The 288,358-nt window shown below is 44.7% G+C and overlaps 1 protein-coding gene across 1 annotated transcript; it reads right to left on the bottom strand.

Moving 5' to 3' along the window:
• Positions 1-99,679: 99,679 nt before the first annotated feature.
• Positions 99,680-286,453, bottom strand: LOC147726801 (V-type proton ATPase subunit S1-like protein). Its single transcript, XM_086962992.1, has 7 exons — positions 286,329-286,453; positions 230,680-230,720; positions 230,535-230,596; positions 210,337-210,578; positions 155,530-155,580; positions 126,920-127,163; positions 99,680-100,443 (listed from the first exon to the last, which is right to left on the bottom strand). The coding sequence occupies exons 1-7, from the start codon at positions 286,421-286,423 to the stop codon at positions 100,117-100,119; spliced, it is 1,062 nt and encodes a 353-aa protein (XP_086819118.1). The 5' UTR covers positions 286,424-286,453; the 3' UTR covers positions 99,680-100,116.
• Positions 286,454-288,358: the final 1,905 nt, after the last annotated feature.

The following is a 288,358-nucleotide window of genomic DNA, read 5'->3' as shown; positions in this document are numbered from 1 at the left end:
GACACATATACTGGCGCGGAACAGGCTGAGATGATCAGGGATATTATTATGCCTAGTTTGTCTGAGGAAGATCGGAAATTTATGGATTCCGATATTACTGATGACGAAATAGCGGGAGCCATCAAGAGCATTAACTCGGGGAAGGCGACGGGTCCCAATTGCATTCCGATTGAGCTCTATAAATTGAATGCTTACAAAATTGCGCCCCATATTAAAGCCATGTTTATTGAGAGTAAAGAGTCTGGTAGCCTCCCCTATGATCAGCGGATTGCTAATATCATCGTTATCCACAAGCCAGGTAAGAACCTCCCCCTCTTCCTATAGACCTATTTCTTTGCTCAACGCGGAACCCAATATTTTGGCCAAAATACTGGCGATCAGGTTGGTCAAGGTGATCTCCACTTTGATACACCCAGACCAGTCGGGCTTTATGCCGCGCCGCAACACTGCGTTGAATCTTCGGCGTTTACACAGAGTGCTGTGTAGGGCCCGTGATCTGTTGCAACCTGCTGTGTTGGTGTCCCTAGACGCCACCATGGCCTTTGATCGGGTCGAATGGTCGTACCTATTCGCGGTGTTGGAGAAGCTGGGTTTCGGGCCTGAGTTTATAGGATGGGTGCGCCTGCTATACTCTGCCCCCTTGGCTCGCGTCATTGTGAAAAATTGTCAATCTGGTGATTTTGTATTGGAGAGAGGGATGCGGCAGGGATGTCCTCTGTTGCCCTCCTTTTTGCGTTGGCGCTGGAGCCGTTGGAGGCTTGGGTTAGATGGGATAGATCTGTACTTGGGCTACGATGGTCCCCGGATTGGGAAGATAAGATTTCGCTTTATGCCGACGATGTGCTTCTCTATCTCACTTCGCCTAGGTCCTCGTTGCTTGTCTTTCTTGACAATTTTAGAGTTTTTGTTGAATACTCGGGCTTTACTATTAATTGGGCGAAGTCTGTATTGTTAGTTTTGTCGGGAGACCCGCCGGTGATTCCACAGACCTGCCCTCTCCAAATTGCTACTACGGGCTTTGTGTATTTGGGAATTTATATTGCCTTGGACGCCAGGTCAAGATACGTAGAGAACTTGTTGCCTCCGCTTGTTAGACTACGTACTGATGTTGAGCGTTGGAAGGCGTTGCCTCTGTCTCTCCTGGGCAGAGCGGTATTGTTTAAAATGTTGGCGATTCCTCGATTTCTATATGCTCTCCAAAATGCTATGGACCCCGTGCCCGCTAAATACTTCAAGGAGATAGAGGCGCTTCAGAGGCGGCTTCTATGGGATGGTATACCCCGCATTGCTTATACTAAACTCACCCTGGCCTGGTATGACGGAGGTATCGGGCTTCCCGATTTGAAGAAATATTATTGGGCCTCCCAGTTGGCGGCTATCAACCAGATAGTGTATGGCTTGCCTGGTGACCCTGGGTACGCCATGGATCGTAGTCAGTCGCCCTGGGGAGATTTCCTTCGGGCCTTGTATAATCGGCCGGGACGATTTTCGCTTGCGGGTCCCACTTCGCATGCGGTCAAGATTTGGCATGCGGCTAACAGGAGCCTGGGATGGGAAGGGAGATTGACTCTTGCGACCCCTCTCTTTAGCTCCGCCAAATTGAGCAATCTGTTGACCACCAAAGGATTTGACAAGTGGGAGTTGATTGGTATTGGTCAGATTAAGGATGTCTGGGGGAAAGGGGAAGTACTGTCCTTCGAGGCGCTCCAGCAGCGACATCACCTCCATAGTAATGAGCGGTTTCAATACCTGCAGGTCAGGCATGCCCTCTTCTCCCATGTGTTACCGGGAGACGCCCTCCCCGAGGCCTCCCCCCTTGAAGATCGAGTATTGGACGGGCGTATATACCAGGTAAAACTATTTCATTGATTTATCGAAAGTTGATCAATCACATGGAAGACCCTTTGGGGTCTCTCAGGGTGGCGTGGGTTGCTGATGGCTTGGAGATGGACGATGAGGACTGGGTTGAGGCTGTGTCCTCCCCTAGAGTGGTGGCGATACAGATGAGGTTGCGTCTGGTGCAATTAAAGATTCTACATAGATCGTATGTTACGGGTCCAGGTCTGGTGAGGATGGGATGGAGTACGAATGGCGAATGCAAGAGAGGCTGTGGAGAGATTGCGACGTTTATGCACATATTGTGGCACTGCGATAGGGTTCAGCGTTACTGGCGCGCCACTCATGATACGCTGAAGGAGGTCCTGGGCTGTGAGGTGCGACTGGAAGCGCGCAGATGTCTTTTGAATATCTGGGAACCCACGGATCGTAACCAATACTTAAAGCAATGGGTTACTCTGGCCTGTATGATTGCGAAGCGCAATATAGCACAGCTCTGGGGAGCCACTCAATCGCCACAGCACACCAAATGGGTCCAGGATCTGGGCTGGTGTATGTTCAGAGAGCGTGCTGTGTATGTGGCGAGGGGCTGCCTGAAAAGTGGATAAAGGTTTGGGGGCCGTGGAATGATTACCGGGCGACATTTGCGCTCCCCCAGCCGGGCGGTCTGATTTGGACACTCAGGACTCCCCTTGATTCTATATTATTCTGTGTAACATATTCTGTTTGCGAGACTTCCTCTACTCCGAGCACTGCAGAAATAATGTTGATGCACCCTCAATGCATTTGTTATTTTTGTTTCATTGTTTACTATATTTTAATAAAAAGAAATATAAAAAAAAAAAGATTCAGCTGCCAATGGGTCCTTATTTATATTTAAAATGAAAACAATAGTTGCCTCAGCCCAAGATATCGGGGGATCCTCTCCTTCTATCAGGATCTTATCAAACTGTTCTTTAAACACCAGTGTTGAACAGGCTTCAAGAGATGGATGCATTTCTATTGGGAGGCCATCTGGCCCAGCCGCCTTCCCTCTTGTCATACTTCTCAACTGTGCCCTAATCTCTTCTTCCCTTATTTCAGAGGCCAAGAACTCTTATTGCTGTTCATTCAAAGAGGGGAGCTCCACTTTGCCCAAAAATTATTTGATCTTTTCCAACCCAGGAACAGTTTCCTCTTTATACAACCTGGCCACATAACCACGGACTTCTGCCCCTATTTTAGTGTTAGTGTCCAATATCTGACAAGTAGAACTCTCTCTTAGGCTACTTATGTAATTACGCGCCTTATCAGTTTTAGCTTTCCAGGGCAAAAGCCAGCCACTCTTCACCCCATATGCAAAATTTGGGAGTTTGCTTACCTTCCACCTTTCTATTTGAATCTTATCTAGGACGCCCTGATATTCTAATTGGAGGTTCTCCAACTCCTTCGTGAGAGATGGCACTTTATTAAGAGACTCTAAAGAAGCCTTCTGCAATTCTAATTCTTTAATTTGAATCTTTTCCAAAAATTTGTTCTCTTGCTGCCTAGACCTACGCTTCTTCCCAGCCATAATTGATGTACCCAGGGATCTGAGAAATGCCTTAAAAGCATCCCAAATGAACTGAATTTTTGCTGACCCATTATTGTCTTTGAAAAAAGTCATGACCTTTTTGTGCATCTTAACTTGGACAGCCTCATCTAATAAGATTGTCCAGTCAAGAGTCCATCTCATTATGCCACTTTTTTCCTGCAATCTCAGGGAAAGGCTAACCGCAGAGTGATCTGAAAAGGCAGTCAGAAGATGTTTAACCCTTTCCACTCCCTCAAGTAAACATTTATCTATTAGAAAATAATCGATGCGGGAGTGATGGCCATATTTCTTAACGAAGGAAGTGTATCCCCTCTTTTCACCCATTTTGATTCTCCATACATCGACTAAATTTGGCTCTGGACTCAGTGTTCTTAATGTGGCCATTGAATGTGAAGTAGTGATATGTTTTTCTTTAGACGTTCTATCTAAGTCGGGTCGTAAAACTAGATTAAAATCTCCTCTCGGGGACACGTGTGTAGGGGATCAAGTGGTCGGGGAACATGGCGGCTGGCTGATGCCAGTCGGAGAGCTCCTACGCGAGGCGAGAAGTCCGATGTTAATGGTTAGAGGAGATTCGTCACAGTGCTGCTGCTGGGAGCTGCGATGTGGCTAGCCCACTGAGTGCTATTATCAACAAAGAGGGGAACCGTAACAGGGCAATTTTTAACGGGGCCTAGTGTACAAGCCCAGAACAGCTAAAACACAAAGGAGGGTACAAAGTTCCCCGGGAAGGGTAAAAGTGTTGTGATACTAGCATGGAAGCAATGGGAGAAAAAGGGGGAATTCCCTTTTTGAAACTAAAACCCTCACACACCTAGCAAGCTAGGTGTCATGCTTCATCGTATGGGTTCTGCTCCTCGTCAGACTGGCGCTGCAATGCTTGACGGGCACCCGCAAAGGGGCTCTTTACCGGAGATTTTTTGTTCCTGCCATATGTTGCATGCGGTTAAGAGGGTAAAAGTTATCGTAAGTGATTGTGTAGTCGTGGTGTGAATGTGAGGTTAAAAAAGATTAGTCAATCCACTGGGAATTTTTAATGGTGTGGCTAGCTATCTTAGTTAAAAAGTGGGAGGGGAGATATGCACTGGTGCAAAGATACAGTGGAATATCTATGACTCTCTGATTAGATCAACATGTTTCTTGCATAGTGAGCAATTCGTCAGGACCTTAAGTGAAATAGTACTACACACAGTTAGAAACAATATACAACCTTATTTGTTGTGGTCAGTATATGTGCAGGCCAAATGGTCCTGCCCTAAGTGTTGCGACCTGTAAAATGACAAAACGGAAAGAGCAAACTGAGATTGATACTTTGGTCCTGTCAAAGTCTAACAAACACTGTACTGCACGCTAGACAAACACAATGTTGGAACGCTTCCCTGGGATAGCACTCCACAATTTATCAATGTGAAAATTAACAAAAACAGTGGTTTAAAACTCTAAGGTTTTTGAGGAGATGAAGACAATATCGCTCTACAATCAATTGGCGTGGAACACCAATATGCTTTGCTTACCCTAAGAGAGTCCCTAGGGTACCCCAGCAGTCCGCTTCCATGGTACAGTCCCCTTGTTTAGTAGGTACCTAAGGAAACAGAAGCAAGATGCAAGGACAAAGAACACAAAAAGAATGGTCATGCCATTATGCTAGGGGCACCAAGTCAGACCACCAAGTACACTCGGGACAGTGCTGGTACTCCCGTGTGGTAACCTGGCGCGAGGTCATGCTAGTCTGTAACAAAGAGCCAAAGGAATACATCTCTCGGTGGCAGGGCGGTCCCCGCCACATGGGCACCCGGGCTAGGGCTGAGCCCGTCAAGCTGGTCCTCGGATAGTAGTAGCCCTGGGGAGAACCCAACAGTTGGCGGGAGTCACAGGGTGGTACCACTCAGTAAGGGGCCGCACCTCCACACCTGAGACCTGGTGACACCTAGTCCTGGAATGTACAGCGCAATGCTATAGACACACGCTACCTGGTATCACAGCCAAGGTCACAACCAAAAGCAGGGACGTACCACATTGAGCCCGGCGTTCGCGCCAGCACAGAACTCTGTATCTCTCACCTATGTTGTGTGCGGTCACCGCCGTCGCAACCTACCCCCACAGCGTCGGGTCAGGACTGGAAGCGGCTAGGTGGATCGTCAAGTTCGGGTAGTGTATTTAAACCAGCTCGCTACCTCCCCGCCTTGTCATGGGGGCTGGCCGACACCGAGGGAGCGCATGCGCAGTGGAGGTCACAGAGAGTCTGATCTATACCGAGCACCGCCTAGGATCCAACTGTGTAGTTTGGCGGCCATCTTCGGCATGGCTTCTGTTGCGGGTGGACCTGCTTAAAGTGAATGAGACCCTCACCTTTAGCCCTCGAGTATCGGACATGTACCAACACCGTGGGTGATTGTTAGTAAGTCAGATGCGGGGGCCCACGTACCAGCTGAGCAATTTATGGGGCTCATTACATAATGTCATGTGTGAATGCTCATAGGAATAATTAGTAGGATTTCCTCTTAAGTACCAGAGTGGAATACTGAAACATAGTTAGGCGGATATATAACCGCGAGAGTGTTGGTACTGTTAGTGTGGTCCCCAATCGGCTCAGTGATAGTAGCTGGGATGCTTCAGGATGATAAGTCGTCTGTAGCAGTGGTTCTATAGCAATGTGTTTGTTATTATAGAGAGACACACTACAGGTCACCTATGGCAGTGTAATTCAATGCTGCAACCAAAAACTAAACAAAGGGGTGCCCTTACGCACTAGCGGGCTAGGGTTGCCCATGGGACTGAATCATTAAGACCCGCTGTGTCCAACCTTAGACGATGAACCCATCTCTGTTCTATTCTGAACATCGCTTGGGGAGTAATGTTCCGGTGGGTTTCCAGAATCGTCCAACGGACACTCTCCGCTGTGTGTCCATGCTGGGTGTAGTGGTCATACAGTCTAGTGTGTGTTTTTAAGCATCTAATATTGCTCTTATGTTCTGTGATCTTGAGTTTCACGTGCCTCATTGACATCCCAATATAGTGTTTTCCACAGGGGTATGTAAGCAAATAAAAACACCTTGATGTGTTGCAGTTTGTGTATTTTTTCAGGTGCCAAACGAATATCTCAGTCAGTTGGATGTCCTTACAGTGACTAGTCTGTGGACAATCAGAACAACCCCCGCAAGGATAGTGGCCCACTATGGGTCGTAGCCCCCACAGTGTACTTTGGGAGATGCTAGTCTGCTTTCACGGCCTTGTGTGGATGAGTGCGTCTTTCAAATTGGATGTCCGTTTGAAAGCGAACCTTGGGCGTGGAATATTCAACCCGCAAGTATTGATGATCGCCCAATGTTTGTTTATAGTCTTTTTTATAAAAGCAGAATTTTTTGTAAAGCAGGTTACACAAGTAATCAGTTCCTCTGTCTCTTTAGGCTGCACTTCTACCAGTGCGTCCCTCGGTTTGTTCATAGCTCATTTGTAAGAGTTACGAATCTGCCTCGTGGGGTATCCCCTATCTTGTAGCTTATGTTGTAAGAGTTCCTCCTTTTTAGTTCCAAAAAGGGAATTCCCCCTTTTTCTCCCATTGCTTCCACGCTAGTATCACAACACTTTTACCCTTCCCGGGGAACTTTGTACCCTCCTTTGTGTTTTAGCCCACTGAGTGCAACGTAAGGCTTCACAAGGCTACAGGATTAAAGTGACTTTTCTAACAAGTGTTTATAAGGCGCTAAATGGTGGCTCTCTTACCTTCTTTCCTGTGATTGTGGGGGTGGCATTTCCAGGCTACAGTCTGCGACCTCCGTTACGGTATGGTCTTGTATGGGCTTTATTCCTGCGCTCTCCGCTCCTGCCGCCGAAAGACATGGCTCCGCCCCCTTGGGAGTTGGAGTTCGGCAGCAGAGTGCTGGAGGAAAATCTGTGCAATTGAGTCTCTGTATGTTATGTTATGTTATGTTGTTATGTTACTGGGGGGTTTGTAAAGCGCTCAGCTGCTCCAAAGAGCGTGCCGGCGCTATAGATCATTACACAAATACCAGCAACTAACAAGACAGCCAAAGCGGCACTAAGAATCAACAGGAACAACTTACAGGGCAAAAAGATGAGTATTAAGTCCCTTTCTAAAGGTAGACAGATTGGAGCACGTTCGCAACGTCAAGGGCAGAGTGTTCCAAAGACGGGGGGCCAGGTAACTAAAAGAGCGACCTCCACAACGAACACGTCTCACTGCCGGCACGATTGCATTGGCCTGGGCAGCCGACCTCAAGGGTCTAGATGGGAGATAGAAGTTGACCCTTCTCTGCAAATAGCCAGCACCGAAATTGTGTAGCGCCTTAAAAGCTGTGGTTAAGGTCTTAAAGGAGATGCGCTTACGAATCGGCAGCCAATGCATAGTAACAAGGAGGTTGCTGGCCCTGGCTCTTCTGGTAAGACCAAAGATTGCCCTGGCTGCCGAATTTTGGACTACCTGCAGGCGGGTCAGCAGATATTCAGGAAGACCCAGATAAAGGATGTTGGCATAGTCTAGGCGTGAGCCTATCAAGGCCTGCACCGTAATCTTCTTGTGCTCCAAAGATAGGTACGGCAGAAACTTTCTCAACATCCTTAGGATGGCGAAGCACTTCCCCGTAAGGCCAGCTACCTGGGCCTTGAAGGAGAGGGTGTTATCCACCAGCATGCCCAGATTCTTAGCTGTAACAGAATCGCTGGCAGGGGGGAACATGGCCGAAGGCCACCAGTGCTTCCATCTCGGGTCGGTAGGACAACCAAAAAACAACATCTCGGATTTGTCTGAGTTGCATTTGAGGCCGCTTTTCCCGAACCAATCAAACACAAACTACAGACACTTCCGGATGGCCGCTCCGTCGAAGTCACAGCCCCTGTCGCAAGTGAACAGGAGCTGTGTATCATCCGCATAGGAGACGATCTGGGCCCCTAGCTCCTCTACTCGCGCCGCTAAAGGTGTCATGAAGATGTCAAAAAGAGAGGGGCTGAGTATGGAGCCCTGCGGGACCCCCACCTCAAGCTGCGGATTAGGGGCGGAGAAAGGGGGAGCCCAGATTGTTTGTCTGCAGTCGGCCAAGAAAGATTGAACCCATTCGAACACCGTTCCCCTCAGGCCAATCTCCCAGAGTCTTGTCAGGAGAAGGTCGTGGGGAACAGTGTCGAAGGCCGCCGACAGATCAAGCATGATGAGCAAGGCCTATCCACCCCTGTTTCCTTCACAGCCTCGGTCACCTCGAGTAGAGCGGTTTCTGTATTCAGGTTAGATCTAAACCCGGACTGTGACTGATGTAACAAGGAATTGACCTCTAGAAAGTTGGCTAGGGTGGTGTGTACATGCTTTTCTGCTATTTTGGCCAAAGCGGGCAGCAACGAGATTGGCCTGTAGTTGGAATGCAATTTGGCATCTGCATTCGGCTTTTTAATAAGGGGAAGGACTAGGGCCTGCTTCCAAGATGTGGGGGCTTTGCCCGTGCTCAGGGATGAGTTGATAATAGGGTTGATGATAGAATTAAGAGCAGGAGCCAAGGTCGCAAGACACTTGGCGGGGCAAGGGTCAAGTGGAGAGCCAGATTTCAAGTTGGACAAGAGGTCCAGTGAGGCATGAAGCTCTAAAACAGGAAAGCAGTCCAGGGTAGGACCCGAGGTATCCGTGTCCGATGCAGATGAGTGTAACCAGGGATTAAGAGAGTCGTCGGCCACAGAGCCGGAATCCGAGATGTTATGAGCTCCTTGCAAGGCCGACTGGATGGTACGAATTTTATTAGTGAAAAATTCTGCAAGCTCCGTAATCCATGGTTCCGAGAAGACAGACGTGGGAGTACAGCAGGGGGGAGAGATAAACTCTTTAACAATCTTAAAGATCTCTTTGCAGGATTTATCTGCTTCCTCGATCCTTTTAGCTAAAAAGGATTTTTTCTCTGCTGTGATCTCCCGATGATATTCCTTCACTGCTTCTCTATAAGACTGCTTAGCAGATGTATCATACTGCCTCCGCCAAATTCTCTCCAGCCTCTTGCAGTGCCTTCTCTTACCAGCCAAGGCAGCAGAAAACCACGGGGCTGACGCTCTTGCCAGTTCTGATCTAACCTGGGGGGGTGGTGCCAAGGCTTCCAAACGTGCAATGAGCCAGTTCTGAAAACATACTACATCGTCCTCCAACCTACCTGTGAGAACATGGCTGGGGTGACTTTGTGGAAGGCTCTAGGCATACGTGCTTTTTGCCGCTGCACATTGCGAGCGGATGCTAAATGATGTACTATCATGAAGTCCGCTAGGAAATGGTCCGACCAGAGGACTGGGGCGAGGGAGGAGAGGGACACCGGAACGGTCGAGAAGATTTGATCTAAAATGTGCCCTTTCTCGTGTGTAGGTGCCTGCAAGTACAAATGAAATCCCACTGAAGATGTCATATCCAGGAATTTTTGCACTTCAGGGTCCTCAACCTTATCCATGTGGATGTTAAAATCCCCTAGGATTAGGCAGTGTTTTGCCCTAAGACTGAGTGTGGAAATAATCGAGAACAAATCCTCTGTAAATGAGCCCAGAGGGCCAGGAGGTCTATAAAGCAAGAGCCCAAAGCAGGATTGATGGGGGGAGAGGGCCAAGGAAAAGGCTAGGGTCTCACAGCCTGGTAGGTCATCCACAGGCAGGATAGTACATGGAATGTGCCTCTTAATAATGAGCGCCACTCCGCCTCCCCTGCCCGTACTTCTGTCTCGACGGAAAATAGCATGCGTAGGAGGGATGGCGATGGCCAGATCAGGTTCCGATCCCTCACCAAGCCATGTCTCCGTGAGAAAGAGACAGTCCGTTTCATCGTGTGTTAGAAGATTATGGATGTCAAGAGCGTGTTGGGGCAGGGACCTGGTGTTTAATAATGCACATTTGCTGCCTAAAGGGGGGAGATTGCACGGAGGGGTTCCGGTGAAACCAGGATTCCACCCCCACATGAAACATTTAGTAATATCCCCTGCGGAATAGGGGATGACTCGCTGACATGGTGCAGTATGTGTGTTATAGGACAAAAGTTCCTCTTTAGTGTACATCCTACTAAGTGCTAAATGAGACCCACCTGGCTCGCGCCCCGAGCGCCTCCAGGACGCTGACGGGCGCAGACGGGCTGACTCAGGCGAGACTCCAGCGCAGGGACGGCGCTCCCGCAAACGCGACCGCTAGCGCGGGAGACAACCGTTTCCTTTTATGTGGGACACTAGAGCGCTTACACCGCTCTGGCCCACACTCAAGATGGCCATCGTGGGAGGAAATCCCTGACCCCGGTCTGAAGCCCTAACGGCAGCTAGAGCCGTGAAAAAGTGGCGAAAATGCGTGCAAGTGGCCTAAAAGTATGCTGTATGCAATACAGAGTGGAAATAAACAGTTTTTAAAAGTGCGATAAAAACAAGCAGAATTACTCGCACAGCTCGTGAATAAAGGTAGCGTGATCAGCGCTTCACAGGTAGCGTTTCTAGCTGATATCTGAGATATGTGGGTAAGTGCGGATTTTCTTCTATTATTTCGCATAAAATCTGTGTGATAAACAAAGCGCTTAAGACCAGATCTAGAAACAGTGAATATATTGCATTTGAACCATTTAACTTAAATGAACACGATTCTCGAGGGCTAATAACTTCAGTGTTCTGGGGCTTGTTAAAGCTGCAGGACGGGGTCCGCTGCGATATTGAAGACAGGAAGGGGTGGATGGAGAGCGGGTCTCATCCCCGTGCCCCAATACTTGATATACAGCACCCTATAAGTTCGGGTGAAGGGGGGACCAGGGTACCCATACTATGTCACATGTTGACGGAGGAGCCCAGCTCCCGGAGTGAGATTATTAACAATAAAGGGGGGAGGTCACCGCCAGTAAGGAGCAGATATTAACTCCGTTCAGCTCCGGATAAGAAACAGAAAATGACAAGCAAGGATAAAGATAAAGCTGATGAACTACATTCGGTGGTGACTCCAAAGACACATCTTAAAAACTCAAAAAAGGCTCCAATTAAAAAGTGTAGATCAAGGGAGCTGTGTTCATTACTCAAACCACTTCCCTCTCTCAGGTCATATTTTAATATATTGGAAAAGGTCGCAGGCACAAAATCGGTGGCCAGAGAGAATAAGAGTGTGCCGAATGTGCCGGAGAGTATGGCATCCCCTGTATTTCCGGGCATTCCAGTGAGACTTGAGAATCGTTTCACTCCGCTCGCAGAGGTGCAGGAAAATCTACCAGAGTCACCTCAGAATGGGTCAACTATGGAAAAAGACATAAATAGTGAAACTGTAAATGGGGGTTTGTCTCCTGAACTTTCGTATCCTCTTCAAGAAGAATCTACTTTAGGGGCCTCAGGGGTCAGTTGGTGGATCTTCTAAACAGCCTGAGGCAAGAGATCCTAGCCAAATTCGAGACTTCTGAACATAATCAAAAGGAAATCCAGTACAGAGGGGAGATCCTCGAGCAGAAGCTCGATGGATTAGCCAAACTTACAGAGAGTTTGGAAGAAGAGGTGAAGGTTTTGAGTGAGACCACTGCTTCAAATCTCAGAGAGATTGAAAAGCTTAAACAAGAGAACAAGGCATTACATGAAGATATGGAAAGGCTAGAACTGCAGGCTCGGCGAAAAAATATCCGCCTTCTCGGTATAAATGAAAACGCAGAAGGGGCGGATATCAAAGGTTTCGTTTGTAAGCTGTTGGGGGAGCTCTTCCAAGATAGGACAGATATAGATTGGGGGAAAGAGATCCAGAGAGTGCATAGAGACCCATATAGGTTACAGTTTGGGAGGAAAGCCCCAAAGAAGATATTGGTGTATTTTCTCACTTATTCTGTCAAAGAGCTTGTTTTAGCCCGGGCATTAAAAGCACCATCATTGATGTTTGGGGGTTCCACTTACCTTATACGATCGGATATGGGTAAAAGGACAGCAGAGCGCCAATGGCTTCTAGGCTCAAAAATGAATGATCTTCAGTCCAGGGGGGCACAAGTTCATATGAAATTCCCTGCCATGTTGAAGATCATGTGGCAAAACAAGATGTATAATATCCGAGAGCCAGAGGAAGTCGATGCATTATTAAAACAGATGGGAGGATCAGAATAGACTGTAGCCCTATTGCAGTTTCGGTTGAGGATGTAATTTGTAAATAAGTTGTAAATAGTATGGAGTGGAGGATCCATTTATGTTGATGTTATATCTGACATGAGGTTAGAATGTGCTATTTTAGGATAAGTGGATGGTACAGCTGCACTGCTAATATCATTAAACATAGGTGCTGATGTTATAGCTTTCAATTTAGTTTTAGCACCTAGACTTGCCTCGTCAGCGTAGGGATATCTCAAAGGCGTTTCCACCTCAAGAGATAACTAGGGGGGTTTCCCCGGGTGAGTGGGGGGTCACTGGGTGTTAGGAGCATTTGGGGGAAAAAAAGGAAAAAAATCAGTGTCCTTCATCTGCCATATACGATTGGTTTATTTTGTATCAAAGTTTTTGTTTTTTTTCCTGGTCTTTTCTACGGGTGTGGAGTTAATCATTATTACATGTGACAGATTGGGATGGAGGGGTTCTTCGTTATTAATAAATGATTACAAATTTGGTATATCTTACCTCATGGAATGTGAATGGGGTGAGATCTATGAGGAAATTGGCACATATTATATAGTATCTTAAGAAATCCTAGGCGAACGTTATTCTTCTACAGGAGACTCATTTAGAAAATAACGAATGTGTGACTATGTTTAAAAAATGGTCCTGGGTTCCGGATGTAGTTAGTTCTAACCAGAGGGGTAGCACAAGAGGTGTAGCGGTAATAACAAGAGCAAATAGAGGAATCAAATTGGAAAGTCATTTTACAGATTTCTCGGGGAGATGGATACTAGCAAATATCATAATTCTGAACAGGGTGTTTGCTTGCGAAAGTTATTATGAATGAATGAATGAAAATATTTGTAAAACGCACTGCTGCCGAGGCATTCTGGTGCTAGGAAAAACTGAACAGAACACAGCGCAATCACAAGTTATTATTGAGTGAAAAGCCAGGTTTTAATTTCCCTGCGGAACGTCCTTTTGTTCAATTCCTTTCTCAGAAGGATAGGAGTTGAATTCCATAATTTAGAGGCAAGAAAGGAGAAGCGTTTTCCTCCCCATCTTACTTTCTTTATCTTGGAAAGTTTGACCAACCCAAGCGTGGCTGATCTTAACTCACGTTCAGGTGTGTACCGGGGAAACAGGGACTGCACATCCTCTGCCACACAACCAAATAGAGCTTTCTGAACCAGACAGAGTGATTGAAACTCAATGCGCCTTCGTACCGGGAGCCAGTGAAGTTGTTTCAAGGCAGATGAAGTGGGATGGTATTTTGGTAAGTTAAGAAAGACTCTGGCGGACACAATTTGGATTGATTGCAGTATGGTCAGCTGTCTTACCCCAGCTCCTAGGTATAAAGCATTGCCATAGTCAATTCTCGACAGAATTGTGGCAATTATCACCGTTTACCTCAGAATATGAGGAATAAAAGGAAGGATCTTTTTCAGCTGTCTGAGCATAAAAAAACAAGTTGATGACAGCTGATTGATCTGTGCATCTCAGTTCAGCTCATTATCAGACATAAAGCCAAGATTTCTGACTATAGTTACTGGCACAGACAGGCTCCTGCTGAGGATGGCCACCAATGCTGGCCCCAAATGGCAGACTTTTGTCCGAACTCTACAACTTCCGTTTTTTCTGTATTTAATTAAAAAAAGTTATCACTCATCCAATTCCTTAAGGCCGAAATACAATTGGAGAATTTGACCGTCATTCCATCCTCTGCCTGGGTTACTGACACTATCAGCTGAGTGTCATCAGCGTATGACACCAGCGAAAACCCAAAACTCTTTATTAGTTTTGCCAATGGGGCAACATAAATATTAAAAAGAGTGGGGGGTAGTGCCGATCCCTGAGGGACACCTCCCGGTAATACGAATTCCTCTGACTGAAGTCAGTCCCAGTGGATGATTTGTTTTCGGGATGCCAGAAATGAGGACAATAAGGCTAGAACTAAATCCGAAATACCAATGTCTTGAAACCTTTGAATTAACACCAGAAGGTTCACAGTATCAAAGTCTGCTGTTAAATCTAGCAGAACCAGAATAGCCCTACCCCCCGAATCCATGACCGTACGTATATCCTCAGCTGCCATAAGCAAGGCGGTTTCTGTAGAGTGGTTCGAGCGGAAACCATGCTGGGTATTATCCAGAATCTTATGAAGGGTGTTATCTCCATATTCATGGCCTTCTCTAATACTTTGGCAGGAAATGGTAAACAGGAAATGAGACAATAGTTTTTTTCGTCCAATGGGTCAAGCTTGGGCTTCTTTAAGAGGGGACGGATACAGGCTTTTTTCCACTGTGAAGGATATACTCCAGAGGAAAGAATGGTATTTAGCACAGGGGTCACAACAAAACTAATTTCCTCTGGGGCCAGATGTATTATGGACGATGGACACGGGTCCAAAGGGGAGCTAGATTTAATTTGGGACAACATACAAACTACATTTTCTTCTGTCAAAACGGAGAAGTAAGATAGACCATGTCCTCCAACCTTAAGTGTAGATTGCACTGAGTCCTTTCCCTTGGAGTCTTCAGACTCACTTGAAAATTCATTATATACCTTTTGAACCTTATTCTGAAAGAAAAAGGCCAATTTATTTACAAAATCTTGGTCAGGTGTAAAAGTTACATCATGAGGATATTTCAGTAGAGAAGTAACCGTTTGAAATAGCTCCTTAGGGACATTCGCCGCCTCTTGGATTTTGAGAGTGAAAAAAGTGGTTTTGGCCTGAATAATAGCTGTCTTATATTCATCAAGTGCAGCACAATAGACCCAAATCAGTATAATCTCGAATCGTTAATCAAATTGGAGGCCGCCCTTCTATTGACTGATAGCCCGGCGATTATTAATCTGGTTTTAAGACCCGACTTAGATAGAATGTCCAAATCAAATCACATCACTGATGACATAATCCAGTGAATGTGTGTTTTTCTGAAAATTAAATATGTTTTATATATGTACATCTCAAGGTCGATGGAAGAATAAATGGGTATATAAGAGTCTAAATGGAAGATTTTTTTGTAAAATTGATTGTATAACTGACTGATTAAGTATATCTTAGTGAATACATGGGTTAGTGAGTAATGTTTAAATATGTAAATATCTGTATTAGTCGCTCAATTTGTGTATAAGTGGCTGCATGGGTTGGTGAGTAGCTACATGAGTGTCTATATGGGTTATTAGCTGGTTTTTTGAGTATCAGTATGAGTGTCTGTATGGTTCGGTGGGGGATATTACTTAGTGAATAGATGCATGAATAAAAGACTCACTGTTTGTATGTGTTGAAGACAGCATGTATGCAGGACTGTATGGGTAGATGAGGGTGTTTGTTAGTGAGTGAATGACTGTCTCAATAGTGTCTTTATGAGTAACTACATATGTTTTAAACTAGTATATGTGAGTATTGGTGTATGTGAGAGTGAGAGATTGGAAGAGTTCCTGTATAAATAAGTATGTGTTTCTATAAGTGATTGTTTAAGAGAGTAAGTATGTGTATGTTTCTGTAGAAGTAAGTGTGGTGGTGTGTGTGTATAACTGTATATGCAAGTAAATGGGTGTTTGATACTTTGCATGTGTGACTATGTGTGTGAGTAACTCTATGGATGAATGTCTGTGTGTAACAGGATGTATAGGTGTATGAGTACATATGATTTATAAGTACATGTATGAGTGACTGTATAGGACTATTGGTGAATGAGTGGATGTGTGTGTAGATTTGGAATTACTGAATAGGTTGTTGTAACTAGTATGCGTATGTCCATTGTTTTGAAAATGTTAATTTCCATTCTTGAATGTGTGTTTCAAAGATTATATCAGGGTGAGAATAGGTCTGCCACTCTATCACAAGGATGATGTCATCCGTGATGTCATCAGTGATGTCCTTTGAGATGTCATCAGTGATGTCATGAGTGATGTCACTGACCATGTCATGAGTGATGTAATATATGACGTCATCAGCAGTGCATTGCGGGCACGCAAGTTATAGTTAGCTGAACTAACTTTTATGGGGAATTGCTATGGTTTTGTACGAGTGAAATGTCCAACTAACTATAACGTCCCTGAAACCTATGATTTTTTCAGTGAATTTCTAAAGTATTTTAAATGCTAAATTCTAACTATAAAGTGCCTGAAACCTATGGGTTTTTTCAGTGAATTTCTAAGGTTTTTGAAATGCTAATTTTAACTATAACGTGCCTAAAACCTATGTTTTTTTCAGTGAATTTTAAAGGTTTTTTTAATTGCTAATTTCTAACTATCAATGAAACAACAAAAGAGTGTGCCTTGTAATCATGCAAAACAAGTAGAGCACAGGAAAATACCAAATAGGTTCTTTATAAAGCTCTCACTCACCAGCCTAGCTGGTGATATGCTTCATCATCGGGCCCCACCAGGAGAGCCCAAGTGCCACCCTGGTGTGCTTCAACGCTAGAATAACTGCGGAGCTGGTAGTTTTTGTGCAATGGACAGTGATAAATGAATATTAAAAATGTCACGATTGTGTCAAACAAAACATTTTATTAAAAGCCAATCGGACATGGTTAAAAATACAGTGTGGGACAATAAAGCTGAATAAATTGTTCAGCGAGGTCCACTAGGAGGTGGTCAACATGTTTCTGCCTATGTGTTCAGAATTAAACAGGCATTCGTCAGAACCGTGTGCTGTAACCTCGGCGGTATGTACACGCTAAGGCCCACCTGACCAAAGATTATATAATGTGAAAAAAATTTAAATAGTAATACAAAAATGTGTATGCGATCTGGTGACCCCCGTATTTAGAGAGGCACCGAGTTTATTCTGGTTGGTGGTAACAGACATAGACAAACATGAAAAGAAAACAAAAACAAAACTCGTTAGAAGTGGATGACTCAGGTTGTCCATGTAACATATTCATACAATAGTGCTCTACACGGTGCACTTAAGTATTAACACTAGATCCTATGTGCCACTATGAAACAGAAGTGCACTTGAATCTGTATTATTAGTGGGTGAGTTCGATGAAAAAAACATGTTTAGTTGCATGCACGTAGTACTGGATGCCCAAGGCACAAACCTGTGGGAAAAAAATGGTATGCGTAAAGCAGTACAAGCTAAGGTGCAAAAATGGGCATGGATGTCAAAATGAAGACGCAGTCACTAACTACATCATAGGTCTCGGGAGGGAGGTGGTTGCAACAATGGCACACCCTGCACAGTAAGTAAGTAAAGAGAAAATCAAATCACGACCCAGGCATTGAAGGCACAAATTACTTATCTCATTCTGCGGATGATGAGGACTGCCGTAAATGCAGCACACCCGCTAGGTGCCTACAGATACCCTTGTTACCGGACCCCGATGGTGATCGGTGGGGCAGGCCGGCCAGTGTTAAGAAGCAGATGGATGCGGCTACGGAAGGCGACGTGCAGCGTCATAGTGGGAGTGCCCACAGGGATGCCGACGACCATCGACCGGCAGCCAATCCTGGCTGAGGAGACTGCAAAGCTCCCGGTCGGGCCAAACATGGGTAACGTTCCAAAGTAGGAGCGGTTACTAAGGCGACGCTCAACGCCAAGGTGTGCGAGGTCGTTCGGGGAAAATAAGGGGGTGAAAAAAGGGAAGAGAATTTTATAGAGCAGCATTGGGAGCAGAACGCATAACAATGGTGCGAGTGCCAGAGCAAGAGGAATTTTAAATGTGCTCAAGTAAAAGTATTCATAATAGAGGGCATAAGACAAGGATATGCATAATAACAGAAAAGAGAGGAAATACATTAAAAATATGTATTGGAGGTGCAGGTGAAATCAACGAATGCACCAAAAGGAAGAGAGAAGGCTGACTCGGGGACCACACTGTTAAAATGTTGTATGAATGGCAAGGATTGTCGGGATTAGAAGGATCCTAATTGTCAGAGTTACCGGGAGAAAGGACAAAAAAAAAATCCTGAAAAATGTAATAAAAGAGCATTTGGGAAAAGTAAGTAAATGCTGGTGTGCAAAAGGGAGCGCAGTGTTGTATGCTCATCCCTCATGGTATACGATGGTGGGAAAAATAAATGGTAGTCAGGGGTACTACATGAGGCCACCATTTTTTGCCCAACCTCGGAGCCCCGAGGTATTGAGAAGAGATGCTTAAATTATGCACAATGGTAATCAGAAAGGGACAATGGGAGGATTAACGATTTAGAACTGAGGCCCATGGAATGTTATCGTTAAGTCCCCGGTTGTGGGTGTCCATCCGGTACACATACCTCTGTTCTTTCTCAAAGAGGATGTTGTGGGTATTACGTTGTGATTGTACCTGCTCGATAATTGTCCATCTGAGGTCATCGGCAGTATGTCTCTTCTGTATGAAATATTCACTTAGTTTAGTGATGATGCGGCCGCAGCGGACGATACTCCGATGTTCACCAATACGTAGTTTCACCTTGCGTGTGGTCATGCCCACATAGCGTAACTCACACGGACAAGTGATCACATACACGACATTCGTACAGTTACAGTTAGTGTGTGCTCGTTGCGTTCACGTTTTGCCTTGCTCGAGGTGTAATACTTTTGTATGTTTGATGAGGTGACACATGCTACAGGTGGTGCAAGGGAAATGCCCGGTGATTTTAGGAAGACCCCATGCCTCGGTGATTGTCGGGTCTTTTGCGGTGTTGTCTGTAGGGCATGTGTGGACAAGAGAATCTTTCAGACTACGCCCTCTTTTGAAGGAAAAAAGAGGCTTCTCCCAGTTGCGATTATTGCTAGTCAGTATGCTCCAATGTTTATTCACAGCTTTTTTCACAAAATTGGAAGCACTACTGTAGGTGGTAACACATGTTATGTTATGTTATTTGAATTTTTGAGCGCACAGCTGCCCCAGCTAAGGGGCGTCCCGGCGCTATAACTGGAAAAGGTAACATAACTGATGACACAGAAAAAGTAGGGAGTGATTAATAAGACAGAGGAAAGAGATGGGTTTTAACAGCTTTCCTAAAAGCAAGAAGGTCATCCAAAAAGCGAATGTAGGCAGGAAGTGCGTTCCATAGTTTAGAGGCCAAGATCGTAAACGATCGGCCACCCAATCTACATTTTTGAAATCGGGGGACAAGTGCCAGATTTTGGCCAGCAGAACGAAGACTGTGCGAAGGGGTGTACAAAGACAAAAGGTGCTGAAGGATGATAGGGGTGTCAGATTTAAGAATTTTGAACGTAAAGCAGAGGGCCTTGAACTCTATGTGCCTGATTACTGGCAGCCAGTGCAGATTGAAGATTGTGCTACGGGCTGAGCAGAAGCGTGGCAGGCCCACGAGGGCTCTAGCTGCCGCGTTCTGCACCCGTTGAAGTCGCAAGACTTCCGCCTGGTTGGCGCCCAAGAGCAGTGAGCTTGCGTAATCGAGCCTTGATAGTACACTGGCTTGGATCACTATCTGGCGGGTGGGGGCATCAAAAAATTTGAGGATAGGCCTCAAGCCACGCAAAATGCCGAAGCACATGGATGCCACCTTCTTAGTGTGGAACAAGAAAGTTAGTTTGGAATCCAACCAGACGCCAAGATTTTTGAGTTCGGAGACAGGTTTTGGGGGAGGTCTCAGCTCCTTAGGCCACCAGCTAGCACCCCACCGATCAGGATGTTTCCCCAGCACCATCACCTCAGTTTTGAGGGCGTTGAGTTGTAAACAATTGGACGTAAGCCAACTAGCAACGGCCCTCAAACCATCCGTAAAGTTCGACGCTAGTTGGTCAGAGTCCCCGTTGAGAGCCACCGCCAACTGGGTATCATCGGCGTATGATACCATAGTGAGACCCCAGCTCTTCGCAACCTCCGCCAAAGGTTGAAGAGAGTGGGGCTCAACGCCGAGCCCTGCGGGACTCCTTGAGCGATGGCATGGGACTTGGATCTGAACGGTGGCACTACAACCTGAAAGGATCGTTCCGAAAGGAACGATTGAAACCAATCCAACGCCCTGCCTGAAATACCAGCCTCACCAAGCCTTTGAATAAGAATGGTGTGAGATACAGTGTCAAAGGCGGCACTGAGGTCCAGGAGGACCAGTGCCGCCGTTTGACCTGCATCTAGTACAGAGCGGAGATGTTCGACCATGAATAGAAGTGCCGTCTCTGTACTATGTCCAGATCTAAAACAATTCTGTGTAGGATCTAGTAGATGTGTAGATTCCAGATGGTTTATTAAGATGTTATTAACATGGGCCTCTGTAATCTTTGCCACCCAGGGAAGGAGGGAGATGGGTCGATAACTCTCCGGCTTCAACTGATCCAATCCAGGCTTCTTTATGATGGGCATGACGCAGGCAGCCTTCCAACTAGGTGGAACTGAACCGATGGTAAGGGATTGTTCCACCAGATGGCGGATAGGAGGAAGGCAAACGGACGCCGAGTCCATAAACTGGGCAGGTCTCAAAGGGTCATCCGGTGAGCCAGACTTGACCTTGGCCGCTAGGAGATTAAACTCCTGCTCCGATGGTATAGAGAAAGAGGCCAAGCACTGAGAAGTACGCAATGTCAAGGTCGTACTGTCAGGGTCAGCTTTGGGAAAAGAGCGGTACATGGCATTTACTTTTTCCACAAAGAAGCTGGCTAACGACTCACAGTGGGCAAGGGAACAGATCTCCGTAATAGGAAGTCTGTTCACTGTGAGCTCCTTCAAGACTTTGAAAACCAGTTTGGATGGGTTAGAGCTCGCCTGGAACTCCTGTGCATAGTAGTCAGCTTGGGCCCGGCAGACAGCTCTGTGGTATGACTTTACCTTGGCCAGGTAGCATACTTTCAGGTCTTTATCATAATTCTTCCTCCATGCTCTTTCAGCTTGTCGGAAGGTAGCTTTAATACACCTGAGTGCCTCCGTGTACCAGGGATTAGGCTGAGAATGTCGATTCCTACTCCAGCCGGCTGGGATTAATACGTCAAGGACTTTAACAATCCAGGCGCAAAAGATGGTATACCCGGTTGCAACGTCATCCGAATGAGCCAGAGGTGTAGTGATCAGGAGACGATGGAAGTCCTCCAATTTGAGCTTTTTCCAGAGCCGCCTGAAAGATGTTTTATCAGGCTTCCCAGTAGATTGTGTCACCATTGTGACAGAAAGCTCAATGAGGTAATGATCACTCCATCCCATGGGTCTAGGGGGTGAGACCTCGGCCAGTTGAAGGTTTGTAAAAACCAGATCGAGGATATGACCTCCCTCATGGGTCGGATGACGGACCAGTTGGAGTAGCTGTACTGCTTCAAGGTCGTCCAGCAGACCTCTAACCACTGGTAACTCCATGGCATCAAAGGGTATGTTAAGATCGCCGATGATGGTAAAGTTAGAGGAGAGCAGAGAGAGAGAGCTTACCAGCTCAGGAAGGGCTTTCCTGAAAGCACTATCACTCCCTGGAGGGCGGTAAATCAAAAGACCTGACAATGTTTGATGCTGACTAATGCTGATGGAAAAATGGGCACACTCTGCGCCAGCCAAGTACATAGGCTTCCAGGTGCAAGTGAAGCAAGTTTTAAAAGCCACGGCTATGCCACCGCCTCCCCCCTTACGATTTAGTGAATGGATTGCGTAGCCAATGTCAGGGGTATTGCTTGTGTTTCTTTAGGATTGTTTTCAATAAGTGCCTCTATGGGCTGGTTTCTGCCCTTTTGTAGCCTTTGTTGAGAATCCTGTTTGGGTATCCCCTGTGTCTCAATTTGGTAGTGAGATCTGTGGACTGTTTACATAAGTCCTCCAAATCACTGCAGTTCCGTCTCATGAAGCATGTCACCAGCTAGGCTGGTGAGTGAGGGCTTTATAGAGAACCTATTTGGTCTTTTTCTGTGCTCTACTTGTTTCGCATGAATACAAGGCACACTCTTTTGTTGTTTCATTGATACTTAGCTTGGGGGACTGAGAGTGTTTCTACCTTCCCTCTCTCTCTTGTTGATTTCAAGTATATTAGGCAGCGCACAGCTGTGAGAGTTCCTATTTTTATAGTTCCTTTTTCTACAATTAATTACCCTCTCTGGTGCTTTACTATGGAGAATCTGGGCCTCACTTATCCTGATTCAGAGGTGGATGCCATCTTAGCACGCCCCTCTCTTTTCGCTGACCCTGCAATCTTGCAGGCAATAACCCACACTAGTGAATGGGACAAGTTATCAGAACAGAAGAGAAATAGAATCCGGATGATTTTACATGGGACAATCCTAACCGAATATCTGCGCACCAAAACCACGCCAAAGGGATTACTAGTGACAAATGCCCCACAGATCTTCCTGGAGGATGCCACCTTCAGGAAAGAATGGGCTATGATCGCGTGGCATTGTACACAAGACTGGCTCGTGTTAATTATCAAGACAGCAGTGAGACTTTCAGAAACACTAATGATTGAGATCCAGCAAACTGAGAATCATTTCAAAACCCCTCTGACTGGTTATAAAAAAAGACTGGATGAAATCAATAAGGATATTACAGAATATAAAGATGGGCTCATGCAGGTAAAAGTGACAAAATTCCAGAAAGATCTTAAAAAATGTTGTTTTATCAAGGCTTACCCTTATGCTGATCCTGCATACTCCCCCACACCTAGGAACAATCCCAACTCAGATGCCTCTGACGATAACTCCTCCATGTCAAGTGCTTCCAGTAATGGCAGTTACAAACAGAGACAAAGGGGGGCGCCAGAGGTTCACTAAGACCTAATTTCCAACCACTAACTTGGCACCCATTCCAGATGCCTGGTGGAGGGATGCATCCTATGCATTTTCAGAACCCACAGGTCCCAATGATGGGATGGAACCCGGGTTTCATGCCAGCCCCTCTTTCCCAAAACAACACCTACCGACTGCCTTTTTTAGAGAGAGGCCAGAGAGGAAGAGGCAGAAGGAGAGGGCACAATTAGGTCGCAGCAAGTGACAACAATCGAGCACGAGTGCCCAGGGAGTCTAATTGTGCACCTCTCAAGTGTGACTCTATCCCCAACAGAGACCCAAGTCCTCGATAAAGGCCTGGGTTTCGTACCCACTGCCCGTCTGGATAAGTTCCGACTCCACTGGGAACTTGCTAATTTTTTCAAAAAGCTGAAATTGAAAGCTTTCTTTGAAGGCAAAGAAGAAGCAGCCACTGCCATGAACGAAGGAGACACCAGCATGAGACCAAAATCAACATTTACACCTCCCCCTCACACAATACCAGCAGAAATTACTGCTTTTGAGCAGACAGTGTTCCTGGAAATCGAAACTCTTGGCGAACCCAAACAATGTAAGAATCTAAGCGCTTTGGAATTCAAGACCCTTGACTCCCTCAAAAACAATTCTGCAATCACAATCAAACCCGCTGACGACGGTGGGGTGTAGTGATACAAAATACAGCAGATTATGACAAAGAGTGCCAGCGCCTTCTGGGTGACAGAAAGAACTATCAGCTACTTGCTACGGACCCGTCCTGAGAGAGGCAGAGGACAATGGTCACATTACCAAACATGAGGCATATTTTTTGACAGCAGGGGAAAGTGTAGTACCCTATTTTTACACACTGCCAAAAATACATAAAAACAAAATGCCCCCCCAGGACGTCCCATTGTCTCCGGCACTGGCTCTCTCCTGGAACCCCAGTCTCGCTTTTGCGATTACTTTTTGAAACCTCTAATCCAGTAGACTACCACTTACCTTAAGTATATTAAGGATCTCCTTAACTTGCTTGATGCCTTACCCATCAACACTGATTCCACCACACTAGCTACTCTGGACATCAAGAGCCTCTACACCAGTATACTCCAGGATGACACTATCAGAGTCCTGGATGAGGCTCTCGATGCCACCGACTGGGACTACCTTCATTGTGGAATGTGGAACCCTGGCACTCAAGCAAAACGTTTTTGAATACAAAGGGGACATCTATTTACAAACGACTGGTACATCAATGGGCAGCACCTTTGCCCCCAGTGTAGCGGGCCTCTACGTTCATGATTTAGAAGGTAGACACATCCAAAGTGCTGCTAACCCTTTCTCCTCCTCCATTAGGTTTTGGAAGAGGTACATAGATGATGTCCACCTAGTCTGGCAGGGCACAGAGAACGATCTAATGATGTTCCTACAATGGCTTAATATCCTAGATACAAATCTCAAATTTACACATACCTGCACTACTCATTCAGTAGAATTCTTGGACGTCGTTATATCTAAGTCCAACGGGTGCCTGACAACCAAAACCTACTATAAGCCCACTGCCAGGAACAACCTCCTGGATTGTTCCAGTTTTCACCCAAGGCCCTTACGGGAAAACTGCCCTATGGCCAATACCTTCGAGTGAGACGGAACTGCAGTGATTTGGAGGACTTTTGTAAACAGTCCACAGATCTCACCACCAAATTGAGACACAGGGGATACCCAAACATGACTCTCAACAAAGGCTACAAAAGGGCGAGAAACCAGCCCAGAGAGACACTTCTTGAAGACAATCCTAACAAAACGCAAGCAATACCCCTGACATGTGTTACCACCTACAGTAGTGCTTCCAATTTTGTGAAAAAAGCTGTGAATAAACATTGGAGCATACTCACCAGCAATAATCGCAACTGGGAGAAGCCTCTTTTTTCCTTCAAAAGATGGCGTAGTCTGAAAGAGTCTCTTGTCCATGCACGGCCTAGAGACAACACCGCAAAAGACCCGACAATCACCGAGGCATGGGGTCTTCCTAAAATCACCGGGCATTTCCCTTGCACCACCTGTAGCATGTGTCACCTCATCAAACATACAAAAGTATTACACCTCGAGCAAGGCAAAACGTGAACGCAACGAGCACACACTAACTGTAACTGTACGAATGTCGTGTATGTGATCACTTGTCCGTGTGAGTTACGCTATGTGGGCATGACCACACGCAAGGTGAAACTACGTATTGGTGAACATCGGAATATCGTCCGCTGCGGCCGCATCATCACTAAACTAAGTGAATATTTCATACAGAAGAGACATACTGCCGATGACCTCAGATGGACAATTATCGAGCAGGTACAATCACAACGTAATACCCACAACATCCTCTTTGAGAAAGAACAGAGGTATGTGTACCGGATGGACACCCACAACCGGGGACTTAACGATAACATTCCATGGGCCTCAGTTCTAAATCGTTAATCCTCCCATTGTCCCTTTCTGATTACCATTGTGCATAATTTAAGCATCTCTTCTCAATACCTCGGGGCTCCCAGGTTGGGCAAAAAATGGTGGCCTCATGTAGTACCCCTGACTACCATTTATTTTTCCCACCATCGTATACCATGAGGGATGAGCATACAACACTGCGCTCCCTTTTGCACACCAGCATTTACTTACTTTTCCCAAATGCTCTTTTATTACATTTTTCAGGATTTTTTTTTGTCCTTTCTCCCGGTAACTCTGACAATTAGGATCCTTCTAATCCCGACAATCCTTGCCATTCATACAACATTTTAACAGTGTGGTCCCCGAGTCAGCCTTCTCTCTTCCTTTTGGTGCATTAGTTGATTCACCTGCACCTCCAATACATATATTTAATGTATTTCCTCTCTTTTCTGTTATTATGCATATCCTTGTCTTATGCCCTTTATTATGCATACTTTTACTTGAGCACATTTAAAATTCCTCTTGCTCTGGCACTCGCACCATTGTTAAGCGTTTTGCTCCCAATGTTGCTCTTTAAAGTTCTCTTCCCTTTTTTCACACCCTTTTTTTCCCCGAACGACCTACAGCACCTTGGCGTCGAGCGTTGCATAGTAACCACTACCGCTCCTAGTTTGGAACATTACCCATGTTTGGCTCGACCGGGAGCTTTGCAGTCTTCTCAGCCAGGATTGGCTGCCGGTCGATGACGTCGTTGGCGTCCCTGTGGGCACGCCCATTATGACGCTGCACGTCGCCTTCCGTAGCCGCATCCATCTACTTCTTAACACTAGCCGGCCTGCCCCACTGATCACCATCGGGGTCCGGTAACGAGGGTTCCTGTAGGCACCTAGCTGGTGTTCTGCATTTATGGCGTGAGTCCTCATCATCCGCAGAATGAGATAAGTAATATGCGCCTTCAATGCCTGGGTCGTGATTTGATTTTCTCTTTACTTCCTTACTTTGCAGGGTGTACCATTGCTGCAACCACCCCCCTCCCGAGACCTATGATGTAGTTAGTGACTACGTCCAAAGAGAGATTTCTCTTTATTTTGACATCCATGCCAATTTTGGCACCTTAGCTTGTACTGCTCTTCGTATACAAGTTTTTTCAGACAGGTTTGTGCCTCGTGCATCCAGTACTACGGGCATGCAACTAAATATATTTTTGTTTCATCGAACTCACCCACTAATAATACAGATTCAAGTGCACTTCTGTTTCATAGTGGCGCATAGGATCCAGGTCTAATACTTAAGTGCACCACGTAGAGCACTATCGTATGAATATGTTACATGGACAACCTGAGTCATCCACTTCTAACGAGTTTTGTTTTTGTTTTCTTTCATGTTTGTCTATGTCTGTTACCACCAACCAGAATAAACTTGGTTCCTCTCTAAATACTGGGGTCACCAGATCGCATAGACATTTTTGTATTACTATTTTAATTTTTTCACATTATATAACCTTTGTTCAGGGTGGGCCTTCGCGCGTACATATCGCCTAGGTTACATCACACGGTCCTGACGAATGCCTGTTTAATTCTGAACACATAGGCAGAAACATGTTGACCACCTCCTAGTGGACCTCGCTGAACAATTTATTCAGCTTTATTGTCCCACACTGTATTTTTAACCATGTACGATTGGCTTTTAATCAAATGTATTCTTTGACACAATCGCAACATTTTTAATATTCACTTATCACTGTCCACTTCACAAAAACTACCAGCTCTGCAGTAATTCTGGCATTGAAGAACACCAGGGTGGCACTCGGCCTCTCCTGGTGGGACCCGATGATGAAGCATGTCACCAGCTAGGCTGGTGAGTGAGGGCTTTATAAAGAACCTATTTGGTCTTTTCCTGTGCTCTACTTGTTTCACATGAATACAAGGCACACTCTTTTGTTGTTTCATTGATACTTACCTTGGTGGACTGAGAGTGTTCCTACTTTCCCTCTCTCTCCTGTTGATTTCAAGTAGTTTCTAACTATGCCTACAGAGGTAGGACATGTGATGAAAGAAGAAACAACGCACAGTAAGAAAAAAAAAAGAAATGCAGAAAGAAGCAACAGAAGTCCACAAAGGAGAAGAAAAGTGCAGGAAGAAGAAAAGAGGTACAGAAAGAGCCAACAGAGGAGTAGAAAGTCCTCCTGTGCCCACAACTTTTTCAGACGGGTACTGGTGGTAACTGAATCTGTCTAACCAGGCCTAGAGCCAGTGCTATGCTAAAAGACACTTAGAATACAGTGAAAACACCTACATACACTAGGGAACACTATGCGTTGGGGTATACGTGTGATTACCATGACCTCCTCTGTATACGTGTGATTACCAGGACCTCCTCCGGGGCCAGACCAGTACGTTGGGGACAATTGGGGGGGTCCCCAATCCCCCCACGGACCCGCCAGCTCCCAGCGTCCTGCGGGAGACGGCATAGCTTTTTTACAAGGGGAGCTGTTAACATGCAGCTTCCCATGTGGAAAAGCAATCTGCTTTGCTTGGTTTCCCTGCTCTCGCTTCAATGAAGCAAAGCAGTTTGCAATGACAGGGTGGGAGCCACAAGGCTCCAGCCCTGTCATTGCAAACAGCAGTGTACCAGGGGTGGGCACCCCAGGACACAGCAGGGGCCGGCCCTGGGTGGTGGCGGTCCCCAGGGACATCACTGGCTCCATGAGGGGGGCCGCACGGCCCCCCTCACAACTAATACACAGCCCCTAAAAAAAAAATACACAGCCCCGGTGGGTGGTGGTCCAGGGGGTTAGGGGTCTGTAACAGACCCCCAAATTACAATATTAGTGCCCCAGAGAGGCGGCGGTCCCCGGGGCATATGTGGGGGGCTCAAGCCCCCCACACAGGAGTCTATTTGTTTTTAAAAGCCCCAGCGGAGGCGATCCCCAGGGCTTGGCGGGGCCTTAGAGGCCCCCACAGGTTAAAAAGGAAGCCCCGGGGGTGGCGGTCCCCGGGGCTAGGAGGGGGCCTTAGAGGCCCCACCACAGATTAAAAGAAATCATTGAAGTAGTGTGGCTCACTGGTTAGAGGCGGCAGACCCGAGAGCAGAGGACGGCCCGGGACCAGGGTTCGATTCCCGGCGCGGCAGGTTTCTGGACCAGGGTCAGCGGACTCGATAATTCTCTCGCCTCGGTGCCCACTCTGATCAGCGATCACACTCGGCAACTCTGGGCATTAGCTTGCCTCATCTTCACTAACGGCCCCACCAGACCGCCGGGGATGCCTGGTCTCACCCTGGAGATACCCATTAAGGGACCATCTCTCAGGGAAGCCAGGAAGGGTTTCGCAGCGGTCGAAGCGCCTTGGGACCCTACGGGTAAGTAGCGCGCTATATAAATGCCTATACATTACATTACATTACATTACATTACATTACACCCATCATTCTCATCAGGACCAAAGACACACTAAATTCAATCAACGCCTTTTAACACCTTGTAGCTGCTAACATATTCATCTCTGTGACTCTCTTAATTGATGCGCCACGGGTAAAAGGCGTTGATTAAATTTAGCCGCGGGATTGAAGTCTGCCCGCAATATGCACTGCGCCCGATGGCGTTAAAGATGAAGGCGGGATATGAAATCATTTTACAATGCAAGATACGCACAGACAGCAGTTGTTTACACCACGGCGTTTCACTGAATGAATGTTTCAAAGCTTAGATCTCTGGGGAAATTTGACTTTTGGCGAGAGCAAAAGTGTGTCTTTGGTCCTGATGAGAACCCCAGAAATATGTGGGTTCAAAGCACGTAGACCCTCGTTTTTGCACCAAACAATTGTTTGTTTAATTAGGATGATCGTGTTGTGCACTTGTACATAATTTTTGTATAAAATTGTGAATATTTAAAGAGGAGAAAGGTTGCACAACCAATTAGGATATCAACTATTACTTTGTTTGGTTTCACCATCTGGGTCCACCAGCTTTTGATTAAATTTAGGAACCCAAGGGGCGGACATATTTTTGTGTTTAGTTTGTTAGGTGTGGGTGAACGATAACTGTGGTGTGAATGAGTGAGTTTGACTGAGAGTGAATTGAATTGGTGATTGCGTTGGAAAATTATTATTTTCTCCTCCTTCTTTTGTTTGGCATTTTTGTCATGGTTATTTTGAGAAGAAATATATGTTGTTGTACATGAAGTACTATTGTGTCTTTTTATAAATGATAAATTAAAAAGAATAGGTGATTTTGAAATAAAAGCTATTGATTAGCATATGGATGCATTGATTCATTGATCTTGCGCCAGGGAATTAAGATCTAGAAATATTTATCAGTATTGGCAGTTGGTTTGTTTTCATAGTGGATTAGTACATGGTAGTGGCTGGCTGTGCACAGAGGCTGACAGTGTGATTGCGGGACTGCATGGGTACTACCTGGAGAATTGAAGGAGCAATTGAGAAGTGTGTAAGTGGGTACAGGACTGTATGGGCAGGGCATATGGGATTGTAACAGTGATCAGTTAGAGTCTGAATCATTGCATGAGTACAAAGCTACTGACTGAAAGATTAGAATACTGCAAGAAGAGTGCCTGAGTGACTTTATAAGTGCTTTGGTATTGGCGGAGTTTTTGGATTAGTACATGGAAGTGGCTGGGTGACTGGAGTACTGCACGGGGAGTGACAGGGTGATTGCTGGACTGCATGGGTACTACCAGGGGAATTGAAGGAGCGAATGGAAAGGGGCGACCACTCGGTCCCCCCGAACGTATGGTTGGGGGTCCGGATCCTCCCGGGAAACCATTTTGGGCGGGGGGCGTGTCACGGCTGGTATGCCCGAAGCGGCCTAGCCGGGGCGCGCCTTTTTCCCGCCCAAGAAGGGTTGTCCTAGACACCTACACCGATGGCCACGCCCAGTAGGCGTACCAGCGGAAGGTTCACGCCCTCCCGAAGAGGAATAAAGAGAGCGGGAATCCGAAGAAGCATCCTCTTGTTCCTGTGCTTGGAAGCTGCACCCACTCGTTGCACGTGAGCCCTCGACGGAACAAGGAGCAATTTTGAGAACTTGTAATTCTTGTGTTTCTCTTTCAGCGACTTCGAGGCTAAGATCCAGGACCGTGTTGATCAACTGGGATCGAACATTCGGAAAGCGATGTCTGGCAAGAAGGCAGGAAAGAAGTCCGGGAAGGACCAGATGCTTCGCATGCTGGTGAGCAGAATGGCGAAGATCGAACGAAACGTCGGTATGGTCCCGGCGCTTGGCCGAGATATGGCAAACATGAAGAAGCAGATGGCTGCAATGAACGATACGGGTAAACCAAAGAAGGTAATAGGCCCACAATTGCCGGGAGTTGTCCCCACGGGTAGGGGTAAACGGGTCAGGAATAGGGCGGCAGGGGGGAAGGTCCTGGTCCCCGAAGTACCCCCGGCAAACCCGGCCATTCCAGTCGAGGCCCCGGTGCCAATCCCGGACGCGGGTCAGCCGATTCCGGTTGTTGTTACGCCCGCCAACGAGGAGGACATGCCTCCGGAATTAGCCGCCCAGTTGGCCGCATGGCTCGGCAGAAAAACAGGGGGTGCTACGGCACCTGAAGACACGGCCGAAGAGGCCAAGTTACTAATGGAGCAGTTGCGGCAGTCGCGAGCTGCCGCAAAGGCGAATCTCCCTCTTGTCCCCCCACTGGTGACCTTGGAAGGACCGGCAGCTGGCGTTGAGAAAACAGCGGGAACGACAACGGAGCCGGGTAAGCAGGCATTGCCAATGGCGAGGGAGGGCTCTTTGCCCTCAAGACGGGAGAGGGTGGTCTAACATATACCGTTGGCCACGAAAGAATTGATATGGGCTGATAAGTATGTAAATATATTTTCTCTGCTGACTGACCATCGCGAGATGGAGTATGCTAAAACGCAGAAAGATTTGTGGCACCCGAGTGTATGGCGAGCAAAAATGGCGGGATTCAGGGTTGATGAGACAATCACAAATTGGGCCAAGGCCTTTGCGATGTTTACTGCAATTATTGGGGAACGTAAGCCCGAGGTTTTGCCCGAATTGTCTTCCTATCAGGCACAAATAATGGATTTTTATGAAACGTATGAGGGCAATGAGTGGATGGGTTACGATATGAAGTTCCGTAAGGCCAAGGAGTACGATTCATCTCTGACGTGGGATTGTCTCGACTCGATTTCTTGGCAGAAGCAGCTCCTGCCGGGCGCGACGAAGTCGTCCTCGCTAGGCGGGAATGGGTCGGGCCTTCCCGCCAACAGCCCGCGGTGTCCTTTCGAGCGGGCCCCGGTGGCGACCACCAAGCAAGGACTGGTGGGAACGGGGGTAAGAGAGGGGTCTGTTGGAATTTTAACAGGGGCAATTGCACCAGGCCACAAGGGACATGTAAGTTCAGACATGCGTGTGCAGGTTGCGGGAATTCCTCGCACCCCGAGAGTTCGTGCAGATCCAAGAATAGTGGGTCGGGTGGTAGAGGAGGGTCCAAACAAGACTGAGGGGGACCACTGTGTACCGCTACCTACCCCTGTTGATATCATGGCAATGATCCCCTGGCTAAACGAATACCCTGATCATGTCTCCGCCGGGGTGTTGAGGAATGGATTCTTATATGGTTTCCACATCCCGGCGGGGGATTTTCGTGGGGAGCCACTTTGTAGAAACCAACTGTTGGCTCAGCATAATCCAGCGGTGGTGGAGAGGAAGATTGCAAAAGAGGTTGCCCTTGGCCGGGTTGCTGGCCCATATAGGCACCCGCCAGTAACTGATTTCATCTGTTCCCCGTTAGGAGTGGTTCCCAAGAAAGACCCGGGGGAATTTAGGCTGATCCACAACTTGTCGGCTCCGAGGGGTCTCTCGGTGAACGATGCCATTGACCCGGGAGTTTATTCGGTGCGGTACGCATCCTTCGATGATGCCGTCACCATGTTGAATCGCCTGGGGCCCGGAGCGCTGATGGAGAAGTCAGATATCGAGTCGGCGTTCCGGTTGCTCCCGGTACACCCACGGGATCAGCGTCTGTTAGGCTTTGTGTTCCAGGGACGTTACTACATGGATAGATGTATGCCAATGGGTTGCTCCATCTCTTGTGCTTATTTTGAGAAATTTAGCTGTTTTTTGGAATGGGCATTCACCGAAGCCACTGGCCATAGCCATGTTATGCATTACTTAGATGATTTTCTGTTCTTGGGGGCAGCCGGCGACACAAAATGTGCGCAGGCGCTACAGGAGTTTTGCATCCTCATGAAGGAATTCGGAGTGCCATTGGCACCAGGTAAGACGGTGGGACCATCTACTTCACTGGAGTTTCTGGGAATTGAACTCGATTCTGTGGAGGGATGTTTCCGTTTGCCAGTAGGGAAAGTAGCGAAATTCAGGGCTTCCCTGGAACTGTGCCTTAGTAAGGAGAAAGTTACCCTCCATCAGTTACAACAAGCAGTGGGTTAGCTTAACTTTGCCCTAAGAGTGATACCAATGGCTCGCCCCTTTTCCCGCTCTATTGCACAAGCTATGGTCGGTCTCAAGGAAGGACACCACCGCACGAGACTGTCTGCAGAGGTTCGCCAGGACATGCGCATATGGTTGGCATTTCTGGCGGACTTCAACGGTCGAGTGGTATGGAACAAGTCACCAGCGTCTTCGGACGAGCTAGGTTTGTGGACCGACTCGGCGGGGAGCGTGGGATTTGGTGCAATCTTTGGTAATCGATGGTCAGCGCAAACATGGCCGACGTGGTGGCACACCAGCGGTCTCACCAATAACATTGGGTTCCTCGAGCTATTCCCCATTTTTGTGGCTCTGATGGCATGGCCGGACGAGATCAGAGATCGCTCTGTGGTATTTTGGTCCGACAATATGACTGTTGTTGAATGTATAAATAATCAGGCAGCACGCTGCAAGTGGATATTGAGATTGTTGAAGGAAATTGTACTACTTTGCATGAGACTGAATGTGCAATTCAGGGCGAAACATGTGCCGGGTGTACTGAATCAGGCTGCTGATGCACTGTCTCGTTCACATATGCAGGCTTTCAGGGGTTATCTACCTTCTGCGGACCTAGCGGCGGCACCATTTCCCGAAGCACTCTGGCTACTCAGTGCCCCGGATTACAAGACCTCGTGGCAGCAAGCTTAGCCCCCAGGACGAGGAAGGCATACGAAGGAGCGTTTCGTTCCTATTGTGCATTTTTGGGTCCGGCAGGGGAGGAGAAATGGGGTCAGGAGGATTGCTTCCTAAAGTTTCTGGTGGCATTACACAGGGAAGGCCGATCAGTAGCAACGGCCAATAGGCACCGGGCTGCCATTTCATTCATGGCGCAGGGCATGGCATCAAGTACCCGACATCGTCCTTTTTGGTAAAGAAAACCCTTCGTGGCTGGCAACGCCTGGAAGGTCGTAGAGTAGACGAGAGGCGCCCGATTGGGTTAGAAAGGTTGTCCCTGCTTATGTCGATACTACCCACGACATGTTCCTCCCATTTCGAAGCAGTACTGTTCCGGGCCGCTTTCGCATTAGCGTTCCATGGGGCTATGCGGGTAAGCGAACTGGTCGCAAAGAATAAGAAAGATGTGGAGGGAGGTCTGTGTCGGGATCACATCCTGATTAGGGGTGATTCAATGGTGGTCACAATAGCCAAGTCCAAGACTGACCAGAGAGCGATGGGAGACAGTATTGTTGTCCAGCGCATGCGAGGGTCCCCCATGTGCCCGGTAAAGTGCGTTGAGAAATATTTGGCGCAAAGGGCGGATACATGGGGGGGGAGCCCGCTGAGACACATTGATGCCACCCCACTGACGACGTTTCAGTCTCAGAGGGTGCTAACAATGGCAATCGCAGCGGCGGGCTTGGACCCGTGCGATTTTGGGACCCACTCCTTTAGGATAGGGGCTGCTACTGAGGCTACAGCCAGGGGTCAGAGTGTTGAAGAGGTGAAACAGTTGGGACGATGGTCCTCGAATTGTTTTAAAAGGTATGTGCGATTGCACATGTTGTGAAGTCAAGTTACATGCACTCACGCTTCTTGTCTTCTGTTTAATTTACAGTTTCGCGAGCATGTTATGTGGGGCGGAATTTGCAGTCGACCCGGCACCAGGGGACCAGCGGTCAGAGATCACCAGCTGAGGAGAGAGTGGTGTGGGTCGTGGGCCACTCTTACGTGAGGCGGGCCGGGGACGTATTCAAAGCAGGTGACGCGACTCGCGCAGCTGGGGAATACGGGTACAGAGTGACCTTCCATGCAAGGGGCGGGCTCTGTATTGACCAGTTTGAATCTTTTGTCGAGGAACTCTTAGGGCGGCAGAGGTCACCGCCATCTGTAATCATAGTACACCTGGGGGGCAATGACATGGTGACACTCGGTAGGCGAGTACTACTCGAGCGAGTTTTGTCTACCGTTAGCTGGCTGGCGAGAAGGATCCCGGGGTGCACGATAGCATGGTCCCACATGATTCCCAGGAAGGTGTGGCGGGGGGGCCTCTCGGTGTCAGCACTGAACCATTCAGTGAAAAAGGTCAACAACAAAATTGGTAGGTTGTTTCGCTCGGCGCAGTTGCACAGTATTCCACATGGGTGTATTCGGGGGGATCACATGTATCTCGATGATGGGGTTCACTTGTCCCGGGAGGGGAATGTCTTACTCATAGGAGACTTCATAGCATGGCTAAGGGGTTTAAGAAAACATGACCTTTAGGAGGAGTTTGTGGGGGGGCCGGATAGCCGGTCAACTATCCGGCCAGTGGCGGTAAGGTCATGATCGGTGAGCAGTAATTTCAAGGTCCCTAGAGGGGGGCGCCACCCACTATGGATGGGAGCGCCCGGGGGGAGGCGGCCATTGGCCCCTCCCACGGGGAGGCGGCACCCACTAAGTATGGGTCGCCTAGGGGAAGACGGCCATAGGCCCCTTCCAGGGGAGGAGGCGGCTATATGCCCCTCCTACGAATTTCCCGGGGCCCGGATATCCGCGACGGCGGATGTGATAGACAGTGTGGGGTGGGAGGGGGAGTCCACGCTGCCTTCTTACAGACACCTCACACGGGTCCTCGGATGACCTTTAATATGGCGTCGAGTTAAAATGGGGGGCCCGCAACAAGACAAGGGAAATTGGAGTTGGCACAGAGGGTACAGTCCTCTGCGCGGCCGCCACTCACACCGTGAGGGCGAGAGTTTTGGTAGTAGGGATCTGACACCGGTTGCGATCTTGCCGTTGGCCCGTAATGCTAGGATGTACAATTTTAATTTAGAAAGTATGCATTTGCAGGATGTTAGACTCGGCTAGGAAAACCTTTGTACTAGAGATTTCTTAAGGTTAGCCAATGAACATGTCTTCATCGAAATGTAATAAATTAAAATTGTACATGATATGAAACTTTTATTTTAATGTTTTAATTTTGTTTCATATTTTAATAAATACGGCCGGGAGGGTAACACCTTCCCGCCTTCCAAAAGTTCAGAACTGCGTCCGTCTTCCCATCCTTGGGGATTGTGTTGGGAGGGGGTGACAGGCATCCCGGCCATATGGAAAGGGGCGACCACTCGGTCCCCCCGAACGTATGGTTGGGGGTCCGGATCCTCCCGGGAAACCATTTTGGGCGGGGGGCGTGTCACGGCTGGTATGCCCGAAGCGGCGTAGCTGGGGCGCGCCTTTTTCCCGCCCAAGAGGGGTTGTCCTAGACACCTACACCGATGGCCACGCCCAGTAGGCGTACCAGCGGAGGGTTCACGCCCTCCCGAAGAGGAATAAAGAGAGCGGGAATCCGAAGAAGCATCCTCTTGTTCTTGTGCTTGGAAGCTGCACCCACTCGTTGCACGTGAGCCCTCGACGGAACAAGGAGCAATTTTGACCCACCCACCAGCCCCTTATGGCAATGTTAGTTCTGCAATAAAGTAATTTTCTTTGATAACATCTTCTTCCCTTTGTTCAGCGGTATACGAAGGTCTAGTTTAATGATATGATTAATGTCTGAAGGTACTGTTTTCTTGTAGTATAGACAAATATTGCAAATAAACAGGATGATTTTTTCTCCCTTAGTAGGTAATCAAATGTCGTATTTATTTTTCGGTCGGGCGGTAAGGTCATGATCGGTGAGCAGTAATTTCAAGGTCCCTAGAGGGGGGCGCCACCCACTATGGATGGGAGCGCCCGGGGGGAGGCGGCCATTGGCCCCTCCCACGGGGAGGCGGCACCCACTAAGTATGGGTCGCCTAGGGGAAGACGGCCATAGGCCCCTTCCAGGGGAGGAGGCGGCTATATGCCCCTCCTACGAATTTCCCGGGGCCCGGATATCCGCGACGGTGGATGTGATAGACAGTGTGGGGTGGGAGGGGGAGTCCACGCTGCCTTCTTACAGACACCTCACACGGGTCCTCGGACGACCTTTAAGATGGCGTCGAGTTAAAATGGGGGGCCCCCAACAAGACAAGGGAAATTGGAGTTGGCACAGAGGGTACAGTCCTCTGCGCGGCCGCCACTCACACCGTGAGGGCGAGAGTTTTGGTAGTAGGGATCTGACACCGGTTGCGACCTTGCCGTTGGCCCGTAATGCTAGGATGTACAATTTTAATTTAGAAAGTATGCATTTGCAGGATGTTAGACTCGGCTAGGAAAACCTTTGTACTAGAGATTTGTTAAGGTTAGCCAATGAACATGTCTTCATCGAAATGTAATAAATGAAAATTGTACATGATATGAAACTTTTATTTTAATGTTTTAATTTTGTTTCATATTTTAATAAATACGGCCGGGAGGGTAACTCCCTCCCGCCTTCCAAAAGTTCAGAACTGCGTCCGTCTTCCCATCCTTGGGGATTGTGTTGGGAGGGGGTGACAGGCATCCCGGCCATATGAGAAGTGTGTAGGTGGTTAGAGGACTGCATGGGTAGTACACAAGGATTGTAGCAGTGCATGTGTAAGTGGCTGGGCCATTGCATGAGACATGGGTAGTGACTGGATGATTAGAGTGCTGCAAGGACAGTGCATGGTGATTTTATAACTGCTTGGGTTTTGGCAGAGTGATTGGATAGGTACATAGTGCTGGCTGGGTGATTGGAGAAGTGCATGGGTAGTGACAGAGGGATTTCTGAAGCGCATGGGTACTACCTGGGTAATTGGAGGAGTGAATCAGTAGTGTAGGTGGTTAGAGGTCTACATAGGAAGTGCTTCGGGGATTGTAGCAGTGCATGTGTTAGAGCCTGGGCCATTCCAATAGTGCATGGGTAAGACTGGATGAATAGAGTACTGTAAGGAGAGTGCATGGTGAATTTATAAGTGCTTGGGTTTTGGCGGAGTGATTGGAGCCTGATGTGACAAGTGTGCAAACACACCCGTGGCATGTTTTAAGTTGGGGATTAAGGCCCCTTGAGTCCTGAGGTTCCCTGAGGGCAGCTAGCCCACCAGCTACCTCCATTAAGCAACACAGAGCTGCGTTGCAGAGTGGTGTAAAAAGGGGGCATGACCTTGGACCACCTCTCTGCAACGCTGCTCCCTGGCGCTTACTGGAGATACTTATTGGGCTAGTTGGCCCCCAAGAACCCTCAGAATTCAAGGGGACCTAATCCCTTAACTTAAAACGTGCAAAGGGGTGTGTTTGCACACGTCACATCAGACCCCACCCCCTCCCTTCACCACTGTGCAAACGCCCCCTGTGGCGTGTTTTAAGTTGGGGGATTAAGTCCCCTTGATTCCTGAGGGTCCCTGGGGTCCAACTTGCCCACCTGGTACCTCCAGAAAGCGCCACAGAGCTGTGTTTGAGAGAGGTGTAAAAAGGGGCAGGGCCTCGGGCCACCTCTCTGCAAAACAGCTCTGTGGGGCATACTTGAGGTACCTTGTGGGCTAGTTGGCCCCCAAGAACCCTAAGTATTTAAGGGGAATTAATTTCCCAACTTACAACGCGCCACGGGGCACGTTGACAGAGTGGTGCAGGGAGGGGGCGGGGCCTCCAGGGCGATGCAGTTTTTTTTTCAGAAGGGGGGCTGTGTGGCCCACCTTCTTTTCTCATTTATGAGGCCCTGGGGACCCCATTCCCGGGGCATGGCCATAAATGTATTTATTTTGTTTAAAAAAAATGTTAGGAGGGGGCTGCGTGGCCCCTCTCCTGAGGCTTCTATTAGCCCAGGGGACCCCATCCCCTGGGGCTGTGCCTCTTTTTGTATTTTTTTCTAATTGAGGGAGGGGGCCGCATAGCCCCCTTCCCAGGCCACTATGGCCCTGGGGACCCCACTCCTGAGGCCTCGCTTTTCCATTGAGGACCGTGGGGAGACCCTAATTAACCCACGGTCCCTCGGGCTCCCCTCCTCCTGCGGAAGCATTGCTTTTACACACGGGAGCTGCTGACATGCAGCTCCCCTTGTGGAAAAGCAATCTAGTCTTCTCGCTTACAAAATCCAAACCAGTGATTGCTGTGACAGGGCAAGAGCCACACAGCTCCCGCCCGTCATGGCAAACAGCAATATTCAACAATATTCTCAAAAACAATATTATATGCCAAAAAGCTATATTCTTACCTTAGATATTCTGTTTCATGATTTTTGATAGTCATAATATTGTTGACCCAAAATTAATGTCCCACAACATTTTAAATGAGATAAGTTGCTCATTCACCAAACTGTGCATACAAACAAGTTTACCAGCTGACCGTTTGTAAATCATATAACCCAATACACAGCTGTCCAAATCAATTTACGTTTTTCTGCTTTGTTTGCAGCTTTTCGCATACATCCTTATACTGACATAAGCCACAAGTAAATGTCATCCTTTTGAACATGAGATATGCCCATCCGAACTGGTGAAATAAATCTCTCCCTGCTACCTCCCACGAGCATCAGCCTGGGGCTACCACTCCACAAATGTACCACTTATGGGTCAGACTCTGAGACAGCTACACATCTATCTTTCAGAGTTGATGCACAAATCGGGGCGGCCACGTGATCCCATGGCCAAGTACACCTCTGTCTACACCACTGTAACTTCCAGGCTGTCTCATACTTTTCCCTGGCCCCTACAGACACATGGAGCTATTATGCTTGCCGAAAAAGAGATTTTATAACTTGTCTGCTTCCAGTTGAGAGAAACAGTCTTGGGGGCGGGCCATCGCGGGGGCTGTTACGAGAGGGACATAAATATGCATGACAGTTTGGTCGGCTGTATCAGGAAGGCCAAACCAACATGTGCACTGCGGGCCGACCGACTTGTCTCCGCAGGGGATCCTCATAAGAGGGCGGCCCCCTTAGTGCCACAAGATGGCACGCTAAACAGCCCAGGGTCTTAGGTCACCCCTTCAGTGAAGGCACGTCACTTCCAGCCTGGTGGGGTGGAAGTATTTAAGGCTCCCCCTCCCTACTGGCGGCCTCTTTTGTCTCTTCTCCTTCGATGTTCCGATGTGCATAGGAGTGCTGCTGATCTTGGTGAGTTCGTGAGCCATATTCCCCTCGTGCCCGCTCCCCCCCCTTCTGGGGTTCGCAGCTGGGCCGGGCGGCCTGCGTAGCAGCAAGCCGCTGAGGCTAGGGCATGCCTGTGGGCGTTCATGCAGGGGTTTTAGGGGTATTTCGGGCAGTCCCGCTCCTGGGGACCCGCTGGGCACGGACTCGTCTTTTGTACTTCGTGCAGCAGGGGTGGGCGGTCACTTTCACCGGTGCCGAGTAAATTCAATGGATGGGCCTGGGGGGACAGCTTCGCGGGCGGGATGCGCTGCTTGTGCTCCGGTGCAGGCCAGCATCTTGGCCGCTGTCTAGTCGGGTAATTTTATGGAACGTTTGCCGTCAGATCACATTGGTCGCTCCCTCGTCCCTTGCTGGCATTCCCTCCCTATTGCGGCGTGCACGGCGGTGTTCTGCCTCCCTCGGTGTCGGGGGGGTGGGGGTGTAGTGCCTTGTGCCGGGCGGCAGCGTGTGGGTTGGCCACCCTCCTTTCCTCTCCCCCCCATGCTTCTCCGGCCTCGGTGCCTGGCCGGGTGGACACTTTGTCGCGCCTTTCGGGGTTGTGCCGTGCGCGTGGGCGGGCTCGGCTAGGGTTTGTAGTTGGGGGAATTCGGCCTTGTCCCGGCCCCCGTTTCTCTCCTCCATCATGGGTAACTATGTGGCACTATCATGCCACCTTGAGTCGCTGGCGAAGTATGTTGGCGCAGTTTGTAGAGCGCTCCGAGCGTTTATTGAAGTAAACGTTATCCCTTGTAGCAGGGTTTCCGTTCTCCCACAGAACTGTGCACAGAGATCTAGAACCTGTGTGAGTTAGGGTGACCCAAAACTCACCTTTGTTTCAGAAATCCCCTTACCAAGCTAGCTACAGTGTCTCATCGGTAGTAATAACTTCCCAATGACTTAGACAATCCAGAACATGAACTTAGGGTACCTCAGGTATCGTGGAACACATGAACACTCTTTCGTTATATAATCATTACAAACCGAAACTGGGAGGCAAAGAACACACGTGCAAGTTTGAAATGTTTATTTTTCAAAGCAAGGTTCTCAAACTCAGTATCTTGTATAATACCAACATACATATTATAAAAATCAGAGTTAGCAGCATAGTCACTAATCCATAATAAGCAAAAGGTGATAGCATGTTATGATGCAAAAATCTATAGAATTCTGTATCACCTATATTTCGCGCACCCTATTCAGTATATTATATTATATCTAAGAAGGTCTTGTTTGGGTTCTAGCAGGGCGGGCCCATACCTCTAATTCTCAGTAGGAGTGGATCACATCAACAGCTACCAGCTCTCTGCATGCGAAGCATCAAGTGTGTTGATTCATTCCCTGTAACTCTATCTTAAACCCGCGTAGAGCCCAATGTTGGCAGCAACATTATTTGTGTTATGTCTAACGTGGTGCGAGGATCAGGCCTTCAGCAACCTTGTGTTAGGTTATTCTTAGAGGGTGTAGTTCTCGGTGTGCAGACAGTTGTACCAAGTGTACCAAGCACGGCTGATACCAGAGCAATAACATATTATTCTCAAATAAATCACATCTTTCGTCTAGGTTGAAAGCTACAATAACAATTAGGTGTCGTGTGCAAACTGAAGCTGAAAGAAAATATGGCGTTTAAACATTTAATAAGCTCATGCTAACTTAACACAATATATAGAAACGTAGTAACCATATGACACCCCCCCAATGATCCGAGGACGGTTAAAAAAAGATACAATATAAGCCAATACCCTATGAGAGGCAAAACATGAAAGCAGAGTTCAATGATATCGAGCCAAGCTAAATGTATGTAAATGTATATAAGAGTTTAATAACAAAAATATGTATGAATGCCTATAGTGGCCACACAAAAATATAAAAAGTCGAACTTAAGGCCTACTCCCAGTTCACAGGCCTAGAACATATGAAAGTCGAATGTTCGTATTAAAAAAGGCACCATTCAGAATTACTAAAAAGTCACGTGCCATAATAATGAAAGTCTTCAAAGTCACTCATGGGTTGAATGAATATGCAAAATAGGTAGCTTCAGCTTCCAACATGAAATCACTGTCATCCTCCGAAAACAGTTCAGCCATCCAATTAAGCAATGGGAAAGAACATACGTGCTCCTCCAACACCGATTCCTCTGGCAACATCAGAGGACAACTCAGTGGGTTCTCGAGAACGCTATGTGCCAGAAAGTCATGCGCCGCTGCGAATATGTCCCACTGACCCATTAGTCCATGCATCGCTGCCACAGCCATAACCCTTTCGCCAGAACAAACCAACTCGTGAGCAACTACGGGGCTCATCAGATGATCAAAGTTGACGTCAGGAGAAGTCGGTAAGCAGAGACACAAATCAATGGCCCAGTCGAAATCACAGCTCAGGCAATGAAACACGGGCTGGACACATGTGAAATAGGAAAATCTGAACGATAATCCAAAAGCCGTGCTTAAAGTCGCAAGCGGCAAGGAGCCATAGTAATCAAGTATCCGGTTGCGAAACTGCATCAGTAGGGGCTGAGCGTTTCCTTGCGCAGGATGGGCATCCATGTTTTAGAAAGCAAAATATCACCAGAACGCCTGCAGCCAAAGCCAGCAAAACAGGAAATTCGCCAAACAGGCTTGCGAATATAGAATGAAAGAACGCAGGGATAATACCAAATACTTTTCCAAATGTAGTCACGAGACCACTGCTAACCAACTTAAAAAAATGTGCCAGGCCTGTTGTGGAGGAGGCATTGAAGATTTGATGAACCAGCTCGGAGAAATGAAACGGCAAATCAGTATTTAAAAGTGCCTGCACCTCTGTGCGTGTGTTAGCTATGTGAAGGACATAAGTTTCGCGGGCAGAGCTCAGGGCCACTTGCTTCTGAGACAATAGGGCTCTTATACGGCTTAAACCATTGAACTCGGCTTTCAAGGTTGGTATTCGTGGCCAAATTGAAACATCTGAATTCCCATGCGTGGGTGGATATAACACATTCTTGCAACAAACCACCCTCTCTGAAACGGTTACCACATAAGCGATACCGACCTGTAACCCACAACACAGTTCGTTATTCAAAAGTAAATAACTACCGTTGGACAATAAAGTGAACGTGGGAACTATTGCAGGAACCGGTGTCCCCTTCAAAACACAGGCCAAATTAGGCTTGTCCTGATTACAAGAACCATGCAACTGGATGTGTCTGCATATTAGTGAGCGGTCAGGCGACTGTGTACATTCTTCACCATTCAGATTCACTTCATTCCCCTCCTTTAGGCATCTGTAAGTGTATGGTAAAGACCATGTCTCATGGAGGAAAGCACTGCCTAATGGTTCATATCGCCCTATAGCCATATATTTCATACAATTTGTAAATTTATACAGAGCAAAAGGTAAGGTAAAAACACCATGGATAAGCCATGTAGCAGCAGTCACCTCAGCCACAGAAAAGGGCAAGGATTCTAATTTTTCAATGTGTAACATAGAAAATGATGCATTTCTCATTGAAAGCATGCGCTGTTTTTCAGTCAAATTAAATGGGGCAAATAGTGATGAGACGTTCATATAATTCCAAGGCACTCGACCAGACTTCAGAGTCTGTAGTGTCCAAGCAAACTGCATCACAGAACGCAATTGATTTTGACCATGATATAACACGGACACTTCATCATGTACAATGTCAACAACAGAAGACACAATATTGTTCAACGTGTAAATTCGGGAAGAAAGCGTGTTAATACTGTTATCGACAACTGCAAGCACTTTTTCTAAATTTGTTTGATCAATAGCTCTCAGGCGCTTAGCAGCCTCAATTTGGGAAACTTTCCAAATTTCATTGTAAATTGCATAAAGCCACCGTTTAGATCTACCTTTAGCTGGGCCTTTTATAAAATAGTTCAAATCCACATTATCATTTAATTGAGACAGATGTAGTTTAACTGCAGCTAATGTGGAATGTTGCAACCAATTCTGACACAGCTTCCCCACAGAATAAGTTGTGACAGTATAATCTTCTTCAAAACGGGGATCGGGTCTGACTTCTGTGAACCCTTCAGCCAAACCCAGAAAACGACGTTAGCAAGAATCAGCACTCCTATGCCACATCAGCCAACCCTTGGAATCCAAACTGGAAGGATGAATTGTGCAATAGAGCTTGCAACTCATGAATGGACAATTCAGTAAAGTTACCCCAACCTGAATATTCCTCTAAATCTGGGATGGTCGGTGTATTTAATTTTTTAGAAGTAGCCAATCCAAAGCATGTTGTTTGGAAAATGGATGAATTTAAAAACAACATGTGATTCGGGATGAGACATGCACGGTGCAAAGCCTCAGTGCCTTGTACCTGCCAATCCTTGGTACCCCAAACCGATTTAAGGTCAATTGTTCCTTTCCAAAACTCGTAGCCATCTACAGCCAACCTGTCTAGAAAGGACTTCGAATACAGTAATTTTGTATCGGTAAGTCTAACTTTGGACATGGACTTTTGTGTCATTTTAAAATAAAATGACTCAGGATTCGATTGATTAAAGTCTGTGAAATAAGTGTATTTTTTCAGAAATGTATTGGAGCTGCCACCTGATGGAGCAGGGCAATGTTCCCATTGTGTATAATTTACAGCAACAATCCTTGAATTTGTCTTATGCAAAAAATGATTACCATAATGTTGAAAACAAAACAAATCACCATAATTAATAGAATCTAAATACAGATCCTCAGCATCGAAGGCAGCATAATACTGCAAATCAGAGAATAATGCTTCTACGGCCGGAATATCCCAATCATCAGAACGTATATTTTGTTTAATCACATCTCCCATGTTTACTCTAAGCACATTTGGAACATTAATCACTTCAGTGGGCCCATGTATTTGAAACCTAACCGCATCCCACACAATCCCATCAAGGACAGGCCAAGCAGTAATGTTAACTGTATTTAAGTTTCGTTTCAGTCTGTGAGCTGAATGTGAAGAGGAAAGAGGGGCCAATGTTCCATTAAGGTACCAAATTCCTGTTCTTTCTTTAACGTAGTGACCATCGATCAGGCGGAAAAAATAAAACACAAAACCAATTGACATAAAAAGATAAAATGAAAATAGGATCAACCAAATGTATGTCCAAGGGGGAATTAAAAAATGTTTTTTAAACAACGTGGCATATCTTGCAATAGTTGAGGGTTTCTTTGAAGGATCCGAAACAGAGTCAAAGGAGAATCTGGACTGGTCGGCCAAACGAGTCTGTAAATCCGGCATTGATAAATCAGCAGGATAGGTGTAGGTCAGCTCATCAATGTTAGTAACAGGAACAGTATTTAATAAAGGACTGGATATGGCAGGCATCTCGAGGGACACCTCCTGTTCTGCACCAGATGTAATAGCCAGCACAGAGTGCCTCACCATGGAAGGACAGGATACAGCCGGTGTCATGCTATGAAGAATCGGCCACCCTGTGTGCCTTGACATTGTCAATAGAAATAAATCTGTTTTCCTTACGACCTGGAAGTGGTGGTAAAATGACTGTTCTTGTGCCCTTCACTCCAAGAACTCGAACCGGTAATCGATATGAGGGACCGAACTCTTTCTTGTTATCGATCTTCTCTCGAACCAGTTCTCCAACTTGGGGTAGCCAGCCAACTACCGGGATCTGCAGCGCATCATCCGATGTGGAGGGCAAATGTTCCTTTGCAAGACTGTCTCTGGTCTTTTGTAGATTCTGTAAAACATTGCAATGATCATCTACGTCAAAGGCCGTGGCCTGGGCCTTGCAGTCTAGCCCATCGAGGTCAGGGACATACATCTTGATACCAAAGAGCATTTCGTACGGGGTCCGCCCACCCAGAGACCTTCTAGGGAGATTATTAAGCGCACGCTGCACGCCTATGAGGTGGGCTAACCAGTTTCTACCAGTGCCTATAACTCAAGCTGTCAAAGATTGCTTTAAGTCGCGGTTCATTCGTTCAAGTACACTATTGCCCTCGGGCCTGTAGGGACTCGAAAATTTGACTTGGACCCCCAACGAAACCATTGCATCCTTATACGCCTTAGAGGCGAAAGCCGGACCCTGATCCGAATGGAAGGAACCACAGGCAAAAATTCCCACAAAGACTCGCAAATCCTTAATGACAGTACGTGAATCAGCGCTCCGATGTGGCCACACCCACACAAAGCGTGTGCATGAATCAACTGCTACTAAGATGTACTTGTATGCAGTATCAGAAGAAAATGGACCGCAGTGATCTAAATAAACGCATCCAAGCGGTTTATTCGAGATGTACAACTGTGTCTGAGGTGGACGCGCAGCAGTTGAAGGCTTAATCTGCTGGCAAATGTCACATTGAAGGACATAATCGCGCATCTGTTTGTACAGTCCCCGCCACCAGAACCTTTGTTGTAGCTGAGTTACAGTGGCTGAGACGCCCGCATGCGCAGACGCCACACCTTCATGAGCCGCTGTAATCAAAGTAGCCCTGCGATCCGAGTTGGGAACTAGACGTTCGCCAACATCAGGGATTTTCACATAAGGAACCTTATCGGGACTTAAGTGGTATGTGTATTTAGAAGGGAACCCCGCAGGATATTTACTTCCCTTCTCTGTTGCAGCAACTGCTGCCAAGATGTCATCATCTATTTTGCTTTTGGACCTCGTGACTGCTGCAACTAAGTATTTTGATACCGCTGACTTCGCTGCTTCATCAGCAAGCGAATTGCCAACAGCGTGGACCCCCACGCGCTGATGACCGAGAGTATGAATCACAAACACGAGTGGCAACTTCTCTTTAAGTTCCGCCACTCGGACCCAGATCATTTTATGTTTTATTGTGCTACCTTTGGAATCACGAAATTCATTCTGAATCCAAAAGAACAAGTTTTCATTGTAAGACTGGACACAGTAGTAAGAGTCACTTACGATCAAAGTCGTCACACTAGGATCAGCGTACTCCAATGCAAGCATCAGAGCACGAAGCTCTGCTAATTGTGCGGTGCAGTCCCCAAGCGTCTGCGTGTGCACGACACTGGACTTGAACTCATCGTTCACCATGGCACCGACCACAATGGCGCAAGCGGAAACGTAGGCATGTTTAGAGCCATGCGCAACCTGCGCCGAACCATCAGTGTAAATGATGCAATGGAAATCCTCCAACGGCTGCATTGCTAAAGGAGCAGGATGAACAAATTCATACTGTAAATACTCCTGCGACCGTAAAGTGGCGTCAAAAATAAAGGTGACATCTTGTGACGTCAAGGATGCAGCCCATTGAATCCACCGAGGGTGCAAAGCTTTGGAATTAGGTACACTGGCCTTCGTAACCGCCTCCAATGCAGGACACGGGGAAACAGCCAGCATGCGTTTTCCTTGTGACAGGGCACGTTCCTTAAGAATTGCCATCTGTACAGCCGTTAAAACTTTCTCCACAGTGGAAAAACGCAATTCAGCCGAAGTGTACAAGTGTGACTTGTAAGCAATAGGTACTGTGTCTCCTTCATTAAAGGTCAGGTACGTGAAACCCACAGCCCCAGGGATAATTCTTATCACCAGGTTGGTCTGGTTATCACGAGTTTGTAAGTATTCAGAAGCGAGCAAATCAGCCTGCAAAGACTGCAGAATGGCTGAATGCTCAGGCAGCCAGCATGATTTGGAGAAAGATGGTTGTATCAAAGCATACAAAGGCTTGATACGCTGGGCATATTCCGGAATGTAAGTTCTCCCGAAATTCAAAAATCCCAGCAAAGACTGTAATTTTTTCAGTGTTGTCGGAGAGCGCAATTGTGCGCATTTCTCCAGGAAGTGAGGGGCTAACCCTTTTCCCTCGTTGTTAAGCTCGTAACCGAGAAACAACACTGTGTACTCTGCAATGTGCGACTTTGCAAAGTTAAACTTGTAACCAATGTCAGCAAAGTTACAAATTATGCTATTTACTCGACACAGAAGCTCCCAAAGATCGTCGTCTGTGAGATAAATGTCATCCACATACGAACAAGCAACCGGGTCGATGCCCTCCAGAAGAGAGACAATGCGGGTGGAGAATACTCCTGGACTGTTCTTATAGCCCATTGGGAGACGCCGAAACATTTTTTGCACACCGCCGCATGTAAAACTGGTCCATTGGGAACTTAGACCGTCTAATCTATGTGCATAAAAACCATTGGAAATGTCGAGCGTGGTTTTGAACCGTTTACGCTCAAGACTATTCACTAAAGCAGAGCCATGAGTATTCTGTACTGCGCAGTTACGGCAATGCGAGTTTAAATGCCTATAATCCAAAACCAAACGATATGAGCCGTCCGGCTTGTTTACAGTAAAAAGGGGGTTATTCATCGGTGACACACACGTTTCAATTACACCTTGATATTCCAATTGTTCAAGGATAGCCGCGACTGAAGCTTTTGCTTCACGCCGTATGGGATATTGAGGTTGAGGCTGCGGTTGAGACCGTAAAGGAATCTCGTGGCTTGGTGACAATTTATCCCAGCCACACTGATTGCGGTACACAGCCGGCGCAAGCGCCAGAGCCCGCTCTTCTGCAAAATGCAGCGCTTCTACTCTCGGTACAGTGTGCGCGAAACTGGGCAGGATTACCTCCTCCCCTCGCGGAGCTGCGAGAACAAAATGTGGGGGCCAGTCAGCCTCCGAAAGCAAAATGTCATACGTAGACGAGAGATTTTCCCAAAATACTCCATTTACAGTTCGCTGCATGTCACCTTCAATTAACAGGATAATTTCAAAAAGACGTTCAGGGGGAGCAACATGCGTATCAGCAGTTTCAATCACAACATAAGTGTCAGTCGCTGTCACCTTCAACAGTGGACGGAGGGCCTCTCTCACTATGGTAATCTCCGCCGCGCTGTCCAGCAAGGTCAGAGCCCACGTCAGATTCCGAAGCCGCGTCCTCACTATCTGGGGCATAACGATGCGCTGTCAGGGCGGCGACTTTCTTTGTGGCAAACTGTGGTCTCTTGGGCGTAGAGCCTTCCTGCTGATCTCCACCGTTACGCGGGCGGGGCTGACCACGTCCTTGCTGGCCACCCCGGCCCCTGCCGCCCCCTCCACTACCGGTTGACGGAGCCGATGAGTCCTGAAAGGAACGAGGAGAGCGTTGGTCAGAAGCCTGAAACCTCTCAGGCGATTTAATCATCGCGCGGTCGCGCAAATCATAAACACGATCCGACTGCGCAGGCAACGGAGACGCAGGAGCAGAAACCTGTGTTTGTTGTTGTTGTTGCTTACCCTGATTCTGCTTTTTAGGCCAATTTTGTTTCTTGGACTTTTGTTGACCAATAGTTTCCGATGTCTGACCCAGGGGCTGCTTTTTCTCTTTATCAGGAAAAGCCTTAAGCCCCTTCGCATTGCGGCCAACCGTTTTATAAGCAGCCACAATGATCCTTGCCAACTGACGGGGTCTTTCGGCCTCTGGAATTAACGCCAAAGCGTTAGCAACCTGAAAGTTCACTGCATCTCCCTTGACATTTGCAAGGATTAGATCGCAAACTACATCAAAGGAGCCACACAGGCGCATACCCAATTCGACCGCCGACTCCGGTCCGTGTTCATCCTGAACACGTTTAAGGACCGCACCCAGATTGGTCACAGACGGGGTGCCGTAGCACCTCGAATAGACCGCTGCAAAAGTCTTACCCCAGGTCTCACAGTCAACAAGCTCAGGTGCCAAATCTTTTGGTAAACTAAGTGTAAGAATCCGGTGCTCATCACCGGGATTCGTATTAGGAAACACAGCTTCCAGCTGGCCGAATTTCTCTGCAAGCCAGAACGGAAAATCATCCTTGTCCTGCGGCTTTTTGCCCATCACGGAATTCACCATGACAGGATTGATTTTCAAACCAGCCTGTTCTGCACGAAGCTGCGCACCCCTAGGGGCTACGTCTTGAACATTACGGCTAGTGTAATGAACAAGCGCACTAATCACTGCCACTGCGACTTCATGAAGTTGCCGCAGATCAGCCACGTTGCAAGTGGCGCGATTAGGGTGAGGAGTGAATCCAGCCAAAGCGGGCCAAGGAGTGCCCGGAATGGACAAAGGACCCAACCTCAGAGCGGTTAAAGCGTGTGGTAGGGCGCCACCAAACCAAACTCCATGCTGCCAAGCGTCAATAGGAACCTCCAGCGCTCTGTACGGAGCATACGCAGCCGGTACAGCCGTAGCAGTGTAGGTGTGGAAAACACCAGAATTGGCGTTCACCGCCGGAAATGTCACCCACGGATAAAATAGTTCGTACGGGTAAGCATGTTCCGCACTCACCACTAGAACAACAGCCAAGCCTTCCATAGGGACATTATAAGCCCGCAAGTGGTCACGCACCGCAATGCGACTATGCTGCGGGATGTCCACGGCTTGTGCCATGTCAGCACAGGAAATTGAATAAACAAAGATTACTTTGTAGCACAACTGGGTAGTAATTCAATGAAACCGTTTTTAGATAGATTCAAGCTTGAAAAAAGACCTATTTCAAAAATAGGTAGGTTTTTCCGACACTGCCGTTTTCCGGAAACGGGAATGAAGGTGTTAAGGTTTGAATGATATACTACTCGAGTGTCATGATATAAGGCCAACAACGTTGGGCGCCATGTAGCAGGGTTTCCGTTCTCCCACAGAACTGTGCACAGAGATCTAGAACCTGGGTGAGTTAGGGTAACCCAAAACTCACTTTTGTTTTAGAAATCCCCTTACCAAGCTAGCTACAGTGTCTCATCGGTAGTAATAACTTCCCAATGACTTAGACAATCCAGAACATGAACTTAGGGTACCTCAGGTATCGTGGAACACATGAACACTCTTTCGTTATATAATCATTACAAACCGAAACTGGGAGGCAAAGAACACACGTGCAAGTTTGAAATGTTTATTTTTCAAAGCAAGGTTCTCAAACGCAGTATCTTGTATAGCTGAGCTGAAAGAAAATATGGCGTTTAAACATTTAATAAGCTCATGCTAACTTAACACAATATATAGAAACGTAGTAACCATATGACACCCTAAGAACTAATTCCTCACCGGGCCTTACGAGCGCTGGGGCCTTGGTCCGCTGCGTACTTCAGGCGGGAGACCGGCGTACCGGACTGGACGGCTTCTGCCTAGCAGGAAGCTCTTGCGTGGACTGGGGGAAATGGCGCCCACGCCCAGAGGCCATCTTCCCCCCACCCCCGGGTACTGGAGAGCCATTTTCATTGCACGATTATCCATGCCCGCCGGGCATTACAATGGTTTTCCTTTTTTAATGGCGCCATGTCCCGAAACAGATGCGCTGCTTACATGCTGCGGCGTCCCTCCCTGGAGATAGCTCTGCATGCCGGTTTTCTGACTTTTTGGTTTTCTGTGCGCACGCTGTGGGGGGAAAATGGCGCACACGCCCAGTGGCCATCTTCCCCCCCCTGGGCCTTCTTGAGCCTTCTGGGCATGGTCTCCTGCGTCTCTCTCCGGGTTGGGCGCTCTGGGCATTTCCGTCTACCTGGAGGCTCCTGCTGATGGGTACACAACACGGGGAAGTTCCTTCCCCCTGGCCTCGTGCTCAGTTGGTAGGGTAAAGACCACCGCTAAGGTTCTCCTCGTGGCCCGCTGGGCCTACCAGCAGCGGCCTGTACGGAGGGGCTGTAGGTTGGGCCTGTTTTCATTTACACATTTATGCCTTTACTAATTTGTGTTTACCTTATAGATCGGTGTTGGAGATTCATAAGCTCGAATTTAACCTTTTGAAGCGTCTGGAGAGCATATTCTATGCATTTCTTTTTATCTAGAACTTGTTTAATTAGCTTGGTGTCATATTCCATATGGGACTACAGTAAAAATGCATAACATTACATACAAAAATGGGAAAGAACCTCCCATTGAATTTTTCACTGGCGGAACAATGTGCGATGCTCAATGTAGGTTGTATTGGAAATATGCTGGGCTAACACGTGTGTACTTACAGGAGGTGTTCCTTGCATTGTTACGACGGAGGACGGGACAAAGCAAAGCGGGGCAGGGGGCCTACGAAACCCAAACTAAAGGAGCAAATCCCGGAGGCACAGGGCCCAGCAGAAGGGGAGAAAACGTTGTTAAAATTTTCCTTTTATATTACAGGTGTAAGATACAACACCGCTGGTGGAAACGAACGGCCAACATTGCCAGTTGGTCGGACAATAGAGTATTGGAAAGCAGGTATAAGGCAGGGTACGGTGACACGGGGGGAGCAAGGGAGTGTGCTGGCGCACTCAGGGTCATTGAACCGGCAGAGTTTAGGCAAGGAGGAGCTTTCACAAGCCAAGTTTTCCAACTAATGTTAACTATTTCTTCCTAGCCCTCATTCATCCTCGCTCACAGAGGACCACCCTCATCATGCGCATTTCTCTCTTTACGTCACATACACCACCATTCCATATATTGCAGTGCCTTGTGTCAGCAGAAGGAGCATTGACAGCCAGGGCTCCCTACCCCTTTTCCCGGAGACTACTCAGGAGGAGGACTCGTTACCGGGTACCTCCAAAGATGCACAGTGGGCAGACTTTATCGAGATGGCCAAGCTTAAAGGCCTAGCATGGGCACACAACGTTCTGCATGCCCCCGAGCCAGAAGACTCTGGATTTGTGGGCGAGCCGCCCCTGTCAGAACTTCAGCCCAGCGCTGATGCGGCCCTATCCAGACCAAAGCGCGTTCGCAAGCCCACTGTCAGGGATTTCCCTCAAGACCCTTTGCCGCCACCCAGAAGCAGAACTGTGATGACCCCCGGGAGGTCATATCTCAGGTGGCTTCCCCCTGACACCGGTACCTGTTAACACGAAGGATAGCCTCGCTGCCCAAGGTAATTACGAAACTAGGGACGACCTGGCCAAAATGATGGACACTTTGAACTCTTTCATGGGACGTTTTCAAGCAGGGTCAGTAGTTGCAAGCCCGACACAGGGGGGCCCCAGTGCCATTGATAAAGTGAGTGCTGCACCTACAGCGTCAATTGTTTGGTCCACAGGTCAGCCAACAAGTCTGGGTGGGGCCGCGCCGGCGGTGAGCATTCCAGTTGTCAACAGTGATGGGGTGCTGAGTGCGGTGCCTCCTCCGGTCGCTCCTCCTCTGGTGTCCAGCCCGGTCCCACCTGTAGCAAGCAGTAGTGCAGGGGTCCCTCCTGCAGTAATCCCGGCGCAGATTCCCCCTCCCTCCATGGTTCCAACAGTCACCACCGCCCCGCTTTTGTCCGGGCATTGCTCTTTGGCCTGGCAAGTGCCGCAGGCCGACAAAGAGGGAATCTGGAGGCGGGAGTTCATAGATATCTTCACGCTGCTCATGTTGGGGCAGGAAGACATGGATGCCCGAAAGATAGGGGCCAAGGAGGACGAGAAAAAGGTCAAGTACCAATCCTGGCCGGAAAAGAACATTGCCAACTGGCTAGAAGCCTTCTCTATCCTAGCCTCCGTCACGATGGAGAAATTCCCAGAGCAGGGCCCAGGGTTGGTTTAGTACTCCCGGATCATTCACATTGAGGCCATGAAATGGGGAGGTAATGGGTGGATCAACTACGACAGAGAATTTAGGAGAAAGATGTTGCAGTGCCCAGAGATGAACTGGGATCAGAAAGGGGTGCAGCTCTGGATGGAGCACATGGGTGCCCGTGCTCACCAGACCGCTGACTCTCAAGTTAATCTCCCCGGGGGGCAGCCCTCTCATGGGGGGTCCTTTCAGTCTTGGGCTAGGAGCAAGCATGACTTTTGCGGAGCCCGCAGAGGGGGTAGACACAGAGGGGGCTTCAAGAGATCCCCCCCAGAGTCATGTTGCCTGTTTAACAATGGGTCATGCTCCTGGGGTAAGACGTGCAAATTCCTGCAGGTGTGTCACACTAGTGGGGGAACTCACCCTGCGGCCTCTTTCCAATCCAAACAAAGCTTGCAACCAGCAGGGAGAGGGGGCAGCACAGTTGATTCAGTCAGCACGCCCCTAGCTCAGGTTCCCCCTCCCCCGCCACCTCTTCCTGCCCCTGCTCAGCACCTGGTCGGTGGCGGCTGCCCTAACTTTCCTGCTATTTTGTCCCCAGTGGTTCCTTCTCCTTCTCCAGGGCATGCTGCATTAGGTTGTTCACCTGTTATCCTGGACAACATTACCCCTTTGCTTAGGCGTTATCCCCTGGGGATGGACAGCCGTCTGTTGTTGTTTGGGTTTCATGAAGGTTTCAGGATCTCCTACGTAGGTGCCCTTGGCGGCAGAGAAGCAGCCAACCTTAGATCTGCGAAACACCAACCAGAAGTAGTTTGGGCAAAAGTGGAGAAGGAGAGATCATTGGGCCGGGTGGGGGGCCTTTCCTGCATCCCCCGCTGGAGAACTTTGTTGTCTCGCCCCTGGGGGTGGTACCCAAGAAAGAACCAGGTGCCGTCAGACTAATTCATCACCTCTCATACCCAGAGGGGCTTCTGTCAACCATTTTTTGGAGGAGGGCTCATGCTATGTGTCGTATTGTACGCTGGACGTTGCATTGGACCTAGTCAGGCGGGCGAGCAGAGGGTTCTGGTTAGCCAAGGCAGACATTGAATCTGCTTTTCGCCTACTACCAGTCCACCCGAGTAGCTATCACCTACTGGGGTTCAAGCTAGACGGAAAGTACTATTATGACAAATGCATGCCCATGGGTTACACTGTGTCCTGTGCGTATTTCGAAGCGTTCAGTTGTTTTTTGCAATGGGCCCTCCAAGACACCTACGGGGTGGAAGGGCTGACTCATTACCTTGATGACTTCTTGTTCATCGGGAGCGACGGGACACAGCATTGTTCTCAGGCCCTGGCAGACTTTGTACAACTAACTGGGTATTTGGGGGTCTCTCTTGCCCCTGGAAAGACAGTAGGGCCAGCGCAGGTCTTAACTTTCCTGGGAATAGAGATTGATACCATTGCGGGGGAGTCCAGATTACCGGCAGACAAAGTGAGCTACCTTGCGAGTCAAATCCAATCTTTAGCTGGACTGGACAGGGCCTCCTTGGAGTGCATCCAAGACATATTAGGTAAACTCAACTTCGCAGCTAGAATCATCCCAGCTGGTAGAGTGTTTGCCAGGAGACTCGCTAGGGCCACCGCCAAAGTCACCAAGAAACACCACATGGTGAAGCTGAGTAAAGGCATGCAACATGACCTGGCAATGTGGGCAGAGTTCCTGGTCAATTTCAATGGGGCAGTGATCTGGAGGGCACCCTGGGCTGGCTGCCCCGACCTTGCGCTCTTCATTGATGCCTCTGGTAGGCAGGGGTTTGGTGCCATCTTGGACAGGGACTGGTGTGCAGAGAAATGGCCCAACGCTTGGCATAAGAAAAAAGTTACATCTAAGATTACAGTGCTAGAGTTAATGTTAATGTTAATGTTAATGTTAATGTTATTTGGCATTTGTTAAGCGCTCGTACGCCCGGAGGCTTCATGGCGCTGTAGTAAGGAACAGGCGTGGCCATCGGTATGTGGAGAAAAGGCAGCTTAGTGATGCGCCTGAGAGAAGAGCCAGGTCTTCAGAGAATGTCTGAAGCTGAGGATGTTATCACTAAGTTTCAGATGAAGAGGGAAAGAGTTCCAGAGGGCAGCGGCAAGATGGTCGAAGCAGCTGCCTCCGAGACGCTATTTCTTGTACGGAGGGATAGTCAGAAGGGCTTTATGAGCAGACCGGAGGTTGCGGGGGGGGCTGTATTTTTTAAATAGGTCTCTAATGAAAATGGGACCAACGTCGTGTAGAGATTTGAAAAGGATACACCCAGCTTTGAAGGCCACGCGTTGCTCAACCGGGAGCCAATGCAGCTGTTTCAAGCCAGATCTGACTGATTGCCTTCTAGGAATGTTCAAGAGGAGTCTGGCTGCCTGGTTTTGAACCAGCTGGAGGCGTTTAAGCTCTCCAGTTTGGAGCCCAAGGTATAGACTGTTGGAAAAGTCCAATCTGGACAAAACCAGGGAAATGACGATCTGAGTGAGGGCAGCTTGGGAGAAGAAGCGGGCGATTTTTTTCATTTTCTTCAGCTGAAAAAAACTGGAGGAAACAACAGCTCCAACTTGTTTTTTCAGAGAGAGGTCCTCACTAATGAAAATGCCAAGGCTCTTGACCGAGGATGATTTGGATGGGGGGGCGCCCATGCAGGAGGGCCAGAAACTGGGGTTCCAGCTGAGGGTGCTCTGTCCCGGCAAGACCAGTTCGGTCTTGCCTGGGTTAAGTTTCAGGTGATTGCAGCTCATCCAACACAAAATGTGGGACATGGTGTTTTGGAAATCTACCGCAGAGTCCTTGGTGTTCAAAGGAAAGATGAGCTGCAAATCATCGGCGTAATTGAAAATGGTGGCCTTAGCGTGCCTGAGGGAATACAAAAGAGGGCGTAGATACAGACTAAAAAGCAGGGGAGACAACGAAGAGCCTTGAGGTACTCCACAGATGGTAGATATGGTGGGAGCCGTGAAGGAGCCTAGTCTGACCGATTGAAGATGGTATAGTCGACCGTGTCGAAAGCGGCAGAGAGGTCTAAAAGCACCAGAGCTTGATGGATCCCTTCATCCGCATTCCGCCTCAGGGTATTCTGCACCGAGAGGATGACCGCCTCCGTAGAATGGCAAGGGCGGAAACCGGCCTGATTAGGTGCAAGATATTCCGAGTTTTCAAGGAATGTGGAGATGCTGTCGCATACATGAGACTCCAGAAGTTTGGCGCAGTATGGCAGCAAAGATATAGGCCTGTAATTGAGTGGGTCTAATGGATTGGCTCCTGCCTTTTTTATGAGGGGAATAAGGAGGGCTTTTTTAAAGTTGTTTGGGACTTTACCCTGAGCAAGTGAACCATTCAGCATGGGAAGTAGACCCCCAGGGATGCTAGTACCCACTTCTTTCAGGATGTAAGGGGGGCAGATGTCATCAGGGGAGCCGGATTTGATCTTAGAGAGAAGTTTAGATAAGTTAGCGTTTTCAATGGGGGGGTAGGAGTCCAGGGTAACAGGGTTATAAAAGGTGTCTGCAAATAAAAGGGGAGGCTGAGTGGTGGGAATGTTTTGTTTAATGGTGCAGATTTTGTCAAAGAAAAAGGAGTTTAAAGAAGTTAAAGAAGAGTTATTCCCCATTGCTGTGGCTTTCCACTTATGGCCTACAGTGCTGTCAGCCAAAAGGGTCCTGTTATGGTCAGACAACTTGGCAGTAGTGCAAGCCATAAACTCCCATTCTGGCAGTTGCCCACTGGTTTTGTGCCTCCTACGTGAGCTGGTGTGAGTGTGTCTTTTCAACAAGGTAGAATGCAGGGCGCGTCACATTCAAGGTACCCAGAACATTGCGGCTGACGCTCTCTCTCATTTTCAGTGGCGCCGGTTCCGAGAGCGAGAGAGGAAGTGACCCCCTTCCCGGCACATCTCTGGTACCTGTTGAAGTGGAAAAGTGAATGAGGGGACTGGGGGAGCTGTCATCAGCACCAAAGACCAGCAAAAGATACAGGGCATGCATTAAAAAAATGTGGGCCACAGTGGGGGATTGGGAGGACTGTGGGGCATTCTTAGAAGTGAGAGTGCAGTCATTCATCCTGTGGGCTAAGGACAGCAAGAAGAGCCATTTCTGGATATCTGGCCACCTAGCAGCCATCAGTCACCACGCCAAGCTCAGGGGGCAAGCTGACCCTACCAAGGCCTTCGTTATTAGGGCAGCGTTAAAAGGTTGGGCTAGGAGTGAACCTAAGGCTCCAGACAGTAGATCACCCATAGATTTCCAAACTCTTCAAGGGATGATCGATTGGCTGCCCCAGGCCACTAGCCCAGATTTTGAGGCGGCGCTGTTTGCGACTACTTTTAGCATGGCCTTCTTTGGTGCGTTCAGGATTTGCGAGTTGGTTGCTAGATCTAAGAACAACACGTCAGGGGTGGCACTGAAGTTGCAGGATGTGTCACTCTCTGGCGAGGCACTCAAACTCAAGCTGCAACAATCTAAGACTGATCAGCGGGGGGAGGAAAAGTGTTTTGGTAGCACAGCCTAGGAGTTAGCAAATATTGCCCAGTTAGTTTAGTGGTCGCTGACCTGGCAGCACGCCCGTCCGTGGAAGGCTATCTCCTCATCCATGCAGACAACACCCCCCTCACCAAATATCAGGTAGAACACGTTATGCACGCATGTCTGGCGCTGTCTGGGGGGGATCAACCCGGGCAAGCGCTTTTGCACTCATTCCTTTCGCATAGGCACAGCCACCACAGCATTTTCAGAAGGCTTGCCAGCAGAGGGCATCAAGCAGGTGGGGCGGTGGCAATCGAACTGTTTCAAAGGTACATTAGACCATGAGCGCAATATTAAATGGTCAGATCCGACAACAGACACCGCTGGGGGCATTTCATAGGGGTGTTAGGGGCATGTAATTCTAATCCTAGATGGCCTGTGGCCACAAAGTTATGGAGCTGCCAGTACACAGCCCTCGGTCTGGCAGCAGAGTGTTGTGTTATGTATTCATTTGCAGTGTGGTTTGATTTGTGTTTAAGACAAAAAAAAGTTTGATACATCACATCTCTTTATTTACCAGGAACAAAAGTCTGGGTGATGGGCGCCACTCGGGTGTCTCCAAATTGGCACAGTGGGCTGAAAGCAAAAAGTGGAAACATGGGTTTTGCAACACTGAAATCGTTTGGCTGGGATTCCTGGACATGCGTTGGAATGGATTGTTGGGCACTTTGCAGCGAGAACTGGATATGATCCTCCCTCCTCCAGACGTGCTAGTCATACACCTTGGGGGAATGACCTAAAGTACTGGGCAAAAGGTTTTTGCTGAGGGACATGAAGGCGAACATGTGCAAGATAAGCAGCATGTTAGGGACATGTAAACTGTGGTGGTCAGAGATCACGCCACGTCTGGTGTGGCATGGGGCACGCTCGGGGAAAGCTTTGGAGGTGGCGCACAGGAGAGTTAACTGCATAAATCCATGGACCAGATGGGTTTTGGCTTTATTAGACATGGGGAACCACTCGCCAAATCCACTGGATGCTTTGAGGAAGAAGGAGTTCACCTTTCCAGTGTGGGCATGGACTTGTTCCTCTTAGACCTTGAAGAAGCACTAGTAGTAGCAGGCTGCAAGTAAGAAGGTGGGCTCAGGTGGGGGGCACCCAGGGCTGTGGCGGAGTTACAGGACGATTCAGAGGCGGAAAGGTACTCAGGAGTACCCTATCCAGGAGCACAAAGGGTGCTGAGGCCTAATATCCCTTGGAGATCTGTGCGGTGGACCCTGGGGTGCGACGGCGCCCCGTTATCCTACGGGCTGTTGGAAATCTGTACATCCGAGGGTCGCTTGAACGGTCCGCCCCTCGTAGGGGTGTGTGAGCAAGAGGGGTCGACCAATGGGAGGGGCTATCCTCTCACCCCAACCGCTAAGCACCATCTGGCCAAGGCTGCGATGCTACTTGGCCGATCAGGTGGTAAGCTGCCGGGGTGGCTTGCCTTTGGATCGTCTGTAAGATAACCCACCATGTTGGCATAGTTTATGCTAATAAACCTGCAGCTACGTTTACCCATCAACAATTTGTCTGTCTATTTATTTATGGGATATGCATATTGCTTTTGGGGGGCTGGTGTGCGGGCCGATATGTGCACTATGAGCTGTCTCCAACACAAGCTGCATTGCTGGGTTGGAGACAGCAAGCACAGGCTCCCAGTCTCTCTGGGAGCACAAATACAAGGGGCTCAGGTCAATCCTGATGCTGCTTTCATGCATCAGGACTCAAAGCAGAAGAGTGGTGGCAGAATGTAGGTTCTTTTTATTCCTTTTTTTGTGTTTCTTTGCCGTCCGTTGTTCCCCTCTTCCCCCATGTCCTGCCACTCTGGCCGCACACCAGCCGCTACTGAAGCTTCCTTGTATAGCTTCACAAGAACAGTGGAAGAGCTGCCATCAAAATCCAGACTTTTATGATATGCTGCTCGGTGCACAGAGGAGGCAACCAATGATTGCAGATGAAATAAATGCTGAAGTACTTTTTAGCCCCTTACTCCAAGTACAATAATACAATAGGCTGCAGAACCAGCCTTGGAAAAATACTGCGTCTGGGTCCTTATTACCCTGCGCAAATCCTGCACCTTTATTTTGGGTTTTCCACTGTACATTTTTAATTACGCGAGGAAATTATATTTATAGCTGGTTTCACCACAAGGCACTACCATTAGTGCATTGTCTTGTCTGTGCAAAATCCTCCCAGTATATCTCCAGGTAGAGGCTGGGGAATGTGCATGCTCAAAGGTCCCGGTTGCAAGTGCAACAGGTACACGGAGTATGTCAATTAGGGTCTGACAATCTCATTGTGGTGAAAAGGGGAGAACGGTCACTTTATCTCTGTTCTGCGGGGATGAAGGGCATAGTTCTAAAGCCCGCAAAACAGTTAAGGCAAAAATATGAGGGAATACCACACAAAATATGTTCATTTCCAACACTCCTGTTTCATAATTTTCATGATAATTGTTTCACAGGCTGAGATTGTGCTTTGGCAATTAGGACCAAGCTCACCGCCTGGCTCTGCTCAGACCCAGCTCTCCCTATGAATAGACGAGCTTGCTCACCCCTGGGCATAGAGTGCTGCTCGAGCGCCACCTCCACCTCCTCCCTCCTCTCATTAAATGACTATTGAGTAATTTTATTCATCCACAATCACCCATTGTTACCTGTTACCTCCCCCAAACGTTAACACTATCAGTGCTACAAATGAGGGGGAAAAAAGCATGAAGTAACTATCTCAGAGTGCCTGTCTGCTTTAGAAGTGGCAGTGTTCTCCCATTAAAAGCTACATCGCAGCCAGATTTGACCGTACTTTCTCTTTCAAATTAAAGTGAGGGTACTCGACCATTTAAAGCAATGCCATTAGCCGTTCACCCTTCAAGATTAATCAAAGTTCTAGATTTTAGCAGTAAGCTTATGTCATGGGTACCGAGAGACTGTTTTTAGCGGTCAAAGGTCGAAGGCGAAATCCTGAAATTATAATATTTCATTACTGATAACATATTAAACCCTCTGAAGTGCTGCTGTGGCAATGGTCACAAGAAAAAGAAACTATTTACCTTTCCTTGCTTATTGCACGTTACATCAATCATGGCCAGTAGATGGTGCTCATGCTCTGAAACAGCCGTGGCGTTTTCTTATTATATTGAGCTACGAATTGTGCTGAAAGAACATGAGTAGCTAGCGTTGCCAATCACCTCAGCGAGGGGCGGGTGAGGGCAAGGGAGTGGCTAGAAAATTAAACTACCCCCTCTCCTCCTCCCCCCCCCTACTTTCAACCAAACCTCTATTGATACTGAGGAAGCAAAGAACGTAATTCCGGTCCTTCCTAAAATAAATAGTTCCTTTCACCCTTCCATCCACTCATCTGACCATCCATCTTGACACCCTTCCTCGGCTTCCATCCACCCATCCCGCTTTCACCTTTCCACCCTTCCATCCAGCGTTTCATTATTCTAACCAGACCTTTAAATTCTATAATTCCCTCTGTTCATACAGTCACCAATCCTTGTACCCATCCATTCACCTTTTCAGCTTTTTTCAATCCATCCAACTATCTACTGACCAATCACTTCACACATAGATCTATCATCCTTTGACGCCCAATCATCCTTTCACTCTACTGTCCACTTTTCTATCCATCCCTCCAGCAATCCTTTCTCCCTTTGTTCAATCCTTTCACCCCATGTCCATCATTTCAACCATCCATAGTTACATTCGCTTCATTTATTTTCAACCACCATTCCTTTCCCTTTGCCTTTCATCTTTCCTTCCATAATTTCTTCCTCCTTTATACATTTTATTACTTTTATCCTTTCTTCCTCTATGCTTCCCCACCTTGTTTCTAACTACCACAATTCATTCTTTTCACACATTTTTCCTACTTGCCTTTCTCTCTCTAACACTGTTTTCTGCTCTCTCTGCACGACTTTCTTTGTTTGCATTATTTCTTTCTATATCTCTCTCTCCTTTACTGAACTAGGCTCACATAGTAGCGTGGATCCACACCTCAGCCCTGCCCTGCCGTGCGTTTTATGAGGATTTGTATGCAGTCCTGCAGAGACTCACATAAAACGAATCAACTTTTAGTGGCTACTTAAGCTGCAAAGACGGGGGTTCATGACGCCACTGGGTGAGACAACACCCCTACCCCATCAACACTTTAAGAGAAGTGCATATTTTACAGTCCATATTTATGTGCAATACATTTTACGCAATTCTGATGGAGAACTATTGCTGTATTTGTATATGTAAAGCGCAATGAGCAGGCAGGCAATCAGTGCTTAATTTGAGTGGGTGGTTTCCGGTGCTCAGCACTGACACTTAATTGTCAACACCAGTACTTGTGACAGTCTGCTCATGGTGGTGATGTCTAATTTAGAAATAAGCGCCACAACAGCTGTTTATAAATTCAATGTAAATTGAAAATGATTAATACATTCCCCCAAGCCATTCCTATAGCTTTGTGGTTCTTAAATAGTCTGAGTTGTCACAGACTATTGTAGGAGTGTTATGGTTACTAGTTGTTTTGATGCTGGTGCTGGCACTGCTGGCAGGAGCAATGGGTGGTGCAAGCTGCAGTGGGCCCTATGTTTTTTTACTAATTAAACACTGCAGCAGGGTCCCAGTTGTGTGGGGAGGTGTACAGTACAAAATCAAGAGCAGTATTGTCTCAGTATAGTGATTACAAAAATCAAACAAGTTTTTACTGTGCATCACTATGTAAACAACCACAGCCTAGCCAGATTCCACAAGTAACAATTATAAAAGCCACATAGCCAGACCTTTTCCCACAATGACTCAAAGCACCACATCTACTTCCGTTTCCATAATGCCATTGTACTGTAGATATATCTATAGACAGGCCAGTAGATCAGTTTCAACAGTGTCTTGTTTTATAAGCACAATAATAAACCAACTTAGACGGCCGTTTCGAGAAGAGTGTTTATCACGGAAATGTCTGGCACCTCTAAGGCTTTTTAACAAAACCCTCACACACCAACCTGGTTGGTGTCATGCTTCATCATCAGGTCCCAGCTGAGTAGCCGAATGCTACTCAGCTGTGCTACGAGACCTGTTTACAGTGGAGCAGGTTTGAGGTGTAAGTGGCTGTGATGAAGTGAAAAGTGAATGTTAAAAATACCTCCGGATACTACCTGTTGAATTTATTCATGGTGGTCCAGGGTATATTTAAACAATACAGAAGAGGGAGACAAACAATCTAAAAGTAAAATCTGACTTTATGCCACCGCCTTCCGCGATACCAGTAGAAGTTGCCGCATTTGAACAAGCTGTCTTCAGAGACATCGAATCATTGACAGAAACTAAGACATTTAAGAACACCACCAAGCAAGAGTGGGACAGAGGATATATCAGCAAAAAAGAAGCCACTTTTCTGACAACCTCTAAGGCAAAACGCCTTATTTCTATACGATCCCTAAGGTACACAAAACCAAAATTCCACCGCCTGGACGCCCCATAGTGTCATGCATAGGCTCGATCTTAGAGCCTCTTTCCAAATTTCGTGATGGCTTTTTTCAACCTCTGGTACAGGCAACCTCTACTTATCTGAAAGACACAAAAGATCTTCTTGGACAAATTAAGGACCTCACATTGAACCCTAACACCAGTCTCCTTGTAATCCTCGATATAGAAAGTCTCTATACGAGCCTAACCCAGAACAACAATCTGGAGGTTCTGAGAAGCTCAATGAACAACACCACTTGGTCCCATAACACCCCAAAGTCCTTCATCATGAAATGTGCCGAGTTGGCCCTCAAAGAAAACTTTGAATTTGAGGGCCAGTTTTATTTACAAACATTTGGCACTTCAATGGGAAGCAATTTTGCCCCTAGTGTGGCTGGGCTGTATGTCTTTAACTTTGAACAAGAATTCTTACTAAACTCCAACAATTCTCTGACAGCCAACATTCAATTTTACAAAAGGTACATAGACGATGTCTCAGAGGAGTCATTGAAACTTTTCTCACCTGGATCAACAGTTGTGATCCTAACCTACGATTCACTCACACCATCAGTCGTAGCACCATGATTTTCCTGGATCTGAAATAACACATGTCCATGGTAAACTTGAAACTAAGACTCATTTTAAACCAACAGCAAGAAACTCCTTGTTACATTTCAACAGTTTTCATCCCCGTTCCTTAAGGGAAAACCTCCCATTTGGACAATACCTGCACCTTCGCAGAAATTGTAGCGATCTGAAAAACTATAAAGAACAGGCCCACGAATTGACCAAAAAACTATGCAACTGGGGTTACCCAGAAAAAATCACCAAAAAGGCAAAGAAACGTGCACAAAATCAGAATCGCAACGGACTATTGGAACCCAAAACAATTACAGACACCACAGTACCTCTCACTTGCATGACAACCTATAACCCAGTGTCAAACCAAGTGGCAAAGATTGTACAAAAACACTGGGCAATATTAAATACAGGCAAGTTGGAATGGGGAAAGCCATTATTTTCATATTAAAGAGGGAGGAACCTGAAGGACTGCCATGTCCATACAAGACCCCAACTAACAAATCAACCAGAGAACACAATCCACAATGTGTGGGGGTTGCCTGAGTAACTGGACACTACTCGTGTGGAGATTGTAGTGTGTGTCATTTAACATACCAAGACACTGAACCTCAAACCAAGTAAAACCTGGGAAATCCGCAGACACACAAACTGCAATTCATCAAACGTCATATACCTCATAACCTGTCCATGTAACTTACGTTATGTAGGAATGACGAGTCGCAAAGTAAAAACTAGGATCTGCAAGCACAGAAGTAACATTTTTTGCAAACGCAATACATCTCGCATGACTAGACATTTTTTGGAACAACAACACCACCAATATCCATCAGCAACTTCTGGATAAAGTACAAAGATGGGTGTACCGCATGTCCACCCACATCCATGACCTACATGATAATATTCCTTAGAATATTCTTAACCGCTAACACTGTCAACCACACCTAACTGCGTTTACCTCCATTTCACTAAAATGTTGCCCTACCTTGCATCTCTTGACAATAATAGATCACCACCAAATAACATATTGCTATATATATATATACATATTTTGTTTTAAATCCAGAGTGCCCCCTCGTCTATCTTATGGAAGAGAGACAGCCTGTGGAAATACTATCGCAGAGCAATACAGTGGGAGGGAGGCACCTTCCGAAGTATCCGGTGTCTCATGTCTCGGTGTGGACTAGGAAGCATCTGGATCGCCCTACATCACCAGGCATTACAATTCCGCTATCAAACATAGTCCATGACCTACATGGATAGACACCACTACTTGAGAGATGTCACGGACCTGCAATTGTCGGCGGTGTAAAGGCTGGAAGTTTGGAGACAATAACGGATACAAAACTTCGCCCAGGAACATACTGCGCATCCTTACCTGATCTCATTTGCAGCCAGCCTCAACCATGGGGAATGAAGGGAATCAGTCTGAAGGACTGCGTTTCGCAGCACGTTGGTGAAAGCAAACTGCACTCTGGGAGTTGTAGTTTCACATGGTGGATTATTGAGGCGGCTCCTCCCAAATGACAAGCAGGTGTGCAAGCAGATCTACTTTAGATGCCAGAACACTTAAAACTTTGGGCCGCAGTGCCAGTGGCAATTTACAAGGAAGCGCATCTGATGAAAGCTTATTGCTGAAACGCGTCATGCCAAACCTTGACCAATAAAGAATTTTGTTTTGAATCCAGCGTGCCCCCTCGTCTATCTTCTGGAAGAGAGACAGCCTGTGGAAATATATACATATATATATATATATATATATATATATATATATGTATATATATATATATATATATATATATGTGCTTTATGTATGCGAATATGTTACAGGTTCCTTTCCCTTTCTATCTAGTACCATTCACAATGGCCATTTCTGAAATGTGTATTCCTTATAAATTAAGTCAGTTTATAGGCATTTTTTCAATATGGTAGCGCTAAAAGATATTGGCACTCCATATAGCCAGTAATCGCATTTGCTTTTAATTGCCTGTTGATACACTTCCAATACCAACAATTACCTAAATAATCACTGTAGAACTGCAGCGTTCTAGTCATTACGCCGCACGACGTCCGTGACGTCCCACGTCACGCACACAATGACGCGTACCTCACGTCCGTTCATTTAGGAACCAGTTACTCTGGCCCCCCACCAGCCAGCCTGCTCTAGAGGAATCCTAATAGATGATCGTCGGGAGAGACCAACACTTAAAGTAAGACTAGTCCACTATGGACGTTACCGATGCCATTATACATGTTTGGCTTTTAAATTACTCTTATGGCCTCCTGTTGGACTTGGCCCTTAAGGCAGGTTCACCCCTAATCGTTTTGCTTTTATTCTGTGTGGATGATTTTCTGGTCTGTGCGCACTTTTTCTCTGTGTCCCAGAGTAAAGTGCGTGCATGTAGTTAGGCTGGCCTGCTCTCCCATAGGGATGCATGGGGAATGTCTGTGTCCTTAGTAGTTCCTGATGCGTGGGGAGTGCATGCTCGAATTTGGTATGTGCCAGTTCGTGAGAATGAATGCTTCGCAATGGTGTATGTGGTATGTGTGTGTCAGGTGTAGAAATGCCATTTCTAGGACTTGGCATATTAATGTAAAATATGCCTGCAGTGTGATTGGCTGGAGCTGGCTGGTGAGCCTGGCTCCAGGAAGGCTGGATGGGTCTGCCTGGTGGTGAGTGTGAGATTAGCATGTTGATGGCTTGGGAGGAGTGCACCTGGTCCCTGATGGGCCTGGACTTTCCCCACACAATGCTGGCTCCACCCCCTGTAGTGCGACTGATGTCCCTAGCCCTGCCAGTGAATAGAGAGGGTGGTGAAGGTAAACAGAGTACTTCAAAACCAGCTGCGACTGGTTTTCCCCCACCCTGCACCCTGAGACAAAGGGATTTTACTGTATAAGAAGGGGCTGTGTCCCCATACAATTTGTTCTTTGGTTTTCTTCCAGGATCCTTGCCAGAGGGGGCTGTTGCTGCTGCTGGGGCCAAGAGGACCGCCACTTGGCTGTCTCCCTGCCTGGAGACCCAGTGTGCTGGCTCTGGCCCTGCCTTGCCCCTCTGCCTGCCTCCAGACCCTGCTGGAGCTTTGCTGTGCCTGGAGGCACTCTGATTTTGATTTATAGCGCTAGGCGCGCTTTTATTTCCTTGTAGCGCTGAGCGCGCTTCTCCTTTGCTCCCAGAGCGCTTGGGAGCGCTTTATTGACATTGCCGGTGCCCACCCGGCATTGGAGCCGATTTGCCGATTTTTGGCGAGCGAGTGCCCACCTCGCTGTCTATTTTAATTAGAGGCCGGTGCCCACCCGGCATTGCCCCGTTGATATTTGATTATTTAAAGCCGGTGCCCACCCGGCATTGCCCAGGAGATCACCACCGCAGCCCAGGAGCAATGGAAATCGTTGCCAGGCCGCTGCCTACCGCGACCCGGAAGTCCCGCCTCCTGACCCCCAGGGCCGCGCTGCCATTGGCGGCCCCGGCGGAGGTCAGGCGGCGTGCAGCGGAGACGGGTCCAGGCGGGAGCGCGAGAGGAGCAGCTGGCGTGTCCTGCCCGAGGCTCCCGATCGAAGGGAGAGCCCCGGGACGAGGGAAGAGGAGCCCCGCCCGCCGTGAAGACACCCGGTGAGTGCCGAGGAGGGAGAGTGGCCGCGGGACACATTGCCGGTGTCCGCCCCTCCCCCGTAGCGCGATCTCGCGCACGCTGCTGTGTGGAGCCTCGATAGGCTCCTGGGGGCATTACCTGTTTCTGAGTCCCCCGTGAGGGACTCCAACGATCTTGGGGGCATTACCTGTACCTGAGTCCCCCGTGAGGGACTCCAACAAAGCCCTACCTGCAGTCACGAGCCCCGAGGCTCGAGGAGGGGCACATTTGTTTTTGAGCCGCGAGAAGGCTCCCGCCCCAGCCCACATAGTTTTACGAGCCTGCGAGGCTCGAGTGCCAGCATATTGATCATTGAGCCCTGAGAGAGGCTCTGGGGGCATTTTCATTATTTTGAGAGCGCTGAAGCTCTAATTTGCCCATTTGCTTGGCGAGCCCCTGAGAGGCTCCTTGTTCACCTTTGTTCTTGAGCCCACCTGGCTCCAACGTTTGCCCAGTTCTTATTCACAACTGTCCAGCACTTAGTGGACAGTTGCTACGTTTAGGCTTTGTGTTCTGTGCTGCCTGCACAGACCCCCTGACATTGAGACTCAGGGCATTCCGCCCCTTTCGAGGCCAGTTGGCCTGAGGGACATTTCGAGTGTTGTGCTATGTGCACCCCGCGCATTGTGATTTCTTTGTATGTGATTCTTGCGCAAAATGTTCTAATCTGCACCTCTGTGTTTAATACCTCATGTGCAATTGTTGATGTCCCATTTTATGTTTAGGTTTCCTTCCCTTTGCTAAGAGTGAACTGCTTAGGTGTTGGTATTCCTTCCTTAGGTCCTGATGATAAGGTCCTAGTTCCCTGCGTGATTTCCTACAGTGTTTTAGGGTTGCGTAGGAGGTATTTACTCTTAACCAGTGATTACTGGATGTGTGCTGCATTTACAATTTTGGTGCTAATCATTCAATGTTTATGTCCTAAGTGTATACCTACAAGTATTATTTTCTAACAAGTGCCTACCCCTGACAGAGGTCCATGTGGCCCTCTCCTGTACATAATTCCCTTGTAAATTCTGCCCGTGCCTCTGGCACATTGTAAAGTTTGTGTGTGTTATCTAATGTGTTTTTATTATAATACAAAGGCTATTTTTTATATAACCTTGTGTGGAGTTTCCTTTGTGGTGGGCCTTGGGTGTTGTTGCTGGGGTGCGTGCGCAAATACTTAACTCATACCGCCTCCAAGTTTAGCCTTGACTGCTCGCGCCACATTACCTAGAGGGTAAGCAGGGGTTACCTTGGTGTGTGACTCCCTTGCCCTGACCTTAGAAGTGGTGATCCCTGACTGACCTTGGCGTGAGCCTTGGCCAGCCAGGGCCCCGTTTCTAACACCTCCGATAAGCCAGCTCACTTTTTTCTTTTCTCTCCATACCGCGTCACCAGAGCTGGTAATATAGCGGCTCCCCTCCATCCGCCCGGGAACAGATACTTGAGTCTAAATACTGATTAAACTAACTATGCCTAACAATTGCCCAGCTTATTAAGCACCAGTGAATGTAATATTTAATTGACCGCAAGGCGTACATTTTGATTTAACGGCGCAACTTAGCCTGACATTTCTTTGAACTGTCATTGCCACAGGTTCACATTGAACACTCAAGTTAACAAGGCATCAATGCTTTTATTTATTTTCACGGCAAAAAAACGGCATGACCACCATTTTGTTAATGACAAATAAATACATGACATGTATATATATGGTGACCACATATATGTCTGGCATTAAGTGCTAAACCCGACGTGCGTATGTGTAAATGGTGACTGAATAGATGTCTGACATTGCTTACTAACTCAAGATACCTGTCTTCAGGAACACACAAAATTATTATATCTATGTCTTGTCTGCTGTCCTTTCCTTTACAGGTATCAGCTTATAAAAGGACCCATAATACGGTCAGTCCTTCAAAAACCTTTTTTTGCATATACAGTGATCCTTAGCGTGAACACTAAAATGCTTCACATGTGGTGATTTTTTACCACTCACTTTAACTTTAGATCACTTTATTGAGAAGTCCTGTCGAAAGCCCTGCATATTTTATTGAGGGCTGAAACATGTTGACCATCATTGGATAAAAATATACAGTTACACATAGTATTGTTTATCCACTCTCTCATTTTTAAATATACCCAGGAACACCAGGAATAAATTCAACAGGTAGTATCCGGAGGTATTTTTAACATTCACTTTTCACTTCATCACACCCACTTACACCTCAAACCTGCTCCACTGTAAACAGGCGTAGTAGCACAGCTGAGTAGCATTCGGCTACTCAGCTGTGACCCGATGATGAAGCATGACACCAACCAGGTTGGTGTGTGAGGGTTTTATTAAAAAAAAATAGAGGTGCCAGACATTTCCGCGATAAACACTCTTCTGTAAATGGCGGTCTAAGTTTGTTTATTATTAATTCTCAGGACAAGAACAGCTGTCCACATGTCCTAGCTGTGTCTTTTGTTTTTGAAATGTAAGCACTGTGAGAAGTTGGCCCGATATGTGATATCCACTATTCTAGTGGGCACCCTGTATCAGTCCAAACAACCCTTATGGTGATGGTTGTAAATTCAACCTTATAGACCAGCTATCATAGAGGTAGCATGGACAAAGCAGTCTTAGGCTAAAACTTCAGAGGGCATGTTAAGCCAGCTTTTTTACCATATGTAACCCCTTGCATACCAAATGGAAGGACACCACACAGGATATATATAAAATATATATGTATTTATTTCTAAATAACCCCTCTGAGCTCTTTATGAGATCAGAGGCACAAGCACATAACAAAATACTTAATTATCATACAATAAGTTGCACAATATACAGGTGCACCCTAGGGGCACGTCAAACCATATACTAAAATAGTGGTATAAGAACCACATCATGAACAAAGGATAGGCCTAGGGCCTAGGGAATCGCTGGGGCTACACTGTACTGCCAAAGGATAGGAAGTAGGAGGCCCACAGGAGGCGTGTGCAGTGTTATACACACAGGCAAGTTACCATAGAGTTTGAATAGGAACGAAAGAATTGGAAACTAGTTCTTTTAGGTCACTTCCAGATGGACTAGGAGAAAGCTACTTGAAAGTTAGACACTAGGATAGTTAATACCCACAGGAGCGCCAGAGTACTCGCGATACCTCATCCACTGGAAGCAGGTGCATAGGTGTCAAAGTGTGTCGGGTTTCGTCGCTGAATCCTATGGAGCCTTGAAGAAAGATGCTGCAGGCGACCAGGAGAGAAGTGTCCGGTTGGATCCAAGGGCGGATTGAGGATTAAGAGTATCTGAAAGCAGAGGGGACAGAGTCAGGGTCACTAGCCAGTGACCAGGAAGGAACCAGGCAGTGTCGCGAAGCAATCAGGTGATGTTGTGAAGCTTGTCTCTGCAGCCACGTGGACCAGGAGGCGTCGACGACAATCAGGAGTCAGGCACGGACTGTCCCATAAAGGCTCTCACTGTCGGCGGTATCGGCTTCCGGATTGGAGTCAACAAGCCTTGGCTAAGGCAACCCATGCAGGAATCGAAGATGGATTCTTAATCAGACCAGCAAGGTCTGATGGGCTGCTCCTTTTCAGGGGAGCGAGGGCCAGTCTGGAGCAACTAGACCAGTGGTGTAGATTCAAGATTTCGTCATCACAGAGGCCACTAGCCAACGGGCAAGTGACCGGACAGACGTGTCGAGCAGGAAAAGGTCCCCAAGCAGAACTCGTGGAATGTGGAGGGATGATCTTTTGTGCAGATGATGCTCGGTGCTGGGGCTTCTCAATCCCCAATGCACAACTTCGAGGGTGCCTCAGATGTTGCACGGAAAGCAATTTGTGGCTTTCCAAGATGGCCGGTCCCATGTCTCAAGTCACCTCCACGGGTCTCAGCTTTGCTGTGGCTGTGGATCGGGCTGAAGGAAGTCTGGAAGTCCGGGTCTTTTCAGGCTCTGTGTTCGGGCTCCGGCGGGAGTGACGACAAAGCAAACCGTTGATCACTTGATGGTGCCTGCTTGTGCAGGGTGGTCACTCCTTGACCACAAGGGAGATTCTTCAGTTTTCTATCTTCAAGTAGAACGTCGAAGGTCCAGAGTTTCATTTCAAGTTTCAGTCAGGATTATTCTAAAGTCTTGGGACTCAGCTCCTACCTAAACACCAAATCTAGGGGCTGGATTACCTGCTAGGTCCCTCCTATGGGTGGGACCAGGGAAGGGGTGGTTACACCCCTTTCCCTTTGTCCAGTTTCGTGCCTGAGCTGGGGCTGGAGTGCCCCAGCACTAGTTTGAACTGGACTATGCATGGGACACCTTGTGTGCCCCAGGCAGTGTCTCGTTTCATTCAGCCCTCCCTGCCCCAATACACTAGAGCCTGTCTGGGGTGGTGCTAGCACCTCCCAAGACAGGAAACCAATTGTCCAAGCCTCCCTCACTGGAAAGACTCCCAGCAGCAGGAGGTCAGACTTGTGTCTGTGGCAGCAGCATCCATTTGGTGATGCTGAGGCTCTTGTTAACTTTAACCGGGATTAGTAGAAACAACATGTCTTCTCCCTCTAGAAGGGTGGAATGCTACCCCTGTCACCAGAACTGGCGAGGGGGTAGTATTCCAAAGCATATAACACCTTACACGACATGTTTTGATAAAGCCAAACCAGAGTTAGAATTTAACCGCGAGGTTCACAATGCACTTAACAGTATATGGTATGGCTATATCCTAGAACAGCTATAAGGACATGGATCCGCAAGCTGCAGACAGGCTCAGCTCATGCTAGAGCCTCATCTCACATAAAACCAAGCACTCTGCCTCCAGGATTGTTAAGGCCTGCCATAGGAGTGACTTATAGGTGTATATGTGTCTAGATATAAGGTTAGATATAGGAATACTATATCTAAGCAAGGGGTGATTACACGACCTTGCCCCAGCTGAGTGATCAGCCAGTTGTGTCAGTTTGTACGGTCAGCGAGGGATGGCAAAAGATATGCTGCAGCCCCTGGTAGGCCTTGGATGCACCTATCCCCTGGGTACCTATAGTACACTGTACAGGGGCTCATAAGGTGACCCAATATCCAATTGGAGATGTACCTAAGGTACATGGAGTCCATTTTACAGAGAGAGCAGATAGCCTGGGGCCCTGATTAGCAGGATCCCAGGTCAACTAAGTCGAAAACCAGCTAAACACTAGGCAAAAAATCTGGGGAAACCATAGTCAGGTATCCACCTTCCTACAAGCACAATAGCCAGGACCATTTCCATAGTGTTCTGATACGTCAATCACCTTACATAGGCCAATTTTCAGAACCCCACACTATGGAAAGCACTACAGCTATACCAGTGTTTCTGTAATATATAAAGGAGACTAGTCAGGTCAGTTGTCACAATGACCCTGTATGTAAAGCATGCTAGCTAGGCCAGCATTTATAGTGAGATAGTATCTCAAGTGCCATTCCAAGCTGGTATGTTTAATGTCCCTGTATGTAATACACAATAGTCAGGACGACATAGAGTATCCACAGTGTCCCAGTGTATAAAGCAGTATCCACAGGACAGCACGTGTAATGCCCCTGTGTGTTAAGCAACAAAGCCAGGCCAGTACCTTCAATGGCCCTGCATGTAATGGACCATCCTCAGGCTAGTAGACAAAAAGACCCAGTATCTCAAGTACTATCCCCAAGATATCTGCAATATCCAAAATGGTCTACTATGTGGGTAATATCCTTAAGCCTCTCTTCTCCACCGTTGACCAGAGGCACTGTCCAAGCCTGAAGCGACACTCCTTCCGCTGGTGACGCAGAGATATCTTCATTTATTTGTGCTTAAAAAGATGTTAACTTGCAACATGCTTAACCATTAAATATGTGTTCACACGTTATTTAGATTTAGTGAAACAAGTGATTTATATGTTACATATTTAGCTATATAGTTAGCTATATAGAGATATGTTTCCAATGTTGCTACATTGTTGGGATATATACATCTTAACATTGACATGAGTGGGCCTAGGTGCCCAACTGCATTTTAAAGTAAACAAAGTAATCTTGTTTCAAGCACTAGAGTCACCATGCTATCATTATAACTTGTTGTGTGATGGCCATGTTTATTGCACTTAATTGGCTGGATAATGATTCTCAACACCTGCATGGGATTGGAGGCAGAGGAGGTGGATAATCTTTTGCAAGATATAGTGAAGGCTGTGACGTGAAGAACCTGGCATTGTATTATCCATGAGGAGACTGACGTCAAGTACACCAGAAAGGCTAATTTTTGATTGGTTCTTATTACGGTGAAAACTGCGGGAGATATATTTTCTCTCAAATTTGAATGACTTAATTGTAAGCTTTGGCTTTAGTTAGAGGCTTGCCCCTGTCCAATTTGATAGGCGGATGTCCCCTTTCTCTCTCGTGAGCCAAGGATCTTTAATTTTCGGCTCATAGACTAACTTTACACAGCAAGTGCATTTCTCCTTTTTTTGCTAGCAACAACCTACTTTTGATGCTATATTTGCTGGCACCAGCTGTTGCAAAAATGTCACATTTATCCACAACCTTAGTTTAGCATTAGGAAGTTTCCCTTTATGGGAAGAAAATGTTATCTCACTTCGCACATATGTTGTTTTTAATAATGTGTACTTGCATTTGCTGAATTGAATTGCCTGGATCATATTCATACATGGTGTATTCAGGTGGCTGCTGATTTATGCTGAACTGATTCGATTTCTGATTGTAACTTTACACATTTTTTAATAAACCTTCATGGTTTGCAAAATTACCCCTCTCTGTCGTTCCTAAAGGGAGAATTATGGGCCAGATGTATCAAGCAGTTTTACCCATTCTGTGTCTATGGGAAAATGTGTTCATACATCTGGCCCTATGCTTCACTGTCATTGACATATTGCTGATTTTATGATTTTAGTTTTACTTTGAGATAAAGGTCCATCCTCGTGGACATAGTAGAGTTTTGAGTTTGTGCCATGTTTGCACAGTGTAAACGCCATCCTTAGCTTTCCCGCTATCACCGCTCAGGCCCGGTTCTAGAGGGTGGGCCGGGTGGGCCGGGCCCACCCAAACTTTGGCCTGGCCCACCCAAACATAACCCTTGGCCCTGGCAGTGACGTCAGCAAGGCCAGCAGAATATGGCCACTGCAAGTTAAAACGTTCTTCGAACGTTATCTTTCTTTAGGAGTTGCGTGATTGGGCCTGGGCTCGCACCCCCAATCACGCATCTCCTATTAGGCAGGTGGGCTGTGTCCCCGCCGACTCGTGCAGGTACATTAGGGGCACTGCGAAGGGGACAAAGCCTTTCGTTGGAACTGGATTTGTGGATAATTAATTCTTTTCTGCTGGTAAAGAGGAGTTTGTTTTGCCGTTTCGTTTTCCTGACCTTCCTGACCCCTTGAGCTGTTTGTTTACCGATCCGGCTGTGACAGAGTTCATAAGGAGCAGGTAAGAGAATGTGTGACTATTGTGTTTTTTAAATCTGTGAGAAAGACCTACTTAGAACGCCGTGTTTATTTCATTTTCATTTACATCGTGTGTTTAAATCGTTGGTATCATTCATGAGTGTTTCTGCAAGGATGCACGACAACTAAATGTCCAAATAACCTTGGGGATTGTTGATCTTGCTGGAGAGCGTTCTTTTTTTTGGTTTGTAGTATTTAAATGCAATAGAACTGTAGTTAACGTGGATAGCTCAGTGGGTTACTGCCTTTGTCACAGTGATCCTTTGATACATAGGACAGTGTGATCAAAGACATGTATACAAACCAGAATGGTATAATTAGATTTTTTTTTGTATTGCTAGTTAGTTCGAATTTTCCCAATATTTCATTATTCTAATGTTGCAATACAGAGTTTGGGCAGATATAATTTCTAATCAGTACAGCCAACCACTGGGGTATGCTTTAAATCCTGTGTTTGTGGTTCTCCAGACCCAACCCTCTTAATACATATTGCCACCAGCAGCATGGATGAGATGTGATTCCTACACTTGGTAATCTTCATTAGCTTATGTGACATTCCCTATAGGCTGATTTGGATACTTTTATGAATCATTGTGTCTGCATAATGTGTGTGTGATGTACAGTACTGTGATACCCTACACTACAAGTAGCGCTATACAAGAAATAAATTGCATATGAGAGAGGGGCTATGGAGTGATGATGGGCTCTGTTGGAGGGTGGCAAGGAGGGAATCCGAGGGGGCATCATGAAGGGTGGAGATACGGAGAGATGGAAGGCACTGGTGGAGGTTGTTTGTGAGGGAGTCTGAAGAGGAGGTCATGGGGGAGGGGCTTTGGAGTGATGAGGGACACTGGTGGAGGGGTAGGAAGGGAGTCTGATGAGGAGATCATGAGGGGGTGTTGCTTGGAGTGATGATGGGCACTGGTGGAGGGTGGTAGGGAGGGACTCTGAGGAGGCGGTCATGAGGGGGGGTTGCTTTTGAGGGATGGGCACTGGTGGAGGGTGGTAGGGAGGGAGTCTGAGGAGGAGGGCATGAGGGGCACTGGTGGAGGGTGGTAGGGAGGGAGTCTGAGAAGGCGGTCATGAGGGGATTGCTTTGGAGTGATGGGCACTGGTGGAGGGTGGTAGGTAGGGAGTCTGAGGAGGAGGTAATGGAGAGGGGCTATGGAGCGCTGAGGGGCACTGGTGGAGGGTAGTAGGGAGGGAGTCTGAGGAGGAGGTCATGAGGGGAAGAGGCTACGGAGAGATGAAGGCCAGTGTTGGAGGATGGCAATGAGGGAATCCGAGGAGGGGGAGGTCATGGGGAGGAGCTCCAGAGAGATGAGGGGCACTGGTGGAGGGTGGTAGTGGGGGAGTCTGGGAGGAGGTCATGAGGGGCACTGGTGGAGGGTGGTAGTGGGGGAGTCTGAGGAGGCGGTCATGAGGGGGGTTGCTTTGGAGTGATGGGCACTGGTGGAGGGTGGTAGGGAGGGAGTCTTAGGAGGAGGTCATGAGGCAGAGGAGCTTTGGACTGATGAGGGGCACTGGTGAAGGGTGGTAGGGAGGGAGTCTGAGGAGGAGGTAATGGGGAGGGGCTATGGAGCGCTGAGGGGCACTGGTGGAGGGTGGTAGGGAGGGAGTCTGAGGAGGAGGTCATGAGGGGAAGAGGCTACGGAGAGATGAAGGCCAGTGTTGGAGGATGGCAATGAGGGAATCCGAGGAGGGGGAGGTCATGGGGAGGAGCTACGGAGTGATGAGGGGCACTGGTGGAGGGTGGTAGTGGGGGAGTCTGGGAGGAGGGTGGCAATGAGGAAATCCGATGAGGTCATGGGGGAGGTGCTTTGGAGCGATGAGGGACACTGGTGGAGGGTGGCAGTGAGGGACCCAGGAGGAGGTCAATGGGGGGAGGGGTTATGGAGCGATGAGGGGCACTGGTGGAGGGTATTTGTGTGGGAGTCTGAGGAGGTGGTCATGGGGAGGGCTTTGGAGTGATGAGGGACACTGGTGGGGGCAGGTAGGGAGGTTGTCTGATGAGGAGGTCATGACTGAAAGGGGCTAAGGAGAGATGAAGTGCACTGTTGGAGGGTGGTAGTAAAGTTGTCTATCGAGTAATAGGTCAGTGGTGGGATGGACACCAATAAATACTTTTGCACCGGCGCTATAATAGACCCTGTAATGTTTTTGCTTATTTAATTAGCAGTTGGGTCATTAGGGCCACTGTGTAACATAGTTTAAAGTGTGTGCTAATTATATTTACTTTAATATTCAGGGTTTTCAGTTTGAAGGTGATTTTACAAATCGTTTTAGTGGGATTATGGAGAATGAAACCAGGTGGTGCCTGATATGGGGCTGGGGGCCAAGGTTAGCTGTGAGTTAAGGTGCACGGTAGAGAGATTGTAGAAAATTGATGATCAGGCCTGGAAGGGAGTGTACTGCAGAGTCTGGGGTCAGATGGAGGTAATAATGAAGAGAGATTCTCTCTGAAGGCTGGCAACGAGGCAGGCTGAGTAGTGTTACTTGCCTGATACTCCCACCTCAGAAACCTCCTCTGCCCATCAAAAGGACATTACATGGGATCAAAACACTTTTTGAGAGTGTTAACGATTAGAAAGAGATTTGGAAAATAATGGAGGGCCCTGAATCTCCTGTTATCCCCTTCTATCACACGCAGGAGTACAGTTTTTTTTATTTGTAGGCTACCTCCAGAAGCGACACATTGAGGCCGCAGTGGCCCACCCAAATGCGCCCTTGGCCCACCCAAACAAAAATTCCTGGAGCCGGGCCTGTCACCGCTTCACCTACACAGCACGGTGGAGTGCAGCCAGGCCTGCACTTACAATGCCTGCCATGCACACTAGATCTGTCTCGCTCTGATCCTTTGCTTATCTCTCTCCCTCATTGTCTCCTTTGTGATGTATTCTATTTGTGTCTGTATTTCATATTTATTTAACCCCATCCATCCCCACTTTTAGTTTAAGCTTGTTTTTCCCTAGCTATCAATTGTACTTCCCCTCTTTTATTCACTTCTCTGTTCCCCCCTTTTTCTGCTTATTGCCTTGCTTCTACTTTCTCTTTTCTTCCCTGTCACTTTTCTTGCTCTTTTCTCCCATTGTACTACCCTTCGTTTCCGAGCACTGCTGAGGTTTAGCTCCGCTGCCAAGTGCAGTATTATTACAAAATCTTTGTGAAATTATTTCTCCATGTTCCCTCGATGTGTGTCCAACTTGCCCACTCTGAGCTTTTGCTGTGTTGGCTGTATGGTAGGCTGTCAAGACGAGTGTGTGTGTGAGTGAGAGTATTTGTGTGCCTACATTGGAACAAAGATTATGAGCTGTGGAATAATGTGTGCCAGGGGCACAATGCATCAAACATAATGCTCAGATTCTTTACTCGTGGAACCTGAAGTAGGCAAGTATCCATCGAGGTAGGATACAACTCATTAAGTCAGACTCCTCTTGGGCCTCAAACCCATGATCTTAGGGCCATATGTATCAAGCCTTTTTCGATTCGCAAAGGCCGGAATTCGGCGAATTCCGGCCTTTGCGAATCGAAAAAGGCTGTTTTGCATTTTTTGATATGTATTAAAAAATCGCATCATAAGGAATCGCATAAATTTGCGATTCCTTATTTTGACATAGCATTTAAGGAATGGCAATTTTGCGATTCCTTAAATGCTATGTATGAAGCATTTTTCTATAGCAAATTAAGCTTAAGAAATCGCAATTTACCACCAACTTTCAATTGGTGGTAATTTGCAATTTCTTGTAAAAATGCACAATTTGGCATTTTTTAATGTGGCATGTGACGCACATACATGCCTATAGGGCATGTATGTGCGCCATATGCACACACATGCTGATTTCAGGGGTGCAGCAGGGTGTCCTTGAGACACCCCTGCACCCTTGAAATCAATCTCATTTTGCGATTAGCAAATTGCGAATCGCAAAATGAAATGCATTTCACAATCATTCCTATGGGCCTCCTGGCCCATAGGAATGAATGGGAAATTATTCCTTATTTGCGAATTCGCAACTTGCGAATTCGCAAATAAGGAAGATTAAGGAATCGCAAAAAAAATGTGATTTTTTACATACATACCGTTTTGCGATTTCTAAATAGCGATTCCTTAAAAATCGCTATTTAGAAATCGCAAAACAGAACTATGATACATATGGCCCTTTGTCTCAAGGCACCTTGACCCCACCAGCTTTTGAATGCTAGAATAGATGGAGAAAACCTAAAAGCTGTCATTTAAAATGGGGCAAGCCTGAAGGAGCATACTTAGGGCCTAATTACGAGTCTGGCAGTCTGAGGACTGACATGTATACATGTATACAACTAGGATAAGAGGGATTCATAGACAAGTTAACAAAGGGTGCCAAAAGACCAAAGTTGTGTGAAGCAAATATCTCTGATCTTGGAATGCGAATGATCAGGCATTCTTTCAAAGAAACTGTTTCAGAACTTTTTTTTTTTAAGGACGTTTTCCCTTTTGTTGCTCTAGGCCCTTACCCCAGTTATGATAGTAAAACTTTGCGGAGAAGTGTGGCTCACTGGTTAGAGCGGCAGTCCCTGATGCACAGGTCTGGCCCAGGACCAGGGTTCAATTTCTGCCTCGGCTGGTCTTGGCGGGTCTTGGGCTCAAAATTCCTCGGACCTGATTTCTCGCCTCAGTGCCTACTCTAAGCATGGGTACCACGCTGCAACTCTGGGCAATAGCTTGCTTAGTCTCCACAACGGCCCCCTACAGCGCGAGGGATGCCTGGTTGCACCCTGGGGATGCCCAGGAGTGGACATTTCATGGGGAAAAACCGGGAAGGGTTCCCTAGCGGTATGAGCACAGCGCCAAGACACTCTGGAATATCAATGCGCTTTACAAGTACGTCTACATTTACATTTACATTACAAGTTGACGGGAGCACTGGTTTACCTTTGGAGGACTAACCACTCCCATGATGTGATCAACTGCAGCCTACAGGACATCCACACGAGGACAGCTGGTAAGCCCAACAAATGCTGTTCATTGTGTGAATAATCCTCCCCAGTTGTCAGTGAGAGGAAGATGTAAGACCAGTAAGTGGGCTTTGTCAGCATTACATCTGGAGCCCAGAGCTATACCATCTCATATGATAGACCGCCTACGTGATGTATAACATAATCAACATAAGATATAGTGTTGCTATAGCATAAGGTTACCAGGCAACAGTAAGGGAGCAGCGTAAAAAACCTTAACTACATCATCTATAATTACATCAGCTCCAACGACCTCTGACAGTTCAGTCGTCTATTCATGTCATCACGCTAGTGTTTTCTAAGTTATGCGTAATACCTATACATTTTGAAGAGAAAATGTCCTCTGGCAGCTTGTGTTACCTTCCTTTAGTTTTATCTCAACCTAGTCTTCCTACTCATGGAAAGTTCCATTTAAGCAAGAGGAGAGCAGAGGTTCCACTGCCAGTGGTGCTTTATAAATAAATCACCTTTGGTCAACTTTTGAGTCTCTGTATGGATAGATCATGGTGGGAGACTCTGCTTACTGGATACCTAATTCCGTTGGTCGAAACAAAATGTAAGACCGAAGCAGCAGATATTTGGGGAAAGGGTTTTGGGGATGTTAAATTGTACAGCAGAGATTCTCATGCCCGCCACCATGCACGAGCTTCACTGCATGTTTAGTTACGTACAGACTGGCTACCGACCCAGATCAAAGAACAGCAAAACCTCTACTTAAATTTTATAGTCAATTTAAAACAACTGAACAGATCTGTCTGATCTGCTTAAAGATGCTCGGGCTGCAGGAAAACTGTGAGCTGTGTCTGCAGATTCTGTGCCCTACCCTGTGAACTGTGATGGTCCTGAGTGTTCCTATACTATGAAATGGTGTCAGGGTGTTCACATCTTCTTAATGATTTTCTGAGAATTTAGATCAAGTGTGTCTCAGATCTAATAGCTGTGCATGTGGTCGAAGAGAGGTGTATTATTTGATGCCAGTGTAATGCATGGACTGTAGGAAAAGTGTGCGACAGCCAGGAAAAGTCATCTGCATTGTATGACCCATCACCTTCCTGTTGCTAAGGAAATTAATGGTGCTGAAGAGATAAGCTTCAAACACAAAAATGTGACAGGATGTCTTCACACATCCCCAGGTGTCATGCTTCATCATATGACACCCCTCGCTCTTCAAAAACCCTGTTTGATGAAAAGCAAGCCTACAGTTTATAGTAAAGGAGGCACTCCTACCTAACTCTTGAACCCATGATATGAATACGCTGAAAACCAATGTGATACATCAAACAACCTTTCATTTTAGTAAGATATCACTTGGTGTTCAAAACCAGTGTGGAAACTAGGGGCACCAATACCCCATCAGCACTCAAACCATCAACATGTTTCTGCCTTTTGACTCAAAGGAGTCTGTGGCATTCGTCAGGACGGAACACAGGATCATTTTGTGGCATACAGTCCCGCTATAAATCAGGGCTGACCTTTGTCATCACTCACAATACCTAGGTCCCTTGCTACCCTAAATGTGGGTTATCTGGGCCCCATGGAGGAATGACTCAGGAACCCCTGTAGTCACACATACCCCAAGGTGCGTTCCTCATGGATCAACTAGTGCTGCAGCATGACCCCTGGTGATGTGTGAAGACATCCTGTCACATTTTTGTATGTGCCCAAAGAAAGGCTTGGGCTGGACAATCACTTTTAAAAAGAACAGGTAAGCAATTTCTCAGGTGGCTTTTCTTGTGTTTAACATTTGTGATTGGAGGCCAGCTCACATTAGAGACCTGATTGCCTGTGGTACCCTGCCATTGAGAATTTCCAAGGTTTTTGTGGTTTGATAACCTTCAAACACTCTGGAGAAGGTAAGGCTATTGTTCCAATGGTTGTTTAGGACTGTCCTTTACTGAAGTAATTAGAAAGCCAGAAAGAAAAGGAGGGTGTCAAGAAGGTAGATCAACAGTGTGGAGGAGGTCAGTTTTGGAGAAACAGGTTTGACACTAAATCAGAGGTCACAATCAATAAAACGCAGCTAAAGTTCACCATTTTGTCTTTGAATTTCTTCTTATCAATTTCGGTGGGAACCAAAATGAGGCTTGCACTGCACACCAGGGACACTGAGAAGGCATTGTACACTATGAATTGTAACCCACCACCCCACAACAAAGGATCCTACCGAAACAAACACACCAAGCTAAACTTAATCCTTGAGATACTAACTCACTAGTTCGTACTGCATACAGTGCTGGACTGGGAACAGTGACCAGTGGTGGCACATTGCTGCTTGACCAGCCCTGGGAGCGGGTGGGGTTATGGGTAAAAAGCATTGCTCCAGATTTTGTTACTGGCGGCCGATATTGAAGCATTGCTGCAAAACCGGCTCCCAGTGACAAAAACGGCACTGACTGCATACCAGCAGACTAATGCATCACACAATATTGCAACCTATGGGCATTAATCCACCACACCCCTGCCACCTAAGGACAGGCTGATACAACAATTGTATTGTTTTCAAGCGACGGTCGTAAAGCACAAAGCAAATGAGATCCCAGAGAAACATGCAGTTTTCCAAATCTGAACATTGTCCCTTATGTATGTTGTAATGGTGATACAGCAGATAATAATAGCTTAATTATAAACAGAAGGTATGAAATAAAACCTTCCAGAGAAGACACCGATCTGCATGCCTGTAGGAAATGTGAAAACAACTGAGAGATGATTTTTTTTTAAAGTGACAGCAGCTCTCCTCACTAGTTTCTGATACTACTAACAAAAAACTACTCTAAGACTGTTTTAATGTTGCAATTTACAACACTCATCATCCCCTATATCACACACTATACTTTCCAATAACAGGAGTGATGACCTCACTACCAGCCCTAATAGTCAGGTAGGGTTGGATACTCGCCCCATAGGCCCTGTATCCTCCAATCTCAGGGCCAGGAACCTTGATGGTGCTGTCGGTACATTGACCAATAACAGACAATCACCCACACTATCACAACATGCTCCACCACCCTCTACTCCTCCTAATTCCACTCCATCTCTCCCTACTCCCACTCCAAGCTCTAATGCCCATCTTGAGTTTGACTCTATCTCCCTTTGTAACTGTGCCAATGGTCCTACCCAAACCTCTAGTAACCCTACAAAAGTGGATCCTATCCCACCAGAGTGGGCTACTCCGGTGAATAACTGCCTGAACAATCATGGCCTTGAGAAGAAGATTGATGACCTCAAGCATGATATCTAGGTAGTCAAAGAGTTGGTGCAAAGCATTCTGCAGCTCTCCTTGAAGATGGAGAAGCATTGGGTTTGACCCCCTGCGATGAGGAATGATATCCACAACCCACAGAAGATTAACGCTACCAAAGGCATGACCTCCGTTTGCTCCTATCTTAGCTCTAGCTGGAGTTCGAGGCATCTCCCTAATCACCACTCTCTGCCCCACAGACCCACACCTCAGTTATCTGATGAAGACATTCTCACCCTGCTTAGGTCCCAATCTGACTCTAAAATGGTCTCCCAACCTAACTCTACTCTCAACATACCCTCAATCATTGCTGACCCTGACAGGGAACCGAGCCTTAATCTCAGAAAGTTGAACATAGAGAACCTACGTCATATAAACACATTGACTCAAGACATGGTCACTTACAACCTGCACATCAACTCGATGCTTCTCAATTGTAGACCAGCTGTGAAACATGCAGCTGATATTTATGATCTCATCATTGCACGTAACTTGGACCTTCTGATCATCACTGAAACCTGGCTCAATGTTGCTTCCTCCCCAATTCTTGACATCTTAATACCTCCCAACTACTCTATACTCATAAATGATAGACTAGATAAAACAGGAGGGGGCATTGCCTGCATTCATCGCTCCAACCTCACAGTAAAACAATCCTCTAGTACTGTCTTATCCTCCTGTGAACAGCTAGTCTCTGAAATCTGGAACAAAGACAAGAAGGTTTGTGTGCTACACTCGATCTATCACCCTCCTGGTGACAATTTAGTCTTCATTGAGCAAATCATTGAGGTCCTAAGCTCGAGCTCGAATCAACCCTGCCATATATTCCTTGGAGACTTCAACCTTAATTGGAATAACACTAATGATCCAATTGTCTATTCCTTTAAGACTTTCCTCTCTGACCTCAATTTCTCGCAGCTCTGTAAAGACCCTACTCACAATAAAGGTGCCACTCTAGACCTCATCATTGCCAAAGACAACCTCATACAAATAGGAGAAATCCTACCCTGTGACTGGTCTGACCATTTTCAAATTCCCTTCCTCATCCTAGACAAGCGATTGGGTAGACAGGGTCAACCTCTTAAAGCGAAACAAATGGCTCGCAATATGAGAGACCTCAACATTAGTTTGATAACCTCAATCACTAAAAATAGACTACAGCCCCCTCCTAATTTAACCAACCTTGATGATCTTTCGAACAACGCACCAACAGAAAAACCATCTGGTTCATCGCCGGCCTCCAAGCATTCAAACAGGCCTGCCGTAGGCTCGAGAAGAAGTGGCACCACGAACAGACACCAGACAGCAACACAGCATACAGAAGCGCCATCCGCAGACACCACCAACTCATCCGTACCGCCAAAAGGACCTCCTTCAAAGAGCGAATTGACAACAACGCACACAACAGCAAAAAACTCTTCAAAATAGGGAAGGAACTCTCCCACCCCAGCTCCAATTCCAACGACGTCCCGCCTTCACAAGACCTCTGCAACTCTCTAGCCACCTTCTTCCACCGCAAGATTGCAGACATCCACGACAGCTTCAGCAACCATGCCCCTCCGACAGACACTGACACCTCAGACGCACCGCCCCCCAGCCCTATTAACATCGACCCCCTGCTCTCCTGGACCCACATCAACGTCGTGAACACCATCCACTCCAGCTCATCATCCGACCGCTGCCCGCACCACATCTTCAACAATGCAAGCTCCACCATCGCAATCTATCTCTGTAAGATCATCAACAGCTCCTTCGATACCGCCACCTTCCCGGAAAGCTGGAAGCACGCCGAGATCAACGCTCTACTCAAGAAACCCAAAGCTGACCCAAGGGACCTCAAGAACTTCCGCCCATCTCCCTCCTCCCGTTCCAGGTGAAAGTCATAGAGAAGATCGTCAACAGGCAACTGACCTCCTTCCTCTAAAAGAACAACATCCTGGACCCATCACAATCCGGCTTCCGCAGCAACCACAGCACCGAAACAGCCCCATCGCCGCAACTAATGTCATCAGGGCCATGATGGAAAATGGAGAAATCGCAGCCCTCATACTCCTGGATCTCTCCACCTCCTTCGACACCGTCTGCCACCACACCCTCCGCACACGCCTCCACAACGCAGGAATCCGTGATAAAGCACTGTACTGGATCACCTCCTTCCTCACCGGCAGAATCCAGAGTGTCCGCCTCCCCCATTCCGCTCTAAAGACACAAAGATCATCTGCGGCATACCCCATGGTTCGCCCTCAGCCCGACACTCTTCAACATCTAGATGGCACCGCTCACCAACATCGCCAGATCGCACAACCTCAACATCGTCTCCAAAGCCGACAACACCCAGCTGATCCCCTCCCTCTCCAAGGCCCCCACCTCTGCCAAATCCAACCTCCACGAAGGAATAAAGGCCATTGCTGAATGGATGGAGATCAGCTGCCTGAAACTGAATTCGGATAAGACGGAGGTCCTCATCATCGGATCCACCCACTCCACCTGGGACGACTCATGGTGTCCGGCCACACTGGGCGCTGCACCAACACCCACAAACCACGCACGCAACTTGAGAGTCATCCTTGACTCTGCATTGTCAATGACCCAGCAAGTGAAAGCTGTCTCCTCCTCATGCTTCAACACCCTCCGCATGCTTCGCAAGATCTAGAGATGGATCCTCACTGGTAATAGAAGGACAGTCACCCATGCCCTCATCACCAGCAGACTGGACTACGGCAATGCTCTCTATGCAGGAACATCAGCGAAACTCCAGAAACGACTACAATGCATACAGAACACTTCTGCATGCCTCATCCTCGACATCCCCCACCACAGCCATATCACAGCCCACCTGAAACACCTACACTGGCTCCCCATCAACAAGAGGATCACCTTCAAGCTCCTCACCCGCCCTCACAAAGCCCTCCACAACGCCGGACCAGCATACCTCAACCAATGTCTCACCTTCTACAGCACGAACCGCCAGCTTCGCTCTGCTGATCTCACCCTCGCAACCGTCCCCTGCATCCGTCGTGCAACTGCCGGCGGCAGATCATTCTCCCACCTCGCCGCTAAGACCTAGAAAACACCCTCCCCATCCGCCTACGACAGTCCCAGGAACTGCAAGCCTTCAGGAGACTCCTCAAGACCTGGCTGTTCAAGCAGTAGCAGCAACTCCCCCCAGTGCCTAGAGACCCTCACTGGTGGGTTGTGCGATCTACAAATGTAATGATTGATTGATTGATTAACACTATTTCTAACATTCTTGACTCGCTTGCTCTGTAACAGCGCAAAAGGATCCCAGTCAAACTCTCTAAACCTTGGTTTATGGTGCCCTAAATGATGATAGGCGTAATCTAAGACTCTCGGAGAGACTAGAGAAGCTCGCCTTCCACCAGATATCTCTCTCAACTGAGGAAAATCAGAAGTGTTTACAATAGACACATACGCTTGGCAAAAATCGATCATTTCAGACTTCAACTGGATGGAGCCAAAAACAGACCAAAAAAACTCTTCGAAATCATTAAGGAACAATCTAACCAATCCTTTGACCAGAGCTTGACTCTGTTATCACTGCTCCCTAGTGGTAATGATTTTACAGCTCACTTCGCTGAAAAGACAATGAAAATAGAACTGGAGCTATTACACGCTACCCCAACTTTGCTATCCAAGATACTGCCGGCAGGATTTGGGGAGGTGGCAGAATCCACGACAATACACTCGCCTTTGGACCTCACAAACAATGCCTCTTGGAGTAGTTTTCTCCTACTAGACGGCACTGATTTACTTCGGAATATGGCATCCATCAAACCCTCAAACTATTTTGGTGATCCTCTACCCGCCAAGCTCTATAAAGATTTAATCTTGGATGTTCTTCCTCTTTGGTCCAGGATCATTCATGAATCCCTCTTACAGGGAAAGATTCCGGACTGTCCAAAAGTTGGGCAAGTTACCCCCATTCCCAAGTAGCCCAATGCAGACCTATCAGATCCAAACAACTTCCGACCTATCACCAGTAGCCTGACTCTAACAAAATTGCTTGAAAAATGCATTCACTCGCAGCTCTGCAAACATATTGAGAAATAGCAAATCCTGGATTCCCATCAATCAGGATTCAGAGCAGGGCACAGCACCGAAACGTTGATGATGCCGTGAGAGCCCTCGACCAAAATGTCCCTTATCTCCTGATCCTTCTAGGCCTGTCCTTAGCCTTCGATACCATCAAACACAAAAACTTGATTGAGCTCCTACAACATAGGATGGGATTGTTGGGCCCGGTCCTAAACTGGTTTGCCTCCTTCCTTCACAACCGCACGCAAAGGGTCAAAGTTAATCTTGCCCTCGCTTCCAGTACCCCTGTCCTGATTGGAGTGCCACAAGGTTATACACTCTCGCCCACTCTCTACAACCAATTTATGGAACCTCTTGTGTTCATTTTGAACAGAGCCAACATCCAATACAACATGTATTTGGATTACACGCCCTTGTACCTGAAGATCTGGTCACAAGAGGACATAAAAATGTTAAAAACTGCACTTGCCCAAACTCAACAATGGCTAGCTCAGAACCATCTCCTACTAAATGGGATTTCTATAGATCACCCCTCCTAATCACTCAGCTCCTACCCTAGACTGGATTAAACACCTAAATGGAATTTCTATAGATCACCCCTCCTAATCACTCAGCTCCTACCCTAGACTGGATTAAACACCTAACTGATCTGAACTGCACTCCTCACGTTGTAGACTCTGCCAAATCTTTAAGCATCCCCTTGGATAAACACCTAAACATGCGGGCACACATCAGTGCTACTACTAGTGGAGCCAATCTCCAACTCAACACACTAAAGAAAATCAAAACATTACTCCCCCCGAAGATCTCAGACCAGCGGTTCAATCCCTGATTATTCCTAGATTGGAATATGGGCTGGTGACCCTTGCTGGACTTCCCAAAGCGAGCCTGGCCCCTCTCAGAGCTACATTGAATGCATCGGCCAGGCTTTTAACGGGTTCTAGGAAATTTGATCACATTTCACCAGACCTTCTGAAGCTAAACTGGCTACCTATTGAAGCAAGAATGTGACTCAAGATAGCCTGTCTGACTCATAAAGCCATACACTACAATACCCCATAATATCTAGTTAATAAACTTGAACTATCGGGCTCCAACAGGAACCTCCGAAGTACATCCACCCTTCTCCTGAAACCTCCAAGATTAAAAAAGAAAAGATCGTACAACCGTGCGTTCTCCGGTCTTGCTCCAAGAATTTAGAACTCATTGCCATCAGATATCAGATTAAATCCTTTCACTACTTCCTTCAAAAAATTGGTCACAAGATTACTAATGAGCAAACGTAAAGCGCGCTGATCATGTTAGTGTGTTCTGTTAATAACCAACATCTTGAAATGTTTCTCACTGATGTTCTATGACATATTTTTCCCTTCTTTTTGTTCTAGTCCTAGATAGCCCCTTTAACTGCATCAACTGTTGATTGTAAGATTTTTACTCGGAGCGCTAGATTGCACCAATGATACTAATGTATTACCATCTTTATGTTCTGTATAGTTACTGACGACAACGCTGTACAGCGCTCTGATACCCCCTTGGGTCTTGTTCGTGCGCTATAAAACTTTCAAATAAATAAATCCAATACATTTTTGGGACCAAAAATTGAGGAAAGTTATTTCTCATTAGTGACAGTGTTTACTAAAACCCAAGACACCCAGCTGGCCTGCTACTGGGTTACAGTCCCCTAAAATCTCCCTGAAATGGGAAACCTTTTTGAGACTGAGACAGCCATTTTAGTTTTTTGCCAACAAAAGCTTTTGCAACCATTGCCAAGGCACTGCATACAGAATATGCTAACGCACATTCGTAGCACTGGAAGTGAGAGTGGTTCTGAGGCTGCAAACGTTGCTGTTCTTTTGAGTTGTAGACATCCTTGCGAACAGTCCTATTAAATTTGGTATACTGGAAAATCCCTACTCAGCATTCAAATGATGATGCAGTGAAAGCCATTCTGCCATGTGAAAACTGCTACAAGCTTCAGGGGTTGTCTAATTTGGGTGGGATTGGTGACAGTGCTTCGTCTAGAGCTCCAGTGTCCCCAGCATCTTATTCAAGAGCAGGGAGTAGCCGGTGTTGTGGCGCTTGGCCAAAATCACTACAAAAGCTGCACAGAGAGGGCAGGTGTTAGGATTGTGGCTAAATGATCCTATCACCTACCTTGGGCTTTTTCACTGCTGCTCAGTGAAACGCATTGAAATCAAGAACCATCGACCTCGTAAAATGTTGATGTGCAGGCTTCTGGGTGGGCTTTACTGTGTATGCTCTGAACTGGGCTACGCCTGCCATCTCACGGTACTTTTAGAAATTACCTCTCTTAAGTCAATCTGTTAGGAATCAGGTGGCTCCGCCATTGTTATAGTGGATTCTATTCACAGTACCAAGGTATATTTTCTGGTTCTATGGCCTCCTAAGAAGGCCACGCTGTTCAGCGGGAATCTTCAGCTTGCTTGTGAACACCAACCTCAGCTGCTATTTGTGCACATAGCTTGAGGACTGCGGTGAGTGGGTGCTTTGTAATTGTGGTATGTGAAGATCTCCAGTCTCTTCTCGGGGCTGTCTTGTACAAAACCATGCAGCTGGCACCAATCACGGAGATGCTTCCAGAGTGGTGTGCAAGGCTTAATTTCAGGACAAAAAGAACTCACCAGCATCAAGGAGAGGGTTTGTGAGTTGGAGAATGCTACAACGCACCACATGCTTCCTCCCCTCTAAAATGAAGTATGCACCTGTCACTTGCTGGTCGGATATCTGGCTTTAGGGGTTGAGTACATGTGGCATTCTAACAAAGTATTTAATCTATATGTATTCCTAGTGTACGTAAGCCTTATGTGATCGTATTGGTCATTATTGTGTACCATTCCGGAATGTTTTCTGTATTGTTTGAAAAGCTCCCTGAACGTCACACTCCCTGGGCCCTTTGTTCAGGCAGCATCTAGGCATGAGATTTCTTCAATAAAACTTTACATAAAGCCCACACTTTGGATTGTTCCCTACTTCAGGCTACAGTACATTTGAGTTTTTGTAACGTACTGTGTGCAAGGCAGCAGAGCTTTTGTCCATGCACTATGCAGTAACTGCAAGGAAAGGACCTGTATTATTGGCTTGCTGGCTGCAGAGTGCTCCCATATGCCTTGTTCTCTCTTCTTGCTGCCAAGTATAGAAAAGGTGTCTGTGTCTCTCTTCCTACTGCTAATGTTGGTTTTGTGAGTTTACACTGAGTTGGTGTGTGCAGTCCTTAGGGTGTGCTCCTGCCACTTTGTGAATAGTAGATATCACAGAGCTGTGTTTGGCGTCCGCTGCTATAGGGATCATGAGCATTAGGTGCTTTTGTTCTAGTAGTTTTGTTCTTGACCCTCTAGTGCATCTCCCTAACATGTTATTGTAACATCTCACATTCGCATTCCTGGTAGCAATGACGTTGTACCTTTGTCCTCAAATTGTATAAGATGAAGATTCCAAGTCTCTGGTGTGCATGCATGGCGCTAGGTTTCTCTTCACTCCATGTTGCTGGCATAAGTGTATCTAGAATCCCCGCCACTTTGCAGGCCTAGTGGAGCGCTGAGCGCAGGAGACTGATGGAAAGAGGCGGAGGCATGAGGAATGTCAAACATGGTGTCCTTCCTTTGGAAGCAAACATTTGGAAAGGCACCAAGTTGTAGATTTAACGGGTCCAGGAGATATAAGTGAAGGTTTGACCCATAGAACTAATTTACATGGGGCCTCATTTATGAGGGCGTGCGTCACTTTTACGCCGCCGGTGCGTCACTTTTTGTGACGCATCGGCGGCGTAAAACATGCCTCCTGTTGCGCACTATTTACAAAGTGACGCATCTAAGCAGATGCGTCACTTTGTAAACCCCTGCGCTACATTATACCTGCGTCAGGTATAATGTATGCAGAGGGGGCGTTCCCCCGCAAAAAGCCTCGTAATAGTGATGCTGTGAAATCTATGAGATTTCACTGCGTCACTTTTAGGATGCTGTTGCGTCAAAGTCTTGCGCCTGCCTCACAGCAGGCGTAAGACTGACGCAAGCCCTTTCACATGGGGCTTTCCCCATGTAAAAGGACGCATTGCTGGAGTTGCGTCACTTTTGTGACACACTCCAGCAATGCGTCACTTTTGCGCTTACAGATACGTCAGAAATATTGACATATCTGTAATTCCTTGCGCAATGATGCATCGTATTGTAAATAGGACGCATCATTGGGGTCGCAAGGAGGTCGCAATGAAAAGTGACGCATCGCTGTTTTCTCGCAGCGATGCGTCACTTTTCATAAATGAGGCCCATGGTCTTTACCATGGCAAGAAAACTTCAGAAATAATGGATAGTAACCAGCAAATAAAATGCAGAAACACTGATGGGAGGTACAGCATCTCATCTATAGGAACATTTTGGGGCAGATTTATGCTAACTGGCGCAGCCCCAGGGATGCGCCAGTTATTTTGCGCCGCTGCTCTGCCACCCATGGTGCACCGCATTTACAATGCGGCGCAATATGGGGCAAAAAATGGCACAGATGCGTGACGCATCTGTGCCGTAAAGGTGGCGCATTGCTGGAGTTGCGTCGCAGGTGCGACGCAGGTCCAGCAAGGCTCGGGGGTGCCCCATCTTTACAATGCTGCGTCAAGACCTACGCCTGCTTCAAGCAGGCGCAGGGTTTTGACGCAGCATTGGCCTGAAAGTGACGGAGTGAAATCTTATAGATTTCACTCAGCCACTTTTGCGAGGCGCACCTGCCCCGGAACGCCCACCCTGCGCCGGAACGCCCACAAGTGGCGCAGGGCTTTACAACGTGACGCATCTGCCTAGATGCGTCACGTTGTAAATGGGTCGTAGGGATGCGCCACGTTTACGCCGCAGTAGCGTGACGCAAACGTGGCGCATTCCCAACATAAATCTGCCCCTTTAAATATTGACAAGAAGGTGTTCAACATTTTTCAGAGAGCAGTCTATGAATTGTGTGAATATAGTTATTGTGCAGTGTTGTTTTCCATAACAGCGCACAGTAACAGGATCCGCACAGGAATTGCCTTTATCACGCGACTTTGTTAGTGGAATCAGAGTTTATGCCGCAATCCATGAAATATGAGGTCATCACCTCATCCAAAAAATGTGAACCACTCCTCCAAATACCTGACCCACGGCCACTCTCCTCTGCAACACAATGGAGATAGTCACTGTCCACCAAGGCTAGCCCCAAGTGTTAGTCCCACAAACTTGTTTGTTTGCGAACAACCTAGGTCAAGCACCATAACGTCCTTTAGTAAGTGTTTAAAACCTGACGGGAGGCTACAGACAATAGTCTGGAGTGGTTATGGTCCTTTTTTAGGTCTCGCCTTTAGAAATCGATTTAGTTTTGCAGTCAAAAACTTGCACGCGTTGCATTGCTTTGAATGGCAACGCATGCACGTTTGGCAATTCCCGTGCTTAGGCAAGCTTTCAACCCATCTGTTTGTAATCAACAGATGGTTGCTGCTCGCTCCCGCAAAGGAAACTGGCACAGGCCACCTCCTCTCTTCCCTCCCCCGCTGCCTCCTCTTCTCAAACTTGTTTTACTTTCTTACGCGCTTTCTTTATGCGCTTGTAATATTATTATTACCATGAGGGTTACATAGACTCAGTGAGTAATGTACGCGAGTCCTTTCCCCAGCTGCCCCCCACACACAATCCTCCCCTTCCCCACTTCTACCTCGCCGCTCTCCATTGCCTTCTCCCGGTGACCTCCTATCAAAAGGAAAGCGAGGGAGCATGGAAGAAAAATGAAGCAAAATAAAAGATGACGATTCTCAGATAGGCTTGGCCGCTTCGGGGATCTAAGGACGCCATCTTGTTCCTCCGCGCAGTGGCTTCCAGGACGTACTGCGATTAATTGTAATTCCACAAGATTGTTGAGTTTTGTAAAGTGGTGAAAGCTCAGTTTAAATGAAATCCAATAGAATGGCATGAAGAAAACACGTAAAATGTTTCATTTATGTTTTGCATACTTCGTTATTATACATAACAAGTCAGTAGGCACCAATGAGGTGAGCACACGGGAGAGCCCCGTTTAGGTCAACTTACCTCTGTGTTAGTAACACGTCAAGTCAAGAGATTTATATAGCGCGCTACATACCCATAGGGTCTCAAGGCGCTTGAGGAAGGGTGGGGAATTACTTGTCGAATATCCAAGTTTTAAGTTGCTTTCTGAATGCTAGGTGGTTCTGAGTAAGGCGAAGGTGAGTGGGAAGTGAGTTCCAGGTTTTAGCTGCCAGGTAGGAGAAGGATCTACCTCCCATGGTGGTTTTGTTGATGCGAGGTACAGTGGCAAGGGCTTGGTTGGAGGATCGTAGCTGACGGGTGGGGGTGTAGAAGGACAGTCGTGTGTTGAGGCATTCGGGTCCAAGTTCGTAAAGTGCTTTGTGTGCGTGGGTTAGGAGGCGGAAAGTAATCCTCTTATTTACGGGGAGCCAGTGGAGGTTTTTCAGGTGACCAGAGATGTGATCTTTACGCGGGATGTCTAGTATGAGCCTGGCTGAAGCGTTCTGGATGCGTTGGAGTTTTTTCTGGAGTTTTGCGGTGGTACCGGCGTATAGGGTGTTTCCGTAGTCCAGGCGGCTCGTGACCAGTGCGTGGGTGACCGTTTTTCTGGTTTCGGAGGGGATCCAGCGAAATGTTTTTTTGAGCATGCGAAGGATGTTGTAGCAAGATGATGAAACGGCGTTGACTTGTCTGGTCATCGAGAGTGAGGAGTCCAGGATGACGCCCAGGTTCTGTGCGTGGTCCGTCGGGATGGGTGCTTTTCCAAGGGCCTCTGGCCACCAAGAGTCATCCCAGGCGGAGGGGGAGGTGCCTAAGATGAGGACTTCTGTTTTGTCTGAATTCAGTTTCAGACGGCTGTGCTTCATCCACTCGGCTACTTCTTTCATTCCTTCGTGTAAGTTGGTTTTGGCGGTGTTAGGGTCTTTGGTGAGTGAGAGGATCAGTTGAGTGTCGTCAGCGTAGGAGATGATGTTGAGATTGTGTTGGCGAGCGATGGCCGCAAGGGGGCTCATGTATACGTTGAAGAGGGTGGGGCTGAGTGACGATCCTTGTGGCACGCCGCAGATGACTTCAGAGGCCTCTGACTTGAATTGTGGGAGGCGGAGTCTCTGGGTTCTTCCGGTGAGGAACGAGGTGATCCATTCCAGTGCTTTTCCTTGGATTCCGACGTTTCTGAGGCGTTGTAGAAGGGTGCTATGGCAGACTGTGTCGAAGGCAGCGGAGAGGTCAAGGAGGATGAGGGCGACTGTGTCTCCATTGTCCAGTAGAGTTCGAATGTCGTCTGTTGCTGCGATAAGTGCGGTCTCGGTGCTGTGTTTGGCTCGGAAGCCGGACTGTGAGGAGTCGAGGGATTTGTTGGCTTCGAGGAAGGTGGCGAGCTGGTTGTTGACAGCTTTCTCGATGACTTTGGCCGGGAATGGAAGAAGCGAGATGGGGCGGTAGTTTTTGAGTTCGGTGGGGTCAGCTGTGGGTTTTTTCAGAAGGGCGTTGAGTTCTGCGTGTTTCCAGCTTTCCGGGAAGGTGGTGGAGTTGAGGGAGCAGTTGATGACATCTCGGAGGTGTGGTGCTATGATGGAGTCTGCTTTGTTGAAGATGTGGTGAGGGCATGGGTCAGTTGGGGATCCTGAGTGGATGGAGTTCATCAGGCGGACGGTGTCCTAAGTGGAGATTGGGTTCCAGTCGTTGAGGGTGTTCAGGGGGGGTGAAGGTCCTGCAGAAGGTTGGGTGGGTTGGTCTCCGGTTCGGTTGTCGAAGCTGTTGTGGATGTCTGCGATTTTGTTGTGGAAGAAGGAAGCTAGGGAGTCGCAGAGGACTTGGGAGGGGGTGATGTCGTTGGAGTTGGCTGATGGGTTGGTAAATTATACAACTATTAAACACGAATAGTTATTTCAGTTATTTCAGCCCTAGAATACTTGCCTAACTCTAAAGCTTGTAATAATGTATTACATGGATATGTGGTTGAGTATATTCTGATGAATTGAAATGTGAGACGAAGTAATTAAGAATAATATACTCAAATATTAATACATTTATTTAAAGAGCACAATAAGAGAAATAGTTAAGAAAGGACATTAGCTGTGCATAATGAGCCATCTCACAGTTTTGCAGGCTGCACGCTGTACTGTGTCTCTTCTCTATGACTAGCAGTAGCAGGGACTCCTTTTAGCACGCTCCAACTTTCATGGAATAGGAAGACGTTCATTCAAGTATGGGAACTGGTAAAAATGCACACCCATCCTTCCAAATCAAAGAAGCAAAGTATTATAGCCTTGCCTGTTATGTCATGCCGGAAATCACTATAGACTGTTCTTTGTGTCCATTCCAAAATCATTTACATTAAGAAATACTATGATGACTGTACGGACCATACAGCATTCCGTGAGTGTTCAGGATCCTTTGGCATGCTTGGTGCTGACGCGTTAAGACACATTTTCCCATCCATTTGTCCTTCTTATCTGAGAAAAAGGTGGAAGTTATCCTAAGAAGGGCGAGGGCCTGAGTTATAGATAGGCAATAATAAGGCTGCCACCATAAATACAGTTGTCTCTTCTGCCCATTCTTTGTATCCCCCACCTCATCTAGATGTCACGGTTGGCAGGTTTCTCCTTGGTGAAGTTGACAGCGCTCTGCCCCTGGGAAATCCCTCACCATTATCATCCGCCTATGGACATAGACATCCTAAGCCCCACTCTATTTAGGATGGGCCTTATGATGTCATGTCCATCAGCTTTTTCCTTATCCATATCCAGAATGTACACCATGGCCGCCCAGAACATGCAATATTGAAAAAAACACACAGGCATACATTCATGGACATTGCTTTGTTTGCTTTCCAAAGGGAAACTCCCCTGTTTTGGTCTGTCTTCAGAGAACAACAAGCTTTGGCATAGCCAATAGGTCTTGCTTTTGTTAGCCATGCAACAGTTGATGTTGTTGCACCAAGGATATTGTGCTGCATAACTAAATACTTACAAGGTCTCAAAAGCTAGACCTATTGGCTATGTCACTGCTTGTTTGCCTTTCTTAGCACTCTTATACGCCATCCACCATTTTGTGCTCTTGGTATGCCGGAGACTTTAGCTTGTGGCCTGGAAACTCTCTAGACTAGATTATCTCCTTCCTATCTCAACACAATCAACATTGGCAATATAAGTCTTTTCACACAGCGCATCCCAAGGCTCCAGCGTTTCTCCTTTGCACGTTCACATTCATGATCAGATGCACCCTAATGGCACGGAGCTGGTTTGCAATGAAAAGCTTGAATTCATTTACAGCTGCCTTCAAGGCACCCGTTTCTCCTCCGCTCACTCAGTTGCTTATATTTACATTGAAATAAATTTCTGCAGAGCAGTTCTTCTATAACTCCCATCACCTACGCAAATCCCATTCCTTAATGATCCAAATTCGGGGATAGACCATAAAAAAAAAGAATCATAGCATAACTTTCGGCTACAAAACCAACTTTAGAAGCTAAATCGTTTGGTATTCCCAATACCTGCAACATTCACTTCTCTCTCTCTTAAAAAAAATATATTACCCAAGCACCAACCATCACTGACATGAGGCATCATCCTGTCCCACCCAGAATTGGCAACAGCCTTTATACTAAGTCCCATGCAAGTGGTTATACCAACTTCCTTACTATCCCAGTGCCTAGAAATCCAAGATTCAAGGAAGGAACATTTCTGTGCTTGCCTTATAACAAGCCAGACATTGAAAACCACTGCATCTTTAGGACCATCCTTCTGATTCAAAGGCATTTCATCACTTAGACAGCAAGTCCCAACTTCTCACCACATCCATGCAATGTGTTCCTTCACTTCCTTCCTCCTCGTTTGACTGCTTAGTATCCTGGATCTTAGGGCCCGGTTGCAAAAAGTCATATTAATATATTTAATGGGTTTGCAATCACAAATGTGCATTTTTCTCTGTAGAAAACTTGCTATGTGATTCAGGAAAGCCTTTTTCTGATCCATTCGAAATTGTAATGGTATGGGGGTGTCTAAGGGGAAGCCCCTCCAAATTACGAGCAGGAATTGTATGTATCAATGATTGTGAAGAAGACGAAAAAGATGATAACTGATTTACAAAGGGAACCTTCTCCTTTGTGAATTATGTTGGCAGTCTGTAGGAGCGTAAGCAATGGTCTAGGGGACAACTGCCTACTCTCTTTAATATTTTTCCACGGGTGATTTTTTAAAAAACAGGTTCCTTTAAGGAACACGGGAAGGCTTTTAAATACAAACATGTTTCTCTTGGGAATAAAGGACTGGGTATGGTGGTCTGCTGCTCCTGTCAAGCCACCATCCATCCCTGTGAGTGGAGCCAACCACAGGAGTCACAAATAGCGATCTGCCTAATTAATATTAATTCGACAGGTCGTCCTGTGACCCTGTTCGACTGAAGATTTTGCGATGTGGCCTATTAGCAGTGCTTCATTTGAGCAGGTGCTTTCAGGTGCTCAACACCTGCACTTCTTTCACAGGGCCGTGGCTACAATTTCGGAACCTGAAGGTGGTGGTCTCAATATTATTGGTTCAATTCAAAATAAAAAAAATAACATACATTGCATTGTCACTGGCTGGTAAATGTTCATAGGCAGGCCAGCATATGCCTGTCCAGGCAGGCATGATTGTGTATCACCACGTTAGTGATGATGTCATCACGCTGATCACAAATCCAATAAGTCATCGACAAACTATGGCTTGCATTCTATTCTCCCAGTCTGCTGCACCCTGCCATTGCTTGAGCCTAAACCTCCCATTGGATAATTGTAGCTGGGGGCTGGCTCATGACAGAGTTGAGGCAAGGAAGCTGCAAGAGCGCATTTGGAACTTGGGAGTGAGGGCTCTCGAGGAAAAATAAATGAAAGTAATTGTGGACTTTCCACTTGTTGCATAGCCAAAGTATCATATCCGGCAGCCCTGCATTGCAGCTTTCCTCAATGTGCTCGATGCGGCTGTGGCCCAACACAACTTTTGTGCACCATGGCATCACCAGTAGAATCTGTGTGCTGCACCTCAGCATGGTAATTGCTGAGCGTGAGTGAGTCAGTAGGCACCACAGCCATACTTACCAGCCTTGGCAGCATTACTGCTGGGGACAATGCCTGTGCTGTAGCAGGCAGGATCACAGCAAGCTGAGCAGTGGATGCCGATGCCGTTGTCATCCCTGGACCTACTAATTACAGGCAGCACTAGCAGTGACATGACCTGCTGTGCTCAAGCAGTCGCCTGTTCCGCAATAAACCTAGTCATACCACACTGGTTAATATATGCAAAAAAGCGTTTTTCATTTGGTGTACATTTTGTTTTTGCACTCAGTGTAGGTAAGAAAGTAAAACACGTCATCTTCCGCTTCTTTAGGAATGACAACAGGAAAAAGCAGAGTTTAAAATAGCAGGCACATGTACAGGCTGACAACATGGATCACAGGCAGCAGCAGTGTTAGAGATGAGGGACAGCAAGAGTAAAGAGGAGAAGAAACAACAAGAGAGGAGAGAGATAAAACAGAGCAAAGTAGAAGAAAAGGAGGAGAGCAAATCAGATACAAAGAGAAAGCAGACATGATGTGAAGAAGAGAGCATTAAGAAGTGAGAAGATAGAATGAAAGCATGTGGAGGACAGGACAGAGGAAAAAAAGCAGACAACTGATAAAATGGAGACACAGCTAATCACTGCTAGAGAGTGATAGTAAAGAGCTAAGATTGAGGGGAGAGAAAGCAGAGCATGGATAAAAGTTAAGAGAAAAAAGGGCAGGGCTAAAATGAATAGAGGGCAAATCAGAAATACTGGGTGTGACAAAGGTGATAGAAAACAATCAGAGAGGTGAGAGGATAGACCCTTAGACCAAAGACTTAGTGTACAGACAACAGATCAAGGTTAGAAGATAAGGACTGAGGCAGTGAGAGTGTTGAAAGTGGGGCTCACCGGAGGAAGACGTGAGCGGTGGCCTCCTTGGCAACATTTTCAGCACCTGCACTTCTTTTTTCACAAATTAAGCACTGCCTATTAGTGCATTGGCCACATCACAAAAACAAAGACAGGTCTCAAAAGGTCAGTGTACAATTTGCGACCACTTTTGTTACCTGTCGGCCGGTAGTGTGCTTTGAAGCAAGCATCTACTGATAGCGTGCAGCCTACTGAATAACGCAGATACTTCGTCTCTGGCATGCACACTACTCACTTCTTCACTCAGACTACCATGAGCTTATGATAAAAGTAGTAAGCACTGCCGGTGGAGTTACGTGTCCTTAGCTGCATCCCCATTACTTTCAAATGTTTACACTGTCCTGTGGGTCTCACTTCCAGCACACACACAAAAACTATCTCAAGGGAGAAAATACCAGAAAACAAATCTTCCCAAAATTAGTTCCCACCCTTTCACCATTTTTAATGTTGTTTTTTTCACTGTAAAACTGTTCATAAAATAAATAGTGTACACACAACAATGCACCATAATTAAATAGCATTCAGACAGCTCACCAGTCTAAGTTCATGAGCTTTCAGGCCACTTCTGTGGCATGTGCTTCACAGAAATTAAAAGAAATGCAACGAAATGTAATTTAATACATTATTTACATTTTCATTCCAGAGCGGAGAAAATCGACAGTAAGCAGCAAGAGAATGTGTCTGACATGTAGACCTTCATTCAAAGTCTTTCCCTGAAGGCAGAAGTTCAGAACTTGCCCAAACATGCACCAGGTTCAGGCAGGATTCGCCCAATAAACTGAGGACTTACAACAAATGTAAGTGAGTTTGTCTGCACCCATTAATGACTCCCGGTAAAACAAGCTGAGTTGAGTACCTTTCTTGTCTCTGAAGATACCTGTTAGCATGATGCACACTACATATCCAGGAGCAACAGAAGTGGAATTTGGGCCATGTCACTTGAGCGGCTAATGAGAAATGGACGAGCACTGCTGCATGTAAAACCTGCAGTACTGCTGCGGCTGCAGCTCGTAGCACTCACTGGTGCTGCACCTCAGCGGCTCCTTCTCCTCTTCCAGGTCACTGTCCCTTCCAGCAGTGAAGTAGGGCAGGGAGCCCTTGCATTCGTAGTGTCTGTCGATGGCCTTGAGGTGCATCAGCATGTGGAGGGCATAGGCCAGGACCAAGAGCAGAACTAGGGACATCACCAGACCCATCAAAACGGCGGGCGAGAAATAGGTTTCGCAGTCCTTAGCGTACGCAAACTGTCCTTCTTCGACATTGAATCCTTGAATCTGTCAATGGAGAAAGAAATCACATTAATGGCATGGAGATTTTTCACTTCTGTGGTAATAAGGAAGTGTAGTGGATTTCTTTCACAAGCGTTTCTAATGGGAGGAGATGGGGTTAGGAAAAGATGCTGGATGATAGAGGAATGGCTTAGCACATATGCAATAAACATTAATCAGGGTTTGTAGCGGAGGTGTGGATTTCAAAGGCTCCACCCTTAGTCCAGGAGAATTCTGATAGGATTAGAATTCCGATCATTACCACATTGCAATTTTCCACAGATAACTTTGGGAAGGTCAAACCTTCCAAAGTTACTCAGTAAGTACGGGCTCAAGGCTCTCAGTCAGAAGAGGATGTGGGTTCTCAGATATAGAAACACTACAGCAGGCCCCACAATGGTACCACTCACTCAGGAATGTATTACAGCATAGCATGCGCTACATAAACACGCACTTCGTTGTGTATTACAGCACAATATGGAATACATTATTGCACGCCTTGGTGTACAATATAACACAACCAAAACTAAATGTAAACACATGCCTAGGAAGTCGTTATAGCAAACTTATGAAAGGTGTGACAATCCACCCTATATTATATTGCAATGCATTGTTAGAGCACACTCAAAAAATGGCTCCTCAGGCACCCTGAGGTGAAATACCGGCCATTTTTTATCACCCACCTTGAAGTGTTTTACTACTCACCAAGTGGCGTACTAACCAACTCCATGTACAGTAAATTCTAGCATCTCACCACAAACATAACAAAACGTACTTTCTTCACATGTTCCTGCCTTCCCTTCCCCTTAGAACTGACAGAGTAGAAGGAAGTTAAGTCCCAGAGCAGGGCTCAAACTGCCTTCCCATTGGTCGCTCACTGATAATGCAACTAAGGAATGAGCCTGGTGCTGTCTAGACAGTGTCAGGAGTCAGAGCTCAGTGTGGCTTCAACAGTTAGAAGGCAGCACTGACGTGGGAGCACAGGGAACGAATAGATGCATCCCGAATGTGGGAGATTGTGTTTCCGCCACCACAGAACACACGGGACACCGGCTGCCTTTTTTACACATCTTTATTTCAGCGTGTATCAGCCTGAACTCCCGGGCTGCCCCCAAGCTTCTCCCCTTTCCTTTCCTGCCATGCCTGACCCTGGGTGATAGACAGGACAGGCATGGCGATGCAACATCTTCCCCTTTTGTATTTCAAATGTTCAAAGGGTCTCTTTCAGAGTTTTTCAATGAGTCGAGTGGGCTTTCAAACAGTTCTCTGTGGTCCGCTGCTTTGTGGTCTGTTGGAGAGACGCCTCTGTCTACTGTACTTTGCTCCCGACACTTGTTGGGGTTCTTCATACTTGTTCGCCTCTTAACTTGACACGTCAGTGTCCCAATTGGATTCTCGATCCCGAGTGTATGCTGTAGGGTTGCACTTCTTGAAGTGTAACACGTTTCTGGGCCTTCTCTTAGTTTCGGCTCAGCTGTAATCATGGTCCCTTTCTTTCTGATTACCTGTAGCAGCTGAGCGCAGTAGCGGCTGTCCGCCTTGGTTTTCCTTTCCTGCTTCACCAGCACCCAGTCTCCTTCTCGGATGTCAGATGTTCTGGCATGCCTACTGTGGTCAGCATATTCTTTCATTTTTGCTTTCTTGGTCCGATCAGGTTCTACCAGTGTCTCATGGTCTGAAGTCGTGAACCTGGACTGTGTGACAGCGTTGGCGGCCAGTATCCGGGTGCGTGGAATTCGCCCCAGCATCAGGGTGGCAGGGCATTGGTTGGTTGTGCTGTGCGGCGTAGTCCTGTACGCCCATACTACTTTGTTTAATGCTGGCTGAATGTCTTGATGAGCTAGCTCGGCTTGTTACATTGTCTTTTTTATGGTGGCCATAAATCGCGCAGCCATCCTGTTGGCCCGAAGCCACATAAGGGTGATCTTTCGGTGCTTGAAATTTAGGTGTCTCGCGAATTCTGTGAAGTCCTGTTCATTAAATGGTGTTCCGTTATCTGTCTTTACCACTGTAGGGATTCCCCATGCAGCGAATGCTTCATCGATGACTGGTATGATGGTGGCCACTTTGGTGGATGAAATTTGGTTAGCAATGGGGAATCGAGAATACTCGTCCATGATGACAATGATGTACTTCCCTGATTTCAGCGGGCCAAAGAAATCAACAGCTACCTGTTGCCATATGCTATCTGGGAGGTCTGACATCTGTAGGGGGCATGTGGTTCTTCTCACCCCACCAATTGATAGTGTGGGCAGTCTTGTAATGTGGTCTCTACCATCTGGTTGAGGGAAGGAAACCAGACGCGTTCTCGCAGTGCCTTCTTCGTGGATACTACTCCTCTATGTCCTTAGTGCGCTAGGTTGACGGTGCCTTGTCTCAACTGGTGGGGGATTACGATCCTTCTGTCTCTTAGTAACTGTCCATTGGCACTGACGGTGAGGTCATCCTTGACATGTTTGAACGCCATGAGTTCTTCTGTGTTGATGGCGTCATTTGTATTTGGTTCTTCCAGGTTTCTCCATGAGTTGGTGCGGACATGGTGCATGACGTTTTGTAACGTGCCATCTATTGCAGAGGTTTCCATGATAGCCTCTAGTGGATCGGCAGGTGGGCATGCTTGGTCAATGACGAAATGAAAGTATTCTTCTGCTACAGATGGTCGCTCTCGCGTCACAGCTTGGGGAAGCTGTGATATGTAGTCTGCTGTGTTCTCCACCTTCCCGGGTTTGTGGATGATGGTATATGTGTAGTCTTGCAGACGGATTCCCCACCGTTCGATCCGCTGAGGCATCTTTGCCCCGGGGTTTCCCAAAATGGTTTTCAGAGCCAGGTGATCAGTGATGAGTGTGAAATGTTTGCCATAGACGAAGAGGTGAAAGTGCTCACACGCCCATACGACCGCCAGGCTCTCTTTTTCCGGTTAAGAATATGCTTTTTTGTTGTCGGTGAGACTGTGACTGGGGTATGCAACGAAGTGGCGTTGGCCTTCTTCATTATCGCATTGTGCCAGAATCGCGCCTAGCCCAACAGCACTGGCGTCTACCGTGTTTTCCGTCTTTCGTTTGGGATTAAAGTATGCCAAATTGATGACTGAGCTTACAGCAGTCTTGATTTTGTTGAACGCTTCTTCACGTTGAGCTGACCAGTGGAAACTCTGCCCTTGTTGTGTCAGTTTTCGTAGCGGGTAGCTGATGGTTGCATAGTCCTTGATGTATCAGGCGCAGTAACTGACTATGCCCAGGAACGAGTGGATGTTGCTGACATCTTGCAGTTGTGAGGTGTCAGACAGTGTTGCTACTTTCTTGGGGTCCGGTCTCATGCCCTCTTTTGAGAAAATGTGGCTGTAAAATTTGAGAGTCGATGTATGAAACTCACACTTGTCTTGGTTGAGTGTGAGATTGGCGTTGAGGATAGCGTGGCTCACCCGGTCCAGCGCCTTGTGGTGATCTTTCCGAGTCTCTCTGAACACCAGAATATCTTCACTATAATTGAATGCATTTGGGATGTGTTGGATTACTCTCCGGACAACCTCCTGAAAGATCTCGGCCGCTGACGAGATCCCGAAGTTGAGGTGCTTGTATCTGAAAAGCCCTTGGTGTTTAGTAAACGTGGTAATGTACCTCGATTTGTCATGCAGCTCAAGTTGGTGGTATCCATTGTTGAGATCTAGTTTTGAGAAAACTGTCGCTCCGTTCAGGCGGGTGATCATGTCGCTGATGTGGGTTCCTGAATGCCGCTCCCTTTCAATGGCTGTGTTTGGGGCTCGCATATCAACACACAGGCATACCTTGTTGTCTTTGCCTCTCTTGGGCACAACTATTACAGGTGACACCCATGGTGTGGGCCCAGTTGCGCATTCTATGATGTCTGCCCGTAGTAAGTCTTGGAGTTAGTCATCCACTGCTTGCTTTAAGTGGAACAGCACTTTCCTGTGATGCTTTGCCACTGGTGTCACTTGCTCATTGATATGCAGCTTGACCTTGAAATAGACTAGCTTTCCTAAACCACTAAACAGCTTCGGGAAATTGTTATGATGTCTGGTGAGTCCTCCATTCTGTAGAGAATCTCTACTAGCTTCAAACGTTCCGCTGTTGGTAAGCTGCAAAGACAATCGTCTTTTTTGGGGCCTTCAATCATGTGGATTTGTGCCTGGATTGTCCTGTCTTTGTATGTCAGCATTGTGGGAAACTGTCCCAGACACGGCAGTGGTTCTCTGGACATCCATGTGTAGACTCGTACTGTGGCTGGCTCCAGTTTCGGATTTGGGTTTATTCTCTGGTACTCGATGGTGCAAATGTAGTTAAGCGATGTCCCATTGTCTTGGACGAACTTGGCAGAGTGACTTCCCATCTGGATGTGTAATCGGGGGTACTTTTTCAGCCTGTCTGGATCTGCCACCATGTAGACATACTCCTCACTGTCTTGCGATATCGGGGTACGTGCAAACAACTCTCTGGACGTCGATCGCTGAGATCTGTATGAGTTGTGTCACTGGGTAATGGACCTCGACGAGCTTTTTGACCGGTCTCTTCTCCCTTGTACGGCCCTGACATGGTGACGTGACCCTGTGCTTCGCTTGGCCGGTCCAGTTTCCTTGTGACGGGTTTGGCAGACGGCTTCAAAATGATTATCTTTCCCAAATCGGTTGCATTGTTGGCCGATGGCTGGGCATGGGCCCGTGTGAGGGTAGTCTTGTCCACACCGATAACACTGTGGCAGTTGTCTTCCGAAATGACTGCTTTTGTTTCCACTGTGAGGTGACCTTGCATGACGCAATTTCATGGGTCTTCCACATTGCTGATCCGACCGACGTCTTGGTTCAATGTGAGATTGAACGAGGAGAGCTTGTTCTCTTTTTTCTGTTTTACTGGCTTCCATCTTTTTCGCATGCTCTTCTGCTTGGTCATTTATTCGGGTGAGTTCTTCTATGTTGTCGAGAGAATAGTGCTTTTTCAGTAGTCGCCGGCGTAGCGATTCTGATTGACACCCTTCAATAATGCGTAGGCGAAGTGCGTCTTCCGTGCTGAAATTGTCGAATTCGCACTAGCGAGCCAGACATTTGAGGCGGGAGATAAAATCGCCCATGGGCTCATCTCGCTCTTGTGAAGCAAGTTTAAACGTGTAGCGCTTATAGTCTAGGTTCCGTTTGTGAAGGAACTTCCAGTTCAGGTCCTCTCTCAGATCATCATAAGTTGCAGCATTAGCTGGGGGTAGTTCTTTGATGATTTATCCAACATCTTTGCTCACTAAATTTCGTAGTGCGATGAGTTGTTGGTCAGGGGCCCGGACTTGTGATCCCTTCATGAAATATTTGAAATCCTCGAGCCAGCTCTTCCATTTGGGGCCCATACTGTTTCCTGATGTCAGTATTAAAGGCTCTGGAGGATGCATGAACGATTCTTCCATGAGAATCAGCCCAGACTGTGGCGATTCGGGTCGTGATGTCATGGTAGTACTCACGTAGCTTCACTCTATGCTTCGGTGAGCTGCAGTGGCATCTATGGGCCTCAGTCGCGCTTTTGGCGGGCTCTGGGGAACTTTTTGTGATGTTGCCTGACTTCAAATTGGCCGCCGTGCTAGGGCCCAAGCTTGGTCAATGGGCTGTGCCTGATGTCAAGATGGCCACCGTAGTGACTTCTGTCTGCTATCTTCACTGGGCACTTCAAGCAGACTTATCCCAGGCTTCAAACCCTGTATCCAACTTCTCTAAGCTCTTAGGGAGCTGTATTAGCGCTCTGGTCACCACTCGCGCTCTCACCTTAATTGCGGGCTGTAGCAACGCTCTATACGCCACTTGCGATCTCACTGCCGTGAAAATGCTCCGCTCTTCACTTGCGGTAGCATGCGCATTTTTACGTGTGCAGGATGGAGGGTGGGGCTTCTTATCCCACCCTCGTCGCCAGTTTCGTGGTCCCGCCACCACAGAACACACATGACACTGGCTGCCTATTTTAACACATCTATATTTCAGCGTGTATCAGCCCGAACTCCTGAGCTGCCCCCAAGCTCCTCCCCTTCCCTTTTCCTGCCATACCTGACCCTGGGTCACAGACAGGACAGGCATGGTGATGCGATAGGAGAATTTACGCAGTTTCATTCTACCTCCTTGTGATTAGCTGCTATGTCTGTGAGGTGGTCCTTCTTACAAATCCTTTCGCTCCTCACTCTAATCTATATTTCATTCTATTGCTCTAATTTCTTTGACTTTTTCATCGCTTTGTTTATATAACTCCACTCTATCTTTCCTCAATCCCCTTTTCCTTCTCTTAGTCCTCTTTATGTCTTTAACCTATGTCTTACTACTCGTACGTTTCACTCTCTCTTCTGCCTTTGTATTCTCTCCACTGAGCTCTCCTCTTGGGTCCCCAACTTTTCTGTAGTGCCCAACTCCTCTGTGGTGGTACTTCTCTTTGCATTCTGTGTTGCTGAGCTGTTTGCTCTTCTCCCCGCTGGATTTGTACCTTTGTCTGTGCAGTATTCTTATTTATGTCAATGTTAGAATGCTTGTGGGTCATAGTAGAATGCAAGTGGAATACTGTTCTGGGGAGATAGCAGGAGAGAGTTCCAGTTGGACGATTGCTCTTTTGACTACTCCTCTTTGTGGTTGTTAAGCTGTCTTTATTCTCTGAAGAAATCTTCATTTTGGAATCCACAAACTCTCAGCTTCTTTACTACATTGAATTTCGCGACGATCAGGAGGAAGAAGATTTAAAGGATATATGACAGCATTCACTCGTATTCGACGTGTTGAAATACTTTTATATTTCAAGCCATATCAAGTCATATCAACCGCAACAATCGCTACCATTTTCTTCTGGTAGGATTTATCTGATTATTTTGTTGTGGAACTTGTCTTATGAGCCCTGAAGGTGTTACCGCTGTGAGCCCTGAAAGTGTTACCGCTGTTGTTCTACCATTCCTGAAGCAGTCGCTTTTGATTTTTTATACCCAATATTAACTGCTTGTGAGTTGGCGCTTGTTTGAATGTGGTGTTTTCTACATTGTACAATGCTACGCTAGCCACTGAGCTCGCGCTACTCACCAACGCCTTTCTTTTCATCGGTAAACACGGCTCCAATGCTTCAAAGTTCTACTCCGACGCTCCAACATTCTGCCTCGACGCTCAGCTTATCCTGCTAAGCATTCTGGGATTCTTCGAGATCCAAGTTCACGCAACGTAATTGACGTGACCTACGTGCCACCATTTTGGATTTAGCTTCAAACCAGTATTATCGCTTCAGGATCTCCGGTATATATTTTTACAGTCTGAGCGTTTCAGTTGTTTTATGCACATCAATACCAGTGCATAGAGTACATATGCGCTACAAATCTTCTCATGTGCATTTATAATTTACATTTTTGTTTTCTGGTTGTCGGTGCATCATAGTGATGCGCACATCTTTCCACCATCATCATCATCACTTGTAGGTACCATCTACAGTTTGTATTGTCTAGCCATTTCATTTTGTTATTTTAATTTTAATTGCAATATTCAATGGCTAATATTGCTGCACCTCCACATTTCTTGCAAGTAGCAGACGAACCTAATATCGAATGGGACCTTTGGTTTCCTATGTTTATGGCATATGTAGACGTTCTTGAAAAAGATGGTTGTTCTGCTAAAAGAAAACTAGCTCTTCTTAGACATTGATTAGGTGGTGCAGGCATAAAAGAATTCGACAATCTTCCCCCTATTGAAGATGCTGGTGATATTGATTTTTTTGAGAAAGCAACTAGACAGATGAAGATTCGTTTTGGAAAAAAAATCAACATAGTAATGGAAAGATTCAAATTCTATTCACGTGCCCAAAAAGTGGAAGAATCAAAAGAGGACTACGTCTCGACTTTGCGTTCCCTAGCTTGCTCTTGTGCTTTTGAAACTATTTCGTACGAACAAGTGCTCAGGGATCAAATAATGATGAAAACCAAGAGTAAAAAAATTCAAGAAAGACTTTGGTTGGGCACCGAATCTTCTCTTTGTGCTGTCATTAATATTGCAAAAGCAATTGAAAAATCTGAAAAATTTGTACCAAAGTAAGTTCCTTACATAGGTAAGACAGTTCTTCACTAGCACAGTGACATAGATCTTACCAATACAGAACATCAATGCAAGTAAAGAGAAAGTCTCCAGCGTTACTGGGGTAATCTCGGACCCAGGACTGTAGAATGCAGAAAGTACAGGAAAAAGACATTTGAGAACTTTTGCATACAGGATGTCCCAGTACACCTTGATACCAAGTTGAATCCTAAATCTACCTCATGTCACTGTATATATATTTTTATGTTTAACTCCTTATGGCTATATACTTACCCACCTCATATCGCTATGAATCGTTATATCATATAAGATCTATCTCTAACCTACCTCATGTAATGTAAAGTGCTCTGATACCTAAGGGTCATGTTCGCGCTATATAAAACTCTATAAATAAATCTCAAAAGTACAAAATATAGAACCTGAAGTTTCTTTTGATAAAGGTCAAACGGGTACTAATACTGATCAAAAAAGTTTTATTAAGAAAGATGTTGTTAAGAAAAGTTTTGAGAACAAATCTTATTTTAAAAAGAATACAATTGATTTTTATAGATGTGGCAGCACTAGAAAAGGATATGCAACCCTGTCTTAGTTATATTAGGTAAGATCTCCTAAAATGTACAACAGTAATATGGATTCTTTGGAACCTATAAATAAGGTAATTGAGGAAATAGTACCAAAAGCAGGGCAGGGCTAAGTAGACAAATGAACAGAGTGAATATAGACAGTTAATAACACTAAGTGAACAAAATATATCAGAATTTGAACATAAAATGTATTACCTCCCGAACGGGTTACAATCTAAAAAATAGTTAAAACCAATTCATACAAGCCACCAAACAGTGGACAATTCTATTACCAATGGATAAAAACAATCATGTAAAGTCAAGTGAACACAGTCGACGCAGCGTTTCGGTGCTTTAATTAATCTTCGCACCTTCTTCAGGACATTCACAACAATTGACTTGAATATCTAAAAAATCAAGAAAAGTAAAAATAATTAAGCTACTTGTCTACACATCTGGATGATTCTAGCTCCTGCTCTCCTACTTGTATCAATTCATTATCCAGATTGGACATGTACAATAACTAGAATATGCTTGCCTAATGTTAATAAATTTACTGGACCAGTGCGACCTGTTGCTCTCAAAGTTAAACAGATCAGATAACCACATAGCTCCTACTTTACATGGTTATAACCAACTCTAGTCCTTTAGGCTCAGCTGTTGTTTTGAATCTAAATTATCTATCTAGGTTTGAGATTTTTATACATGGGTATTTTGTTAGTACCTGTAGCGATTGTAGGATGAGTGTATCAATTCTTTTCATCCGGCAAACAATATTTTCTTAGCGGTTTTAAACTCGCCCAAGCTGTATGGTGACAAGGCATAGAGACTATTCAGTGGTTTATAGTTCTGTTCTTATAACAATTTCATCAGATATTATAATGTGGTGGATTACCTTCTCTATAGCTGCACGGATATTCGAAGTGCACGGAGGGGCCACCGAAGATGAATGGCGTAACAAACCCTAAATGGGTATGGACCAACAGATGTCTTAGCTAATTAAATTTAAAATTTCGACATGAGCAGTAAATCACACCTTGACTAAAGATAAGGGCAAAACCGAATATGTTTTATAGCTATCAGTTATATACAAGATCTACGATATTATTACCTCTGTCGATATGTTTTGACCTTAGAGCCATATATTGTCTCTTCGAATTTTAAGAAGAACCTTCCGACCCGACAATAATCAAGAGTCGTGAAATTACCGTTGTGAACCTGAATTAAAAACAGGTTAGTACAAACATGGGATGATAAGTGCATTAATATATGAGACTCCCAGAAATTTTAAACACATAGCTAAGACATCTGTTGGTCCATACCCATTTAGGATTTGTTACGCCATTCATCTTCGGTGGCCCCTCCGTGCACTTCGAATATCCGTGCAGCTATAGAGAAGGTAATCCACCACATTATAATATCTGATGAAATTGTTATAAGAACAGAACTATAAACCACTGAATAGTCTCTATGCCTTGTCACCATACAGCTTGGGCGAGTTTAAAACCACTAAGAAAATATTGTTTGCCGGATGAAAAGAATTGATACACTCATCCTACAATCGCTACAGGTACTAACAAAATACCCATGTATAAAAATCTCAAACCTAGATAGATAATTTAGATTCAAAACAACAGCTGAGCACTAAAGGACTAGAGTTGGTTATAACCATGTAAAGTAGGAGCTATGTGGTTATCTGATCTGTTTAACTTTGAGAGCAACAGGTCGCACTGGGCCAGTAAATTTATTAACATTAGGCAAGCATATTCTAGTTATTGTACATGTCCAATCTGGATAATGAATTGATACAAGTAGGAGAGCAGGAGCTAGAATCATCCAGATGTGTAGACAAGTAGCTTAATTATTTTTACTTTTCTTGATTTTTTAGATATTCAAGTCAATTGTTGTGAATGTCCTGAAGAAGGTGCGAAGATTAATTAAAGCACCGAAACGCTGCGTCGACTGTGTTCACTTGACTTTACATGATTGTTTTTATCCATTGGTAATAGAATTGTCCACTGTTTGGTGGCTTGTATGAATTGGTTTTAACTATTTTTTAGATTGTAACCCGTTCGGGAGGTAATAAATTTTATGTTCAAATTCTGATATATTTTGTTCACTTAGTGTTATTAACTGTCTATATTCACTCTGTTCATTTGTCTACTTAGCCCTGCCCTGCTTTTGGTACTATTTCCTCAATTACCTTATTTATAGGTTCCAAAGAATCCATATTACTGTTGTACATTTTAGGAGATCTTACCTAATATAACTAAGACAGGGTTGCATATCCTTTTCTAGTGTTTAGTTCCCCCACCTTGTCGTATGTAACAGGGGTCCCTCCAATTTTTGTGACTAATAGATGTGGCAGCACCAACCATGTTGGTAATTATAAAGGGTGTCCTTCATGGGATAAAGTATGTGTGAAATGTAAAAAAAAAGGGGCCTTTTAGTAATGAATGTCGTTTCACTCAGAAAGTTAATTATATTTCTCACGAGGAAGAATCTCTTCTAACTAAATTCTATACTTTCTGGTAATTAATCTGAACAAAAGACATTTCCTTCATGCACAGCAATGATTGATGAGAAACCAGTTCAGTTGATGGTAGATTTTTGTTCTTGGTACAGTATTATCGGGAAAAATTGTTTAATGAACTTTGGAGTACGAAAAAATTGTTTCTTCCTGACATCCAACCTGGTGGGTATTCAGGACGTAAAATTGATCTGGAAGGTTTTTTGGGGGGCAATTGTTGAATTTAAAGGTAGAAGAACAAGATGTAAAGTGTATGTCGCTATGAAAGGTGCATCAATTTTAGGTTGGCCACACCAACAAGAATTAGGTATAAAACTAGATCCTAATGCATCTCCTTCTGTAAGTGTAGTGTCTACTATTAATGAGATGTATGGCAATAAGATCAAAGATACATATACCAAAGTTTTTGACAACACATAAGGCAAATACACCAATTTTAAAGATAAAATCATTCTTAATGAAAAAGCCATTCCCGTTAGACACAAAGTCAGAAATGTACCTTTAGCTTACAGGATCAAACTCAAGGATTTGTTAAATGATTTGGTACAGAAACACATAATTGAGCCTATTGAATCCTCTCCGTGGATTTCTCTCATAGTTTTATCACTTCAGGGCACAGGAGATCTTCATTTCTGTGAGGATCTCCACAGTTTAAAGAAAGAAATATGGATTGACAAACATCCTCTTCCTAATATTCATGAATTAATTTCCACTTTGTCTGGTGCTGCTGTTTTTTCCACAATTGATCTGGCAAGCGCCTATCACTAAGTAGAGTTGCATGATGATTCTAAGAAATTAACTGCTTTTGTGACTCCTGAAGGCATGTTTCAGTTTTTACGCATGCCATTTGGCTTAGCCAGTGCAGCTTCCGTTTTTCAACGATTAATGAAAGAACTTTTAGAAGATTGTAAGGGAGCTATTGCTTTTCAAGACGATATGTAAATTTTTGGAAGTAATTGTGAGGAACATAACAAGAACTTAGATTCTGGTATGAAAAATATTCAAGGAAAGATTCTTACATTGAAGTTTTCAAAATGTAAATTTAGACAAAGGTTGAATATCTTGGCCACGAAATCTGTAGTGAAGGAATTAAACCCAAACTGAACCATGTACAAAGCATTACAAATGCTCCGACTCCAATTTCGAAAGAACTATTATTGTCATTTTTAGGTCTTACTGAATTTTATGGAAAATTTGTACAAAATTATTCTACCATTGGTCATCCACTACGTTTGCTATTAAAACAAAATGCTAAGTATGTATGGGGGAAAGATCAACAAGAGTCTTTTGACACTCTTAAGAAGAGAATTGTTGATGCACCATTTTTTAAACCTTATGTTGTGGGTAAAGAATGCATAGTTTGCGTTGATGCAAGCAATGTGGCACTTGGAGCTGTACTGATGCAGAAAGACAAAGGAGGTGAATATGTTGTATCATATGCTTCTAGAATGCTTCATGATTCAGAATTCAATTACTCAACTATTGAGAAAGAATTATTAGCATGTACTTGGGCCACTCAGCATTTTCATCAGTTTTTGTGGGGTACAAAATTTTCTTTAAGAACTGATCATTAGCCTTTGATTAATATGTTAGCAGCTGGAGGAGGTAGAATGTAACTGCTCGATTAGCAAGACTGGCTGCCAAACTGCAAGCGCTTTGCTGCGAGGTTGAATATGTCCCTGGTCGTTTTAATGGTCATGCTGACTGTGTGTCGCATTTGCCTATAGGTAATTTTTCTGATACTGTACTTGGTGAAGAGTGTGATGTAACTTACACTGTGGATGACATCAATAAGAATTTAGGAGAAGAACATTTATCCTTTGGGATTTCTGAAACAAAGTGGAAGGAGTCTATGGAACAAGATGATGTTTTGAGAGAAGTTCTAGTTTTCCTACGCAAATGTTGGCCTGAAGAAAGAAAATTAAGTGGTGAGTTAGCTTCATTTTTTAAAATAAAGGATGAGCTCATGTTTTTACAAGGTATGGTTGTTAGGGCCGACAAAATTGTTCCTCCAAAGCATCTTAGAGAGTTAATTTGTAAGTTAGCCCATGAAGGCCCCATGGGAATGTCTACTACCGAAAGGAGAATCAGAGAATTTTATTGGTGGCCCGGCATTGACAGTATGGTTGACAGATGGGTTAGGGATTGTTCTCCATGTACTCGGAGCGATACATCTGTGAAACCATTGTCCTTTGATCTTACTCCCATCGAATATGCTCAAGGTCCTTGGAGGAAGTTAGGCATTGGCATCATAGGTCCTTTTAAGTATCAATCAGGTAAGGACATGTATGCTTTCTTTAGTCCTGATTGATTCTTTTTCGAAGTGGCCAGAGTTAAAAAATGTTGAAAAAGTTTCTTCTGAGCAAGTTATTGAGTTTCTTGATCAAGTTTTTTGTCGGGAAGGGTTACCGGAAGAACTAATTTCTGATAATGGTCCACAATTTATTAGTAAGGAGTTTGAACTTTTCCTTAAAAGTTGTGGCATTTTACACAAAAGAGTTTCAAATTATTTTCCCCAGTCCAATGGTCAAGTGGAACGTTTCAACAGAGTGGTGAAAGAGTCTTGTCAGCTGGCCATTAAAAGTAGGTTGAAATGGAGGAAAGCTTTGCAAGCAACATTTTTGACTTATCAAATGTCTCCCAACTCTGTGACAGGTTTATCTCCTTTTGAAATGTTAAGGGGCAGGAAACCGGGCTCTAAACTCATGTCATCGTGGTTAAAGCTGAAGAATTCTTTTGATACTGATTTGGATTTAAGAGAAGTTAGAGAACGTGTAGAAAAGTATCAAGAGAAAATGATAAACTACAATTCAAAAGGAAGATCTAATGTTTCCAAATTGAAAGAGGGTGATTGGGTGCGAGTAAGATTTGGGGGAGAAGTTAACAAAATGTTGTCCAAATGGTCAGATCCGGTGAGAATTACCGACATTTTTTGTAAAGCTGCTAGAGTGGAAGGTGGTAAGATTTGGAATTTCAGACGCATTTCTGTATGTAAATCACATGATAAGGAACAACACCCATTCCTTCAGGAAATCAGTTAGTTAAATTCAATTCTGGGGGCACATTTTCTTCTGTTGATCCTCTGGAAAGAACAGATGGATTTCCTGGTTTTCATGAAGCTTTTGATAATTTACATTTCCAATCTAATAGTATCTTTGACAGTGTTGAAAGTGAAATTTTGTCTGAAATTGAATTGTACCACCAATAATGTTTTTGATGACATTGTTGAGGCTGTTTCAGATCATTCTTCTGTTGTTGAACATAATGTTGACACTACAAGAAGAAGTTCACGTGTTAAACATTTACCTGTTAAATTTAAAGATTTTGTTCGTTTTTAGGTTTTTTTTAGGTTATTTTTTAAAGGGGGAGGTGTGTAGTATTCTTATTTATGTCATTGTTAGAATGCTTGTGGGTCATAGTAGAATGTAAGTGGAATACTGTTCTGGAAGATAGCAGGAGAGAGTTCCAGTTGGATGGTTGCTCTTTTGACTACTCCTCTTTGTGGTTGTTAAGCAGTCTTTATTTTCTGAATAAATCTTAATTTCGGAATCCAAAAGTCTCAGCTTCTTTTCTACAGTCTGTACCCGTTATTGCACTGTTTCTTTCTTCTCTCTCTCTGCACCCTGATATAGCTGAACTCCATCCCCTTCCTCTGCAGAAACGCTTCTCAATGCACCCTAACATGTAGGGCTGCTCTACCCTGTCCTCTATATTGTCCCTTGCTATTGCTCCCTGGTACTGCAGATCTCTTCTCTCCCTCGTGTTTTGGCACCTGTTGGTGCTTTGTGCCCTGATGTTGCAGACCTCCGCTGCCCACCATAGTTGTACACTGTTTAAAAAGGTTCCTAACCAATGCTGCATTATCTCCACCCTGTATCTGATAATACTGCCTGGTTCTGAAAATGTATGTGGGAGCAATTTCAATGGGGTTTGAAATAGAATAGTTCTTTATAGAGTATTTGATTTCTATTTACTAGAGGTTTCCCACCCACTTTGTGTGCCGTGACTAGCCAAAAATCGATGAATGTCACTTCATTGGGACAAGGGGATGAATGGAGCACCGAAATTCACATGATGTCACCGTATGAGTCAAACATCTTATGTCTCTTCCACTTCCTTCAAGGGTAAAAATTAGCCCTCTCCTCTGCAGCAGAACCAAGCACAGTGGTGAAATCCTCCCCTATTGACCTTCATTTAGATGTCAGTACAATGGCTGCTGAATTGCAGGTTGGAATAATATGCATCTTCACGAAACGCAGCACACTACATTGCAAGGTAGAGTCCATTCAGGTTGGGCTAGACACACATGGTGTAAAACCTGAGCAGGCGGAAGCAAGGATGCTGCATCAGTGCTCACCCTGGAGTTAAAGACATTACATGATAAAAATTCAAGCCAAAATGATGGATGTGAAGGAGCATTCATGTCAAAAGAACATAGTCCTATTGAGACTCGATAAGAAGAAACCGAGTACAAATACACAGGACGTGCTACATATACTGTTTGAAGAGATCACTTTCTCCCAGATTTTGTGGTGATGAGAGCACACAGCACATTTTTGCGCAGGTAACTTATCACCACCAAGACAATACTGTGATCATCATGAGAAATTGGTTCTTAGACTACTGTGTGCCCTGACTTCATTAGGGAAGTACAGGGCACATGATAATCTTTTCTGTGAATCAAAAAGATATTATGTGATCATGGTTGTGAAGTATGCAATCCTGTTTTCAGCTACACTAAGGGGAGGCGTACTTTGTCAGCACCACACACAGCTCTAGTGACTTCATTGAGCATAAACTTGATCACAACTACATAAGGGCACACTGTACAGTGCAACAGGAAGTACCCATGAGATCTGGGGATTGCTGACTATGCACATTTATGTTTGCACTAATGCTGTCAGGAACCTATTCTAACAGGATGGTTGTATGTGCAAGAGGTTGCTGTAATTTACTGATGTGGGTGGTGATTGTATGTGAGACCAGCAGGGCCGACTGTGGTCCTTTTCCAGATCAATGAGGCGGTAGCCTGTTGGGCAGAATCAATAATGTGATACAAATAAACTCAATGTGAAGGGGTTCATTTGAGGGTTAACATCAGTGAGTGATTGCACTATACTAAAAAGTGATGTTTAGCAGGCGCCACATTGTCACCAAAATGGTAGCCAAGATGTTGAAATGACGGAAATGTACACTGACAGGTGTGGTGGCTTTAGTCTAGGTTAAGGTAGTCGGGGGACTGAAGATGAACCTACTGCCTCATATATGAAATCTCATCCAACAGGCAGGAACATGGCTACAGCAATGGGGACCTCGGTGTGTGCATTTGTCACGTCAGCAATACTATACAACCTGCATTGGAAATGGACCGAACGCTGATTCAGTGCAGCAGATTCAGTTCCTGATCTGAAATCTTCAGAGCCCTGATAGTTATGGAAGGGCCAAACAGTCTTGGCATATTTGGAACGGCTCACAGTGGGCACTGCAGAGCCCCCAGAGAGCCACCTGGTGGAAAGGGGACAAGCAGCACTTGGCAAAAAATGTGAATGCCATAGATTCTGTGCATCATGCAGTGCACTCTGCATAGAGAAGGTCATTATTATACAACATCAGCGGGCTGTAGAGAAGACCAAACTAACAGTACAATAAAGGGAAAGGATATTGCAGTGCATGGGGTGCCAGCAAATCAGTCTCTGCACCTTCTAAAGGTCTACAGCACCAACATTCATGAGCCAAACTTTTACAAAGGGATCACAGGAAAATTCAGGGAATTCCGGGACTCCCTGTTCCTCTCTGCAGGAGACATTATATCACTACTGCCCTAGGGGAAGAATGATCCATAGAAACAACCAGGAATGTAACAAAGGCTGCTGAAGTATTATTGCAATATCTGGACCTGTAACGACTGTGAGATGCCTGGCGCACACTACGGCCGGAATTAAGGGAATGCCCTTACCAATCAAACACGTGATGTATTTTCCAATATAAACAACATTCGAGTATCATTGTCCTAATGCATGAAGTACTGCAAGGGGAAATCCTGACTAGAACACTGTTCATCCAGTTGCCAGTTCTTCATTTAGGGTTTCAAAGCCACAATGTGGAGAGAAGTGATTTGCCGAAAGGAGTAGGTGAACACATCACATGGTGCTTGAAGCAAATGAACACTCAGTTCACAGTCAGGCTACAGACCGGGAGACCTTTAAGCAGAGCATAATTTGGAAAACAAAATATGCGCGTGGGCAAAATGTATTTACGAGGTCACTACGTACGTCTTCTACTGGCACTGCCCATTTCTGCTATTGGCACTACACATTGCCTACATGGACCCAACATTGGGTTGCAGCAAGCAAGGGAAGCAAACAATCCCACCTCCCTCAATAGGTGTTGGGAGTTTCACCATTGAGAAAACGCTGAACAAATGGGGTCAAATAGCGCATTTTTTAGAACGTTTTCCAATTAAGTTTGCTTAAAGAGTCACAGGAACTGAAAGGGCAGTCATGAAATATTCCAGTACTTACCTGGTAATGACAGAGGTCCTGACGATAAATGGATGACTTTAGATTCTAATTTTTTAATGTTTTAAAAAGACTTATCAATGGCTCATTTATTTTTTGCATTTTTACATAGCGCATACTTGGCCCAAGGGCATTGGAGCACTTTACATGAGTACCAGATTCCATTGTACAAGGTTAAATTTTTATGGTGTGGCTTGACAGCGTAGCTGTCGCCAGACCATTCATTTTGTGAGTATCACTAGAAAATTGCTTTGGCTCAGCCCACATTTTGGGAACCAGGAGTGCATGCTTCGATTAGTTGTGTGCCATCCATAAAAAAAGTTACTGCCCTCCTCACAGCTGTGATCATTTTAGTTTATTTATGCAGCTGCCTGGACTTGAAATTTCAGGGGCACGCACAATACACTGTAATGCTATTAAAGTGTCTTAGGTAACAAGATAATTGATGGTGTTTTTCTCCGGCAGAAGCACGGATGAGAACACAGCAGTAATGATCCTAAGTGGAGTTTTAGGGATGGTTTGGGAGTGCATTCATAAGCCAGACCTATTAGTATTGACAATGCTTGTTTTTAGGTCTCGCCTAGGCAGCACTTGCGCTGACTCTTTGAGACATGCTTTATTCAGGTATGGAATTGAAGCTCCGCCCACTTTTTACCCATCTTTTTACTTGGCTCCTATCATTGTCCTTTGTAAACTGTGGCTTTTCATTGGTCAATAGGCTTAGTAGTCCCTCTTTAGTACCACCTTGTCTTATCTTGTAACCTCCCAGGAGAACACACCCTGTTACATGTGTTGTTACTTGGTAGTCTTTAATTACAGCCACAAAGCACTAGTTTCTTAAATTGTTTTGTCTTGCTGCAACACAGGCAGGACAACCTCTCCCTCAACACTTCAAAAAAAATCATTTATCCATCGTTAAATGCTGGCTGAAAGCAGCCACATGCCTTTCTTTTTCATTTTATATATTTATTTATTTTTAATGGTGGCACCCATGATTTAGCTTTAAACTCTTAAGCTGAAGGGCAGGTCCCGCGATTCCTTTAAAAGTGAACAAATATAAAAAAGTGCACATTTCTTTTTCTATTTGTTTGCTTTTCAAGCATAAGTGGCACCTGTGCTTTACCTTAACATGTTCAAAGCTAAAGCGCGGGCGCCCCTATTTGTAAAAAAAGTAAATAAATAGAAAAAAGCGCTTGGCCACCATTTGTTTCTGATTGTTTACTTTTATAACAATGCCAGAACCCACGCTTTAACTTTCAACATCTTAAGCTAAAGAGCGTAAGGTTCCTTAGTCCACATAAACAAGATTAAATGCCCATCTTATTATGTTAGTGATCTCTCTAGAAAAGGGGGTGGTGATGAACAGAGTGTCTGAATTGAGCAGACCACTCTTACCCAGTCAAAAGATCAGGGCTTGATCCATCACCGTTATTTATCTCACTGCCCCATCCCAGCTCAGAACCTGGCTATATGCAAATCAGTCTGTCCCTGGCCCAGTGCATCATGGGAACAGGGCAGACTAAACTACCAAGCCAATTCTTCACCAGAAAGGAGACAAGCTACCGGGGACCAGTGTAAGAATTGGCTTTTGTAGTTTGGTTTGCCCTGTTCCCATCATGCACTGGAACAGGAACAGACTAATTTGCATACAGCCAGGTTCTGAAACTGGGATGGTGCAGTGAGCTAAAAAACGGTGTTGGATCTAGCCCTGATCTCTTGACTGGGTGAGAGCTTTCTGCTTAATTCAGAGACTCTGTCCCTCACCACCCCTTGTTGTAAATAGTGATCTCTCTGGCATAAGAACTGACTAGTGAGAGTTCAAGACGAAGAGCTTGTACCGGTACAGCTTGTGACATCTTAGTCAGTTTCCGGAGGACTTTCCCTTCTTTCAGATCAAGTTGTTTCCCTTGACTTATTGGGATATATTCTAGTGCATATGATAGTACTGATGGAATCTTAGAGCTATATACTTGAAGAAGAGAAGAGAAGTGCCTTTGACCTGTGGAGGAATATAATCGTTGGAGAGCCCAAGGTGGACATCGACTTTACGGCGAAAAAATTCTCTCTCGGTGTGTATATTCCTTTACAACTTCCAGTGGTTTTCCTCCTAAAGACCAGTTGTATTAACGTATTGTTTCCTTCCTGTAAACGGGACAATTTTTGTTTTAGTGACATTTGGTATTAAATAGTTTTCTTTTGTATATTTAGTGAGTGCCTGCAGATTCTGTTGCAGACCAAATGGAGATAGATCTAAGATAACTATGTCGTCTACGTACATCATAGTGTGGATTTTATAAGATGCGATTTTAGGTGGAAAATTGTTAACCAGGTTGACACTTTCCGGCATGTCACTAAGATATAAAGAAAACAGTATGGGAGCTAGCACCCTTGCCTCAGGCCATTAGGTGTAGGTATTGGTATGGTGAGACCCTTCTCCCTCCCCTTTGAACTTGACATCATGTCCTTGAGTACAATGATATTATTAAGTGAAGGAGGTTATCCGGAATTCCCATTCTTCGAAGTTTTTTCCAGATCATAGCTCTGTTCACTCTATCAAATGCGGTTGTGACGTCGACGAAGACTGGGTACACAACCTGAGACTAGTTGGTGACATATTTATCCATTATTGTTTGTAGCACTGCTTATTGTCATTAACTGAGTGTTTTGTTCTAAACTCGGCTTCATTTAATGGAATAGAACCAGTTGAAAATGCCCACTCTTTGAGATGTTCTAAAACAGCTGCTGCAAAGATCTTCCCAGTTGTGTCCAGGAGAGATATCGGCTGGTAATTGCAGGGGAGCAGCCTGGAGCCCTTCTTATAGATTGGAATTACAATGCTCCCCTTCCAGGACTTTGGGATTTCCCCAGTTTCAAATATATAGAAAAAAGGGTAGATAAAAAATTGCTCCACTCTTTGGGGTTGCTTTTGAGGACCTTAATTGGAATTTGGTCCAATCCCGTTGCTGCCGATGATCTTGCCTTTTTCATATTATCTTTAATTTGAGGAGGAGATGGAGCCCCATTATCTGTAATTTTTTCCCTTCCTCTCTTGGTTGACTTAAGAGTCCTGCTTTCTGTTTTTTCATTTGTTTTATATAAGTTGGTTATGTATAATTCACACTCTGATGGAGGGGGACTGGGATAGCTTGTAGTGATTTTTTGTTCCTGTTTCTTTGGCAAATATATTCTAATAGGAGCGTTTATTGTTTTGTTTTGCTGCTATCTGTAAGTCCACCCATATTTTGTCTTGTATTTTTTCCCGATTTTTTCCTTATCCCTCCTGCAACAGTTTTTTTATTTATTAATCTTGCATTTTCTTATTTCAGAAAATTGAAGAAATTGTGCCCTTATTAGCTTATTTAATTCAGTTGCCTTTATATCTAGGTTCCGTCTTTTGTTTCCTTCTGATCTTGGCATTCGTTTTTTTAGATTTTCCTGCAGGAATTGTACCAATTTATTGATGACTACTTCAAAATTTGTTATTGGATTTGTTGAGTGAATAGTCTGTAATGGCTGTGCCATCTAAATTACTTTCATAATTTTGTTATATGTTCTAGAATTCCATAGCAGCCGCCCTTGGAATTGGTTCACCAGTACTGTACTTTGTAAATACATGATGTGCCCTGGAGATGTTGGTTTTAGTCTTAAATCTGTTGTTAAGTGTAATATTGCATGATCATTTCCTAACTCAAACTTAGTGTTTAGTTGTAGGGCTGATGCGAACAGATCTAGACTACAAATCATATAATCGAGAATTGAGGTATTAAAATTGCGTTTTCTTGAGTCGGAAGCCGGAATGTCTCCTTCTGTGTTGCCATTTAATATTACTCTGTTCAGCATAGGAAGTGATGATAATTGAATTTTCCGTGGGAAATTGTGCGATAGGTATTGCCAGGGTTTCTTCTTTTTCGCCAATCACCCATTTTTTTAATAAGTTGTTAGAAATTTTCCTGTTGAAATCCCCTGTTAAGAAAACAGAAAGAAATAGAAAAAAACTTTTGACCTATTTCTTTACTTTTAAAGCAATCACGGCACCAGCGCTTTAGCTTAGGATGTTGAACGCTTAAGTGCAGGTGCTGCCATTGCTTTAAAAGTAAAGAAATAGAGAAATGTTTTTTGTATTTCTTTACTTTTAAAGCAATCACGGCACCCGCGCTTTAGCTTCAAACATCCCAAACTAAGGCCCTGGTGCTGTGATTGCTTAAGGTCTCATTTGCGAGAGTTTGAGCTATTGTCATTATAAGTGACTATGCCGTTTTTTAAAGTGTTTACAAAACCTGCAAGCGGTGTTTACGCACTGCTTTCAGATTTTGTAAACACACAAATAAAAGGCATTATCATTTACAATGCCAATAGTTCAGACTCTCACAAAGGCAAAACCTGTTGCATTGCAAATGCTTGTTTTATTAGGCATAATGAGATCATGGGCCAGATGTAGGTAAAATAGATTTACCGATTTTTAATTACCGAATTTTACCGATTCGGTAATTAAAAATCGGTAAATCTAAGGGGTGGATATGTAGGTATTCCAGATGTGCTGGAATACGGATTCGGAAGAATTCGGTATTTACCGATTCGGTAAATACCGAATCGGTAATGCCCATTCATTCCTATGGGCCCATAGGAATGAATGGGCATTACCGATTCGGTATTTACCGAATCGGTAAATACCGATTTACACAAGGGTGCAGGGGGTGTCACTTTGACACCCTCTGGCACCCCCAAAACAGGCTTGGGTGCCATGTGGCAGGCATACATGCCCTAAGGGCAGGTCTGCCTGTCACATGGCATAGGTGTGCATGCACACATGTGCATGCACACCGTAATCGGTATTTTAGCATCAAATTGGATTTGATGGTAAAATACCGATTCGGTAAGGCCTCTGGGACTCAGAAGAGTCCCACCTACATCTGGGTGCCTCAGAATCGGTAAAATTACTGAATTTTTATTTTACCGAATCTGTAAAATTACCGAATCGGTAATTTTACTGATTCGGTAAAATAATGCCCCCTACATACCTGTCACCCATTTACCGATCGGTAACGGCCAAAATCGGCCGTTACCGCTCGGTAAATGGCCTCAAATGGCCACCTACATCTGGCCCCTAGTGATTTGCCCAGAATCACAGGAATTGTATTTGTATTTGTATTTAATTTATTTATAAAGCGCTAACAATCATCCTAGGTAGGATATCACGGCGCTGAGGTTTTGTGCTGAGGGGTACGGTAACCGCATTGATTACTGATTATTGTGGTTTAGGGAAGAGTAGTGTCTTTAATTGTTTCCTAAATGATAAGAGACATTCTGTCAGTCTGAGATTGGGAGGTAGTTCATTCCACTTGGTTGCAGCTAGGTGAGAGAAAGCCCGCTCTCCCATCCTGACAGTCTTCACGTGGGTAGTGTTTGCTCTTCCTGAAGTTCTGGATCGAAGGTTCCTCGATGGTCTATGGAATTTGACTTTATTGTGTAGAATGGTAGGGTCTGTATTGTAAAGTACCTTGTGTGTGATACACAGTAATTTGAAGTTGGCTCTTTGTCGCATTGGGAGTCAATGTAGTTCTCGCATGAACACCAACGCCAGAACTCGAACCTGTTTACCCAGTTCCAAAGTTAGTAGCTCTCACCATTAGGATACATCACCTCCCATAAATGCTTCATACGCCAGTTTAAAAAAGCATATGTGTCAAAACTGGTATGGACACCCAATGGGTTTGTAGAATTTCTCATAATTCAATAAACTTTAACTACAGCTCTCAACAACATTGCACAGTGGATTTATAACCAAGCTGTCCAATCATATGCCACACAGTCCCCCAGGGATGCCCAACTCATAGCCAGTTGTAAAAAGCTGTTTAACAGACACCGATTGTCCAGTTCTCCAATTCACTAATTTGAAGGGTTTGTGACCAATAAGAAGCTTTTTCTGATGTACCAAACCCATTTAACAATTATGAAACATTTTTACAAATAACTTAATGGGTTTAGAAATGACTACTGATTTGAAATGACTACTGATCTGCAATTTGAAAGGGTTGTGTTTGGGGCATCTCTTCCAAATTGCAAGATCGATAAGCTATGTATCAATGGTATGTGATGAATTCTAGTTAAAAAACTTCAACCAGTTACCAACCTGTTACTAACCCCCAAGTTGGGGTGGTAACTGATTTGCAAAGGGGAAGGGTTCCACCCCTTGGACTTCAGGAAGAGCAGGCTGTAGTCATTAGAATCACTGTCTTTCTCACTGCAGTTTTCAAAATGAGTTTCTTTTTTTTACAGTAGCCTTGTTTCCTTAAATAACCTTGTTCTCCATTAAGCAAAAATACATCTCGAAATACTTTCACAGGGATGGTTTTCTACTGACTCTTGCAGGCCACCATCCTTGTGAAGGCAGCCAATCGGAGTTAGTCACAATTTGCAACTTGCCTAATGAATATTAATTAGGCTGGACATTCTGTAACTTCCCACCGCCCCCATTTCCATATTCAGGTTGGTTTACAAAATAAATCACTGGTCACAAAAAGTTGATGCACAATTTGCAACTACTTTTCAAGACAGGACACTGTACAGAGACATTCGGGCCAGTCCCCATACAAAGTAGAGATTACCAGGAGCATCCTGAATACCCGTGCACTACACTATAAAGTGCACTCAGTGCTCATGTTCCCCTTGAACAGCTGTGAACTAGCCTTTCATGATGGATGACATTGAGACAGAACAGTTTTTCTTTCAGTCAACAGTAATAAGTATACTGGGACTTCTAGGTTCATGGAAACATTGTTGAAAATAAAAAAACAGAGGCCTTCTGCCATGCTTTCCAATACAATGTACAGCTCACCAGAGGAGCCCATTGTTGACCATCAATCTACTGGCACCGAGAACCCAAGGCCACTCTGCCTTGCCCTAGTTCCATCCTACTATATTTAAGAACTTTGTCTCTGATTACATCGCCAGAAGTGAGATCACTTGGGGCTTGCATAATGCCATTGATTTGTGTCAAATGCATGCAAAGGACTGGTGAAAGTGTTTTAAATGTGGACAGTATATGCGGGTTCCCAAGTGTCAACCTTGTATATCTTTTCTAAAGGAAAAAATGCAGGTTTTAGTTTTCACTTGTACACAACCCCCCATTATCTGCCTTTTACATCTTATTCTACTTGCTGAATAGTCCACTCTTATGTTTTGTTCACCCTGTAAATATTACAGGTACTTTCACATAATAAATGACCAAATCATGTTCTCAGCATTTGATATTTCGCCATGAAGCGTGTTATGCTTCATAGTGAAATACTATGGTTTCACACCTCATTATCCCTTGTTTAAAATATTTAAGAGGCACAAGGAACCATGATATATTGTTTAGGTTCTTATCCTGTGATCTACGGACCATGAGGGTCAGTGATGCCTACTTAGCGGGTGCATGGTTGTTCATAAAATTAAATAATAGCAGCAGATTATTGAATTACATACACATAAAAAAGGAAAATGTAAAACTGAAAATTGTAAAACATTCACTAAATGTGAAGTTAATAAGTAGTAAGTAAGTTAGTATCATTAGCTTGATTCGTGACAGCAAGGCAAGTACAGCAAGCAGTAGTACTGGCGACTGGTGGCCTCAATTGAAGCACTAGTATGCACTGACAAAAAGAATGCATTAGGACCACAAAAGACTAATTGATATGCTAGAATGCCTTTTTGAGAAGTGAAAACCAATTTTTTAAAAGTTCCAACCTTCCAATTTCTGATAAAATTTAAATTTTTGTTTTTAAGAAAATTATTTCTTATTTGTATACACTAGCTTCAGTAGTTTTGTGTATTTTTTGACGTCCAAATTATAGAAATTGCTTTGCTGTGGTCATAAGGGAAGGTGCCTTGCTGAGGTCAGCTGACTACTATGTCTGAAAATTGAATTCCACTAAAGTCAAATTTGATTTTTAAGAGCAGCCTGTTTGCTTCCAGGAAATCCGACTCTCTTTAAAAAGTTAAAGTTTACTGTCTTTGTTTGTTCAAGAGTTCGCACCTGTACAACCCCCCCCCCCCTCAATTTTTTTTACGTTCACAGAGCCAAAGTCCTCAAGGGACCCCTTCTCTCTTGCGAATGGGTTGCCACACCAACATGGGAGATGGTAACTTTTCAATGGTTTACAACTGGTATGTCAGTCAAAACAATTGATACATATGGATAAGAATCGCTATTTGGTAAGGTCGCCTATACCACGCCTCTTTCAAATAGCAATTCCTTACCCATGTCTAAACCCATTTTAGGAGTCAGTAATACGTTACAGACTCGTAAAATGGGTTTATTACATTGCTATAAGTAGTTTTTAGTCATAAACTCTGAATTGGAGCTTTGTACATCTCCCCCTTAATCTCTACCGAACACATGCAAACATTTAGATAAAACGGATCTGCTGATACCTCAACTGAAAATATTGATGCCTTAGATTAAAACAAAAGTAAGAACAACAAAGGAAAGGTTGTTTGACCTCATTATGTGTCACGCCCTGCAGGATGCATACTTTGATGACCACTAACAGAGTATAAAATGACATTCGGTTTTACCTTCTGGTCTCTCGATAATCTGAGGACAGTGGGACTCAACAACACAATTAGGTATCACTAAACTGAAAAGAGTGATGTACAAAGTAGAACTTTGTGGGCGGAAACCTAGAATTCAATGTAACAGTGGCTAGGGCAGTACTGAGGAGTTTACAATGTTGTGTGCTAATATGGAAAACACAACAATATATCATAGTGTTGTCATTTAACACACTTTTGTAAAACTTTTTAAACATTATAACCTGTTAAGACTAAAGTTTGAAAAAAAAAACAGTACCTGAAAGTCTAAAAAAGTGATCTCCCAAAGCCTTGCAATATCAGTGTTAGACCGGGGTATGAGCAGTGCATCATATCTCGGAAGACTGCTTACACGCTGACAGTGATAGGAATAACTTTCAGGCGCAAATATTCTGGTTGCATTAAATGTGGCTTCTATCGATTTGTTGTAAACTATCTGCAGACTGTGCAAACTGAACCAGTTTTGGACAGAGAGTTGATGGTAACTATTTGATAAAATGAACCTGCAAATGAAAAAAAGCAAAATTAGAAGCCATGCAAAAATACAATTTAACAACACACACAAGGGAAGACGAGTAATTCTGGGAACTTTGCATACAACTACTGATAATACAGCTTGCTATTGTAGAGTTTGCCTTTTACTGCCTCAATACATTTGTTTAAAGAGAGAAATAAATGACTTTCTTGTAAAAGTGGAGCTAATTCTCAAAGACATTTATGAGTACCTGAACTAGTACTGTGGCAATACTTGTTCAGGTACAAATAAATCCCTTTGTTCATTGGCTCCATGTCTTTTAAGCTAACCATTAATTAATGTCTTGGTTTAGTGGATTCCTTGTTATAATGGAGGCAGAAAATGGAGAAACATACTCATGTCAATGAAAGCACCAGCAGAAAGGCAATTTTCAATGTTATGTGTTATAGGAGACATACAGGGCTAAGCGGTCTTAGGTAGCAGGATGAAAAATGAGTATAGATGGAGAGCGGATCCCAGGGGGAGGGAACTAGATAAGAGTTTCAGTAGAATAGGGAAACATAATTAGGCATAGAACATATGTATCTGAGAAAATGTGTAGATAAGGCAGCCCAGAGGCGCAGAATAGGTGGGAGGTTAGGTTTTGCCAGGCAGAAGATGTGTAGGGAGTATAGCATTATTAGTCTTCAAGCACGAGATGAGTCAAGGACAACATTAGCGTAAGGTGATGTGAAAGCATAACTGATAAGGTGCACCGGATGCGTATATCGTAGAAGTGTGACTAGCTGTTTTTGCAGAAAATATAACCTTTTGATAATATTGTTGTGCTTAGCAAATGCGCATGTACCATGCAAATTATGACGTATTTGCGATAAGACATGTATAAAAGAAACTGTCTGTTGCATTGCAAGTCAAAGCTCAGATTCCAGTTCCATGGAGCTTTGACCTTCCACATGCGCTCTTGTTTTTATATATTAATGTCTATACTATTTTGCTAACAGAAGTCGTGTAGTCTTTTCTTCCATTTGGCAACATACTTTTTAAATGATCACTCTTTTTGGCACACACGAAAACCATATTTCATACTTTTCTATATTTCAAACTGTGTGGTCAATTCACCAAGGCACTTATGAGTACATGAAGTAGTATAGCTAATTATGTGGAGGACGGAGCAATGGGGTTCACGGGCAAGCACGAGTTTGTGGGCTAATTGTTTAGTAGAGAATGCAAGGAAAGGGAAAAGATTGGGGGTATGGGTAAAAGAGACATATATGAAGAGAAAATAGTCTGCCATGGACTGGAATGCAAAGTCTTGATGTCAAAATTGGAAGCATACAACTCATCCATTCAAAACACAAATACAAGAATAGGGAAGAAAGCCAATGAATCAGGAGCAGGGAACTGATATAGACAAGAGCATTGCTACCGCCCAGAGGGAACAGCTGTTGTAGGCAAGGAAAAAGGAATGGAAGTCTGCTCCCCACCAACAGGAGCATGTTTAAATCTCCCACCGAGTGGCAGCAGACTTGCCTTCCTTGCCTGTACTCTGGAAGACAGCGAAGGCATGTTTGCTTTCATCAAGCTGGAGATTTAAAAAATGTCCTGCCAGGTGGGAGCACACACATGTTGCGGGCAGGGTAACTACTGTGTCCCGGGGGTGGGCTCCTTGGGACACAGTAACTGAGCCAGTGCCGGGGGAAGGGGTCATAGGGCCCTTAAAGGCTCAGGGAGGGGGCTGGGTGCACCCCCTCCGTTTTACTTACTGTTACAGCACTGGGGGTAAGGATCCATAGGGCCTTTTTGGGGCTTGAGGGGTGGGGTGGCACGTGCCTCAATCCCTTTTTGTTATACATTTGGCTCCAGGAGAAGGAGTCCTATGGCCTAATTAGGCTCTAGGTGGTGGGCTGTATGGCCCCCTCCCCTTCTAATATACATTTTGGCCCAGTGGAGCACCCAGACGCTTTTTGGGCTCTTAAAGGAGGGGCATGCTCTACCACAGCCCCGGGAACAGGGTTTCTACGGGCCTCTCAAAGACTTACTGAGAGGGGTCCATGTGCCCCCTCGCCAAAATAAACACCTACCTTTCCCAACTGGGCCCTGGCCCACTAAAGGGGAGTTTTAAAAAGATTTGCGAATCCTCCATAAATTTGCAGCAAACTTTTTTAAAGAAAGTCTTTGACTCTCAGGCACAGTCCCTCTGAAACCCTACCACCAGGCCTAGGGGGCAGAGGTATACCTACCCAGCATCTTTCTTTTCCGTTTAATTAGAACTCTATATCCCCCATGGCCCCCAAGTAAAACATTGGTCTGGGGTGCCCTTTAACATAAAAACAAATGCCAGCTCCTGCGCGCCCCGTGAAATGGGGGTAAAACTCAGGGACATGTTTGTTTTGTTTTTATTTTTCATAAACTAAATGCCGCTGAATAATTACTTACCTTTAGTTATTTAATTTGGAAACTAAATATATATTCCAGGCCGAGAGGGGTGGGATTGACTAGCAGAGTGCTGTTGGAACTCGTGGGAAGCTTCGGGCGCTGATGACGGCTAACATCCAAGCCAGAAATGCTGCATTCGCCACAACACGCAAAATAAAGAGCTTCCGCTGTTGCCCCGGGGTTCCTGCTTTTTCTTGTGTGGAAGAAGGTTCTTGCCATAATTTGCGCGTCGGTCAGTGACGCCTTACAGAGAACCCCGCCTCAACTTGGGCTCGGACTGCGCTGACACAAACTTTTGCAGTTTTTCTACGCCAATGTTAATTGGAAAGTTCAGAGCCCGCTGTGAAGTCTGGAGGAGTGAAAGCAGGTGTGCGGTCATGGTACCGTACGTAGGGCGGTGTGCACAGCCATGCAGCCCCTGTCATATGCATCGCCGGTTCTTTGCAGCGGAGGCGGAGAGAGGGGACCAGAGGAGGAACTTTGTTTGCGTTCTGCGAAGCTGGAGCAATTCTATTCACCCTGCAACCTACACCCCCGCAAATCCACCACGGGTGTTGATTTTCCCCCGAGCGATACCTCCGAGAATCTGGACATTGGGGATTCTGGGACCAGTAGTTTCCCAAGACTAAGGGAAACTTACACAGGTGTGCGAACATTAACCAGGGGGCGGAGCAGGCCTATATACTTCCAGGCCGAGAGGGGTGGGATTGACTAGCAGAGTGCTGCTGGAACTCGTGGGAAGCTTCGGGCGCTGATGACGGCTAACATCCAAGCCAGAAATGCTGCATTCGCCACAACACGCAAAATAAAGAGCTTCCACTGTTGCCCCGGGGTTCCTGCTTTTTCTTGTGTGGAAGAAGGTTCTTGCCATAATTTGCGCGTCGGTCAGTGACGCCTTACAGAGAACCCCCGCCTCAACATGGGCTCGGACTGCGCTGACACGAACTTTTGCAGTTTTTCTACGCCAATGTTAATTGGAAAGTTCAGAGCCCGCTGTGATGTCTGGAGGACTGAAAGCAGGTGTGCGGTCATGGTACCGTACGTAGGGCGGTGTGCACAATCATGCAGCCCCTGTCATATGCATCGCCGGTTCTTTGCAGCGGAGGCGGAGAGAGGGGACCAGAGGAGGAACTTTGTTTGCGTTCTGCGAAGCTGGAGCAATTCTATTCACCCTGCAACCTACACCCCCGCAAATCCACCACGGGTGTTGATTTTCCCCCGAGCGATACCTCCGAGAATCTGGACATTGGGGATTCTGGGACCAGTAGTTTCCCAAGACTAAGGGAAACTTACACAGGTGTGCGAACATTAACCAGGGGGCGGAGCGGGCCTATCTACTTCCAGGCCGAGAGGGGTGGGATTGACTAGCAGAGTGCTGCTGGAACTCGTGGGAAGCTTCGGGCGCTGATGACGGCTAACATCCAAGCCAGAAATGCTGCATTCGCCACAACACTCAAAATAAAGAGCTTCCACTGTTGCCCCGGGGTTCCTGCTTTTTCTTGTGTGGAAGAAGGTTCTTGCCATAATTTGCGCATCGGTCAGTGACGCCTTACAGAGAACCCCCGCCTCAACTTGGGCTCGGACTGCGCTGACACGAACTTTTGCAGTTTTTCTACGCCAATGTTAATTGGAAAGTTCAGAGCCCTCTGTGAAGTCTGGAGGAGTGAAAGCAGGTGTGCGGTCATGGTACCGTACGTAGGGCGGTGTGCACAGTCATGCAGCCCCTGTCATATGCATCGCCGGTTCTTTGCAGCGGAGGCGGAGAGAGGGGACCAGAGGAGGAACTTTGTTTGCGTTCTGCAAAGCTGGAGCAATTCTATTCACCCTGCAACCTACACCCCCGCAAATCCACCACGGGTGTTGATTATCCCCCGAGCGATACCTCCGAGAATCCGGACATTGGGGATTCTGGGGCCAGTAGCTTCCCAAGACTGAGGGAAACTTACACAGGTGTGCGAACATTAACCAGGGGGCGGAGCGGGCCTATATACTTACAGGCCGAGAGGGGTGGGATTGACTAGCAGAGTGCTGCTGGAACTCGTGGGAAGCTTCGGGCGCTGATGAGGGCTAACATCCAAGCCAGAAATGCTGCATTCGCCACAACACGCAAAATAAAGAGCTTCCACTGTTGCCCCGGGGTTCCTGCTTTTTCTTGTGTGGAAGAAGGTTCTTGCCATAATTTGCACGTCTGTCAGTGACGCCTTACAGAGAACCCCCGCCTCAACTTGGGCTCGGACTGCGCTGACACAAACTTTTGCAGTTTTTCTACGCCAATGTTAATTGGAAAGTTCAGAGCCCGCTGTGAAGTCTGGAGGAGTGAAAGCAGGTGTGCGGTCATGGTACCGTACGTAGGACGGTGTGCACAGTCATGCAGCCCCTGTCATATGCATCGCCGGTTCTTTGCAGCGGAGGCGGAGAGAGGGGACCAGAGGAGGAACTTTGTTTGCGTTCTGCGAAGCTGGAGCAATTCTATTCACCATGCAACCTACACCCCCGCAAATCCACCACGGGTGTTGATTTTCCCCCGAGCGATACCTCCGAGAATCCGGACATTGGGGATTCTGGGACCAGTAGTTTCCCAAGACTGAGGGAAACTTACACAGGTGTGCAAACATTAACCAGGGGGTGGAGCGGGCCTTTATGCTTCCAGGCGGAGAGGGGTGGGATTGACTAGCAGAGTGCTGCTGGAACTCGTGGGAAGCTTCGGGCGCTGATGACGGCTAACATCCAAGCCAGAAATGCTGCATTCGCCACAACACGCAAAATAAAGAGCTTCCACTGTTGCCCCGGGGTTCCTGCTTTTTCTTGTGTGGAAGAAGGTTCTTGCCATATATATATATATATATATGTACACCAAAGATCCTCGATTTGGAAGTGCACACAAGCCGGATTAGTGTGAGCAAACAGACATTGCATCCTTCGGAAATAATTACTTGCCTTACGCGTTTCAGATTGTTTGAACTCCTTGTTCACAGGCATTGCATTGTATCAGCGCAGATTTCACAGAAAAAACAACTTACTCCAGTCTCTTAGTTTTTTTTATATCATGCTCTTTAAATGTCAGCAGGTGTGTGCACTTCCAAATCGAGGATCTTTGGTGTACAAAAAAAAATATATATATATTATATATATATATATATATATATATATATATATATATATATATATATATATATATATATATATATCGCCGGTAGGTAGTTATAGTTAGGATTTTTTACAATGCAAAATCTCAAAATTCTATTGTGAATAACTTTGGCGTCGGTTGACGAATCTGCCTGAAAATTTCCTCAAATTTGCCTTGCGGAGCTCCGGTCCTTCCTTAAAAGTTTGGGGGGGATTCGTCAAGTGGGGGCCGAGATAAAAGGGGGTCCCAAAATGGGTTTTCTCCATGTTAATTTCCATAGGGCGGTCGAACTCACTTTTAGCCCGAACGGCTGAATGGATTTCCACCAAACTTGGCAAAATTGTAGGGACTGGTAGCCCGATGTGCCTTTGCTATGTCTGAAGATATGTGCTCCAGTGGATTTTCAGTAATTTAGGTTAAAAAAAATATATATATCTATGGCCGCGCCCCGGTACGCGCACCGGGGAGCGCAGCGGGCGCGACACGCGAGGTGCGCACGGAAAGCTGATTGGCTCTCGGGTGTCTGTAAACATTCGAAATAGTCCAGACCGGCCGCCATCTTGTGTCTTGGTAGGATAGAGACACAAGAGGTGGGAAAAAAAGGGGGAAATGACCATAAGGGGGCAGGGTAGACCCCCCTGATCCCCTAGGTTTGATGTGGGGGCTATAAAAGGGCCCGCGGTGCAAAATAATAATTTTTTTTTTGATGTGCGCGGGGTGAGCGCCCGGTACGCGCACCGGGGAGTGGACCGGGGAGCGGCCCATGGGGAAAGAAGAATGACAGAGTTTTTAAAAAATTTAGCCTTTTTTTATAAATTGGAGGTAGTTCTAAAAATAACTGTTTTTTTTCTTCTTTTTGTTGTTTCATATTTTTTTAGTGTTTTTGGAACATTATGTAATTTTTTTGGCTTTTAAGAACTATTTTATATTTTTTTTGTTATTTTTATGGAGAGAAACGAAAAAACAGGGAATTGAAAATGGCTCAACTGGAGCAAAAAAAAAATAATAAATTGGGGTTTTTTGGGGCATTTGTGGTTGTCCCCAGCAAGGACGATGAGCTTTATGCTCAGTTCACCATAGAAGATGGTCTTACCACAATGAATACATGTTATTCGGAAATCCGCAAACCGTGGCTGAATGCAACTCCCTTGCCTCTGGTCCCGATGGAGTGGGTTGCTTTCTTTTGGAGGTGGTGCTTGAAGATTGGGAGGGTTACTGGCCAGTTCCCTCATCTCTGCAGCAGAATAGTTGATCGGATGCCTGCGCTGCATGTAGCGAATCATCGTGTTGTTTCCAAAAGAGTATTTTTTATTAGGGTTCCCCCTTGAAAGTTCCATGCCACAGATTAGGCAAGTCACCTTGGCCGCATTGACTTTCTTCTTGCCCTCTGGGATCGAAAAAAACTCCCATACAATGTGTGGTCTTGGCTGGTATGGGGTATTGTGTTCTTGCAGCCACCTTCTCCTCCCCTCCTCCTCCTCCTCCTCCTCCTCCTCCTCCTCCTCCTCTTGTTGACCACCAATGTAATCTTGTGGTGGTCCTCTTGGTGATTGTGGTGGTGGTGGTGGTGCAGATGCTCCAGCTGCTGCTGCTACTGTTGCCATTTCAAAGTACAAAATATACCTCAAAGATTGCAAAACAGGTCTTCCTAAGTCAAAGGACAAAGTCAGAATAAGGAAAAAAGGTGGGGTCTTTCATCATTTGGAAAAAAAAAAGGCCTGAACCAATGAGAAGTGTTATTTTTAGGTCACAAGACCAGGGATTTCATCATTATGAAACCAAAACTGTTCTGCACCAATAAAAAGTGTTATTTTCAGGTCACATGACCGACGCGCTTAAGCGGCGCGCCCCCGGGCGCGCTCGGGGGCGCGCCGCGTAAGCTTGTCGGATGTTTGCGTTGTGCGATCGTATTCGCTCGAGTGCTTCCGGGTGCGCTTACGCCGTGCGTATCACGTGGACGCGGCTACGCGATACGTCACGATGATGTTTTCGTTCGCGGCAATAGCGCTAATGGGACGCTCTCCAGAGTGCGCCCTGGGGCGCTTCAAAAGACTACGCTTTCCGGGGCGCTCACCGGGGCACGTCCCGGGAGCGCTCCAGGGTAAAAAAAATAAAAAAATAACAAAAAACAATATACATTAAAAAAATTGTTTTAACCCCTTCCATGCTGGGCCGTTTCCGCCGCTGTGCGGTAAACAAAAGAACAGGGCGGAGCCGTGACGAACCCCAGCCGTCATCAGCACACGAGCGCCGCAGAGAGTGACGGCTGGGGTTCGTCACCAGCATGGAAGGGGTCAAATACAAATAAAATATAGGATTCATTCATTTTCAGAAATATTACATTTCATAGCTATAGACATTTGCTATTAACAACATTTTGAAATTCAAAGAAAAAACATAGGTTTGGGGCCTTATATATAGTTAGGAATTAGCATTTTAAAAAACCTATGACATTCACTGAAAAAACCATAGGTTTCACACCAGTTATAGTTAGGAATTAGCACTTAAAAAACCTATGAAATTCACTGAAAAAAGCATAGGTTTCACATCCGTTATAGTTAGGAATTAGCATTTAAAAAACCTATTAAATTCACTGAAAAAACAATAGGTTTCACACCAGTTATAGTTAGCTGGAAATTTTACTGACATAAAACCATTGAAATTCCCACGTTATAGTTAGATGGACTCACTATAACTTGCGCGCCTGTAATGCACTGCTGATGACGTCACATATTACATCACTCATGACATGGTCAGTGACATCACTCATGACATCACTGATGACACCATCCTTGTGACAGAGTGAGAGACCTCCTTTCAGTGTAATGTAACCCTTGAAACACATATTCAAAAATAGAAACTAACATTTTCATAAAAATGGAGATACCCATACCAGTTACAACAACCAATTCAGTAATTCCACCATCTAGATACACATCCACTCATTCACCAACAGTTTTATATAGTCACTCATACATATACTCACTCATCATATGTAGTGATACACCTGTACATCCTGTTACACACCGACAGTCATCCAAAAGTTACTCACACACATAATCACACATGCAAATAAATTATTGAACATCCATTTATTTGCATATACAGCTATACACACACTACCACCTTACTTCTAAGGAAACGTACACATACTTACTCTCTTAAACAATCACTTATAGAAACACATACTTATTTAAACAGGAACTCTTACAATCTCTCACTCTCACATATACTCACTTATATACATCAATACTCACATATACTGGATTAAAACATATGTAGTTACTGATAAAGACACTAGTGAGGCAGTCATTCACTCACTAACACACACATATACACACACATCCACCCATACAGTCCTGCACATATGCTGTCTTCAAAAGACATAGAAACAGTGAGTCAATCATTGATGCATCTATGTGTTAAGTAACACCCCCACCAAGCCATACAGACACTCATACTGGTACTAAAAAAAAATCTAATAACCCATATACACACACATGTAGCTACTCACCAACCCAAGCAGCCACTTATACACAAAGTGAAACACTGATACAAACATTTAAATATTTAAACAATACTCGCTAACAATAACCCAGTTAACCAATCAATTTTTTTTTTTAAAAAACATCCATTAAGACACTCATTTAAACATTTATTCTTTCATCGTCCTTTTTCATATACATATATAAAACATATTTATTTTTTAGAAAGACAAACATTCACTGGATGGTGTCATCAGTGATGTCATGAGTGATGTCACTGACCATGTCATGAGTGATGTAATATGTGACGTCATCAGCAGTGCATTGCAGGCGCGCAAGTTATAGTGAGTCCAACTAACTATAACGTGGGAATTTCAATGGTTTTATGTCAGTAAAATTTCCAGCTAACTATAACTGGTGTGAAACCTATGTTTTTTTCAGTGAATATATATATACCATAGGAAATTCCGAACATTCTATTGGGAATAACTTTGGCGCCGATTGAGGGATCTGCCTGTAATTTTCCTTAAATTTGCCTCGCTGCGCTCCGCTCTTTCCCTGAAAGTTTTGGGGGGATTCTTCAAGCGGGGGCCGAGAAAAAAGGGGGGTCCCAAAACGTGTTTTCCCCATGTTAATTTCCATAGGGACATTCTGACAAGGCTACAGCTCGAACGGCTGAATGGAATTACACCAGATTTGGCAAAATGGTAGGGACTGGTATGCAGCAGTGCCTTTTGTATGTTTGGTGAAAATCCCTCCAGTAGTTCTTGAGAAAATTGAATTTGAAATTTTTCAAATGGCATTTTCTATCGGACCTTTAGACACTGCTACAGCCCGAACGGCTGAACGGAATTACACCAAACTTGGCAAAATGGTAGGGACTGGTATGCAGTAGTACCTTTTGTATATTTGGTGAAAATCCCTCCAGTAGTTGTTGAGAAATTGAATTTGAGCAAATGATATATCTATATGCGCTCAACATTCTATTGGGAATAACTTTGGCGCCGATTGAGGAATCTGTGTGTAAATTTCCAGAATTTTGGCCAGCTCCGCTCCGCTCCTTCCCTGAACGTTTCGGGGGGATTCGTCAAGCGGGGGCCGAAAGGGGGGTCCCAAAACATGTTTTCCTCATGTTAATTTCCATAGGGACCTTTAGACACGGCTACAGCCCGAACGGCTGAATGGAATTATACCAAACTTGGCAAAATGGTAGGGCCTGGTATGCAGATGTGCCTTTGCTAAGTTTGATGAAAATCCCTCCAGTAGTTCTTGAGAAAATTGAATTTGAAAATTTTCAAATGGCATTTTCTATGGGACCTTCAGACACGGCTACAGCCCGAACGGCTGAACGGAATTACACCAAACTTGGCAAAATGGTAGGGACAGGTATGCAGTAGTGCCTTTTCTATATTTGGTGAAAATCCCTACAGTAGTTGTTGAGAAAATTGAATTTGAGCAAATTATATATCTATATGCGCTCACCGTACGTGCACCGTATGCGTACGGTATGCGTATCATATGCGTTCATGCACGTACCCTTACGTGCGCGAGTGAGTTTCTGATTGGCTGGCAGTCGACTGTCAACATTCCAAACTGTCCAAACCAGGAAGTGTTGGCCACCATCTTGTTTTTCAGGAGAACTGAGGCACAAGAGAGCCCAAAACAAGAGTGGAAAACACGAAAAGGGGGCAGGGTAGAGAACCCCCAACCCTCTAGCCCTTCTCAGGGGGTCCCAAAAGGACCCCCGAGGGCAAAAAAAAAAAAGTGTGATGTCATCAGTGATGTCATCAGTGATGTCATTTGAGATGTCATCAGTGATGTCATCATTGATGGCACTGACCATGTCATGAATGATGTAATATGTGACATCAACAGCAGTGGATTGCGGGTGCGCGAAATATAGTTAGTACAACTAACTATATCGGAGCAATTTCAATGGTTTTTAAAAGCTAATTCCTAACTATATAAGGCCTGAAACCTATGTTTTTTTAAGTGAATATATATATATATAAAGACCACGCCGTCCTCTGGCTACGCTATATAGACGACATCTTCTGTGTGTGGAGTGGTACTGATGCACAAGCAACTGAATTTGTGCAAAGTCTTAACAACAATCAGTTGAATCTCCAATTCACACATCAGATCAGTAAGGATACCATGGAATTTCTAGACCTCAAATTAGAGGTGAGCGGTAATGCCATTGTTAGCTCGCTGTTCAGGAAAGCTACGGCTGGCAACAGCTTGCTCCATGCAGGTAGTTGCCATCCTCACAATTTAATTAACAGCATACCCTTTGGAGAGCTACTACGAGCACGCAGAAACTGCAGTACAGTAAACAAGTTTGAACAGGAGAAAGCAATCATGAAAGAAAGATTCCTGTCACGGGGCTACAGCCCTAAGGTTGTGAAAGAAGCTATCACTAGAGTAGAAACACTTAATCGACAAGATCTGTTATTTCCTACACCTACTGAGTCTCAGACAAAATCTGAAGAAACAGTAAGATTCATCACCACCTATAGTACTCATGCGTGGGAAGTGAAAAGAAGCCTCGGGAAATTTTGGCAAGTTCTTAAAACTGACAATGATCTAAGGGACTGCATAGGAGAACATCCATCCTTAACATTCCGGAAACCCAGGTCACTGCGTGACCAATTGTGCAGCAATATGATCCCCAACCCCAAAAAAGTCAATGCTGTAAAAGGTTTCTTTACATGTAATCAATGTAAGGCCTGCAAATTTAGCAGTAGTGTAAAATCAATCAAATTTAGCAGCAGTGAAACTCCATGGATTATACAGAAACATTTGAACTGCAATACTGAATATGCCGTCTATACTTTGAAATGCCCATGTTCCAAATACTACATTGGGAGTACCATCCATAAGGGTAAAAGGCGGGTATTAGAACATTTGAGAGCGATTGGAAAAAATGACAAAACCTATCCAGTAGCTCGGCATTTCCAGGAGCACCACAAAAGCAATGCCAATCTCGTAAAATTTGCAGTTATTGATTGTGTCCCCCAAAACAAAAGAGGTGGGAATAGACTTCTGGAACTCAGAAATTTAGAGTCCAAATTTATCATAAGATTCAACACCACGGTGCCCCAGGGGTTGAACATGGACGAGGAACTGTCAGTTCATTTACATTGAATTCGTACAGAGTGTCATATTAATTTTGCTGCTCAAAAACCTTCGGTATGTTGTTTTAGAATTTTGTGTGTTTTCTTTATGATACGTTTCTTCTATTATGAAGATTTTAATAGGACTTTGCCTTTATCATTGTCTTAGGTGTTACAAGTACTTACCCAACAGGGACTGAGGAGAATTTCGCTGGCATTCTACAGTGCACCAGCCCACTGGGGCTTTGATCAATGACTGACCTAATTTTGAATGAACTTTACTTCAAGCATGGAGTTTCCAATGCACATGGATTTGGCCCACAAGGGCAGCAGTTCTTCATTCATTTACTTTGCACTTATAAATTGTGTTAGCCCACTTGGGCATTACTATCCCTAAGTAAGGTGTATTGTTAGCCTTGGGCTTATCGCCATATGTATTTAACATAATAACTGTTTTATTTTCAGTCGTTAGCATGCGGTATATCGCTTAGCTTAGTGGGCTGAGCCACCCCGTGTATTACTCTTTTGAGATCAGGGGTTCGTATCCTCTCTAAACAGAGTTGCTTTATTTACAATCAATGACAAAATTACACTATTACTTTATCAGTGCAATTTAATTAATTAATTTTTTGATTTAAAAACCATTGAACTTTGTGTAGCTTTAATGCTTTACCCAAAGCAGAGGGTTGTGCTGTTGTGGTGACTCACGTCATTAATTTAGGCGAGGGTCTCTATACTCTGAAATCATGCTTAAAAATGATTACAAATGTGTTTTTGGATTGCCGTAATGATTAATGCATATATTCCAGTCACTTTCAATGTTAGTACGAGCACCAATTTGAAAATTGTTTAAAAGCGAAGTATTTTGTTTATGTTCTTATCACGTGACATACAGGCACATGCATCAAGCGATTTGGGAATCGCAAACGGTGCGAATCGCAAAATTCGGCCGTTTGCGATTCCCAAATCACTATTTGGGATGCATCAACTCAAAAGTGAATAAATCGCTATTTTAGCGATTTTTTTCAAGTGCGATTACTTTTAAGGAATCGCAAATTTGCGATTCCTCAAAAGCAATGCATGAACCTAAAAAAAATTGCGATTTCGCAATTAGAGAGAAAAAATTACCATGAGGTTGGACCTCATGGTAATTTTGCGAAATGTTAGAAAAATGCTATTTCTTGCATTTTTTTAACTTTCATGTTGTGCACACACATGCCCTTAGGGCATGTGTGTACACATCATATGTGCATTGTTTGATTTCAGGGGTGCAACAGGGTGTCCTTTGGACACCCCTGCACCCTTGAAATCGCAATCTCAATTTGCGATTAGCTAATTGCGATTCGCAAATTGAGATTGTCTTCCCATTCATTCCTATGGGCCTCTAGGCCCATAGGAATGAATGGGAAGGGATTCCTTAATTGCGATTCGCAAAATGCAAATCGCAATTAAGGAATTCTAAGAAATCGCAATTTATTTAGCGATTTCTTGATGCATAGGCATTTGCAATTCCTTAATTGCGATTCCTTAAAAATCGCAATTAAGGAATCGCAAATGCCGAGTTTGATGCATGTACCTGAGAGCTTTTTACTTTATTATTCACACTGAGATACACAAAGTTTGCCCGTGATGAAGGAGTAGGCTTACTCCGAAACGCGTAGGACGTTGTATCTGCATTAAACTGCACCATTTACTGAGGCCACGGCTCCTGTGTTGTTCTTTCTGATATCGCTAGAAGGAAGACGCTGGTGGAGTGTGTTGAATATATATATATATATATATATATATATATATATATATATATATATATATATATATATATATATATATATATATATATATATATATAATATAACCTACTGGAGGTCGCCAGTAGGCACTTATAGTTAGAACCTAGTTTCCATAGGAAAAGCGTTTTTTGAATTGCCAATATCTTTGGCGCCGTTTGAGGAATCCTCGTGAAATTTTCAAAACTAATGGGGCGCTCTGGTCAGCTCCTGTCTTGACAGTTTAGGGGTGATTCATCAAGCGGGTGCCGAGAGAAAAGGGGGGTCCCAAAACAAATTTTCTCCATGTTCATTTTCATAGGAAACTTTAGCCATGGCTATAGGCCCAACTGCTGAACGGAATTACACCAAATTTGGCAAAAGGTAGCTACTTGTCCAGAAAGCACTCTTTTTGTTAAATGGTGTAAATCTGTTCAGTAGTTCCTGAGAAATTGATATATTTCGAAATATTAGTATCTGGTGACTGGGGTGGATCCGCAAACCCTCCTGAGCAGGAGCTTGACTCTGATTGGCTGCCAACACTTCCAACCAGGAAGTGTTGGCAGCCTTCTTGTAACTCTGTTGAACTGAGTCACAAGTAAAAAGGTGAAAAAAGAAGAAAAGGGAAAGGGTGGGAACACCATGAGCCCCTAGCCCTGTTCAAGGGGTCCCACAGGGACCGCAAGGGCCCAAAAAAGTATTTTTTTTAAAAAACATTTGTTGGTGTCTTGCACTTTGTTTAATTAAGCCCCTGAGTGGGCCAGGTCCCGGAGCCATTGTTGTAATGTAAAGCGGTGTCCCTGCCGGGCAACGGCAGATCCAGGGACTGCCACCTCCCCCAGACAAATTTAATGGGCGGCTCCTGCCCCCCCACGCTGTCACGAGCACCGCCACCTCCCTGAGGCTTTCATTAATTAAGGGTGAGGGGGCCTCACTGGTCCCCCCTAAGCCCCAGGGACCGCCCCCTCCCCGGGCCTTTAATTTATATAATACAGTGCAGGGGCTCCTGTCCCCCCACACTGCCCCAGGGACCACCACCTACCCGGGGCATTTAATTAAATGGGTGGGCCCCCATGAAGCCCTGGGGACCACTACCTCTCTGGAGCTTTAATTTATATAATAAAGTGTGAGGGCTCCCGCCCCTCACACTGCACCGGGGACCACCACCTCCCCATGGCATTTATTTATTAAATGGGCAGGGGCCTCTCTGGCCCCCAAGCCCCAGGGTCCCCCAACCGCCCTGGGGCTTTAAAGATGTTGGAGGGGGGCCGGCTCCAGCAATGTCCCAGGGTGCCCACCCCCGGGACATTGCAGTTTGATAGCAAACGTCTGCTTTGCTTCGTAGAAGCAAGAGCAGAAAAACTGCTCTTGCTTCCATGAAGCAAAGCAGAATTGCTTTTGGGCAAAGGGAGCTTCAAAGCAATGATGACTCCTGCAGGAGACGGGGAGTTGGCTGGGACCGCGGGGGCATTAGGGCTTCCCCGCGGTCCCCAACATTATGGCCATGCCCCAAGAGATGGGGTCCACTGGGCCAAAAATAGTCTGAAAGGGGGGCCACTCGGCCCCTCCCTTTTTTTCTCAAACATAAGGCCGGGCCCCGGGGTAAGGGGTTCCTGGGGTCAAAATTGGCCCAGGGAAAGGGGGCCATGTGGCCACCTCTCCAAATTTTAAAAACTAAAAAGGCAGGGCAGGCCAAGGGATGGGGTCCCTGGGGCCAAAAGTAATTTGAGATGTCATGAGTGATGTCACTGACCATGTCATGAGTGATGCATTATGTGACGTTATCAGCAGTGCATTGCAGGAGCGCGAGTTATAGTTAGCTCAGCTAACTATAACGGCTGAATTTCTCTGGTTTTGTTTGAGTGAAATGTCAGCCTAACTATAACATCCCTGAAACCTGTGGTTTGTTCAGTGAATATCTAAGGTTTTTTAAATGCTAACTCCTAACTATAACGTTTCTGAAAATTGTGTTTTTTCCAGTGAATTTCCAAGGTTTTTTAAATGTTAATTACAACTATAACCTCCTTGAAACCTGTGTTTTTTTCAGTGAATATATATATATATATATATATATATATATATATATATATATATATATATATATATATATATATATATATATATATATAGAAGTGACTCAAACAGATAGATTCACCAAAGAACAAAAATATATTTCCACTACAACGTTTCAGCTTCCGCCTTCCTCAGGTAGTTTTAAGATGGTAAGCTCAGTGGCTGCACAGATGACACAGCTGAATTTTCAAAAAGCATCATGAGTGAAGATTCCATTTGGAATGTGGAATCAATGCAGTCCTGAGAGTTCTTTAGATATGCAGTAATCAGGTTGTATTGTCAGTAATGTTCAGTCCATCTGGATGCAATGATTTTAAACGGTACATCCAGAAGTTTTCCCTGGAGTCCAGTAGTTCTTCCTTTGAGACATGTTCCGCGGGGAAAATCTTCAAATCTGATAGTGAATGATCCACAAGGTTAAAATGATTGGCTTCAGGCTGGTCAATTTTCTTATTAATTATTGCTGATTTGTGGTTCCTGAATCGTGTGCGGAGGTCATTCACTGTTAGGCCTACATATTGTTTTTTACAGCTTTGCCGTTGGCACTGAATCACATAAATAATGCATGTTGAGCGACATGTAAGATGCTGCCTAATTGCATAGGTTCTTCTAGTAACATAACTAGTAACTGATGAGGTTTGTAAAAGGTATTCACATGTGATGCACCTTTTAGAGTCACAGCAATGAACCCCTGCATTTGTTACAGCTTGCTTGAGTTCAGCTCTCACAATAAGAGATCGTAAATTTGGAGCTCTGCGGTAAGCAATGACTGGCGGTTTTGGAAAAACCTTTTGTAATTTTTCACAAGTGGACAGTAAGGGAAATGTTTTTTGCATTATATTTCTGTAGTTGGGAGCTGATGGATGATAGTCAACTACAAATGGAGTTCTGTCACTTTTGCTTCTGGTGTTGGTATTCCAAATAAGCGCTTCTCTGGGTAACTGCAAAGTCTTGTCAATTTGTTGCTGTATGATATGCAGAGGATAGCCTCGCCTTCCAAATAATGTAGCAAGCTCCTGTAGATGGTCTTTACAGGTTTCCTCATTGCTGCAGATGCGTCTTGTCCTGAGTGCTTGGCTGTAGATGATGCTCAGTTTAGTGTGATGTGGGTGACATGAAGTCCGGTTTAGATAAAAATGAGCATCTGTAGGCTTGTGGTATAGATCAGTTGTAATTTTGTGTTCATGAATGGTGACTAGCACATCCAGAAAAAGGAGATGATGCTTCTGTTTGGTATTGCTGCTGGTAAATTTGATGGTAAGATGGATATTGTTGATATTAGCTGTAAATTGTTCCAATGTTCTACTTCCTGCATTCCATATTATAAATATGTCATCAATGTATCGTTGCCATACCAGTGGTTTGATGCTAGAAGTCGCAAGTATACTGTTCTCTAGTTTGCCCATGAAGATATTTGCATAGGATGGAGCCATCCGAGTACCCATGGAAGTACCTTGTATCTGCAAATAGTGTTTACCATTGAATGTAAAATTGTTGGATTTAAGGATAACTCTAGCAAAGTTGGTAAGCACATTTGTTGATGGTTTTTTCACACATATATATATTCTCACCTTTCTCCAAGCCTCCACACAGCAAGGACTTCACAGCACCATGAAGAACGACTTGGCAGGTAATTTTTTCTTTTCTTGGTGTTTTATTAAACCACATAAGTGCAAAGCATGGACGGTCTACGCGTTTCGGCTGCCTGCCTTCAACTGGACCATAGAGTACGGCCGTCTAGATCATCAATTTAAAGTGACAAGTGCTTTTCAGATCCCTTGTTGATTACTGTTACTTGTGAAGATGCTAGACTGCTAACCCACATAGTTACGTGGTGGTGATATACATCCGCCATTTTCCACAATTTTACTATCTGTAAAGTACATTAGTAAATATTCTCTGGCAGAAAGTGCAATTCCAAGTTTTCAAAAAGGTTATGTGAACAAGACCTATTGAAGGTCGAAACGCTTCGTGGCGGAGGTGCGGGGCGTCTAAAAAAACACCTATGCACTGCAATCTGGGTCATTTTTCGTCCATATCCTATGAGTGGATGCTGTGTGGCTATGTCCTGTGACTGTGCTATATATATATAACAAAACCTCAGTCTTATCCGTGCTGCAGTCTTCCTCACATGCACGAACAGGAACAGACACGAACCCGGGTATGAGATGCCAAATTTACTTTATTGTTTGTGCTGTCCCCATAACGTTTCTGCTCTCCGAGCCTTGATCACATTATATATATATATATATATGAAATAAAATTGTAATTTATAAAGCGCTCTACTACCTTTGGGTGTCTAGGTGTTGAGATATTCTAGCAGAGGAAAGAAAGACAGGAAAAAAAGCTAACCTGAGCAAACAATAGGGGGAGAAGCGATTAGCAATGCGACCATAACTAGTTCTTAAACAGCCATGTCTTGAGGGCCTTTTGGAAGGTTAATAAATTTGTTGGTTTTCTAAAGTTCAGGGGCATAGGATTTCATAATTTGGCCGTTGCCACAACAAAGGCACAGCATTATTCGAAAGATGATGTTAGTCACATTTTTGTAATTGAAAAGATAAATATATATACTTAAAGTAATGTTTTATATGATGTGAAACATCAAAAGACAAAAATGAAATAAAATATGTAAGAACAAGTAACTATTCTGTGTGGAGAACAATGTTTATTATGCCCCATGTTTGAGCTTTGAGAAGCCACTATTTAAAGAAATGTAGGTTCTTGAGGGAAAGTTACTCTTGTAGTTTTGGTTTGTTTTTCCCCTGCTCCCTGACCTTTCAAGTTATTTTCCTAGGGGGTTGTCTTGCTAATCCAAACAACAAAGCTTTTGCCACCCCAGCTGGCTTTCTTAACTTTGGGAACAACCACATTAGCCAAAGAGGAAGATCTTAGTGGTCTTGAAGGAGTGTACCATTAGAAAACTGCCCTATGGATTCTGGACACTCAAGGTGCAAGGCCTTGAAAGCTATGCAAAGGGATTTCAACTCTACCGCTTCTTCACCTGGAGCCAATGGAGTGAAGGGAGAGTATAGGCGACCAATTGATATTTTGATATCCCTAGAAGTAGTCTTGCTGCCGCATCTTGAACCACTTGGAGCTTGTGCATGGGGTTTTATCTGCGCACTAAGGAGCAGTCTGCTGCAATAACCAATTTCATAAAAGATGAGTGCAGAGATCACAGCCTTGTGCAGGTCCATAGAGATAAATGAGAAACTTTTCGGAGTATTTTGAACATTAAAAAACAGGATGAAGTGATGGCATTAACTTGTCCTTCAAAGGAAAGTTTCTCATCAAAGTGAAGTCCTAAGTTTTTTACTTTAGCAACAGGGGTCCGGAGAGCTCCCAATTCCTGAGGCCACAACTTAGGTGACCAGAAGGAAGTATGATTGCCAAAGAGCAGAATCTCAGTTTGATCTGAGTTCAGCTCAGACAGTTATTTGACATCCGAATCCCAATCTGTTGCATGCAATCTTGGAAACAGGCTGCAGTCTTCTTGGGTGTCATCAGCATATGAGACTACCTTGAAATCGTAGCTTTTAATCAGTAACGCTAGAGGTGTTACATACAGGTTAAAGAGAGTCGGACTCAATGATGATCCTTGCGGTACCCCGCAGGGTAATTTAAAAGGAGAGGATCTAATGCTGGTTAGTTCTACAAATTGTTCTATCTGTCTGAAAGAAATGATTGAAGAAGCTTGAGGGCCTTGCCCCTAATGCCTAAAGAAAAAAGGCATTTGATTAGAAGGTCATGGTTAACTGTGACGAATGCTGCCGAGAGGTCTAACTGATTAGGGCAGCGCTGTCTCCACTGTCCAATCTTTTTCTAATATGTTCTATGGCTGTGATCAGAGCCAACTCAGTACTGTGCTGACTTCTGAAGCCAAACTGTGACGGATCCAGAAGATCATGTTTCTGTATAAACTGTAAAAGCTTGGTATTCATGGCTTTTTCCACTATCTTAGCAGGGAGAGGAAGACGAGATATAGGTCTGTAGTTACCAGGATTTCTTGCATCCGAATTTGGTTTCTTCAGAAGTGGAAGAATAGAATCAATCTTCCATTTTTTTGTGAAAGTATCTTAGAGAAAACATCTGATTGAAGATGGTTAGGAGATTGTCAGGGACAACATCTGAAATTAGGTGCAGGACTCTTTGTGGTCAAGGGTCGAGGGATGACCCAGGTTTTATTTGGCTAAAAAGGGTGGCAACCTTTTTATCTGTGAGGGGAGTAAATGATTAAAGAATACCATCCCTGAGCGGAAGGGGTTCTGGGTCTTCGGCAGCTAAGTTTGCTCCCCCCTAACGTTGTTGAGATTCCCGGCATCGCCCAGCAGATCATCCAGCGTGATATCAATCCTGCACTCATCATCAGAGGTTTGACTCATGGCAAAAATAGTAAAGATGATTTCTATTTTATCTTTAAAATAGGGAGCTAGTTTTTTGCAAAAAGATTTATCTGTATTCCAGTTTTTAGTTTCTGGTAGTTTACTCAATTTGGTCACTGTAGCAAGGAGCTCTTTCGGGATATTAATGGCAGTTTTGATGGTATTAATAAAGTAGTTAATCTTAGCTTTAGTCAACAATTTTTTATAAGTTAGAGTCGACGCTTTGTATATGATTTTGTCTTCTAATCTGTAGTTGGCACACCATTTCCTTTCTAATCTTCTACATAATTGCTTGTGGATTCTAAGTTCCTTGTCAAACCAAGGTTCAGATGGTGAGGATCTGTTATTGTTGTCACGTTTTAAAGTAGCAAGTTTCTTAATGCTTGCACTGATGCATTGATGATACGATTCTGTTGCTGTGTCAATGTCAGATATTGCTTTCAGCCTCATTAGAGAGTCAGCGAACTGGTCTGCGGAAAGACCAAAGATGATGGTTGGATACCGGCGGAGCTAGGATCTCTTCAGAGGGCTGGTTTATCAGATTAAATTAAAACATCACTGCCCTGTGGTCTGACCATGTAACCGGCAGGGACGAGGTGGCCTGAATAAAGGGGCTTTCTGAAAAATGTCTATCTAATGTGCGACCCCCTGAGTGTGTGGGATCATGAACTAGCTGCGAAAGTCCCAAAAGTGATAAATAGGAAAAGAGATCAATAGTGTCTGTATCCTTATTATTCTCCAAGTGCAAATTAAACTCACTCAAAATGGTGAAGTCAAAGCAGTTGGCTTTGATGAACCATAGAGTGTTGTTCCTTCCTAAAAAGAGATTTCTGCGGCCAGGCGGTCTTTAAATAAGAGCCCCATTAAAAGAGTACTGATTCAAAAGAGCTATTTTGAAGACAAGCTCTTCGTAATCAGTTGTGTTAGGCAAGGGGTCGTGCCTGACTATGAACTGATCTTTACAAAGAATTGCCAGCCCACCACCTCTTTTACCTATTTGATCAAGTCTGATCAGAGAGTATCCAGGGGAGGTTGCTGAAATAAGATCTGGATCTGAAGAGGAGTCTGCCCACATTTTCGAGATAAAGGCCAAATCTAAATTAAAACTTTCTAGAAAGTCTGCGATTTCTATGTCGTTTTTCACCAGAGAGCGAGCATCAATGAGCATACATTTAACTACCTTGGAAGGTGGGGTGCAGGGTATCAGTGATTTGTCTTGCCTAAGTGAGTCAATTTTATGACTGGTCAGCGTGAGCATACAAACTGGACAAACCTTGTGGGATGAATCCTCAGGTGGAGATAGTGTGGGACCAGAGCATGCCCTGCCTGCTGAATTTAGCCCAAGTAACTAATTTCTGGAGTATCTATAAGTGGGGGAGGGCTGAGAGGCAGACCGGCATGGGGGCTGGCACTGAGCGTGGTCCGGGCGCAGACGGGCTTGTCTTTGACACGCCTTTGGCGCGCCAATGGTGCACCCGCTGTGTAGACACGCTGTTGATCCTGTTTTCAGCCCGGCATCCAAGGGACGTGGTGAGGGGCATGGCGGAAGCGCTGCTACACATGTTCGGGAGGAAATTAACTATGAAGGTGAGGGCAAAGCAAACTAAAAATATGGTCCAGCAACCCCTGCTGACCTTCACAAGCTCCCTTGTGCAGTCAGCTACCGGTAACACAATGATTAATACGAAATTAACAGATGAGAAATAAAATCATGAAAGAAAGTTTAAAAACAGTTGGTAGACACCATTCTAAGATGGCGCTATGGGAGTCAGGCACCTCTCAAAACAGCACGCTCATGCAATACAAGAAAATAAAAAGTATTGGCAGCAGGAGCGACTCCTACCAGAGATCTGCACGGACATGCAGACTGTTTTGAGCCCCGGCGACCAATGGGCGTGGTAAAGGGCATGGAGGAAGTGCTGATACGCCCGTTCCGTAGGAAATTAACTACAAAGGTGAGGGCAAAGCAAACTCCCTGTGCAAAGTCAGCTACCAGTAACACAGATTAATAGGAAATTTACAGATGAGAAATAAAATCATGAAAGAAAGTTTAAAAACAGTTAGTAGACACCATTCAAAGATGGTGCTACAGGAGCCAGGCACCTCCCAAAACAGCACGCTTGTGCAATACAAGGAAATAAGAAGTATTGGCAGCAGGAGGGACTACTACCAGAGGTAGATAGAGGTATAGATATAGGTATAGATATATGTATAGATGTATATTGTTTAATGGGAACTGTTGGAAATGTAACAACTCCTCCAATCAGCTGTAGGCTTAGTATATATGTATCTAATAAAGAGAAACCCATTTATTGAATGTAATTGAAGTGAATACCTTCATGAGATTATATCAAGAAACTATTAACAGTATAAAAAAGGCTCTTTCTACTACTTAGATAAAGAACATTTGAGACAGTAGTGTTATAAAGAAATGGTCTGGCAATGCCTTGACAGTTTGAGCCAAATATATATGTCTAGGAATACAGGTGTAGAATATATGAATGATGTCAATAGTTAGAAGTAAATAGCTTGTTTATCTCCCTTGCCAGAAGGTATAGGGTGTACGAAGGTTTCCATTCTTGAAAATTTGTTCCCACAGCAGTACAAATTGTCTATGGAGGAGGAAAGGTGAGATATTTAAATGAAAGATTGTTGGCAAAATGCCTCTGTCAAATCTGATCTCGGTCTTGGAATGAATGGCCACAAAAGTATGTATCTGAATGTATGGTGGCAGCTTTACTAGCCTTTAATATGGGGATTGGCATTTCTTTGCAGTGCTGGTTTGTGCATGCAGGTTGTGTGTAAAGTCTGATACTCCACCTGTAACCTGGCTGAATCTATAAGCAAGAAAAGAATATGGACTGAGGCATGTGCAAGATGCTTTAATGCTTCCAGTTAAGATGAGCAAATAAGGAATTTGACATTATAGATCTAAATCAGATCTCGACGAACGGGTTACTCAGTCACAACAGTGACGGTTATCCCATCAGCCATTGTATCCTATAGGATTTATATTTCGTCAGACGAGATATCCGTCACCGTTGTGACATAGTAACTTGACTTGCTTGACTTGATTAAAAAGTTAAAATAGGCCCCAGCCACTTTAGACATTGCACTGGTACTCGTGAAAAGTAGTCTGCGGGATTTTTATCTTTCCCTGACCTATGCACAATAGTGTAATCATATTTTTGCAATTGTAACCCCCACCTCTAGATAAGAGGGGGGATCTTTGCTTTTGAATTGCAAAAACAGTAAGCAACGCCTGGTGATCGGTGACAAGGGTGAATTGCCTTCTGTATGGAAATACATGGAAGTGTTCACAAGCCCACACTACAGCTAGACTTTCTTTCCCAGGCTCCCACGTTTGGTCTGCAGCAGACTTCTGCTCGCATAAGCCTTAATGTGCCTTGGAGTGATGTCATGTCCACTGTGCTGGGCAAGGATCGCACCCAACCCCACTGGGCTGGCTTGTACTACAATCTCAGTATGAAGTTTTGGATCAAAGTAGGCCATTCCAGTAGAGTTCTCAATTGTATGTTTCTCAACGGGGCACTGACTGTGGCAAAATCACAAATATGCAATTGGTATTATCCCTGTGCACTTGTTTTTCTCTTAAATTCTTAATTCTTAATTTCAATTCGTTAAATCTGTTTGATTTGGCGCTTCATTTGTCGCACGGCGTCTGCCCGTGCCTTTAAATATCCAAACGTGATGTGGGGAGGGTCACCTACCCACCAAAATGTGCGCACAATATCTCATGAAACACTAGGTTTCTTCACAAAGTTCAAATGTATTTAATTCAATGTTCGTGCTCCAATCAAAGAGCTTCATTCAATTCCATGTTCAAATTAAATTTCATATGCTGGTATAATAAGCATCTTATGTTGCAATTAGTCAATATTCTTCACAGTTATTCATCAGTACCCAATGCATTTTGGGTCACCAAAGCAGGACCCTTCGTCAGGGGTAGCGCACTGGAACAATCCGTGTCTATACTCTTCTCGCCCAATGCCTGCATGTACGAGTAGAGTATAGACACGGATTGTTACAGTGCGCTACCCCTGACGAAGGGTCCTGCTTTGGTGACCCGAAATGCATTGGGTACTGATGAATAACTGTGAACAATATTGACTAATTGCGACATAAGATGCTTATTATGCCAGCATATGAAATTTAATTTGAACATGAATTGAATGAAGCTCTTTGATTGGAGCACGAACATTGAATTAAATAAATTTGAACTTTGTGAAGAAACCTAGTGTTTCATGAGATATTGTGCGCACATTTTGGTGGGTAGGTGACCCTCCCCACATCACGTTTGGAAAATCACAAATATACCTAGAACATTAACTGGACATGACATGCAAGGATCGCAGAAAGGTCACATCTTGTGGTGCAGTAGTGGGTGATTAGGCTCATACTTTAGCCAGATCTGGTGCCATCCCCTTTTCAGAGAAAATATACCCAAATAATTTTAATTTTGTTTTGTGAAACCCACACTTTTTTTGCATTCAAAGTGATACCAGCATCAGCCAGCAAGCAGCATACTTGGTTGTGTTCCTTTTGAGTGGCTTGGTTGTGTTCCTTTTGAGTGGCCCTAAATACCAGTATATCATCCGTATAATTAAAAGCATGTGTGACAGGCTGTATTAGGCAGACAATGACATCCTGAAAAAGTTCTGCAGCTGTTGGCACCCCAAAACGTAGTCTTTTATATCTGAACAAAGTAATATGGGTCGAAAAGGTGGTTTTCTATCTACAGTTTTTCTCTAGTTTAAGTTGATGATACCCCTTGTTCAGATCAAGTTGAGAGAAAACTTTGGCACCATTCAACTGTGGAATCATATCTTCAATGTACAGACCTGGGAATTGTTCTCTCTCAATTGCCCTGTTAGCTTGCCGCATGTAAACAAACAGATGTGCAATGCACCTTCACTGTCCTTTTTGGGCTCTACAACTATGGACGTTCAATGATATTGTGCTTTATCACCGTTTCCAGTTCTTTCTCAACGGCTTCCTGCAAGTGAAATGCAATTCGACGATGTCGTTGAGTAACAGAACAAATGTCCTCATTGATAAGAAGTTTTACTTTCATGGTCTTAAGTTTCCCTAGTAATGAAACAATGATGGGAACTGACTTCTATGTCGGCATGTGCATTTATCTCATAGTTGATGGAAATCAAGCCCATGTCTGCAGCAGTACTGAAACTGGGTAAACATTCAGTTGACAAAGTACCTTTAAAAACATGAATTCATACTTGTACTTTCAATTTCTTGTGCTGCATTGTTGCTACAAATGATCCTTGACTTTGCAATAGCATGGAGGCAGCCCACATGTATACGTTAGTCTTCCAAGGTGTGAGACGGGCACCAGCGTCAGTTCATTGTACTTCTCTGCCGGCATTATGTTTATCAATGCACCACTGTCTATGATAAAATGTACGGAACAACAATTCACCTTTAGTGTGATCTTGGGGCAATGTGCAAAGGAACATGTTTGTTTCTTGTGACGCTCTCACTTGGACTTTTCTCTACATGAAGCCAAACCGAATTGATCACGTCGTTCACCAGTCAACAACATCATACCGCAGTCATATTCTTTACTGTCACTCGACAATGACATTGAAGAACCTTTGGGAGATAAATTCGATGACGATCAATCTCATTTAATTTCCACTTGCCTCAATTGGTGTCGCTACTTGGTCTTGTGGGTGTGGCTAGAAAGTTTCTGAAACTTTCTGGCATCCATTTAGTCTTTTCAATGTGACAGTCAGTTTCTCTTATGCTTTGTCAGCTGTTACAAAATGGTTTTCTTTCCCGCAGCCTTTACATGTTTTTCCAATGGCAGAACATTTACCTTCGTGCGGAAAAGAGAATCCGCATTAGAAACACAATTTCTTTTTCCTCTGAGACATCACTTTATGGCCCTCGACCTTGTGTTTCTGCCTACTTTTCACGTAGAATGCTGATTCTCTCTGGGCTACTCCAGCTTCCATATCACTAGATTGTCCTCTCCAGACTGAATGTCTTGTATAGCATCCGTTGTCTGAATGTGTCGGAAAGGCAACGATCGATGACTCTGAGGCAGATGGTTTCTTCATCATTGAATTCATTGAATTTGCAATGCTTGATAAGGGCCTCAAGTCTTTCAGCAATCTCATCCATCGTTTCTTTGGCTTGCTGTCAGGCTTGATTGGAGATGTACCTTTCATAGCCAACGTTCGGCATTGGATTTAACTTGATTCATACTGCTGCCTTAATCTGACGGTAAGATGTTTCATCAGCTTGTGGTATTTTCTTTAGGACTTCTTTCACACCATCATCTGCAAGGTTCTTATGAGTATTTGATGAGCTCTTTGTCATTTGTTTCCTTTAGCACATCGATGAAATTGGGTGTATCAAAGGAAAGCAATGATTTCATAAAGGCAGTGTTGCTATATTTGACACTGGTCTTTGCAGCCATCGGAACCCTTCAAATCTTGAAGACTTTTACATTGTGGTGAGCCCAACCGGCAACTTTGGTGGTTGCCGCTTCAGGTACCAATGGTTCCATAAGCACAAACCTCTGAATTCACTTGTATTGTTGTGGATGCTACTTTAAACGGTCCCCAGCCAGAACTCGACTCAATGCTGGATGACTCGTTCTTCCTTCTTGTTGGTGAGTACAATTATGTTCTTTCTGCCTAGACGCCTCTGCTTTCCTTGGTGCACTTTTCTGTACATGGCTATCATGGCCTTCTGTGCTTCCCTGTACCTGGTTGTCACTGCCTTTAGTGCTACTGTACTATATGTATGCCGGCTCTGTGTTATGATGTGGCGCAGTAACTCTTCTTTCAGACTTATCAGCAGGTTCCGGGGTGACTGTGACTGACCTTTCCGTAGGGCCTTCACTTTCTTCGAAGGTCTTGCACTGGCTGGACTGGCGCTCTGACTCCACTTACACCAACTGTCGACTGCTTCACTTTGACTGAGGCGCACATGGCATGCAAGAGCAGTTTTCTGGACATCGGCAAACTCTCATGGACAGCACTCTCGTTATTTTGGGTTGCAGATCCCCTAACTTATCACCAGTTGTAGCGTCCTCCCCAGCCTGGTAGTATGCAAATGACCATGCCACACATGGAGCTCTGTGGTGCACATCTTCATTCTTCAGAGACAACTGTTAACTAATTGTACACATTGCATCATAAACTTTATTAACCACATCCAGACACACCCAAATAATTACATCATTCTCCTACGGGGTCCATCAGGGACCAGAATTGTCCCACTATTCATATTTACAAGACCCTACAACGTGTACCGCAGTATAATTGTGCTGGATCCCATATAAGCCCACTGCTCCAATATGAAACTGGGAAATTTGTCCAGTACCACTAAAACTTAAAGCTGCTCTAATTTACCTGACAGACAGGTTCTGAACTGATCTTGTCAATCTTTCATTTTAATACTCCCTTACAAACATGAGACTTGAGGTGAAGCTTACAATTTGCTGTGCTCTTCGGTGCCCAGCGTCTACAAAATGTGCATACAGAGAATCAGAGACAGAATAAGCCTTGTCTGATGGCATACCTGAAGAAACCTGGTAACTTGCCTTGATCTTATAGTGGATCATCCCTTTATGCCACCATCCTTACCCACTTAGTAGTATAGCAAGCAAAGGTTCACCTCCTTAATATGAAGGTTTGTTTGTCACATAAGTCAGAAAAAGAGCAAATGGAAGCATTAGGAGAGAGGGAGAGAGAGAGAAAGCGGGAGGGAGGGAGAGAGAGAGAGAGAGAGAGAGAGAGAGGTATCCCTTTATCCTCCCACTTTTGCAGCCACAGCTTTTTCCTTAATACCAATCAAAGTTTTTAAAATGCGTCAAAACAAAGAGCACAGAGTATTAGGTGAAGAGAAGCACTAATGCAAATAAAGACAACGAATAACGGTATGACAACTAGAGGCTGAAATGGCCCTAAATCCATCTCAACTTTTATGCTGTTGTTCATTTATTTGAAACATACCTGATAATAAGTCCTTTCAGACTCCCGATGTCGCCAAACTTAAGCGAAAGGCTAAAATGAACAAAAGAGAGCCAAACAAAATATATTAACAACCGTTCACTCAAGATCACAGGTCCTTTAAATACCATTTTGGATAAATTAATGAAAAAAAGCAGTCCTATTTAGACTCATTAGTCTCACAGGTGCACAGTGTGTTAACAGGATCACATGATACAAAATGTAGGTAAATTCCTCATCGCCACTCCACTAGAAGCGTGGAGCGTAGCTGGGCTCAGCCCTGAACACTGTGACCTCATGCATTCCGTCATCAGGTCCGGCCCTAGGCATGTGCAAAGTGTGCACCTGCACAGGGCCGCCAAACCCCAGGGGCCGCCAGCCACGGATGAGGATCGAATCGGAAGGATCGTTCGTGGCAGTGGCGGGCCCCTGGCAGGATTTGGCGGCCTCGAATTTCTAATTGTTTTGTGCGTGGCGGGGCCACAATTCATGGGAGGTGAAGCCTTTAGTGTGCTCTAATGCTCCCCCTCTCCACAACAATCGGAATAAATAGCATCTTATACTCTGCATATAAGGTTTATGCATATAATGTTTATGCATACAGTATTTATGCCGGCACTAACTTCAGCAAGGAAATCTTCGGCCTCATCAAAGATTTCCCTGGACTTCCTGAGCTTCCACCGGGCTCCTACCCCTAGCAATGGCAGCGTTGTTGTTTTACTTTCACTAACTTGCCGCCCAGCCAGCCTGCAGTTTGGGTCCCAGGGCCGTCAATCTTAGCCTACTACCAATGACGTGACGGCCCTGGGACAGCCCCCTGCGCACTGTGCGCAATGCGCAACTGCACCTGCTGCTCTCGCTGTGACGCGCCATGGTGGTCTGGTCACGAGTCCCGGCGCCAGGAAGAGTGCGTGCGTCGTCATCGTGTGTGAGAATAAACATTAATACCAACGCCACCGCCGACGATCATTCAGGAACACCTCTGTCCTACTCCGGCATCTCGACTCTTTCCCCGACCCTATTTGGAACGGTGAGACTGAGAGTCTCAGCGGACAGCGGACTTGCACTGCAGGTATAGACACAACAAAGATCGAATTAATTTATTTTCAATCTGTGACTGTGATGAGTGTGAATATTACAGGCACTGTTGAGCACACGCAGACAAGTCCTAGCGCCGATCTCCAGAGCCATAAGATATACTAAAGTACAAGACAGAGCGGGCCCCCACCTACGCTCCCTGCACAGGGCCACCATGAGCCTAGAGCCGGCCCTGCCGTCATCAGGGGTTACTGCTACTCTACATACGCTGGTGCATACAGGATTTAAGTGTGGCCTTCTATGCTTCACTTTCCCTCCTGGACAAACCGCAATATAGTTCATCTGTAGTAAACACGATTCCACTATTTTGTGTTTGTGGGCTTAGAGATAGATGGGCCCTTTAATTGAGTTTTAGAAATGAACAGAAACAGAGTAACTGCTTGCATCCTTGGTAGCAACAAACAAAAGCACTGTTGCCAGAGCAGTGAGTATATATAACGTCGAAGAAATACTACAGTCACACAAGTAGTCTCTGATTTGTAAAGAGGGACTTAATACAAGGCAATGTTATAAAGGCCTATGAACTGCTGGGAGCCAATGTTCCCTGCAAGAGCTGTTGTCTGCTTGTTTTTGCATGATATCATGAGTAATATCAACAACTTATTCTAAGGAGATGAGGAAGAGACGTCACGCTCCTAAGTGGATTCATAAAAGAAGTGGATGGACAAGATTCATTTGGGTGGTATTGCCTTGCTTGGTGTTTCCTTTTTTCGTATTGCGTCTCTGGCGACTCCAACTCGAGTCCATCTATATCAAGACAGACTTTCTGTCTTTGTCACCAGCTCTTGGGGAAGTACAGGGACGCACGTTCAAGTTTACTTTACTTCCAACAGTCAACCATTCTTGTATGGTAAAAGTAATTAGATATAAAAACAAGAGGTAGGAAAAGGGCATACATAGACAGAAACTAAAGCTATCTAGAGCACCATATTCTGTTATCGTATTTTATTTATTCTATTTTGAAGGTTTTATATAGCGCGAACAAGTCTGTTACGAGTAACAGAGCTCTTCACAGGCCATACGTGGGAAGAACGAAATAACATCACACGTTCTAAGAGAAAACAGTAATACAAAGCAAATAGTAGCATAGATTAAGCTGACCGAAGGTCAAACTATGGAGCATAGAAAACAGGATACAAATACAATACAGAAAAACAGTTATAGAGTTCACGTGAATTTAGCCATGAGGATCGCTTTCACTTCTATTTTTAATGCGGCAGAGGAAGGGGTCATTCTTGTTTCAATAGGTAAAGCATTCCAGATCCTAGGAGCCACACCAGAGAAGGATCAGTAATAGGTTTTTTTCTTGGCATATCGTTGGCGTTTTAGCAGAGGAGTCTTGGCACTCCTTGAGGCTCTGCTGCCCACCGAGAGCACTAGTTTCTGACCTAGATAGAGTGGGGCGTTGTGGTAGAGGGCCTTGTGTCTCATTCAAGCTATTTTGAGATGGATTTTGGCTTCAAATGGTAGCCAGTTGAGGGCTCTCAAGTCTGGGGATATGTGGGGAGTTTCTCTTGGAGCCCGTGATGAGTCTTGCAGCTGAGGTGATTGTGGCTCTTAGCGGTGCTGTCGATGTCCTTGGGAGGCCGCATAAGGTTACCGCCCCGTATTCCACACGAGGGATTACAAAGGCTTGAACTGCTTGTTTGAAATCGTGTGCAGGCAGAAAGGGTTTCAGTTTTCGTAGGGTCTTCAGGTGGAAGTTAGCTCCTTTGGTTGAGACGCTGATATGTTTCTGCATTGTTAGGTTACTGTCAAGCGTTACCCCTAGCGATTTTGCTGAGTCCACAACGAGAGGTTGACCATTGAGGGCTGTTAAGTGTTTCATCCACTCCAGGATAGTGGGAGTTTTGTTAGTGGGAGCGATTAAGAGGAATTCCGTTTTGAGGGAGTTTAGTTTCAAATGGTTTTCGGCCAGCCATTTCTGGGGTAGGGAGGAGTTGAGCGATTTGATGTCATCAAGTGAGTGGATCTTATTGTAGATTTGGGTGTCGTCTGCATACATATGAAAGTGAATCTTGGCCAGACTGAGAAGATCGGTAAGTGGTTCCATAAAAAAGTTGAAAAGGGTGGGAGAGAGGAAGGAGCCTTGTGGAACTCTTAAAGTGACTGGCCTGGGGTTAGACAGGGATTGGATGACCATAAAACTTTGTGATCTATTATGGAGGAAAGTGGCGAACCATTTAAATACTGTTCCAGACATTCCTATTCTGTGCTTCAAGAGATCGAGCAGGTTGTCGTGTTTGACAGTGTCAAAGGCTGAAGACAAGTCGAGTAGGATTAGTAGACAGGCTTCGTTTCGGTCTAGGATTTTTAGGGTGTCGTCTAATTCATGAGTCATGGCTGATTCAGTGCTGTGACCTGCTCTGAAGCCTGATTGGAATTGGTTCAGTAGGTTAAAATGATCAATGTGGTTGTTCAGCTGAATGTTAACGCATTTTTCCAAGAGTTTGGCAAGCATAGGAATGTTAAAGATCGGATGATAGTTATTTGGGTCCGAGGGGTCAGCAGTTGGTTTCTTAAGGATAGGTGAGACCTTACCTGATTTCAAGCTGTCTGGGATGGATCCTTGAAGGAGGGGCGTATTAATGATCTTAGTCCAGAGTGGTAGTAACAAAGGAATTAAGGGCCAGATGTAGGTAATTCATATTTACCGACTCTTAAATACCGAATGTTACCGATTCGGTATTTAAGAGTCGGTAAATATGAAGGGGGGAGTTGTAGGTAATGCCAAATTGAGAATTACCGAATCATGAAGCCCATAGGAATCAATGGGCAATACCGATTCGGTATTTACCGAATCGGTAAATACTGAATCCTGCAAGGGTGCAGGGGGTGTCACTTTGACACACTCTAGCACCCCAATTCCGGACTTGTGTGCCATGTGGCACACAGACATGCCCTAAGGGCATGTCTGTGTGTCACATTGCACAGGTGTGCATGCACACATGTGCATGCACACCAGGATTCGGTATTTTACCACCCAATTGGATTGGGTGGTAAAATACCGAATCTGAAAGGCCTTTGGGACTCAGAAGAGTCCCACCTACATCTGGGTTTTACTGATTCGTTAAAATTACCGATTCGGTATTTTACAGAATCAGTAAATTTACCGATTTAGTAAATTTACCGAATCTGTAAAAATATGCCCCTACATCCCAATCACCAAATACCGGTCGGTAACGGCCGGATTCGGCCGTTACCGACCGGTATTTGGGCTCCTACATCTGGCCCAAAGTCTTTTAGGTAATTTGCTGGGAGCTGGTCTATGAAGTGATTGGAAGGTTTCAAGGAGGTTAGCGTCTTTAAAATGGTATCCTCATTGTAGGTGTTGAAGTGGGACCAAGTAGCATTGTTTTTTAGTTTAAATTTAGCTTGGGCACCAGCCCCGGGCAGCAAAGGGTTCTTTACCAGGTCTGGGACGGATTGAAGGTCTTTGAGTAGATCTGATTTAATGGACTCCGTCTTAGAGGCAAAGAAGGAGGCAAATTCTTCACAATTGGGTAGAGAGAGTGGTAAGACATTAGGGAGATTTGGTAGGCTCTTGGTCTGGGCTTTGATAAGATCAAACCCACATCCCTGAGGTGGGTGGGGGTGGCGGGGGCTGTGCATGAAAACATCTGAAATAGTAAGAATAGAGAAAGAGAAAGTGCATAAGGGAAAGAAACAGAACAGGAAAGCAGCTGCATCTTCCGCTCCATAGAGCCGTGTGGCAGTCAACATTGAAGAAGGAGTGACATTTTGTCCGTCCGCATCCGGAGGGAAGCAATGCAGATCTAACAGTCAGCCATCAAATAGTGGGAGCTTCTTGGTATCCTATGGGGGCTATTGACTTCCTGCTTGCCTAGTACATTTAATAAGAAACTTTTCAAAAACGCCATTAAGCAACTGGCTCTACTAGAGACGATTTGATGACTGGTTAAGTAGAAATACTATGGGGGCGGGGGAGATACATGCAATGCGAAATAAAAAGCAATCTATGGTCTGAGTACCTAAAGAGGTAGTAGACAAGAGGGCTTATGGAATTCTCTGTAACAAATCTTCCAAAACTAGTCACGTATAATCTTTTTAAAATGCCTAATCTTTCCAGAAGATGTGCATTGGTTGAATTTCAACTAGATCTGCCAGGTTACCACTTCTTATTGTCCTTCCACTTCATATATTTACTAAGACTGTCAAATGGCAGTCAATTAAATATCTGGTTAGTGCCAATGGGGAAGATACATTTTTCTAGTTGCTGATGGAATAGGTCAGTTCTCAGACCGGCATCAACAATAGTCTTGCCAAAAAAGCTCTATTAAAGGCGGGTAATGCCAATAGGTGTGGCTTATAAATTAAAGTGCTTCTTCAGACATTGCTTAGTTTAGGCACTTATAAGGCACCATACATGCACTCTGTCACTGATACTTGCATTCATACATCCATTCATTGCCTCGTTCTTACATTCACCCACTTACACAATAAAATATGCACTAACAACACCATTAGCGAAATGAGTTCAAATAATAAAAGTACAAAAAAACATGCTGCTATCTGGATCTGTCAGACATATGTTTAATTGTATTTCTTATTGCAAACAAATCAGCCTGTGGCCGTCTTTACAATGTTATTGTACGTAATGTATGGATGCTCTGAAGATCTAGCCTGGCCGCCAGGTTTGGAGCCATCGCCTTGGAATTTTAAGTCAGTACTACCCTATGACCAATGCCGTTTCAATATGGTCTCCTGGTTTATAAGCAGTAGCCATGTGGGATGTGATGCACTGCAGATTAAATGAGCGACAAGCATGTGGCCCATTCTGAACCATCTGGGTGGAACTGTAGTACGCTCTAAAAAATGGATATAAAAAGAGAAGGAAATAAATGAAGGGGACCTATGAAAGTAAAAAATGAAAACTAAAAGGACTGGCCCAATAGCCCCGGCCCTGAGGTGAATGTGTGCTTGTGATGAGACAAACACGGTCATTCACAAGGCAATAGAGCCAATGGCAGAAGCAGGCTGACCAATTACTCCCTGTTATATGCGATCATCGAAGGAAGCATAGCATAAATGACACTCATACAAACCAATGGCAGAAGAGGGCTAATACAGTTCTATACAGTTTGAATGGGCACCCAAACCAAACTCTTCTCCTTTCCTGAAACTAACCCTAGGCCTATAAAAAAGTGGAAACATATCACAGTGGTTGATTTTTCACAATTATAAATACACTTTGCAACACTTTCTGATTTGGTGAACACCGATATGAAATTTAGAATCCCAAAGCCTATTTTGTGACCTGATCTACATATTAGTGTGCAAAAATGCTAGTAAGTGGAGCCCATTATGTAGCTATGGTATTGCATAACATCTTGTCCTTAGTCAGAGCTGGAAAATTGTTTTAAGGAGGCCCACTTGCAGGCTACTATTACTCCTTTTAGGTCCAGAAGTAAAGTGATATCAGGTGGGGATGGGGAGTGCGAGGAGTAGTGGCAGCCAGTGTGCACCTGCCAAAGGGCAGCCAATCCTGGTGTGATTACCAAAGGGTTCACCAGAAAGAGAAATGCGCTAGACCCTCCCCTCCTCCGCATCGGACATCGTGGGGGAGAAGCCAAGCCACAGAACACACACTCCATCTCATGCTCATTGATATACTCTCTGCAAAACACCATGCCACATCCCATCAGTTATAACATGCCAGCCAGGTCTAATCTGCATCACAGAAACAAGGCGAACACCCAAACTTGAAATCTTATCTCATTAGGAACAGTATTCAACATCCCAGTTCAATACACCAGAACAAAGGAGGGCTTGTTGTTATTCACAATCACAAGCCATCCTGGCCTTGTACAATCCAGGATCCTTCACAGTGGATCACCTCATCTAGCTCCGCCCCCCGCACCCCCCAACAGTCATGTTCCACCTAATGTACAGACCAACCACAGAAAGCAAACTATTCACGGAAATCAAAGACTTCATCCCCACCTCATTCAATAAACCATAAAAACTAAATCTTCATTCAATATCTTAGACAACCAAAATACTCCTACACCAAAACAATGGACGGAGAGTTTTGCAACTGTTTTGTTTATGAATCTGCTCAAATCACAAGTTGTCTAACCAATCCACACAAACTGCAACACTCTTCACCTCAATTAGACCCTCGGCAGCCACTGCCTATGACATTTGACTGCTCTAGCCACACTGCTATCCAAATTCTCCACTAGCACACTGCACCTACTAAAGAAAATCAGCGCCCAAACAAACAGTAGCACTTGTTCAAGGAATTCTCTATACAGTCTCCAAAAAGTTCTCAACCCTGGAATTTATAACTGACTCCACAGTCGACGTAAACTTTCTAACGGACTCTTAACTGCACCCTACAGAAAAATGGCACCCAGATCTCCCTCCCAGAAGCCATGCATTATGAATACCAAAAACATTTGCACTCTTGTATAGCCATAATTGAATGGACAGTAAACAAACTTTCGCTACACAAGAAAAGACATGGCAAAAAGTAAACCCAGAGTTTGTGTAAGAGTAAGAATAAAAGTTCTACACTCTTCACCGCAGGAAAAAAACACATAACTGACGTCTCAAAACAGAAGCAGAGCACTTTTCAAACCAATCAACCATGGCAGAAATCAAAACTCGGATTTCCTCACCCAAAAACCTACTCAACCAACAAAGCTACCCCATGCACCAATTCTATCCTAGCACACATCATTGGCAGATGGCCATGTCCTTTAATCCCGGGGCAAAGCCTCTGAATCACATCTTTTCTGGCGAACACAACGAATTGTACAACGTAATAAGGTATATATAATGTGCGGTTTCACAGAAGTAGCAAGATTATGTTGTGGGGGAAAATAATTTGTAGTAAAACTCATGCTCTGACCAAACTACTTCATACTGCACTTTGAAAGTCAGGCCTAAAAATTAAAAGATTACCTTTTTCTAAAATCATGTTTTTAAAAAATAGATTACATTGCACTTGAGTTGTCCCATTTCTAGATAGATAACAGCCTGTAGTGCAGAGGTCTTCAAACTTTTGTCGGCTGAGCCCCCCATCTAAACTTTTGTACATGTCGAGCCCCTCCTCCCCCCCCCCCCCCCGCCCCCACCACCTGGCAAAAAAGTTCTGGAAGCTGGTACTCTGCATCATTGATGGCCATTCCCTCCTGCAGCGCCCAAAAAAATTACATTGGTGCTTTATTTTTCACATGAAATACAACGTTTAGGATAGATTAGTAAAAACATTCCCAAAACACAGGTTTGGGGTGTGCCTGTTTTTCTCCACAGAGACAGTCAATTTGTGGATGGATTCTTGCTTCTGCCATCCTTAGGTTGTGCTCCACTTCCAGTCTTGAGCAGTACCCGGAAACGGGAGTGCTCACAAAAGTTTGTAATATATTTTTTGCTGTTTTATATAGTGCGAGAATGAGGAGTAAGTTGTCTGAATGCAGGTTGCATTCCCAGACACAGCTGAAGTTAATCAGCATGTTATTGAGGGATGGCATAGGGTTTCAGATACAAGTTACACTATTGCTTTTATGGCATTATTCAGTGTCCAGAGATCAAGGGTGGAGGAAATAAATATTGTGCTCATCCTGAAACAAACTTCCAGTCTTGTGATTAGGGTTGCCAGCACATTATATTGATGTCCCAGTTGGTACAAAAATAAGCAGTTCCCTAAAGCTTATTTTCAGCACTTATCTGTGCATGCTTTGAACAGAAAGCATTTTAATGGTGTTCTAGGGCTGCCTGAATGATCCATGACTGATAAAGAAAACAAAGATTGAAAAGTCACATTGCAAATGTATACATACTATTTTATTTATAAACCTATTTAGTGTGAAGACAAGGCCTTTGCAGGCTCTTTAAACAACACATGGCTGGCATTTTTCGTTTTGTAACCCTACTTTATATATTTCTTTTAATTAAATACATTCTCACACTAAGGTAGTAAAAAGTAAAATCCAAATGGGAGAAATAGGCAGAGTGGGGGCCCATGGGGTACTCGAACCAGAAAACAAACAGCCTTTGTAACCAGTTTACAAAGGTATGTAAATATTGTATTTGCATTTATATAGCGCCTACCCCTGACGAGGCGTCGAAGCGCTTTTTGGGTGATTAGAACGCTTCTCCGGAAACCCATAAAGGTTTAGTGGTGAATTAGTATAGTGAAATATGAAAATCATTTTAGGGCTGGATATATGTAACCCTCCCAAAAAATGTATCAAGTTTAGTAGTGCTCAACTCGTGTCTGGCAGGTCAATTACACAAGGTGTATAGCTGGCTACACATAGGAACATGGGTGAAATATGGACACGAATGTTCAGAGTTCATTTAAGGAAGCACCAGGCTCACCTCAGCTCTGATGCTGGGTCAAGTCCATTCACTGAGGTAGTGGAGCCTGGGTAAAGCGCTAAACACGTAGTCCTGTCCCTTTACCTGCGACATCGAAACAGTAGTAAAGGTCAAACAAAAAATACTACATAAAAAGATACTGTCTGGGGTCAGGTGTTTTATTTTACATGATGCTAGTTCTTTTAGTGAGACCTTAACCTTTGTACGATTTGAAATAGTTTTTGAAGCAAACGAAAATCGGAGTGGCAGCATTGGCTGCATTTGTCAGACAGCGCAGGGATCCTACTAAGTTCGGAGCGGGATAAAATTTGCATAGGGTGCCAAAGGGAATATCTTACTCTCAAGCAGCTGCCGCGACCGTTTATATCCACAAGATTTCAGTAATGCGACTAGTAACAGTACATGCAGCCCTTGAGAAAATCAAAAATATGAACTTTTGGCGCAGGTAACTCTTGAATGCAATATACAATCCCATTATAAACAACCTCTGCACTCTTCTCCACAGGAAATTATATTATTGCAAAGTCAAAATTGTCTTGTTATTAAACGCTGCTGTCTTTAGTTTAACAGTTAATTTGAGAGCTATTTATAACCAGGGAGACTGAAATTATGCTCCAGGGGAGGCCCACGATATACATGTGTTGCACATGGTCTTTAAAGACCTGTGAAAAACTTGGGCGTGCCGGAGATAAGACTCCAGGCACTGCCCTGCCGAGCCTCCAGCAGCTCGAGCTGCTGCAGCAGCCCGTGACACACGAAGCCTAATTAATGGGCCTCTGGAAGGAACAATGGAACTTGAAGGTTAAGTGGTGGGGTGGAGTGCGCGCCCCCCCCCCCCCTGAGGGGATGCTGCGCCCCCCCAGGGGGGCGCGCCCCACAGTTTGAAGACCGATGCTGTAGTGTATTGTTCCAGATCATGTACGGAATTATAGATGGATAAAAGTAAATAATGATGTTTTTCACCAAGGGCTTCTGAGTGATATCAAACAGACAAGAAGAACGAAGTTCAAGGTGTCTATTGTGTCACTCAGAGAACCCACTGTTGCTATGTCATAGCAGTGAATAACCAGACTTAGAATGTAGGGTTCACACTAGTGGTTCTCAGTGAGAGCCATGCTTAACAAAGCTACCCCTTAGCATTTTTATTCCTCCAAATTGTTATTTTTGCCCTATTGTAGTAATGAGTTAATGTGCAATATATAACATTATGTCCCAAGCTTCCCATTGCAGTCTGAATGCAGTTTTAAACTGCCATGTTAACTCTGCATTAAAATCCCCCTCCAAGCCTAAACACCCCTTTCATTAGAAATAAGTGACCCCTAAGGTAGGGCCTAGGTAGCCCATAGGGAAGGTTGCTGTGTAATTTATTTTAGTACAAAAGACATTCATAACTGCATTAGGCGGTGCTGTGAATTCCATAAAACCTTCTAAACTAAACTTTCAGAATCCACCACTTGTTCTCAGGTAAATGAATTTTAATTTCTCTAATTGTGTTATCAAATTCATTTCGCTTTTTATTGGCACTCCTAAATATTCATATTGCGCGACATGCTCTATTATTCCTCCTGCAATCTTCCATAGAAACATATTTCCTCTTCTGCTGGAAATTGGGTTACTGGTTGAGGGGGCTGAAACCCTACTCAAGCATCAGCCACAACACCTGTCAGGATGAAGACACAAGCAAACTCCATATTGACCTGTGATTAGCCCTTTGGTAGCCTAGCACAAATCAGTCAGGTTTAACTTCGAGGCAATGTGCAAAGTATTTTTTCAGCAATTCAAATAATAACAAAGTGGAAAATACAACACAAGAAATGTCTCACACCAACTTAGAAGAATGAAGTAACCTTTAATAAATCATTTGAGACCAAAACAACAAAAATCCAATTAGTAGAACCAAAGATAAAGCGATTTCAAAGTTTTAAGTAAGAATTGTTCCTAGAAGCATAAAACACCAACTATGGTTATCTGGTCGCACCAGACAGGGAAAAAGTCATAAGTTCAGGCCAACTGTAATGGAACATGGGCCGTATACAGGGAATCAGTTTGGGCTGCTGGACAAAGTACCCTAAATCCCTGTTTGCGGAGCGTTGCGAGATGCTGCATCGAGGTTGCGAAGTACAGCAGTGGGTCCAGAAGCTGCAAGGCCGCGATGCAGAGTCCTGAGTCATCATCGAGGATGCCGTTAGTGAGGGGCTTGCAATGTGAGGTCCTGCACCGAAGATGCATCACCCGCCGGCAGTTCAGAAAAAGTTGCAGAGCGTCAAGGATGCCGTCAACGAGGGGATTACTATGCAAAGGTCTGCTTTGGGGATGCATCGCGCAGCTGCAGTTCAGAAGAGACTGCAGGCTGTGATTTGAGGTTCGAAGTTGGGGATGCGTTGGGGCGTGCCAGTTCCGAAGCTGGAGCAAAGAGATGCATCGCACTGCGTTGATTCTGCTCAGAGCACCGCAGCTGGGCTGGCAGAGCACCTTCAAGCCCACTTCCAAGGGTCCAGGATGTGGTGGCACCACTTGGGGAAGGGGGAGTGGGACTTTCAGCAGATAGAGTCTAGTTGCTTGGATCAAGGTAGTTGGAGACTTTTCTGTCCCTGATGCTTTGATCAATGATGCCAACTGGCCCGTGGAGCCACTCTGGTGGTTTGGGTTCAAGATGCAGGCCCAGTCCTCTACTCAGGCAGCAGGGCAACAAAGTAGCAGCCTGTCTTGCAGAGGGACACAGCAGTCCTTCTGAATCTTGCACAGGATCAGAGGTGTACTTAGGAGTTGGGTATGAGGGTCCAATATTTATATCTGGTGCTTACTAAGAAGTAGAACCAGGTTCTTGAGGCTTCCACCTTCAGGGGTGCTTGGGATTCCTGCCTCCCTGCCCTGGCCCCCAGTTTGGTTGTGGTCACAATAAACTAGTGCCAAACCCTTTGTGAATGTGCGTGGGCAGAGCCTTTGTGATGTGCAAGTGTGGAAGGTGACAGCTCCCCCACTTATCAAGTCATAAATGGTCAATCCTGCCAACACCAATGCTTCTTTGTCTCACAGGCTGGAAGCAATATACAAAGACCAATTGCCACCTACACCTAGTCATGTGGCCCAGGAAACAGACTGCAGATATCAAATGGTTATGCAAAAAATGCCAACTTTCTAAAAGTGGCAATTTCAGAATTGTGACTTTAAATCTAAATTTGCCATTGAAGAGATTTTAAATTACAATTCTATAGACACCTATCCTGAACTTCCTATCTGCTGTAAATTGAAAGGTATCATGTATCAAATGTAACAAGTTAACCCAATTTTATCCTATGGGAGAGGCAGGCCTTGCAGTAGTGAAAAACGAATTTAATAGTTTTTCACTACCAGGACATGTAAAACATAAAAAATATATCTCCAACTTTTCAAATGCACTGCACCTTGCCCTGTAGGCTGTTTAGGGCCTACCCTAGAGGAGACATATATATTAACAAGCATTTGCAATGCAATAGCTCTCGCATTTTCGAAACGCTGACCTATTGGTATTGTAAATGACAATGCCTTTTATTATTGCAGGTTTTTGAAACAGATAAAAGGCATTGTCATTTACAGGGCATGCAAGGCATACTGATGCCCCACTGTCCATTAGTGACATGATGGTAGGTACCCCGTCACGCATAATATTTGCCATCGCTTTCGCACTATGGCCATTTGTGGCATAATAGTAGTCATCCAAGGTAAATCACTGGCCATCATGTTATTGGTGATATGATGGCACACATCCCTGGTTTGTTGGTGGACATTGCTGGCAGGATGGCTTATATTGGCTGTGTGATGCTGGTCCTGAGCATATGGGGATCTAAATAAGAATGGGAGCAAATATCTGTTCATGTCCGTGGGAAGTAACTGTAAGTATATGATGAGAAGTTGATATTTAAGGACTACATTAATCTTTTTACTTTCATGATGTAGTTATCTGATGGAGTGAAACTGTCAGTGATTACAGAAAGAGAAGGTTTTACATTTAGGGACAAAACGTGCTTGTTTGAAAAAAATAAAAATCTAGTATTTGAGGGCAAGCGGTGTATGTAAGGGAAGGCCACAAAGACAGTTGTTAGCTGAAAATTGGTTTATTTGATAAAACGACAAAGTAATACTTAAGAGCAAAATTGACTTATTTTCAGAAAGTTATGTCATTGATTGGGGCAAAAATGTGTCTATTGAAAAACAAAAAAGGAGGTGGATATTTGAGCTGCAGAGTTGTGGACTCTAACTGCTGATGTTTTTATTATTTCCTTGCTCCCACAGGGCACTTCCTTGTTGCTTAGTCAGTTATTTCATTACTCAAATGACAGCGTTTCATCATCTACCTTGACCGCTTTTCATGACATTATCAGCACTACATACATATGATGTCTCAGGATTGAACGTGCAATATTTATGTATATTTAGAGACACGACTGATGTTCAAGCCCTTGTGGAATCTGTAACGTAAGCAACAGCTCTGCTGTCTTGGCTCGTAAAAACCTGTCTGTTCTGTAGGTCAGCCATCTGTAGCATGCATATGTGAGGTTTGTGTAACTTTTGTTTTTTTATCCTGTCCATTCCAACTGGGGTCTAAGTCATACTCTATGGCAGCTAATGAAGCCGCAAGGGCTTGTATGGTAAAGTTTGAGAATATGCAGTGCTCATAAGACGTATGTCTTTGAAGCTAAAGACATGCTACATTAGAGTAGCATCGTGCTTTATAAACTACCATACATTTTGACACTCTTGCCATAATATGCACACATATTATTTGAACTAAAATTACATTAGTATGTTTTTTTGCCAATTTATTTGTGTATCTGTGATGTAAAATGTATTGTTTTCACAAACACTTAACAGACGGGCACTGGACCCGGATGGTGTGTCTGTGAATAAAACCTCCGGAGCTGGAAGCGAGAGCTGTAAGGAGCATCCAAGGCACTTCACATTATCTGAAGATCGTCGCAGCGTGTCCTCAGCATACGGCCCCTGTACACTAGGGTACAGACACCTGTGGGTACTGCATCACTGAAAAATTATACTGTTTTTGTGCGTGCTATTTAAAAAACAAAAGATAATTTTTACAAATGACTATAATAGCTCTTCGGTTGCAATAGAGTCCACAATAACCAAGTTCGGAACAGTATCAGGATACCTTACAAATCAAGAAAAAACCGAGGCTATGAGCTGGAACACAACTGTCAACAATCCATATACAAAAGAGAAAATAAAATACTTAGGTATCACATTAGTGAAAGACATAGAAAAAATACCACAGATAAATCTGAATAGAATCGCCATTGAAACCACGAAATTACTCAAAGTATGGGATGGGCTACCTCTTAGTTTCCTGGGGAGATCAAATATAGTTAAAATGTCTATTGTGCCTAAATTCACCTATCTATTTAATACAATTCCACTGGAATTCAAGAGAGATGCCTTGAAGAAGATACACGGAAAAATCACAAGTTTTATTTGGTCATCGAAAGGAGCAAGGATATCTTGGAAAAAACTAAGGAGAGGAAAACTTGAAGGGGGAATAGCAAGTCCTGATCTTATTGAATACTGTAAGGCATTCCAATTTAAAAATATGAGACCACTTCTTAAGACCTCCCAGTTTCTCCCTGAATATATGCAAATCATGACTGACAGGTGTGATCATTTCCTATATAAATTTGGACACCCAAAATTCTTCAAGAAAATAAAACTGAAGATATTAATTAATGCAGCAAAAATATGGTACCAAGTTAGAAGCACCTTAAACATACCATACTATAGCTCACATGCCCCTATCTGGGATTCGCCAGGCACTCCAGAATGTTTAAAAGACTCCTTGGCCCTCCCTTTAAAGGAAAATGGAATTGTGAAATGGGGTAAACTGATGACAGGAAGTATCATAATCCCCTGGAACCAGTTAGCTATAAATACAAACGAAACAGTGTCCAAATTTAAGTACTATCAATTGACAAGCTGGGCAAAATCGATCACAGATAAAAAAGAAGGAAATGAAAACATGGAGAAAGAAATGCTGAAATCCTCCCCAATAAAAAAGGAAATATCTAGGTGGTACTGGGCTTTAATCACAGCAGGAGAAGAAGATGTACAGATTCCAGATACATTATGGAGAAATGACATACCAGATGTAGATGTATATAACATTTGGACAAAATCGTTGGAAAAGTGTTGGTCTCACATAAAACCAGCCGCGCTGAAGAGAAATCATCTTTTTACAATACATAGGGCATATTAGACCCCTAAAAAATTATCTAAATTCAAAGGTGCCACCGTCAAAGCTTGCCCAAAATGCGGACTGGAAAGGGCAAACGATCTACATATGTTTATAGACTGCCCCATGATAGACACCTTCTGGAAAGAAGTGGGTAAGATGATATCATTGGCTCTGGGAAAACAAGTAAATGTAAGTATAACTCTTATTATTTTTGGGATTGACTTGAATAACGAATTGGTTAAGTTAACTAAAAACCAAGAAAGCCTATTGTTTGTACTGATACTTCTGGCTAGACGTCAAATTTGTATAAATTGGATTAAACCAACACCGCCTCAGCATGGGGATTGGCTAAACTCAGTAATAAAAACTAATAGAAATGACAGACAAGGGAAACCGGGTAAAAAGTTTAATTTTTGGGAAATCTGGGAAAACTTTTATAATTTGGAGCAGGACTCTTAATGAGCGAATGTGGTCTCGAAAAACAAAGTCCTATGATTAAAGCGGAGACAATAATTCAGACTGGAATCATTCCCGTCGAGTAGCCAGGAAGGCTAGCTCATTCTCACGTAACCAGAATTATTGATTATGGTAAAGGTCACAGGAGCTCCCGAATCCTAAAAACAACGGATGTGAGAAACACCCCTCCTCAGATAGACCAATAAGAGGTCGTGAAGGTATAAAATGTTTGGATGGAATGGGTTCCCGAGTAAAACCTTAAACATATATGTCGCAAAATGAGGACTAAAAATTTTTTTTTTTAAAAACACCAATGCTTCTTTGTCTCACAGGCTGGAAGCAATATACAAAGACCAATTGCCACCTACACCTAGTCATGTGGCCCAGGAAACAGACTGCAGATATCAAATGGTTATGCAAAAAATGCCAACTTTCTAAAAGTGGCAATTTCAGAATTGTGACTTTAAATCTAAATTTGCCATTGAAGAGATTTTAAATTACAATTCTATAGACACCTATCCTGAACTTCCTATCTGCTGTAAATTGAAAGGTATCATGTATCAAATGTAACAAGTTAACCCAATTTTATCCTATGGGAGAGGCAGGCCTTGCAGTAGTGAAAAACGAATTTAATAGTTTTTCACTACCAGGACATGTAAAACATAAAAAATATATCTCCAACTTTTCAAATGCACTGCACCTTGCCCTGTAGGCTGTTTAGGGCCTACCCTAGAGGAGACATATATATTAACAAGCATTTGCAATGCAATAGCTGTCGCATTTTCGAAACGCTGACCTATTGGTATTGTAAATGACAATGCCTTTAATTATTGCAGGTTTTTGAAACAGATAAAAGGCATTGTCATTTACAGGGCATGCAAGGCATACTGATGCCCCACTGTCCATTAGTGACATGATGGTAGGTACCCCGTCACGCATAATATTTGCCATCGCTTTCGCACTATGGCCATTTGTGGCATAATAGTAGTCATCCAAGGTAAATCACTGGCCATCATGTTATTGGTGATATGATGGCACACATCCCTGGTTTGTTGGTGGACATTGCTGGCAGGATGGCTTATATTGGCTGTGTGATGCTGGTCCTGAGCATATGGGGATCTAAATAAGAATGGGAGCAAATATCTGTTCATGTCCGTGGGAAGTAACTGTAAGTATATGATGAGAAGTTGATATTTAAGGACTACATTAATCTTTTTACTTTCATGATGTAGTTATCTGATGGAGTGAAACTGTCAGTGATTACAGAAAGAGAAGGTTTTACATTTAGGGACAAAACGTGCTTGTTTGAAAAAAATAAAAATCTAGTATTTGAGGCCAAGCGGTGTATGTAAGGGAAGGCCACAAAGACAGTTGTTAGCTGAAAATTGGTTTATTTGATAAAACGACAAAGTAATACTTAAGAGCAAAATTGACTTATTTTCAGAAAGTTATGTCATTGATTGGGGCAAAAATGTGTCTATTGAAAAACAAAAAAGGAGGTGGATATTTGAGCTGCAGAGTTGTGGACTCTAACTGCTGATGTTTTTATTATTTCCTTGCTCCCACAGGGCACTTCCTTGTTGCTCAGTCAGTTATTTCATTACTCAAATGACAGCGTTTCATCATCTACCTTGACCGCTTTTCATGACATTATCAGCACTACATACATATGATGTCTCAGGATTGAACGTGCAATATTTATGTATATTTAGAGACACGACTGATGTTCAAGCCCTTGTGGAATCTGTAACGTAAGCAACAGCTCTGCTGTCTTGGCTCGTAAAAACCTGTCTGTTCTGTAGGTCAGCCATCTGTAGCATGCATATGTGAGGTTTGTGTAACTTTTGTTTTTTTATCCTGTCCATTCCAACTGGGGTCTAAGTCATACTCTATGGCAGCTAATGAAGCCGCAAGGGCTTGTATGGTAAAGTTTGAGAATATGCAGTGCTCATAAGACGTATGTCTTTGAAGCTAAAGACATGCTACATTAGAGTAACATCGTGCTTTATAAACTACCATACATTTTGATACTCTTGCCATAATATGCACACATATTATTTGAACTAAAATTACATTAGTATGTTTTTTTGCCAATTTATTTCTGTATTGTTTTCACAAACACTTAACAGACGGGCACTGGACCCGGATGGTGTGTCTGTGAATAAAACCTCCGGAGCTGGAAGCGAGAGCTGTAAGGAGCATCCAAGGCACTTCACATTATCTGAAGATCGCCGCAGCGTGTCCTCAGCATACGGCCCCTGTACACTAGGGTACAGACACCTGTGGGTACTGCATCACTGAAAAATTATACTGTTTTTGTGCGTGCTATTTAAAAAACAAAAGCACACAATTTCTTCACAGTTATCACCAGCAACATACTTATACGATAGTAGGTGTGAGTGAAAACCGTGAGTGCAGTTTGCACAAAGCTCTAAAATGGGACTGGCAACAGAGAAAATAAGTGGAAGTAATTCACAGTACCATAGAGCAGGTTTGGGCTTTCATTTAATGTTCTTCCCGAAATCTGCTCCAGGCATCACAATCTCTTCTTATGTCGTTTGGTGCTGCACATTTGGGGGCTGGAAGTTAACGTGAAAGTTGCAGCTCAGCAACACCATTACTGCCATTCCAAAAGTAGTTAAAGGGACTACAAGGAGGGGTGGCGCAATGAAAACAAACTGCGACTGGCGGAAGGGTACAATGTAATAAATATTCAAATGAAAAGAAGCGGGACAGCAACTGCATTACTGTCAGAGGGTGGTCGGAGGGCGGAAGCAGCAACAGGCCAAAAGCAGCGTTTAAAAAATAAGGTCTGTAACACAGTGGATGAAGAAAGGAAGCGTAAGGAGACCGTGCTTGGCCGGTGCGCCTTAGCCTTGTCCGGAAGTATGGAATCTGCTGCAGAACAACTTAAGAGGCAGCAAAGAAGATCGACGAAGGAGGAAACAATGGTAACAGGCTGGAATAAAGTGGTTTTGTTAAAAACAACAGATCTTGCAGCAGTGCCTGTGCATTGATGCTTGACCAAGAACGGAAGGTTTAGGCCTGGCTAAAGGTTTATTTTGCAGGTCAAAATGGCAGTTTACATCACACACAAGCTGCAATGGCAGGCATGAGACATGTTTAAAGAGCTACTTAAGTGGGTGGCACCACCAGTGCTGCAGGTCCCTTAGTAGCACTTCATTTAGAGGCCCTGGGTTTGTGCATTACCGCTTTACTAGGGGCTTACAAGTCAATTAAATGTGCCAATTGGATGTAAGCCAATGTCACCATGTTTAAAGCAGAGAACACAAGCACTTTAGCACTGGTTAACAGTGGTAAAGGGTGCAGAGTCCTAGGGGCCAACAAAAACAGGTTCAGAAAACAGGAGGATGAATACAAAACGTTTGGGGGTGACCCTGCAGAAAAGGTCACTCCAACATCTTCCAAAAGTCATGATCCTAGTCTCGCCGGGATTAAACATCATAAGATCCTCTCAATTAAAATATTAATTGCAGTTAAAAGGCACTGACCACCTAATTGGTTGAAACTGAACAGAACTAGGTGATCCACACATACTAACATTTGTATTCATTGAGTACTCAAGAGAAAAGGAAAAGAATAGATTTATTCTAAAATGGTCAGTAGGTATGACATATATAAATTAATTAAACAAGCAGGTGTATACTGTCCTGTTCAAATCCATTTCTGTTCCTAATGTTTCATAAAAAAGACCCTCTCAACTCAGATGTACACTGACCAATGTATTAGTGTGAAGGCATTCAATTTGTTCTCAGCAAACTTGCTTCAATGCCTAGTTTGCGTAACGTTTACCATAGTATGACATGGTCAATCTTATCCAAAGCACAACTGAAATCAATAAAAGAGCTATAGAAGCATGTCAAATGTTAACTGAAAAATAACAGTAATATCATCATTTGCCCAAAAGCCAAAACTAAGTGTCTGATTTAGATCTCGGCGGATGGGTTACTCTGTCACAAAGGTGACGAAAATCATGTCCGTTGCAATATAAATCCCATTGGATAAAATGGGATTTATATTTTGGTGGGCGGGATATCCGTCACTGTTGTGACAAAATAACCCATTAGCTGGGATCTAAACCAGGCCCTAATTCCTGACTGGCACCAATGCAAAAAGCTTTCATTCATTGGCCAGCCAGTCAATGTAATTACCATTGCTGTCTAGAAGGGTAGGTATAATTTTTCACGTCTTAGCTATCTACTTTCTTTAAGATGCATTGGCAAAGCCAATAAGTCTTGCATTTGGGACCCATTGGCTTTGCCAATGGTTTTAGCGATGTTGTACAGAGGTTACAGAGGTGGAAGGAAGCCACTCTATGGAAAATGGGTGGCTGGAATGTGAATAACAATATAATTACGGGTGAATATGTATAGAATAAAACTAACAAAAAGGGGTATTAATATGTCTATAAGCATATACAGAGCATTTTAAGTTTTTTTTTCTCTGAACCAATTGAGAATTCAAGAGATACTGTATAACATTTATTTTTGATTAAGGATACCTGCAGAGAGATTGGAAAGGGGCGACCATTCGGTCCCCCCGAACGTATGGTTGGGTGCCACGATCCCCCCGGGAAACCATTTTTGGGCGGGAGGCGTGGCTCGGCTGGTATGCCCGAAGTGGCGTAGCCGGGACGCGCCCTTTCCCGCCCAGGAGGGGTTGTCCTAGACACCCGCACGGAAGACCACGCCCAGTAGGCGTACCGGAGGAGGGTCCCCGCCCTCCCGCAGATGGATAAATAGAGCGGGAATCCGAAGAAGCGTCCTCTTGTTCCTGTGCTCTGAAGGCTGCACCAACTCGTTGCTCGTGAGCCCTCGACGGAACAAGCGGCAATTTTGAGAACTTGCAATCTTGTTGTTTCTCTTGCAGTTATTTGGAGTACGAAGGATCCAGGACCTAGTTGATCAACTAGAGCAGAATACTCGAAACCATGGCTGGCAAGAAAGCAGGAAAAAGCTCTGAGATAGAGAAGGTATTGCGCCATTTGTCGAACCGAATGGCCAGCATGGACCGAAAACTCGGAAAAGTTGACTCGATCGGTCGAGGTTTGGCTGAGGTTAAGAAACAGTTAGCGTCCCAGAACAACTCAGGCCGTCCTAAGAAGGTAATAGGCCCGGCCTTGCCGGGAGTCGTCCCCGAGGGTAGGGGGAAGCGGGTTAAGAGGAGGGCGGTTTCTGGGGAGGTTCCGATTCCTGAGGTACCCCCAGTTGCCCCCATCACACCGGCAGACAGCCCGGTACCAAACCCAGATTTAGGTCTGCCGATCCCGGTTGTAATTACTCCTGTTAACGATGAGGAGATGCCCCCCGAATTGGCCATCCAGTTAGCGGCAGTGTTGCCATGGCTCAAGAAGAAAGCAGGGGGGCAGCGGCCGCGGGGGACCCGGCCGAGGAGGCCAGACTAATAATCGAGCAATTGCGGCAGTCAAGAGAGGCCGCAACGGCGAATGTTCCTCTTGTTCCCCCACAGGTGGCGCCGGGAGGACCTGCGGTTAGCCGGGAAAAGGCGGCAGATACTACGGCCGAACCTGGTAAGCACACATTGCCAATTGCAGGGGAGGGTTCATTACCCTCAAGGCGGGAAAGGGTGGCACAGCACATCCCTATGGCCACAAAAGAGCTGATATGGGGGGAGAAATATGTGAACATGTTTTCATTATTGACTGACCATCGCGAGATGGAATATGCAAAATCCCAGAAAGATTTGCGGCATCCCAGTGTATGGCGCGCCAAGATGGCGGAATTCAGGGTTGATGAGACGGTAACAAACTGGGTTAAGGCCTTTTCCATATTTATTGCAGTCATGGGGGAACGGAAGCCTGAAATTATGACCGAGTTGACTTGTTATCAGAATAGGATTATGGATTTTTATTCCATGTATGAGGGGGATGAATGGAAAGGTTACGATATGAAATTCCGGAATGCGAAAGAGTTTGATGCTACTTTGACTTGGGATTGCCTTGACTCAGTGTCATGGCACAAGCAGCTCTTGCCTGGGGCGGCAGGTACGTCCTCGCCGGGCGGGAGCGGGTCGGGGTTCGTTCGCCAAAAGCCTGCGGTGCCCTTTCGAGCGGGCGCCGGTGGGGACTATCAGCCCAAGACCGGCGGGAATGGTGGCAAGTGTGGGGTTTGTTGGGGCTTCAATAGAGGCAACTGTAACAGACCCCAGGGAACATGTAGGTTCAGGCATGCGTGTGCGGGCTGTGGGAACTCCTCACACCCGGAGAGTAGCTGTAGATCTAAAAACAGCGGGACGGGAGGAAAAGGGGGGTCTAAGCAAGAGTGAGGGAAGACTTTGTAACCGATTGCCTACACCTGTTGATACCATGGCTCTGACTCCTTGGTTGAACAAATACCCTGATTATGTATCCGCCGGGGTGTTGAGGAAGGGATTCCTATATGGCTTCAACATCCCGGCGGGGGATTTTCGGGGGGCCTCCTTTTGTAAAAACCAGTTATCTGTCCAACACAACCCAAGCGTTGCGGCAAAGAAAATTGCAAAGGAAGTCAGCTTGGGGCGGGTGGCGGGGCCTTTTCATCGCCCGCCGGTGGCAGATTTTGTGTGTTCCCCGTTAGGGGTTGTCCCGAAGAAAGACCCTGGGGAGTTTAGACTCATTCACAACTTGTCTGCCCCAAGGGGTTTTTCGGTGAACGAAGCCATTGACCCAGAGGTTTGTTCAGTGCGGTACGCATCGTTCGATGATGCTGTGGCCATGTTAAATCACCTGGGCCCCGGGGCGCTGATGGCGAAATCAGATATCGAATCGGCGTTCCGGTTGCTCCCAGTACACCCACAGGATCAGCCCTTGCTAGGTTTTGCATTTCAGGGGAGTTATTACATGGATCAATGCATGCCGATGGGTTGCTCCATTTCTTGTGCTTATTTTGAAATGTTCAGCTGTTTTTTACAGTGGGTATTCACCGAGGCCACGGGCCATAAGCATGTGATGCACTATCTAGATGACTTCTTGTTTTTGGGTGCAGCCGGCGATACGAGTTGTGCGCAGGCGCTACGGGACTTCTGCATCCTCATGCGGGAGTTCGGAGTCCCACTGGCACCAGGTAAGACGGTCGGACCATCTACCTCACTGGAGTTTCTGGGAATTGAGCTCGATTCGGTGGAAGGATGTTTCCGTTTACCGATGGAAAAGGTGGCCAAATTTAGGGCTTCCCTGATGCAATGCCTGGGCAAGGAGAAAGTGACCCTACACCAGTTACAGCAGACAGTGGGTCAGCTTAACTTTGCCTTGAGGGTGATACCAATGGCCCGCCCCTTCTCACGCTCTATTGCACAAGCTATGGTTGGTCTCAAGGAGGGACACCACCGTACGAGACTGTCGGCAGAGGTTCGCCAGGATATGCGCATTTGGTTGGCATTTCTGGCGGACTTCAACGGTCGAGTTGTGTGGAACAAGCCGCCAGCATCTTCGGATGAACTGGGTGTGTGGACTGACTCAGCTGGGAGCGTGGGATTTGGCGCCATCTTTGGTAACCGATGGTCGGCGCAAGTATGGCCGGCGTGGTGGCACTCCAGCGGTCTGACAGGTAACATTGGGTTCTTGGAGCTATTCCCATTTGGGTTGCTCTGATGGCATGGCCAGACAACTTCAGGGACCGCTCGGTGGTGTTTTGGTCTGATAATATGACTGTGGTTGAGTGCATTAACCAGCAGGCAGCCCGCTGCAAGTGGATCTTGAGATTATTGAAAGAAATCGTATTACGTTGCATGAAATTGAATGTACAGTTCAGGGCAAAACATGTGCCAGGTGTACTGAATTATGCAGCTGATGCACTCTCTCGTTCACACATGCAGGCTTTCAGGGGCTATTTACCCACAGCGGACCTAGTGGCGGCACCGTTCCCCGAAGCACTATGGCTGATCGGTGCCCCGGGTTACAAGACCTCGTGGCAGCCAGCTTAGCGCCCAGAACAAGGAAGGCATAGGAAGGAGCGTTTCGTTCCTACTGCACATTTTTGGGTCCATCAGGGAGACAGAGCTGGGGTCAGGAGGACTCCTTCCTGGGGTTCCTGGTTGTGCTGCACAGAGGAGGCCGATCAGCGGCAACGGCCAATAGACATAGGGCGGCCATTGCGTTCATGGCACAGGTGCATGGCATAAGAGACCCGACTGATTCCTTTTTGGTTAGGAAGGCACTCCGCGGCTGGCAACGCCTCGAGGGTCGCAAGCAGGATACGAGGCACCCGATTGGTTTAGATAGATTGTCTCTACTCTTAGCGAAGCTAGATGAGACGTGCTCCTCCCTTTACGAAGCAGTTCTGTTCCGGGCAGCTTTCGCCTTGGCATTCCACGGGGCTATGCGGGTGAGCGAACTGTCCGCAAGGAACAAGAAGGATATAGAGGGAGGCCTGGGCAGGTATCACATCCAAATAAGGGGTGATTCGATGGTAATCTCGATAGCCAGGTCCAAGACTGACCAGGGAGCCATGGGTGATAGTATTATCGTGCAGCGCGCACAAGGGTCCCCCACTTGTCCGATAAAATGCGTAGAGGAATACTTAGCATTGAGGACGGCTACGTGGGGGGGGGGAGCTTGCTAAGGCACAAGGATGGCGCCCCACTGACGAGGTTTCAGTTTCAGAGGGTGTTAGCACTGTCAATCGCTGCCGCGGGCATGGACCCGTGCGATTTTGGGATCCACTCATTTAGGATAGGGGCTGCGACTGAGGCTACAGCCCGGGGTCAGAGTGCAGAGGAAGTAAAGCAGCTGGGCCGTTGGTCCTCGAATTGCTTCAAAAGGTATGTGCGATTGCACATGTTGTAAAGATCAATTGACATGCACTCACGCTTCTTGTCTTTTGTTTGAATTACAGTTTCGCGAGCCTGTCACGCGGGGCGGAATTGGAAGTCGACCCAGCACCAGGAGACCAGCGGTCGAGGATCACCGACTGGAGAAAGAGTGGTATGGGTCGTGGGCCACTCATATGTGAGGCGCGCCGGGGACGTATTCAAGGCAGGTGTCGCGACTCACGCATCTGGGGAATACGGGTACAGAGTGACCTTCCATGGGAAGGGCGGGCTCTGTTTTGACCAATTTCAATCGTTCTTTGAGGGTCTTTTAGGGCGGCAAAGGTCACCGCCATCTGTAGTCATAGTACACCTGGGGGCAATGACTTAGTGAAGCTAGGAAGACGAATGTTATTGGAACACATCCTGTCGGCAGTTAGCTGGTTGGCTAAGAAACTCCCGGGGTGCACGATTGCCTGGTCCCACATGATCCCCAGGAAGAGTTGGCGGGGAGCTTTTCAGTGTCAGCGTTGAACCACTCTGTGAAAAGGGTTAACAATAAAATAGGGAAATTGTTTCGCTCAGCGCAGTTGCATAGCATTCCTCACGGGTGTATTCGGGGTGATCACATGTATCTGAATGATGGGGTTCACCTGTCTAGGGAGGGAAATGATTTACTCATAGGTGACTTCATAGCATGGCTAAGGGGTTTGAGGAAGCATGACCTTTAGGAGGATTGGGGGGGCCGGATAGTCGGTCAACTATCCGGCCTGTGGCGGTAAGGTCATGATCGGTGAGCAGTAATTTCAAGGTCCCTAGAGGGGGGCGCCACCCAGAATGGATGGGAGCGCCCGGGGGGAGGCTGCCATTGGCCCCTTCCATGGGGAGGCAGCACCCACTAAGGATGGGTCGCCTAGGGGGAGACGGCCATAGGCCCCTCCCAGGGGGGAGGCGGCTAGATGCCCCTCCGACGAATTTCCCGGGGGCCGGATATCCTCGTCGGCGGATAGAGAGTGTGGGATGGGGGGAGTCCACGCTGTCCTTCCTACAGATACCTCACACGGGAACTCGGATGACCTTTAAGATGGCGTCGAGTGAAAAGGGGGCCCCCACGACAAGGGAAGTTACAGGTGGCAATGAGGGTAAAGTCCTCTGCGCATGCGCCACTCACACCGTGAGGGCGGGATTTTGGTAGTAGGGATCTGACACCGGTTAAGACCTTGCCGTTGGCCCTTAACGCTAGGATGTACAATTTTAATTTAGAATGTATGCATTTTCAGGATGCTAGACTCAGCTAGGAAACCTTGTATTAGAGATCTGTTAAGGTTAGCCAAAGAACATGTCTTCATCGAAATGTAATAAATGTAAAATTGTACATAATTTATGAAACTTTTATTTAATGTTTTAAATTTTGTTTCATATTTTTATAAATACGGCCGGTGGGGTAACTCCCCCCCGCCTTCCAAAAGTTCAAACCTGTGTCTGCTACTCCCATTGGGAATTGGTGTTGGGAGGGGGTGGCGGGCATCCCGGCCATATGGAAAGGGGCGACCATTCGGTCCCCCCGAACGTATGGTTGGGTGCCACGATCCCCCCGGGAAACCATTTTTGGGCGGGAGGCGTGGCTCAGCTGGTATGCCCGAAGTGGCGTAGCCGGGGCGCGCCCTTTCCCGCCCAGGAGGGGTTGTCCTAGACACCCGCACGGAAGACCACACCCAGTAGGCGTACCGGAGGAGGGTCCCCGCCCTCCCGCAGATGGATAAATAGAGCGGGAATCCGAAGAAGCGTCCTCTTGTTCCTGTGCTCTGAAGGCTGCACCAACTCGTTGCTCGTGTGCCCTCGACGGAACAAGCGGCAATTTTGACCCACCCACCAGCCCCTTATGGCAATGTTTGTTTAATAAAGTTTGATTAAGATAGAAATGTATAGGCTTTTTTCCTTTGTAGAAAAGTAAGGGAATGTGTCATATGATGTGGCTTCTGTTTTAGGATAATGTTTCCCTTGGCAGAAAAATGAAGTTGATGACTCATCGAAGCTATGCTAGAATTTCTTGTTTTTTCTGTTTCTCTCTCTTAGTAGGTAAAACAACTGTCGAATTTATTTTTTGGTCGGGCGGTAAGGTCATGATCGGTGAGCAGTAATTTCAAGGTCCCTAGACGGGGGCGCCACCCAGAATGGATGGGAGCGCCCGGGGGGGAGGCGGCCATTGGCCCCTTCCACGGGGAGGCGGCACCCACTAAGGATGGGTCGCCTAGGGGGAGACGGCCATAGGCCCCTCCCAGGGGGGAGGCGGCTAGATGCCCCTCCGACGAATGTCCCGGGGGCCGGATATCCGCGACGGCGGATAGAGAGTGTGGAATGGGGGGGAGTCCACGCTGTCCTTCCTACAGATACCTCACACGGGAACTCGGACGACCTTTAAGATGGCGTCGAGTGAAAAGGGGGCCCCCACGACAAGGGAAGTTACAGGTGGCAATGAGGGTAAAGTCCTCTGCGCATGCGCCACTCACACCGTGAGGGCGGGATTTTGGTAGTAGGGATCTGACACCGGTTAAGACCTTGCCGTTGGCCCTTAACGCTAGGATGTACAATTTTAATTTAGAATGTATGCATTTTCAGGATGCTAGACTCGGCTAGGAAACCTTTGTATTAGAGATCTGTTAAGGTTAGCCAAAGAACATGTCTTCATCGAAATGTAATAAATGTAAAATTGTACATAATTTATGAAACTTTTATTTAATGTTTTGAATTTTGTTTCATATTTTAATAAATACGGCCAGGGGGGTAACTCCCCCCCGCCTTCCAAAAGTTCAAACCTGTGTCTGCTACTCCCATTGGGAATTGGTGTTGGGAGGGGGCATCCCGGCCATATAGCCATAGAGTATAATATCTGCGGTAAAACAAAAACTATTTTAATATATAATATGGATTAATGCAACTTAAATGGAAAAAAGAAGTAGGAATATTGCTTAGTCCAAATAATTGGGAAGAGGCATCTATCTATAACATGAAGGCCCCATCAGAAGCAAACTTTAGAAGAATTAATACCTTGGCACAATGACTAATCTACTATTCCCCAGAGAGTCATCACAGGTGGAAGGATAAATCATCAAGTAGGTGTCCCAGATGCAATGGGGAGAGAAATTGGACAAATGTTCTTTGGAAGTGTCTAAGCCTACAAGAATTTTGGCATGAGGTCAAAACATACGTAAAAAACTGCTTACATATCGAAACAATACCGGACGCATTAACAAAGTTATTATGCTGCTCTCAACATCTTAGAGCAAAATCGAAGGGGGCCTGACATTAGTGGTAGCTATTTTAGTTGCAAGATTTGTAATAACTACATAACCCCTGTTAGACCTGGCATCCATGGCGTGGTTTTCCCTGACTTTTTGCCTCCACCTCCTATGTTTTTTGATGCTGTACTGGATTTCGTTTTTGCTGGCTTAAATGCTTTGGGCACTTTACCACTGCTGATCAGTGTCAAAGTGCAAGTGCTCCATGTATAGATTGATATTTTCCCTGATTGGCATATTTGTTTTACCAGTAGGTTCCTTGTAAAGTGCACTGAGTGTGCCATTGCTGGTAACTCAAATGCTACTAGTAGGTTTGCAGCACTGATTGTGCCACCCACACGAGTGGCCCTGAAAAGAGGTCTCAGGCCTGCCACCGCAGTGCCTGTGCGCAGTTTGTTAACTGTGCCATGTCGACCTGACAAGTGCGCCCACTTTGCAGGCCCTACCCTTCCCTTTCCTTGCACTTAGGACACCAGTATGGTAGGCCCAAGGTACCCCCTGTGCAGGGGGCAGTGTATGAAAAAAGTAGGACATGTACTAATGTGTGTAACATATCCTGATAGTGAAATATTGCCAATTTTGTTTTTGACTATTGAAAGGCTATCTTGCCCATAGAACAGAATGGGGAATCTTTGTAACATTTTACAAGCATATCTTCCTATAGGGATGAGATAGAAAATTGGAGTCTGGTATCCCTGAACTCAGAATTTAATAACACATCTTTTAGTAAGGATGGTTTTTAAATTCTCTGTTTGAAAATGGCACTTTTAGAAAGTGGCTATTTTCATGTTCAACCTTTCCGTGTGACTCCGCCTGGTTGTGGATTGACTGTTTGGCTTTGGAAGTGACAGGGGCTGGGGAGGTGCCGTGGCTCTGAGAGTCTGGGTGAGTCAGCACTAGGCTGAATAGGCCTGATCTGCATTGGGAGTGGTGGGAGGAGTCGCACCTGTACCTGAATAGGGCTGTGCCTGCCTTCCACAATGCTGGCTCCGCCTCCCTGTGGTGTGTCTGGGACCCTGGCCCACACTAACAAAGGATGATGACGTGCGCTGGCAGAGTATTCCCAGAACTGGTTTGGACTGGGCTCAGAGCCCCTTGTACAAAGGGATCAAAGATATTTTGGGGTATAAGTGCTATATCTAAAACCACTGAACTCTAAACTATTGCTGGAATCAAGAGGAACCTTTGCTGAGGAGAAGAGCTGAAGAAACTGAGGAGAAGTACTGCCCTTGCTGTGTGTCTGGGGTTGGCCTGCAGTTGTTGTGTCTGCCAAAGAAAGGAGTAGGACTTTGCTGTGTGCTGTGTCCCCGGCTTGAAGAAAGTCTCCAAGGGCTTGAAGAAGAACTTGCCTCCTGTTTTGAAGTCCCAGGAACAAAAAGACTTCACCCCCAACTACCCTGAACTTCCTTGATGGGAGTTCTGACCTGCCAGGAGGTGCCTGTAACTGTGTTGGGCCTCTGGAGGTTGTTTCTGCTGTTGGGAGCTGGAAGTAACCCAAGAGAACTAAGAAATCCTGTTTCCGACGCCATTGACGCCGCCGCTGTTACGCCGCGACCTGCACCGAGGCCCGGGGAGCCGCTCATGAAGTGAACCAGGCAGCCCCCGGTCCAGTCTGCTCTACAGTTCCGAAGCCCTACGACCCCCGCTGACACCAGCAGTGATCACTCGTGCTCGATACCAGCACTTGCAGTGACTCCATCTTCGCCAGCGCCTGCATCTTGTTATTGTGGTGCCAATAATGGCTGAGGGTGACTCAAGAAACTTGCCAATGTCGCATCACCACCCGAGCCGAGATCAGCTATCTTCAACGCCATGCATTGTCACCGACATAATTTTCAAGGTACTGTTTGTTTGGGGGTCTTGTTGACTCTGTGCCCAACCCCACGATCCTCGCAGGCGGAGCCGTACTTTGGATTTTTTGCTGTCCTGACATTGTGATAGCCCCAGTTGGTGCCATTTGAGTTCTACAAGCTTATTTGTGCAATATCCGTTATAAAGAAATGTTCTTGAATAACTGTATGTTGGATTTTTTACGTTTTGGTCGTCTTTAGTCTAGATAAAGATACTTTATTTTTTTAAACTGGTGTGGTATCTATTTGTGGTGTTTTCACTGTGTTACTGTGTGTGTTGGTACAAATACTTTACACCTTACCTTTGGGATACGCCTGTCTGCTCGTGCCAAGCTATCAAGGGGGTAATCAGGGGTTATCAAGAGTTTGTTTCCCCCTTACCCTGACTAGAAGCAAGAGTCCCTATTTGGACAAAGGTACCTACCTCTGCCAACTGGAGACCCCCATTTCAAACAACCACATACTAGAAAGCAGCTGAACCCCCAGAATGCCAAATGTGGCTAGAAAGTTAAAAAAGGGTGGATGAAAGAGAAAATATATATGCCAAATGGGTTGGTACTCTAAACAAATTTGTAAAAATATGAAACAGTTTCCATGACTTTGCTAAAAGGGCATATTATACAAGCTTAGATTAAAATCAGGTAATCATAAATAAACAAATATTTTTAAAAAAGGGATACTACCAGCTAGTCCATTCTGTTGCATTGCTCCATGACCTGCGGGAAGAGATCGTTAGGAGGAATAAGCTGAAAGAATACTATGCGAATGTAGAACAGCACATCATTGGATGTCTTGATTGAAGCCTGATTCGGACTTTCACCGACGGTCGCATTATTTTTAACACAATCACTCTGTGCCTTGCAAATGGCCCCATCGTAAATAATTAAAGGCACCCATCAGGTTCCCTAATGACTGAGTATCCAGACCACGATGACTGCTCCTTCACACACCTCAAACCTCTGCTCTCGCTGCTGACAGCTGAAGGCTTGACACCTCTGATGCCTCTCAGAGACTTGTGCACAAAAACACTCAGACAAACAAACGAAGAAGCCCAATTGTATAACTGGGATAGGGCAACAGTGAGAGTCCAAAGCACCAGTAGCATTGCAACATCTACATGACTATAATTCTGATGTACCAGCTCTGTAACCGGGACTTAAACCATTTCCCTGCGTGGCAGTGGGCGCACTACCCAGTCCAAATGTAATACGTGCTACAGGAATACAACACTCTTTGCAGTGGCGGTGCGTCCATTGGGGGCGTTGGGGCGTTGCCCCACTAGCCCCCATGGACGACCATCACGCTGAGGCACTGGCAGGATTAAAAATTTTCATATTGCGCGCACGAAACGGCAGCCGGCAAACCTTAAGCCTCAATTACTGGGACAAGGCTGGCTGACATCGCGGAAGGTGTGGGGGCGGAGCTGCCTGTGGCAGTGATTGACAGCACAGTACAGCAGTGTGCACAAACAGTGCAGTTGCAGTCTGCGCATGCCAATGTCTGGATACCCGTTTTCTGGACTTGCCTGCGCATGCGCTCTTGGCACTTTACCTTCCCCTCCCTCCCCAACAGCGACTCAGCGTGCTAGGGACCCGTGCCCCCGGGGTCTCATAAGGGCAGACACTAACCCTGCCTCTCAAGCAAACCTGGCGCAGTGGTGCTGCTAATGCAGCGCCAGGATTGGCTGAGACTCCACTGCGCAGCCTGGGTGCATTTAAAAAAACGCTCGAGTCTCTGAGGCGGCGGCACGGCGCGTGATTCGGCCCCTGGTGTGGAGAAGGAGCCGAGGACGAGGTCCGACTCGAATCCGGAGGAAGGTAAGTTTTCTCTTTATTTTATTACCCTTCGTCCCCTGTGCAACACTCCTGGACCTGTCCCCCCCCCTCTCACCCGCCCGTATTGCCGGCCGCAACTGTGTCGAGTCCTGGGTATTACAGAAGAGGCCGGGGTCTCCAGCTCACCAGGGACAGGCGAACCCATTATAGGGGGAAAAAAATGTGGGTTTGCACAGAGCTCTAGCTCAGGGTGGGTCTGTGCGTGTGTGCCTCTCAGGACGAGTCCGACGGGTGGAAAGATGGAGTGCTGTGTCCCCGTGCCAAGCCATGGAGCAATGCTACCTTACCTCCTAGTGACTAACACGGGAACTATGTATAATGACCAAAGCCAGGTGCAATGGTCAACATCTGCTGTAAGCTGTGACGAAGGCAGGGGGGCCTGCATTACTCTGGAGCACGGAGCTTGAAAACGGAACGGAAACAGGCCTGACTGTAATCTATGGTTGCAGAGGGTGCAGAGGCTTTAGGGACAGAATGAACCCTGTGTTTTGGTGTCGTTTACTAGTCGCCCAGCAGACAGACGGCCCGCTTGCCTTGCCTGCACCAAGGCCCAAGGCACCCTTTCTGCGCCACTGGGGAGGGGCGCAGTACTCCATGACCAGGGCGGGCAGATTCAATCCTTGAAATTAGAGGTGGGGTGGTGGGCATTGGCCTGCAGGTCACTAGAACAGCTGGCTCACGCAGGCTCTAGAACCAAACAGTGAAAGCTGGAATCTCTTTAGGGGCAAACAGCTTTATGTTGTTGCATATATATCCAACGAATGTATTATGTAAATATACTCTAAAAAATAATGAGCCCATTTTTGAAAATAAATCATGGGGAAAATTAGAGAATTCATCATATTTCAGCGAAGAATCACTTCCGTGGCACCAGACACTCATTCTGCTTCGCCCAAGCAGGCCCCGGTTTCAGCAGACTAAACATTTGAGTGTTTTAATAATACTGACTCTGTGTAGGCAGCTGCGTAGGTGGGGAGGCAGGCCTGCCTCTCCTGACGATTATAAGCAGGCTGGACAGACTGCTTACTTGGGGGGAGGAGGGGGGGGCACGGAGAGGGCTCCAAAAGCAAGGGGGTGACAGAGACTGGTTGGAAGAGAGAGAGGCAAACGGCAAGCAACATAGAGGGGCAAAGAGGCGAGGGGGAGAGACTACCGAATGGAGAAAGAAAGGAAGGGAGAGAACGGAAACAGGCCTGACTGTAATCTATGGTTGGCAAGCATTGGTACATCCATCGCCCGCTGTGCCTCTGATTGACCTGAGGCAGCCGGGGGCTGCAGACAGAGAAGGGACAGGAGAGGGAGGGTGCCTATACTGTGCTGTATCCCTCACAGCTGCCTTAAGCATGGTCTTCATCACTATACTGTGCCTTATCACATAAAACTACATTTTTGCATGGACTTCCACCACCATACTGTGTCTTTTCTGTTACAGCTGCCGTTAGCATGATTTACCTTTACCTTACTGTTAGTTATCCCTCTCCACTACCTTTAGCATAGTCTTACATCACCAGGAGCTTTGAGGGGCAGAGAAGGAGCTACCTGAGGCTGATGCTCCATGTGCCTCTTACGACTGTTAGCCTCGTTCGCTACGCTCCCCCGCCAATGGGCACTCATCCCGAACTTTTACGCCCCACTACTTTCAAATGTCACCAGCCGCCACTGACTCTTTGTAAAAGTGTGTCTTCCACTTAAAACTTCTATATATGCTCTACACCTTGGTGAAATCGCGAGGGTGGGCTCTATCACAAGCGGAGCCTTTGGGAATCAGGCGGAATCATTTCTTGTGCCTGGTTGCCAAGAGCTATAGCTCCCTCGATTCTGGCCAATTCCCACCCGTGAAGACCCTGGACGAACAGGACCTCTCTCGCTAGGGGTGATGTTAAGTATCTGTCACCCAGGTGGGCCTTGAAAGGAAGAGGACCTAAAGGCTCCTTCGGAAACCAACATTCAACTTCACTAACCTACTGAGAACTTCCACCCATTCACTGGAGCGGATCACTGACAAAATTTCGAGCTCCAAAATATCGACCTACAGAAATATCGAGTCTAAAATATCGAGGGCAAGAATATCGACATCCTATCTACAACATGGTAAGTACAAAAATATCGAGAAAAAAATATAGATGTTAAAAATATCGATGTTAAAAATATCGTTTTTTTTCTTTTAAAATCTAATTGTAAAATAAATTAAATAACACTAATAAATATAATATACATAGTTATAAGTATCTAATAATGTTTAAAACTAACAAATAATACATATATATTAATAATACATTAATTAAATATATACTGTAAATATATAATATATATGTTCTGAACAATGTTGTAATAATTATTTTACTAACTTATAAATTATTAAAATATATTCTAATTTACAAATACATTTACAAACATAAAACAATAACATAAATAAAATGTACAAAACATAAAAAATTAAATATACTTTTAATATTTTTACAATTCATTATATAAAATGTTGGATAGCGTAGGGGTAAAAATTACTATTCCCACTCCAGAGAGTGCAACAGTATGGAAACCTTTGGATAGCGTAGAGGTAAAAATTACTATTCCCACTCCAGAGAGTGCAACAGTAGGGAAAGCGTTGGATAGCATAGGAATATAAATTACTATTCCCACTCCACAGAGTGCAACAGTAGGGAAAGCGTTGGAGAGCGTAGGAGTAAAAATTACTATTCCCACTCCAGAGAGTGCAACAATAGGGAAAGCATTGGATAGCGTAGGGGTAAAAATTACTATTCCCACTCCAGAGAGTGCAACAGTAGGGAAAGCGTTGGATAGCGTAGGAGTAAAAAATACTATTCCCACTCCAGAGAGTGCAACAGTAGGGAAAGCATTGGATAGCGTAGGGGTAAAAATTACTATTCCCACTCCAGAGAGTGCAACAGTAGGGAAAGCATTGGATAGCGTAGGGGTAAAAATTACTATTCCAACTCCAGAGAGTGCAACAGTAGGGAAAGCATTGGATAGCGTAGGAGTAAAAATTACTATTCCCACTCCAGAGAGTGCAACAGTAGGGAAAGCGTTGGATAGCGTAGGGGTAACAATTACTATTCCCACTCCAGAGAGTGCAACAGTAGGGAAAGCGTTGGATAGCGTAGGGGTAACAATTACTATTCCCACTCAAGAGAGTGCAACAGTCGGGAAAGCGTTGGATAGGGTAGGAGTAAAAATTACTATTCCCACTCCAGAGAGTGCATCAGTAGAAAAAGCGTTGGATAGCGTAGGGGTAAAAATTACTATTCCCACTCCAGAGAGTACAACAGTAGGGAAAGTGTTGGATAGCGTAGGGGTAACAATTACTATTCCAACTCCAGAGAATGCAACAGTAGGGAAAATGTTGGATAGCGTAGGGGTTAAAATAACATACTTATAAATTAAAGCTTTTTATTTAAAAAATGATATAAAGTATTAAAAAAATTTCAACCATATACAATACCTATACATAATTATAAAAAACATGATTACCTAAATATATTTAACCAAAAATAAATATTAAAAAATAGCATTTTATAATATTTAATGACCAATTAATAATTATTTAAAAATTATATTTACAAAACAATCATTTAAAAAAATTATTACTTAATTACATTTACATTACTTCCCACCATATTCCCCTATAAACCCACTACCCACAACAGAACACATTTATCTATTTATGAATTAATTAAAATTATTTACCAATCAATTAAAATTAATTACCAATTAATTAAAATTATTTACCAATTATTTAAAATTAATTTATAATTCCTACTAACTAATAATTAATTATACATGATTAAATAACTTCCCACCCTATTGCCCTATAAACCCACAACCCGCTACAGAACATATATATCAATTAATCAATTATTTATAATGAAATAACCATTAATTACATTTATTTACCAATTATTTAAAATTATTTAATAATAACTACTAATTATTTTTTAATTTAACATAATTAAATTACTACCCACCCTATTCCCCTATAAGCCCACAACCCGCTATAGAACATATTTATCAATTAATCAATTAATTAAAATGATTTACCAATTAATTAAATTTAATTACCAATTATTTATAATTAATTAATATTAACTACTAATTATTAATTAATTTAACATATTTATATTACTTCCCACCCTATTTCCCTATAAACCCATAACCGGCTACAGAACATATTTATCAATTAATCAATTAATTAAAATTATTTTCCAATTAATTACAAATAATTACCAATTAATTACAATTTATTAATAAATCCTACTAATTAATAATCAATTTAACATATTTAAATTACTTCCCACCCTATTCCCCTATAAACCCACAACCCGCTCCGGTACTAAAACATATAATTTACTTATAAATAAATTTATTAATATATAAATGTAATACACATATAATAGTAATTATTTTAATTACTTAAGTAAAACATATAACACATACATAATAAAAAACAAAAGAAATAATACAAATATCGATATTAGTGTAATCGAAATTAGTAACATCGATATATATGCTATCGATATTACTAACTTCGATATTACTTACATCGATATTAAGTATTTCGATATTACTTACCTTAGGGTCGATATTCTGTCCAACGATATTCTTGTCTTCGATATTCTGCACCTTCGAAATTACTGACACGATATTTTGGTACATCGATATTTCATACTCGACATTTTGACTGTGTACCCACTGGAGCACACACACAGACAACAGCGTTTCCCTGACACTCATCCAAAAATATGTTAAATTACCAGCAGTGCTCCCAAACAGGTGGCTCACTTTGCTCTCAGCTGTCAGTGCAGCAGCTGCAGTCACACAGCTCCCCTCGTGCACACTCAGACATACCTGTAGAGAAAGGGTGCATACATATTGACCTTACATCATCTCTTACACCATCACACCTTCAGCTACCACCTATTTATCAGAACTGACAGGGGCACAACGATATGAAGCTAGCAAGAATCTCGAGTTTCTGTGCAAATGAAAAGAAAATCTTCCATATTAACAATAATTGTCTTCATTCATTTAAAGGTGCATTAAACACACAATTAGAAATCAAACATAACACAAAGAGAACTTAGATTATTTTCAAAACATAAACACTATGAATAAAGTATTTTCACAACTTACCACGGGCTGTAATAACTGGATATTCCTTAATGACGCAACCCTACATTACTAGGTTAAAAAGTTTAAAACGAAAGTTTATACTTACCGACTTATACCTACCTGCTCCATATATTTTGGTATTCAATATTCTATCTACAATATTTTGGCAACTAAATACTTTTGTGCTATATTGTGTGACGTACAATTGCCAGTGATACTCTTGGAAGCCCGACATACATTATACTGTCTGCCCCGAACAGACTTTGGTTTGCCTGTCACACTTTCCAGACAGCAGATTTTCAGACAATGGCGTGGGCATCGACTAGAGGGTGGCCTAACAGGCAGTAGACAATGGGGCCTTGTTGCTTGAATAGAACATCATGGTCAGGAAGAGAGCTGAACCTCGCCCACAGAACCACACTCAGAAATAGAGTGAAGAGGATCAAGGAAAGGGGACAGGGGTCGGAAAGGAGCGGGAATAGCAATAGAGCAAATAAAAACCCTCGTCTCTCTATTCGGTTGCCTCCCGTGTACCTGTGCCTCTGTTCGAATTTCAGGTGAGAAGTTGCTAGAATTTAACCGGTTGCACATTTTTCCTTCCCTTCTTTCTATTTTTGAATTCTCCGACTTCTGTTTTGTATTTTCTGGTATAAAAGGCTTCTTTGAACTGAAAAGGCACAATAAATATCATGTTCTGTTCATACACTGTGTCCCATGGTACGTCAGTATATTGAAGACAGAAATGTCACCTTTCAAAAATATCGTGGCCTAAATCTAACACTATTGTGACGGTAAGCAGATAAAGGAAAGTGTAGATTTATTGTTCCTAACTCCACATTCAGTTAATACTGTAAACCTATATTTATCAATATATATTTGGTAGTCAACGGTTTGACCGCATTTTTGTGGGACTATATTTCGTCCAAGATATTCTGGTATTATACAACTAAGCCCATCGTCAATCTCTGTCTCTCAATCACTTTTCGTTGTCTCTCTTGTTTTCTCTTGTCTAAAAGGGATGAATAAATTATTAACTGGAAGTATTAATATTGAAAACATTTCAACACAGCAAAAAAGGAAGATGTCTTTTGCTGAGTGTGGCTGATTGGGACGAAAAAACACATCAGCAACCAAATATACTGGACTAATCCCTTCTGCTTTCTTCCCAGTGAAGCATAATTACTATGGTTGTCAGGTAGAAGAGACAAAGATGTATAATATTCACTAAAAGTACGATTACTCCCCCTTTCTGATCTGTATGTTTCTGTATCTTACAAAATATTCTTTACTGTTAGGAAATTAGACAGATTTTAATAATTTTCTGGAATCTCTTAAGCCTACTTGAAAATATTTGCTACAACATGTTCTGCCTTAAGCCTCAGACCCTACTATCACTCGTGAATTTGGAAGAATTTATATTCCTTCCCTCCCAGTGCCCTTCTTTTTCTTTCAGGTGCGAATGTGGTGTGTAAAGAAGTGAGGGAATCCATTCCAAGTGTTAATGGATGCCAACAGGGCTACATCTGAGTGGGTGTTCACAACATCTGCATATGATTTTCCGACTACTCCTCTGACAGGTCCTTAGCAATGCCCACACGTGTGCTCAAGTTACACACTCATGTTTCACTGACTTACAACCGGCCACAACAGAAGCACAAGTAACCCTCAGCCACTTTCAGGGGCATACAGAAGAGATCTGCTATCAGCTTCACAGTTTTAGGTTTTGTTGCAATGCAGACATGTGAAGAAAGTGTGCTGCCGCACTGTGTGGCACATGTGACGGGAGCACCCTCCACATTTTGCATTATTCAGGGCATATGAAAATAACCCCCTGCTTTCTTTTGCAGCCCTCAAGCCTATGAGGGCAGCGAGCTGGGAATTTGTAAGTACCTGTGCAATTTAAGAGCAGCAACATCCATGCACAGTGTCCTACACCAGCTTATTGAGCAGCAACCCAGACCTCTGAGGGCAGCACTCTGCTCTCTTTAGCATAACACAGAGATATACAATTGCAATTGTAATTTATTTAAAAAGCACTTACAAAACTCTGACAAGGTTTTGAAGAGTTTTTGGGTGAGTAGCATGCAACTCTGGAACCCAAAGGATTAGTGCAAGATTAGTATAGGTGAAATGTGCCGTTTTTATTTGTATCATGCCTATCCTTTGTATAGCCTTTTATTTATATAATAGGCCGTATATTCATTTTTACAGGCACAAACTTTTCCATCATGTTATGTTATGTTATGTTATGTTATGTTATTTATTTTTTTGTATAGCGCAACGGTTACTCAAAAAGAGAATCCCGGCGCTTTAGGTAAGGTGAACAGGTTTCAAAATAACACAACACAGATAAAAACAGTTCAAAAGTCCACAAAAGAAACGGGGCTACAGGCAAACCTATTGAGAAAACAGCCAGGTTTTGAGGCCTTTCCTAAAATCAAGAAGAGTAGTCGCCCCCCGCAAAGGGAGCGGTAAGGAATTCCACATCTGTGGGGCCAGCAGACTGAAGGAGCGGCCACCTAGGCGAGCCCTCTTCACACGCGGAACAGCCGCAAGAAGTAAAGATTCCGACCTCAACGCGCGAGTAGGATGGTAAAAAGTGAGTCTCTTTTGAAGATGTTTAGCTCCCACCGCATGGAGAGCTTTATAGGCCAAGGTCAGAGCCTTAAAGGCAATCCGTTTGCGGATGGGTAGCCAGTGTAGCGTCACCAACAACCCAGAGGCGCTGCTGCGTCTACTTAGGCCAAAGATGGCCCTGGCCGCCGCGTTCTGTGCCACTTGAAGCCTCTGCAGCAAATACTCTGGCAGGCCCAGGTACAGACTGTTGGCATAATCCAACCTGGAGCCTATCAGGGCCTGCACCGTCAGCCTCTTGTGCTCCTCGGACAAGAGAGGCAGAAACTTCCGCAACATTTTTAGCAGGCCGAAACAGGTGCCGGTTACCCCCAGAATCTGGGCTTTCATCGTCAGCCCCTTGTCCATCTTAACCCCCAGGTTTTTAGCCATGGGAGAAGAGCCGGACGGAGGGAACATGTCGATGGGCCACCAGGCCTGCCAGCTGGGCTCCGAATCGCACCCGAAGAAGAGTACCTCCGATTTATCGGAATTGCACTTGAGGCTGTGCAGTTGGAACCATGCGAACACAGCCCCAAGGCAATTCTGGATACTCTCCCCGTCAAAGTCAGCACCCCTCTCACATGAGAAGAGGAGCTGAGTGTCGTCGGCATACGACACGATCCGGGCACCAAAAGACTCCGCCACCGCCGCCAAAGGGGTCATATAGATATTAAAGAGGGTCGGGCTCAATATAGAGCCCTGAGGGACCCCGACTCCCAAAGGCGGCATTACAGCGGTGTCAGATGATGTCCAGATCGTTTGCCGGCGGCCGGCCAAGAAGGAAGAAAACCATTTGAGCACCGTCCCCCGCAGGCCAATCTCAAAGAGTCTTGCGAGCAGGCCCTCATGGGGGACGGTGTCAAAGGCCGCCGACAGGTCCAACAACACCAGCATGACTTTGCCCCCGGAATCCAGCACCCCTTTGATGGTTTCCGAAACCTCAAGGAGCGCGGTCTCGGTGCTGCGGTTTGAGCGGAAGCCTGACTGGGAGTCGTGCAAGATCTCATGAGACTCCAAAAAATTGGAGAGCACCGACTGAACGTGCTTTTCCAAGATTTTTACAAAAGCCGGCAGCAGCGAGATAGGCCTGTCATGTATAAAGCATATGTATTTGTTGTCTCTGCGCCATGTGACTGCGAAGTGGACCGTCTTTATCTGTACCATAATTATCCTTTGCAAAGCCTTTCATTTATAGAATAGGCCTTATATCCATTTTTACAGGCACAACCGTTTTCATTATTTATACACACTTCTCAACAAATAACTGTAAAGCAATTGTTGCAGATAGTTGGTCTTATACTGCATTTTCCGACATGTGATTGACGCTACTAGTATACATCTACTGTCACTTGTGTATTTACTCATGGCTCTCAACATATACCCCCCCCCCCCCCGGGTTTCACAGTCCCTAGCACTCTAACTCATCCGTGCCAGTGGCATTGCGCATTGCGCGCCCCGCACCTAGACAGGATCGAGCATGCAGCTCTCCATGTTTTAGCCTGCGCACGTTCCTTATGTTATACGATACTCCCTTGTGTACGTTGTACAGGTGCGCTATTCCACATTCTACAGTTAGATCCAGGCAGACTGAGACCAGCGATCGAGCCTATTACCCAAGGTAAGCCCCGCAAATGAAGTTTGATCGTCCCTGACCCCCTCGCATCAGTCATGTGCTGACTTGATGCACTTTGCCTATGTCTCTGCAGGCATTGTCCGTGGTAATTCCCACCCCACTGCGGGCTGCAAACATCGACCAGCCTTTAGCGGCCCTACTACCCTTATTCCATAGCCCCACCGTGGGTGTCTTCACGCATCGAGCAATCCAGCGGCTCCGCATTGTATCCACTGCTCATTCAACGCTAACAGTGGTAAGTAGTACCACCAGTCACTACCCTATCCAGTCATTCCTGATTTAGATGATTCCTCACCTTACTGGTTTCTTTCTTCTCTCCCTCAATCCTACATCGTGATAAAGAATCCGGCTGGGTTCACTGAGTAATTTTTACTTTCTGGTTTTTAACACACATGGTTGGCACACCTCACTTACAGTGAATGAGCTTTGTGAAACTCAAGTAATTACCTTCTCTAGCTGTCCATATAGTTCTCTCAGCTATAAGCATGGCCTAGTCCTCATACATTCCCCCCTTGTTTTCATCTTCCAGATGTCCCCTATTCCCTTGGTCCTGACAAGACCCCTTACCTATAGTTGAGGCAAAACGCCGTCAACGCTTTATGGAAGCGAACCACAGAAACAGCGCCTACGATTGTGTATAGTCGCTGAAACATTCCTTTGTCCTTATCATTGTATGGTTGCTTGCCTTGAGAATATACATTTTTGGGAAACCTTGTAAATATTTTTTCACTTATTATCACTCAACTGTTTTTTGTTCTATGGTTATTGATAAAACACTTGGGGCACTCCGCTCGGTTTGAAACCTATTGTGTACAATTTATACGTGATTTACTTTTTTGAAAACAATACAAATTAAATTATGATATGAACCCTGGTGTCTTGAGCCTTATCTCTCTCTCTAACATCCCCTTTGAACCCTCAGCTGATATCACCATTGTGCTTTGTACTTATTAATGAATGTATATATTACCCCACTGGAACCGTTGTTCTTTATATAAAGCTGCTGGGGGATCAACAGGTAAAGCGCTGTGCCTATATAGCGCTCTATTGTCAGAACTGTGCCTTCCAAGCACTATCCTGAAGGAACTGTGCCCCTTAAGCGCTTTAAGAGTGTACTCTGCTCCTTGTTGCCAGCCCTGATTCCCCTCCCCTGAGCCTGTTCGTGTGGCAACCCAAGCGCTGTGTGACTAATAGCACTGCAGGCCCCAATCACTGCCGCAGCCCGGGTACCTGCGATCTAGCGCTGTGCTTGTGAGAGCGCTATCTGTTGAAAAGCACCTCTGAGGCCCCCTGCGCTGTGGGAGTCCAAAGCGCTGCGGCCAATATCACTCCTGCGGCCCAGGAGCCGTGAAGTCAGGAGCGCCAATCTCCCCTGAGGCCCCGGCGGCCCACGGAGAAGATCGGGCGTCCAGAATCCTGCTGCGGCCCCCAAGGCGAGGGCAGGGCTGCTGCAGCCCCCAAGGCGAGGGCAGGGCTCATGCAGGTACTGTGCAGGCCACGCTAGGCCTTGGGGCTGTCTTGGGAGCGTTGCGGTGCAACCAGGGCGCCGGCAGCGTCACAGGTCTCGCCCCCAGTGAGCCGTGCTCCCATTGGTCGAGGCTGCTGCGCCCCCGAGAGTTGCACACTCATTGGCTCCCGGGCCGTGCCGAGACCCGGAGGGCCTGAAGCCGAGCCAAAACACCAGCGAGGGGGCTCCCTCTCTCGACCTGCCCAGGCCAGGACAGAGGCAGCATGGGGCCCGGGGAGTAGCGTGGAAGCAGCGCGGGCCTGCCAGTGACCGCCGCCTCAGGTAACAACCCGGGAGGGAGGCTGTGGGAATACTGATAGCGGGGCTACCGAGGAGCCAAGTTACAACAGGATGGCAGCCCAGTGACCGCCCCTCTCTCTGGGAGCCTGGAACTGGGCCGAGAGGGCCCCATTTAACCCCTTTTGTGGAGCTGCCGCGGACTGGATCGGACTGGGCATAGAACTGCCATTCGCCTTTAGGGCTTCCCCTAAATTCAGTACAGAACTGCCTTTAACAATGCTGAGTCCTGATCTTCACCATATGCTACAAGTGCTAAGTTGATGATGTTTTATGCATGCCCCTGAAGTGTACCTTGATGACCCATCCTACGTGAAACCTTGCCTTTATTAAGAGGAGAATATAATGAATTTTGTATATGTTACTTTGATGTCTCCCTATCTAGGAAATGTTTTGCTACTGTATTCATGCCCCCCAAAGTTTTGCCTCTTTGCGGAAGTGCAGAGGGGATGTTACCTTTTACTAATGTTTGCTTAAGAGATATTGCCTATGAAGTCCCTGAATATCAAAAGCGCTATTTTTATGAAATTGACGTTTGAGAGCTGGTAGCTCCATTTGCCTAGTATCTAAGAAGTGATACCTTCCTGAACTAAAAGTAGATAAAGAGACTTGGTTTAAACAACAACCTGGTGTGGTGTCAGTCTATTGCGTGCGAGTTACTGTCTCAGTGCGAGTGTGTGTTGCACCACTGCTTTACACATTGCCTTCAGGTGCCTTCCTGCCTCGCGCCAAGCTACAGTGTCAGAATTGGTTACCCCAGTTCTAACATTGGTGTTCAGCGGTGGGATAAAGATTTGTGGTTGTGCAACACCCTCCAGTGATTCAATGTGGGCCGCAATTGGACACCTATTGTAACGCAAGCCTAACAATTTGCCCTTCGCTGCCTGATTGATTGCACAGGCTCCTGTGTTAAACCTGTTGCCTACGTCCTAGTGTTCTTTCCTTAGGTTGTCTGGGGCCCCACCTGTCAGGATGGATTTCGAACTGGCCAACCTAGAAATGTATACAGTGGCGCAGCTGAGGGAGTTCTGTCAGGGGATGGCGGTGTCCATCAAGCGAGGCACCAAGAGAGAGGAGCTTCAGAAAGCCTAGAGGGCATGGGTAATGGCCCACCTGGAGGGGAGAGTGGATGAGGGACAGGGGGAGCCGGGCGCTCCAGGAGAGCTTAACCTACTGCAAGTACACATTAGTGAGAATGCATTGCCAGGAAGATATTCTAGGGCAGGCAGTACTGTGTCAGGGAGGAGTGCATCGGCGGAGGAGTACCAGGACAGGAAAGAGTAGAGGCAGTTGAGGCTAGAGCTTGCTAGAATGGAGAAGGAGCGAGAAGAGAAGAGGATAGCTATGGAGGAGAGGAAGCTTGCGCATGAGCTTAGCCTTAAGGAATTGGAGCTCCGAGCATTGCAGATAGGGGCACAAGGCAACATGAATGGTGGCAATGTGCCAGCTGAGGCTCCACGAGAGCCTAAATTTTCCTACCTAAGGAGGTGGTGGCCAGTTTTAGTGTAGGGGATGACATAGATAAGTGGTTGGCGGCGTATGAGGTGTCTTTGGTGGCCCATGGGGTGACCGAGAGTTACGGGGGTGACCTGTATCGGTACATACCTCCGTTAGTAAGGGACACACTCTTGACTTTAGACAAAGGAGATCAGACAAATTACCATTAGTCATGAAGGAGGCGCTTCCTAAAAAGTTTGGCCTCACTCCAGAGAGGTATCGTCAGAGATTCCGCAACAGCCATAAGCTCTCCACACAGAACTGGGTAGACTTTTTTTATTATGCTCGCAAGGCATTAGAAGGTTGAGTGCGTGGCAGCGAAGTGAGTGACTATGAAGGGCTGTATAATCTGTTTTTAAGGGAGCACCTTCTTGATAAGTGTTTTCCAGAGCTGCGCCAACACCTGGTGGACCGCAAGCTGACCAACCAGCGGGAGCTTGCAGAGGAGGCGCATACCTGGGTTGGCACTTGGGTGTCCCACAAGGGACACGGGGAGACACCCCGAAAGGTGGACAGGGTTTCCCCCAGAGGAGAGAGGGAAGCGATAAGAAGGAGTTCTTTAAAGGCCCCCAAAATAGACCGCCTGGGAAAGGGGTAGGTTCCCCACCCCGATCTGGATTCCAGAAACCCACTTACCCTGACAAAAATCAGCAGCCCAGAAATATCAGGTGCTACGAGTGCGGGGAGGTTGGACACTACAAGGGGGATCTCCAAAAGGACCCCGGGGTGGCTAGTGTAGCGCTGGGGGAGGAGTTGTCCCTGGATGAGGGGGGTGAGTGGGCAGGCTTGGCCCTAGTTTCCGTGGGGGATAGAGAGATGGTCCCAGAGACGCAGTTACCCTTGAATACTGCCAAGTATTGGCAGGGGGTATGGGTTAACGGGCAGGAGGCGGAGGCTCTGAGGGACACGGATGCCAGCATGACGATTGCACTGAGACAGCTGGGGTCACCGGAGCAAGTGATCCCTGATGTATTCCACAAGGTTGTGTTGGCTGACAACCGTGTGGGTCACTACCATGTGGCCCAGGTTCCCTTTAAGTGGGGAGGGGTCTCTGGCCCGTTGAGAGTCGCAGTAAGCCCAGCCATGCCAGTCGAGTGTCTGCTCAGAAACGATCTGGAGTATACCACCTGGAAAGAGGTGGAGTTCCAAGCCCACACCGAAATGCTGGGACTACCGGGATGGACTTGCGTGGTCACGCGGTCCATGGCTGCCCGGCAAGGAACTCAACCCGGGTTGGAGCCTGGAACAATGGCCCAGTCCAATACTGGACAAGCTGCATACGTCCAAGCTTAACAACAGATAGCCTTTTTCCATATAATATTCTGAATTTTTATCAAGAAGTCCCTGGTGTCTTTGATATATGCCGACAATCCTTGCACGAAGGTTGCAAGAAATGGTCCACATATCTGGGCATATTTTCCAAGGAACTACCCCGTGAGGAAACAATAGGTCTCCCTGGTGGTGTAGTGGCATTTTTATCATGTACATCTCTATTTGCAATGTCATAATTGCAAATAGAGATGTACATGATAAATTGCTAGAATGGCAAGATCAGGGTATCCTAGAACAGGAGAAATACCCGGATTATATTTGCTGCCAAAGAAACATAAAAATGCCACAGGATAAAGGTGTAGACACATGCAGACATTTCTTAAAGGGGAGGTCAATATCATTCCTTTTACATTCTGAAATGTTTTTGGAAATGATTTCGATCTGTTTAAAAAACAATTTTTTCTTGTTCAATAAAGTTCTATACAGACAGACCCAGGGGACGGCGATGGGAACCTGCTTCGCCCCCAGCTTTGCAGGTCTCTACCTCAGCTGGTGGAAGGAGCAGGTTCTCCGGAACATCAAACAATATCCAGATCATGTCGTCCTCTGGGTCAGGTACATTGATGACATCTTTTGCATATGGGATGGCAATCGAAGTCAGGCGGAAGAATTTGTACAAACATTGAATGACAATAACCTTAATCTCCAATTCACCAGTGAGATAAGTACCGACCGAATACAGTTTTTAGATTTGAATCTAAAAATTGAATATAATAAAATCTGCAGTAAGTTACATCGAAAATCCACCCTAAAAATTTGATAAACAGTATTCCGTTTGGTGAACTGTTGAGAGCCAAACAGAACTGTAGCACTGAAAAAGACTATAAGGAAGAGAAAAAAAGAGAAAAAAAACAATGGTACTCAGGTCAGTGAACGGGGCTACAGTAAGGCTACAATTAATTCAGCTATGGAAAAAGTCTCAAAATTGCAAAGGGAGGACCTCTTTATTAAGAAAAGTCCGAAAGAGTAAAAAAAAAACAGATGAGATTCATAACAACTTATAATACCCAGGCATGGGAGGTAAGCAAAAGCCTGCTGAAATTTTGGGAAATTTTAAAAATGGATGATGACCTGAAGGAGAGCATTGGGGATTATCCTTCAATGACATTTAGAAAAGCTAAATCTTTGAAGGATACCCTTATGTCCGGTAACATCATAGACACCAAAAAACTAAATCCTGTACAAGGTTTCTTTACATGTGCTAAGTGTAAAGCTTGTAGGTACAGTAATAATTGTAAATCACTGAAACTCTGTAAGGATAAACCAGCATTTAAAATCAGCAAACATTTCACTTGTGAAACCGATTATGCAGTCTATGCACTAAAATGCCCATGTAATTTATTTTACAGTGGAAGTACTATCAATAAGGTCAAATTACGCATTTTAGAGCATTTAACCGCATCGCTGCAGCGGTTATTTTCGCCCTACGCGGCTTTTTTCTAAAAGCCGCGTTAGATGACGAGCTCAGCTCGTCATCCGCACACACCCCCCGTGGCTGATGACGAGCTGAGCTCGTCATCAGCATCGAAGGGGTTAAGAGCAATTGCAAAAAATGACAAACAATACCCGATGGCTCGCCATTTCTTTTTAGTACACAAACAAAACAAAACCTTTTGAAATTCTGTGTACTTGATTCCGTCCCTCTGAGGGACAGAGGTGGGAATCGTACATTAGAGTTACGAAAGCTGGAGTCTAAAATGATAATAAAATACAACACAGTAAGCCCTTTTGGCTTAAATCTGGACGAGGAAATGTCAATTCACTTAAGATAACTCTTGAAACTTATTATAGAACCTGGTACTATCTCTACGTTTGCTGTCTTTTAAAGAATATGTTTTTACGAGCCTTTTTCACTTATTTATGTTGCACACAGCAGTTCCTATTATTTTAGTAATTTCCTATGTTTGGTTTTGTTACAGAGGAGAAGATCGTTTTTGACTACTGCGGTTGATTATGTGAATACATTGCTCACTTGAGCACGACTAGAGTTTATATCCGATAATGGCACATTACTGAAATCTCATGAATTTCCTTTGAGACAACACTTGATGTATAGCCCAGAAGCGATTGTCTTTATGTTTTGGACAGTTACACATTTGGCAACCTTTGTTTTGATTTACCCCACTTGGGGAAGATTGGACTACAATGTATTACTCGGGCTGTAACCAGTGTTTGAGTTTAGCATCTGATATCAGGGCATATGATGCTTTACCCAACTTTGGGTTTATTTTAGTAAACTGTTGGAAATGTATAGTTTGCATAAATACGTCATTAAATACATATTATGCTGGTTGTCTATCGGCCATTAAATCACTGCAAAGCATAATATTGTTAACGATACAAAATCAGTTTACAGATGTATATAAAAAAAAATCTATGTCTATTACTAATGGGAACGCTGTATCTTTAAATGTTAATGGCACCAGCATTACTTTACCCGTGAACAAGGAGTGAAGGAACTCCGAAACGCGTTGGGCACCAGTTTGCTTTAATAAAGTCTACTGCAAATAGAGGCCACGGCTCCAGTGAGTTTGATTTCTCAGCAACTGGCTTTCGCTCAAATATATATATCTATATATATATATTCACTGAAAAAACCATAGGTTATAGACCATATATAGTTAGGGATTAGCATTTAAAAACCTTATTTTATTTGCACAAAACCATTGAAATTCCATATATAGTTAGTTGCACTAACTATATATCGCGGACCCGCAATCCACTGCTAATGATGTCACATATTACATCATTCATGACATGGTCAGTGACATCACTGATGACATCACTGATGACATCTCAAATGACATCACTGATGACATCACTGATGACAACACCCAGTGACTGTATGTTTCTGTAAAGTTAAAATATGTCTTACATATTGAAGAATGAGTGGATGTATAAGTGTCTGGATGAAGGATTTAGTAGGTGCATGACTGACTGTATGAGAGAATGATTAAATGTGTCTCACTGAGTGTATGGGTTAGTGATTAAAGTGTCTTAATTTGGCAATCATTATTTATGTTGTTCTGTAAACTGCTGCGTGTTTAAATCAGTAGCTATATCAGTAACTATATGGGTTATTGAATGGTTGCCCAAGTATTTGTATGGGAGACTGAGTATGTGTGTGGGTGGCTGGGAGGTGTATAACTCTGTGCATAGATGTGTGAGCAGTTGATTCCCTAGGTGTATGGGTTCAAAAGTGCATGTAGAAACAGCTGTATGGACAGTTGACTGTGTGCATGAGTATATTGGTGAGTGAATGGATATCTCAGTGCTACATGTCAAAGTAAGTACATATGTAAAACACACTCCATGTGAGAGTTGACATATATAAATAACTGAACATAAGAGCCAGTGAATGTGTGAGTGGCTGTATGAATCATTGTGAACTTGTATCAAGGATTGTATAAGAGAGTAAATATGTGTTACTATATGTTTGAATAGGTAAGGTGTGTATAACTGTATAGTTGAGGAAATGGAGATGTGATTGATTCTTTGCATGACTGACTAGGTGTGTGAGTAACTCCATGGATGTGTGACAGTCTGTGAGTGCCTGTTTACACTGAGTGTATCTAAGGTTATATTAGAGTCTGAAGATGGATTATCACATAAATGATATCATCAGTGATGTAATCAGTAATGTCAAATGAGATGTCAGTGATGTCATCAGTGATGTCATTTGAGATGTCATCAGTGATGTCATCAGTGATGTCATTTGAGATGTCATCAGTGATGTCATCAGTGATGTCACTGACCATGTCATGAATGATGTAATATGTGACATCATTAGCAGTGGATTGCGGGTCCGCGATATATAGTTAGTGCAACTAACTATATATGGAATTTCAATGGTTTTGTGCAAATAAAATAAGGTTTTTTAAATGCTAATCCCTAACTATATATGGTCTATAACCTATGGTTTTTTCAGTGAATTTTCAAGGTTTTGTAAATGCAAATTCCTAACTATATATGGTCTATAACCTATGGTTTTTTCTGTGAATTTCATTGGTTTTTTAAAAGCTAATATCTATAGCTGTAAAATATATTCTTTATTAAGTGACGTATCACGTAGCCCGTGAGACGCCTCATGATGCATCGCATAACCGTGACGTATCGTCTCTGCAGCGCAAACCAAACCCAAAACGTAAGCGCGCCAGAACACGCTTAAAGATATATATATATTTTTTTAACCTTAATTAGACAAAATCCACACGAGCACATATCACAAACGTTCAAAAAACACAATATGTCGGACTCCCGTTACGCTGCCGGTTAGCTGCCCGGTTAACGTACCAGGAAGCACCTTTACCGCAAAAAATCGCAATTTTTTTTTTCTTTTGCCCCGCAGGGAACTTTAATAGCCCCCTCATCAATCCTAGGGGTTCAGGAGGGGTCTGCCTTACCCCTTTCATTCATTTACACCTTTTTTTTTTTCCACCTCTTGTCTCTCGATCCTACCGAGAGACAAGATGGCGGCCGCTCCGGACTGTTTACAATGTTGACAGCCAATCAGCTACTCCTCAGACTCCCGTTACACTGCCGGTTAGCTTCCCGGTTAGCTGTCCGGTTAGCTGCCCGGTTCGCGTACCAAGACGCGTCTCTACGGCGAAAAAATCGGATTTTTTGGGCCCCGCGTGGCTTTATAATATCCCCCTCATCAATCCTATGGGGTCAGAAGGGGTCTACCTTGCCCTCTTTCCTTCATTTCCCCCTTTGTTTTGGTCTCCTCTTGTCTCTCGATCCTACCGAGAGACAAGATGGCGGCCGCTCCGGACTGTTTACAATGTTGACAGCCAATCAGCTACTCCTCAGACTCCCGTTACACTGCCGGTTAGCTTCCCGGTTAGCTGCCCGGTTAGCTGCCCGGTTCGCTTACCAAGACGCGTCTCTACGGCGAAAAAATCGGATTTTTTTTTTTTTTTTTTTGGGGCCCCGCGTGGCTCTATAATATCCCCCTCATCAATCCTAGGGGGTCAGAAGGGGTCTACCTTGCCCCCTTTCCTTCATTTCCCCCTTTGTTTTGGCCTCCTCTTGTCTCTCGATCCTACCGAGAGACAAGATGGCGGCCGCTCCGGACTGTTTAGAATGTTGACAGACACTGGAGAGCCAATCAGCTTCGCTTCGCAAAGTTCCGATACGCGAAAAGTTCGCTAACCGGATCGCTGCCCGGAGCGCTGTTACAGATATATATCTTGATTTAAACGTTAATTTCTCAAAATCCACTGAAGCACATATATTGAGACCTAGCAAAGGCACATCGGGCTAACAGTCCCTACAATTTTGCCAAGTTTCGTGGAAATCCATTCAGCCGTTCGGGCTAAAAGTGAGTCCTACCGCCCTATGGAAATTAACATGGGAAAAACGCGTTTTGGGACCCCCCTTTTTTCTCGGCCCCCCCTTGACGACCCCCCCCCCAAATTTCCAGGAGCTGCTCAGAAACAAAATGTGCCATTTTCCCGAAAATTTCAGCCGATTCCGTCCACAAACGCCAACGTTATTAGACATAGAATTTTCAGAAATCCCATAGGGAAAAAATCCTAACTATATATACCTACTGGCGACCGCCAGTAGGTAATATATATATATATATATATATATATATATATATATATGTATATATACATGCTTTTCATAGTAGTAAATAATAATGTTACATATATTGTTACATGATATATATATATATATATATATATATATATATATATATATATATATATTGCCACAATGTGATCCTGCAGTCCACGAGTGCGCTCCACAGTGTGTGCTCAACCCAGGCGTCGGATCTTGACCCAAAGTTAATTTTGTATCACAAAAGAGGCGGCACAACCGGATACTTTACTGAAGCCTTTTAATTAGCGCTTCACCCCAACAACGCGTTTCAGCCACACAAGGCTTTGGTCACGGTCAGTAAGTCCTTCTACCATTTTCATTTAAATACTAGCCCATATTAGCCCTTGGTGGCATTATGGGATACGTAGTTTGGAACAAAAATTGATTTAAAATCCCATGAAAAGAAAGACTGGTGTGATTTTTACATTTACACTGTCAAGTACATTACGTCACATGTTAATTCACATGGGCAGGGTTTTTAGTTCATTAATTAGTACAGGATTAGTGCCATACTACATTTGGTTTAAGTGTCGGGTTTAGTACCCCTTTCATTTAAGCTTTTGCTGGTTTTTGTTACAGTCACTCTAGATGTATATGGAGGTCCTCTCCAAAGTTCATGCCTCTAAGAATTTTGGTTCGAAGTCGGATGATAAGGCGGGACTATATTTGCCGTAGTTTGCGGACAGTGTCACCTTCTCTTTCCATTTTTGACAGCATTTTCAAACCATAAAATTTCATTGCTCTCCAGTCTCCATTTTGGCAGGCACTTATGTGTTTGGCAGTTGCATACAGCATGTTTTTTTTTTCACTGCACGGATATGCTCAAGGATTCTCTTTTTCAACATGCATGTTGTGCTGCCTATGTATTTGACACCACATCTGCATTCAATTACATATACCATATTTTTCGAGGTGCAGATATATATATATATATATCTCAACACATATAGACATATATGAAAACTGAAAAAGTTGTTAGTTTTTTCAAAAACAGCCCCATTTTCTTTTTTTAAAGAAAATCAGGCTGCTTGAAAAAATAAACCATTTAAATTCTGAAATGCAAAGATAGGCATAGTAGTCTGTTTTTGCAGGCATTCATTCTTGCTTTTTGCAGCCAGCAGGAGGGAGTCACAATTTGCAACATGTCTATAGAACATTAATTAGTTAGTTTGTTCTGATACCGCCTCCGATTTGGTGTTTTGCAAATTGGCCAAATAGATCAGTTTGCAAAATTATATACTTGTCGCAAACTTAAGGCCGTAAACTATAACGTTGTACATTTGGCTCATAGTTTCTTCGACACTGTAGTCATTCCTGGGATGTGTACAGTACTAGATTGATGGTAGATGACTAGACACATACAGCTATTCCCACAAAATAGGCTTAGGCGCATACCATAAAGCACAGATTTTGTGTCCAGTCACAGACGTTTGGGAAATCTCCACTGAAAAAAGGTTTAGCTCCTTAGCCAATGCATTTTCTGCAGTGGGACAAAACAAAGAAAGTTTCCTAAATACTTGCATGGCAGAGAATTTTGTGATAGAGCATTGCATCTATTCTTAACCTACATAAAATGCTCCACAACCTCAATTTTAAATTGTTTTGTTTTGTTTTGCAACAGGGCTCCTCAGTCAGCTACCTCCCTACTTTTCTCAAATTCTTTATGCACAACACATACAAAATGTTTGCTTCATCTGCCTCGGCTCTTCCATTCCCTCTATAACATGGTGTCCCTGAGAACTTTCATCTGCTGTGAAGTCCTCACTGCTCAGAGTTCAAGAACAGATTATCACAATATCTCTACAGGAGAATGGGCATGTAGAAAGCTTTAGAGTTAGGGAAAAGTTTCCAAAAAGTCATGACGATTTCAGTAGATGGTGAAGGCAAAGGGATTGTGCCGAAACTAGCTTGTATTTTTCTTGTGCCTTCTGCTTATATCTTGTCTCCCTCACTTCCTAGAATCCAGATGTATTGACCCTGAGACTCCTCTTTTTATATGAGACCCCTATTTTATTGTTAGTTTCAGAATGTTGTGCATAATGGGGCTTTGGAAGGGCGGTTGACCGGAGGGAGGCTTGCCCCCTCCGGGGTATTTGGGGCAGTGCTGCAGCCCAGAGCCCAATCTGGCTCATTGGGCTCCCTTTTTGGGCAGAGGGAGCAGAGGTTTAATAACTGGACATTTTGTATGCCGCGTCACCATTTTAGTAAGGTGACACAGGAGCCAGTTGTAGGTCGGGGTAGGCAGGGTCATTTGAAGAATGTTTTCCACCCGCCCTCCCTTCTGATGGGGGTGGGAGCGAGGTGTTTGGGGTAGCCGAGATAGTTAGAGGAGAGGGCTGGCAGCTTTGCTGGACACAGGTGCGCTAGGGAGGAAGTTGTACTTTGGTTGTTGCTTAAAGCAAGTGAGTGGTGTTTTGTAAATAGTTTTTATATGTTTACAGGTTAAGTTTATGGTTGGGAACAAATTACTCCGGGAGCAGGCAATAAGGGGAAGTTGACATAGGAAATGCTTAGTTAGGTAGATGGTTTGGGAGGTAGGTAAGAGGTCACACGGTTAAAGTTCAACAGTTAAGGACTGAGTGGGGGTTTATAAACAGTTGCAAGGAAAGGAAAAAGGGGAAACCTTAGGGGTGGGGGCAGAAGGCAAGGTAGCTGAACAAATGTATAGCGAGGTTTAGTTTTGTATGGCAAAGGCCAAGGAACATGTTTGTGAAGTGCACCTGTCTTCAATAAAGCAGCCTTTTTCACACATATAGAGGGTTTTTTGGATCTGTGCTGCGCCCCCCTTTGGCCCAATGCACAATTCCTTTGCTGATGTCTAAGCACAGGCACAACATATTTTGGCACGTTTTGAGGCAATAGCTGCATAGATTTATTATCAGTGTTCAAAAGAGCATGACAACTCTGAAGACTAGATGACAATTTGTTGTACCCTTTAACAATAGAGTGGGACAGCTTCTTAGTATATATGACTTCTGTATACGAATATTGAGAACATCTGGCTAGTGTATGAAGTTGTGCTTTTGGCGCTGAGAAAGTCGTTGCCTGTGGTGGTTTTCTACTAAGGTACAAATAAATAACCTCCTATGATATAAAGCATTCAAACCTTCTGAAATGTTAACGATTTTGACAGCCGTGTCAGGTGTCATTTCTAATCATATTGTGATGGTATAACTGATCCTGCCTTTCTATTAGTCTTGATATCACACATCTTCTACATTTATTGAATAGATAAATATCTTGTAGACTCACTCGTCCTGTTCACCTTTCAAATAAGGACACGAGCCCACAAATCAACACAACACAGTGTGCACTTACACAGCAATCTCTTCACTGCAGTTCGAGTCACCAACATCCACCGTGGCATGGATTCCAAACGTTTTGTCAGTGAGATCCAGCTGCGTTTGATTTTTGAATTTGATCATTATTCTTCTGGCCTCGAAAAGTATGCAGGGCTGTCCATCAACTGTGAAATTGACAGGAGTGCTGTGCCTGTGGTCCGGATCCTCTTTTATTGCACTTTCTGCCTTGTCTTTTCTACTGATGTTGTAGTCTTTCCTCTATTAAAGAAAAAAATAAGCTGTTTCTGGACATTGAGAGATTAACATTTGTTTCTGTTTCATTGTCTTATACAAGTTTAGATACACAATCATAGGTAAACCTTTGTAAGTAAATAATAAGTTACATGGTGTCTCATGAAGAAGGACTTATAACCTAAAATTCATGTTCTCTTTGTTTATAGGTTGAGTCTTGGAATGTAAAAGAAACAAAATTACTAAAATGGAAGTATGAGCTGGGCCGCACACATCTTGGTCCTCACATTGAAGCAGAATGTGTGTTTGTAACCGAGTAACAGCGGTGGTCAACAATTTTTTTTCTTCAGCTCTTTATTAGATGGGCATGTTTTAGTTCCTTGATAAAAGATTTACATAAGTATCATGACAAACCTATTGCTACAGTTCACATTTCTTTGTTAATCAACATAGGGCTAATATTTATGCATTACTAATAAAACACAAGGAATAATTTCCAATGGTCTGTTTTTGCATTTGTGGGGAAGTTCAGCCCAGTGGAAGTCATGCATGGCGTAATTATGTGATAGTCAGATGTTGATTTCCCTGTTAACCTAGTGCTTATGCTCGCTGGCGAACTAGCCCATACTTGGAGTGCATCGCACACTAAGTACAGCGTGCACTTTGCATAGTTGTTTGCAGGGTCAGATTGGGATCACAATTAGGCCTGGGCACTCTAAAAAAAAGTGACTCATAATGCCGGATTGTGCCCTTTCATGCAACACCGTTTGGTTAGACTCATTGGACTATTTTTTTGAGAAATTTTTGGTGACTAAATATTTTAAAGCCTATGTCACCATAAAAATTGGTGAAAAACAGAAATACTCCATTTTTGCAGGCATGTGAGGCAAAACAAACTGGGCTAAGGGCCACAATACCTGATCTAGCTAGGGTTGCCACCCAGACGTTTTTTTTGAATCACACAAAAGCCAGTATTGTTAACTCTGATCAGTAGGCATTTTTGTAAGAATTTGGGTTGCTAGTTGATTGGTGTGTAAACCCTGCTCAAGAACTACTAAAGTCACTAAATTAACCTGTGCTTAACCCTAGGTAACTTGGCACACAAAGCAGTCAGACTCAACTTAGAGGCAATTTGTAAAGTATGTATGCAGTACATAAGCAGCAACACAACACAAGAAAGATCCAACATCAATTTAGAAAAATACAGTACATTTTATATATTATTTGACACCAAAATGTCAAAAGTACAATTAGTAGAACTGGAGATATGCAATGCAATTTTAAGGATTTTGATAAAAAATAGTGTAAAGTCCTTTGTGTGAAAGCAGGGAGCAAACTTGTAACTTAAAAGTGGGTCTGTGCCCAGCTCCTCCCCCAACCCGCCAGTGATGGCCCATTCAGGCACACCTAATCCCTCTATTCTGCGGCTGTCTGAGAGGAATATACAAAGCCCAAATGCTAGTCAAGTGGGAACAAGGTGGAGGCACCAAATAGGGCAGCAAAATGCTAAAAGTGGCATATTTTAAATTGCAACTTTTACTATTTAAGAGGATTTTAGATTACAAATTCTCAAACACCCAACATGACTTTCCTACTTGCTTCCTAAAAGAAGTTACATTTATTAAACAGAAAAAGGTAGCCCAATGTTACCCCAGAGGAGAAGTAAGCCTAACAAGAGTGAAATAAGAATTTAGGAGTTTTTCACTAGACACATAAAACTTCAAAGTACATGCTCAACTTTTAAATTACAATGCACCCTACCATATGACCTGTCTAATGTCTACCTGAGGGGTGACTTGTATGTAATAAAAAACGGGGAGTTCTAGGCTTGGCAAGAGAGTTATATTGCCAAGTCGAGTTGGCAGTTTAAGGTTGCCAGCAGTTTGCAATGGCAGTCCTGAGACACGTTTTAAGGGGATACTTAAGTGGATGGCACAATAAGTGCTACAGTCCCAATAGTAGCATTTAATTTTACCAGCCCTGGGCAGATCGTATTCTATTTTACTAGGGACTTATAAGTAAATGAAATATGCCAGTCAGGTGTAAGCCACTTTTACCAGGTTTTAGGGCGTGAGTACAAGCCCTTTAGCACTGGTTAGCACTGGTAAAGTACACAAATTCCTAAAGCCAGCAGAAACAAATTCAGAAAAAGAGGAGGGTGATGGCAAAAGGCTTGGGGAAGACCACTCTAAGGCCAATAGGTGTAACAATTTGAAAGAGTAAAGTAAAGCATAAGCACTACAAAATGTAATACTCATTTGGCAGTGCCTAATTCAGAGGTCTTCAAACTTTTGGATGCCGAGACCCCCCTGTCAACATTTTGAGGCGTAAGGACCCCCTCCTGACAAAAACTTCTAAACCTGTAGGCAGGGCTATTAGAATTATGAGGCGGGTGAGGACCAAATTACGCGACAGGCTTGACTAAATAGCGTGGGAAGAAAATGTAAGTAATGTTATGTGATGCCGCATATTTTGGTATAGCATTGCTTCTTTATTTCGACATTTTTTATACACAGTAACACTGAGGAAAGATTTCACCCCATCAGTACCCGTTTATAACCAAAATTCAGCAATTAACATCAGAAAGATTTCTAGTCAACCTTTGAGAAGGGCCTTCCACTCCGCAGGAATACGTGCTGCCACATTAGACGCTCACCTGGCCCTGGCCAGGAGAAGTAGGGGTCCCTTGAAAACCTGGAGGTTTTGTGCAGAGTTAAGCAGTTTACCCATGCAGCTTTCCTCTCACCCCCTCTCTTCCACCACTCTCTCCTCTCCTAACCACGATTCCTCTCTCACTTTGCTGGCCATTTTCTTTCACCCCTTTGTACAACTTCTGAACTCTCCCCATTCAACCTCTCACTTCACGTTTAATCACCTCTTGCCATTCTCTATTTTCACTGCCCTTATCTCTAACAGTCTCTCGCATTTATCTCATGGCCTCTCTTGCCCCGTCACCACCTGTGCCCCTCAGCACTTCTCATTCACCTCGTCTCTCCATTCAAATTTTTGACTATTTTTATCTTACACCTTTTCAGTCCCCCATTCAACTTTCACATCTCCCCTTTGTTCTAACAGAAGCCCTCACCTTTGGCTCACACTCACTTCTTGTGTGTCCACACTTCTCTTCGGCGATTCACATTTCTCCTCATCCCTGACCTCTTCAATCGAATTCTCTCACTCCCTTGCTGTCCTCTCTCATCCTCATATCTCCTCACCAAGCATACGGGCCGGATCCGTATGCTCCTCTCGGCCTGTGCCACTCTGCTTATTGTTCCCTATATCAAGAAGGCATGAGTTGTCTCTCTCGCTGTTTTGGAGCAGGCCGCGCAGTTATGGAAATTGCACCCCCCTTTGCTTCGCTCCACCAAGAATCTATTATCCTTTAGGAAGATATAAAAAACGTTCTCTATGCTCTGTAGGTTACCCCATTTGGCTGGTTCTCCTTCTGTGTTTCTCATTTGCCTACAGGCAGCAGATGGTTATTAGCCCCAGGACATCTTTTGGTAGCAGTAGCGCACTACAAATGTAAATAATAATAATACCCAGAAGCAGGGGAGTCACTAGATCAGAAATTCGGAGGAGACTAACACTTCCAGCGAGGGCTGGTCCTAACACTGGTCGCACACGGTGCAACAGTCTTTTTTGGAGCCCCAACCCCAGCTTCCTCCTTCTCCATGAATTTCTACACTGCCACTCACCAACAATGCACCTCATCTCTTTATAGCACCTTTCTGAAAAACATTTAATTTTGTTATAGCGCTACTCATAGTTTACTCACACTCAGTTCTTTGATCTGCATGGTACACGTTCTTTGTAGCAGGCACATTAACCCTCTGCACACTGTGTGGGTGACAAGAGTGCCCATGTGAGTTCATGGTGAGAGATACAACAGTGTGAGATTAGGGTAAGAGGAGTGACAGCAGGGTGAGTGAGGTGGCGTATGAATTTATGAATTTAGGTGCGAATGCAAGTTCAGAATGGGACGAATGAATGTATGATTACTGATGGGCTTGTTTGAGTGAGTTGCATATTGAGCAGTGAGGGAGACAGGTGAGTGCAGTGTCACAGGAGTGCAGGATGAGTAGTGTACTTGTGTGACTGCAGGGTGAGGTATAGGGTGACCAGCACAAGTGCATTGTGAGTGCAGAGTGATCACTGTGAGTGCAGGGTGAGCGTGAAAGTGAAGGGCGAGTATGAGGAGCGAGTTGTCTAAATGCAGGGTGAATTCCCAGACACTTGAGGTATAGGGTGAACAGCGCAAGTGCATTTTGAGTGCAGAGTGATCACTGTGAGTGCAGGGTGAGTGAGTGAATGGTGTGAGTGCATAGTGATCAGTGTGAGTGCAGGTTGATCAGTGTGAGTGCAGGGTGAACATAAAAGTGAAGGGCGAGAATGAGGAGCGAGTTGTCTAAATGCAGGGTGCATTCCCAGACACTTGAAGTAACTCATCATGTTATTGACGGCAGCGTAGGGTTTAAGATCTAAGTTAAACTATTGCGGCATTAATCAAGGGTGGGGGAAATAAATAATGTGCTGATCCTGCAACAAACTTACAGTCCTATGGTTAGGGTTGCCAGCCGATTATTTTGATGGCCCAGTCGGTACAAAATTAAGCAGTCACCTAAAGCTGTATTTTCAGCACTTATCTGTGCATACCTTGAACAGCAAATATAAATAGAAAGCACTGTTAATTGTGTTCTAGGGCTGCCTTAATGATTCATGACTGACAAAGAGAAAAAAGACAGACAAGTCACATAGGGAATGCATACATACTTTTGCATTTAAACGTCTATTAAGTGTCAAGAAGAGGTCTTTCCAGGCTCTTTAAACAAAAAAGGCAGGCATTTTTCCTTTGGCCACCCGACTTTATATTCCTTTTCATTAAATGCATTCTCACAGTACAACAGTAATTGTAAAATACAAATGTAAGGAACAGGCAGAGCGGGGACCCAGGGGCTACTGGAACCAGGCAAAAAAACGAGGTCTCTGTAACCAGTTCACAAAGGCATGTAAATATGCAAATGGTCTTTAAAGACCTGTGAAAAACTCAGGGGGCTGGAGATGACTCCAGACACTGCCCAGCCGAGCCCCCAGCAGCTCGAGTTTCACTGCAGCAGCAGCCCGGCTGAGACACACGATGAGGGAGGAGGGGGGCTGAAGCCCTTGGGCCTGGGCAGAAGTGTAACTGTGAAGGTGTGACCCCCTTTGCATCGCTCCACGGCCCCCTTGTGGGTCGCACCCCACAGTTTGAAGACCCCTGGACTAATTCAATAGTATAGTGCTGTTGTAATATGCGCTTGGCATCACTGATGTAAAAGAAGCCAAACTGCCTCAATTCAGGGAAGATCCAAAAGGAGTCTTTTGGTCTAGCCAAAGATGTGATTGGAGCATCACCACCATCATTAGAACTTTGACGGTTCCAGTTTAAGAAATTTGGGACTAACTAGGCAGGCTCAAATGGGAGTTTTGCAGGACACTCCACTCATCTGACAACATTTTAATTGGAAAACTGCTTATTACGCAAAATATGTAGCTATTAGATTGTAAATCTCTGGTTCCAAATATAATGCTTCATTCTGAACTGGAAAACTCAGAATTATATGCTTATACACCCAGAAATTAAAGCACTCGGTACTGGAGATACTGGGTGTGTTACTGCCACCGCATTATACTGAGGAACACAGAATGAGTCCCTGAGTGAGACTATCAAGAATGTAATGTAGCTTTAGATGGTTAACCCCTGTCCTGACTAGTGTTGTGAAGAGTGGGACCATTAAATTAAAAGTAGGACTCAGGCAAAGCTCTTAAATGTCTCATCTCGGTTACCAATGGTAGCCTTATGGTTCTTCTCTAAAAGGATATCATTTACAGATACTTGTAAGATAATTGGGACACAAAGAGACCTGCGCAGTAGAATGGGAAGCTTTCAATTTGATGGGTATATCATCAAAATATGGGGGACTAAGCTGCAAATGGAAAAATAACTTGCATTGTTAGAGTGTACACTAGAAACCTGGTAACGGAGTAATGGAGCACCCTTAGAAAGCAACAGATCTGGGAGAGAAAGAAAGGAAGCTAAAAGAACCTTGGGATTTGTGGGATAAATTCACTAGTGAGGAGTAAAGGCAAAGACTTCACAGAGCAAAGTATAAGGATGGCAGACTTCAGCCGGGTCTCCTAAAAAGAGAGCGGCCATGCAGTATGGTGTGGGGGCTCAGCAACAATCAACGTATCAGCACACAGGAAGGCGTAAACGGAGTATGTTATGAGCACTTAGATGAATTGTACAAGCAGTTAAGAACTGCAACCACAGAGCAAATAAAATACAATCTTGGGGAAATTAGACTACCCAGTTCACAGATGATCAGTCAGAATAACTAGAGATGCCTCTAACTAAATAGGCATTAATGGCGACAGCAAAACCCCAGGAAATGAACGCTTTACGGCTGACATGTATCAAACGTTTGCTGCAACAATTATAAGAAAATTATTGGAGGTGTTGGTGGAGACACAATATTAACACTTGGGTTTGTGCTCTACGGAACACCATGCAAACTCTTAAGAGCCTCACACACATTACGAACAGTCTAGACACATCAGAAGAACACCACTCATAGGTGGAGTTGGATGATGAAAAGATTTTTGACACCATAGAATTAGATTACATCCAGGAGGTGCATGAATACATGGGATTTGGATCCCATTTTACAGGATGTATTACATTTTTATATACAGAACTGTTAGAAATTGGGTTACTGGTTGACTCTGTCTCAGCCCTGGTCAAGAAGCAAGCACAATTCTAGCCAGGGTAAGGCACAGGGAACCCCCAAATTAACCTGTGCTTAACCCTCTGGTAGCTTGGCACAGAGCAGTCAGGCTTAAATTAGGCACATTGTGTAAAGTATTTATGTAACACTTCAAAAAATAAACCAGTGAAACCACCACACAAAAAAGGTCCCAAACCAGCTAAGAAAAATGGAGCTGTGTCAAAATTGTGTCAAACAGCTGAGTTGATGCATCAGTTGTGAGATGTGGTGAGGCTGTGGTGCAAGGTTCTGTTGCATCGGGGATCCCCTCAATGAGAGTTTGCGATGCAAAGTCCAGAGTCGGGAATGCAGCATGCAGTCTTGGTGATGTATCAGTCCCGAAGAGCAACGAGGCTGCAATGCGAAGTTTGGGTTTAAGACTGCTGTTGAAGAGAGATGTGAGAGCCTGCGCAGAGAATGCATCCTGCAGTGGCAGTTTCAAAGGCGATGTGGGCTGTGGCAGCGATGCAAGTCTTTGCGACGGGTCCAATCCACATAGCAACAGTGATGCGTTGGTTCTGCATTCGGTTGAACCATGCAGCAGAGAAGATGGGTCAGTTCTGCTGGACACTTGCAGAGGAATTTAGACCCACTTCCAAGGTTCCAGGACTGGAGAGCACCCATTGGCATGGTACATGTACGGGTGGCAGAGTCCAGGTAGAGATGCAATGCTGTTTGAAGCCTGTTATGTCCCTGAGGCTCAGATCAGGAGGCCAGTCAATTAGCCCTTGAAGTCACTCTGGGTTCTGAGTTTAAGTGAGTCCAGTCCTTCTCACCCAGGCTAGAGGGCAGCAAGTAGGAGGTCAGTACAGCAAAGCAGGAGTCTAGCAGAGTGGCAATCCTTTTGCAGCACAGCAGTCCTTCTTTCTGTCAAGTTCTCCATAGGTCCAGAAGTGTACTGAAGTGGTGGTGTCTGATGGACTTCTTTTATAGACAGTTGTGCGTTTGAAGTGGGGAAAAGCTTCTGGAGGCATGTCTTTGTAGTGCACAGATACCATGCCTTCCCTGCCCTGGTTTCAGACTGACTACAGTGAACATGCAGTCCTTTGTGTGGAGACAGGACACAGCCTATTCAGTTGTAAGTAAGGCTGGGCCAAGCTTGCCAGTGATGGCCAATCACGTCACACCTAAGCCACCATTGTGTGTGACTGTCTAGCAGGTTTACACAAAGCCTAACTGCCAACTACACCCAGTCATTTGCCCAGAGACAGGATGCAGGCACCAAAGGGCTAAGGCAAGAAAATTTGATAAAAGTAGCATTTTCAGAATTTTAATTTAAAATCTGAATTCACCATCAGTTAGGATTTCAAATTATGATTCCAGAGACAAGAAACATAAATCTGTTGTCTCTTCCCATTTGGAAATTACACTTATAAAACGTAATAAGGCAACTCCAATGTTATTCTTACTGGAGAGATAGGCCTTGGTAGTGACAAACAAATGTAAGAGTTTTTCACTACCAGGACTTGTACAACTTAAATGCACATGTCTACTTTTTTTAATACACTGCAACTTGCCATTGGGGCAGCAGCGGTTTGTTCACTTGGGGAGTATCACCCCCACCCCCACTGTGAGTCATGCAGGACAAATAAAATGGCTATAAAAAGATTTTATTTAATTTTTCTGACGTGCGCACTCACCACACTGCAGCTGCCAGCCTTCCCTGAGCTCAGAGAAATGTGGGGCATGTCCTGTTCTGCCTATTGGCAGCAGAGGACAGGAGCAGTGGCTGGCCGGATGCTCCAAAGTGCACATGTCACTAGGGCCTTCTGTCTTGCACCAGTCAAAGTGAGATGCGCACTTTGAATCTCTACATCTAGCTGTCTTAGACAGCTGGGTGGAGTCCAAGCACAGGCCTACATGGCATGAAGGAGCGTCCAGCCAGCCCACTCCATCCAATCCTGGCGTTGCTCTCACAGCATGAGAGCAGCGCCCGGATTGGTTAAGGCAGTTGGCTGGGCCCATGTTGGAGTGGAGAAGAAAATCGGGAGGAACAAGGACGTGCAAGACAAGTAAGTGACTTATTTTTCTTTTTTTGTTTTTCTCCTGCCCTCTACTTCCATCCCTCTCTACTCGAAAGCCAGGGCAGTAAATACCCATTAGATATGCAGTCTATGATAAACCAGCAGCAGCTTGCCCACCCCCCACCCCAAACTCCATACCTGGCTGCCGCCACTGCATTGGGGCTGCCAAAAGCCTAATATAGGAGTGACTTACATGTATGAAAAAGGAATGTTTGGGCCTAGCAAAAGGCTTATTAATCCAGGTTGGAATGGCAAGCACTGTTTAGTAGTGGTAAAGTGCTAGGCCAGCAAAAACGAAGTCAGCAAAAACAGGATGTCTGAAGGTAAAAAGTCAGTGGGAAACGACGCCAAGGATGCCAGGTCTAACATAAATCAACAGCGAGGATAAAATCATGCATTGTGGTGTTGGGCCGGTGGAAGGGTAACTAAACAACATTACTGTTATCACCTACGTTGTTTGTGCTAGCATTGGAACCAGTGGGGTCTGCTACATGACGAGTACTTAATAGTGGGTTCAATACACACATCATCACCATGCATGGTGACAATAATCTACCTGCAAAACTCTGCAGAGACAAGACTGGTGTTTTTAAGGGAGGTAGCAAGTGTATCAAGCATTTCAATTAACTGGAGCAAGTCCAAACTGTCCCCCCTTAGTGAACTAACAGCAATAGTGAATTATACTCCGAGGTGGAAGGGACAACTTTGCTTGAATTATCCAGGCAGAAGTAAAGAATTTATCTTCATTTTTAACCTGGCAAATTCAATCACTTTCTGTGTGAAATTTTTAGGTTTGTTTATTTTGTTTATTGTGGAAAAAAGGAGCACAACAACTTCCTGGTCGACTCTTTCAGTGCCATCTCAGAAGGTCAATGTTCTAGACGTGCCAAAGGGCCTATTTAAACAAACTAGCTGCCCGTTTGATCCTGCTATTTGAATATGTGTGTTAATGCAGATGCAGAGCACAATTCTCTGAGGGATCAGTGACATAATATCGAGGGACATAATATCGACTATCAAAAATATCGTTGACAAAATATCGACAGACAGAATATCGAGTTTGTATCTACAAACAGGTAAGTACAAAAAGATTGAGTTAAAAATATCGTTTACTAAAATATAGTTTATAAAAATATCGACTTTATTAAAACAATGTTAAATTAAATTAATATTAAAAATTAATTACTAAAATATACTTAAAAATACTTAAATTAACTTATAATAATTAAATAATTAATGAAAGTTTAATGAAAGTTATAAGAAAAATGTTTAAATCATATTTGTTAAAACATATATATATAGTAACATAATATAATTAAATAATATCCAATATTATTACCGTACAATAGCGGAAGTGTAAAAATTACTATTCCCACTCCAAAGAGTGCAATCGAAGGGAAAGCGTTGGATAGCGTAGGGGTTAAAATTACTATTCCCACTCCAGTGGGTGCAACAGTAGGGAAAGCGTTGGATAGCGTAGGGGTAAAATTTACTTTTCCAACTCCAAGGAGTGCAACAGTAGGGAAAGCGTTGGATAGCATAGGGTAAAAATTACTATTCCCACTCCAAAGAGTGCAACAGTAGGGAAAGCGTTGGATAGCGTAGGGGTAAAAATTACTATTCCTACTCCAGTGGGTGCAGCACTAGGGAAAGCGTTGGATAGTGTAAGGGTAAAAATTACTATTCCCACTTCAAAGAGTGCAACAGAAGGGAAAGCGTTGGATAGCGTAGGGGTTAAAATTACTATTCCCACTCCAGTGGGTGCAACAGTAGGGAAAGCGTTGGATAGCGTAGAGGTAAAATGTATTATTCCCACTCCAGTGGGTGCAACAGTAGGGAAAGCGTTGGATAGCGTAAGGGTAAAAATTACTATTCCCACTCCAGTGAGTGCAACAGTAGGGAAAGTGTTGGATAGCGTAGGGGTAAAAATTACTATTCCCACTCCAGTGAGTGCAACAGTAGGGAAAGCGTTGGATAGCTTAAGGGTAAAAATTACTATTCCCACGCCAAAGAGTGCAACAGTAGGGGAAGCGTTGGATAGCGTAGGGGTTAAAATTACTATTCCCACTCCAGTGGGTGCAACAGTAGGGAAAGCGTTGGATAGCGTAGGGGTAAAATTTACTATTCCCACTCCAGTGGGTGCAACAGTGGGGAAAGCGTTGGATAGCGTAGAGGTAAAATTTACTATTCCCACTCCAGTGGGTGCAACAGTAGGGAAAGCGTTGGATAGCGTAGGGGTAAAAATTACTATTCCCACTCCAAAGAGTGCAACAGTAGGGAAAGCGTTGGATAGCGTAGAGATAAAAATTACTATTCCCACTCCAAAGAGTGCAACAGTAGGGAAAGCGTTGAATAGCGTAGAGGTAAAAATTACTATTCCCACTCCAAAGAGTGCAACAGTAGGGAAAGCGTTGGATAGCGTAGGGGTCAAAATTACTATTCCCACTCCAAAGAGTGCAACAGTAGGGAAAGGGTTGGATAGCGTAGGGGTCAAAATTACTATTCCCACTCCAAAGAGTGCAACAATAGGGAAAGCATTGGATAGCGTAAGGGTTAAAATTACTATTCCCACTCCTGAGAATGCAACATTAGGGAAAGTAAATACTTCATATATTATTTAAAAAAATATTAATTAATATCTATAAAAAAGTATTTAAAAGTAATTGCCAATTTAATATAATATAATAATTAATCTATTAAAATGACTAATTAACATTATTATTACAATTAGTTACCTATTAATACAAATTAATTACAAATTAACAATTAATTATTTAATAAATAAAAATTAATTAACAATTAATTCGAATTAAACATAATTAAATACATTTAATTATTTAAATAATTATAAATAAATTACTTCCCACCCTATTCCCCTTTAAACCCACAACCCGCTACAGAAAATAAATTAGTAAAATTAACATAACTAGCAATGAATCAATTCAATTAAATTAATTGGCAATTAAAATGTTAATTACCCATAAAAACTTAATTAACAATTAATTCTAAATAAATACCAATAAATAATTTTACATATTTAATTAATTATAATTACATTACTTCCCACCCAATTCCCCTATAAACCCACAACCCACTACAGAAAATAAATTAGTAAAATGAACATAATTAGAAATTAATCAATTAATAAAATGAATTACCAATTAAAATTTAATTAATTACCAAGTATAAATGAATTAACAATTAATTAAAAAATAATACCAATAAATAAATGTACATATTTAATTAATTATAATTAAATTACTTCCCACCCAATTCCCCTATAAACCCACAACCCGCTACAGAAAATAATTTTGTAAAATTAACATAATTAGCAATTAATCAATTAATTAAAAATAATTACCTATTAAAATGTAATTAATTACAAAAATAAACTAATTAACAATTAATGAAAAAGTAATACCAATAAATAAATTTACATATTTAATTAATTATAATGAAATTACTTCCCACCCTATTTCCCTATAAACCCACAACCCGCTACAGAATAAAATTACGCAAAAATTATAAAAACAAAATTCACTAATTAAAATTAATTATAACATAAATACACACTTTTCACACATATAATAACATAAAAAAACTATAAAAAAAATTGATATTATTAAAAAATCGATAATTTTAATAACCTATATTATATACTTCGATATTTTAGCTTTCTATATTTTTCACATTCGATATTACATTACTTACTTAAAAAACGATATTTTTGATGTCTATATTCTGTCCATTCGATATTTTGTCCATTCTATATTTAAAACTCGATATTATGTCCATTCGATATTTTGGACTCGATATTTTGATTGTTCACCTTCTCAGAGTAATATTGCCTGACTTGCTGTTAGTAAAACTTGATTATCTTTAACATAGATTTTAGCAAATTGCATTTTGAATGTATCTTCATTTTTAAACTGCTCATTTTATTTTATTTTGAAGGTTTTATATAGTGCTAGCTCCACCCAAGGGTATCAGAGCGCTTTAAATCAGCAATGGTAATAAACAAGAAAACAGCAATAGCAATGCACGAAACTAATTCTACAATTGATCAGGCAAAAATAAAAAGGAACCATTTAGAGTACATAATGAGAGGAGGGCATATAAGATATACAAAACATCAATTGAAAGAACAAGAATGTCGTTATAGATTGCTATTTTCCAGTATGCAAAGGAGGACTCAGGGGACATCGCAGGGTGTGGGGGAATATAATGAGGGAGAGGGGGGCGAGGAGGGTGTGAGTGGGTGTGAGGGGTTGGCGGGGTTGCTTAAGGCAGGAGGAGGGAAAATAGTCAAAAAGGAGAACAGAGAGTTAATTTCCCCAATATTTAGTGAGGAACTGTATTTTAAGGTTTCTTTTGAAGTTGGCATAGGAGGGGTTGCATCGAAGGAATTTGGGGAGGGTGTTCCAGATGGTAGGGGTCTTGCCAGAGAAGAAGCAGGATTGTGAGGAGCTTTTTTGAGTAGAGGGGGTATGAGAAGAAGAGTGTTGGTGCTTCTCAGCATATGGGTGCTGCCAGCTTTTTTGAGTTTAGTTGATATGTAGGTTGGAGTCTTCTGATAGAGGGTTTTGTGTGTAATACAGGCAATTTTATAGGAGGATCTACCTAGGATGGAGAGCCATTTGAGGGCCTTGAGGGCAGATGAGATGTGGTCAAAACGTTTACAGTTTGTTGTAAGTCTAGCTGCAAGGTTGAGGACGGATTTGATGGGGGCAAGGTGGATTTTGGGAGTATCAGAGAGAAGGGCATTTCCGTAGTCGATTTTGGATAGGACAAGTGATTGGGTAATAACTTTGAAGTCTTCGGCTGGAATAAAGGGTTTGATTTTTTTGAGATGCCGGAGTGTGAAAAGTGCACTTTTTGCTGAATTCTTAACATAGGAGTTTAGTGTAAGATTATTGTTGATGGTGATGCCGAGTGATTTGACAGATTCGGCATGGGAGAGAGGGCAGTTTAGGGCATTCAGGTCAGCGATCCATTTTGAATGGGGAGAGGGTTGTTTTTGGGCAAGAAGAGGATGATCTCAGTTTTATTAGGGTTGAGTTTAAGATGGTTGTTGTGGAACCAAGTTTGGATCTTAGTTAGTGCTGTGTTGAGATGCAGGATATCGGAATGGGATTTTATTTTATAGTACAGTTGGGTGTCATTAGCGTGCAGGTGATAATTGATTTTGGCTTGTTTAAGTATCAGGGTAAGGTGTTCCATAAAGAGGTTGAAAAGGGCAGGAGAGAGGATGGATCCTTGCAGGACACCTAGGGAGACAGATGTTGGGCTAGAGAGGAAATTGTGAATTTTAATTTGTAGGGTTCTATGTTGGAAGTAGGAGATGAACCAGTTAAGGACAGTGCCTTTAAGGCCAAATCGATCCTTGTGTGTATTGAGTAAGGTAGGGTAGTAAACTGTGTCAAATGCAGCGGTGAGGTCAAGAAGGATGAGTAGGTAGGTCTCACCCTTGTCCAGGGCAAGGTGTATGTCATTCACTATGTTGAGCAGTGCAGTTTCAGTGCTACAACCTTTGCAGAAGCCAGATTGCAGGGGGTCAAGGAGGTTGAATGTGTTAATGTGTTCATCCAGTTGAAGTAGGGAGCACTTTTCGAGGGATTTGGAGAGGAGGGGGAGGTTGGAGATAGGGCGGAGATGGTTAGGGTCAGCCTTGGGATTTTTGCGAATGGGAGTGATTTGTCCGAGTTGAAGGGAGGTGGGCACATTCCCTGTTAAGAGGGAGGCATTAATGATGTTGGTCCAGTAGGAGCCAATGATGTGTTTGAGATCTTGGACGAGAGTGGAAGGGAGAGGGTCTTTAGTGTGGGAGGACGGTTTGAGTTTGGATAGGATGTTGAAGACTTCCCGTTCAGAAACGGAGTGGAAATTATGCCATGAGACGTTTCTGTGCATGACTTTAAGCGGGTTTTGGAAACTTATTGGGGGACTGACCAAGATTGTTTGTGGCTTGCACCTTGCATTTTAAATTTAAATTAGTTAAAGTCTACAAAGCGAGATCTTCTTAATTTACTTTATTCCTTGTTGGGCAGAAGCTCCACCACTTCCTGGTCGACTCTTTCAGCCCCATCTTAGAGGGTCAGTGCTCTGGATGTGCCAGGGGCCATTTAAACAAGCTGGCTGCATGTTTGCACAGCAAACGTACACAGCAAGGGCACCAGCAGTGCACCAAAGGCAAGCCATCTGCACATGTCTGTGCCCGACCAGGACCAAAAGCAGCCAATATGCTGTATTCAGAAGGTATTCACCAGAGAAACTTAAACCATTAAATCATATAGGCACCCCCCTGACCTCTCATGTTAAATGTATTCTTCCGAAATATGGTACCCCTAAACAACAAATAGAAGACATAGAATAAATCATAATGTCTTCCATTAATCAAGGACATTAAAAGATGTATGATAGTCTCAAGCTAGACGACTTAAACATGCAATCACTAATAAAAACATAGTCATATTTTCGATGTATTGACCTCAGTCAAACTAGATATGCTGTTATTAACAGAGCCCTGGTTCTCCACAGCTCTCAAGGCCTGCCCTGCCCTCTCACCAGGTTTGAGGCCAGTATCCCTCGAGGGAACAGCAGGAACTGAACTCCTGTGCACCTCGACGACTTGCAGTTGCAAAGGCTTCTTGACTTCCTTCCACCAAGATCTTCAAGCTCCAAGAAGCCCCAACCTCAAGCATCTTCAGTGACCAAAGTCTTCATCCATACTGCATTGTTTGCACCGTGACCTGCATCTTTTGGTGAGCTGCTTGTGGTCGTCTTGCTACTCCAGTGCCTCCAGCCTCTGGGTCCTATTAAGGGTCACCTTTGTTTCTTTTTGACTCCACTAATTGCTTGGGGTCTGCCCTGACTCCCATGCTTGTGGTGAGTCCCCTGGATCTTGCTGGTCCCGACATTGAACCTTCTTTGACTTCTATGTTGTTTGCAGTTGCCAAGGCTTGTTGGAGCTCCCGCCGGACACCAACCCCTCAACTCTTGGCATCCGACGTGGGACAGTGCATGCACAGCTCCTGTTCTACCTCAGCATCGCCTGGTCCTCACAGCTGCAGAGTCAAGCTCACCGTCAACTCTCCTGCAACACTGACATCGGTGGGCATTCTTCTTCCAGATCTCCTGGTCACTCCTGAGTGATATAGACTCTGTCCCCTCTGCTTGCACGTACTTCTCATCCAGAATCCACATTCGGATTCCACCGGACACTTTCTCCTTCTCCCGCAGCGGCACTTTCCTGAAATCATCCATTGGGTTCGACTGCGGTTTCTGACACCACTTCACACCTATGCACCTGGCTTTCCTGGTGTGGGTAATATTGATACTAGGGTATCCACGAGTGGGGTGGCACTCCAACCTTATGTCTTCCACTGGGTTTTTTCAGGGTCCACTGGGAAGGGTCCTTAATCTGTAAAATTCCAACCGCAACTTACACATTGATTTGTACGCACTGCACTCTCTCTCTGTGGGTTCCCTATCTACTCACCTTGGGTCCCCAGTACTTATACGTCCTCTGGACACTGTCTTGACCCGAGTCGTGGTTCTTATACCACTTTCTTAGAATATGGTTTGGTCCCCCCTCCGCCCTGGGATCCACTGTGTATTTTGTGCTATTTACCTCATTTCTAAGCAAAGTATTGTGTGCATTGTGCATATCTCCGGGTAGGAGATATGTGTATATGTTAGAGAATATTATATAATAAATACATTTTTTTAAATACCTTGTGTGGTTCTTTTCACTTTATCTTTACATAAAAGATTGCAGTCTGGTAAAACAAGCTTCTTTACACTCCTTCTGGACTAAGCCTGAAGGCTGCTCTCCACAGCTACCACTTAGAGAGCTTTCTAAGGTTGTCCAAGACCTCTTAAATCATCATAAGGGTTGTCTGGACTGGTGCAGGGTGCCTACTTACATTAGTGGACATCATATACCAGGCCAGCCTCTCACATTCCCATACTGAAATTATTTCAAAATAGTCAATTCAAATTTAAACCACCCTGCAAATAGCTGAAGAGTAATCCCTAAAGTCTGCTAATGACATTAAAAAAATACCAACCTAGACTGAGTGTATCATTAGATAAACCAAAGAAAGAGTTTACTTCTTGGATTAATGAGGCAGGTAACCATCATGCCCCCAACACGAGAAGACAAGTAATTAAAATAGCCTCACCGCCCAATGGTTTACACAAGTACTAGTATAGGCCAAATTAAAATTATGATGACTTGAGCATCAATGCTAAATCAGAGGAAACCAGCAAGATTAAATTCAAACAAGGCATGGTGGATAATAAAAGTCTACTTTTAAAAATAAAAAGTGCATACTACTCCAAAAAGGTTTGCGAAGCACATAATACTCAAAATGACATTTTTTAAATCATGCATGAACTCTCCTCTGTAGTCAGGGTCACATCAAAACAAGGTCCCTCACAGGAATTTTCGAATGAACTGAATCTTTTTTGTCAACAAAATTAAAGAAAGTATTACAAAAGAACCAAAAATTATAATCAACGCTGTCAATAATGAAAAGTATCAAATTGCATTATCAGACTTCAGACTGTTGGATAGAGTCACTAAAAATCGAAATGACAAATGTTAAGTCACCGCCACCTCTTGATCCTCCCCTATGGATGTTATGATAATTATATCTCCAATAATTATTAAACTTTTGCTATCAATTCTTAATACATTATGTCTACAAGGCAAAGTACTGGAAGCCTAGAAAAAAGAGACATTGTAATTGTCCTTTAAACAAAAACAGGCGATGACCTCTTCTTTTGATACATTATTTCCTGTGTTTCTGTTGCCATATAGTGCAAAATTATTGGAAGCACATGTGGTGCGAAAAATTAGCATGTAATTACTTGGATCCTTTACCTGCTGACTTTCGGACAGTCCAGGGACGGACTGGCTACCGGGCGTTTTGGAATGCTGCTGAGCTAGGGGCTGATTTCGTTAATGTGGACCTGCGCGTGCTGAACGAAATTCGTTTTGCTTCAATTATTTCGAAGCACACGCAGGTCTCCATGAACGAAATCAGCCCCCACCGCAGTGAAATCATCCCATGAGCTCGGCAGCATTCCAAAACGTCCTGTAGTCAGTGGGCCTGTGACAGTCCCCAATACAGCAACCACTGCTGTGGATGATTTAAGAGCTGACTTGGACAAGGACCTACTGCCTACACTTTTCCTTTTGGATTTATCCGCTGCCTTTGATAGAGTGGATCACGAATTTCTGTAGGCCTGTGTCCAGGCAACAGGTATAAACGACCCTCTCCGTACCTGGGTGAAATCTCATCTAAAGGATCAGGCACATGCAGTTCAATTATCTCAATTTTTAGCAGGAATTGTGCCGGTAAACTGGGGAGTCCCTCAAGGATCTGCTTTGCCCCCTCATGTGTTTAATGTTTATGTTAGATCCATAATAAGACAGCTGATTACTGACTGAATGACAATTCGCTACGCGAGACTGTTGACTATATATTTGTGCTGATTACTTACAGATAGTGCTCTGTCTGGAAGGAAATGCCACTTCTCAACAGGACTTCCAAAATACTATACGTTTCATCCACGGATTAATCAAAAATCTTCCCTTAAAATTTAATGCAGATAAAACAGAACTAGTGATAATGAACAACAATACATATCTCTGTACCCCTTGTTAGCAGCCCGCTTCCCATTGCCAAGAGCCTAGGTGTAATAATTGATAGCCACCGCTCTGTGAAGCCCCAAATAGACCCCATGGTCTCCAAGGACGACCAGAAAGTGACGATCTTATTTTTCTTTGGAGGAAGTTAAAACAATAACGGGAGCTATTATTTGCTCCCGATTGATTATACGAAGGCCCGCTATTTAAGAATTCCCAAGAACGACCGGCACAGATTATTACAATTGGTTCAAAATTTACCAGCAAGACTCATCTTGAAAGCTTCTAAGAAATCATGTTGCGTCACTTATAAACAACTGCACTGGCTGCAAGTAAAACAAAGGATTCCGTTTTAAACTTGTTGCCTGGTTTTCAAGGATTTACATGGTATGCAATGCACCTAATTTTGTAGCGTAACATGTCATCAGTATTTACCTGCACGTGTCCTCTGCGCCTCCTCGGAGATGTGTGGCTCAAATGGTTAGAGCGGCAGACCCTGATGCAGGGGTCTGTCTTGGGACCAGGGTTCAATACCCGCCTTGGCGAGTCTAGGGCTCAATTTCCTCGGACCTGATAATTCTCGCCTCGGTGCCTATTCTAATCATGGGTCCCACTCTGCGACTCTGGGCAATAGCTTGCTTAATCTCCACAACGCCCCCAAAAGCACTGGGATGCCTGGGTTCACCCTGGGGGTGCCCAGGAGTGGACACTCACAGGGAAAACCAGGAAGGGTTCCTAAGCGGTATACGTACAGCGCTGGGACACCACCTCAGGGAAGTAGCGGTGCGCTCTATAAATGCTGGTACATTTACATTTACATATAGTCGTGCCTACATTGCTCAAACATAATCTTGGAGGACGAAGCTTTTCTGTAATAGCACCAAAACAATTGATCATATTCCTGCTTATTTATGCGCGGAAACTGATCCTTTTTTTCTGGCTCGTGATACATCTCTCAACTGATCACATTAACTACTACTAACACTATGACTCCAGCTGTCTTTTGGTGCAGTAATGTCACACCAAGTAAATACTATACAGCAGGGTGAAATATTCACCAGATATAGCATTACATCATCATTCTATGATCCACGACTCAGAATGGGGGAAAACGCTTTAATAGTGCATGTTTCTCCCTGTTCCTAGGTGCACAAACTCAGAATGATGTGGTTTCCCGCACACAAATTATGCTTAACTAACCTGTCAAAAAAACATGTGGAAAAACTCAGGGGTGCGGTAATTGTTTCAAAATTCCTGATCCCTATTCAAGTGCGAACTCCGATTTGTGGCTGAATCAGGATTCCCGTGGGAGTCATCATAAATGCCGATATGTTTTTATAAATGCGAAAATAAAACACATCACATAATTTCTACACCTTCTGAATACATTTTCAGAAAATAATAAAAATCATCACAGCAAATGCGCTTTTTTCTAAAATGTACATAACTTTAGCACAAATAAGCATTTCATAAACGTTTTTCATAAATTGTTTCTAACCTGTATAACTGCAACTTGCTTTTGCCACTGTTTTGTTTTAACTCCGTCGTTCTTAATTTGGCCTGCGAAAGGAACAGTGTATGTTTTAACATCTGGAAATTTGCACTTAACAGCACATGCATAATTTGAAAATTGCATGTCTTACCATTTGTTCCAAGCGGCTGTTTCTCCAAATCCACTTGTGAGCTGTAATAAAAGTGGAAAAGTGAAATACTGACCCCAATAAGATATATTTCTTTAAAACCATATGTGGCCTACATTTTTGATGAATTGCTGACCCACATGCGGAAATGAACCCTAGCAGCCATCAAAAAATAAATGTATTATCTATTTTTCAGGTTTTTATAGGATATAAAGCATTAAATGAAGAGTGCATACGTTTCATGATTACTGTGCTAGAAGCATCAAAGCACAGTATACACCACACAAAAATATGACCATTTGACTTTGAATTTACCTTGCCCTTGAAAGACAAAAAGGAAAAGAATTGGCTTAACTCTAATGCAAAGCGGCGGGAAGGCTAATCTCCACTTAACACCTAGTTAGAGGAGCTTATAGGTGGAAAGAAGTGTAAATTCCCGCTTATCTGCCTGCATTAGCCACCAATTGAGTGCAACGAGAAGGGACTGCCACCAAGCACGAGAAATCGTTCGCCTTTACACTCTTATGAATATGCAACTATGACACTATTGATGGTTTCTGTGTAAGATCCACACAGACCTGTATTTCAATTGTCGTTTTATAAGCATCGGGTGGCAGCACCAGTCACCTCCTGTAAAGCTTCGGTTACGTCATTAAGAATGAGTGCAAGGAAAGCCCACATAAAGAGAATCTCCAATCACCTACTAGCTCAAGTTCTTTCTCCAGCAGAATGAAAAATTCTAATTCACACCCTCAGGCATAGTGAGATGCAAATATATTAATAAAGCACAACGTAATCCAAATGTTTTTAAGAGAATGGGGCGATCGGTTGCTTTTATTTCGTAACAGACCAATCACTGTATCTTCTTTTGATTGATAATGGTGGACAATGTGGCAGACATACAAAGTACATTCAAGTTGCGAGATCCTTCTGGCTGGTATCTACCAAAGATTGGCCAAATATTGTATAGTGTCTATAGTATCAGGTACTGCTGTGTGGAACCAACAGGAACACTCTCTAACCCACTGTTGTGAGGTAGTAGGGCAGGTCTAATACACTACGCAGTGAGGGCAATAATCAGACACAGGGGCAATGCTATTGATTAGGGGCCAATGACCACGAGCGGCCATTCCCTCCTTAATTTATAGCCTTGGGCCATGCCTGGCCCGAAGGTGTGAGTGCGACACTTCCGGTCTCTCACCGGGAGAACAACAGCACTGCTAACCTGTCACATCCCATCTCAACTCAATCTCTTTATTTTGTCTTCAGACAGTGGCTCGTGGTGTGACATGCAAAGTGTCTCAGCCGAGAGCTTGGGTGGGGATTTTCCAGCAGGCTGTACCTTGGGTGCCAACGTTGGCCATCTAGGCATTTGGCTGCCTAAGGGTCCGCTGTTCCCGGTGTTGGGGCAGCCTCAACCAATGGTGGGGGTTGGCCATCCAGCTGGTCGTCCCGCTGGTTGCTTTCGTCGTCCCCTGGTACTCCCTCATTCCTTGCGGCGTTGTCTTCTCTAGCTGGGGTCAAGGGCTCTCTTTCCACTTCTTTGAACCAGGAGACATTCCTGGACACCGTTTCTCCCTCTCTCTCCGTGGTCATCATGGTCCTTTTTTGCAAAAAACACAGTTGATGGACAGAATGCAGACCAATGTCTTACATTCACCCCAGTACAAAGATCTGGGCCTAAATCCATCGTTTTTTTTCACTCCACACCACCCTAGGTCAGACAATGGCTATATGCAAATCAGCCTTGACCCTGTGCCTCATGGGATCAGTCCAGCCCGAACTACCAAGCCATGTCTTTCCTAGACCGGAATCAAGCATCCAAGGACCGGTTTCTGGCTATCAGCCTTCTTCAGCCTGGATAGCTTGACTCCAGTGATGTGGAGTGCCTGGGACTCACGTCTGAGCATACCCAGCCCACTCGGGGTGAAAATTGCAAAAAACACAGTTGATGGACAGAATGCAGACCAATGTCTTACATTCACCCCAGTACAAAGATCTGGGCCTAAATCCATCGTTTTTTTGCACTCCACACCACCCTAGGTCAGACAATGGCTATATGCAAATCAGCCTTGACCCTGTGCCTCATTGCCCGAACTACCAAGCCATGTCTTTCCTAGACCGGAATCAAGCATCCAAGGACTGGTTTCTGGCTATCAGCCTTCTTCAGCCTGGATAGCTTGACTCCAGTGATGTGGAGTGCCTGGGACTCACGTCTGAGCATACCCAGCCCACTCGGGGTGAAAATTGCAAAAAACACAGTTGATGGACAGAATGCAGACCAATGTCTTACATTCACCCCAGTACAAAGATCTGGGCTTAAATCCATCGTTTTTTTTGCACTCCACACCACCCTAGGTCAGACAATGGCTATATGCAAATCAGCCTTGACCCTGTGCCTCATTGCCCGAACTACCAAGCCATGTCTTTCCTAGACCGGAATCAAGCATCCAAGGACCGGTTTCTGGCTATCAGCCTTCTTCAGCCTGGATAGCTTGACTCCAGTGATGTGGAGTGCCTGGTACTCACGTCTGAGCATACCCAGCCCACTCGGGGTGAAAATTGCAAAAAACACAGTTGATGGACAGAATGCAGACCAATGTCTTACATTCACCCCAGTACAAAGATCTGGGCCTAAATCCATCGTTTTTTTGCACTCCACACCACCCTAGGTCAGACAATGGCTATATGCAAATCAGCCTTGACCCTGTGCCTCATGGGAACAGTCCAGTCCGAACTACCAAGCCATGTCTTTCCTAGACCGGAATCAAGCATCCAAGGACCGGTTTCTGGCTATCAGCCTTCTTCAGCCTGGATAGCTTGACTCCAGTGATGTGGAGTGCCTGGGATTCACGTCTGAGCATACCCAGCCCACTCGGGGTGAAAATTGCAAAGAACACAGTTGATGGACAGAATGCAGACCAATGTCTTACATTCACCCCAGTACAAAGATCTGGGCCTAAATCCATCGTTTTTTTGCACTCCACACCACTCTAGGTCAGACAATGGCTATCTGCAAATCAGCCTTGACCCTGTGCCTCATGGGAACAGTCCAGCCCGAACTACCAAGCCATGTCTTTCCTAGACCGGAATCAAGCATCCAAGGACCGGTTTCTGGCTATCAGCCTTCTTCAGCCTGGATAGCTTGACTCCAGTGATGTGGAGTGCCTGGGACTCACGTCTGAGCATACCCAGCCCACTCGGGGTGAGAATTGCAAAAAACACAGCTGATGGACAGAATGCAGACCAATGTCTTACATTCACCCCAGTACAAAGATCTGGGCCTAAATCCATCGATGGATTTAGGCCCAGATCTCTGTACTGGGGTGAATGTCTTTGTGCGCCTGTTCTCACTCCTCTCCTTCCTGTCCTTTTGACTTCTTTCCTTTACCCTTGCACTTTCCGATGGTTGTTTCTTTTTCTTTCTTTCTTCTTTATTATTATTATTATTATTAATCGGGTTTTGTAGAGCGCAAACAACCCGGAGGCCTCGTAGCGCTAAGTACCGTCATACTAAAAGGGAAGAGATTAAATGAACAAATAAGTTTTCAGGTCCTTCCGAAATTTTAAAAGGCTAGGTTCACTGCGAAGGGAGGTGGGCAGAGAGTTCCATTCTTTCGCGGCATTCCAGGAGAAGGAGCGTCCGCCCCATCTGGTCCGTCTGATTTTGCTGACAGTAGCCAGAAAGGCAGTGCTGGATCTTAGGGATCTGTGAGGAAAATAGGGTTTTGCCAAGGAACAGATCATAGTGGGGGCATTCTTCCACATAGCTTTGTGCATAAAACAAAGAGATTTAAACAGCACTCTGGCCTTAACAGGGAGCCAGTGCAGTTTCCTCAGGGCAGTGGTAGCTGACTCTCGTTTGTTGAGGCCCAACAGGAGGCAGGCTGCAGCGTTCTGGGTCACCTGTAGCTTTTTGATTGTAAATGCGGGGGCACCTAGATATAACGAGTTCCCGTAGTCTAGACGGGACAGAATAATGGCTTGAACCATTATTCTGCGGGCTTCAAAAGGGAGAAGGGGCAGCACTTTTCTCAGCATACGCATTAGCCCAAAGCATGTGGCAGAGAGAGTGGTAGCTTGCTGCATAAAGCTGAGGTTGGAGTCCAGCCAAATGCCTAAGCTCTTTATGTGGCACTTTGGTTGGGGTATGGGACCCATGCACGGTGGCCAATCTGACAGAGGGCTGGGAATGGTTGAATTGCCCAGCACCATGAGCTCAGTTTTCTCGCCATTTAATTTTAAATGCGAGGTGGCCATCCACTGAGCCACCGCTACCAAACAGTTACTTAAGTTGGACGGGGAAGAGTCTGCCTGATTCATAGATACGACTAATTGCGTATCATCGGCGTAGGTTATTATATCAAGGCCGAAAGAGTGCACTATGTCGGCTAACGGCTGCATGTAAATATTAAAAAGAGTAGGGCTCAATGAAGAGCCCTGAGGTACACCTTGATCCAAGGGCCAGACTTTTGAGTAAGTGGTACCCTCAACTACCCTGAAAGATCGGTTCTCCAGGAATGACTGGAGCCAGTGCATGGCCTTCCCAGAAATTCCCATCTGATTGAGGCGGTGAAGAAGAATGCTGGTGTTAACGGTATCGAAAGCGGCACTGAGGTCAAGCAACATAATTGCTGTAGTGCCGCCTTGATCCATTTGCTTCCTGGCCAGCTCAGTTACCGCCAGGAGGGCCGCCTCAGTTCCCAATTTTGGGCGAAAACCCGCTTGGGAGTCGTGGAGAAGATGATGGTTCTCTAAGAATTGAGTAATAGATGAATTGACATGTTTTTCTAGGAGTTTGCTGATCCAGGGAAATAGGTCGATAGTTGGCCATATTACCTGGATCCAGAGTGGGTTTCTCCAGCAAAGCCCTGGCCTGTGCACATTTCCATGCGGTAGGTACTGAACCTGTGGAAATAGATGAGTTTAGTATATTGAGAATAACAGGTTTGACAGTGTTCTCAATTTTTACTAACTGATAGGGAGGGGCAGGGTCTGTAGGAGATCCTGATTTTATTTTCGTCATAATAGTTGCAAGTGAGTTCTCATCCAGCAGTGGAAACTCATCTAATTTTGGAGTCGTGACGTTAGGTGAGCTGGTTCCCATATCCTGGGATAGATTAGGTGAGCTAAAGACAGAGGCAATTTTTTGTATTTTGCTGTAGAAGTACTCAGCTTGACTTTCACAGCGGGCCTGAGCTGTACTCGGATCAGCAAGAACCAGGGGGATATCAACCAGGAATTTTGCTATCTGAAAGATTTCTCTAGAAGAGTTGGAGGCAGTTAGAATTTTTTCCTCGAAGTATAAAGTTTTGGTTCGTCTGATTTCTAATTTATATTTTTTAATGGTTTCAAGGTGTGTGGTTTTGTCTATCTTACTACGAGAAATCCTCCAGTTTCTTTCAGATCTTCTGCATACCCTTTTTAGTTCTTTAAGTTCAAGAGTGTACCAAGGTGATTCCTTGGACTTAGTTTTTTCTTTAAGGGCTTTGATAGGTGCGATAGAGTCCAAGGCTGTGCACAGCCATTTGATGTAATTCTCATATTGCGCTGCAGGGTCTGTTGCCCTTTGGGGGGGGCGGCCGAGAGTAAATTGGCCCATTGGTCTGGGGAGACTTTGGACCAGTCTCTTCCAAAAAGGGTAGTACGAGGAGAGGGCTGAAGTGGCGTAGCTGGAGTCCACTGAATAGGTATTAGACAGTGGTCTGTCCAGGTAAGAGGTAATGGGGTCCCTACTTCCAGTCTATTATCATTGCTGAAAACACCATCAAGAAGATGGCCCTTTTCATGCGTAGGCACAAAGCCTTTCTGTATAATCTGGAGAGCTGCCATACTGTCCAGAAATGCCTTAGCCATGGAGTTGTTAGGATCATCTAAGTGAATATTTATATCTCCTAATACAGAGAAATTGGATCTACTAACCACAGAGTTAGCTATTTTTGACTGGAGTGATTCAATGAAATCCCCTATTTGATTGGGGGGGCGGTAGATAAGTACACCAGAGAATGAATCTGTGGGTGAAACTTCAAGAGTGAATAGCATACTCTCACAGTTAGAAATACCGGCCGAAGAGGTTCTACAGAGGTAATGATTTTTAAGAAGGATGCCTAGGCCGCCTCCTCTACCTTCTGATCTGTCCAATCTCTGCAAGGTATATCCCATTTGCAGAATAGAGGTGATATCCATGTCAGAGGCGTCTTTTAACCAGGTCTCCGTCAGAAATATTGCATCTGGTTCATTTTCCTCCAGCAGGAGATACATTTGTGTGGCATGTTTGGTCAATGACCTGCAATTTAAAAGAAACATTTTGTAGGTTTTGCTAGATGGGGACTTATCTTGATAGCTAGTCAGTGAAAATTTACAGTGTGAACAGACCCCGGATGGAGAGTCTGGGAGGATAGAGTGCTGACAGGTGTGAGTGATCGGAGGCATTAAGTTTTTTAGTGTGATAGAATCATACCTCATCGATCTGCCCCGCTCTGTACCGCCTCGCACAGGGGGTGTGGCCCCTGGTCCCGTCCGGTCGCGGACGGGCGCAGACGGGCTTGCCTTCGGCGCGCCGCCGGCGCGCCCGCTGCGCCCGCCCGCTGCGCGGACGGGGGACTTTGATGTTTATATCCAGTGTAGGTTGCGTGAGGAGGGTGGGATCGCCGATCAACTAGACCGCGATCCTACCCCTACCCAAGATGGCGCCCAAAATGAATTCAGCGCCGAGCGCCCGAACTAGCGAGGCTTTCCAGCTGAGGAGGGGGTGTGAGGCCGCCCTGGGCAACGTAGTTCTTGCACCAAAGGTAGGGCCAACAGGATCTTTAAAATCGACCCAGTAAAATATTTACAATTTTTAAAAGTAAAGCTTTTGCATTCACTAAATCCTGTTTGCGTTTGCTAATCAAGAGGAGCAAGAGTGCTCAAGGGCCCCCGGCTTCCGCCTCAGGGGTGAAGAAGGAATATGACAATACCTCGATCAAGTGAAGAGGGACTCCTTTTGTATCCTGGGAGGGCGGGTTCGCCGATCAACTAGACCGCGATCCTACCCCTACCCAAGATGGCGCCCAAAATGAATTCAGCGCCGAGCGCCCGAACTAGCGAGGCTTTCCAGCTGAGGAGGGGGTGTGAGGCCGCCCTGGGCAACGTAGTTCTTGCACCAAAGGTAGGGCCAACAGGATCTTTAAAATCGACCCAGTAAAATATTTACAATTTTTAAAAGTAAAGCTTTTGCATTCACTAAATCCTGTTCGCGTTTGCTAATCAAGAGGAGCAAGAGTGCTCAAGGGCCCCCAGCTTCCGCCTCAGGGGTGAAGAAGGAGTATGACAATACCTCGATCAAGTGAAGAGGGACTCCTTTTGTATCCTGGGAGGGCGGGATCGCCGATCAACTAGACCGCGATCCTACCCCTACCCAAGATGGCGCCCAAAATGAATTCAGCGCCGAGCGCCCGAACTAGCGAGGCTTTCCAGCTGAGGAGGGGGTGTGAGGCCGCCCTGGGCAACGTAGTTCTTGCACCAAAGGTAGGGCCAACAGGATCTTTAAAATCGACCCAGTAAAATATTTACAATTTTTAAAAGTAAAGCTTTTGCATTCACTAAATCCTGTTCGCGTTTGCTAATCAAGAGGAGCAAGAGTGCTCAAGGGCCCCCGGCTTCCGCCTCAGGGGTGAAGAAGGAGTATGACAATACTCTTTTCATCCTGAGCTGCTCTTGCCCCTTGTAGGCACTCGGCCTCTTCCCCTCACTGGGCCTGGTGGTGCCTCTCCTCCTGCAGCACAGGTGTCAGGCGCATGTAGGGACGTGGAGCGTGGGCGTCTTGGCTCGCGGTAGGCCAGCTGCCGCCGCTGGGCCTGGGCACTCTGGATGAGTGTGCACGTGGCAGGACAGTTCCTGGGGGCAGAGCCTAGCGGGATAGTGATCGGCGGGTGTAAGCTGATCCTACCTGCTCCGTAGGTGGAGGGGTTGCCGGTCACGTGATGACGCGTCTCCAGCTGTAGAGAGCACCGTTGCCGGGCGCCGTACTCGGGCAGCTTTGCCCTCGCTGCTAAGGGGTGGATGCCACCAGGTGGTGACCTCCCCAGTTGTTGGCCGTTGAGCCAGTTTCTGTCTCGCCGCCAGTGTTGTGAGGTAGTAGGGCAGGCCTAATACACTACCCAGTGAGGGCAATAATGTGAGTGCCAACCTTCCGGCCTCTCGCCGGGAGAATGATAGGACTGCTAACCTGTCATGCCCATCCTTATACAGAGGCTTTTATACACGCCATTCACTTCTGGGCTGTGAGGACAACCTTCCGTACCAGCAAGCATCGGTTTGTTCTCCAGTGGCCAGAATTTGAGGATTTTCACAAAGTGTGCCTCGGCCCTCTTACCCAAACTCGCAAGTGTTTCCCTTTTGGGGATTTGAAGGTTGGGGTACATACCAGAAGGTTGTTAGAAGATATTGACTTATTTTGTTCAATCAGTGGAGAATTATTGGGAATCAAATAGAGTGGTGTTATCTGCAGCCGCGGCCCGTGCTGGTAAGAGTGGTGGGGCCAGGTGGGGGGGATATTTCGACAGACGATGACAAGGGAAAATGTATTATTTAATTTTCACTTGTAATCAAATCCCCCACCACCCAGCCCCACCGCCCTACCGCTCTTACCTGCATGGGCCACGGCTGGGCATCTGTGCCCTCCAACTAAGCAAATACAGTCTTTCCCAAATACAGGAGAGGCATGCTCTCAGTACCACCATGTATATGGTTAGGATGTTGAAACATCCTACTGGGACAAACCCAAGAAACAGCTACAAAGCGTCCAAGACAAATCAGTAGTAGGTAGATAACTGCTGTGGGTTAAAAAGATTAGATGTCCATCTTACAAGCAAGATAATTCAAACACATTGAGGGTGGGTAATTACCTCACAGGGAGACAGGGAGAAGGCTGCAAAAATGTCACCAGGTTGCTTCAGTTGACGTTGAAAAATAGTACTAATTACCATATCTGTGGGTTCTGTACTTTTGAAACCTCCCCAACAGCAGCGTTCTCAGAGGTGATTAGCTACGCTTTATAAGTCCGGATTGCTTGATGGATCTACTGAAAGGCACCCAAATCCTTTCCGCTCGATTGTACTCCATTGCTAAGTGAATAAAAAACACAGACGAGATTCTATTCTACATACCAGACACGAATAGTATCTGTTACCTTGCATGCTAAAACCATGCATGGCTAAACAACGCAGTCTATTCCATAACTGTTTCGTTACCCCGAATTACAACTCAAGTCATTACAACGACTTGCTTTAGGGCAGGCTGGACTATAGAATAGTTTAAATTATTATTCCAACTCCAGTTGATGTATCAGTAGGGAAGGTGTTAGATTTACAATCTAACACCAGTACAAGATCACATTCCCTAAAGTAAGTTTTGTAATGACTTGCATTGTAATGGAACTCGTGGTAACATCACAGTCATGGTACTGAATACCTTGTAAAGGCATTATGTTGTAATGCCTGTGTTGTATTAGATGTTTCCCACCAGACACCAGTGCTTAGAAATACATTTTCTATGAAACACAATCATATAAACCCCTGACATAAAGGAAGAAGCAGGCTTGATATACCAGAAATCATGCCAGACTAAAGGAAATATTCGATAATGTCTATGACATTAGAACAGGTATGATGCAGACAACCCTGATACAGTTCAAAAAGCACTCCAAAACCTGAAGAAAATGACAGCACAACAACTATTCCATTTGAATCAAGACAAGCTGTCAGCTAAATGACATGAGGCCTACTAGGGACACTCAGTCTAGGTTGTAAGGCTGCAAGCACAATTGGCAAAACAGGCACCAACCCTCAATAGAGGACTAAGACACCTATTAAGAAAACAAACTCCTTTTGTCAGATCATCAAGCTGAATTAAAACAGAATTTAGTTGAGACCAAATATTCCAGATATCTCTCATACTCTACAGAAATATCTACAAGGAAGACCCAGCACAGCAAATTAGCAAGGCAGAAAATCACAACAGCAGTGCAATATCACAAATGACACAATAGGGGGACAAGCATAAACTACAATTCACCTAAGAAAAGACTGATTAAGAATGTTCTGGAATAGTAGACTAACACTGTATTAAAGGCGTATGACAAAAAGAGAATCCTACACTCTACGGACCATTTCAAAACCTACCCCAAGGCATCCCAACAATGAATCTGATTTAAAGGCAAACATGATGTCATCCATTAAGATTCACAGTCTGGGGATGTTCCTGTGCCCAAGCATAAAAACCATGGCACTCTCAAATGCGCCTCATCTTGAGGGATTAGCATTGACCGAAAGTGGTCCACACTAAGATCAGGTTAGCCACAAGGCCCAACCCCAGCCAAATTACACTCAGAAGGCAGAAGCACACTGATAGCTAACCCATGCTGTCAATCACAATGGGATTTACTGACACAAAATCAGCCCATAAACACCCACTTGACACTCTTACTGTGATAGAAGAAAGTTTGTGTCTAATAATGTAGTCTTATAGAAACATGGTTAACAGGCAACTGGATTACCATCGCCAAAGAGATGATCATTTGTTTATCCATCAAGGCTCTTCTTTATCACCCATTCTATTCAACATTTTACACTTACCCTTATAGAACAACTCACTGAACAATACAGTCAAGAATTTCAAATATATGCAATTGATAAACATATCCAGCAACAGCTGAAGACTTAAGTTTGGAAATCAGACAAGGTTAAGAAAATACATTAGCCCGAATGGGGAAGTAAAGAGAAACTTTTCAATAAAGGAGAAATGAGATACACTCTCCCTAGTCGAACTTGAGCTTCATAAAAAGTATCCCATACCAAACTCGTTTGCTATGAGGAAAATATTTGACTTCTATTCAAGCACCCTGCTGGCAAAGATTTTTGGAAATTATTTTTCTTCATTAGATCATTACCCAGTCTAGTTGTTGAATGCTTCATCATCAGGTCTCATCCTCTTCCCTAAAAAAGAGGATGGGCTTGACCATATTTCAGGGAGCACTTTGAATATTTTTCATGAAACTCAGCCACGTCTCAATCTTCAAAAGAGCATCAGCATACAGTTGCAGTAGCAAATTGTCTCAAAATAAGCCTCATCAGGGATTTAGGGAAAACAGATGCAGCAGTATCTATACCCATCAGGATAGAAAAATAAAGGTAGCATCACCTCCAAAGTGGCAGGCAACATTAGTAGCCATCAGCAGCAGCTTTCAGCAAATCACAGATCCTATAAAGGAAAAGCTCTGGTAGCATGGGAAAGTGAGAGACTCTGAATTTAACTCGAATCACTCAGTAATATAAAAGATAAGAAAACATGCAGACAACAATGTTGTGGATCAGGTCACTCCAGTCCAGTGAGAAGATATCTTTCGATGTTGAGCAGCTTTGTTCTACCTTTCCCACGAAAAACACATGGAGTTCACAGTCTACTATCAAATATGTAACAGATATCACTAAACATTTGTACAGCTGGAAACATCTAACTTTGGTTTCCAGAGAAGTTTATTGCAGTGTCGATTCTATCATTTTTTCAATATTTTACTGAGTAACAATGAACAACACTAGAGACAGAAACATTTACTGCCAGATTTCAAGTTAAGTAATAGCTTTTCTATTTCTTATAAGTAAGCATCTTTGTTAAAATGTGTGATTCTCTATTCAGTATTATGTGAACACGAGCTAAATAGGAAGTTCAATCTAAGTACATCGAGAATATGTGGCTTTAGAAAGGAGCACATTTTATAAACTCTGAACATTCTGCAACTATGACAAAATCTAACCAGGTCACATTAAGGTCAAGTAATCAAATATATTTGGCAATGGTTCAGCAATTTCTAAAGCCTCTGTTCATAAAAGGAAAATTCAACAGCAATGCATAATGAGAAAGGATAGCTAGAAGATAAAAACAGATATCATCTACAATTTCCAAAGAGCATCCAAATGTGTATATGAAATGTTTTAAACCGAAAGTCGTCTGCCCTTTGCTTCTTACAATTGATAACTTATTTGGGCATGGTTACATCATGTTAGTGGCACATTTTAATACAGGTTCAATTGCTAATCTTGCATAAAGAGAAAGTCAGCAAACACTTGTGCGAGCATTTTATATCTAATTTATTCAATAAGCGTTTCATGCCGTACAGTCATTTTTAAGGCTAAAAACTAGAAGCGAAAATATAAATACATTACCACAGTTGAAATTCTACCTGAGTTTTAAATTTAAAGTTTAACAAAGAAGGGCTCCAAATAAATCTGTAAATACCACAATTAGTAAAGTGCACAATTTCAAAGAGTCAGGGCTACAGTAGTTCCTAGTTTCCTAAGTATCCACAAACTTATATAATGGTCTCATGTAATAGACTGAAGTGAAACCCACAGGAATGCCGATTTGATCTTTTTACCAAAGGGTGATATATATATATATTATATATATATAACCTACTGGCGGTCACCAGTAGGTAGTTATAGTTAGGGCCTAGTTTCCATAGGATTTTTTTTCTTTTGCTAATATCTTTGGCGTCATTTGACGAATCTTCGTGAATTTTTCAAAACTAATGGGGCGGTCAGGTGAGCTGCTGTGTAGAAAGCCTTTGGGTGATTCATCAAGCGGGGGTCAAAAAAAAGGAGGGGGGTCCCAAAAGACGTTTTCTCCATGTTAATTTCGAAAGGAAACATTAGACACGGCTACAGCCCCGAACTGCTGAACGGAATTACACCAAACTTGGCAAAAAGGTAACTCATGGTTCAGAAAACACTCTTTTTGTTAAATAGTGTAAATGCGTTTGGTAGTTCCCGAGAAATGTAAACATTTCTCAGATATACAAATGTGGCAGCGGAGGATCTGTAAATGCTCCTGATCTCTAGCCTGTCATCTGATTGGCTGCCAACTCTTCAAACAAGGAAGTGTTGGCAGCCATCTTGTGACTCGACAGAACGTATTCACAAGAAAAAAAAATAAAAACCTGAAAAAACAGGAAAAGGGGTCAGGGTAGAAACACCCTGATCCCCTAGGCCTGTGTGGGGCTTACTGGAAGTAACAGGTGGGCTAGTTGGCCCATAAGGACCCCTAACTGAGAAGGGGACTTCATTCCTCAAACAACAGAGCTCCAGAAGGCCCATTTGCAGAATGGTGGAGAAACTCAGCAATCCAGCTGTGTTGGACATACTGGAGGTAATAGTAGGTGTAGTAGGCCCCCAAAGACATCCTTGTGGGCCAACTACCCCTCTTGTTACCTCCAGTAGGTCCCATACAGGAGGATTGCTGAGAAGTTGTCAGAGGCAATCCCCCCTATCTCCACCACTATGCAAATGTGCCTCCCGGTGCATTACAAGGTGGGGGCCAAGAATCACTCCTGCTACCTCCTGTAAGTCATATGCACTGGAATTCCTGAGAGCTGGTTGGAGGCCCAGCCCCCTTACTCCACCACTCTAGATATGTGACCGCTAGTTAAAAAACCTTAGAACTTCACTAAAAAACCAAAGGTTACAGGGACGTTCTATTTAGCAAATAGAATTTAAAAAACTTTAGAAATCCACTAAAAAAAACAAGGTTACAGGGACTTTATTGTTACAAAATGGAATTTAAAAAATCTTTGAACTTCACAGAAAAAAACAAAGGTCACAGGGACGTTATAAGTAGGAATTGACTTTAAAAAAAAACCTTAGAAATTCACAAAAAAAAACATAGGCTTAAAGGACCTTGTAGGTAGAAATTAGCATTTCAAAAACCTTAGACATTAACTGCAAAAACCACAGGTTACAGGAATGTTATAGTTAGGCTGACATTTTGCTTGAGATGTTATGAGTGATGTCATTTGAGATGTCATGAGTGATGTCATGAGTGATGTCACTGACCATGTCATGAGTGGTGTAATATGTGAAGTCATCAGCAGTGCATTGCAGGGGCGCGAGATACGGTTAGCCCTGCTCACTGTAACGGCTGAATTTCACAGGTTTTGTACAAGTGAAATGTCAGCCTGAATATAACATTCCTGTAACCTGTGTTTTTTTCCGTGAATTTCTAAGGTTTTTTTAAATGCTAATTCCTAACTATGATGTCCCTGAAACCTGTGTTTTTTTTCAGTGAAAAAAAATTATAGATATATAGATATATATCCAAATCCTTGTAGATTAACGATCCTCCTCCAAAGAATCCAAGAAGTACGAGTGTAGACCCAGCTTAAGTGCAAGTAATTTTTATTATTTTTAAATTTCATCCATTCTGTCCGCCATGACGCATTTCGGCCGACCCTCGGCCTTGATCACATGACATTGCAAAGACATAGTTACCAGAATTTAAAGTGCCAGTGCTAACAATACATAAACATAGACAACACACTATTTCCAAACAATTCATGTTTCTGCTGAAATTGCAATAATAATTTAGGTAAAATACTTTGGACATCTTGAATAATATTGTTCCATAAATGTTGTCTTATCACATTTTCATTCTCTGGGTATAATGTCTATCATCATTGTGGCATAAATACCTCCAGGTCCACTATATGTTTCTTGACCTGTAATAGTGTGGTGTTGTGTATGACTAAGATTGATTCCCCCTGTATATAATTTCCCTAATTGTGCAAATTATTACGTCACTATTAGCTATGTTTTTCCACAATGGGGGGCATTAACTGAGGTTTCTCATCTCTTTTTGTGCAAATTACGCAGTGGGTATTTAGTCTAAATACATATCCTTTAATTTCTATCACAATGGACTTTGTGCAAAATCAAATACTCTCACCCAATCAACAGATCTGGGTTTAATCCATCACCGTTCTTTAGCCAACTCTACCACCTCAGTTCAGACATGGCCATATGCAAATCAGTCTGACTCTGTGCCTCATGGGAACAGTCCAGCCCGAACTGCCAAGCCATGCCTTCCCTGGACCGGAAACAAGCTTCCTAGGACCTGTTTCTGGTATTGCAGCCGTCTTTAGCCAGGCTTGCTTGAATCCAGTGGCAAAGTGAGCAAGGGACTCACGTCTGAGCATACCTTGCCAACTTATGGTGAACAAAGCGGTACAAAAGGGGGTGGTGATGGACGGAGTATCTGAAGCAATCAAACACTCACACCCAGTCAACAGATCTGGGTTTAATCCATCATCGTTCTTTAGCCCACTCTGCCACCCCAGTTCAGACATGGCCATATGCAAATCAGTCTGACCCTGTGCCTCATGGGAACAGTCCAGCCCGAACTGCCAAGCCATGCCTTCCCTGGACCGGAGACAAGCTTCCTAGGACCGGTTTCTGGCATTACAGCCGTCTTTAGCCAGGCTTGCAAAATTAGCAACATCGAAATCATACAATGTGCTATTTTTGCTATGTTTTTCCTCAATGAGGGAAATTGACTGACGTTTCTGATCCCATTTTGTGCAAATTACGCAGTGGGTATTTGGTCTACATACATTACCTTAAATACTGGCTAACTGGACTTTGTGCAAAATTAGCAACATCGAGGTCATACAGTATGCCAGTGTGTATATTTTGCTATATACACACTAAAGTAACTAGTGCTTGAATGTGAACCCTAAGTGCAATTAATAATACAAAAAGTGCTGGTGCTATTTTATCCCTGTTATTGGCCTCCTGTATCTTGAACCCAATAGTTATCTTTTCGAGGAATTGTAAACATGGTCAATAAACCTGATAACATTCCAAATCTATTTGTGTAAAAATTGCTATATTGTATCACATCCTAGTATAATACTCGGTGATATCTTGATATCATTCTATGAATATGCAAAAGGTGCTATAAAGGTGTGGATAGAGTTAAAGGACTTATTCATAGACACATCATGAATATTATGATAGCAGCTGATTCCCTTTTTACACTCATAAATAAATAAATATTCATATAAATATGCTAAAAAAACAACTACCATCAAAAATAGAATAAATATGTGCATGAATAAAATCCAAATATTTTGTTACATATTACAATATAATGATGAGACAATAATCATTGCACTCGATGATTGATACTTTACATATTAATCATCCTCAGACTACATGTTATAAGACATACAATGTAAGATTTTCATTTTCATATGTATATGTGCAGGTCTTCACTAATGTTCAGGCCCCCCGGCTGCTTAGAATCAAATTCTAATATGTAGTTTGTTTCCAGGCGTTTTAGCTTAGCTTCCCGGTTTCAATCTCCTTTTTGAAGTGGACGGCCAACTTTGTACTACCTACATACTTCAGTTTGCAGCTGCATTCTAGGATATGTACTCCATATTCAGACTTGCAGGTTAAATGTTGTTTAATATCCTGTGTTTTTAAATTAAATGTAGTCTGATATGAAGTTGTATTAATGCCATATTGGCAGGCTTTGCAGGTGGAACACTTAAAAAAGCCTTTCCTGGCCGAGAGCCACATTGTAGCACCTTGATCTTCTGGGCTACTTTTTACCAACATGTAGCCTATACTAGCTATTTTTCTAAATGTGTTGACTGGGCTTGATGGTATAAGCCTACCTATTATAGGGTCATCTCTGACAGTAGGCCAATTACGTCTAAATCGCCCTCAACTTTATTGACTGGAAAAAGATAAAATAAGCCTGGTGGGTTCCTGATCTTTACTTGCTCCTCTCCCTCCATTCTTTCTTTGTTTGACACTATATTGTAGAAGATCCTCCCTTGCTCGCTCTCTGGATCTAGCTATTGCTGCATTCACAATCATTCACAATCTTGGTGCTATATTCTCTAGCAAAGAATCAGGCACGACTTTCTGCCTGCTTGATTATAGTTTCTTCTTCATTGCTGCAGATGCGTTTGATGCGCAACATTTCCCCATAGGGGATACTATTTATTAAATGGGAAGGATGTGCACTAGACATATGCAAAAATGTATTGCCTGCTGTGGCTTTACGAAAAAGGGATGTAGAGAGGCGGTTATTTTTAATTTTTAATTTGGACCAGCACATCTAAGAATGTTATTTCATATTTGTTTATGGTAGAGGTAAAAGCTACATTGATTTCATTGATGTTGATTTGATCAATAAACTCCATAGCACTTTGTTTGCATTCTCGCCATATTATACACACACACACACACATATATATATATATATATATATATATATATATATATATATATATATATATGTGTGTGTGTGTATTTGGATACAATAATGAAACTAGACTAAGGCTTCAAAAGTCACAGCCGACATTAGCTCAATATTAATTCAGATCGCATAAAAGTTGTCTGAACTCCAGTACAGTCCAACAGAGAAGTGACAAGGTTAGTTCAGGTCATTTAAAATACAATCGATGCTTCTCAAGAACAGAAGTCACGTGCCAAACGTATTTGAAGAAATGCCTTTGATTTATTCTAATGTCTCGGGGGGGGGGGGCACAATGTATTCCCCACTGATGAGTGGCAGGACACACATTTAAATCTTGGGTGCATAACCTGTGAACTAATGTACTTCAGGGAGTGTAGTCATATTAGTATGTTCAATCCAAGATGGCTGTTATGTTTAGAAGAAAAATGTCAGCCATCTTGAATACTTGAAAGGGCAAAACAGCGATACACTATGGACAATACCAATCCAACACGTCCACCTTGTTTAGCAGTGGCAGTTTAGGATGTGATGAAGTGCAGATAAAATGAGGGACGCTGGCAGGAACTACCTATCCCAGCATTTCCAGAAACCATGAGGATGAGCCCTGTCAACTGCAGACATCTGGGTTTTGATTAGTGCTATAAAGCATGTGCCCTTCAACCTGCTGTGAGGGACGCTTGCACGAGCAAAGATCCAGGGGACTACCGGCTGAGCATTCCCAGGGGCCAGGAGGACACACCCTTTCAACTGCAGACACTTGGGCTTTGATTAGCACTTTAAAGTGCAAGCTTTTCAACCCGCTGCACGGGACGTGCCAGTAGCGTGCCCACGGGACGATGTCCAGGATGCGGACCAGGAGGTTTTTTCTTCGCTCTCGAGGGAGGGGGGCATTTTGGAGGCTGATATTCAGGGGTAAAACACACAGCCAAGTCCCATTGTACACCCTAGGTATAAGTGCAGGAGATGTGTGGCCGTCTAAAAGCAAAAAAGGTCTCAGTTAATGTAGGCATACAGACTAAGCCACTGCCACCTTGTTCCCTACTTACCAGTCAGTCTGATTATTCACTGGTTCGTTTGGCCCAGGGGGCTTAATGGCATCATGAACACCAAGCTAGATCCAATTATCTCAAGGTTTCCATTTATTCAGTCCCTTTGCCCCCTCAGTCATCTAGGATAACCGCCGCCGTTTCACATGCTACCCGAGCCCCATAATCCCCCTGCCTGAACCATATCCCCCGGTAGTAACCCATTCCCTACCTCCTCGGCCAAGGGTGGTGATTAACTTGCCCCCAGAAGCAACCCAGAATGTGGAAGTTCTAGGGAATGTTCCTTCTCATAATAGTTCCACACCAGAAACCTTTGGGGAGTTAAAGAGCATGGTGGTAAACTGGTTTAAGTTTCATTATAATATCGGTATGCAGATTTATGACTCAATTATCATGTTCAGGAGGGTAGGCTGGTTGGGCCCTGATGCCAAGAGATGGGCAAGGGACTGCATGGTGGTCAACTTTAACAAACCCACCATTGCGGCACATCTCGCAGGCTCACATAAACATCTAGATCGACCAACATTGTATCTCTTCCACTGGGCTTCTTTTATTAACCTGAGACAGTGTGTCAGCCTTTGTGGATCCCGCCACAGGGTGGGTCGGCTTGTTGTGGCCACCCTACACCAGCACCGCTGGTGCTTTCAACCCAGCCTCTGTGAAACAGATTCAAGCCCATCAGTAATCAGGAGTTCTGTGATTGACTCGCTGCCCCTTAGACACTCCTGCTACCGGTCCTGACTATTGCTCCATTCTCAGACATTCAATCTGGTAACCAGGACGAGTTGAGGATGCTATCCCGGAACATCGCGGGTTACCAGCATGGGTTGGGCTTCAATATTCCATAACATTAGTCCCTGCACCCCTTGGAGCTTAAAAGGGTGAGGGATTTGCTTTTTTAACTTGTTGTATGGCAACCTGAACATACAAAGATGCTGAAACCCATGGTATTGGGGCACATGCTGCAAACTGCACAGGAAATGGAGCCCTATCTATCTCTTTCACCTAACGAGAGGGATAGATTTGTGGTGGTGAGATTCAGGTTTAATTTGATGCACCATCTTTTGGCCCCCCCCTAGTGGAAGTCTCGTCCGGTAACTCTGGGGCCCTGGAGTTGCGAGAATATGTCTCCACAGGACACCTTACATTTCTTGCTGCTCTGTAAATATTTTAGCATGCCCAGGAAGCGGTTTATACTCAATTATTGAAAGCCCTGAACTTCTTACTTCTTACAAGGTCGCTCTGTGCTTATGTATTTGCAGCTCCTGCTGAACAAAAATGTTTTATTTGCTGTTTCATGCTTTTTACGTGCAGCTTTCAGATCAAGGCGATCTAGACCTGATTAAACCCGTTGTTGTACATGAGGATTCTCAATGTAACACGTTGTCAACAAAATTGTATCTTTTTAACTTTTTATGGTGTTCTAAAAACGAATGCTTAGTTGTTTTTACAGTTTTATGAAGTGTAAGTTTTATGATTTTATGTTTTTCATGGTCATATTTATAACCGATTAAAGATTTATATGAAGGGTGACAAGACGGCCGACTGCACTTCCTCGAGAGCAGTTGGTCATGGCAAAATAATGTTTTTATTTTTTTTAAAGTAGAAAGATGGAGGACATTTTTTAAAAGAGAAATGTAAAAACTAAACGACTGGCCAATCATCCCTAGCACAGAAGCAAAATCATTTCAGGATGACTTATTAGGAGCAATACTATAATTCAAAACAAAGTAGAGTTACAAAGTGGGCTGAACTATTGCCCCCCCACCCCCCACGCAAATCTTCTACACCCTAGATTTGCCAGAAGTAGTAATGAAGAACAAACCCCTTGTCTGCTATGATAATCTGTGAGAATCCATGCAACAAAAGCCTCTCTACACCCTTTAACACAGTGTAACAATAATTCAACCATTAAGGATTTAACCTATGTTTTCACAATACTAAATCAGGCAACTTGCAAAACAAAATATAACTCCTCTAAAGGGGGCATAATAAGAATTAGCACGTGCAAATCCTACACAGCAGCTGATGTCAAAACCCTTGCATAATAGAGTATTCTTTACAGCCTTTACCACTGGACTGTCATCATAAACAAATGTGGCCTATAGTATTGAGCAAACACTTTCCCAAAAAGCTTTGTTGTAAGTCGAGTCACACATCTTCTGCCCAATCAGAATCTTGGAGTGAGTAAGGTCAATATGGGTGAGGAGCTCAAACCCCTCTCTCATTATTGCTTCTCAAAGTTTTTTTTCTGGTGATCACAAAAGGTCTGGCAACATCTGTCCGTCAAGTCAGACCTATGAATCGAAAATAGCATCCTATATGCACCTCCGAGATCAGAATGTTTGCACTGGTGAAAGAGTTTAGTGACGTGAAAAAAGTCTCCATATAATATTGATCTAAAACAAAAACTATCATCAAAGTACAACAAAATAAAAGGAAAATTATGATTTTTATACCGAAATATGACAAAACCAGAAGTGGAGGTGAGATTTGTGCAATAAGTACAAAACATAAAGAGTATAAGTTAGTGGCAACACACAGAGAAAAATCAATTTCATTATATCAATTCCCAAAAATTCCTTTTTCAAAATTTGTAAGGGGGTTAATCTCTGTATTTCTCACCAGATTTGTCTCTGCCACTTGCTCTCAAACAGCAGATTACTTTTACTGGAGAAACCTTTGGCGCTCTGGTCCAACTTTTAGATATACCAGATACCAGATATTTCTTTGCCCAGTCAAAGTGGAAAATTCACTACACTGGCTAGTGAAAGATTGCTACTCAAACTCTAAATTAAGGGCCAGATGTATGACCATGTCATTTAGCGAGTCGCAATTTGCGCGTCTTAAATGCCATGTACAACAGTGTCTGAGACACTGTTAGCGATTCCTAAAGGGGTCGCAAATTGCATACCTCATGCATATTATTTATTTTATTTCTTTAGAAAGTTTTGTAAATGAGGCACTCACAATTTGGGACCCCATTAGGAATGGCTGGCCATCCCAGGTATACTGGCCTGCTGGGCTCAGCAGACCTCCATGTCTGGGACTGCTTTTAAATAAAGCAGTTTTTAAAAAAAAAAATACATCCCGTTTTCATTAAAGGAAAACGGGATGCATTTAAAAAAAGAAAAATTAAACTTTTTCGTTTAATTTTTTAAGGGCAGGTAGTGGTCCCTGGGATCACTGCTTGGCCCTAAAAAAAATTCCCCCACATTCGCAAAGGAGACGCGGTCCCCTAGGGACCCCTTCCCTTTTGGGAGTGCTTTACCACTCTCTTGAAGAGTGCGGTAAATTGCGAGTGTTTTGCAACCCCAATTGCGGTCGTAAAACATTCTTACATAGGCCTCTGACTCGCTATTAGGAAGGGACGCCCTTGGAACGCCCCTTCCTAATAGTGACTCGCAATTCCTATTTAGCGAGTCGCAAAAGAATTGTGACTAGCTAAATAGGGATTGTATATGGCCCTATTAGATTTTGCATGCGCAAACGGGTAGCAAACCCGTTTCCCGTTTGCGCATGCAAAATAGGGTTGTACATCTGGCCCCAAGTCTCAAGCACCTTAATTAGTAACATTTTGGCAGTATGCTTCTTTCTTGCTTCCCTTCATCATCTTTTGTAGATTTAAGCCTTGAGCTTAACCAAGTTAGCAAAAAGAGAACCAAGGGAACACAAGAGAACATTTGACACAACTCTATGTGGCATTAGCTAAGCTAACCACTTGCGAATGCAAAAATGTTTGATACATATGGCCAGGGGAAGGTCCAGTACTTAATTTGAGCCAGTAGTTTCTTGTGCTCGGCTTCAGCACTTAATTGTCAGCACCGGCTCTAGTGACAGTCCACCACATGGTGCTGTCAGTTTAATTTTGAGATAAGCACAACCATGTTTATTAAGTCAAAATGCATTGCAAATGAATAATACCAGCCTCTCACAATATTATAATGGCTTTGTGTGCCCAGAAATAGTCTGAATTGTCACAGTGGTAGGAGTGTGATGGCAAGGTGTTATGTTGGTACTGTCATTGGCCATGCTGGCAGGGACAATACGTGGTGCAGGCTTCATGGCTCATCTTAGGTTACAAACAGCAAGTCCAGTCCTTGTCTGATCTTAGGCATGACCAGAGAATGCTCTGAAGTGGTTGCCTGGAGGGCCCGCACTTATGTCTGGCACTAGCTTTAGGTGGGGATGACTCTTGGCTCTCCCTAACCCCAATGGGGTAAAAGTTCCTGCGGCCAACCGTACCCACTTTTTCAGTGCAAACAGTCATAACATGTAATGTGTCAGGGCAAATCCAATATGGTGAAGATCGTAGGCTACACTAAATTCGGGTTCTGAGGGCTGGGGCTGTGTGTGGGGAGTATACTATGGTGATCCTAGTGTCCTCTCACATATAATTCTAACATCCAGTTTGGAGTAGGTACTGTACCCACAGCAAATCCAGAGATAGAAAACTGGTAGGACAAAAGCATAGTCCTTCAGCCACTAGACAGTGAAATCACAAGAATTGTCTTGGCATCCTGTTCTCTACCTTTCAAGAGTGTCCCAAGTGCTATATGTGGCTTAACAGACCAGTCAAGCAGGATTTGACACTGTGCTGTCAGAAATGCCCCACCATGTATATTTGGTTGAACTCAGAAGAGTCACCTTTTCCCATTCAGGTCATAATATTGTTTGCTTCTGAGAGGCACTTTACACCTTTTTCACACCTTTTCAGGGCTAATCACTGGCTCGAAGCTAGCAGAGGCTTGTGTAAATAAGCCTTCTGACAGCTCAGGCAGATAAAGGGTTACTTTGTGAACATTATTTTTCCTTAATATTTATTAAAAAGTCCAATTCACAATTTAATTAGGCTATCTAATTATTTATCTAGTTGGTCCTTTTCCAGAATTAGCAGTATTAGCATTTTAGTCTGCACTCTGGTTTTCTACATAAGACAGATATGTCTGCCACAGTGAAATTAGTGTTTGGGTACTAGTCATCGTAAGGATGTGTTAACTTTAATTTTAACTTTACATTTCTACATGTCCTGCTTTTTTGTTTTGCTCAATATCTGTTTATTAGGGTTTCAACAAACAGTATAGTGGCTTACAGTAATGTTGCATGAAATTGGTGTCATGTGGAAGGTAAGTTTGGTACATTCGCTTACATCACAGTGTACCTCAGTCATGGCGTGCAAAGAAAGCGACGAGTGACAGAGTGGGCGTGGCAAAGGTCGATGATAAAAAGGAGTAGCTGGGAAAATTGCTAGAGGACACCTTTGTGTTTACAAGCAGAATAAATTAAACAAATCCCTATGTTTGTGCTTTCTGACTAGCGAGTCGCCTCCCTACTCCTCTGAAGTAAGTCTCATATAATGGTAAGGGAGTGGTAGAGAGAAAGCAGCGGTGTTCTACCCAACAGCATCTGGACATGGGAAAAAAGAGGCCAATGGGCCCAACAATGCAGAAAGGAAAACAAAAACAAAAATCATAAGCCTTCAGCTGTGCAGGCAAAGGGACATTGCTGGCATAAGCAAGATACAAGGGGTAGGGGGAGGAGAAATGGAGAAAGCACCATGGGGGCCAAGGACCACTTCCCCAGTGCAGTCCATCAGTGTCAGGGACAACACTGTGTTGCTATGAAGAGCCTTCAAAAAAGAAATGAAGAGCTCAGAGTCTAGGTGGTAGGAAGCAGAGATATTCCATCCGGTGCATATAATCGGTCAGAGATGCCAGCGGCATGTACATTTTCTCTCAGAGAGTGAAATCTTATGAGAGATTTGCTCCATGGCTAGGATGTGCCAAAGATGTGTGAACCAGGGTGCTACAGGTGGGGCAGCCGAGCTATTCCAGGCCAAGGCTATGAGCAATTTTGATGCTCCTGTGATATGATGGACTAGGTACTAGTCTGCATGGGTTAATGCCTCCAGTGTGCCTGGGCAAATTCTTAGGAAAATTGTGCAGTAATGCGCTGGTATGGGGAACTCCAGGGAGCTCTTGATATGGCCTAGGATTTCCTTCTAGAAACTAGTGATGTTGTTCTGCCTGCCGACCTGCCCAACACTGCAGGAGTGAAGAACTTCCCAGTCTCCTACCCCCTCCGTAGCCCCCACACACCGACAAAAACAATCAGGGTGATGGGTGACCTCGATGTAGGGAGAAGGTGGGTAAACAAAACAGGGAGTAAAGATGTTTCAGATAAGGCAGCGTACTTCCTTCTAGCACCCAACAGGACTCTGATAGACCACAGCCGTGACCTTAAAAAGAAGGAACAACAAGTTATTACTTGTGACCAGCTTAGAGACAGAACTGAGTGCACACAAGAACCCACAGACGGCTCAGCTTACCCAGTTCTGTGGTACGAGAGTCTCCGGATAGGCACAAGAATATTTGACTCCGGATAGTAGCTGCACATGATTCCCAAAACAAAATAGAAGGTGAAGGGAAGGAACAGGGAAGGCAATCCAAATTCCCCTTGGTAGCTCGGCTCAAGCAGTAAGGCTAAACTCGGAGGCAATGTGTAAAGCATTTGCGCCAGCGCACAACAGCAACAACATACTAGGCACACCACAAAAGAGACTCCACACAAGGTTATTATAAAAATAACTTTTGTATTGTAAAAACATATCAGATAGAGTCACACATATACATTGTGCCAACTGGCACAGGCAATATTCACAGGGATTATGTACACAAGACAGGGCCACCTGGGCGCCTGTCAGAATCAGATATAGTACTTCTAGATAAAATGTAGAATATAAAATTATTTCTAGAATAAAGAATAAATGTAACATAAAATAATAATCACAGATAACAACCAGTAACCACTGGTAACAGGAACCAGGACCTTACTAGGACCACCTGTACTAAAAAAAGAAGAACCACCTAAGTATCACACAGCATTTAGGGGTCTAAGAAAGAATACATTACTCATGATGCAATAAACCTACATTCAGAGGAGTAGAAAAGACAACCACCTAAGTATCACTCAGCGTTTAGGGGTCTAGGAAAAGAACACATTACCCATGATGCAATAACCTACATTCAGAGGAGTAATAAAGAGAAACACATGATGCCTAAAGCATTCAGAGGTGTTAAGAATAAAGCACATGATGCAATAAAATACATTCAGGGGTGCAGCGCAAGAAGACACATGATGACTAAACATTCAGAGGTGCAGCGCATGGAAAGAAAGACACATAATGCATAAACCTACACATTCAGAGGTGCATAATAAATCAATAGCGCAAACACTCACATTAGCAATAACTATTAAAAAGCATAGAAATCACATTGCGCCAACACTACATAAGCCACTACCTGTGGCAGTCCCTAGGCCAACTGGCCTTGATGGGGCTAAGATGCCCTGGTCCAAATGTCAGGGCGCGCTGCCATGCAGCGCCAGTCACAAGTACAAAAGCCTAAACGTGGCAGCTGCCCACAAAGTGCTGGGCAACTGGGATCAAAAAGCTGTGGCAGGGCTCTCAGTAGCCCCTAGAACAAATCTGCGCCACCTGAGCCACACAGGCTCTAACTACTGTGCACCCAGCGTTGGAGCCTCTCAGGGCTCTAAATACAATGGTGCCCCCATGAGCCTCTCCTGGGCTCTCTATCGCGTTGGGGCGGCCCACTGGCAAACGGGACCGCCCTGACTCTCTCTTCACGGTGGAGTCCCCTACGGGGGACTCTAACTTCTCAAAATGCCCCCAGAGCCTCTCAGGGCTCTTAATACAACATGAGGCGGGGAGCCTCTCCGGGCTCCGTGCACATTGGGGCGACCCACTGCCAACCGGGGCCGCCCTTGAAGCCTTCGTGGCTTCCTACTGGCACTAGGCGCGACGTTGGGGCGGCCCACTGCCATCTGGGGCCGCCCTTGAAGCCCTCGTGGCTTCTCCGCATCGAGCGAGAGCTCGCGCTACTGCGGGGGGGGGGGCGGACACCGACAATGTGTCCCGGCGCCCCTCCCCTGCTCTGCCCCACTCACCATCGGTTAGGCGCTCGCCGGTTCTCCTCTCCTCTCCGCGGCGGGGGCAGGCACCGACAATGTGCCTCGCGCCCCCTCCGCTACCGCTCCGCTCCGCTCCTCCAGGGCTCCCTCAGCAATGGGAGCCCTGCACCGACGTCACCAGCCGCCATCTCCTGGGCGCCTTTCTCCCGCCTCCCAAGATGCGGGGCGGGACTTCCGGCCGGCCGCGAAGGGATTGGCCGGCCGGCCAGGTACTTCCGGGTCGCCACGGGCAGCGCGGCGGCCCTTTCCTTAGACAGGCAGGCGCAGGCACAGTTTCCCGAGGAGTGGGCTCCCTCGTGGAAAATAAATAATATCGCGGCAAGGTCCCTGGCAAGGTAGGCACCTGCCAGAGGACAATAAATCCAAAATAAGCGAGGTGGGCACTCGCAGGATCGATAATCCACATACGGGCAATATCGCAGGGTAGGCACCTGCCAAGTCTCACGCATCGGGCGTGAGACTCTAAAAATGCCCGTAATATTGCAAGGAGCGCTCTCAAGGCGCTAGGGGCATAGACAAGGAACACAGGAACGACCCCTGCATCAAGAAGGGTCCCAGCATCACAGGTTAAGGTCTCCAAGGCAGAACAAAGTCCAGCAAAAGTCCTCAAAGATGCAGCCAGGCAGGGGGACAGCCAGGAAGAGTCCCCCAGCAGTCCATCAGATGTTCAGGAGCTGGGCAGGGCCCATGGATTCCCCTGAGCCCCAGCAGCAGCATGCCCCTGGCAGATTCAAGTTAGAAACAAGAACCTTTTGGAAGGGGACACAGCCCCTTCTTATACAGTGAAAAGTCTTTGAAGTCTTAGTATGAGAACCAGCTGGACTGGTTTAGAGGGAAGTCCCCTTCAGTATCAGGGACAGAGGTGACAGTCGCCCAGCGGGAGGTGGAGCCAGCTTTGTAGTTAGGCAGGCACAGCCCTTCACTACCAGGTGCCATCTCCTCCCACTTCCCTGGCAGCAGATGCTGCCTTTCATCCATGGGCTGACTCAGACAACCTCCTGGACTCTCCAGCCCCTGTCATCCTCAAACCAGACAGTCAATCCACAAGCAGGCCCAGGCACTCTGGGCCAGGCTCACCAGCCAATCACACGCTAGCACCAACTTACACAAATATGCCAACTTCCAAAAGTAGTACTTCTAAACTAGACACAGTCATGCCGCATACATCAGTTTGCAGCATTCACTCTCACGAGTTCATACATACCAAACTCGCCCCTGCACCCCCCACACATCCGGAACTACCATGGGCATACATATTCCCCATTCATTCCTATGGGAGGGCAGGTCACTCACCACTCATTCACAGAGAGCTCAAGCACTTTACACTGTACCACAGTGAAAAAGTGTTCAGAGGCCTAAAATCACCAACACCAGGTTCCATAAACAGGCTAGGAAAAAGCAAAAAGTCTAGGGGTGAACCTGCCCAACGGGCCGGGTCCAACACACATGATGCCCAAAACAATATAGAAGGTGAAGGGAAGGAACAGGGAAGACAATCCAAATTCTAATGTCCAGTATTCTTTGTCGATGTATACCTTCTCCCTTTGTAGCCATCACAAAAGGGGAAAAAAGAGTCTCTAAATAATTCATCAGAGCACCCAAAAAAAAAAAACCCAAACACAACAAAGGAACACAGAAAAACATGCCGCATTTCAGTTCCTTCGTGATTCCGCCCGAAGAAACATAACGAGGCGGACAGACAACACAAATCAAGGAAGTCCTTTATCAGAAACAGAGGACACACGCAGCCGCGTATCTCCGTATAAACTTCTCCAGAAATCCAGGCACGGAAAAGACTCCTACTCTTCTCAAGGATTCAAAAGGAAAAAACGACTAAGGGGGTAAGCGAGCAAACACGAGCCCTATATAGCGGACTCCATAGCAAGGTACTCGGAATTCAAAAATCAGGAACAGGAAGTCCCGTGACAAGGGACCGTAAAAGAAACCAAGCACCGGTATCTAGATGGTAGGTTCTTTTAAAGGGAATCTAAGGGAACGTCCACAAGTTCCAATGTGCACTCAGTTGAGAAATGAAATCATACTGGGGATATCAGGAGAAAATAAACAGAAGGCACCAGCCCCCCAACCCCCTAATTCCCAACAGTACCCCCACCCAAAAGCCTTCCCACAGGCCTAGGTTTACCAGGGCGACGAATATGGAACAAGCGTACCAACCGGGCAGCATGCACCTGACTAGCCGGTTCCAAAGAACGTTCCTCCGGGGCATACCCCTTCCAATCCACAGAGTAGGACAACCTCCCCCGTCTCCTCCTAGAATCCAAAATAGTGTTAACCTCGTACTCCTCATGATCATCGATCAAAACAGGAGAAGGAGGCACCGGCTGAGTAGAGGGAACGTACGGCTTTAACAGGGAGGTGTGGAAGACTGGATGGATGCTATAGTCATCAAGCAAAGACAACTTCATCGCCACAGGGTTAACCACTTCAATATGGGAAAAGGGCCCACAAACCGGGGTTGTAGTTTCCTAGGTCCCGGTAACCTCAAATTCTTCATTGCGAGCCATACTTTATCACCCATTGCATCTAAGGGAGCCGGACGCCTATGCCTATCCGCCTGCGTTTTCATACTCATTTTGGAAGCTAACAACTGCTCCTGCACCTGCACCCATATCCACAGCAGGCACCCGCACAGAAGGTTGTATCAGCATGGTCTTGGGATGAAACCCCATTGAACAGAAAAACGGAGACATTCCCAAGGCTGAGTGCATGCTGTTATTATAGGCAAACTCAGCCAAAGGAAGAGCATGTACCCAAATACCCGTCAAAGAAGACGCCAGACATCTCAGGTACTGCTCCATAGTCTGGTTAGTATGTTCAGTCTGCCCATCAATCACTCTGTGGATGATAGGCAGAAGATAACTGTATATCCATTTGCAAGGATAGGCATAATGCAGTCCAAATGTGAGAAACAAACTGAGCTCCCCTATCCGAAACAATAGCGGAGGGCACCCCATGCAATCTCAATACTTGAGCAATAAAAACTTCAGCTAACTCTTTTGATGTTGGTAATTTCAGCAAAGGGACAAAATGCACTGTCTTAGTGAAGAGGTCCACTACCACAAGTATGGTGGTAAACCCGGCTGAATCCGGTGGTAATTCAGTCACAAAATCCATACTAATTGTATGCCACGGAGAGGGTGGTACAGGCAAGGCTGTCCCACCTGACTGTCAGCATCCAGAAATGCTGACAGTCAGGATGAGGGCAGGCCTTTTCAGCAATGTACAAGGCCTTGTCCTCAGTTAAGGAGGGCGGTACCGCCGCGTACTTGGGCGCAGCCCTAGAGAAGGGGAAGAGGAGAAAGAGCACATTGCATGCTGGTCGGGGAAGCAGCACTAGCTCACGGGGGCCACTACAGCAGGGAGTAGCTTGGGAGGATTGTTTACTTGAAACAATAGTTGAGCCTGGGCAGAACAGGGAGGTAGAGATGCAAGTGGTAGACTTTAGACAGTTCTACCAGCAGTTTTACGGGAGGGTGGGGACACCCAGTGGCTGAACATGGAGCTGGATGAAAAGGCAGATATGTCTGGGGCAGTAAGGGACAGATGGATACCCACAGAATGGGATAGTGGCAGCTGGCTCACCCAGGCACTGGCAGGATGAGGGCAATATGGCCCCTTAGAGAGCATAGGAGAGAAGACACGCTGCTACAAAGGCATGTGTGGGGTGATGCCCCCCTGTCAGATTGTGCACAGGGAGTCAGAAGTGGGAGAGCAGGCCCTCATTATGGGGGCCCCAACTGCAGTAGCAACTGCAGAGATGAGGTGGAGTGAGAATGAAGGGGAGGACCAAGGAGGTAGTGCAGGGATATATTTGAGCACCAGGCAAGGCGAAAGGTAGTGGGTAATGATGTCAAGCCACCAAGTATATGGTAGATCAGGCCAGGGGGGGGGTAGGGCAAGGAGAGAGGAGAGGCGAGTGAGGGGGCTTAGTATACGGGGGTAGGTAGGCAGGGAGCATAGTGCTGTGGGGGGGTTTCAAGCAGGAAGCAGGGCTGAGATGAGTCAGATATCAGTCTTGGGGCTGTACCAGCTCACTGGGCCTGCCTTATAGACCACAGGTTGTTGTGGAGCCAATGATAGCAGGCTCAGGAGAGCTTAGTATGGCTACTTGGCCCCAAGGTAAAGAGAAGGTTCGGCCCGTGCAGCTAGCTTGAATGTGTCGATGGACCTCAAGATCACCACCCCAAGAAGGTCTGGTGTGACTTCATAGGTGCAAGGGACAGGAGGGTGGAGTGCCACCCTGACGGTCTTGCTATAAGGAGCCCTAGATCTGCTTCAGCGGACAGGCTGGAAGAGACAGCTGATGCCCTTCCCTCCTCCAGAGTAGGTAGTCACAAAATGTAGCAGTACAACATGATTTAAGTTTGCTTTGTTTTGATGAAGAGAGCCTTGAGGAGGGCAAAGTGTGTGGGGAAGATGAGGTGCAAATAGTTAATTGAGAGAGAAGGCAGCGTCAGGAAGGGTGGGGAGACTACTAATCGAACTGGCCCTAATATTTTGCAGGCAGCAGGTTCCTGGCATACTCAAGGCAGAAATGGTGGAAGCATGTGGAGACTAGACTTGGCGAGATGGCTGGCCCATGAGAGGGCATAGACTTTAGCGCCAGGTAAGGCAACGCAAAGCGGTGTATGCAACGCTATGATGGTATCAGTAGAAGTGGGAGCAAATAAGCCTCAGGTCAGTGAGGAGGCCCGCTTGAGCAAAGATCGTTATGGGAAGGATACAGGCGTGGGGACACACTCCCACACAAAAGACGCAAGTAGCACAAGGCAGGGGTAAAAAAGCATAGAAATTCAGATGGGGTGAGGGTGATAGACTCAATAACAACAAGAGAGGAAGGGAAGAGACACTCCTAAACCCCCTGTAAATCAATAAACAACAACGAAAGAGTGAGTATGGTAAAACCAGGAGACTCCCGGTTATGCAAAACAAAACAATGAAATGGGGTGAAATTGATATGGTCCTTTGGTAGCATACAATGGGCCTGCCAAGTTTAGGAAAACAATGTTCACGTCAAGTGGTTTGCCGATTGTGTATCAGCCCTTTCAGGGGTGCCTCACCTGAGGAGGGGTGGGGGTAGCTGGAAGAGGACATGCCAACCAATAGGGCACTTGCTGGGACTACAAGAGAAGCTATCTTGTGTGCCCTGTTTGAATGCTTCAACACCTTTTTACAAGGGCTGTTTATCAGCTGCACAGGCCATGTACATATTTCTCATTACCTAGACAACTTATTTTTCGTGGGGAACCCCGGTCCCACAAACTGTCAGCATGCGCTGTCAAGTTTACAGGAGCTCATGGGAGACCTCAGGGATGGTGTACATTTGTCATTTATGGGCATAGAGCTATATTTAGCATAGGTGAAATTGGAGTTTTTCTAAAATATAACTTAGACAGAAGGAGTATACGGGGGCAGGAAAGAGTATGGCACACCTCCCCGTTTTTTGGGAGGCGGTTTGGCAGAGAGGTTGCCATTGTTTAACAAAGTTTATTTTTGTTGGCAGTGCCAATTCAGGCTGAAAGGGAACAGGTAGATTAGTTCACACCTGGATGTCCTAGGAAATTAAAGGCTTTGTAGGAAGTCTACTTGAGTAGGGCTTATTAGTTGTAGGAAAGGGGTTGGGGAGTTTAAATGTCACAGTTGCAGTTCAACAGCTCTGGAGTGGCTCCACTATTACTGTATTAAGTTGCTGTGGTGGGGGGAATTTTGAGGGTGGGGAGTTAGCCATACATAGGTGAGATAAGTTATATAGTGAGGCTTTAGTTTTGTATGGCAAATGCCCATGTTGTTTTTGTGATGTGCACCTGTTTCAATAAAGCAGCCTTTTTCACACAATCCTGGTGTCAGTATTCTGTGCGGCTCTCCCCCTTCCCCAATTGCATGACCCCAACTCCCAATCACACAACTGGGTGAAGGGGAGGGAAAATAAAAGGAATGCTTAAGATGCATTGATACCTTAATGACAGCTCAGAACGTAGCACTGGACAGACATATTTCACATTTTACAATTATGCTTCTCAGACTTTCTGTCCAGAGATGAATGTTGTCACTTGTTTATTTTTGATCAGATACTTGAAGTGCACAGACACACAATGGCAAAATAGATTTGCAGTAATAGGAAAGGGGAAAGCAGGGAGAATTCCAATGAACCTCTTTTTCAGTAGCTTTTATGTTTCTAGGGAAGGGGTAAAGTGGGAGAGCAAGACAAAAGCGCACAACATCACTCCTTATCCTTGGAGGTTTTTATAAGGGTCGATTGTAAATGTTCCTAGAGCTAGGCATATACCTTTGTGTACTTCCCCTACAAGACAATTCAGCTTCCCAAATGTTCTCTCATGCAATGGAAGAGGTTTCCTGTGTCATACCTTGGAACTCATTCGTATCCTGTTTAGTATGCTGACACTGTCTGATCCAATCAGAAATAGGAAAATACTGGCATAAAATACAGTTGGCTATCTTAATTTTAGTAGTAGCAAATATATGCAATTGCCGGAGATTGGAAAAGGTGACAATAACCCTATTACCAGCATGCTGAACAACATTTAAAACTCTTATTTTCCCTTCTCCTAAATATGTGAACTCTCTTTTGGCTCTGCTCAAAAAAGCATGGTGAACAATTAAGAGCAGTTAACAGTCTCTGCATATGCCAATGTGCTTAATTATTACCATATTCAAAGTACTGAGCATTATACTCCTATGCCCACTTGAATTGATATTCAAAAGTATTCACAGTAATCTAGAACTCTCCAGATTTAGGTTCTAATCCTAGTTTTAGTACACATTTAAAATGGTGCCATGTTGAATGCGTCCACTCAGCCGAGTTTCCGAAATGGAAGTTGGTGACTGAAAAACAAACAAAATAAATTGTCCTGAGGTCCCAAAGAGAAAAATGGGACAAGAGATCAGCCCACTTCGGCCACTGGATAACTTCACTTTGAGTGACTGACATTTGCTCTTTCACCAGGAGCACATCCCCACACAAGGTAGTACGCTCCAGTGCCAGTATTTTGTTTTGGTTTATTTATTTGGTGTTGCCTTTGGTTTTCCTTTGGTGTGCCTTTGAGTTTGATGTGATAGCAGGACCATTTCTCCCAGGTCTTCCATGTTGAACACAGGGCACATTCCAGCTTTTTTAGGTGCTATCTCCTGCTAATGGTGTTGTAAATTCCTTTTGGAGTGTCATGTTTATCCGACTGATGCTATTTCACAGCATATAAAATTGTTTCTTTTTGAAGCTGTTCTTAATGAAGTTGGCGATTTTCTAGTATGCAAGCAATGAAGTACATTTTAACTGCACTGCTGTATGTCATACTGGCATGTGTTATAACTGAGGACTGCAGCTATATTTGTAAACCAATTTAGTGTGTATGTCCTGCTTGCATGGCGTTCTAGTGTGCTTTCAGTGCTCCTGTATGTATTGCTTATAGAGGTCTTTAACTATTGTATTACTAATGTTAACATTATTATTGATTTGTATTCCAATTCCCTGTCCTATCTATCTTTGCAGCTATATCTATCTATCTCTGCAGCGATATCTGTCATTCTGTCTGCGTATAAAACCCTGTCTATCTTTCTATTACAACGCTATCTATCTATCTATACAAACCTTTCTATCTCGTTATCTGTCTATACAACACAATCTATCTACCTATCTATCTATACAAACCTTTCTATCTCGTTATCTGTCTATACAACACAATCTATCTACCTATCTATTAATACAGCCATATCTGTACATCTATCTATAAAGCTCTATCTATCTATCTATCTATCTATCTATCTATCTATCTATCTATCTATCTACCTATCTATCAATACAGCCATATTTGTACATCTGTCTATAAAGCTCTGTCTATCTATCTATCTATCTATCTATCTACCTATCTATCAATACAGCCATATCTGTACATCTGTCTATAAAGCTCTGTCTATCTATCTATCTACCTATCTATCAATATAGCCATATCTGTACATCTGTCTATAAAGCTCTGTCTATCTATCTATGTATCTACCTATCTATCAATACAGCCATATCTGTACATCTGTCTATAAAGCTCTGTCTATCTAGCTATCTATCTACCTATCTATCAATACAGCCCTATCTGTACATCTGTCTATAAAGCTCTGTCTATCTATCTATCTATCTATCTATCTATCTATCTACCTATCTATCAATACAGCCCTATCTGTACATCTGTCTATAACGCTCTGTCTATCTATCTATCTATCTACCTATCTATCAATACAGCCATATCTGTGCATCTGTCTATAAAGCTCTGTCTGTCTATCTATCTATCTATCTATCTATCTATCTATCTATCTATCTATCTATCTATCTATCTATCTGTCTATAAAGCTCTGTCTATCTATCTACCTGAATGGTCTTTTGGTTGGTGGCCAGAAAAGCTTGGCCCTCCACCTGTCCCAGTAGAAAAAACCAGAAACCTGGGAGTGATCTTTGATAACAAGTTGGTTTTCGACCTCCACACCAACAAGGTTGTGTCGTCGTCTTTTTTCATTTTGAAAAAAATCAAGAAGCTGCTGCCTTATCTCCCGCCGTCAGCTGGGAAGACCCTGGTCTCTACCCTAGTCTTCTCCAGGATAGATTATGGGAATGCACTTTTCCTTCACACCCAGAAGCGTGTCACAACGAAGCTGCAATCTATTCAGAATGCGGCTGCTAGGATTCTTCTCAACATCCCTCGTCGCAAATCTACCACTCTTGGTATTCGTCAGCTTCATTGGCTGAGAGTGGAGAGCCGCGTCAAGTTTAAGGCCCTCTGTATTGCTTATAAGGCTGTACATGGCACTGGACCTAGGTTCCTGGTTGAAGCTTTCCAGCTGTATACTCCTAGGAGGCAATTAAGATCGGCCAATAACAGTCTCCTCCCGGTGCGACGCACAAGATCGGTCACCTGGGGAGACAGGCGCTTTCTTGTGGCCACTCCAAAACTTTGGAACCTCTTGCCACTAGCCATCAAAACCGCCCCGAATCTGATGAGCTTCCGCAGGCTCTTGAAAACATGGCTGTTTAATCAGTAAGAGGATGACTTGATGATAGATTCCAGTTGCTCCACAGCGCCGAGACACCTTCGGGTATTTGTCGCGCTATAAAAGTTGCGTAAATAAATAAATAAATCTATCTGTCTATAAAGCTCTGTCTATCTATCTATCTATCTATCTATCTATCTATCTATCTATCTGTCTATAAAGATCTATCTATCTATCTATCTATCTATCTATCTATCTATCTATCTATCTATCTATCTATCTATCTATCTGTCTACAAAGCTCTGTCTATCTATCTATCTATCTATCTATCTATCTATCTATCTATCTATCTGTCTATAAAGCTCTGTCTATAAAGCTCTGTCTGTCTGTCTGTCTGTCTGTCTGTCTGTCTATCTTTTAAACACTATATATAAAACCCTCAGTATCGAGCTATCTGTCTTTGCAACACTATATATGTATATAACCCTCTGTATCTATCTGTCTTTGCAACACTATCAATCTATGCAAGCCTCTCTATCTATGTCTTTGCATCACTACCTATCTATCAATACAGCCATATCTGTACATTTGTCTATAAAGCTCTGTCTATCTATCTATGTATCTACCTATCTACCAATACAGCCATATCTGTACATCTGTCTATAAAGCTCTGTCTATCTAGCTATCTATCTACCTATCTATCAATACAGCCCTATCTGTACATCTGTCTATAAAGCTCTGTCTATCTATCTATCTATCTACCTATCTATCAATACAGCCCTATCTGTACATCTGTCTATAACGCTATGTCTATCTATCTATCTATCTATCTATCTACCTATCTATCAATACAGCCATATCTGTGCATCTGTCTATAAAGCTCTGTCTATATATCTATCTATCTATCTGTCTATAAAGCTCTGTCTATCTATCTATCTATCTATCTGTCTATAAAGCTCTGTCTATCTATCTATCTATCTATCTATCTATCTATCTATCTATCTATCTATCTGTCTATAAAGATCTATCTATCTATCTATCTATCTATCTATCTATCTATCTATCTATCTATCTATCTATCTGTCTATAAAGCTCTATCTATCTATCTATCTATCTATCTATCTATCTATCTATCTATCTGTCTATAAAGCTCTGTCTGTCTGTCTGTCTATCTTTTAAACACTATATATAAAACCCTCAGTATCGAGCTATCTGTCTTTGCAACACTATATATTTATATAACCCTCTGTATCTATCTGTCTTTGCAACACTATCAATCTATGCAAGCCTCTCTATCTATGTCTTTGCATCACTGGCTATCGATGCAGCTCTATCTATCTATCTATCTATCTATCTATCTATCTATCTATCTATCTATCTATCTATCTAGCGAGCTAGCTATCTAGCTATCTTTCTATCTATCTGCCTTTGCAACCCTATCTAGCTTTTCAAGTCTCTCTATCTATATGCATTACAAAAAGCATTAGCAAAGGCAAGAGGCTGGGAGTCAAGCCCTGACCGACTGGCTTTTTAGGTCTGGTGTTAGCCAAGTCCTTTTGCTTTTTACAACAATTATGGGTAAAGCACAGTTACTTTTAGAGGTTTTCAGCCAGGCATCATAAATTAGTCTTCTGTTGTAGAAATCACATTGTTCTTCCAGCTACTGCAGAATGTAACATGGGGCAGTGGGTTAGCACACTTCGGCCACTGGCTGATTTCACTTTGAGTTACAGCATACTGCCCTTTTGCAAGGAGCACATCCTTGCAAAGTAGTCCCATTCAGAGTCAGCGTCTTCTGTGGTAATGTGTGCTTTTTTGAAACCCCAACATTTTTCTCACTTTAGCCAGTGTTTTTTTTTAGATTTGTGATCTCCTGGCTGCTTCCCCCAAATTAAGGTTTTGTCTGAACCATGAAAGAACAAAACAAGCATTGTCAAAGCCAAAAGGCTGGCAGCTAACGCCAGGCCTATTGAATTTACCAGTGCTTGTTTTCAAGCTCTTTTTATACAACCCACAGAGAACTCCGCGCTTGGATAGATTTAAAAGGCTTCATACACCTCACTTTATATAACGATACACAAAACAAAAGTCCTTGGGTTACTCAGATGAAAGACAGCATGTGCAAAACACTTACGGTTAATCACCCTCTTGCAGTTTCTACTTATTTAATTAATCATGAAAGGCTAAAAAGCTGAGTTGACCCTTATGGGATTTGACGTTCTGAGCCTGCAGGTTAAGCAGATCTTTGCAGCAGTAATGTGAACCACTGAACTACCTATTAGAAAGATGCATATGCTGCAACTAAAACACATTAAGAAAAATTATTTTGTGAGCCTTCTCTCAGTGTCGCAGCATTAAAATTCCACATAATACTAAGGGCATGATTAACGAAGGGCCACTGCACTCGTGGCAGAAGCCCCACAGTTGTGGGGAAGTCTCCTCACTTGGGAGGAATCTCCGAAATGAGAATTCTCAAAGTTATTACAGCCAAAAGTGACCCAACTTATTTGTAAGTGTACTGTAGCTAAGAGCAGGAGTAAGTCCGGCACCGCCAATGGCCACTCATAGGTAGTGAAACACTCTCCCATAGAAAATGATGGAGGCAAGGACTTAAAATAAAACCCCATATGAAATAATGTTAAAATAAATTAACTAATTGTATTGACAAATTTTATTTTGTTTAAATATATATACATAATTATTTTAATGTTAAAAAGAAATTCAAATCTTAAATTGTATTTTAATATAATTTAGTGACCTCTTCCATTTTAAAAGAAATCTATCTTTATTTTTTCTTTATTTTAAATAATTAAATTACATTACATTTAAACATAACTTTTAGCAACTTTTAATGCATAATAAATAAATATAAATATTTTAATTTAGTTGGGTTTATTTTCTTAAATCTTTAAAAAATAAGTTTCGTTTAATTTAATTTAATATACTTAATTTGTTTTTTATTAAAATGTAGGTAACAATGCAGTAACATTTTTAAAATGTATTATACATTTAAAATACATAGATAGAAGGATTTAACATTACAATTTAACATACACAAATGATTAATTATTTTGTTAAACTTGAATAAACTTTTATATTTATTCATTTCCCCACTTATCTGCAAAGAGAGATCTCTGCCTCAATTTTGGAAGTCCCCGCCAAGTATGCGGGTTGTCAAATATGGTTGTAAATTGACTACTAGTTGTAGCTTTAAGGTCGTATTGGACACTTTTACTGACTCCACCTCATATTTCATGCGGTAGGGACATGTAAGTTTACACTTTCCAGTAGCTTTACACTCGTAAATGGAGAATAGCAGAAAGAAGCAAAGTGAATCAAAAAAGTAGTAAAGTTACTCAAAAGAGTAAGAGTAACTTTACACATGTTGATTTAATCACATGTAAAATGTCCTTTGTGAATAACTCCTGTGTGTACGCATTATGTGTGCTGCTCTTTCAGATTAAGGACCAAGCCGATGTTGCCAAGAGTGCATGGTGGAATCCATTTTGGATACTACCTGCATGGCAACCTAAAATGGTGAAATCTTCCCAGGCTACTGGTGATCTCGGAACCAGCCCCTTGTGCATTCTTTCCCCCTCTGTAATCAGTTGTAAGGTGATACAATATATCAGTAATTAGGGTTTGCAGCAGCCAGGGCACTCCCAGCTACTCCCTCTTTCTTTATGATCTGCATCTGTGGGAAGTGAAGCCTACAGTCTGAACCCAATAAACATTTTTTCCTGAGTCAGAACTAGCTCAGGATGGGCAACTATTGTCCATCAATCAATCAAACAGTATTTGTATAGTGCAGCACTATCACTACTAAGGGCATCCGGGCGCTGAGGGTGCTCTGTCCCTGTCAAAAAGTCAGGTCTTGCGTTTCTTTATGAAGTCCGTCAGGGAGGGAGCTGTTCGGAGGTGGAGGGGCAGGTTGTTCCAGGTCTTGGCTGCGATGAAGGGGAAGAAGCGACCACCACTACGAAGGATGCGGGGGTGTGTACAAAGGTGAGAAAGGCAGAGCGCAGGTGTCTTGCAGGCAGGTGGAAGGTCAGTCTATGGTTGATGTAAGATCATACTTGGTCGCGCTGAACTCTGTATGCATGCGTGAGGATCTTGAACTGGTATCTCTTCTGGATGGGGAGTCAGTGGAGGTTTCTGAGGTGGTGAGTGATGCAGGTTTGTTTTGGGAGGGCCAGGATGACTCTGGCTGCAGTGGTTTCTATGGTCTTGAGTCATTTGAGGAGTTGGATCGAGATTCCAGCATGAAGAGTGTTGCCACAGTTGAGGCAGCTGGCCGATGGCATGCGTTCTGGTCTTTCTGGTGTTGATGGAGATCCATCTGAGGAGTCAGCAAAGCACTTGGAGGGCGTGGAGGCATTGGAAGGGAACTGCGTTGACTTGTTGTTTCATAGTTAGTTGGCTGTCAAGGATGATTCCAAGCTTGCGAGCATAATCTGTTTGTGTGGTAATAGTCCGATTTCTGCATGCCACCGGCTGAAGTCCCATACAGAGATGTTTAGTCCGAAGATCAGTACTTCTGTTTTGTAGGAGTTGAGTTTGAGGCAGCTGTCTCTCATTAATTTTGCCATGTTGGTCATGACATTACAGAAGTTGATTTAGGCATTGGAGAGGTCATCAGTGAGCGAGAGGATTAGTTGACTGTCGTCAGCGTAGGAGATTATGTTGAGTCCGTGGGATCTGACAATGTCTGTGAGGGGGGGTCATCTAGATGTTGAATAAGGTGATTGTAAGGATGATCCTTGGTGTACACCGCCAATCATGTTCTTGGGTGTGGAGGTTAGGGAGGTAGATGGCTGTACATCCAGAGAGGAAAGCGGAGATCCACTTGAGGGCGTTCTGTTGTATGCTGATATTGTGGAGTCTGTTGATAAGGGTGTGATGAGAGACAGTGTCAAAGTAGTGGAGAAGTCAAGGAGGATCAGAGCCACAGTTTCTCTGCGGTTGAGGAGAGTTCTGATGTCATCTGCGGCAGCAAGAAGTGTGGCTCACTGGTTAGAGCAGGCAGACCCTGAAGCAGAGGTCAGACCCGGGACCAGGGTTCGATTCCCGACGCGGCAGGGTGTTGAGCTCAAATGTCCACGGACTCGATAATTCTCGCTTCGGTGCCTGACCTAATCATGGGTTCACACTATGCAACTCTGGGCATTAAGCTTGCTTAATCTCCACAACGGCCCCCCCGCGGCGGGATGCCTGGCTTTCACCTTGGGGATGCCCTGTAGGGGCTATCTCACAGGGAAAAACCAGGACGGGTTCCCAAGGCAAGCGCGGAGATACCCCTTCGGGGGTCGATTCTGGCGCTATATAAGAAATGCAATAAATAATATAACTCTCAATGCTGTGATTGGTGCAGAATCAGATTCTTAGGAGTCGAGTAGGTAGTTTTGTTCCAGGTATTTTGTGAGCTATTGGTTGATGGCTTTCTTGAGTACTTTTGCAAAGTACAGGAGCAGGCAGATAAGACTGTAGTTTTTGAGGTCTCTGGGGCCAACAGAGGGTTTCTCCGCGAGGGGTCTGATTTTTGTGTGTTTCCATATGTCTGGGAAGGTTGCTATGGAGATGGAGGTGTTGAGGATGTTGGTGAGTTCTGAGCTGATAGAGTGGCATCTGAGGTTGAACAAATAGTGGGGGCAGGAGTTGCTGGGTGCCCCGAGTGGGACGACATAATGGCTATGATGGTATGGGTGGTGAACAGGTGGTTATGGTGGTGGTTATGGTTTGGCTGGTGTGTGCTAGTTGGTTGGGGTTGCCGAGGCTGAGAGAGGGGGGTTGGGTTTCGAGGTTGTTGTAGATAGCGGCAATCTTGATGTGGAAGTATTCTGAGAGGGTGCCGCAAAGTTCTAGGGAGGGGCGGATTATGTTCTCTGTGGCTGTCGGATTGGAGTATTCCTTGACAATTTTGAAGAATTCCTTCATGTGGCTGGCTGCGTTGTCGATGGCTGATTTTTTGGCTTCTTTGATACGCTGGTGTAGTTGCTGAGGGCTGCTCTGTCAGAGGGGTCGCTGGTGGCACACCAACACTTCTCACGTCTGTAGCAGTTGCGCTTGGTGGTTCTGAGCTCGAAGTGTACCAGTAGATATGTTTTGTTGGTCTTTGCTGGTTTCAGCGGGGCAACCCTGTCGGCCCATTTGTTGAGCCAGGTGGTGAATTTCTGGACGGCCTGGTCATGGTCCGCTGAAGCTTCAGGTTGTGTGGTGCTGAGGGCTTGTGTCCACAGATCCTGGGTTGACTTGCCCCAGTTGCATTGGGAGGTGCTGTGGTGCTTGGTGGTGGAGTGGTGGACGTCAGAGATAGTAAAGTGAACAATGGCGAGTTGATTGACTTCGGTGAATTTGATTCTGTTGCTGGCTGTAAATATGATGTTGAGTGTGTGCCCAGCTTTGTGTGGGGGTGCGGTGACTAGTTGGTGAGGCCGATGTTATTGAGGTTCTCCAGGAGGACAGTGGAGTTTGTGTTGCTGAGGTCATCGACGTGGAAATTGAGGTCGCCGAGCAGGACGTAGTGGAGGGAGTGAGTGGCAAGGGGGGCGATGAGGCTGGAGATGGCATAGCAGAAGGGTGGTCAGGATCCCGGGGAACTGTAGGCACGGGTGCCTCTTTGTGGTCTTATCATCGGTTTGTAGTCAGATGTTGAGGTGTTCCATCAGAGGCATTGGATCATTGCTGGTGACAGTGCATCTAATGGTGTCCTTGAAGATGATGGCTATGCCCCCACAGTGTTTGTCAGAGCAGATTTGGTGTATCACCTTTTAGGCGTCAGTAGTGGAGGTGGCAATGTTGGGGTTCGAGGAGGGTTTGAGACACATTTTGATGATAAAGGCAATGTCAGGGCATAGAGTGGTGATGGTGTCCCAGATTTCCATGGCGTGTTTGCAGAGTGCTAAGCAGGATGCAATGGAGTGGTGCCAGGTTGTTTGTGGTCTTCTGAGCAGAAATGGTGTGGAGTCTGATGTGGGTGGGGGGTCCTGTGTGGCATGCAAAATGGCAGGGGAATGGTCCTTTGATTGATCACTGGGAGGCTGGGAAGCAGCTGCTGTTCTAGTGTACAGGGTCACGGGTTCAGAGCTCCTCAGTGGGGTAGCAGTGGATGGTAGGAGGGCCAGGGGTCCTGACATAGGGCATGGTCCAGGCATGGACGAGCACAGACAAGCTTGCCTTTGGTGTGTTTTAGGCAAGTCAGCGGCGCAGCCACACAGCGGCCTCCATAAGTATCCTGGGAGGTGGGGGGGGGGGCTGTCAGGGAGGCGAGAGGATGGGAGCGGGATCAGAGTTGGGACAGGATGAAAAAATGGCAGGAGCAGGCCAGAAAAACAAAGAAGGCTACAGCCAGATTAGGACTTCCCCAAAAGAGCCTACATCAGACTTAACCCAAATAAAGTCAAAGTGAACACAAATAAAATGTAAAAAGTAGCAGACTAAAGCGGGACAACAGTAGAAATACCCAGCTTCGCAGACCTCCAACAGCGTTCTTGAACAGGTGGCAGCAAGGACTGGAATCGCAGTCCCAGTCTCGTGACACTGGCAGGAGTGGGAGAGTTGCACACAACCAAAATGGTTAAGGGCTCCGACATGAGTTTGATCATGCTGTAGACAGTCCGCCTTTCATTGTAAAAGCCCCTAAGAATTTGAACACTGCCGGACAGTTGATAATTTAGGTCTGATTATAAGTACAGGTTTCCGTAATTATATTCTTCTGGCACCCCTCTTCAATCCAACTCATATCTACTCACCAATGCTGCAAAAGGTATTGGCCCATGGCTAACATCTGTCCTCCTTCATCAAGTGAGAAATAAAGCAGAGCTGCTGCATTATCCTGTGTAGAGATGAGGTACTGTGCTGTGTCTTGCTTGCCAGAGAACCAGAGATCAGCTGAAGCAAGGTTACCATTGAGAGTAATGATTGGCTTCCTCTTGAGGTGACCCACCCTGCAAATTTGTTTTGTCTTTGTTTTTCTTATTATCCCACTTCTTCTTTGTAGAAAACTCGGTGCTTACTTAGAATTATCTTTTTCAGTTGTGATTTACCAGGTTTGCTCCCAAATTATCTCTATCTAGTGTTGCATAGGTCTCCTCTATAATTTTAGGTATTTCACACTCCTGTTGCCCCGGGAGCAAGATCTCTTAGATGCTGGCATATAGCCAAAGCTGCTGCTTCCCCTTTAATGTAACTCAACATAATGGATAATACTGCAACAAAATTGGCCATCAGTTTCATCCCCAAATCCAGGGCAGGTGCTGCCCCGTATTTATTCTGGATCTGTTTAAACACTTCTGGTAAAACAGCTAATGAAGGAGTAACATGTATTCTGGTATATACTGCAGAAAAAACTGTACCCCAAGTGGTGCAGTATTGAATCGAAAATAAGCGTTGTTCGATTTCACATTGTAAATCATTATAGCAGACAAAATGAAATTAGTTAACTGTTCAAATTAAAAGGTTCTGTATAAAAACATGATAAAAGCACATACAGTACAGATAATACGTGTAAAAAGAAAATGGCTTTATATAAGCAATAAAGTTAAATATAAAAACTTTCTGCGAGTAATAACAGCCCAGATATAGCATGACTTCACAACACAGATATACAGATTCGGAAGGGATTGTAAAAACAAAAAGGCTGGTCGACATTGCAAAAAGTTTAAAGATCTTAACAACTGCTTGATTAAACATTTTCTCAGGTCAGAATAGTATTTACAAAATAAAACAATGTGCATGATACTCTGGGTGGATACATTGTCACATGGACATATTACCATGCTTTGTGACCAGTCATTTATAGTAGGAAAACTAGCTAGGCGATAAAAAATGTCCATCCTGAGTCGTGTTAGTACAAATCTATGACGGGCGTTATGTAGATTTATTAAATAAGGTTACATATCGTTTATAGCCAAACTCAAATAATTCCTATGGATGCTAGGTTTCAACAATTCTGTTGATAATAGGAAAATTCTCAAGCAGAGAAAAACACTCAGATTGTAGTTCTTTCCTAGAAATACTAGCCAAAGACTCTGGATCATCAAAATAATCAGGATGTCCCAGACCTGCTAAACAATGTTTAACATTCTTGAGCCACAGGATTTTAAGGACGTACAAAGATTTAAGACAGTCCTTTATAATGTCACAATTTGAACCTGTAGACTCAAATGTCCAGATCTTGTGCCAGAGCAAGGCAGGCTGAATGTTAATCGAATCCGCTAAAAAGGGACCGGCCAATTCTGAGTGGCTGGCGAAAGTGGAGTAACTTTTAGGGAGAGCACAGAGAATCCTTAAAAAAGCCTTTCCAACCAATTGAAATGTTTGAACGTTGACACAGCCCTACAGATTAGTCCCATACACAGGGGTAGTCTGACATGAAGATATGATCATCTTCTCTCTTGGGGACATTTTACCCAGTTACCTAGAAGCATTAAGTAGTGGCAAAATAGTTTTAACAAATTGGAGTCTTCTGGAGGTGATAGTGCATATCCAAGTCCCCTCTATATCAAATAAAATGTCCAGGTATGAAAAATTTGATGAAAAACTGATCTTAGTACTCTCAATCAGTACATCGCTGCATTTCATGGATCTTTTTCCAAGTTTCATAATAAAAGTTTTAGTTATATTGACTTGTAATCCCAAGACCTGCATATACATAACAAACTCAGTCATATGGTTTCCTATTTCTCAGTAGGAACTGCTTGTTTGTTGGACAACAAAAACTTTGGGATGGTGCCAGACTGCTTCTATGCACCCCCTCAGGATATGTTGGCCTACAGTCCTCCTAGCTCACAGTGCCACCATATGTACCGCTAAACCTAGTAAGGTAACAGATGGTTTGGGCACCCTAAAAACATGACAACCCAGACTCACCAAGAAATCGTGGTAACAGATCTATAATCTTTTCGCTCAGTCAATCTGGCATACTCAGAAAGATACACAAGAAATACACAAAGGGATGTTTCTATATTTATTTAACCTTTGTGATTCTTGTATAAAATATCTGTGCTGCAATGATTAAAAGACAGAAGCAGATAAAAGTGATTAGCAGTATAAGAACAGTGAAAAAGATAAGTGATTTCACCATTGTGCTAAAACAGTGAATATATGCTGGCATTTAAGCACTGTGTATAGTGTACTCCTGCTATGAGCTCCATAACCTAGTTGCCTAAGGCGGCTATCCTGCCAAAAATCCCATACTGGATGGTCTTACTCCCTATTACCTGAACGTAAGTGTATGCAGGTCTCCGTCTTGGTCACAAGTGGGACATCCATCCTTGCACAGGGTAAACAGGAATTAGCTGGGCTGAGACTCCAACAAACCACAACCTCGCAAAGACAGCAAAGTACCCCTCTGGTTTGAACACGGAAATGCATGTGTATTTGTAATAACAGTATCCATGCTCCTGAGTCAAGCTTTCAGCCAGGCTGACATTATTTATTCTCTTGTTTACTTATTTTATTTCTTTATTTTTCGCTATTTTTATTTATTTTAAAAGTTTTATATAGCACTGGCTAGACCCGGAGGTATCAAAGCGCTTTACATAAGGTTCCACAGAAATTATTAAATTACTTCAGTTACACGTTACATCAGTTACTAAGAGTGTAGAATACAAAATAAATAGAGTTTAGAAAGGTAAGGGGGTGGGGTAAAAGGGTAGGAGTTAGATAGAATGGAGAGGCGAAGGAGGGTCTGCCCAAAGTCCGTTGGGTAGGTGACGACTGAGGGGGAAGTTCACAGTCCATCTCCTCTTTAGCTATCAGGTAGCTCCACCGGGCATTAGCCAAACAGCTAGATCTCAGCGGGTAAACAATTAAAGAGTAAAAGCAGCGGCTGAGAAGAAACAAGACAAATGCCAGGAGTCCATCTGGGTAGGTGACGGCTATGGCGATGTGCCGGAACCAATCTCCCCTAAAGCTGTCGGTGCAGCTCCACCGGGAATCGGCCATGTATGCGTTTTGGGTTCCACCAGAATAGAGAGAGGAACAGGAGGTGATCCAAAGTCAAGACTCTAGAGGGGCAGGGGGTAGGGAGAAAGGGGAGGAGGGAAGTAAGGTCAGAAGAGACATCGGTCCTGGTATTACTGAGGAGAGCCTTCAGCTACGTTCTCCAGCTGGCCACTGGGACAAAGATGGTGAGAGGAGAAGTGAGGAAGGGACAGACTCCAAGTTCAGAGCTCCTCGTTTTGAAAAATCTCCCCTGGCAGCCATGTTAAGGTCAGGCAAGGAGTGAAAACCCCTGTGGGTCCCCACATCCGGGTCCATTTCAAGGATTGCTAAGACCCTTCCTGGGGCCCTGCTATTACTGCTTTCCCCCCTCAGGGTGCCTTTGGGGTGCCCCCGTGCCATACCAGTGCCTGGTGGAGTGCCCAGGGTGAAAGGAACGGCTACTGGCACCACTCAACCTCTAGTTCTGGCTCCTTTCCAGAGGTTTGTACCAGACTTTGTTGCTGGCCACACTGCTGGCTCTCCAGGTATGGACTATTACTTCTTGGGTCTGCCTGATAGGACACTGCCTTCCAGAGGGTTCACCTGAGAAAGCTGGATACAGTGTTGGACACATATGTAGTGTGGTACCAACAATATTAGTACCTGTATCCAAACAGATGCTCGCACGGAGGACAATGGCTGTCGACAGTGTTGTGAATCCCGCTATGGGAGCAGCGAGGCAATTCCTAGTATAGCTGGAAGGCCAATAAAATCACTGGCATGGAGTACAAAGGCAGCTGGCGCTGCAGAAGGCGGGCAAGCCACAGCGCGATACAGAGTAGTGGGCACTCACCAGGGTGGCAATGGTGCACTCATCGCCTCCCGCAGCAGGCGCGGCCGCGAGTGGCGGCCGCCGTTATCGGGGAATGCGGTTGTGGGCTCCGGCTGGAGGCAGCCAGCGGTGACGATCGTCAGGTCCGCTGGAATGCACCGGGCACATCGGCTCCCCGCCTGGTGTGATGTGCGGGTGGAGGCTGGTGAGTGACAGGGCGAGGAAGCGTCCGCCGGTGTCGGTGGCAAGCAGCACGTCAGCCACACGGGCTCCTCTGTAAGTGGGGGCGCTGTGATGGAAGTCCGGAGGCCGGGCGATGTTGCCAGGTCAAACAGCTCCCGGTTCAACGTGGGTCTGTACGGGAGTATCAGCCGTTGTAGCTTGAGGGTAGGGTCTGGGTGGGCGGTGCGACGTATTCACCAGGCAGGCTGATCTCGGAACCAGCGGCCGCCATAACATGCCATCTGAAGGGGGTTCAGGCATGTAGACTCAGGCGGACGACCAGGAGGAGATATTCGCCACGTTGACACGGCTGGCCCCCAGGGTCGCCGTCGCCCGCCGTTCCTGTCACTGCGGGGTTTTGTAATAGCAATATCGCCTCTTGGACGAATAACAAACAACATTTGCACAATGTGTGTTCAGGCCTAGTACTAAAGGTTCAAGGTGTCATGATAGTGTACTTGCAAAGTGGAATTGAAAGTAATGTGGTTTCAGAGAAACTAATCTTGTACTTTCAAACAGCCAAATGTGTGTCAAGAGTATTTGTGTCGAAAAGAAGGCAACTTAAGAAACATGTGCATGTAAAAATGGCAGTGTTTCTTCCCCAGCCTAACCTAACCATGTGACATCTGGAGCATGAGCCCCCCATCCATCAAGTTAAAGAGTCTGTCAGCTGTCACATGTCTGCATCACGTGAGGCCCAGGGGTATAGTCCCTGTGTGGATCATCTGTTAAGCCTGCTTTGACCCTGACCCGACACTATGTCATGGCAACCTGTATGTGCCATTCTATTGTCTGCATAGTTTTTTGAGGACACCCTTCATCTCTACCCCTACCTTGTATTGCTGTAGAGGTAGTTGGACCGGAGGGCGCAGAATCAGGAACCACTGATTGCATGCAAATCCATTCTGGCTACATGCAAATTCAGTACACAGTTGCAAAGATCTAGACTTGTGCATTGGAACTCCTGCTTCATTTTCCGGATTTGTTGTAGGCCCGTCCCCTATCCAGGTGCCCCTTGGCACTGTAACTATTCAACCATGGCTGGTGGTTTCCACTATGGCGAGGTGGCTGGTGGTATAGCACTTTGATGTATTTTGTGCCTGGAGTATAGACACCAGTATCAACTGTAGTTTTCTACCTTAGCCTTTGGTCTACTGTACTCCCTTGTACCGTGTCAGGACACTAGTCACTGAAGTTGCTCTTTTCCCCTCTTTGTGACCGTTTTGTTTAACAGGCTTGGGAGAGCCCTACTGGCCCTTTTAGGGGGTGGGTGGATGTGCTCATTGTTTTGAGCAAGTGTGATATGCTAACAATGCATTGAATCCTTCTCAATCCAGTTACATTTTGAAAAGTAGCGCTATTCTTGGCACAATAAAAATGAAATACTGATTGGTGGCAGACTACATACTATTGACAGTATTGAACTGTATCTATTGTGGGGCTTAAACTGTGCACTGTACTTTTGACTGTGAGGAACCTCGCTTGAATGCATGCTGTGTGAACTGGTCCTTTTGAAGTAAATGCTCTGTGGTCTGTGATCCCAGCCCCGCGTTTGAGAAGTCATCTTTCCTACCTGCCTGTGAAGTCGGGAGTTGATAGGTTCAAAATTGGCCAAAGATTTCAAAGCTACAAGAAAATTGTAGTGTTTATAATAACATTCGGGTCAGATCTCTAGATTTGAAGAAGCTAGAGTTCAGGTTTTAGGCTGTAACCTTACTTTGTACATAGTATTTAGCAGAGGTGTATTGAAGATAGTTCCTTTTTTTTATAAAAGGAAAGCAATGACTGGACATTTGGTTCTTAAAGTGTATTGTGGTTGAGTGGGTTTTGAGTGTTCAGCCCTCAATACCTCCTAGGGTAAGGCCTGGACTCTTCTGCCTCATTCTACTGTGAGTCAAATGCTAAAGAAGAAACCTGGTAATTCAATTGGGCAACCAACTGTATGGTGGGCTCAGGGCAGCAGCGGTAAACAATAAATAATAATAATAATAATAATAATAATAATAATAATAAAGAACTTATAGAGCGCACAGTAACGCCATCCCGGCGTGTCCCCGTGCTAAGAGCTACTAACGACCACCATTACAAAGCCTCTGGACCTACATAGTATAGAGTAACGTTTTGAGCCTAGCCCTGAACAACGCTTCCCTACTCTCCAATCTCAGGGCAAGAGGAAGTTTGTTCCAGTGTTGAGCTGCTTGGAACGAAAAAGAACGTCCGCCCATTCTGGCCTTCCTTACCCTTGGGACTGTCAGCAGTCACTCCAATTGTTGGTTGCCCTTGCACCATCTGAAGGAGGTCTTGCCAGCAGTGTGATTACATTTAAAGGATTTGTTTTGCAAATCGATAACTGTTGGTAAAATTAATCTATGGAAGTGCTAAACTGAACACTATTCCGTTTAAAAGTGCATCATTAAAAATACAATGCTTTGGGCCACATTCGTACAAAACCTTGTAAGAAAGTCATAACGTTATTCCTACATTTGGAACGCAATTTTAACTTCTTAGAAATATATAAATAAACGCAGGGATAGTCCTGTGGCGTTCCGACTGTCATTGCTTTGCGAGAATATGCACAGGCCTACACTACAGTGTAGGAAGTCTACATTTCCGGACTTAGATGTCAAACAGCTTTGTTATTTGCGGCCTCTGTGCCATTATAGAGTAGTTGAGAAATGCATATTACATATTAGCTACTTTATTGAGAAGTTGAGTAAGCAACCAATCAGATTCCTTGGAAAACATTCTGTTACTGCCAGTACACGAAACCCCCCCCCCCCTAATACAACTCTCACAACAGACAGTGTACAGGGAGAGAAGATATGGAATTGCAGCGTATTTGTGTGTTAATAGTATTACCCGCCTAGGTGACAGTCAACTGATTTACATATTGTGTCACATCGTTCTTAAGCACACTTGCCCGCAGCGCAGGGCCATAAATTGGGCGAGGGCTATTAACTCTTGGGGGCCGATTCGCAAAACTAATCTGAGATAAAATCCTAAACTTACTACTTTTGGTATTCAACAAAGGCATTTAGTAGTAGTAAAGTTAAGAGTCCTAACTTTACTACTACTAAATGCCTTTTTTGAAAACCGAAAGTCGTAAAGTTAGGATTTTGTCTCAGTTTAGTAGTAGTAAAGTTAGGAGTCCTAACTTTACTATTACTAAATACATTCTGTGAATACCAAAAGTAGTAAGTTTAGGATTTTATCTCAGATTAGATCTGTAAATTGGCCCCTTGGACTTTTACTGGCTAAGCTGCAAATACTACAGTCTGACGGAATTGTGTGTTTAATTCTGTTGTGTTGGGTGGCTCTATCTATTAATGATAGCAAGATTATTTTTCAGCTTTCACAAATTTGTCCTCATCACTGGCACCCCTAAAACTCCCAACCTTCTACTCCCCGCGTAGCCCGATGCCCCCCCCAATACCAAGCATTCTGAAACAACACAGACCCATCAATAGCCCCATACATGCACTTCAAATTAAGCACCGGGTCATGAAATGCCTTTTCCCCAGTTATCATCACTACATCTCCCAATAAACACATTCTAGACTCTTCCCTCTTCTAGCCTAGGAGACCTTTAGCCGTCGTTCAGCTCTTTTTCGAAGCACATACTCGTGCTTGTGGCGGCATACACCTTGCGGGAGAGCGCAGGGGCGCGCCACAAGCACGAGTATGTGCTTCAAAATAGAACAGACTGCGAGCGCACGCACACACACACGCGGCCAATGCTTGTTTATGAGTGAGGACGTGTGACATCCTTTGTGCTGGATAGCGTGACAAATGCATGGACATGGGGCCCATTGTAAAATTAGCTACCTTTATTAATTGGCATGCTTGGATTCATTTCGGCCAAACACTACGACTTCACCTACCGCACTAACAAAAACTTGATTTCTTAACCCTTGGCGCCGATCCATCCTTTCTAACAACCCCTGGGCCGATCCATCCTTTCTAACAACCCCTGGGGTTTAACCATTGCCCCATTAAGCCTCATGCACCCACCCGTCTTCCGGGTCTGATGGCCACTCTTGGGCACTGTGGCGTTTAAACACTGCCCCTGAAAGCCAGACATTTGCTCACATGTACTCACAAGTCCAACCCAAAGGTATTGGGGAGCTTTACATGAGAACCAGTTATATTACGCATTGACACAGTCATTTTTTTGGGCATGGGATGAATACGTGATGTGCCTAGAATCACAGGGTGTTGAGTAGACGCCGAGACTCGCACCTAATTCTTGCTGAGGTCTCTTTCTGCACCCTTGCCTTCACCCTTCAGCCCCTTCGTTTCTCTTTCTGGATAAATATACGCATGTGCTATTTTATTATTACAAAAAGAAGGCCAACATTGCCTTTTTACGTTGAACCCGATTTTTATTGTAGAGCTGTTTTTTTTTTAACGGAAATGCTTTCAGTTTACATTTCTTTTTCTTGTCTGAGTGTTAACGCGTGCTTCTTAAATTATGTTTTTATAACATGTCATTGCATGTGCTATGTCTGTCTAGGGCTTTCCTTCTTCTGGCCCTTCCTATGCCTATGTGAGCCTCTCATACACCAGACATTAAGCTTGGTTGACCAGGTGGGAGGTGTAAAGATGAGGGCGTCTTTCTGAGGTCCGTTCATCATTTGGGCCTTTTGGGGCCAGTGGAACTTTGAGCCATAGCCTCTGTCAATTTCTCTCTCCCGTCCCTACCTGAATCCCCACACCCACTCACTCAATCTTTGGTGAACACCATACATATTTCCTTTGAAAGTTAACCCTATCTCCTGTGCGGCCCTCCTCCACCGCCTCCTGGGCAGACTCTGGGTGTTTAACATTGACTCCAATGACCCGCTCCTCTATTGCTCCCAGGGTACAGGCTTGTCAGAAGTTAGTGGGAGGCTGGGGGGCAAGAACATAATCTTGAGCATTACCAATAGGTCTCGCCTTTGGGACCTTATAAGTGTTCAGCCATGCAACAGTTAATGTTGTTGCAGTAATGATATTGTGCAGCATAACTAAATACTTATAAGGTCCCAAAGGTAAGACATATTGACTATGCCAATGCTTGTTGTTTTTGGAGTAGCTTGCTACTCCCCGAAAAGCACTTTGACACCTCATATGGGGTAGTAAGCGCTATATACATATAATTACAATACAACATAATATTCAGCCCATACTTACATAGATGGCATGGTCTTCACCCCTACATCATCATCCAAAGTGACATGATGTCACTACCAGCACTCATAACACCACTTAAAATGTACGCCAATTAACACCAGCTGTGACCCAAGCACATACAGTGGAAGTCTCTGTCCTCATCACTTCACTCTGGGGCAGCTGTATACCTGTCAACTAGAAGAACAATCTCAGGTTCAGGTGTGAGAAATGGGCGGGCATTTAAGGGGGTGGGGCCTCGTGCCGTGAAGTACTGACGAGGCACTTTATAACCCCACCCTAAACCCAGACCCCCTTATTCTAAAAAAATAATCAAAAAAGCTTGCTGAGGCTGGTGCCAATGTCCTGGGCTATTTTCACACCCTTAATGTATGTTGACAGTTCAAAGGCCTCGGATAATGAGATGGAAACCCACTATTTACAGTGGTCAGCAGCGTGTGTTTCCTGTTAACGTGCGATATCGACTCCTTACTGGGAGACCTTGCGATGAGAGCCGACATTGTGTGGCACAGTATGAGTTGACAGGTATGCAGCTGGTGAGCTACCGGTAGTGCTCTAGCAACCTGTAAGTAGGGCTCCTGTGTGCAGACTAACCTACTGATGTAGAAGATTTCGCTTGGTTGAATTAATATATGCATACTAAAATGAAAAAGCGTGAATTTGAGATGCAAATGTGTGTTTTTCCAGAATTCATGAGCTGATGTTAGGAGAAAAACTGTTCAAATTCCAGAATGTATTTAAAGCTATAATTTGAGTGATAAATCATGTGGTGCCGGAGCGACTTACTGCTCTTATTAGTACCGTGGGGCCAGAGGCATTGCAGCGATGGCTGTCAATTATTACCCAGGTAGAGGAATTTCACATTGACACTGCTTTTTACTCTACTATTGGTAACCCAGCCTGATGCACTGATGTGATCACAGCTTACAAACGTAGATGGGGTTGTCACTATTACATCAGTGATATTAGAAGAGCAGCTCTTTTGCCCGCTCTGGGCTTACTATTTATCAAAGAAAACGGTCTCTCCTCCTTATCTATGCACCCTTTAAACAACTCCTCTCAGATGGCAACCTTCTACTTGTGAAGAGGTCAAAGAAATTAGGAGGTAGGCTTGCTCTAATACACAAATCTACCTGTAGCTGTAAAATGACTGTGCGTCCTTCCTTCTCCACTTTCGAACTACTCCCAGCGAGCATAAACATATCCCAATATAAAATCACGAGACTCTTCCCTGTACGCCTCCCACACAGTTACAGCCAAAAATTCACTTATCACCTGAGGGAACTTTTCATTTCTCTGGATTTATACTTTTAAAACAGCAGCTGTCTTGATGACCTCAATGTTCACTGCATCAACAAAGAACTCCTCAAGCAAAACTCCAAAGAATGCCCTGACATTTCATGGCCTACTTCAACCTTTTTCACTCCAGATCCACAGCAACAACCTCATTCTGGCTCCACTAAACACCCTGGAAGTTGACCCTTCCCAATACAATTGACTGCTCAGATCACCAAGCTGTAAGCCTCAAATTCATAGCATTTCAACAGTTGTATGATGGAACCACGCATGCGTTTACCACACATTCCAGTGCCATGCAGGCTGAACAACGATATTCTTAACCATGAATATGTCTTTACCATTCATGCCTTTAAAACAAATCAAGCCCCTTGGACTTTTACTTGCTAAGCTGCAAATACTGCAGTCTGAAGGAATTGTGTGTTTAATTCTGTTGCGTTAATAATAAATAATCCACATTTTGTAAAGCGCACAATCACCCGTAAGGGTCTCTAGGCGCCGTCGGGAAGATTAAGCAAGCTATTGCCCAGAGTCACATGGTGCTGGGCCCTAGCCGCATAACCACACCTCTTCCACATGTGTTGGGTGGCTCAATCTATGATAGCAAGAATATTTTTCAAATTTCATAAATGTGTCCTTACTGGCACCCCTAAAACTCCCAATCTTCTATTCCCCGCTAAGCCCAATGCCCCCCAATACCAAGCATTCTGTCACAACGCAGACCCGTCTATAGCCTCATACATTTAAGTGGGTGGCACTGCAGCGATCGCCTGGAAATTACAGATTTACACACCACTAATATCACGGACCCCTTACAGTGAGACATGTTGACCACGTTGATTGACAGGCCAAAAAAATACATAACGATAAGAAAGTCAATGACAAGAGCCCCACCCCCATCTCACTGATCACCCTCCCCCAAATCCCCATCTCTGGACAGCAAACCAGCCTGTGTGGTGAATAAACAGGGTATTGTAAGGGCGAGTGGATGGGGGCAGGGTAGAGATTAGAGGCCTCTGAAACACATATCCGTCGCTGCCCCATATCCGACAAATATTGCACAGAGACTACACCCTGAGTACGCTTAACAACGTGCACTGAACAGTTTACATAATTATTTAAGCAAAAAAAGGAAAAGAGCAAAACTTTGTTGTTTGGTGTTGTTTGTTTACCTGCCAAATGTGCCTTAACGCGTGTTGACAAACGGCGTCCCTGAGATAACACTCGATGCAGATCAGCAAGTGGGGCGCCAGACAAACCACATCGTAGTTACACGATTAACCTCCAGCAAATGAATGCCCATATTTAGCTCACACGGATGGATACCTCATATATCACTGTCATCCGTTTCACAACCCCCCTCGGCAAAATGCCCCCGCTCTTCGCAAAACTCTCACAGACATTGGAGCGGTGCTCCTAGCTTTGAACTAGTTCGTTCCCGCTGTTAATACGGTTTATGTTCACTTTCCTTAATGTGGGAGATGATGCCTCTATGAGAAAAGTCCCAGCCAAGGGCCGCTCTCGGCGTGGCCCGAATTCACACACACACTTGCTTGAAAACATTCCTCGGCTCGCACGCGCGCCCGACCCAACCGGCGCTTAATACAAGATTAAACAAATCGCCGCATGCCCGAACTGCCCTATATGCAGAGATCGCGCGCGCACCGGGCTCGTTAGCAGGTTGACGAAACGGCGCGCGCCTCGCAGCCGGGGAACGGACACGGTCCGCAGCACACGCGCAGCCTGCAGAGTTGCAACGGCACCGTCCTAAAAACCTGCCTGCAATTAACCGAAATGAAGAACAGGAAAGGAAAACCTTGTCAATGGTCTCAACCAGGTATCGTGAAGTCTGCATTAACCCACAATTAATGCAAATATTACACATGAGAAAGTGTGCTAGAACAGTGTTATTCTCTGCAGCATGTTCATGCATAGCATCCATTTTCCTTCCATTTTTTACCTTTGCATTTTGATCTCTGCTATCGTTATGCCGGCAACAGGAATCGTGTCTACACGGATAAGTACTTAACCTCTACAAATTTAACTGCATTAAATTCATTGGGGCATGAGCCCGTACTGACCTCGCCTCCTCACTTCTCAACATCTGGCCGTCGGAGAGGGAAAACGCTGCACACATCGCGAACAATAAAAGGAAGAAGGGAATGTTTCTTTCCATTGAGAACAGAACGAGTCCTTTCCGAACTAGCACATCTGTTAATCTGCTGTCAAAAATAGGATTGCACTACATAGCTCTCTGCGGGGCACGTGACGACGGCACTTCCAACCAATGGGAGACGGATGCTGCAACCGCATCAGCGTGCGAGAGATCTAAAAAGACATCTCTTTGCTAGGTGAACGTTCGTTCTCGCAGCCAGCCCCCACAGCCAGCGCTGTCGGCTTCCACTCACGTCATTTACACGTTCACGTTTACCTTTTTTCTGTGGTGATAATAACGTCTGCGCCGGCTGATGAATACTCGCCCTCGGAATTCTTTTGGACAATATCTCACGCGGAGAGGTGCGAGAACAACGCATCAGGCATCCTTCCCGAGCACCACAGGGACTGGGGGCACTGCTGTTTCTTGAAGTCTGAGTGTTCTAACTTCTTCTTCTCCATCTCCATTACAAAAGAGTCATCCTTCCCCGTCCAGTTCTTTAATGGTGTGGTGGTGATCCACCTTTTGAGAGAATCGTTTTCTACTCCACCTTCAAAAGGTAACAAAGGCCCACTCCAGAAAAGGAGAGGACAAAACGCCACCCACCCCTTACGCCCTGCACATCTAATCCAATAGGCGAAACTGTCATGTAATGCCCTTTCCCCAGTTATCATCACTACATTTCCCAAACAAGCATCTACAATGCAATAGATCTCGCATTAGGAAAGTGTGAGCTATTGGTATTGTAAATTATTTTTTTTAAATATGTGTTGGCTTTGAAAATATATAAATGAATAGCATTGTTATTCACAAAGCCAATAGCTTACACTTTCCTAATGCGAGTCCTATTGCCTATGGCAATGCTTGTTGGTTGCAAGCAAGGACAGTGCTGTTGTGGTGCTGAGTGATGCTGTTGTGGTGCTGAGTGATGATGTGGTTGGGCTGAGTGATGTGGTGGTGTATTAGAGTGATGTGGTGGTGCCCCAGAGTGATGTGGTGGTGTCCCAGAGTGATATGGTGGTGTCCCAGAGTGATGTGGTGTCCTTGAGTGATGTGGTGGTGTTCCTGAGTGATGTGGTGGTGTCTGTGAGTGATGTGGTGGTGTCCCTGAGTGATGTGGTGGTGCCCCTGAGTGATGCCCCTGAGTGAAGTGGTGGTGCCCCTGAGTGATGTGGTGGTGTCCCTGAGTGATGTGCTGGTGTCCCAGAGTGATGTGGTGGTGTCCCAGAGTGATGTGGTGGTGTCCTATAGTGATGTGGTGGTGTCCCAGAGTGATGTGGTGGTGTCCCAGAGTGATGTGGTGGTGTTCTATAGTGATGTGGTGGTGTCCTAGAGTGATATGGTGGTGTCCTTGAGTGATGTAGTGGTGTTGTGTGGCGTTCAGCAGTGTGAGGCGTGCAGCAGTGTGAGGCATGCAGCAATGTGAGGCGTGCAGCAGTGTGTGGTGCGCGGCAGTGTGTGGCGTGCAGCATTGTATGTCGTGCAGCAGTGTGAGGCGTGAGGCGTGAGGCAGTGTGAGGCGTGCAGTAGTGTGCAGCATGCAGCAGTGTGAGTAATGCAGCAGTGTGCAGCGTGCAGCAGTGTGAGATTTGCAGCGGTGTGCAGTGTGCAGCAGTGTGTGGCATGCAGCATTGTGTGGCGTGCAGCAGTGTGAGGCGTGCAGCAGTGTGGGGCGTGCAGCAGTGTGAGGCATGCAGCAGTGTGTGGCGTGCAGCAGTGTGTGGCGTGCAGCAGTGTGTCGTGCAGCAGTGTGAGTAATGCAGCAGTGTGATGCGTGCAGCAGTGTGAGTAATGCAGTAGTGTGAGTAATGCAGCAGTGTGAGGCGTGCAGCAGTGTGAGGCGTGCAGCAGTGTTGGCGTGCAGCAGTGTGAGTAATGCAGGAGTGTGAGGCGTGCAGCAGTGTGAGGTGTGCAGCAGTGTGTGGCGTGCAGCAGTGTGTGGCGTGCAGCAGTGTG

This window comes from Lissotriton vulgaris, chromosome 3_1 (assembly GCF_964263255.1).
Source record: "Lissotriton vulgaris chromosome 3_1, aLisVul1.2, whole genome shotgun sequence".
Taxonomy (NCBI): domain Eukaryota; kingdom Metazoa; phylum Chordata; class Amphibia; order Caudata; family Salamandridae; genus Lissotriton; species Lissotriton vulgaris.
This window is presented reverse-complemented; position numbering and strand designations above follow the sequence as displayed.

Excerpts from the sequence above, each read along its gene's own strand:
- LOC147726801 (XM_086962992.1), bottom strand. The coding sequence starts at position 286,423 with ATGGAAAGAAACATTCCCTTCTTCCTTTTATTGTTCGCGATGTGTGCA. Across the intron at positions 155,581-210,336 it reads TGCAGTGAAGAGATTGCTGT|CCTTTCGCTTAAGTTTGGCG; the intron begins GTAAGTGCACAC and ends TGTTCATTTTAG. Across the intron at positions 127,164-155,529 it reads CTGAAAGGACTTATTATCAG|GTTCATTTTATCAAATAGTT; the intron begins GTATGTTTCAAA and ends TTTCATTTGCAG.